This window comes from Theropithecus gelada, chromosome 4 (genome assembly GCF_003255815.1).
Source record: "Theropithecus gelada isolate Dixy chromosome 4, Tgel_1.0, whole genome shotgun sequence".
Taxonomy (NCBI): domain Eukaryota; kingdom Metazoa; phylum Chordata; class Mammalia; order Primates; family Cercopithecidae; genus Theropithecus; species Theropithecus gelada.
The window spans coordinates 113,022,629-113,227,306 of NC_037671.1; the positions used below are offsets into that span (position 1 = coordinate 113,022,629).

The 204,678-nt window shown below is 38.3% G+C and overlaps 3 protein-coding genes, 1 long non-coding RNA gene and 1 pseudogene across 11 annotated transcripts; 4 read left to right on the plus strand and 1 right to left on the minus strand.

Moving 5' to 3' along the window:
- The first annotated feature begins 17,645 nt into the window (after positions 1-17,645).
- On the plus strand, positions 17,646-137,115 carry RGS17 (regulator of G protein signaling 17). 3 transcript variants are annotated; one of them, XM_025383249.1, is made up of 5 exons: positions 17,646-17,787; positions 103,483-103,626; positions 121,074-121,163; positions 123,081-123,315; positions 136,074-137,115. In XM_025383249.1, exons 2-5 carry the CDS (start codon positions 103,508-103,510, stop codon positions 136,260-136,262), a joined length of 633 nt encoding a protein of 210 aa, XP_025239034.1. In that variant the 5' UTR covers positions 17,646-17,787; positions 103,483-103,507; the 3' UTR covers positions 136,263-137,115. The 3 variants fall into 3 exon arrangements, with proteins under 3 accessions (XP_025239034.1, XP_025239033.1, XP_025239035.1); XM_025383248.1 differs by lacking the exon at positions 17,646-17,787 and adding an exon at positions 17,829-17,872 and having other exon boundaries at positions 136,074-136,321; XM_025383250.1 differs by lacking the exon at positions 17,646-17,787 and adding an exon at positions 99,711-99,727 and having other exon boundaries at positions 136,074-136,321.
- An 8,231-nt stretch (positions 137,116-145,346) lies between these two features.
- MTRF1L (mitochondrial translational release factor 1 like) lies at positions 145,347-161,963 on the plus strand. Of its 5 annotated transcripts, none has more exons than XM_025382701.1 (7): positions 145,347-145,735; positions 150,379-150,458; positions 153,979-154,162; positions 154,673-154,836; positions 156,402-156,519; positions 158,030-158,166; positions 159,253-161,963. In XM_025382701.1, the coding sequence occupies exons 1-7, from the start codon at positions 145,477-145,479 to the stop codon at positions 159,451-159,453; spliced, it is 1,143 nt and encodes a 380-aa protein (XP_025238486.1). In that variant the 5' UTR covers positions 145,347-145,476; the 3' UTR covers positions 159,454-161,963. The 5 variants fall into 5 exon arrangements, with proteins under 5 accessions (XP_025238486.1, XP_025238487.1, XP_025238489.1 ...); XM_025382702.1 differs by having other exon boundaries at positions 153,979-154,054; XM_025382704.1 differs by having other exon boundaries at positions 154,004-154,162.
- Positions 160,028-165,958, minus strand: LOC112622807. Its single transcript, XR_003119028.1, has 3 exons — positions 165,711-165,958; positions 161,318-161,384; positions 160,028-160,671 (listed from the first exon to the last, which is right to left on the minus strand). It is a non-coding gene; the product is annotated as an uncharacterized LOC112622807 (long non-coding RNA).
- Positions 165,339-179,086, plus strand: FBXO5 (F-box protein 5). Of its 2 annotated transcripts, none has more exons than XM_025382700.1 (5): positions 165,339-165,964; positions 173,588-174,305; positions 176,166-176,256; positions 177,160-177,342; positions 178,197-179,086. In XM_025382700.1, the coding sequence occupies exons 2-5, from the start codon at positions 173,626-173,628 to the stop codon at positions 178,446-178,448; spliced, it is 1,206 nt and encodes a 401-aa protein (XP_025238485.1). In that variant the 5' UTR covers positions 165,339-165,964; positions 173,588-173,625; the 3' UTR covers positions 178,449-179,086. The 2 variants fall into 2 exon arrangements, with proteins under 2 accessions (XP_025238485.1, XP_025238484.1); XM_025382699.1 differs by lacking the exon at positions 165,339-165,964 and adding an exon at positions 166,116-166,341.
- On the plus strand, positions 178,477-192,485 carry LOC112622637 (annotated as a pseudogene).
- The last annotated feature ends 12,193 nt before the right edge of the window (positions 192,486-204,678 follow it).

The window sequence follows — 204,678 nt, forward strand, 5'->3', positions numbered from 1 at the left end:
TTTTTTTTTTTTTTTTTTTTTTTTTTTTTTTGAGAGGGAGTCTCACTCTGTCGCCCAGGCTGGAGTGCAGTGGCCGGATCTCAGCTCACTGCAAGCTCCGCCTCCCGGGTTTACGCCATTCTCCTGCCTCAGCCTCCCGAGTAGCTGGGACTACAGGCGCCCGCCACCTCGCCCAGCTAGTTTTTTTTTGTATTTTTTAGTAGAGATGGGGTTTCACCGTGTTAGCCAGGATGGTCTCGATCTCCTGACCTCGTGATCCGCCTGTCTCAGCCTCCCAAAGTGCTGGGATTACAGGCTTGAGCCACCGCGCCCGGCCTCCTTCATTTATCTTTTGTATTGTTTTCAATGTTGTTGTTTCAATTTCATTTAGTTCTGCTCTGATATTTGTTATTTCTTTTCTTTCTGCTGGGTTTGGGTTTAGATTGTTCTTGTTTCTCCAGTTCCATGAGGTGTGACCTTAGATTGCCTATTTATGCTCTTTCAAACTTTTTGATGTAGGCATTTAATGCTATGAACTTTCATCTTAGCCCTGGTTTTGCTCTATCCCAGAGGTTTTGATATATTGTGAGCTATTATCATTCAGTTCAAAGAATTTTTTAATTTCCATCTTGATTTCATTGTTGACCCAATGATCATTCAGGAGCAGGTTATTTAATTTCCATGTATTTCCATGGTTTTGAGAGTTGCTTTTGGAGTTGATTTCCAATTTTATTCCACTGTGATCTGAGAGAGTACGTGATATAATGTCAATTTTCTTAAATTTACTGAGGCTTGTGTTGTGGCCTATCACATGGTCTATCTTGGAGAATGTTCCATGTGTTGATCAATAGAATGTATTCTACGTTATTGGGTAGAATATTCTGTAAATATCTGTTAAATCCATTTTTTCAAAGGTATAGTTTGAGTCCATTGTTTGTTTGTTGACTTTCTGTCTTAATGAAGTGTCTAGTGCTGTCAGTGGTCTATTAAAGTCTCCCACTATTATTGTGTTGCCATCTGTCTCATTTCTTAGGTCAAGTAGTTGTTGTTTTATAAATCTGGGAGCTCCAATGTTAGGTGCATATTTATGTAGAATTGTGACATTTTCCTGTTGGACTAGTCCTTTTATCATTATGTAATGTCCCTCTTTGTGTTTTTTAACAGCTATTGCTTTAAAGTTTGTTTCATATAGTAATAGCTACTCTTGCTTGCTTTTGGTGTCCGTTTGCATTGAATATCTTTTTCTACCCTTTAAGTTTATGTGAGTCCTTATGTTTTAGGTGAGTCTCCTGAAAACAGCAGAAATTTGGTTTGTGAATTCTTATCCATTCTGCTATTATGTATCTTTAAGTGGAGCATTTAGGCCATTTATAGTCCATGTTAGCATTGGGATGTAGTCCCAATGTAGTATTGGGACTACAGGTGCATATATATTTCATAATAAAGAGTATATAAGCAGTTTAAAACATATTAATACATAATAACATGTATTTACACTTTGGAGAATTAAAACATTTGCCAATACCTCAGAAGTCCCTGAGCACACTCTCTAATTCTGGATTCTGTGTTTATTCACTCTTGTATCTTAAAAAATAACTTTGCTACACGTATATTGTATTTGTTTTCTACTGCTTTTGTAATAAATTACCACAAACTTGGTGGCCTAAAGCAATACAAATATATGATCTTATAGTTCTATAGGTTTGGAGTCTAATGTGGCTCTTGCTGGGCTAAAATCAAGGTGTTCATAGGGCTGCATTGCCTTCTAGAGGCTCTCAGGGAGAATCTATTTCCTTGCCTTTTCCAGTTTCCAGAGGCCACCCACATTCCTTGGTTCATGGTCATTTTCCACCTTTGAAACCAGCAACATTGTCTTTCTCTGACTCCTCTCTCTTAGTCATGGTTCCCTCTAACCACAGATGGAAAAGATTTTATGCCTTTAAGGTTCCATGTCATTAGATTGGGTTCACCTGGACAATCTCCTCATCTCAAGGTCTTTGATGTCATCATAACTACAAGGTATTTTTTGCTATGTAAGGTACTTTTTGCTGTGTAAGGTAAAACCATATTCACAGATTCCAGGGAATAGGTGTAGATATCTGGTGGGGGGATGCATTGTTCTACCTACCACATGTATATATTTTTGAAAAATATTTTGGAGGAATTGTGGATTAAGATGGCAGACAGGAAGCAGGACTAGCTTGCAGCTCCTGTTTGGATGCACAGAGCAGCATGTGGAGACTCACATTGTGAACTTTTGCTCTAAGAACTACCACAGGAAATTACCAGGAAAGCCAAGAGACTCCGCAGACACTTTGAAGGAACTGGATTACTGTTGCAGGCTCCCTGAGTTGCTGAAAAAACTGTTAATGGGCTTGCTTTCTCAAAGGGGAAGTTCATTATCTGGGGAAAGTTCTCAGCCCTGGTCACCAGCTGCCTGGAAATAGACTTTGTGCCATTAGGGGGGCACAGTGGGAGTGAGACTGGCCTTTAGGACTGTCGGCTGCGTGGCAGCAGGGTGAGGCCAGTGACTGCTGGCTTTCCCCCGACTTCTCTGGCAACGTGTATGACTCAGCAGAGGCAGCCATAATCCCTCTGGGAATATAACTCCACTGGACTAGGAACCATATCCCCATCCCTTTCAGCAGCTGCAGCAAGCCCCCTCCAAGGAGAATCTGAGCTCAGACGCATCTATCCCTGACACACCTGGTGGTCTTTCTCTATCCACCCTGGTGATCAAAGACAAAGGTCATAATTTCTTGGAAGCTCTATGGCCCTACCCACTGCCTGAGAAACTTGAATACTTAGCCAGGTGTCCCTAAGGCAAGTTTGCATGCTCCCTACAGGACCACAGCTGATGCGCTCTTGAAAGCATCACCTCCTGGCTAGAGGCCAACTAACACAAAACCGGTGCACTAAACAAAAACACAACCAAGGACCCTCAGAGAGTTCACTTGACACCCCTGCTACCTCTGCCAGAGCAGGTGCTGGTATCCACGACTGCAAGACCTGATGATGGATCACATCACAGGACTCTTTGCAGACACTCCTCAGTACCAGCCCAGAGCCCAGTAGCTCTGCTGGGTGGCTAGACCCAGAAGAGCAAAACCAATTACTAAAGTTTCGCTTTCAGGAAGCCCCATTCCTAGTGGAAGGGAAGAACGCCACTTCAAGGGAGCACACCATGGGACGAAAAAAATCTGAACAGCAGCCCTTGAATCTCAGATCTTCCCTTTCACACAGTCTACCCAAATAAGAAGGAACCAGAAAAACAATCATGGTAATACGACAAAATAGGGTTCTTTCACACCCCTAAAAGATCATACTAGCTCACCAGCAGTGGCTCCAAACCAAGATGAAATCTCTGAATTGTCAGAAAAGGAATTCAGAAGGTCGATTATTAAGCTAATCAAGAAGGCACCAGAGAAAGGTAAAGTCCAACTTAAAGAAATAAAAGACATGATACAGGACATGAAAGGAAAATTGCTCAGTGAAATAGACAGCATAAATAAAAAACAATCACAATTTCTGGAAATCAAGGACACACTTAGAGAAATGCAAAATGCACTGGAAATTCTCAGCAACACAACCGAACAAACAGAAGAAAGAACTTCAGAACAAGGCTTTCAAATTAACACAATCCATCAAAGACAAAGAAAAAGGAATTTTAAAAAATGAACAAAGCCTCCAAGAAGTTTGGGACTATGTTAAATATCCAAACCTAAGAATAATTAGTGTTCCTAAGGAAGAAGAGAAATCTAAAGGTTTGGAAAACATATTTGAGGGAATAATCGAGGAAAGCTTCCCTGGCCTGCTAGAGATCCAGACGTCCAAACACAAGAAGCTAAAAGAACACCTGGGAAATTCATTGCAAAAAGATCATCAATTAGGCACATAGTCATCAGGTTATCTAAAGTAAAGACGAATGAAAGAATCTTAAAAGCTGTGAGTCAAACGCGTCAGGTAACCTATAAAGAAAACCTATCAGATTAACAGCAGATTTCTCAGCAGAAACCTTAAAAGCTAGATGAGATTGGGGTCCTATTTTTAGTCTCCTTCAACCAAACAATTATCAGCCAATAATTTTGTATCCAGTGAAACTAAGCTTCATAAATGAAGGAAATATACAGTCTTTTCCAGACAAACAAATGCTGAGAGAATTTGTCACTAGCAAGCCAGAACCACAAGAATTGCTAAAAGGATCTCTAAATCTTGAAACAAATCCTTGAAATACACCAAAATGGAATCTCTTTAAAGCATAACTCTCACAGGACCTAAATAACAATAACACAATGAAAAAAAAAAAAGTGTTCAGGCAGCAACACAATAAATAGAATAGTACCTCAATAATGAAATATATACTTATGAAATATCTATAGATATTTGTTATAAAATTTATATATTATGAGATATATTTTATAATAAAGTGTATATAAGCCTCCCAACTAGCTGGGACTACAGGTGCACACAACCATGCCCAGGTAATTTTTTTTTTTTAGAGATGCGATCTTGCTATGTTGCCCAGGTTGGCCTGAAACCCCTGATCTCAAGTGCATCTCCTACCCTGGTGTCCCAAAGCTCTGGGATTACAGGCATGAGCCATCATGCCCAATCTAAATGATATATTTCATATTTTAAAAAACTATGTTTAAAGACAAAAGCTATAGGCTAGAGTGTCTGCTACAGAGGGATCACCTTGAGTACACTGAATGGACATCTCCTAAGTGGGAATTTTCTCAATACCCCATGACTAGATGGATAACAGGGCAGAGAGTGGAGATGGCAAGAGAGCTTCCTGTATTCTCTACCCTTTGGGATAGCAAGGCTATGTGAAGTTCTCATGATTGTGAAAACATCAGGAAACTTACCTGTGAGTCAACTTACTGAAGCCCCAGTCACGAAGGCCATCTACTCATTGAGGAGGCCTCAGCAATAAAAGTCTGTTGGGAGACCCCCCGTGGCATAAACTGGTGTGAAAGGGGCTTGTAGAAGTACTGGAGCAGCAGCTGAATCTGAAATATCAGCGAACTGTACAGGAGGAGTCCGTGCACTGTCCTCCAAAGAACCCAGTGGCGCACCTGTAGTCCCTGATATTCCCAGTGTCTGGTCCTCACCACACCCATGAATATGCCAGCCTATTAGTGTCTGTCTCCAAAGCACAAACAGCCAACAAGGAGAGAATTGTGGCCAAGACCAGTTAAGTAAAGACATGCTTGCCCTTTTCTCTACATCTTTCCTCCCTGATCCCTCCCACCCTATGGAACTGGACCCTAGCACTAGGAGGTGGGGAAGGGAATGACAGAGCAGACTGTAACCTGTCTGCATTCCAAGTCCCTTCAGCCAAACGCCTGTCCTGTAATAAGAAAAAAAAGTTGTAGAACAGATAAATTAAAATTTTAAACTGTACTGGAGTTAGTTTAATAATGGAAAGTGACCAGATAATTATGGAATCTGCCCAAGATATCATAAAGGAATGGGAAAAGGAATTTCACACAGAAAAGTTTAAAACTGTATTTGGAAAAATGAAGACTGTCAACTTAATATTCTACCCAACCGCGACTGCTAAAAACAATGTTACATAGATGTTTATGGGGGTCACAGGGCAGGGTCACATGATATCATCTAAGCAGCAGAATGTAATGCTAAAACTCAAAGGGGATTGTAGCTCCTGTACCAAGGGCTATAGTTTAGCCACTTTTTCACCGTAGATAACTTATCTAAACTTCAGTTTACTCATGTATAAAATGTAGAATAATTTCTTAAAGTAAGTTTTTAAGTTTGCAACTTGAAAAATGATAATAATAGTACCTTTTTATGGGATTGTTGCGAGGATTACATCAATTATGGATACAAAGTACTCACCAGGAGGCTTGACACATGTGAGCTCTTATTGAATGTGAAGTTTAATGACTGGCTGGGAGTAATGGAACTTGGAAAGACTCGTGGAGCTGGTGAGTCTTGGGCTAAAGTGTGAGTAACAGCAGAGAGAAAGGGATGCTAGTGATGGGGGAATTGTGGTATTGGTGATGGAGTGGAAGGGAACATTTCAGGCAGTGAGAACAACATAAGCAAAGAAACAAAGCAAGAGAAAGAAGCATTGTGATGTCAGCAGGATGGGGGAGGGCTGGTATACAAACATTTTGGTGTTGCCAGAGAGTAAATTTTTAGTCAAGAAAAAAGTCCGAAAAAGAGAAGTAAGGACGACATGGTGAAAAGCTTCAAGTACCTAGTTCCTACTCAATTTTTTTTTTTTTTTTTTGAGACAGGTTTTCACTCTATCACCCAGACAGGAGTGCAGTGGCGCCATCTCGCTCCTCTTCCCAGGCTCAAGCGATTCTCCTGCCTCAGCCTCCCGAGTAGCTGGGATTACAGGCATGCACCACCATACCTGGCTAATTTTGTATTTTTAGTAGAGATGGGGTTTCTCCATGTTGGTCAGGCTGGTCCCAACCTCAGGTGATCCGATGGCCTTGGCCTCCCAAAATGCTGGGATTACAGGTGTGAGCTACCGCGTCCGACCTAGTTCCTATTCTTATGTGCTCTGCATATCAGAAAAAGGTCCAAACTCTTTAGCTAGCATACATCCAAGGTCTTTTTTGTTTTTGTTTTTTTGTTTTGTTTTGTTTTGTTTTGTTTTGAGACGCAGTCTCACTCTTTTGCCCAGGCCAGAGTGAAGTGGCGCCATCTCGGCTGACTGCAACCTCCGCCTCCCGGGTTCAAATGATTCTCCTGCCTCAGCCTCCCAAGTATCTGGGATTACAGGCACCCGCCACCACGCCCGGCTAATTTTTATATTTTTAGTAGAGACGGAGTTTCGCCATGTTGGCCAGGCTGGTCTCGAACCAAAGTGGTAGGAGTACAGGCGTGAGCCACTGCGCCCAGCACCAAGGTCCTTTTTGATTTGATTACTGCCAACCTTTCAAAATTCATAATTTCATGCACCACATAGATGGACATATATCCTAGACTCCAGCACTACTTCAGATTCTTTAAACACATGGAAAGGTCTCATATCTTGCTTTTCTGCTCACACTATCCTTAATGCTTGAAACAGTCTGACTCTTCCGTCATCTGATTAATTCTTTTTTAAAAAAAATTTATGCAACTGACATTACCATCAGGAATTCTTCTATTATTTTTTATTGCTATTATTATTTAACAAATATTTATTGGGCACTTCTTCATACATGCCACTGTGCAAGAGGCTGGAACTGCCAATGTTAGCAAGCAAAGTCCCTGCCCACAGAGACAAAAGTCTCATGAGGGAGAGGGTCAAATAAACAGGCAATTACTAAACCATGTTATGACTGAGATCAGAGCAGGTCACTATGAGAAGCCTGGATTCCTATCCAGGCCACTATGCTCAGAGAACATTTTCCTCCTACCAAGAATCCCCTTTCTCTGTTCCTTTTGCCCCCATTTAGACTCTTAGATAAAGGAGGAGGAGGAAGAGAAGAAGAAAATGAAGACATGTTAAAATTTATTGTGCTCTTAGTATGTGTCAGAAGCTATGATAAAACACTTTACATGAACACATTATTTAATTTTCCCCAGAACAGTAAGACATCTAGTTGTTATTCCCATTGTAAAATGAAGGAATCAGAGGTAAATTAACTTGCCAATGACACTCAGCTAGGAAGTGGGAGAGCCAAAACTCCAGCCTCAATCAAATTAACTCCAATCCCAGGCAGTAAAACACTATACCACACTATTTGCAAGGGAAAAAAAAAAAGTCTCAATTTTTTAAAAAAAGATGATTATAGATAGAGGGAAATTATCACAGTTCCCTTTCAAATATGTTTTCACCATTAGCCTATATCCTTCTCAACTCTAAGAAATTCTCTATGACCTAGACAATAAAGCATACAGAAGGCTCTATCCCTTTTAAAATTATTCACCTTTCTTCTGCAGATGAACCTAAGAGACAGACGAACCACAGTTAGCCTTCAGTAAATGTTAGTCTGAATGCACAAATACAAACATGAATGAGTCAATCCTTAAATGAATGAATTAACTCAAGAACTGGTAAGACTGAACACATGGAAAGAGCCACAGAGCTTTAGAGGATGGTGACAGTGGGCAACTGGCAAAGGTCCAGGATGGCAAGGTGCCAGCATCATAGAACTCCAACCATAGGCAGCAGGCAGATGTCCCGGCAGTCAGGCAGGCTCTGTGTCAACAGATTTAGCAACAGGAAATAGATGGAAAACCAGGCAGGCAGGTGGTTGGCATCAAGGATTTTGGAAGCAGGTAGCCAGTAATACAGCACTATATCAGGACCTCATCCCATTGAATGACTTGGGTGATAGAATGTCACTCCTATCCCAGACAACAAAAGCGGGCATTCAGAGGCATGAGGATCGACACAAAAGAGCAAGGTCTGAAGCCAGGGTACAAGGCCCGAGCTGCACCAGCATGAGAGGCTGACAGATGCTGAGCCACCAGGCTGTGCTTCAGGACCCTCTGAATTTCCTCTGTCTGGAATCCCTATTGCTCTTTATACCTGGCGGCCCGGCAAGGACAGTGAGTTAAGCCTATTCACAGGAATGTATTGGTCTCAGTTGTGGGGACTGGAGGGCTCTAGGAGCAGGAATTCAAGCACATCATTATTAAAGGAAAGTTTCTGTGATTAGACCAATACCAGTGAAGTCTTCCTTGATGCCTCAAATTATTTTATGCCACATATCCAAACAGCAAATCCTACAAACTCAACCTTGAAAATATCTCCAGTCCTTGAAAATATCTCCAGTATCTGACTACTCTTGAACACTTTCACTGCTAGTACTCCGGTCCTTGCCATCATCATCCCTCGAACAGCCAACTCCAATAGCCGGGCGCCTTCCGCATTCTGTCTTTCCCCATACAGCCTATCCCCAATGTAGGAGCCAGCATCATTCTATTCTTATTCTACCTCATTTTCTACTTGGTGGTTGTCTCTTTCTTACTTACATTTAGCATTTTTTTGTACGGCAATCCTTCATTGAAAATCCTTCAATACATCTCCAAGTCACCCAAAGTACAAGGCAACCTCCTAAGCCGAAGGTGGTACATAATTACCTTCCTTTTCTCTAACTTCATCTCTTGCCAGTCCCTTCATTTGTTCCTTGCTATTCTTTGTCTATGACTGGCATACCCTGACCTGAGGGCCTTTGCCCCAGTTGTTTCCTCTGCTGGGACGCTCTCTCTCCAGAGGTCCAGAACTCAACTCCTTGCTTTCTTCAGACCTTGACCCAAAATTTCACCTTCTCAGTGAGGTCTTCTTTGCACCCCTACATAGAATTCATAACCCCTTCCAACTCACATGCACATATACTTCCTATCCCCTTTTCCTGATTTGCTTTTTTCCCTTAGCATTTATAATTGTCATATTATATTTTGTTCTTATTTACATTGATCTTTGTCTGTCTACCTCATTAGAATATAAGCCCTGTATGGGCAGAGATTTTTGTTTGTTTTAGTTCCTTGCTGCATTCTCAGTATCTGGGACAGTGCCTGCCAAATAGGCACAGAATAAACGCTCAGTGTATATTGGCTGAATGAATTAAGAAAAATAGAGGTGAAGTACACTTCTGTGTAGAGCAGGTTCTGACTATGACTGAAGTTAATTTTAATTTTAGGTTACAGTGTCAATAAAAGTGAAATCCTTGATACTACATACACATGCGTATGTGTATATATCTATGTATGTGTGCATGTGAGCTAGAAGGGGTTAAGAATTACATGTGGGGTTACAAAGAAGACATTGCTGACAAGGTGATATTTTGAATCAAGGTCTGTAGAAAGCAAGGAGTTGAGTTCTGGTTCTAGTATGTGTTGTGTGTATGTGGGATGTGTGTGTGTGTGTGTTTGTGTGTGTGTGACAGAGACAGAAACAGAGAGAGAGTTTGCAGTATTTAGAAGGCATTGTGCCTTTTTTTTGAGCAAGGGGCTTTTCAGAGCTGTTAATATGCCAATGTATTTATCAAATCCTAAGAATGAATTTAGAAGGCAACTTTTATTACCCAAGCTTATTCACCAAGTGAATTCATTGTTTTCAAAGTACTAATTTTGGAGGGAAAACAACAGTTTGGGGGTTCTTCAAGAACTATGACCCTGATACTTGTGAATCCCCTTTTTCCAAATTATTTGACCCCCTCGACTAAAACAGATAATTGAAATACTAGGCAAAAGTACTAACAGCATATTAGACATTGCTAATAATCAACATACTCTTTCTTGTCTAATCCCAGATACAGCCTCATAATCCTATTCAGTGCAGTACTACTGGCAATTTATTAGAATTGGTATGGAGATGAAACAACTTTGCCATACCTAAGATTTTAATCCCATTCCAACACAATGTAGCCTCAATCTGCATTTAAACTTTTATAACTTCATATAACTTAAAGCCATTAATTGAGTCAAAATACAATCATGATGCCATATTGTAACTCCTAACCCAAATGCCTTCCACAAATCTCAGCATACACAAGTGATCCCATTCTTTGCAGATCATTAGAAGGGCCACAGTCATCCACAGTCACTAAGCTGAGCATGATCTTTCTAGACTAGATGTCATTTATCACTTTGTTTCTTACGTTCTGACTCATTTTACAAACATCACAGAGCCCTGCACAACGCCTTGCATATTAAGGGTGCTTGTGATGGTTAATACTGATTATCAACTTGATTGGATTGAAGGATACAAAGTATTAAACCTGGGCATGTCTGTGAGAGTATTGCCAAAGGAGATTAACATTTGAGTCCGGGGGGAAGCTGACCCACCCTTAATCTGGGTGGGCACAATCTAATCAGCTGCCAGCACAGCTAAAATATAAGCAGGCAAAAAAAAAAAAAAAAAAAAAAAAAAAAAAAAAAAAACCAGGGAAAAGAGAGACTGGCCTAGCCTCCCAGCCTAAATATTTCTCCCGTACTGGATGCTTCCTGCCCTCAAACATTGGACTCCAAGTTCTTCAGTTTTGGAACTCGGACTGGCTCTCCTTGCTTCTCAGCCTGCAGACGGCCTATTGTGGGACCTTGTGATCATTTATTAAGTATTAAGTTAATACTTAATAAACTCCCCTCTGTATATAAATATATATTCCATTAGTTCTGTCCCTTTAGAGAACCCTGATACAGTGCTTAAGAAACATTTTCTAAATGGCTGTCAACCAAAATTATAACAAATACATTCCTATTTTAAAATCTTATATTCTAAATTTCTCCTTCCTTAAATTCCTATTGCAAATCTGCAAAGCCATTAAAATTATTTCCATGCAAGGCAAAGAAAGTTTTCAGTGTGTGACTTCACTAGGCCACTTTGATCATTTATAATTTCTATGCTGTGCAGTTCAGAGTTCTGATTATAAAACACACAATTTCTTTTTCATCATTCTCTGGTGTAACTCCTGGAAAGAAAAGATAATACCACATTATCTCAAGTGTTCTCACTGAATTATTTTGGTTATGTTATGTATGTAAAGCCTATTTCTCTTGGATTATATATCCTGAAGGAAAGGGACAATATTTTCCATCGTATTTCTATTCCCCACAATGGTAGTGCAGATGCTTTCTGAGCCTTTTAAGTGGAGAATGAAGGAATGAATGAATGAAACTTGAATATACAATATTATTGTATTGGGTAAATTCTACTAATTTTCAAGTGTGAAGACTCGGACAAGACATTGTGAGGGATTCTCATATACTTCAACATGTTCCACACTGCAAAACCAGTTCACAGAAAATCATAAAACCAAGGAATCTTTAACAAACCTTTTGCCATGTGAGTATAGAACTTCTGGTTTGTAACTTTAGTATATTTCAATATGAAACTCAAAAATTAGTCACCTGGTCCCTTCTAGATATTAAACATCTTTAGCAAACTACCTCTCTCCACACACATATACACAAAGATCACTGTTTACTTTACACATCTCTGAATTTGCTCTGCCATGAACCCAAACATAGTAAAGACACTGGACACTACAGAAAAATAAACCATTGTCTCTCTCTTTTCTTATTTCCGTCAGGCCCTGGAAGTAGGTCTGACAAGTCAGAGGTCTGTTCCACAACCCAGAAACTATCACCTAGGAACTTGCACAAATCTCAAGATGATATAATATTAACCATTAAGTTTTAGAATTTTGCTTCACCCACTAAGAATCTGACTATAATAACTAAACATTGCCTTGTTCTCTAGATAAGAGAATTTTACTTTTTTTTCAAGGAAGACTGTTATCCAACAATATGATAGATATGATAGGTTTGCTGAATGTGAATATACAGGGTCCATCTAAAGAATACTTTTATAAAGTATTTAGGGCGACCCCAAACCAACTCTACATTGTCAAGGCATTGTGGGAATATTGTGGGACCATATGATATACAAAATACGGCATAAATGATTTTAAAAATCCCATAAAGATGTTTATATCTACTTCTAGGGACTCACTGAATTACTTTGAGATATAAATTCACTAGCGCTATTCTGAAAGAGTAATAGTGAGCCTTTTAAGTTCAAAGCTGGTAAGTTAAACAATTAAAGGAACATTAATAGCTAACGATTTATTCAAAATTAAGTACAGGCTGGGTGTGGTGGCTCACGCCTGTAATCCTAGCACTTTGGGAGGCAGAGGTGGGTGGACCACCTGAGGTCAGGAGTTTGAGACCAGCCTGGCCAACATGGAGAAACCCTGTCGCTACTACAAATACAAAATTAGCCAGGTGAGGTGGTGCATGCCTGTAATCTCAGCTGCTCGGGAGGCTGGGGCAGGAGAATCACTTGAACTCAGGAGGTGGAGGTTGAAGTGAGCCAAGATCACGCCACTGCATTCCAGCCTGGGCAACAAGAGTGAAGCTATGTCTCAAAAAAAAAAAAAAAAAAAAAGTAAAAGAAAAAATAGAAAATCATAATTAAGTATAGTACATAGAAAATATGAAATTCTATATTTCATTTTACAGTTTTTGGGGAGCAGGCTATCTTTCCGTTTTTCTCTTTTCTCTTCTCTCCCTTGAATACTGATGAAGAAACGCAAGTATTTTCCATCTAAATAAGTTCCCTGGGATGAACCTGTCTCAATGGTTTGATTAAAATCAGTTGGAGAAATATGTTTAGCCCTATTTACTAAAAGTATAGAAAAAGTCTGCTGAAGCAGTCATGTTCTAATTATCCTTCCACATTCCACTCCGGAGAAGTCTGCCTGGCTGGAGCAGTCAGGGTTTTCTAGATTCAGCCAAACAATTAATTTCCTTTCCCTCTGCTTTTCAAAGGAAAACAGCTTCTTTTAAATAAGCATGTGGGAAAAGAGAATAAAATTTTAAAATGCTACATAATTCCTTCCTGTAAATACTTTTGTAGGGTACCAAACTCACTGAGGTAATTTCCAGCTCTCCTAATGATGACAAATATTCCTAATTATGGATAAATGTACACTAAATATTTTGATGTTGATAGTCTGTGCTTTTGCAATATTTTCTGTCTGCAAATATCTTGTCTGCAAATCTCCTTTGTGCCTTACTATAAAGCCATTATACCTGTTTAAACTGCTGCTGTGTCCAGCATTTCTCTACTTGAAAAAAAAAATATTCATTATGGTAGGGAAATGCTCATGATCAAATGATCCTTTTCATAATTACCACATAGCTGTTTAATGACGACTGGCTCAGTGAGCCCTGAAATTCTGCATAAAGAGAAGGCATCCCCATTGCCAAAATGAACTGAAATCTATTTCTGAGTCCTATAGGATAATTGTATAAACATTTACTTTTGCAAAAAATTTGAAGACATCATGCCAGGCATATAGTAGATATTAATGAAGTTTACTGAATTGAATTATTGATCTGGTCATTACTTGATGTCAGTGGGGTTGCAGACAACTCCCTAGACCAAGTGTCCAGGTCTGTTTCGTGTTGCTATAATGGAATACTTGAGACAGTGATCGGGTTTATTTAGCTCACAGTTCCACAGACTGCGAAATTCAAGGGCATGGCCCTGCCTTCCACTGAGGGCTTTTATGCTGCATCACAACAGGGCAAAGAAGGTCAAAGGGGAAGTGGACACATGCAAAGAGACAAGGCCCGAGGAGCATCCTGGTTTTGTAAGACTCTCCCCTCTAGGGAATTTGTTTTTCCCATGAGAACTTTTCCAGTCTCCTCCGAGTGAGAACTGACTCACTACCTGGGGAACTGCACTAAGGCATTCAAGAGGGATCCACCCTCATGACCCAAACACCTCCTGCTAGGCCCCACCTCCCAGCACCACCAAGTTGGGGATCAAATTTCAATACGAATTTTGGAGTGGACAAACTCAAACCATACCACCAAGATATACACAGGGACTGCAAGCGATCAGACTCCACAAGGTGACTTTCATTAAAGTCGCAGCTACTGAACAACAAGCTGTGGTTGTTTCTACCCATCTACTCAACTCTCAGACGGTAGGCAACATTTTCAGTCCTATAATACTATTATTACAGATTCTGGCTCATGCATAAGGGATTACACAAAAAACTGCAACCGTGAAAGAAAGTTACCAAGGGGTTACATTTGGCTTAAGCAATTAAATGAATGGCAGAATAGCCAAGTTGTCATACAAAAATTGCCCAGTCATTATAAGAATTTATGGAAGTAAAGGTCCATTTTTTTATTGAGCATGCTTGTTTTAAAAGTGGGTTGTAGGAACCTTACCCTGACATCTAGTTTAAATGGGCACTCCTGCATGGAGCAATGTGTGATGAGCTAGGCAGAGGAAACATCATGCACCATCTGGGATAGGTTGGGCAGAGGAAACAATGTGGCCTATCTGTTTACTTCTGAAAAGCAACAGATCCTCAAAGGCGGCAATTAGGATCCAAGAAGAAGCATCAGCAAAAAACAAAGAACACTTTTTCTAACTTTGTTATTTGTTCAATCTGTCCTTCCTTCCCTAACTATTTACTGAGTATATACTATGTGTCAAATCTTGTTCTGGGCACTAAAGATAAAACACTGAAAAGTGAAAGCAAAGCTCTTGAGATCCTTTATTTTAGCAGGGGCTGAGGAGAATGAATAAGCAAACAAATGAATCCAAGCTGATTCAGATAGTGAAGTGTTTTAAAGACAATGAAATAAGGGGATCCAACAGAAAAGAACTCACTGGGGCAGATTAGATTGGGTGGTCAGATGAAGTCTTCTGAAAAGTGTTATTTCCGCAGACATCTATGTGATATTAAGGAGTCTACTATGCAAAGATCTGGTGCAGAGGATTCCCAGCAGAAAGAACAGCAAATACTACAAGTTATATTTCTTCAAGAAACCTAAATAAGCAGGTCTACATGGCTAAACCACGGTAGCTATGATCTACAGAAACATGGTATAAGATAACTAGTTAGGGACAATAGTATATAGAACCTTCTAGGCTGTGGTAAGAATTACAAATTGTATTTGAAGTGCAACGAAAAAAAAAAACTCATTTGAGCATGTTAAGAAAGGGCATGACACAACCTGATTGTTTTTAAAAGATCGTTCAGCTCTTAGGAGGGTGTTGTTTGGGGTTGTGGAGGATAGCAATGAGCAGACCGAATGGGAGACTTTTGTGGTTGCCCAGGTGAGAGATGACAATAGCTTGGACTAAGGTTGTGGCAATAGAGAATGATCAAAGTTGATGACTTGGAGATATATTTTGGAAGTGAAGAAAACATGACTAATTAATTGAGTGTGGGGATGAATGAAAGCAACAAAACAAGGATGACTTCTAAATTTTTGGAATGAACAACAGAGTAGAACAATTTGAGGAGGAACAGGTTTGGAGGGGGTAGATATCCGGAGTTCTGCTTCTGAGATGCCTGTTAACCATGATAATAATAGTATCTACCTTGTAGGGTTGTTGTGAACAACGAATACGAAATATGAGGAGAATTTAGATCTGTACCTGACATGTAGTGATTCTTCAATAAATACCAGCTATGACAATTATTCCTCAAGTGGAGATGTAAAGGTAGTGGAGGACATAAAAGAGTTCTGTTGTGAGGCCAGGACTAAAGATATAAATCTGAAAGTTATATAGGATTCAATGTTGCTCAAACCGTTTTTGGTGAAGAACTTTTATCTTTATCTACCATGGATCAATACTGCAGTGGACTAGATGTGTTTGAATCTCCAAAATTCATATGTTCGCATTCTAACCCCCAAGGTGATGATATAAAGAGGTGGAACCTTTGGAAGGTGGTTAGGTCATGAGGGTGGAGCCCTCATGAACGGGACTAGTGTCCTTATAGAAGAGACCCCAGAAAGCTCCCTTGCTCACTTCCACCACGTGAAGACACAGCAAGGAGTCAGCAGTCCATGAGCTCGGAATTGGGCCCTCATCAAATAAGGAATCTGCCTACATCTTGATCTTGGACTTCCCAGTCTCCAGAAGTGTGAGAAATCAGTTTCTGTTGCTTATAAGCCATCCAGTCTACAGTATTTTATAATAGCAGCCTGGAAGACAAAGACAAGCACTTTTGTGAAATCCAACAAAACTGAAGGCACTTTTAAGAGCACTAGTACTCAAAGCCAAGGGAGGCTCTGGAGGAGGCCCTGAGACACATTTAACTCAAGTATCTCTGAGTGTATTAGGGTGGAGGCACAGGAGAGTTCAGTAGGCTGAAATAACACAACGCTTGCTTACATGAACACACGAGCAAGGGGAACTCACGCAGATTTACAGGTAATCTGCTTTAATTAGGTGTAAGAAAAAAAAGCCCATTCACTCCTGCAGGAACTCCCTCCTCTTCGCACAGATGTGGTATCTGAAGAGCAAGACACTGCTTCTCCACTACCTCCGCACAAATACTTGACTCTAATCATCGGAGGTACAATCTAGCGCTCGGACTGCATAAAGTATCTCAAGCTCCTTCCCTACCAAGCTGGGCTCCACTTGGGCACAGAACGATTATCAGACCTGGTAACTACCAAGCTGTTCCCTAAGGATGCTCTAGGCCCCAAGCATAAGCACCTCCGTTAATAATTCACCACTCTTGCCTTGTCATAGGCTTTTCTCACTCAAAACTCTGCTCCAGCGAGTGTTCTGGGGGCCTGAAGCAGTTGGCATGGGCTAGGCCAGAGAGCACCTGCACTGATTCTTAGGAGAAAAGGTCCTCTTTCTGGGTGAGAAAGTCAGTAAAGTACAGGACGCTTTATAAAGTCCTTCAGGCAGCAAAACTTGCTTAACTTCACACTTTCTTGACAGGCAATACCCACGCAGGCAATACCTCCTCCCGGACCCGCAGCAGGCAGGCTGCTGTGCCTGGCAGGCCGGCTCCTGGGTGCAAGGCTCTCGCGCAGCCCAGGACAGCAGCGCGCGGGCTGCGGAAGAGTGGAGTTGCAGGGACCCGGCGGAGAGCCGCTGTCACTCAGGGAAGCTCTCGGGACTCCGGGGCTCCCGCGAAGCTCCGGACGGGCGTCGCCGAAGCCGAGAGTCCCGGCCCAGCCCCTCCGCACGGTGGGCGCCTCGCCCAGGCGAGCGCGCGAGGTCGGGCGGGGCCGGGGGCCGCCCGGGGAGGGGGCGGGGACGGGACTCTCGCGGCCGCGCGCCGGGGTTGGGAAGCCGCCCCTCCGGCCGCGGCGGGCGAGGGGCTGCGCCGGCCGCGAGGCGCATGCGCGCTGCCGAGCGGCTCCCGCTCCCTCCCCGCCCACCTCTCCCTCCTCCCCCTCCCCCTCCCCTGCATCCTCGCCGCTCTCCCTCTCTCCTCGCCCGCTGGGTGCTGAAGTTGGGCGGATGGCAGCAAACCGGCTCTGCTAGAGGACCGAGCCACCCAGCCCCGCTCCCCTGGACCCATCGGCGCGCTGCCCACATCTCCAGGCGACCGGGTAAGACGCTGCCTCCAAACCGAGCGGTGCTAAGTAAATGACATCAAAATGTCTGCTTTGCACCAATGGATGGATTTTTTTCAAGGTAGGGGGGAGGTGAAGGAAGGAGGGGGCGGAGAGCGCGACCGCCCATGCCCCGGCGGGGGCGGTTGCGCGGCGCTGGGGTCTAGGCTGTGGCCGCTGCGCCCCGGGCGGGAGCGGGGGCTGCGCCGCGGGTCCGGGAAGTTAAATCCCGCGTCGCTGCCTAGACGCGGTCCGCTCGCTGCCCTCAGCTGCTGCGGGGAACCGAGCGAGTGTCCTGCCCGCCGGGAAACGCTCGGCCAGGTCCCAGAGTTCCCGCGGAGAGCCGGGCGCCTGCTGGGGGCGGCCAGGAGGGCCGGGCCGGGGGCGCGGGAGACCCCGCGGGGGCGCTAGGTGCTGCGGGTTTTGTGCGGTTGGCTGGGAGCGAGGAGAATGTGCAATCAACAGTGTCCAATCGACCGATCACCTCGGGTGCTGTGTTTCCTCCTTTATGTCTCTTTACCTTTGGGAATATGCACTGCTCAGGTGGGGAAGGTGTTCGCAGAAGAGGTTGTGAAAATGAATCCTTTGAGCAGCAGTAAAATACCGGAGGGGTGTGTGTGTGTGTGTGTGTGTGTGTGTGTGTGTGTAGGGGGTGGGGGGTCTCTTTTGTTCCTTCCCCTCCCCTTAGTCAAAGGAAAGGGAGTCCTGGCGTGTGCAGCGCGGGGTGGATTCCACAGCCACCGAGGGGGCGAGGACGAGGAACGCCCACCAACCGCGAGCCGCTGCCCGGATGGGCGCATCGGAGCCTCCTTTGCTGTAGGTGATGATGGTCTTACCGTGATCGATGGAATCAGTTTAATCTCTGCCTCCCCGCCGGCCTCCCTGCTGTCCCTCTTCGAGTGCTGCGGCAGAGGCTGGGTGCAGACACGGCCGCTTTCTCCTCTTCTCCCTGCCTCTCTGTCTCCCTGGAAAATGCCGGAGGACTAGAGGATGGCGGAGGGACAGAGCTGGCCTCGGAAGCTGCGGGTGGGAGCTGCTCCTCGCGAGCCGGAGGCTGCTGGCACCGCGTCCGGGGCAGCCCGCGCCGGCCTCGGGAGTCCCTGGGCTCCGGGAGAGCGAGCCGGGGTCGCCTGGCCACGAAGATGCCCGCGCGCCCGCCCGGCGTACGGGACCCACCCTGCGCCCTGAGCCCAGCGCCTCGCCCGGAGCCCGGGACGCCGGCTTACCTGGGAGAACCCCTGTCGCCCAGGGACAGTTGACCCTGGCTCCTGGCATAACTCTCCTGACCTCCCCTGACCTTTCCATAAATGCTTCTTTCCTTAAAAGAGTCACTGTTAGATTTGTCTGGAGAACTTCACACGCTTCAGAGTTCTTTCTTTTCTTAAATTGTTTTACGGCGAGATTCTCTCCAGCGTGGGATCGCTTTCACAAATAATAAAGAGAAATCTTAGTTTGGTTCCCATCTAGAATAAGCAGTTCTGAGGCTGGGTGCCATCTGCATTTCCGGCGTTCATACATACTGGTTTTCCGGGTGATGAACCCTTCTGAAAATCATTTAATTGAAGACGTGAGAATTGATTTTTATTCGTGTAGTGGAAAATAATGCTTTCCTCCTCAATTCATAGCTGCTAGACGCTGCGTGTACGAAATAATTTGCAAACCGTGAAACATTTAAAGTACATTGTACTTGTTTCCAAAGTCTTTTGTAGTAAGAGTATTATCCAAGAAATATACATTATAGCACTCCTATCTAATGAAAGGGTGGTTTAATACAAATGAATGAGAAGTTTGACCCCCTCCAGTTGTTACTATTGTTAAGCCATTTCTTCTGTTAACATGAACTAAAACAGTAATTAGCACACTCAGGGGAGACTGGATTTATTCACTAGTTTTTATAATCTTTTGAAACCTACACTTAGAGCGACCATAGGAGAGTAGTTTATTTAGTTTTAGGCAACGAGAAAATAAGCGTTTGTTATTATAAAAAGATGGGTGGTATTATTCATTAAATAAGATAAATCTCCATGGCAATGACATCTGATCTCAGAGCCACGGGCACTCATCCTTCCTCCTGAAACTAGTCTGAAAGATTAAGAAAACCGTCTAATTTACAGAACAAACAACATAAGGTGTCTGTTATGCTGATTGATTTCGACCCTTTTTGCTATAGTTCCTCAACGACTCCTTGGCGTTTAGTCCCCATGGAAGGGAATTAACAAGGACAGTTAATTTACTATCCTGTTCATTCTAAGGCAAACGGCATTTCCTTCTCAAATAGGTATCTCTTTGGTTGTAGGGCTCTTCCTCTGAGGTATTCATTTATTTGAATTCATCATGTTCAAGGTCTAAGTTCATTATCATTGCTATAAATAGTTTATACTTTTGCATAATAAGAAATAATAATAAAAATAATAAACCTTCCTTAACATTTCCTACCACGAGGGCCACGGTCTTTGAAGAAAAGGAGAAATATATATTCTTACCCATTTGTTGTTCTTGTTACAGCCAAGTAAAAGTGAAAATTTTGAATCTGAATTGATCAAAATTCTGGTTGACTTACAGAGTAAAGTCTAAGAAAGAATTTACCTGTTAATCTAAAGCTGTAGAGATAATGGCCTTTGTGTCAGAAGTCCATTTGCTAAAATCATGGGCTTTCCTGGAAAAGGAAGGTAGGCATGGATGATGACATATGACGCTAAGAGGGCTGGGAGTCCATTCATCCACATTTCTGCTGAGAATCCTGTTTCTGATACTCTCCAACTCTGCTTACTTAACACTGAAAATACTGCACTACCAAGGAGGGCAAATTGAAGGACCACTATATATCCAGAGGATGAGAATAATGCTATGTGATGTTAAAAGCATTTTATTTCACCTGATTGCTATAGTTAGAGTATAAGTGTGAATGCATTGGGGAGGCTTAAAATTATATGACATTTCCAAGGGAGTGTCAGGGGTCCTCAGACAAATACATTTTTATGGAAAACCTTAAAATAATCCTTTGCTATAGGTAGCCAATAGGTAGCCAAGACTTTCAATGTGAGATTGATGGATACTCTCACCTTCCTTCTCTCCCTACCCACAGTTATCTCTGAAAAAAAGACACTTTCCTAACTTCCAAAGAAATTCATTTAGACTATTATTTCTGCTATTGTGCCAGCACCTGGCACGGTATCTGGCAAAAGCAGGTGTAAAATAATTTTTCCTAAATTAATACATTTTGCAGGGTCGACATGGCTCACAAAAGTCTTCCAAGGTAAGAATTGCATTTTTAAAATCAGCACTTAACACTGTTTACCAAGTACACTAGTTGGGCTCCTGAAACTCATGTTTATGGTTCTACATCTTTGGAGGAAGCAATTTTCAGAATTGTCATTTTGAGAATATATATGTGTTTAATACAACGTTTATGTTACTGATTTGTTTCCCAATTATAAAAGCAATATTTGCTTATTTTAGATCCCCTACAATACAAAATTACCTATTGGCAGATATGGATGTGAAGAGCACAAATTTTGGGTCAAGCTGGCCTTAGCTTGTATTGTGGCTCCTCCCTTTAACAACTTTATTGCTGTAGGCAAGTTACTAATCTGTCCTGAGCCTCAGTTTCCTCAGACATACAAGAGGGATGAAGGCAGGATGCAAGCATAAATACAATGCAGTGTATATAAAGTACTGAACATAGTGCTTGGCATGTACTGAGTGCTTATAATTATCTGAATATCTAAAGAACTGCTATTGAAAACACAGCATAGTTTACCACAAGTTTATTTCCTTTATATAAATGTACCATTGTTTTAAGAATTTGAATCATGTTGTAGAACAGGGGTCCCCAACCCCTGGGCTGTGGATGGGTACCAGCCCATGACCTGTTAGGAACCCAGCAGCACAGCAGGAGGTGAGTGACTGGTAAGTGAGCATTATCTCCTGAGCTCCTCTTCATGTCTGATCAGCAGCTGGCATTAGATTCTCATAGGAGCGTGACCCCTATTGTGAACTACGCATGCAAGGAATTGAGGTTGTGCACTCCTCATGAGAATCTAATGCCTGATGAGCTGATGTGGAACAGTTTCCTTCCAAAACTATCCCCCCACCCCCACTGCCATCCGTGGACAAATTGTCTTCCACGAAACCGGGCCCTGGTGCCAAAAAGGTGGGGATGGCTGTTTTAGAACCTCATACTTCTAAAAAAAATTAACATTCCTTTGTTGCTGTTTCTCAAGAAATTAAAATTGATATTTTTAATGCGATTTAGTGACTGCAAAATAGTTCACGTTATGGATGTCTTTATTTAGCCATTCTTTTATCTTTGGGTTTTGATCCTCATGCCTAAATTTTGTATGCGTATCTCTATTGCACTTTCTCCTTTGGGCACGATGCTTAGAACAGCTAGTTCTTGCCAACATAATGCCATTCTTTAAAAAATCTTTGCTAACTTGATAGGTGAAAATAATATTTTTCAAACTTTTATTTCTTTGGCTACCAATAAGACTGATTACTTTTTGACATACTGATAAGCAGTTTTTGTCTTTGAGGATGGCTCATTCAAGTCTTTAGCCTGTGTTTCCACTGCTATTCTGGTACATTTCTCTTATTTGTTTGAGTGCTAATATTAATTTTTTAAAAGGCAACAGCAAACAAGGAAAGGAAATGCTCAGTGACAAAGGCTCCATGTGGTAAAGACACAAAGATCACTGTGGCTAAACCAGAAAGGCTGGATCAGCCAGGGTATCGGGGTTCATCACATACTGCTATACCCCCGAGTTTTCCAGACTTTACAGTTCTTTTTAGAAGTCCAGAACCAGTAAACAATTTGCTCACAAACACCTTACTATGAGAAGCTTGTGTCTGAAGAGTTCCCAGATAGTCATGGATTGTTTCTGCCAGTTGCCAATGTTATGGAAGAACTTCCGAGTTTTTCCGAGATAAAGGGGTTGAAAGGAAAGATGGGAGTACATGGAGAGCCTAGGGACATTCTTTGTGATTTCCCATCAGAATGACTCAATTAAGCTTAATTATAAAACCATGTCAGGTTAGAATCATATCTTACCTCAACTTGTGAGCTCTAGGTGAAATTTAAACATGTTAAAAGTAAGAATTTAATGTGTTACCTTAATGAGCTCTGTATCTGCGATGTTGCACATGATTCAGTGGTCTTGTAAGCTCCTGTTTTTGACTTTTAAAGTTCTGTAACTTTTGATAACTTTGTTTTCAAAAGTTTAATTATCTAGCTTGGAAAATCTACAAAGTCCTTAGGTATTAAACTATCTAGAAAGTATAAATGTTTTGTTTTGTTTTTTTGAGACAGGGTCTCACTCTGTCACCCAGGCTGGAGTGCAGTGACTCAATCATGGCTCACTGTAGCCTCAACCTCCCTGGGCTCAGGTGATCTTCCCACTGCAGGAGCTGGGACTACAGGTGTGTACCACAACGCCTGGCTAATTTTTGTATTATTTGTAGAGTTGGGGTTTCGCTGGTCTTGAACTCCTGGGCTCAAGCAATCAATCCACCCACCTCAGCCTCCCAAAGTGCTAGGATTACAGGTGTGAACCACTGCGCCCAGCTGAAAGTGTAAAAGTTTATAATCATCAGTGGTACCAGTTTATCAAATACAGTAAAACCTGAGTAATTCAGAATTTATAATGATGAGAGTTCCCTTTAGGAGAAGCAGTGACCTATGGTGGATAATAACATCTATTTCAAATAGAAATGGATTTGAATTTTTACTATTTATTAGATGTGCAGGGTTTTTCATGAAATTATAGAAGTACTTTATACTTTGTATTCTAGCATAAGTAATAAATATCTAAAATTGCTGAATTTCTTAAGCTTTGTATGTGAGATTTTTTAAAATCCCTGTGTCAGTAAATATAAGTCTATTGTAGTCAATGATTGTGGTTCACAAAGCAAATATTTACTTCCTTATCTCGGGTCACAGGCTTTTCACAGTACAGTACTGCTGATTGGCTGTTGAAATACACAGGTTATAATTCAAGAGCCATCGCATTACAGTAAAACAGACACAACCTGGGGGAAATTATGACATAAATGGAATGAGCATGTGAGTGTTTATTTCATTTTAAAAATTATCTTGACTCTTCCCAATAGTATAGTGAGTTAAATCCAGTGAAAACTCTTGTGAAAGTTGTTACTTTCTCTATTTTCCAGTCTCTATGAAAGGTAGGAGCCTATTTTTTTGGTATATTTATGATAAGTCATGTAATCTACAGATTTTATGAGTTAATTTTGGCTCTTGGTAGACGACCCCATGTCCACGTCCTGTTACCCTAAACTCTCCTATTTTTTCAGGATTTATTTAATCAAACTCAACAATATTTGAAAGTTTGCTATTTGAAACACAGCAATCCATATGATTGAATTCATATGAGGCAAAAAAGCTTATGGAAAATTGCTCTTAAAAGAAGGAGACTTTAAAAGCAGAGAATGTAATTTGGTGGAAAGAGCCCAGGTTTTAGATTCAAATAACCAGGGATTTAGCCTTCTCTTCTTTGAGCCTTAGTATTATTATCTGTAAAACTGAAGACAATTTTAAAAAGTTAAAGGATTAAAAGAAATTATGTCTATAAAATCCTTCATATATTGGTACTCAGTATGAAAATATCAGGTATTTTACTAGAGTTAATAAATCAAAATAGATACAAGAAACATCGTGTAAACAATAAGTGCTTGAAGGGGTTTTAATTTTGTGCCAGTATTTGTCTTGACTAATTGGTCCTTGTTAATGTTTAGGTTGTTCTCTATGTATTTCCTGTGTTATCCTTTCCTGACTAGTTTGTTTCACCAACCTATTTATAAACATATTTGAGCACCTACTATGTGCTAGACTCTGTGATGTTTTTGGATACAAAGATTAATTAAACATGGTCCGTTTCCACAAGGAATTCATATATAAGCTTCTTCAACTTATTTTTCTTTTATCCAGTGAGTACTGGTCATTCTAAGCTGTGAAGTCATAGTTAAATACAACATGGGAGTAATAGGCAACGATTTCCTTAGGGTTTAGCAATAGACTAATTGATCTCAAAATTTAGGAGCCTCTACCACTAATATTCAAGCAAGCTGCTAAGCAGAGACTCAGAGATAAGAAGAAAAGCAGGAAGTGGCTCCGTTTGTGGATGATTTAACAACCTCGACCGTAATATCAAAACAACAACAGACTGGAGGCTTAACCCTCTTTGTGGACCTACCTCAACACCCAATTCCTTCTCATTGAAATAAAGAAAATGTATACATACATCTGTACTATGCCTTTTCCTCCCTCACTTACAGGCTACCCTGTGTAATCATTGTAATGTAAGTTATTCTAAAACGCTGGTGTAGGGGATGAACAAAGGAGGAAGGAGAGTGAGATCCCTGCCCTTCTTCAGGGTTCACCTTTCCCATGCACTAGCAATATTTTAGAATTTTTTCCTGATACTGTTGCAGTTCCATCTTTGATTGCAATCTGTTTATAATATAGTACCTTGACCAAAAACCCAGAGTCCTCGGTTTGGATGAAAAGAAAAAAAATACATTTAATTTTGAGAAAGAAAACCATTTTCCATACCAGCTTGTTAAAATCACTAGGGCAATTTCTAAATCTAGCAGTTAGATTTGCCTGGATCTAGGAAGATTTTATATGATTTATAAGATCAGAGTGAAGACTTCAAACCCTTTCGAGAAATATGTCATGAATATATAGTTAATATGTCTAACTATGGAAATGAAAGACATTGACATTGTGAATCAATTAACTTGAAGGTGAGCTCTGCACTCCTGTCAGCCAGTACATTTAACATGCTTGTCATTAAATCTTTGACCAGGCTGTTAATAAGTAAAAATGTATGCTAATGTAAGATTTGAACCTATTTCTTTCTCAATTTATTTATACTCAGCACTACCATACAGTATTTTACCTGTGACCTGTGAGTTTAGTATGATCAAAATTCACTAGATAAAAGCAAAAGAAAACTAATATCTTTTATTGGAGCACTAAGGCATAGACATGCTATAAAGCAATACAATGACCTATATAATTTACAAACTATTATGATTAACTGATGCCGTATTGTGAATTGGAGTATTAAATACTCCAATTTAAATTGCGGTAAAACGCTTCATTGTGAACTGGAGTACTAACATTTTCCCTACATACTGTTTGGGTAAGGCTTGACATTTGATTTTCCCCACTCTTTCTTCTTCTTCTTATTGTTATTAGTATTTCTAAATAGATAAATTGAGGAGAAAGGAGTATCTTTGCTTTTTGTACATCTAATAGTTCATAGAAAAATAGATGTTTACTCTTATTTTATGTAATTTTAGGATGTTTACATAATTTTGTTGCCTGAAATTTAAAACGTATCAAGAGCTCAAACGTTCTGTCTGCCAGGAAACAAACAAACAAACAAAACCCTACTGTCTTATTTTCTTCTGGTAGTCAGGAATAAACTGCCCTGATTGTGATTTCTGTGCTAATTTATGAGAAAATAATATTGGCAAATTTGACTCAAGCTATTGGAGTCCATGTGTTCTTCATCTACTCAAGTCCAGTAACTTCAGTTTTCACTGATGAAGAAATATTTTAGACTAAGTTACTTTTAGTAAATTCAATGTCTAATGACCACCTATGTTTATATAAATGATGGATTTCGTTGAAAGTTACATTTACTTATCATTTTAAATACTCAAAACCAAGCCATAGAGAAGTCCTTCCCACACTGGAATTGTCTCCAAAATGTAATATCTTGAAAAGATTATTTTCTGTGTCAGTATATGCATATATGTGTGTTTCCCCTTTTATTTATGGGAAACAACTGACATGATGCCTGCATAATCCTAACCAAATATTCAGGAAGAAAGGATACATGCTTGAGAATAGAGAGGGAGGCACCAGTGAGATGAGAAGGAGAGTCAAGTAAAAAGCAGGAAGGCTGGGCTCAGAAAACAAGACTATTAGTTAAAAACTCATTATATCTTAAAGTATAATATCATTCAATACGTGATTATGTAACTCTGCTATATTATGTAACCACTTCCAGTTTCGTGAATTCATGTGACCTAATCTTAAGAAGGTAATTTTTCCCAATAATTCAGTAATTTCATTGACTGAACATCTGAGTAATGCAAGTGGGGTTTCATAAGGTAGAATTCTATTAAATAAATGTTAATTCCAGGAAGGAAAAAATGTGAAGCACTTTTCTTGACCTAACATAGGTTATGTTAAATAGTTTAAAATTCTCGTAGGTGATACTGAAATTCAATCACATTGATAATCTATCCCCAAGTTTTCTTTCTTAATGCAACTATTTAAGTACATCTTATATAAAATTAATTTTATCTTTGTGGTGCAAAGAACTTTATGTCTTGTTTCAAAATACCAGCAATGAATAAATGTGTATGATAAACTTTTTCTTTTTTTTTTTTTTATTGAGCAACAGGGCATTGCAATGACTTAATATCTAAAATATTTATTAAGACTTTGGGGGAGTGACAAGTGAGCTTGGAAAAGCTTGTCTGCTCATTGCCACTGAGATTGTTTTTAAGAGGATGGAGATTTATGACTTAGTAGGATCACTGAATGTGGTTACTCAGTGAGGTGGCTGATTGCAACCAAAATCAACTTTGGCACTTGGTGTGCTGGCCTCTGACTATTAGCCCCAAGAGAGTTCTAGTCTGGTTAGATTTTAGGGAAAAAGAAAGAGGTTACGTGCCTGAAAGTAGAGATCAGAGGATACAGTCTAAAAAGTTATATTAGAGAGAGGTAGCAACAAAGGAAAGAGAGAAAAGTCTTTCGGTGCATTGGTAAATACAGCCTGTGTGGGTCTGAATTTCCAAGTGTTTGCATTAGATTTGCAAGTTTTCTTCAGTTTCTGCTACTCATCAGTTTTACCTCTTCTGTTTCCTGCCTCCTTTTTCTTAATTAATGTGCTGTGTAATTCAATCCTTACTCTGTACCAAAGAATAGCAAAATTAAAAAAAAAAAAAAATGGCCAAGTCTGAGGGATCCTAAAGAATAAAGAGATAAGACCTATATGTAAATTTCCGTTGTTATTATATTCTAGGAAAGAACTAAAATGCTGTGAGAAGTCAGCAGCATGAGATTAATTTTAAATGGCTAGACCAGGATCTGGCAAAAGTGTCATAGAGGTTGTGACATTTTCTCAGATTATTGAAAGATAGAATTTTGACAGACAAAGAAAGGTTTCCAGGCTCAAAGACAATGTAAATAAAGATGCAGAATCAGGAAAATTAAAACCATTTTGTGCACAGTATTTCAAAAGCATACCACACTCACAGGAAATCACTAGATGATAAGGCTAAAAAATAAGATACATACTAGCAGCTGTTAATATCAGAGTAAAAAGGTGGAATTTTCCTTGCTAGGCAGAGTGCTGCTGAAGCTGTCTGAGCAGAGGATTACCAGGTAGGAGCTGTGCTATGGGACAGGCACTTCATCAGTCCATGCAGTGGGGTGGTCAAGGGAAGTAGGAACACCACAATTTCAGCTGTCCAGGTGAGAGAAGAAGAGGCCTAAACTGAGAAACAGCAAAGGGCAGAGTCCATGGGAAGATGATGATGTGAGAAAATGTTTGAGTCAGAGCCTTCAAGACTTGGTGAACAAAAAGATCTAGAAGATGTAAGAGGAGCTATAAAGCTGTCAGGGAGCATTTTAGTCTATGAGTCTGGGAAATAAAGATGTCATAAGACATGGAAGAGTCAAACTGATGAAGAGGTTAGTGAGGAAATAAATTGAGTTCGGTCTGGGAAATAGTTTGACATAGCCATCAGAGTTCTCACAGATGTTTAGTACGCCATTGATTAAAAAGCCTCAGGGATATTGGTAGATTAAGTAGGAAGCAACAAGTATGATCTTAGGCTATGTCAGTAGAGCCATATAGCATCTAGAATGAAGTTGGCAATTGTTATGTTCTCTTCTGCATATCCAAGTCACAATTGCAATGTTATTTTGAACTTATTTTTGACACCATCGTTAGAAGTCAAGAATACAGGTGGTGAAATTAACTTACAAAACAAAATAATTTGTGTGAGACATGGTTGGAGGAATTTGTACTTTCTTAACCTGGAAGACAGTGGTTTCCCTGGAAGATATGTGTGTTTTACCATTTGGGGAAAAGCCGTGGGAAAAGATTATACATTCTAAATTGTCCCAATGATATGATGAAAATAATAAAACCACCTTGCAGAGTTGTAGAGAGATAATGTGTGCAGTGCCCCTAGAACACATTTCGTATTCAATGTGTCTTTGCTCTTATTGTTACCTTAGGAATAGCATTAGAATCAGTGGACACGCATCATAGAGATGTTGCCATCCTATTGGAAATAACTTTTTTGGTTTTTTTTTTTTGTTGAGATGGAATCTTGCTCTTGTCGCCCAGGCTGGAGTGCAATGGCATGATCTTAGCTCACTGCAACCTCCACCTCCCAGGTTCAAGCAATTCTCCTGCCCCAGCCTCCAAAGTAACTGGGATTACATGTGCCCACCATCACACCTGGCCAATTTTTTTTTTTTTTTTTTGTATTTTTAGTAGAGACAGGGTTCCACCATGTTGATCAGGCTGGTCTCAAACTCCTGACCTCAGGCAATCCACCTATCTGAGCCTCCCAAAGTGCTGGGATTATAGGCATGAGCCACCACACCTGGCCAGAAATAACTTTTAAGAGTCATAGCCAGCTGGTTAGGTAAACTGCCTTGAAAGGTAGCAAGTTTAATGTCACTGAAAAAAATGTAGGGTAGACAAATACTTGACAGAGATGTCATGGAGGAAATTTAATGACTGGGAGGCTGAATGAACTACAAGGCCTCATTCTAACTCTGAGGTCCAGATGGTACCAGAGAATTTGGACTGCAAACCCAAGAGAATGAATAGAGCTAGAAATAAAACTTGAAAGTCTTTTACATCCAGGTAACAATAGTAGAAAAGTGCCAAAGGAAAAAGAGAAGAGAGCAGGTGAGCTTAGAATTCTGGAGCATATTTGCATGAATGGACATGTGGAAAAAGAAGGAAACTAAATATACACATATGCATACATGTATACATGTGTATATTCATGTATATACACATTCATACATAAGATGGTCAGAATAAAAATGTGTTATAAAGAGAATGAAGACACTGTAATATGCCATAAAACCAAGAATGTGGAAATTTTTTAGCCAGTTTTATTCATATGTATATTAATCCTACACCAAAGATTAGAAAAAGTTTAAGAAAGGAGATCAGCTGAGTTATGTCATGTGGAGAAAGGGTGAGTAACATCAAGACCAGGATGACACATCAGATTTTGCAATGAGGAAGTTACTTGTGTTTGTCTAGAAACTACTTGTGATTAATGATTTATATATCATCTATTTCCAAAAAGTTTGAGGCAGCTTAAATAAAAGCACTTTCACACAAGGCAGTAAAAATAAAACAAAATAAAGATAAGAAACCACCAAGAGAAATAAATGGAGGAAATAGTGAATGTACCACAAAACCTGGATAAGATCATTATTGTAATAGGAGCACTACCTTTTAGCTATGTGGTTCCTGGCAGCCAAAATAAGAGGGTAACAGGAAAGATTATCTATAATTCATTGGTTAAGGAAGGAAAACAGATCTTTAGGAGAATTTTTGTTTCCTGGCACTAAATTCCATGAAGAGTATATCCCATGCATTCTTAGATAAGAGGCTGTGACATGTTAGACAATGTGATCAACAGTGGTTCTGCTGAAGATGCAGGTTTGCTTTAAATTGCTATTTCTTCTTTAAGGCCTTGAAGGTCAAGTGTGCAATATTAAGATGAGGCTGGTAAAAGCCAATAAGGCAGTAATATTTCTTGTGGGCATAGACCAGGTGGGCGTCTGAATACTCCTGGGTGTGAAAAATCAGCATAAGAGAGCATTAGAGAAGAGGACATCTCAGAGAAGAAATGCAAGGATAGTACCATGAACATGAGGAGAGAGACCACCAAGTGTCCTGCAACCTCCTTTCCTTGGCACTTGCCACTCCCTCTGCCTAACAAGCTGTTCCCCAGTCTTTCTCATCATTCAAGTTTCCATTCAAATGTCACTACTTCAAAGAGACTCTAAGAACTGTCTTCTTAATGTGGTCCCTTCTTCATCCCTCCTCATATCTGTCACTTATCTCTAACAATAATCCGTTTTATTTAATAGTATTTCGTGCTCTGTTAAATTATTTTATTTGTTATTAGTCTCCCTTATTCCAGAAACTGGAATGTAAGCTAGTACACCAAGCAGTGCCAGTGATTGATATGTTGAAGGAATGAATATTTTATGAATAGGAAAGAACTCAGCTCGGTACTGATGTGATAATAAATAGGATGGTAGTATTGGGCATGGAGTAAATTCTTCCTAAAATGTTAGCTGAGAAGAGGATGATAATTATGATAAGGACATAATTTTGTCCTGGGAATATCAAGAACATTGGGGCTTGAAGGAAGAGCACATATTCTCTGTATACATTTCTGTCCACTCACAAAGTGCAGGAGTACTAATGTTAATGGTACTAATATGAATTGATCATGATTATAAGGGGTGGAGCCTAAGTGGGAAGAGTACAAAGAGTCCTATATCATGGCAAACCCCCTTTCCTCTCATATTGGATGAGATTGTTTGATAGTGCCTGGTATGGTTAGTCTTTGTCCCCATCCAAATTTCATCTTGATTTGTAATTCCCATAATCCCCACGTGTCTAGGTAGAGACCTGGTGGGAAGTGATTGGATCATGGGGGCAGTTTTCCCTATGCTGTTTTCATGATAGTGAATGAGTTCTCACAGATCTAATGGTTTCATGAGAGGTTCTACCCCTTTTGCTCACATTCTTCTGTCTCCTGCCGCCATGTGAGAAAGTCCAAGCTTGCTTCACCTTCACCTTCCGCCATGATTGTAAGTTTCTCGAGGCCTCCCCAGCCATGCAGAACTGAGAGTCAATTACATTTATTTCCTTTATAAATTACCTAGTCTCGGGTATTTCTTTTTTTTTATTCTTTTTTAAAAAATTATTATACTTTAAGTTCTGGGATACATGTGCAGAACATGCAGGTTTGTTACACAGGTATACACTTGACATAGTGATTTGCTGCACCATCAACCGGTTATCTACATTAGGTATTTCTCCTAATGCTATCCCTCCGCTAGTCCCCCACCCCCTGACAGGCCTTGGTGTGTGATGTTCCACTTCCAGTGTCCATGTGTTCTCCTTGTTCAACTCCCACATATGAGTGAGAACATGCAGTGTTTGGTTTTCTGTTCCTGTGTTAGTTTGCTGAGAATGATGGTTTCCAGCTTCATCCATGTCCCTGCAAAGGACATGAACTCATCCTTTTTTATGGCTGCTTCGTATTCCTTGGTGTATATGTGCCACATTTATTTTATCCAGTCTGTCATTCATGGGCATTTGGGTTGGTTCCAAGTCTTTGCTATTGTGAACAGTGCTGCAATAAACATACATGTGCATGTGTCTTTATAGTAGAATGATTTATAATCCTTTCAGTATATACCCAGTAATGGGACTGCTGGGTCAAATGGTATTTCTGGTTCTAGTTCCTTGAGGAATCGCCACACTGTCTTCCGCAATGGTTGAACTAATTTACACTCCCACCAACAGTGTTCCTATTTCTCCACATCCTCTCCAGCGTCCGTTGTTTCCTGACTTTTTAATGATTGCCATTCTAACTGGCGTGAGATGGTATCTCATTGTGGTTCTGATTTGCATTTCTCTAATGACCAGTGACAATGAGCTTTTTTTTCATATGTTTGTTGACTGCATAAATGTCTTCTTTTGAGAAGTGTCTGTTCATATATTTCACCCACTTTTTGACGGGATTTTTTTTTTCTTGTAAATTTGTTTAAGTTCCTTGTAGATTCTGGATATTAGCCCTTTGTCAGATAGATAGATTGTAAACATTTTCCCCCTTTCTGTAGGTTGCTTGTTCACTCTGATGATAGTTTCTTTTGCTGTGCAGAAGCTCTTTAGTTTAATTAGATTCCATTTGTCAATTTTGGCTTTTATTGCCATTGCTGTTGATGTTTTACTCCTGAAGTTTTTGCCCATGCCTGTATCCTGAATGGTATTGCCTAGGTTTTCTTCTAGGGTTTTTACAGATTTAGGTTTTATGTTTATGTCTTTCATCCATCTTTAGTGAATTTTTGTATAAGGTGTAGGGAAGGGATCCAGTTTCAGTTTTCTGCATATGGCTAGCCAGTTTTCCCAACACCATTTATTAAACAGGAAATCCTTTCCCCATTGTTTGTTTTTCTCAGGTTTGTCAAAGATCAGATGTTTGTAGATGTGGCGTTATTTCTGAGGCCTCTATTCTATTCCATTGGTCTATATATCTGCTTTGGTAGCAGTACAATGCTGTTTTTGTTACAGTAGCCTTGTGTAGTTTGAAGTCAGGTAGTGTGATGCCTCCAGCTTTGTTCTTTTTGCTTAGGGTTGTCTTGGCTATATGGGCTCTTTTTTGGTTCCATATGAAATTTAAAGTAGTTTTTCTAATTCTGTGAAGAAAGTCAGTGGTAGCTTGATGGGAATAGCATTAAATCTGTAAATTACTTTGGGCAGTATGACTGCTTTCACGATACTGATTCTTCCTATCAATGAGCATGGAATGTCTTTCCATTTGTTTGTGTCCTCTCTTATTTCCTTGATCAGTGGTTTGTAGTTCTTGAAGAGGTCCTTCAGATCCCTTGTAAGTTGTATTCCTAGGTATTGTAGCAATTGCGAATGGGAGTACACTCATGATTTGGCTTTCTGTCTGTCTGTATTGGTGTATAGGAATGCTTGTGATTTTTGCACATTGATTTTGTATCCTGAGACTTTGCTGAAGTTGCTTATCAGCTTAAGGAGATATTGGGCTGAGATGATGGGGTTTTCTAAATATACAATCACGTCATCTGCAAACAGAGACAATTTGACTTCCTCTCTTCCTATATGAATACCTTTATTTTTTTCTCTTGCCTGATTGCCCTGGTCAGAACTTCCAATGCTGTGTTGAATAGGAGTGGTGAGAGAGGGCATCCTTGTCTTGTGTTGGTTTTCAAAGGGAATGCTTCCAGCCTTTACCCATTCAGTATGATATTGGCTGTGGGTTTGTCATAAATAGTTCTTATTATTTTGAGATACATTCCATCAATACCTAGTTAATTGAGAGTTTTTAGCATGAAGGGTGTTGAATTTTATTGAAGGCCTTTTCTGCATCAATTGAGATAATCATGTGGTTTTTGTCACTGGTTCTATTTATGTGATGGATTGTGTTTATTGATTTCCATATGTTGAACTGGCCTTGCATTCCAGGGATGAAGCTGACTTGATCATGGTGGATAAGCTTTTTGATGGGCTGCTGGATACAGTATTTTATTGAGGATTTTTGCATCAATGTTCATCAGGGATATTGGCCTGAAATTTTCTTTTTTTGTTGTGTCTCCGCCAGGTTTTGGTATCAGGATGATGCTGACCTCATAGAATGAGTTAGGGAAGATTCCCTCTTTTTCTATGGTTTGGAGTACCAGCTCATTTTTGTATCTCTGGTAGAATTCAGCTGTGAATCCATCTGGTCCTGGGCTTTTTTTAGTAGGCTATTAATTACTGCCTCAATTTCAGAACTTGTTATTGGTCTATTCTGGGATGCGACTTCTTTCTGGTTTAGACTTGGGAGGGTGTATGTGTCCAAGAATTTATCCATTTCTTCTAGATTTTCTAGTATATTTGTGTAGAGGTGTTTATAGTGTTCTCTGATGTAGTTTGTATTTCTGTGGGATCAGTGGTGATATCCCCTTAATCATTTTGTATTGTGTCTATTTGATTCTTCTCTCTCTTCTTCTTGATTAGTCTGACTAGCGGTCTATTTTACTAATCTTTTCAAAAGACCAGTTCCCGGGTTCACTTTTTTTTGAAGGGGTTTTTGTGTCTCTCCTTCAGTTTTGCTCTGATCTTAGTTCTTTCTTATCTTTTGCTAGCTTTTGAATTTGTTTGCTCTTGCTTCTCTAGTTCTTTTAATTATGATGTTAGGATTTTTATTTTAGATCTTTCCTGCTTTCTCCTGTGGGCATTTTAGTGCTATGAATTTCCCACTAAACACTGCTTTAGCTGTGTCCCAGAGATTCTGGTACTTTATGTCTTTGTTCTCATTGGTTTCAAAGAACTTATTTATTTCTGCCTTAATTTTATTATTTACCTAGTAGTCATTCAGGTGCATGTTGTTCACTTTCCATGTAGCTGAGCGGTTTGGAGTGAGTTTCTTAATCTTAAGTTCTAATATGATTGGACTGTGGTCTAGAGACTGTTTGTTATGGTTTCCATTCTTTTGTATTTGCTGAGGAGTGTTTTACTTCCAATTATGTGGTCAATTTTAGAATAAGTGCAATGTGGTACTGAGAAGAATATGTATTCTGTTGATTTGGGGTGGAGAATTCTGTAGATGTCTGTTAGGTCTGCTTGGTCCAGAGCTGAGTTCAAGTCCTGAATATCCTTGTTAATTTTCTGTCTCATTGATCTGTCTAATATTGACAGTGGGGTGTTAAAGTCTCCTGCTATTATTGTGTGGGAGTCTATATCCCTATGTAGACCTCTAAGAACTTGCTTTATGAATCTGGGTGCTCCTGTATTGGGTGCATATATATTTAGGATAGTTAGCTCTTCTTGTTGCATTGATCCCTTTACCATTATGTAATGCCCTTCTTTGTCTTTTTTGATTTTTGTTGGTTTAAAGTCTGTTTTATCAGGGACTAGGATTGCCACTCCTGCTTTTTGGTTTTTTTTGGGTTTTTTTTTTTTTTTTTTTTTTTTCGCTTTCCCTTTGCTTGGTAAATATTCTTCTTCTATCCTTTATTTTCAGCTTATGTGTGTCTTTGCACGTGAGATGGGTCTCCTGGATACAGCACATTGATGGGTCTTGACTCTTTACCCAATTTGCCAGTCTGTGTCTTCCAGTTGGAGCATTTCGTCCATTTACATTTAAGGTTAATACTGATATATTTGAATTTGATTCTGTCATTATGATGCTAGCTGGTTATTTTGCCCGTTAGTTGATGCAGTTTCTTCATAGTGTTGATGGACTTTACAATTTGGTATGTTTTGCAGTGGCTGGTACTGGTTTTTCCTTTCCATATTTAGTGCTTCCTTCAGGAGCTCTTGTAAGGCAGGCCTGGTGGTGACAGAATCTCTCAGCATTTGCTTGTCTGTAAAGGATTTCATTTCTCCTTTGCTTATGAAGCTTAGTTTGGCTGGATATGAAATTCTGGGTTGAAATTCTTTTCTTTAAGAATATTGAATATTGGCACCCACTCTCTTCTGGCTTTTAGGGTTTCTGTAGAGACATCCGCTATTAGTCTGATGGGCTTCCCTTTGTGGGTAACCCGACCTTTTTCTCTGACTGCCCTTAACATTTTCTCCTTCATTTCAACCTTGGTGAATCCGACGATTAGGTGTCTTGGAGTTGCTCTTCTCAAGGAGTATCTTTGTGGTGTTCTCTGTATTTCCTGAATTGGAATGTTGGCTTGTCTTGATACATTGGGGAAGTCCTTCTGGATAATATCCTGAAGAGTGTTTTCCGACTTGGTTCCATTCTCCCCATCACTTTCAGGTACACCAATCAAACGTAGATTTTGTCTTTTCCCATAGTCTCATATTTCTTGGAGGCTTTGTTCATTCCTTTTCATTCGTTTTTCTTTAATCTTGTCTCCAGGTTTTATTTCATTAAGTTGATCTTCAATCTCTGATATCCTTTCTTCCACTTGATCGATATGGCTATTGATACTTGTGTATGCTTCACAATGTTCTCATGTTGTTTTTCAACTCCATCAGGTCACTTATGTTCTTCTCTAAACTGGTTGTTCTAGTTAGCAATATCTCTAACCTGTTTTCAGAGTTCTTAGCTTCCTTGCATTGGGTGAGAACATGCTTCTTTAGCTCAGAGGAGTTGGTTATTACCCACCTTCTGAAGCCTACTTCTGTCAATTCGTCAAACTCATTCTCCATCCAGTTTTGTTCCCTTGCTGGTGAGGAGTTGTGATCCTTTGGAGGAGAAGAGTTTGAGATCCTTTCTGGTTTTTGGACTTTTCAGCCTTTTTGTGCTGTTTTTTCCTCATCTTTGTGGATTTATCTACCTTTAGTCTTTGATGTTGGTGACCTTTGGATGGGGTTTGTGTGGACGTCCTTTTTGTTGATGTTGATGCTATTCCTTTCTGTTTGCTAGTTTTCCTTCGAACAGTCAGGCCCACCTGCTGCAGGTCTGCTGGTGTTTACTGGAGGTCCATTCCAGACCCCGTGTACTTGGATATCACCAGCGGAGCCTGCAGAATAGTGAAGATTGCTGCCTGTTCCTTCCTCTGGAAGTTTTGTCCCAGAGGGGTACTTACCAGATGCCAGTTGGAGCTCTCCTGTATGACGTGTCTGTCGACACCTGCTGGGAGTTGTCTCCCAGTCAGGAGGCATGGGGGTCAGGGACCCACTTGAGGAGGCAGTCTGTCCCTTAGCAGAGCTCGAGTGCTGTGCTGGGAGATCTGCTGCTCTCTTCAGAGCCAGCAGGCAGGAACATTTAAATCTGCTGAAGCTGTACCCACAGCTACCCTTTCCCCCAGGTGCTCTGTCCCAGGGACATGGGAGCTTTATCTATGAGCCCCTGACTGGGGCTGCTGCCTTTCTTTCAGAGATGCCCTGCCCAGAGTGGAGGAATCTAGAGAGGCAGTCTTGCTCCAGGGGCCTTGCAGAGCTGTGGTGGGGTCTGCCCCGTTTGAACTTCCTGGAGGCTTTGTTTAGACTGTGAAAGGAAAACTGCCAGCTCAAGCCTCAGTAATGGTGGACGCCCCTCCCCCCACCAAGCTTAAGCATCCCAGGTCAAGTTCAAACTGTTGCGCTGGCAGCAAGAATTTCAAGCCAGTGGATCTTAGCTTGCTAGGCTCCGTGGGGGTGGGATCCACTGAGCTAGACCACTTGGCTCCCTGGCTTCAGCCTCCTTTTCAGGGGAGTGAACAGTCCTGTCTCACTGGCATTTCAAGCACCACTGGGGTATGAAAAAAAAAATCCTGCAGCTAGCGTGGTGTCTGCCCAAATGCCTGCCCAGTTTTGTGCTTGAAACCCAGGGCCCTGGTGGTATAGGCACCCGAGGGAATCTCCTGGTCTGCGGGTTGCAAAGACTGTGGGAAAAGCGTAGTATCTAGGCCGTAGTGCACCGTTCCTCACAGCACATTTCCTCATGGTTTCCTTTGGCTAGGGGAGGGAGTTCCCCGACCCCTTGCACTTTCCTTGTGAGACGACGCCCCATCCTGCTTTGGCTTGCCCTCTGTGGGCTGCACCCACTGTCTAAGCAGTCCCAATGAGATGAGCCAGATACCTCAGTTGGAAGTGCAGAAATCACCTGCCTTCTGCATTGATCTCACTGGGACCTGCAGACTGGAGCTGCTCCTATTTGGCCATCTTGCCAGCCACCAGGTATTTCTTTATAGCAGTGTGAAAACAGATTAATATAGTGCCCATTTAAATTTTGGAGACTATCTGTGCTATTATTGCATTAATAATGTCGCAGTGTTCTTTCTAAGAGTCATTAGCCAATGCATCCTTTTATGACTCTTCCTGGTCACTAACAACAAAACCCTTATTATATTGATGTGTGGGGGGGGGGCGGTGGGGAGCGGGGGGGCAGTAAAGAGTGCATCAAAATTGCCTAAAATATAAAGCAAGTTGCTGACCTATAAATGTAAAAGCAGAGGTGCTGGTAGAGAGAAGCTCATCAGAATTGAAGAGGAAACTAGAACCAGGAAAGGAAAGACTGGAGATAAGACTAGGAAGTGAGCCAAACATCTCTTTGAATGTGGACTGGTTGTTTAAAAGAACTATGGAGAGGAGAGGAGTAACTAGAGGAGACTTAACAGCAGCCCGAGATGGATAGTAGAACAAAACAAAACTCTCTTGACACTGATTTTGGGTTTATGGAGCTTCTTGGCCGTGAAAAGCAAAATTATCAATGGAGAAGGGTCAGGAAAAGTACCATGGAATTTGCTGGAACATCAATTTTATTCATTCTTGAGAAATTTAAAATGTTTCCATATCAAAGTAAAAACAAGTATTAGGAAACAATATATCAGTTTTATGGATTCACTTGTTTATTTATTTGTATGTTTTTTAGGTTAGACCTCATGTTTGGAAGAAATTTTGATTATTCAGGTACCATATTGGGCTTTGCCTCAGGGCTCCAGGGGGCAAGTTTGCAGTTTAGAGATAGTGGAATTTCCCCAAGGTTGTGAAGCAAAAGGTTTTAGACTCATATAGCATGATAAGTTTAAATGGCACCGTGAAACTGTCTTGAGTCCGCGGGTCCTTTTTTCCCTCATTTTCTTATCTCTAATATTTTAACTCCTAACTACAAGAAATATGTTGTGAGACAAATACTACAAATTGGTTTTTCTCTAGTGGTTTTACTTAAAGCATCTGAAATGACAAAAGTATTTACAGCTTTGCAAAAGACAGATTAAAAAACAATCTAATTTTCCTTGCATGCTGAAAGAGGAGGTTTTATCATGATATTATCTGTATTACTTAGTCCATTAGCCAAATGTGTGGCTGCTAAAACAAACGCACAAGTAAGCAAACACTTTCCTGGCTGTAATTTGTTAGATTGTTCCACAAGGGGATGTCCCATCTAGTGAATGTTGCCTGTGTGCAATTGACCAAGTAAGAAGATACTCTTAAAAAATGGAAATGAACATTTAAAGGAAAAATAATCACCTCATAAACTAATTGGGAAAGTACTCTTTGGAATGCAAATATGAAATAAGGTAGGTTTTCATATACACTCATCTCTTATTTGAAGGCAGAACAGTGACCTGTCATTCAAAATAAGGGGATAAACAGGAAATTGAAGTTGAAATAATAAAAATGAAAAAAAATGGCGTGTAGCTGCAAATTTTTCAAACCATAGAGTAAGAAACTAAATTTACCTCCTGTCCTGTTTTATTGCTTGTTTATTTGGTTGTTTGTTGTTAATGTTTCATTGCATTTGGCATTTATAGACATAGTCTGGGAAAGAGGAGTAATTGATTTTTTAAAAAAATACTTATTGAGCATCTACTATGTGCTAGCACTGTTCTGGGAGATGCAGATTAACTAGAGAACAAGACAGACAAAAATGCCTGCCCTCATGAGATGGCTATACTTGATCTTTGAGGTTTTTTTATGGGCTCATAGAGCTCCATTTGAACTCCTTTGTAGAGCAAGGCTATAAAGATTGATCTGCCTGTCTATACACAAACACACACACACGTGCACACTATCATTCATACATTAATTAGGTAGAAATATATAAGGCTAAGTGAAGGGGTACCAAAGGCATAGTGGCTGTATCAGATTGGAATATAGGCGAATTTTCTACATCTTAGTTTTTTAAAAAAAACTGACATCAATCCATTTCAAACCAATATATTGTACTACAAATATATAATTGCAGTAGAGAAAATATTGGAATGAGAGGTCAGAAGAAGGAGATTCCACTCTCTTGCCTTCTCTCATTCAAGGAAATATATGGCTCATAGCATCTGAAGTCTGGGCACAAGGGGGAGAAGTGAGCTCATTTTTTCTCAGGCTAGAAACCTGACTTCCTTCCAGGAATTTCCCAGGAATGAATTGCCTGTTTCATCTTCATCCCTGTGCCATTTCTGCCATTTGCCTGCCAAATTTGTTTCCTAGTGCTCTGAGGTACGTTTCTGAGAATTTAGAGCATAATTAACTGAAGCACAAGAAGTTTGAGGTATATCAGAAAATTTAGATCACATTTAATGGAGATAGAAAACTGAAAGGAATATGTTCCTCAAATGCATATTAGGTGATAAGATGGAATGCAGCAATTTTATTTTGTCTCAACTTTTGGGAAAATTATGAATGGAGGCTATATAATGTGCTCAGCCAGAATGGGAATGAAATGAATGAGAATCAGAAGCAGCTTCAAATAACAAAGAAGGATGTGGAACTTTTGGGGGGATGGGAGAGGATAGATATTTTGCAGATTGCCCCAAAACTGACATGAACTCAGGGTTTCTAGTCATATCATAGGAGAAGTAGTATTTCCTGAAAGCACTCATTTGGAGCAATCTGAGCTCCCCTTTTACCTGTGATTTTTTTTTAATGACATATACACAATAATGGATAGCTTTGTTTTCAAGAATGGCACTGAAGCAAGAAATGAGAAATTATCAAGAGCTGTTAGGGATTTGATTGCTGCTAAGGGGAAATGAAAGAAAAGAATCTGAATGTATTCCAGGAAAATATGTAATGATAGCTAATGCACCAGTTGGTGTTTTATTTGTTTTTAAATGGTGGATGTGGAGAAGACATAGCAAGTATTCTACTGCTACTTGCAACAATTTAAGGTGAAACAGAGCAAGTGATATTTTTACAGCTGAGAGTTTTAAATACTAATTTTTTTAAGTTGTGTGTTTGGGTGCAGTTAAAATTTCATTATCATAGTCCCCAATATAGTAGGTAATATAATATAGGCTTTAAGAAGTTGATTTTGTACTTGAATTTTTTTTACAAACAGCATAAAACATTCATTACAGAATTTATTTGGTTTAACTTATAAAAACAGCTAATGGCTCCAAGGTGAAATAAAATATTTAAATAAAGTATTGTTAAATTTGTATTAAACTTGTTTTTGACATTTCAGACATAACTGCAACATTAGTTGTTTGGAGAGAACATGGTGCCAGTGATTATGAATACCAAACTACCTAAAAAATTTTTTCATCCAGAGATGACATCAAGAGAAATGAGTTCTAGCTCTGGCTATAAAACTCTGTGAATCCTAGTATGACAGAAAATTATAATATACGTACGACTGGGTGTGGTGGCTCATGCCTATAATCCCAGCACTTTGGGAGACCGAGGCGGGTGGATCACCTGAGGTCAGGAGTTTGAGACCAGCCTGGCTAACATGGTGAAACTGCGTTTCTACTAAAAATACAAAAAATTAGCTGGGCGTGGTGGTGTGTGCCTGTAATCCCAGCTACTCGGGAGGCTGAGGCAGGAGAATCGTTAAATCCAGGAGGTGGAGGTTGTACTGAGCTGAGATCGCACCATTGCACTCCAGCATGGGCAACAAGAGCGAAACTCTGTTGTCTATATAATCACTGTGAATTAACGTCGTCAGCACGTTTATGATGGCTACCATTACTCTCTAGGATTGTTGATCAACAGTGAACCCAGTTGCCTTACAAAACAGTGAATTTAGTGAATTCTCCCTTCCCGAAAAAACAAAAGTCCTGAATGTAAACCCCATACCATTCAAGGGCCAGCCTCTTCATCCCTTTTCTTCTACCCTCTCCTACTTGCAAAATTCCATATACTTACCCCCAGAAAATGGTTTCTCTTTTGCCTCTTCTGTGTGCCTTTGCTCAGCTGTTTTCAGCCTGAAATGCTGTGCATGCTTCTCTTTACTTTTCTAAGTCCTGACCATCCTTTAAGGTCTAAGGTAAAGTCCTAAGGCCTTTATGAATCCTTGCCTGGCCACCTCATAGTGACATCCCCCTCCATTGAAACTGCCTGCATCAGAACGTGACACGTGCATTCCTGTCTTCTCTATGAGTCACCCCTTTCCTTCTCATACTCTTACCAAAGGGTGGCTTCTACACAGTCCCCAGGAGTCAACCTTGACCCGCTTCTCAGTCACACCCATATGTAAACTATGCATAACCAGGGCTCAGTCTACCTCTTTGGAACTCCTTACCTCTGTTCTGTTTCTCCGTTTCTGCTCTCCCAGTTCCCGTCATCCTCTTGCCTGGACTGTGGTGGCAGCCTCCCTGCCTCCATTGCCATTTCACTCCACTTCGCTTCCATGGGGGTGCCGAAGTGTTCACACGAGACTCCTGATGCCACACTACAGTCTGAAAACATTCAGTACCTCCCCCTTTACCTACAGAATGAAACCTAGAGACTTTTGCATGGCTTGTCCCCTGATTCCTTCTGCCTGTCTGTCCTTGGTTGCCACCACCTCTCAGTCACCTTATGCCCCAGTCACACTGATGGATGAATGGATCTTTAAAAAGTAAGCCATGCTATTTAGGCCTCCTTGTTTTTGTCCATGCTGTCACCTCTAGATGAGATGTTTTACCTGCCTTCATCCACTTGGAAGACTTCACCTTACATACTGCTGTCAGACCTCACCTCAAATTTTTTCTTTAATTAAATTGTCTCTGGCTACTCCTGGCATGATCATAATTCTGAGCTGGCCCCTCCAGCAGCGAACACTTGGTATAGACCTTCATGATTTCACAGCTAAGTTATAAGCTCATTATGAGCGGCAACTACATCTTTTTTGTTGTTGTTTTTGGTAGGAGGCCGAGCCCGGGGTGGCAGCAGGATGCAGTGAGCACTTTTCTAAATGCCCAGCACAGATAATAAGTCTCTAGTAAATATTTGTTAGCTGTCCATGTTTTCTGGAGGCTTACCTGTCAGCCCTCTCTAGAATAAGCCACGTTTTATAGCACAGCGACAAGGCAGACAGAACAACAACTACATACCGGGTAGCCTGAGATTAAAGTGGACAATGAAGTAGACATATTTGGGATGCCTAGGACAGAGTTATTGAACCTGACCAGGTTCGAAATTCCATGAGGCTATGTCCCTCAGGTCATCATTTTGTTCTGTGTAAATCCCAAAGAGTTTACATTGGCCGTCAAGGCCCAGTGTGATCTGTCTGTCCACCCCCCTGCCTTTGGTACTGATCACCTTCCAGGCTCTTCCTTTCTGATTCTGCCCTGGCCATCCAGCCTCTCAGCTGTTCATGCAATGAGCCAGGACATTCCCAACCAGGCCATTTTCCTTCCTCCTGCCTGAAATGTTCCTCCCCCAGATATCCATGTAGCTCACTTCCTTATCTCCTTTTTCTTTGTCAAATGTCACCTTTTCAGGGGTGCCTTCCTTTTCTTTTTTTTTTTTTTTTTTTTTGAGACAAGAGTCTTGCTTTGTTGCCTAGGCTGGAGTGCAGTGGCACGATCTCGGCTCACTGCAAGCATCTTCCTTAGCCACTATTTAAATTATAAATTCCCCCATCCTCCTCCCTCCAACCTGTTTCTCTCTATAACTCTTAAATGTTCCATGTGATTTTAGGTATTTTATTCACTACTGTATCCTAGGTACTAAAATAGAGCGTAACTCACAGTAGCCATTCAGTAAATGTTTATTGAATAAATCAATGAATCCATCTGACGTGTGCAACAGCTTTTCCTATGTATCCAACAGATACATTTCTCTTTGAATTATCTTTATGTCCATGTTCTAATTTCAGATCTGGGAGCTGGTTAATGTCTGACCTTAGTCAAACATGTTCTGGATTCAGAGTCATTTATCTTGGGTTTCACTCCTGGCTCTGTTACTTTCTAATTATATGACCTTGAGTGAGTCATTCAATTTTTTTAGGCCCGGTTATTCTCATTTGTAAAACAGGCCTAGTGATACCTAGTGAATTACTAGGAGTATAACAAACATGTCAACAACTATCAAGTTCTGTAAGCATGTTATTCAGTAACTCCTTTTATCTACTATCTGTGCAAGGAATTGAAGAAATAACATTGAATTAAGATGAGCTTGAACATAATAGTTAAACAGATATGGATTTGAATTATGTCTCTACCCCTTATTAGCTGTGTGACTCTGAAAACCTCGGTTCTGCTCTTTTTCTGTAAATACATAAGATATTTTATCTGACAACTGATTGAAATATCAAATGAGTAATGTGCCATATTTCAATAATTCTAAGATGCATATTTTTCACATTTTCACATTCCAGAAATCAGTACACATTTTACAATCAATGATATCTGTGGTTCAATAAGATGTGGTAGCCTCTTGAAAGCTTTTATATGTGTAGCTGGATGGTAATTATGATTTAGAATCTTCCAGGTCACTCTGACAATTTAAGATGTTTACCTCTCTTCCTCTATTGGGAAAAAGTAGCTTCTACTGACTAATAATAACGTGGTTTTATCTTAAAATGTTTAATAGCCATTCTTTTGTGGATTGTCTTTAAAATTTGTTTTCTGATTTTACCCAAAAGAAAATAAATGATAGATTTTTTAAGCATTAGCAACAAAATAATTTGCTCAATTGATTTCTTCTCAATAAGAGGCTGGCATTTGCTTTTTCTAGGTCTCCCTACCTGTGTCTTTGCCTCGGTTTGGTTTACACTTTCTCTTGTCTTTGGTTTGATCATGGAGGACAAGAATAGAAGAATATCCTGGCAACCTCAGCAACTGCACTTTAACATAATATGGTTGCTAGGAGAAAAGGGTGGTAGCAGCACTTGAGAGGAAGTGTGGCTCTGCTGTCCTGGAGGAGCCAGTGGCAGAAGCCAACAGCTCACAATAGCATCCTCCGCCCCACCTTCTGCTGAAGGTCACGGAAATATAACTATCGTATCAGTGATAATAATTTTGGCATGCATTAAATAAATTATGAACACAAAGGGAATAGTTACTTCAACACAAAGGGAATAAAAAGTTACTTCTAGAGATGTCATCATAAAAATATGAAACATCTCAGCCCATTATTCCTTAACCACTGTTCTATTAAACTGAAATGACTACTGCTGTGTTACAGTCCAGTAGCAGGTCATTACTCAAATGTTAGATCCTCCTGTATATCTTCTGATTTCTTGTTGTGTCCCTGGTTTTCAGCTAATGAAATTGGAAAAGAATAACTGAAGAGTGCTGTCTGGATTTTTGTAAGAAATTCTACACCCATTAGCCATATTCTTTGTTCACTGAACTACAAAAATTCTAAGATAGATGTAGTATACCTCTATAATACTTTTCAATAGCAAAAGCTTGTAGAATTCATTTTATTCATTCAGCAGTTATGGCTGAGAGTCTACTAACTGCCAGCCACTGAGTATCAGGGCAGTGACTAAAAATAAATATTTTAGGATAGAATGTGTAAAACGAGACACATACACAATGAACATGGAATGCCTAATGTTTGCATTGTACTTTATTTGAAGGGGACAACAAAATGCTTTGGGCCTAACCCTTATTAGCATTTGAAAGAAAGTAATATTCAGAAAAGGAAAACATTCGAGGATCTGCCCACATAGGGCCAGACCTCAGTTGATAACTGTGATTAGATTCCTCCACATGTAGAGAGGGGCTGGAGGAACTCTAAGGGACCATCTCTGTGACGTTGACAGTGTTACTCACTCTCATGAGAACGGCATGGGGGAAACCGCCTCCATGATCCAATCACCGCTCACCAGGTCCCTCCCTCAACACGAGGGGATTATAGTTCGAGATGAGATTTGAGTGGGGACACAGAGCCAAACCATATCAGACGCTTTTTGTTTTACTAGTAAAGATATGTATCATATATAGAGTTCCAGTATAATTGATTGGCTTGCTCCTGCATAGTCCAAATCGCATCAATAAGAATGTGACAACTCTGGAACTACTCTGTCTGAATTTTCACACAGGTTCACATACATACATACACGTTATTCTTGTAATTTTACTTGACAGGTAAGATGTGTTAATTTTGCCTGTTTTACGCCTAAAGAAAAACTAGAGACAAAGTGTGTCTCTGTCATGTTCTATTTCCTATCCTCCCTGCCGGTGTCCCATCAGACTCTCTTGGAGCATCATCTGGGGTCCAACTGTTAGTACTGAGTTAAGTGATGAGGCTTATCATTTCCCTTAATAGAAGACTGTGCAGAAGCAAAACACCTTTGAGTACAAAGGCAGATCGTTGCATTGATGGCAGAAATGCCAAACAATGGATTTGATACCTTGTTGGTAGGTACCAATTCATAACCACCTGTATTAGTCCATTTTCACACTGCTGTAAATAGCTACCTGAGGTTAGGTAATTTGTGAAGAAATGTTTAATTGACTCACAGTTCTGCAGACTTAACAGGAAGCACGACTTGGGGGGGTCTCAGGACACTTATAATCATGGCAGAAGGTGAAGGGGAAACAAGGTGTGTTTCCTCTTGGTGGCAGGAGAAAGAGAGAGTGAAGGGGCAAGTACCACATACTTTCAAACAACCAGATCTCACGAGAACTCACTCACTGTCCCAAGAACAGCAAGGAGGAAGTCTGCTTCCATGATTCAGTCACCTCCCACCAGACCCTTCCCTCAACACGTGAGGATTACCGTTCCAGATGAGATTCGGGTGGGAACGCAGAGCCAAACATATCACCACATATGTAGTCACCAACAGTAGCATATACTGTTAACTGCTAAGGCCAACCCTGCCAGTCTCCAGTTCCATTTTATGAAGGAATTCTTCTGTATATAGACATGACATCTGCCATCACTTTTAAATCGATAGCATACAATATGATCACTAATAGTTGCAGTCTTCCCTTGGTTTCCATGGAGGATTGGTTCCATGACCTCCCGAGGATAACCAAATCCATGTACACTCAAGTCCCCAGTTGGCCCTGCAAAACCCACCTATGGGAAAAGTCAGTGCTCCTTATACTATGCAGTTTTGCATCCTGTGAATACTGTACTTGCAGGTCACATTTGGTTGGAAAAAGAAAACTGCGTGTAAGTAGACTCCGCAGTTCAAATCCATGTTGTTCAAGGGTCAACTGTACAGAGTAGAGTGTTCATGGTCTTTGAAATCTGACACACTAGGTTCAGATTTTTATTGCATTGCTTGGAACATGGACAAATTACTTAAATTTTTCAAAACTCAAATTTCATTTTGTTAAAAGAGATACTGTAGCCAAATTAAGTTTAACTGAGTTTGAGCAAAGAATGATTCGTCAATCTGGTAGCCTCCAAGCCTGAATAGGCTCAGAGAGACTCCAGTACAGCCACATGTCAGAAGATTATTTATGGACAGAAAAAGGAAAGTGATGCTCAGAAAACAGAAGTGAGTGGCAGAAACAGCCGGATTGGGTACAGCTTGGCATTTGCCTTTTTTGAACATGGTTTGAACAGTTGACCACCTTTGGCCAAAACTCAGTGACTGGCACAAGAGTGGGTTACAGTCTGTTTACACCTTCATTTAGGGTATAGTTCATGATGTCCAGGGAAACCTTTAAGCCAAATTTAAAATATTTAAGGGGCTGCTGTAGGCTAAACTTGATTTAACAACTTCTAAAATGCAGAGAACATTTACCTGGTAGATGTTCCTCTAGGAACGTTCCTGTAAGGAGTAAGTTAGGTAAAAGGAAGGCTTCTAGCAATATTGGCATTTAAACTATTGTTTCCATTCCTTTTTTTTCTTTTTCTTTTTCTTTTTAGGTGATGGGTAATAATTTTACATATGTATAGGATATAAAGTGATAGTTTGATAATATGTGTATACAATGTATAATGATCAAATTGGGATAACTAGCGTTTTGCTGTATGAATTCTAATTCCAGTTCTAACATTTGATTCTAGTCAAAGGTTGATATGGAGAATTATGTCAGGATATAAACAAGTATCTAGGAGAAGTAACAAGTTTCTAGAAGAAAGAACAGATAAACTGTGTGACGAATAGGAGTTTATTATTGCCTCTTACAAAAAATATATGATGTAAACAAGAAAAATGTGGCAGTATATGCACATAAATAAAAGTAATTTTGTCTTTAATCACATAAATTGCCTGATATTAGCCTCATATAAAATTTTGGTTAATCGGAATGCTCAGGGTGTGTAGCCTCTAGGTAAATGGTCTGCCAGGTTAATTAAGGCTTCTTTAATTAATTAAGGCTTCTTTAATTTCTTAGGAAAAATTATTGTCAAATTGAAAATGTATTAATTTCCCTTTCTGCCCTATCAAGGATAATGTACTAAATATAGCCCTTGATTTGGGAACTAGTAGCACCTTGCAAATATCATTATTAAAAGTAGTTCTCATATAACAAGCTCTAGATTGAAACAGAAACTGGAAGTAGAGTCACTACGTGACATTTGAGGGACTGGGTGCCAGGTGCTGTGATAAGCCCTTTCATACATATTTTCTTATTTGGTCTTCACCCACTCTGAAAAGTACTTTTTCTACTTGTGGAATAATAATTGTACAGATAAGGAAACTGAAGTATAGAGAATTTAGGTAATCTGCTTACGCTTAGTTATTGAACTAATGAGTGGTGCAACCAGAAACAAATACAGGACTTCTAATTACAAATCCTGACATCTTTTTTTCTACCCAAATGCTTTTATATTGTTCTTCACAAAGCCACTTGTGAAATACAAAATCACTTAGATTCCAGCAAGGGAGAAACTTGATATGGGCAGAATGCACACTTCTTCTAGGACAGATACAGCAATTTTTTTTCTGAATATATTTTAGAAAAGGGTTTGTCTCACTTATGCTTCTCTAATTATAGCAGGGTAAAAAAATAATTCAAGTTAAGTCAGGGTAATACTTATTTGAACTTCATTGTCTGTACAGAGATATTTAAAATTTAGCCCAAATATTCTCCACTAAATCTTCAAATAAAGATTAATTAAAAGTCCTCAAGTTATCTAAATATAAATCAATAAGTAGTAAATGTTAAAAATAAAGAGACAAAGTCACTTTTCTCTAAACTCTCTTGCTAGGAGAAAAAGAGAAGGTAAGGCAAGGAAGTCATGCTTTCATTTTAAAAGTGTGTGCAGAGTGAGTAGATTACACTTTTATTTCAGCTAAATGCCATGTGTATTTGTGTATGTGTATCTTACTGGTGTGTTCATTTTCATTTTTCAATCCACTGTATCTAGAGTGATCAGATAATTCATCATCCAAGTCAATTTCATTTTAGAAAGTGAAAAGGGGCATTGGAAACATTTTTTTGGGGGGACCAAGAGATGCACCATGAACATCTCCAAGCAAATCAATATAAATGATCACTTACCATTGACCCCAAGAATCTTCTGCTCCAGTATTTTTGTTGGTTCCTTCTCTTTTACTCCATCAATGCACCAGGTGTAGTTCTGGCGAATTTTCTGGTTTATAATGTCAATTTCAGATTCAGGTTTATTCTGTTAAGATAATAGAATGATAGTGTTCTTATTGGAAGCAACTTTATTAAAAATCTGATTTTTGAGCTCCCCTTATGTGGCAGACAACCCCACATTTTAACTTGACTTTGACTTTTAAAACAGAGTTGCCACCCAGTATCTGATACATTGATTAAACCCTGTTTACTTTGAACTCTTTGTGCTTCCTCTCAATTGCCTGTCCCTTAGGTTTATAATTCATGGAGAGAAGCAAAGGAGCGCAGGACTTCTGTAAGGTAGCTGATCACCGCATGGAGAGATGAGACCACAGAAATCACTGCATGAAAAATACAATAATGATATAAGAAGGAGAAAAGCAAAGTGCCAAACAAAAGCAGATATTTTATAACATTTTAGAACTAATAAATATGTTGAATGCATATTCAGTTTTAGGAGTAGAAAGTATTAAAATCTGAAATAAATTTTTCAAAAACAAATTTAAGTGAGAATTCTAAAAGCAGTGGTTCCTGATATGTCATCATTAAAGATATTAGTTGGTCATCATGGAAATGTTTACTTTCTCTCCCCTTATATAAGTCACTACAGGAACTCCTCTTGACTAAGGTCACCCCCTCATCCATACTCCAATACCTGAAAGACTCTATATTTCCCTCTTTTGTTCCTGTAATCCAGTCCTCCCTAATTCCTGATAGGTCTTCAGCAGCAGCGGAAATCACTGTATATCCACCCTTTTCTGGATACTCCTTTTACTTTCTCCATCTAAGAAACCTGACTCTTCCATTAAGTCATTACGTCCCTGGCAGCTGTTGGAAGTGATAGTTTTTCACCCGTTTCTACCACTATCCAAGAGGCAGAAAAGAGGCAATGATGAGTGAGAAGAATTACTTATTCCACCTATTGGACAGTGGTAGAAAGGGGTGAAAAACTATCATTTGCAAGGGCTCCCTTAAAATCTTCAAATTTGAACCCCACATCGTCAGATTGTATCACCCTGTACCAGTCATTATTGCCATCATTTACATACTACTGTGTCACTCACCCTAATTTTCACCAATCTTCACTCCAGGCATACTGTCACTCTCACAACCTTCCTCCTCTTTCTAATCACTTCAGAGATCTCTCCTCGAGTTTCTTGACCTTCTCTTTCCTAGAGATCTTGTCCTCCACAGTATGCTAGACATTCATTCCCATGTCATACCTCCTTAGACTGAGGCATGAATTCCTTCTACAACACCTCCAGAATCTCAGTGTTGCCCACATCTTTGACCCCAATGCACATCGTGCGCCCAGGCTTCCAAGGATCCTTTGGCTCCACAAGGACCTAAAATTCATGAAATTACTGTTCTTTAGTCCCTTAATGTCCTCTCATTCCTGGGTGCTGAAGTTTTCTTTTGAAAAAATCATTTATAAATTACTATTGTGGGAGGCTGCGGCAGGAGAATTGCTTGAACCTAGGAGGCGGAGGTTGCAGTGAGCTGAGATCGTGCCACTGCACTCCACCCTGGGCAGCAGAATGAGATTCTGTCTCAAAAAAAAAAAAAAAAAAGAAAAAATTACTAAGCCCTACCAGGCACATAATGGTTGTTCAATAACCATTGAATTAAAGGAGAGAAAATATTTGGGATCAAAATTTACATCCATAGGTCATTTTTCCTAGCTTTTGCTCATAAGAAATATTTGATAATTGTTTCATGCAATTACAAAACGTATTTTATTAAAAGCCACAAATAATTGCTGGCTAGTTTATTTTTTCCATGATTTAAGGAACAAATAAATCAAAGTTCCTGTTAAGCTATTACATTTTGTTCTGAAGTCGCAAACCAACAAGATACTGAGTTGAAACAGCCAGAAAACAAACAGGTTCTTGATACTTCTCCTATCATCAGTGTTATTTTATCTAGAAGAATAGGCCCTGGTATGAAGAAGGGACAGAGTCCACCTTGGGCCATGTTTTTCAGATGCTCTCTATCATTTTTCTGAAATCTTTCAAAAAAAGTAAATTTACCTGAAATAGAAATGAAAGTTAGAGCTGTTCAGTTTTGAATGGATCATCCAACCTGAAGACTTAAAAGCCAGTTCTATGACCCTATTATTCATCAAACTTGATATGTTAAAATGCTATAATGTACAATATTCCTCATAGAAAAAATTTCCTAAATTTTACATATTTTACATTTTAATGTGAATTTTTACTTATGTGGCAATGATCATATAGCTATGACAGTCTTTGAGTTGGAAGGGACTTGAGATCAACATCTAGTTTGATCACTCGCCTGTTACAGAAAAGTGAAAAGGAAGCCCAAAGAGATTAAATGGCCAGCTTAATGTGGTAAGGAAATGAACACAAACTGACACTCAGAATCTCCAGTCTGCAGCCACTCATGCTTACTGAGCATTTAAGTCTGGAGTAAACACTTTGCCAAGCATTTTACATGCATCACAAAACCCTCAGTGAGGATAGGTTTTATTGTTTTAAATGAGGAAACAGCCCAGAGAGGCTAAATAACATTTCTGTATTGCACAGCAAGTTAGCGACAGAGCCAGAGCTCAGCCACATTGAACTCCACTTTTCCTCAGCACTTACTAGTCTTGGCTAACATCATGCCCTTGCAGATGATGTCTCTTCCATCTGTCAGGCCTGCTGACCCTCCTTCCCTCATTCTTAGCAGCCAGCTGAAACATCATGACTTGGAGAAGCCACTCCAGCCTTCCTCTGAGTTCCAGTAGCGTCTTGTTCAAAGCTCTGTCAAAGCTGTTTATCTTGTAGATTATTTCTACCCAGATTATGAGATTTCTACCCCAATCTTTATTCCCACAAGACTATTGGCTCTTTGAAGACTCCTGCTTATCATTTTTCCTTACATTTCTTAGACCTAACACATATCTAGAACACAGAAGGTGCCTACCATGTTACTTGGATGTGTATTGTAACACTACAGACAAACTGTGTGTTTCAGAAAGCTGAAGCTGCTTTGAATTTTAAGAGATGAAAACAATTTGGATCCTAAGTATCATTTGTAATGTTTTGCAAATCAAGCTATAAATATTACTATAGACTCTAAAGAATTAAGTGCCTTCCTTTACGGAGATTTATACATGCTTTTATGCCTCAACAAATATGAATAATATGTATAATTAGATCACTTTTCATAATTGGCCAATAAAATTGCAGATACAGCATTCTGGTAACCAGTTTGATATCTTTCCTCTTTAAATACTTTAGAGAATCACGTGAAGTAGTTTTCAAAATTCAATTTTATATCTATAAAATAATGTATCTATTATCCCAAAGCCTGCTGTATCACAGATTCAATTATTAAGTGGGTACATCTTCGTAGAGTGAATACACCTGGTATTTAATTTCAAAATTTATTTTTTCAATTGTGCATTTTTCCAGAACACAATGTAGAAATATTTTAAATTGTGACCATAACAATACTATTTCAAAATGTTTCTCCTGTTTTATTCATGTTATGTTCTTTTTTGCCACTTCTGTTTTTAAAACATATCTATTACATGGTGACAAAGATATACCACTTAAATGTTTTAATAGACCATCTTCAATATCCAAGAATATTTCATTATGAAACATAATGGTTTTCTCTTTCTGTTACTCTGGATCTCTTAATGATTTGCTGAGAGATAAACAAAACCAAATTTCATAAATACTAATCTAACCACAAAAAATGAGCCACTTAATTTCTATTTTTCCCAAATTATTTTCTTAAAAACATGACTCTTTCAAAAATTCCCATAAACACATACTAAGCAAACCATATTAAACTCTTAATGGATATATCTGAGATTCTGCATCATTATTAATATTTTTATTTTTGGAGACAAATATTTACCTTCTTTTATGTATGAAGATTATGTTAACCACAAAATTCAATTCACAATTACGTTGTGAATGTAGTAATTACAAAAAGTGATTTAAAATGTTTAAAAATTAAACATTCTAATTCAGAAATTATTTGTAGAGCTTTCATTGATAAAACTGGTTATACTCTTTGAAAGAAGGTATAAAAGCCCTCCATGAAGGTATGTGCCCATGTGTAAATGAGAAAGGGAGAAGAAAGTAAGAGGGTCAAAAAGTTATTCTGAGACCACCTGCCATTCTTTCTCCCATTGACTGATTGTGTAATTTTCAGATTACTGACATATCAAGAATATCTCAAAACACTACAGGAAAAGCCTGACAAAAAATTAAAATCATTATGTTGAAGCCAATCTTTTTCCTAGTAATCCTGAGTCAACCTTCTTAAAACTGTAGAGTGTTCTGAGTTTTCTTATTTGATTTTCAAAAAGTATCAAAATGAAAACATGGAAATTAGGTAGAGAAAAGCAAAGGTACAAGGATGAGAAGTTATCTATAATTTGATTTAATTATCAACATTATTATATTATTATATTATCTAATTATCAACTTTAAATGCATGTTATTTAAAAAGTTGAAAATTAGCTGGGCGTGGTGCAGGGCGCCTGTAGTCCCAGCTACTCAGGAGGCTGAGGCAGGAGAATGGCGTGAACCCGGGAGGCAGAGCTTGCAGTGAGCGGAGATCGCACCACTGCACTCCAGCCTGGGCGGCAGAGTGAGACTCCGTCTCAAAAAAAAAAAAAGAAAAAAAAAGTTCAGTAAGCCACTGAGCACGATGGCTCACGCCTATAATCCTTGCACTTCGGGAGGCCGAGGTGAGTGTATTGCTTGAGCCCAGGAGTTCAAACCCATCCTGGCCAACATAGCAAAACCCCATATCTACTAAAAAAAACACACAAAAATTAGCCGGTCATGGTGGCATGTGCCTGTGGTCCCAGCTACCCAGGAGACTGAGGCATGAGAATCGCTTGAATCCAGGAGGCAGAGGTTGCAGTGAGCCAAGATCATACCACTGCACTCCTGCCTGGGTGACAGAATGAGACTCAGTCTTAAAAAAAAAAAAAAAGTTAAGTATACCTACCTAAGTCATGGATGTGTGTAATATATTTGGGACTAGTACATACAGAAAGCCTCCTCCATTGATGATAGCAGATATTACATAATCACATTTATATAATGCACTTTCATATACATTATGACATTTGGGCCTGAGAGCAATCCTGTGGGGTACTAGAGAATTTCATCCCTATATCACAGTTGGGAAAACTAAGGCTGAGTAAATTTAAGTGACCTGTCAAAGATTACCCAGGGGTTTAGTATAGGTAGGGCTGAAGTCCAAGTCCCCTGACTGCAAGATCAATGATCTTTTCACTAGAGCACTTTGAGTCTCCAGAAAGCTTCAAATGGAAATTAATCCCCTTATCTACTAAGTCAAGATTGTGTTGAGTAGGTGGTGCCATTCTGGGTGCCTTTCTGTTCTCTTTGACTATGTGGATTCTGTAAAGTGTATGTACGATTTATCCTCCCCCTTAGGAACCTGCCCCAAATGTGTTCCAGTATTCTCACCACTTTTCCCCTTGTTTAGTCCTCATCCTTAAAGTAAGGCAAGAAATGATCATAATCAGGAGTTGGGTCCCTTGCCTGGTACTGAAGAAGCTTGTGGAAGATAAAGTGAACATTTTCCTAGTGGAAAAAAGAAAGATGAACCAAACCAAGACTGGAGTCACAAATATTGCATTGATTTACAAAAAGGGTCACCACACTGGGTACCAGTGAGAAGTCATCCTTGGAGAACCATGAGTTTCAGAGATACAGAGAAAATCAGATCAGATTGATAATCTAAAATGTAGTTCATCTGCCTGTAGATAGCATGAACATACCATAAAAATAGCCATTGTTTTTATAGCCATTCATACAATAGCCACTGTTTTTGTAGCCATTAGATAGCTATTAATGCAAATCTCTATTATATTAACTATTCAAAATTAGAATCAAATGAGACACTAGATATGTGATATCTTAAAAAATAAAAGAATGTTTCAAGTACATAGTACTTGGTTGGAAGACTAATTAATTATTGATAATAATATTTCCTAAGTAGCATCTTTATGTTGTCTGGTTTCTTTAAGTTATTTGTAGTCTTTGTTAGGACTCTCTGCCCTGATAGAGGGAGAGTGGAAATTTAGTATTGTGAAGCCCTGATAATGCCAGGAGTTAGTCAGTCCATTTACCCCCACCTTTCACTGGTTTTCAGATGAAAGCGAATCATAGAGGGAAATTGAAACTGTAACTGCTTCTGTAACACTTTGTTCCTCAGGGGGCAGCTGGACTGAAAGGATGCACAACAGCAAAATGCACTTAAGGTACAAGTTATATGAGTCATCAGACACTGTTTGTATAATTCCAAAACATTCACAGGCTAAATTGAACCAGGATAATTTGTGAGCAATGTTCTGACCTCTAGCATTTCCAAGTCTTATTTGACTCTGTAGCCGAGAGGTATTTTTTAAGTGTGCCACTTTAGTTGTGTGGCATCCCAAGCCCATTCTCCACCAAGCCATATATAATTGCACATGTTTTATCCAAAAGGCAGAATGAGTAAAGATGGGACTGGAGGCGGGTGGAGACAAAGGCATGCTGTAACAAAACAACCACATTAACTAACAGGGAGTTGCTTTAGAAAACTGATACCATAATACTATAGTTTCCTAGAGAGAGCTTCATAAAACATGTTAGTAAGAAACTTCAGTGTCAAAAGCCAAAGAGCAAACTCTCTTTTGACTTGTCCTAAAGCAGTGTTACCTGAGTCTTCAACTGCTTCCTTCAAAATCATATAAATTTGTACCTTAGTGTTTAGATATATCAACATGACAGCATTTTATACAGGCAAAGAAGTGCCCAAAGTGAACAGTTTTCCATAAAATTTGAACACAGGACTTGTGTAGGTGGGTTTAAAGAAGATGAATTATGTCTATATTTTTAAAAGACAAAAATTCAAAAAGTAAGTCCGTGATCTTTTGCAATTTTTTTAATGGTTGGCTTAAGATTTTCAGGTGGTAGTAAATACAGTGGTAAATGTCGATCTTGAGATACATCCAGCTGAATCTGGACATCACATTTCTACTAGTTTTCCCAAAAGTGGGAATTTTTTTCTATTTTATCTAAAAAGCTCGTGGCTTGATCTAAAGATGTGTCTGGTCAAATATTGATTAAAAATTGAGATTCTTGTTTTTCATTTCCCCAGATTTACAGAATATGATTAAACAGAAATAGTATTTTAAGGTCAAGTACTTTCATTAGAATCTTTGAAGTATGCCAGCTGGGCACAGTGGCTCATGCCTGTTATCCTAGCACTTTGGGAGGCCAAGGCAGACAGATCACTTGAGGTCAGGAGTCCGAGACCAGCCTGGGTAACATGGAGGAACCCTGTCTCTACAAAAAATATAAAAATTAGCCGTGTGTAGTGGCGCACACCTGTAGTCTCAGCTGCTCAGGAGGCTGAGGCAGGAGAATCCCTTGAACCCAGGAGATAGAGTGAGCCAGGATTGTGCCACTGTACTCCAGCCTGGGTGACAGAGCGAGATTCCGTCTCAAAAAAAAAGAAAAAAGAATCTTTAAAGTATGGATGTTAAGTGTCATATCTTTGCATAATATGTAGTTATGGAGATTTTTAGCTCAACAGCCAATAATGAAGATGTTTTCTTAAAAATATTCATGTATTTACACTTAGCAAAATCTTGTAAGACAGTTCCCCAAACTAGCCATTATCTTCATGTTCAAGAGTGGAATGCAACATCTCAAGAAACCAGGGGAATGTATTTTAGAATCAGTTGTGCCTTTAGATTGTTTTCCTAGGCAGCAGCAACATGTGAATATCATTCTGAAGTAAGATTAATGAGTGGGAATCTATCCCAGGTTCATGCTATTTCTAAACCAAATTCTTTTTCCCTTGTAACTTTCTGGCTATATAATTAAGGAAATGCAAATACCAAAATTTTCTTTAAAATATATATAAATGTTTACATTACTTGGTATTTATATTTTCATCCTTGCCTAAATCATTGATTTATTATTTTTAAATTGTTTTGTTGAATGGTCTTACTTTGTTAAGTGTTCTTATTGTAGGTATAAGCCACCAGAGGAAAATGTGTACAGTAGTCCCTTTATCCTCAGGGGATTAGTTCCAAGAGCCCTGTGGACACCTGAAACGCCTACAACCCTGTATATACTGTGTTTTTGTACTGAACCCTATATGTGCTGTATTTTTTCAATCTGATTACCGAAACAGCCGTGACTGATGGAAGGTAGGACATACAGCATGGACATGCTGGACAAAGGGATGATTCATGTCCTGGGCTGTAGACAGCACGAGATTTAATCATGCTACTCAGAACAGTGCACAGTTTCAACCTTACGCATTGTTTATTTCTGCAGTTTTCTTTCCTTTTTTTTTTTTTTTTTTTTGAGACAGGGCCTCATTTCGTTGCCCAGGCTGGAGTGCAGTGGCTCAATCATAGCTCACTGCAGCCCTGCAGCCTCCAACTCCTGGGTTCAAGTGATCCTCCCGCCTCAGTCTCCTGAGAGCTGGAACTACAGGGGTGTGCCGCCACGGCTGGTTTTTTTAATCAGTAGAGATGAGGTTTCACTATTGCCCAGGCTGATGTCAGATTCCTGGGCCCAGCAGATCCTCCTGCCTCGGCATCCTGAAGTTCTTGAATTACAGATGTGAGCTACCGTGCCTGGCCTGGAATTTTTGATTTAATATTTTTGGACCACAGTTGACCTTGAGTAACTAAAACCACAGAAAGTCAAACCACAGATAAGGGAGTCGGGTATTGTATTTTTACCTCTCCCTGTTTTAGAAGCAAACACCTTCAGTAACCAAGAAGTTACCAGTTTCCCAACTTTTCCTTTTTCATAAATTGATAATAATTTTTCTTTTAGCTAAACTGATCGGTTTCCTTAACATCATACAGCACATAGCAGTTATGAAAAGGAAAATTTAAACTGGGAACAAAAAATGATTATTCATACATGGTTCAATCCTTCAGTTAATCTAAGAGAAGCAGTTAATCAAGAGTAAGATGCTGCTGCCAGGGGAATTGTCTGCTAATGATTATGTGGACTAGACACTGATGCCTGGAAAAGATTTATTGACAGTTTATCTTTTATATGAAAAAAATATTCATAACACATTTGGTAGACTTAATCTAGACATATTAACCAGCATGCTATAAAACTTACAAAATAATTTTTAAAATTATATTTACTTACATTACATATATAGGTATAGGTGTTTTTTAAAAAACTTAATGCATCTTTCTCTTTTCTCTACAATCAGTTAAACTATTACCAGATTTATTTATTTAACAGCTTGTAAAATATCCAACAATAGTGGAGAAAAACTAAGTCCAAACACATCATGAATGTGGTTAATTGCCCTTAGGAAAAAAAAATTACCAAGTCATCTTTATCAACTTTAGAATAGCACTTTTTGGACACATCTACTTAGATTTTCTAAATATCACTTTCTTACACACAGACTGAAGTACCATGTCTCCTTAATGTGTTGATGGCAGAAGCAGCATTCACTAAATGACTGGACCCCTTCCTAATTGTTCATTTCGACTGCTTAATCACTGTACTACAGTTGGGTTAGATCCAGTATTTTCATTTTTATCAAAAATGGACTTTATTTCTAGATGAACTCTTAGAGTTCTAATTTCAAAAATATAAATGTTTTTTATTAATTGGATTCTATTGGCAAAAACCACATATGTTTACTTCCCCCTACTCAAACCTCTTAATAAGATATATATACACACACATACACACACACACACGTACCTATGCACATTTGTAAAACGTGTTTCCTAATGCACGCATACCAATAATGCAGAAAGAACAAAAAAAGTGTACCATTGGTGATCAGAGACTTTGAAGCATCCTTAAAAGACACACTACAAGAAAAAAATCACAGTCCAAACAGTGTTTGAAAAAAAATCCTCTTATAAGTGGGAGCAGTTCTTGAGATTCTGCAAACACATAGTCAGAAAATACACAAAGTAGGGTGTGTTCCTGGGAAAATCATTAGGTGAGTAATTTCGAATAGTTGAAATATTACTCATTCCTTTTTCCCTTATAATAATCTGCAGGCAGCCGCAGTGTTTACCCTAGGCCAAAGTACTGAATCTAGCTAAAAATACATTGTACTATCTCAGGGAGGTCTAATCTGAAATAGAATGAGTAAACTACTTTGGGTATACCCCCAAAATAAGCTACCTGCACAGTTACTTCCAGTATGTCACACTCTGCACCCCACAGTCACCAGAAGCATCTGCACGTGGGCAAACAAGGAATCTCACATGCCAGGATGATTAGAAGGAAGACCACCAGTACCATGAAAGAGATGCCAGCAAGCTGAAGAACTGACACCTGAGAAAACAAAGTAAAAATCTTTAACATAAGAATAATGATTTCCTCAGAGTTTATAAGATCCACATATCTTGCTTATAAAATAAACATATGAAAAGGAAACAATTAGACATACTGGAAATAAAAAAGCAGTTTAAGAAAACTGTGCTTTATTTAAATGTATGCATTTATTTGTAAACTTATGAATAATTGGTCAGGTTCAATGCATATGAAATCTTTAATCAGAGTAACAAAATAAGGGTTCAATCTTATATCAAACTCAACATCTGTATTAGTTATTTACTGTTATATAACAAATTGCCCCCAAAATTTAGCAGCAAAACCAATAAATATTATCTCACAATTCCTGGTGGGTCAGGAATTGAGGCACAGTTTACCTGAGTGCTTCTGGCTTAGAGCATCTCACAAAGTTGAAATTAAGGTGTTCACTGTGGGCAACAGTCATCTCAAGGCTCAACTAGGGAAAAATTCACTTCCAAACTCACTTACATAGATGTTAGCAAGAGACCCCTAGTCCACCCTGATTGTTGGTACTCCAACAAGGACTGTATCAGTTCCTTGCTACCTGTGCCCTGGCACGAGATGACAGAGTGAGGAATGGAAGAGAGAGGGAGCCCAAAACAGAAGCCATGTTCTTTTAATAACCTAACCTCAGAAGCAATATCCCATCACTTCTGTCATATTCTCTTCCTTAGAGGTGAGTCAGTAAATGTAACCCACATTCAAAGGGAAGAGGATTATACATTGATGTGGAATACCAGAAGGCAGGGATCATGATGGGCCAGCTCAAGGTCCTCAGAAGTCTTCTCCCTTTACATAACCAGCTGGAAGCCATGAATTTCATTCTTTAAATTAGATCCAGGGATGGAGGAGGCTTCTTGGGTAGTTTCTTAATTAGAGCTCATTAAGTATCCTCTCTCTTCACTGCAGACTGAAGAGATGAGACATTATCTGCCTCCCACACACCCAGCATACAGTGGTGAGACACACAAAGGATAACTGCTTATAAACATTTCATAAAGGGGAAATGGAAAGCTCAAAAAAGCCACTGATCCTTAGAAATCCTGACATCCAACTGGGCAAATGTTGAAAGTTCTTGATTAGATCACAAAGCCTAGAAATGATTTTCCATGGCTCTCAGATCTGCCTCTGAGTTATCTTTTCTTTCCTTTGGAATGGCAGCATGTGTTTGCAGGTGGCTAGTATGTGTGTTTGTATTTATAAAAGATTAGAGGATATAGATTCGATAGATTTGATAGACAGACAAATGTTAAGCATTATTCCTGGGTTGTGAAATATTTTTCATCATTATGTATATCTGTGTTTTCTAAATCTCCTCCAGTACACATTTTCAGCTGTTTGTTTGTTTGTTTGTTTGTTTGTTTTGAGACAGAGTCTCGCTCTTGTCGCCCAGGCTGGAGTGCAGTGGTACAATCTTGACTGACTGCAACCTCTGCCTTCTGAGTTCAAGTGATTCTCCTGCCTCACCCTCCTGAGTAGCTGGGATTACAGGCATGCACCACCACGCCCAGCTAATTTTTTAAATAAAGATGGGGTTTCGCCATGTTGGCCAGGCTGGTCTCAAACTCCTGACCTCAGGTGATCTGCCCGCTTCAGCCTCCCAGAGTGCTGGGATTACAGATGTGAGCCATTGTTCCTGGCCTTTTCTATTTTTCTTAAGGATGGGAGAAAACTTCCTTAATTCAAATATCCAAAGATAATGTAATGAACTGATTTTTACTAGCAGATCACAAGAGCAAAAAAATGTGTAAACTATACTACCAACTTACTAATTGATGTCAATAAATATTACTGCTAGCATTTTTTCCTGCATGAATAATAATGTGGAAGCTAAGTCATAATGAGAAGGTTGCATGGTGAACTCCTGGGTTCGTGTGGGACATGTGTATGTTTAGTCTAGGGTAAGTTATGTTATTAACCTCCCTGTATCTTAATTTACTCCTCTATATGATGGAGTTAGTTAAATAATAATGCCTACCTCTTGATGTGTTCGTGACAGTTAAGTGATTTAATATATTCTGTGTGCTTAGAATTTTGCCTGCTGCTATTAACACTAGTAATAATAGTGTGTAAGCACATGGAACCAAAAGAAGATACCTATTCCAGAAGCAACATTGTAGGACTTAGCGTTTCCTGCAAGGTGGCTATAAATCTATTATCTATCACAGTGTTTTTGGCATCACCTCTTCCTCTAGAGATCTTTCACTGTTTCTTTTCAGCATAACGTATGTACAGGCCACTTTGTAAAGTGAAAAATGAAATCAATGATCACTAGTATTTTGTTTTACCCTGGTGATACTATAGTAATTTTTCTCATACTTAGAATGAACTTTCAGATAGCCCGTGAGTTATAAAACATACTTCTAAAACCACTACATCAAAATGTATCATGAGTTCCAAAAATCAATTCATATTGAGTATGATGAATCATGACATCATGTCATTCTGTGTTTTTTTAGTATTTTTCGTTTTTTCTGTTCAGAAAAATACAAGAATCAGATGATCATGATTCATGTGATGGTTAAATTTATAAAAGAATTATAAAACAATTATTTTAGCGGTAGTCAGGAGAGCTGAAACCCATGAGTTAGGAGGGATGTAATTATCTTTCAAAAGTCTGTCTGAGACATACACAGATAAATATGATCTCATGAACTCCCAAGAACTTTCCTGAATTGTCAGACAATAAAATGACCAGGTTAGAAGCCTGACCGTCTACAGTTGTTTTTCCTGTGTGAATCTCTCTAAATAAAGCCATTTAAATCTGCAGGGTAAGCCCATCATTTTCATACTTGCACACTGGGTACATGGGCTTTATTTTTTAAAGGGTAATCTCTTGGACACTTAATGGATTTGTTAAAGAAAAAAATGGAAGAGTAATGAAGGAAATGTAGCTCTGAAACTTCAGTAATATTTATTAATGCCATTCATCGTTACGGAGAGAGTCAGACATTTTGTGATTTTTCTTTCGGAGTTGTGCTACTCAAAAGTATTATCCTTGGACTAATCCTGATAGGTGACTGACAGCCTCTGATCAGCAACAGAATATAAATTAATGCACTGCTTCCCTTATTCTTTTGCAAGCCCCTTATCTCAGTGTGAAGCGGTAATAAACATTTTACAGACCAGAACTTTGAACAGTACTGAGCTGGAGCATTGCAGGTGACGTCACTTCTGTTTCCTGCCCTCTGTCCGTGTTATGGCACAACGGTGTGGTTTTGACCCTGCTGCTCATTTCCAGTGTTATCCTGATGGAATTCACTTAAGTGCTTTGTTTCTTGGTCTTCTCTGCATGAGGAGGATGTGGTACCTGATAATCTCTGAAGTCCCTTGCAGAGCTGTAATTCACATTTATGCAATGATTACATTTATGTTAGTTATAGCCATGGCTAGCAATGAGAAAAGGCTAAGTCAATCATGGAAATTAAATATCATAGTATCAAAGTGTTGACTATGGATACTGTACAAGATAGAAACATGATTATAATAAGTAAAACAAACAGTATGTCCTATGCTATTTGCATATATACCTTACGACAACCGTGGAAAAGTACATATACAAGAGAAGACTGAGGGTTAAAGCATTCTGAAACTATGACTTGTACATTCATTTTGTTTCTTTATCCAAATTTTTGTAACATGTTATCTTATTTACAAATATAAATAAATAGCATACAAATGTACTCAAAAATAATATCCCTATGATTTTTAAGTCTTTTTCTAAGTACTTTAATGGATGGAACTGCCCTATTTTCACTATTTGGAATTTCCTTTGGCATCTCTCAGTGTCTTGTTCTTGCATCACTTAAGGCTTTTCCAGAGCAAATGTGTGTATACTTCTGTCCACTCCAGAGACAAAGACACCGTTCCCTAGACAGTGCTTACAAAACGTCCTGTTACATTAACGGAGGCACAGCTCCTCCTAACTAAGGCTGTCTGTCCACCTCTCCTTGAGATTGTACTCCAGTCTTCTGAGGAACCTTAAATCACTTCCATTTTTAAAAATAAAATTTCCTCCCTTGACCCTGCAGCCTTTTACAGCTGTTCTCTATCGTTCCTTTCCCTTTCACAACCTTTTAGAATGAGTCGTTTAAGCCAAGTGGCTCCCTTTGCTCCCTTCTCCTCTGTCCCTCGCCCACCTTCAATCAGTCCACCACCCTATGACTCTGTTAACAGCCCAGACCTTCTCTGGCTCTCATGACCCCCATGTAATGAAATCCATTGACTCTTTATTTCTGTGTCAGTTGGTTTTAGAATCCACTCTAGAATAAAACAGAAAACAAATTGATGAAGGGATTTTATGTAGCACCCAGATCTCTAAGAGGGCCGGGAAGACAGGCTCTATAATTGATCGTCCAGGAGTGAGATCCAAATGGAGCAACTGTAGAGAAAACACCACATCTGCTTCTGTTCTGCATTGATAAAGCTCCAGGCTGGATGGTAGTAGCTCTGCTACTCTCATCCTTGAGTAACCAAATCCTTCTACTGCCTTGTATGCCGGAAGACCAGTTCTCCCCAATGTGGCCATCTCCTCCTTCTGCTAAATAAAGGAACTAGTCATTCATCAAAATTTCAATGAGTTATTCATCACTGCATGCTGATAGCCTGAGGTCACCTGTCACACCTGAATGTTATGCATCAATACTGCAAATATTCCTATTTCATAATAATGAGATTTACAATGATTTTTAATATTTATGCACATTTTATAGGTGTGTGTATGTCTTCAAAAGTAAACCCTTTATCGATAGAGCTGTATCACAGTTTTTCATGCGGCAAAACTAACATTGTTTATGCAAAATGAGAATACCATTATATAATTTGTGGCATCAACAAATTCAAGCAAGTTCAGTTTGCCATTTCAGATTTTTCTTTGTTAGAATAAGGCTCCTGTATTTAAATGTAATTGATGTTGTAGCAATACTTTACTTGCATTTCAATTCCAAGATCCAAGCCAGAAAGTGGTATTTACTGATTCAGTTTCTTGTTTGTTTCTCTTTCTATCCTCCCCCATCAATATTATCCAAAAGTTAATGAATTGTGTCCATCAAAGATTAGTACTAATTACCTTATTTCCATAAAAACAGACTTACCACTCTGCCAGCTTTTTCTTCTGCAAGCTTGCCTGTAGGAAATGATCCATTAGTTAAAAATTAAAAAGAAATTAGAAAATATTTGTCTCCATAAATCTGGCAACGGCATAGACCTTAGTTTGTTTCAGCTTTTTGCCAAAAGAGAATTTTTAAAAATCTATTATGACAACTATAACTATTTTCTTTACTCTGTTTCCTGAAAGTTAATGAAGAAAACTAATTTTCATAGTCTCATGATGTGTTCTTTGTAAACAAGACACAAACGTTTTCTCACCATTGGAATTCAGATAAACATTTAATTAGAGATACAATCTCATCTTAGAGAAGATGGTGACAAGAATTTGTAGGGGAGAGTTTCAGAGGAGGGAACTTTTCAGATAAAGAATATCAGAAATCTGCCTACGGTCTTCTTGAGTCTTTCCGGAGAACTAGACCATAAATGTAAAAGTGAAATTCTACAAAGCCAAGCTAAAAACAAGAGAAGCGCTGTAAACCAGAAGGTTCCCAGGGCTTACAGTAGGCAGAAAGCCATTCAGACTCCAGCCAGAATGGACACAGAGTCCAAAGTAATCACCTGGAGCGTTTAATGTGGACTCTGGTGGGGTCAGGCCTACTAGTAGGACTGCACTGGCCCTGGAGTGATGGCTACTCTAGACTCGTGCAGTAAAGCTTAAAATATGGGCCTTGATTGGTATGATTAATGGCCTGCCAGGACTAAGTCTAACTTCCATTAAGAGACGAAAACAAAATTTATGTATCTAACAATGTCAAATTGACATAGTATCCAGTGAATGATTACTAGACATGCAAAAACACAGTAAAATATGATTCTTAGCCAGAAGAAATATCAGCCAAGAGAAACAGAATTTTAAAAGAGAGTAGATTATGGAACTTGTAGATAAATACTATAGCAGTTATAACAATGTTTGGGAATTTAAATGAAAACATGAACATGATGTGAAGGAAAATGGCAGATATAAAAAAAAATTACAAAGTAAAACTCATAGGTAAAAATTCAATACCTGCGGTCAAATAAAACCATTGGATGGGCTTAACAAAAGATTAGATTGTGGAAAAAAAAATTGAAGATTTAGTGATAACTTGAAGATTTAGTGATAGAATTTATCCAGCTTAAGACACAGAGGAAAAAAAAATACTGAAATGAAAATTGACACAGCCTCAGTGTCAAGCTGTGTAATGTATATGTAATTGAAATTCCAGAATTTGGAAGGGAGCAGTGCACAAAGTTTATTTGAAGAACGAATTGCCAACAGTTTTCCAAATTTGATGAATTCTCTAAAGTCACAGTTCCAAAGAGTTCAATGAACTCCAAGCAAGATAAACCATGCCAATATACACTATTAAATAAAAGCCAGTAATAAAGAGCAGTGTTAAAAACAGCCAGAAACCACACACATGCACAGTGTATAGAGAAACAAAAGTAAATATGACTGCAAACTTCTCCCAAACACTATGCAAGCCAGAAGATAATGGAATGACATTTTAAAGTGCTGAAAGAAACAACCCAGAATCTTTATATTCTCCCCAGTCTATCATTCAAAATTGAAACCTAAATAAAAGCTTTATCCAGTCGTCAATAACTGAGAAAATATGTGTTAAACAGAACTGAAATAGAAGAAATATTAAAGTTATTCAGCCACAAAGTAAATAATACCATGTAGAAACAGATCTGCACAAAGAAGTGAAGTCTGTCCTAAATGAAAAATGTGGATAAACATGAAATACTTTTTTCTTTTTCTTTTTTCCCTTAAATATTTGTTGATTGGTTAAAACAAAAAGAGTAACATGTATTGTAGGAGTAATAACATGTAAAAATACCATGTAAAACAATAGTAGCACAGGGAAGTGGGGGCATGTGAAATGAAAGTATGCTCCAGAAAGAAAACAGAGGGGGAAAAAAGAAGGAGATGAGACAAACAGAAAATGAATGGCAAGATGGTAGACTAAAACCAACCATATCAGTAATCACTTTAAATACAAACGGTCTAAACATTTCACTTAGAAGCTAGACATTATCAAGACCCAACCATACATATTATCTACAAAAATACTCACTTAAAATATAAGGTACAAGTAGGTAAAGATTAAAAGGCTAAACAAAGATACACTGCCAAATCAGTAACCGTAAGAAATGTGGAAGAACGTATGAATATCAGAGACCTGGAGTTCAGAATAAAGAATATAGCCAAAAAAAGGACTTTAATCAAGAAGACATAACAATGATAAATGTGCATTTAAACAGTAAGAGGACTTCAAGGTATCCAAAAAGGAAACTAGCAAAACTGACAGGAAAAACAGAAAAATTGACAATAAAAATTGGAGATTTTAACATTCCTTTCTGAATAATTGGTAGAACAAGTAGAAAGGCTAGAGAAAGGACAAAGAAGAGTGAATAGCACTGTCAGCCAATCTAATTGAAATTTGTAAAACACTGCACCCAAATGCAGCAGAGTATACATTCGTTTAAAGTACATATAGATATATATCACAATAGATGCTGAGCCATTAACCAATTATTCTTAAATTTAAAGAACCTAAATTTAAGGTAAAAATTTAAATATACACAGTATATTTATTCCAAAATGGAATTAAATTAGAAATTAACAAGAGAAAGATATCTGAAAAATACAACAAATAGTAGTCAAATTACACCTTTCCAAATCATGGATAAAAAAAAAACAGGAGAAATGAGAAAATGTTTTGGACTGAATGAAAATAACATTATAATTTTTATAATGCAGCTAAAGCAGTGCTTAGGGGACATTTTACAGCATTCAATGCTTCTTATGTTATTAAGGAAGAAGGAACTCAATTACCTACAATTTCAGAAAAAATAAGCTAAAATAATAAGAAATTTTAATTCAAATTAGAATGAAATAATGATTTAATGCAGAAATCATGAAAATCAGGCAAACGGAATGGATAAGAATTAATACAATATTGATAATCATAATGATTTAAGATCAGAAATCATAAAAATTCGGCAAATAATAGAGAGAATTGATAAAACAAAAGATGGTTAACTGTAATAATAATAAAATTGATAAACCTCTAATGAGACCGAAGGGGAAGGGACAGAAATTACCAATATCAAGAATGAAAAAAAGAGGATGGTAGCACAATAAATCTTATAATTATTGACAGAATAAAGAAATGCTATCAGCAGCTTTATGCCAATGATGAACAGTTTACATAAATAAATTTTTTGAAAGACATCAAAATGAGAAACAGCGGCTGGGCACGGTGGCATATGCCTGTAATCCCAGCCCTTTAGGAGGCCGAGGCGGGCTGATCACGAGGTCAAGAGATGGAGACCATCCTGGCCAACATGGTGAAACCCCGTCTCTACTAAAAATACAAAAATTAGCTGGGTGTGGTGGTGTGTGCCTGTAGTCCCAGCTACTTAGGAGGCTGAGGCAGGAGAATCGCTTGCACCTAGAAGGTGGAGGTTGCAGTGAGCTGAGATCGCGCCACTGCACTCCAGCCTGGTGACAGAACAAGACTCCATCTAAAAAAATAAATGAAAATAAAAAACAGAAAAATCTAAATGTCTCTGTAACTATTAAGTTTGGAATCCAAAACTTTAAAACTTCTCCCCAAATAAGGTCCAAATAACTGGTTAATTATCTTAAATATTTAAAGAATTAAACAATATGAATCTTCACAAAGTATTTCAGAAAATGAAAGGAGGAACACTTTTCAACTCATTTAATGAGACCATCACTGCCCTTGTATGAACATTAAATTAAAAAAAGAAAACTACAGATCAATATGCTTCATATTGATTGATACAAAAAACCTTTGAAATACATTAGCTATTCATATCCAGCAATATATAGAAAAGATAATAGATTATGAGAACGTAAGGTTTATTCCAGGATTATGAGTTTGATTTCAAAGTCAGTTAATAGAATTTCTTGTATTAGTGGAATAAAAAGAAAGCCCATATGATCACATCAGTACATATTTAAGAAATTACAAAATTCAACATTCATTTGTGATTAAAAAGAAATTAGCAAAGTACAAATAGAATTCCCATAATCTGTTAGCATTTATGACAAATCAGTAGCAAACACCACAACAGTGGTGAAATCTGCTTCCTTTTTATTATGATAAAGAACAAACCAAGAATGTCGGCTGGGTGCTGTGGCTCACGCCTGTGATCCCAGCATTTTGGGAGGCAGAGGCAGGCCGATCACCTGTGGTCAGGAGTTCAAGACCAGCCTGGACAACATGATGAAACCTCGTCTCTACTAAAAATACAGAGATTCGCCAGGCGTGGTGTCATATGCTTGTAGTCCCAGCTACTCAGGAGGCTGAGGCAGGAGAATTGCTTGAACCCGGCAGGCGGAGATTGCAGTTAGCCAGATTGGACCACTGCACTCCAGCCTGGGTGATGACAGAGCAAGACTCTATCTCAAAAAAAAAAAAAAAAAAAAAAAAAAAAGGAAAAGAAGAGAAAAGAAATCAACCAACCAAACAAAAAATAATTTATCACTTCTTTTCAACATTGTTTTAGATATTCTAACCAGTGTAATAAGGTGAGAAAAAGAAATACAGATAGAAAAGAAAAAAGAAAAGCTGCCTTTATTTATAGAAGACATGGTTCTTGTAGAATATCCTGAGGATTTTTTTTTTTCTTAACTACTAGAGTTAAGATGTAAATGTAGCTATCAGGATACAAAATTAAGATGTCAAAACCTACTGTATTTCTGTATGCTGGCAATGAATGACTAGAAATTGGAAGTAAATGTTAACATTTATAATATTGTTTAAAATCTGAAATATATACAGATAAATCTTTTTACAATGTATAATGCCATTTACCAAAAGCACCTGACATTGTTTTCATTTATATGATTGAAAATAAAGTTGCTAAAAGTATATATTTTGTTAACCTCATTAATTTATAGAAAAGTGAGCCAGAAAATTTTATGGTTACTCAAGATATCACTTTAATAAAGTATTATTTTGATCTATAAAATTATGACACCAACTTTTAGAAGCAGTTTGTAAGTTTATATTGTTTCTTATGTGTCATTATAAACCCTATTGTATTTTATAAGAAATAAAATATTTTTAAAAGGAAAAAATGTGCAAGACCTAAACTCTGAAAAGACAATAAAACAGCACTGAGAAATTTAAAAAGATATAAATATATGAAGAGATACCATGTTCATGGACCAGTAGAGTTAATATTTTTAGGATCTTTAATTTCCCCTAGTTAATCTAATTCAACCTCAATGAAGATCCCGAAAGGCTTTTTGTAGAAATTGACAAAGTGATTCTATAAATGTATACAGAAATGCAAAGCATCTAGAATATCCAAAACGATTTTGAAATAGAAGCACAAAGTAGAGAGGCTTACAAAAGCTGATGATAAATTTCCTATAAAGATAGAGTAAGTCGGCTGGGCGCAGTGGCTCATGCCTGTAATCCCAGCACTTTGGGAGGCCAAGGCGGGCAAATCACCTGAAGTCAGGAGTTCGAGACCAGCCTGGCCAACATTGTGAATCCCCTTCTCCACTAAAAATACAAAAATTATCCAGATGTGGTGGCTGGCGTCTGGAATCCCAGCTGCATGGGAGGCTGAGGCAGGAGAATTGCTTGAACCCGGGAGGCAGAGGTTGCTTTGAGCTGAGATCGTGCCACTGCACTCCAGCCTGAATGATGGAGCAAGTCTGTGTCTCAAAAAAAAAAAGATACTGTAAGTCATTTGCTCACATTGGAGACTCCAAATATAAACTCACAGATATATGGTATTTCTTGGAAGACAAAAAGCATAATCCACGAGAGAAAAAAATTAGTAAGTGTAACTTCATCATAATTGTAAGTAGCTACAATTTAGTTTTGTTGTCAATGATAATTTTCTTCCTTTTATTTTTTGCCCCAACTTTCTAATTATGAAGTTTGAAAACATACAGAAAGATATACTGCAATTTAGTTTTGTTGTCAATGATAATTTTCTTCCTTTTATTTCTTGCCCCAACTTTCTAATTATGAAATTTTAAAGCCTACAGAAAGATATGCCATTTAAAAGGCCACAGATGTCATAAAACTACTCCTGAACGACTTCAGTATATATTATCAAAGAATAAAGGCCATCTCCTACTTAATTACAGTACCATTATACAGCTAGTCAAATTAGCAATAATTCTATAGTATCATCTAGTATCCAGTTTCCCCAATTGTCCCAAGTATTATTTACAGCTATTTTTTTTCCCAAACTGGATCTAATCCAAACTCATCTAGAACAATCTCCCTGTATTTTTCTCCCACACAGCATTGATTTTGCAAGGAGCCCAGGAGAACTGTATTTTAGAAATTCTCATGTTTGATATATCTTATTGTTTCTTCTTAATATCATTTAACTTCTTCCTTTGTCTTTTTTATTTCTGTAACTTGAAAATTAGGTGTGGAAACTCGGTGATATTCAAGTTACATACTTTGTGGGAAGGCTAGCAGATGAGTGAGTATCTCCTTTGCATCAGTTATGAGTCACACAATGTCAGGTGGTCCCTCATTAGTGATGTTTTCTAAAAGTGGTCACTAAAACATTGCTTCATGATGAAAGTACATTTTTTCCTTTGTAATTAGTATGGAATCTGTGATATTTGGGCCCCATACAAAGGTTTTGTTCTCAGCCTTTCATATTACAGTTTCAGAATCCACTGGTAATCATTGAGTAAATCAATTAGTTTATTGGGGAAAAATGATGATTTTTAATTCTATCATTAGCCGGCACTCTTCTGTAAGAAGCAGCCTTATATTCCCCTATTTAGTGTTACTATGGGCATGAATTTGTATTTATTCACTGTAGTAAAATCTATTGCATATATTATTTTTTAGATGCTTAAATTACTCTGACTTTGGCCAGGAGCCTCTTGAAACTGACTTCTATTTCTGTTTATGTGAACCCATTGGTCTTTAAGCATTTCTCTACTGTCTGACACAAGATGCCCTTGGCTCGTCTTAAGATTTTTCTGTGTCAGACCTTGAATCACTATTTCTCCATCCAGCTCTGGTTCCTTTTTGTGAGGAATGATATTTAGAACCCAGGATCCAGATACTATGTATGTTCATTGCCACTGGCGTATCGTTGCTTCTGAGACTTTCCAGTGGAAAGAACAAGGAAATACATTTTAAAAATCACAGGGTCTTGTGAATAATTCTATTTCAGTTGCAGTATTACAGTTTTTCTTCTATATTACGTTGATAATATTGGTTCTTAAGAATATTCCATTTATTTATATTTTTACATATTTGTGTTATTATATTGTATATAATAGTTTCATAATGACAATAACAGTGTCACTACCAACAGAACCCTACCAGGTAAAATTTAAGATTTCCTTGTTTATATCCAACCAAGGATCTACAGAGTGTAATGTTTAAAATTTGCCTGAATGGATTCTTCCATGTATATATTAATAATTTAGCATATATTAAGGTTTCTTTGTGTGTGTATTCAGTTTTAGAATTTACAGTTTTTTTGAACATGAAATACATAGCTCAAAAGTGAAAGTTCTGTAAAAAGTTACACTCCGAGAAATCTTTCTAATTGTCCCTATTTCCATTACTCTATTCCCACCCGCCTACTGTAAATAACCATTATTACTATCTGATTTCTCCCCTATGTGTCATTGTTTTGTAAAAGTAAGCAAATATGTATGCAGGTGTGTATGAATGTGTATGCGTACATATACACACACAAAAACTTTTTTATACACATACACAAATGAATACATTGTTTTCTTTTTCATTTCTCATTTAACACATATGCTGAAAATTACTCGATATCAGTTTATAGAGATCGTTCTCATTTTGTTAACAGATGCACAGTTCTCCATTTTACAGATGTGCAGTGCCCTCCAGGGAGTTTTCTTAGGCTGTACTAACCATTCAGACTCAGAAGACTCTCAGTCTACTTAGAAGGATAAAGGATGAGAACCCTGAGGGCACCATCATTTGTTTCTCTCAGTTGTTCCATGCAGCAGTCCATGCCAGTGGCAACCCACAAGGCAGTTCAAGAGCTCTTTTCTCTAGGTGACACATCTCAGGTGCAAGAATAGGAGATCCACATTAGACAGAGTAGAGGTAGGGATGGGGGAGGAGGCTAGTGGGGAGACACCCAGGCTCCCACAGAAGCCTGTATCTCTTGCAACAGTTGAATAGACATAGTTTTCAGGGTCTCCATGAGACATATGCCCAGTTACAAAAGTGAAGGCATTTATAATTTATTTACAATTCTCCCCAGTTCAGATGCAACTTACAAGTTAGGGTCCCATTTTTATCAGAAGCAAAATTGCTGGGATATAGTGGGCGTTCTACCTTTATCAAGTGCTAGGATTAATGTTGGACAGTTAAAAGTTTAGACAAAAGTTTCAGTTTCCTTAAAGCTAGATTACCTAATTTATATTTGCAAATACTTTTTAAGTATAACACAGAATAAAATGTATGAACTAATTTATCTATATTGTTTCTTACTCATCATTTCATAAAATCATCCAAGTGAAATAATCAGCCCAATCTTGCTCTTAATACTAATCAGCATCCAGGGGAGGGCAGCGCATGGTTTCATGCCGAACTGCACTAAACTGGGAGCAGTTGATGGTCCCTGCCTCGCCAAGTCTTTCGTGAAAGTGTACGTCCAAAGAAAAGCTTAAAGAGTGGATTTTAGGTTTCTTCCCAGACTGAGATATCCATGTAGAAAGCAGACTACCAGTCAATCAGTAAATAATCTCTCTTTGATACCAACCATGGACTGTTGTATATACCAAAAAAATCCTTTTAAAAATATTATTAACCCAATTAATGATGAGAGTGAAGATTGCTGACAACATCCAATTTACAAAAACTACGAAGGAATTTCTAATAAACCATATCCTGTTTATAACATCTATATACCTGGCAACTATGAAGGCAGCCTTTTCCCCCCTCAATTACAGAATTAAAGAAACATTTTTTATTTCATCTACTCCACAGTTGTATCAACATGGTAATTAAAGAGTTACAACTATTTCCAACATCCATTCTGCTTTAAACAGGGAGTACTGTAGTGAGGAAGCTGTTGGAAATGCAGAGTGTTCTTAGTAACTTTCTACGTGACTGGTTAAAGTTAAGGATGCAGACCCAAACTAAATGAAGAGGATGCATTAAGAGAAAGATTACCCATATTGAATTGATTTTGCCCACCTGTTAAAACCCTGAAACACTAACTTGCGATCAACAGAGCACCGCTGGCTGTGCGGATTGTGTAGAAATGAACAGCCGGAAGTAAATTCAGTGTTATAGAAACAAGCCACAGAAAACATTATCAGTTTTGGAAATGTAAAAAATTGTGTGAGTTTGTCTCATAAGTAGGGGTAGCTCTTTTCTGGAGGATGTCGGGGTTCATTTCCTCATCTAGTTCATTTCCTCATTTAAATGCTGAAAAAACAATCTTGTTTTTGTATATCGAGTGACATGAAATACCTAATAGTGCTAAATTGCAATGGAGTTGTTACACAACTTGAGGTAGATCTGAGTTTCATTTCCTTCTTATTTTAGGTGTGGATATTACACTTAGCAACATACAGTAAGCTTGAAATCTGTCTCATTACATTTTGTCATCAAGCAATCAGTACACAGGACCTGAGAGAAAATGGGCCAACAGGACAGTCCTCCTGGCTGGATATCCACCATTTGCCCCTGAAGAATATTACCTTCTCTCCCTTTCCTCCTCTGTCCCAGGAGACTCATCTATAATGGTTACATCAATTAGTTGGACCCTGAGCAAGCACTGACAGGAGGTGAAAGGGAGGACAGTTTCACCTCCTGTCAGTGAAAGGGAGTGGCCGGGAATATTTGTTTCCTGCACAGTCACCTAAGCTGATGGCTTCTCTTCACCTACCTATATTCACATCTTTGGTGGGAAGGGCTGTCTCCACACATCCCTCTCTTTCACTAGATTCTGTTAACTGCTTTCTCTCTCCTTGTGCCTGCGTGGCTCAGAAGGGTAGTATCACCTACTACTTATCACCTAATCCCAGGGTGCTGCACTGTCCCTGGGGTTTCCCAACATTTGCCAACACCTTTTTTAAACAACCCATTTCTGAACACCCTGTTTGACTGTGCCCTTGGTTACTTTCTGGGACCCTGACTGCTAAACCTTCTTTGAGAGCGTATCCTCAGGTTTGCAAAGGCGTGTCTGTGGCACCTAAAGCAGAGTCAAGAAGTCGTAGATGCTAATAAGACTCTGTAAAGTGGAGCAAGCCCATTTGGAGGAAAAGATAGTTACTGCATCTCCTGGGCTGGGGTGGAGGAGGGATTGAAAGAGACAATGGAGCAGAGCAGGATGATTACACAGAAGATGAGAGACGCATTTCCTTATGGTAATTCTAGTGAAGTAACATTTACACTGTTTTCTGAAATATATTAGAAGCCCCTTGGTAGATGTTTGCAGTGAAGGGGACACCTACATCCTACAAACTTTCATTACAAACTAACTCAATGGAATTGGTATGTCATCGAGATGGAAAGCAAGACACTGCCTTTGGCCTGATATGTGTGTAGTAGGAACTTAATACATGCATGTTTGTTGATTTTCTGAATTTGTAAAACTTTAGTTATAAACCATGAGACATAGATTTTTAACTCTGGATCAAATATTTCACAACTCATATGAAATGGAGATCAAATACTATAAGTTTATTTGTATGATAAACCATGAACAGGTATTTAAGTGCTGATTTTTATAGGCTCCCTTGCTGAATAAAATAATTTAACTCAAGTGATTCCAAGTTATTATAGAAAAGTACAGAAGCCTAGACCATTGAAGGAGATTGACAATTCATGCATCATGGATGGACTCAGCCAACCAACCTTTCAGGGCATGAGGCCTCTACTTCTTCTAGCTGTGATAACTTCTTGAGTCCTATAAGGGCTTAGCCCTGGAAGTTTGTGCTAGTTCATGTTGCCAAGGAATTATTGACAGAGAAAGAAGGATTAGAGACTCTGGAGATACCAGTCGTAAATTTAAATATGTAGGGATATTAACTGGACGTCCAGTGACTAAGTGATCTCTCTGATTTCAGTTTCCTTGTTTATAAAATGGCAATGTCTACCCTATGGGTTTGTTATGAGGGTTGTATGACAATCTATATAAAAACTCCTCAATAAAAGAAGAACTACGTGCATCCCATTTCTATTTAATTATATTACCTATTTCTACCCAACTGGGTAACACATTGCTGAAGACCCTTACTTCATGAGACTGACTTTTGCTGAGACATGATAACCTATGTGTGTTATTTTTTAATGCTTCAATTGCTTACGAATTATTTGGAATAGAGCAATGCAATTATATGTTTTCCAACAGTGTGGTGAATTGCTTATATTTTTCATACTTCTTAATATTTCTGCTTCTTCATGACAAATTATCATCGTTAACTGAGCAGCCTGGACAGTTGGGCACTCCCTTAGATGCTGGGAATACAAGTAATAATGTGATAGGATTCTTATCCTCAAAAGACTTGTAGAGAAAGTACAAAAGCATAAAAATAAGGAGAATTAACATAAATTGAGAGCTCACCATGTGCCCAGCACTGTGCTCATTACAAAGATCTTATTTAATACTAACAATCCATACAACAACCTGATAGATTAATTAATATCTCGATTTTATAATTGCATGACTTAGTGCTCAGAATAGTTAGACAACTTGCCCAAAGAGTGAGAAGTAGAGGTACAGTTTGAACTGTCAGCTACTACTATAAAATAGATTATCCCTAATAATGCTAGTTCTGATATTTGGTACCGAAGGGAAGTGTTAGAATATGGCTACTCAATGTGTGATCTGTGGGCCTGTGCTCATTTTCAAAACGGTTGTTATTGGTTATTTGTCTAAACCAATAACAAAGACAGAAATTGAGAACAAGCATTTAGAAACTTTTATAGCAATTTGACACAGCAGTTTTATGTCTATTAAATCTAATAGTGAAAACGAATTGGGGCTTTTGTTTTGCAAGTTTTTTCACTTTATCGTTCATTTTAATTGTATTTGACAAAAGTATTGCTCTATGGCTGATTGGAAACTTAAAAATAAAACAACATAAAAACTACCTTGGTACTACACCACTGATAGAGTCACTCTTCTAACCAGGAGGATTAGTGAGGTGGGAAAGTGTCATGGATGAAGTAGGAATTATGATGACAGTATGAATAGCTAATGAGAGCCAAGTACCTACTCTGTGCCCATTGTTACACTTAGTACCTTATAGTTTATGTGTATGTGTGTTTATATCTATGTATGTATGTACACACACACACACACACACACACACAATCTTCCATGGGGTACTGAGGGATGGCTGTATATAGACAGCTGGTATCCATGGAAGATTGATTCTAGAACCCCCAAGAATACCAAAACTCATGATGCTCAAGTCCCTTACAATTCGTCCTCCATATCTGCAGGTTCTGTATGCTCAGGTTTTGAGGGATCAGATCAAATCCACTGTTAATTTAATCACAGATGTGGAACCCACAGGTATGGAGGGCCAACTTCTATACATAGATATAACTATTTAAAATCCTAGAACTTAATAAAGTAGATATTTATTATGTCTCCTTTATCTGATTATGTTCTATATTTTGCTGCCAATATCCGTGTCTCTCCCAAGAGTTATTCTTTGCTAAAAGCTGAACCAACTGGGCTGCTTTCATTACCAGTGCTCTTCCATGGATATGTTAGAATAGAGAATCATCATACTTTCCCACACCCCCCCCAAAAAAGAAAACAACTTGTCATTTTACTCATTATTTCTTCCGTATATCAGAGAGTACTTTAGTGGGAGGTTGGGAATAGCTGTGTCAGGGCTGCTGAGTAGCGCCTTTATTCCTTCATCATCTTACGAAGCCTTTCTACTAGCTGCTGCCCGCTCTTCCTGGAATGAGCAAAAATGTTTTGGTATGTGAGGAGTGCTGATTGAATTGATTCCATCACTTCTGTACTTCCTGGAAGTTGATGTGTTTATTAAAAAAACAAAAAGGACAAAGATAGAACCGGCATGAGCTTTACAACAGGACCAGTTTGCTGAGAATACATTATATTAAAGGTAGAATGATGGGAAGACATGATTTTGATTCAACAGACATAATAAATAATGTACTGAAGTGAAAGAAGACCATACATCCTCTCCAACAATTTTTTTAATTTTTAATTTTTGTGGCTACACAGTATATATATATATATTTATTATATTATATATATTATATATGTACACACACACACACACACAAGAGGTGTATATATGTATGGAGTACATGAAATGTTGTGATACAGGCATGCAATCCGTAATAATTGTATCATGGAGAATGGAGTATCCCCTCAAGCATTTATCCTTTGTGCTACAAACAGTCCAATTATACTCTTTTCGTTATTTTAAAATGTACAATTAAGTTATTATTAATTATAGTCACCTTGTTGTGCTATCAAATGGTAGGTCTTACTCATTCCTTCTATTTTTTTGCACACATTATCCATTCCCACCTACCTCCCACCCCACACCCCGATACCCTTCCTAGCCTCTGATAACCATTCCTCTACTCTCTGTGCCCATGAGTTCAATTGTTTTGATTTTCAGATCCCACAAATAAATGAGAACGTGCAGTGTTTTTCTTTCTGTACCTGGCTTATTTTACTTAACATAATGATCTCCAATTCCATTCATGTTGCAAGTTACAGGATCTCGTTCTTTTTATGGCTGAATATTACTCCATATGTGCCATATTTTCTTTATTCATTCTGTAGCTGGACACAGGTTGCTTGCAAATCTTGGCTATTGTGAACAGTGCCACAACAAACAAGGGAGTGCAGATATCTCTTCAATATGCTGATTTCCTTTCTTTTGGATATATACTCAGCATTGGGATTGCTGGATCGTATGGTAGCTCTACTTTTAGTTTTTCAAGGAACCTCCAAACTCTTCTCCATAGTGGTTGTAGTAATTTACATTCTCACCAACAGTGTGCAATGGTTCCCTTTTCTCCACATCTTTACCAGCATTTGTTATGACCTCTTTTGGATGTAAGCCATTCTAACTGGCCTGAGATGATATCTCATTGTAGCTGTGATTTGCATTTCTATGATGATCTTTGATGTTGAGCAAATTTTCATATGCCTGTTTGCCATCTCTCTGTCTTCTTTTGAGAAATATCTATTCAGATGTTTTGCCTATTTTTTGATCAGATTGTTATATTTTGTCCTATAAATTTGTTTGATCTTTTTATATATTCTGGCTATCAATCCCTTGTCAGATAGGCAGTTTACAAATATTATCTCCCATTATGTGGGTTGTCATTTCACTATGTTGATTGTTTCCTTTGTTGTGCAGAAGCTTTTTAACTTGATGTGATCCCTCTTGTCTATTTTTACGTTGGTTGCCTATGCTTGTGGGGTAGGTTTTGCTTAGGAAATTTTTGTCCAGACCAGTGTACTAGAGAGGTTTCCTAGGTTTTTCTTGTAAAAGTTTCATAGTCTGATGTCTTAGATTTAAGTCTTTAATTCATTTTGTTCGTTTGTTTGTTTGTTTGAGATGGAGTCACACTCTGTCATTCAGGCTGGAGTGCTGTAGCGTGATCTCGGTTCACTCCAACCTCCACCTCCTGGGTTCGAGTGATTCTCTTACCTCAGCCTCCCAAGTAGCTGGGACTACAGGCATGTACCACCATGCCCAGCTAATTTTTTGTATTTTGAGTAGAGATGAAGGATTCACCATGTTGGTCAGGCTGGTATCAAACTCCTGACCTCAAGTGATCCACCCACCTTGACCTCCCAAAGTGCTAGGATTGTAGGCATGAGCCACTTTTAATTCATTTTGATTTGATTTTTGTATATGGTGAAAGATAGGGATCTAGTTTCATTCTTCTGCATTTGGATATCCAGTTTTTCCAGCACCATTTATTGAAGAGACTGTCTTTTCACCTGTGTATGTTCTTGGTACCTTTGTCAAAAATGAGTTCATTGTAGGTGTGTTGATTTATTTCTGGATTCTCTGTTCTGTTCTGTTGGTCTGTGTGTCTGTTTTTAGCCAGTACCATGCTGTTTTGGTTACTATAGCTCTGTAGAATAATTTGAAATCAGGTAATGTGATTCCTCCAGTTTTTCTTTTTGCTCAGGGTAGCTGTGGTTGTTCTGGGTCTTTTGTGGTTCCATGTACATTTTAGGATAGCTTTTTCTATTTCTCTGAAAAATGTCTTTGGTACTTTGATAGGGATTGCATAGAATCTTTAGATTGTTTGGGGTAGTATGGACATTTTAACAGTATTGATTCTACCAATCCATGAACAAGGAATATCTTTCCATTTTTTGGTGTCCCCTTCAATTTATTTCATCAGTGTTTTACAATTTTCATTATAAAAATCTTTCACTGCTTTGGGTAACTTAATTCCTAGGTATTTAATTTTATTTGTGGTGGTTGTAATGGGATTACTTTTTTGGTTTCTTTTTCAGATTGTTTGCTGTTGGCATATAGAAATGCTACTCATTTTTCTATGTTGATTTTATATACTGCAACTTTACTGAATTTATCAGTTCTAATATGTTTTTTCAGTGGAATCTTTAGGTTTTTCCAAATATAAGATCATATCATCTGCAAACAAGGAAAATTTGACTTCTTCCTTTCCAATTCGAATGCCCTTTATTTCTTTCTCTTATCTGATTGCTCTACTCAGGAATTCCAGTACTGTGTTGAATTACAGTGGTTAAAATGTGTATCTTTGTCATGTTCCAGATTTTAGAGGAAAGGCTTTCCATATTTTCCCCTTCAGTATACTAGCTGTGTTTCTGTCATATATGGCTTTCATTATGTTGAAGTATGTTTCTTCTATACCCAGTTTTTTGAGGGTTTTAATCATGAAAGAATGTTGAATTTTATAATATCAGATGCTTTTTCAGCATCAGTTGGCCTTTTTTTTTTTTTTTTTAGACGGAGTCTCACGCTGTCACCCAGGCTGGAGTGCAGTGGCACAATCTTGGCTCACTGTAAGCTCCGCCCCTGGGTTCATGCCATTCACCTGCCTCAGACTCCCGAGTAGCTGGGACTACAGGTGCCCGCCACCACGCCTGGCTAATTTTTGTATTTTTAATAGAGATGGGGTTTCACCATGTTAGGACGGTTTCGATCTCCTGACCTCGTGATCCGCCCGCCTCAGCCTCCCAAAATTCTGGGTTTACAGGCGTGAGCCACCGCGCCTGGCCGACATGTTCATATGTTTTTTGTCCTTCATTTTGTTGATGTGATGCATCACATTGATTGATTTGCATATGTTGAATTCATTTTTGCATTCTAGGGATAAATCCTACTGGGTCATAATGAATGATCTTTTTAATGATATTGTTGAATTTGGGTTGCTAATATTTTGTTGAGGACTTTTGCGTCAATAGTCATCAGAGATACTGACCTGTAGTTTTCTTTTTTTGATGTGTCTTTGTCTGGTTTTGGTATCAGGATAGTACTGGCCTCATGGAATAGAAGTATTCCCTCCTCTATTTTTCAGAATAGTTTGAGTAGGATTGGTATTGGTTCTTCTTTAAATGTTTGATAGAATTCAGCAGTGAAGCCATCAGGTCCCAGGCTTTTTTTTTTACAGGGAGATTTTTTATTATGACTTTGCTCTTGTTACTTGTTATTGTTACCACCAACTTACATTCTTATAATCTTACGTTCCCACCAACAGTGTACAATGGTTCCCTTTTCTCCACATCTGTTCAGACTTTGGATTTCTTTCTGGTTCAATCGTGGCAGGTTGTATATGTCTAAGAATTTGTCCATTTCTTCTAGATTTTCCAATTTATTGGTACATAGTTACTCATAGTAGCCTCTAATGATCCTTTGAATGTTTGCAGTATCAGCTGTAATGTCTCCTTTTTCATTTTTGACTTTGTTTATTTGGATCTTCTCTCTTTTTTTCTTAGTCTAGCTAAAGGTTTTCCCATTTTGTTTTAACTTTTCAAGAAACCAACTTTTTGTTTCAGTGATCTTTTTTATTGTTTTCCTCATTTCAAATTCATTTATTTCTGCTCTGATCTTTAATATTTCTTTTCTTCTACTAATTTGAGGTTTGGTATTGTCTTACTTTTCTAATTCTTTAAGATGCATCATTAGGTTATTCATTTGAAGTTTTACTTTGTTGATATAGGCACTTATATCTATAAACTTCCCTCTTACTACTGCTTTTACTATATCCTATAGGTTTTGATGTGTTGTGTTATCATTACCATTTGTTTTGAGAAATTTGTCAATTTCCTTCTTAATTTCTTCATTGACCCACTGGTCTCCTGAATGCAGGAGCATGTTGTTTGATTTCCGTATATTTTCATATTTTCCAAAATTCGTCTTGTTATTGATTTCTAGTTTTATCTCATTGTGATCAGAAAAGATGCTTGATATTATTTCAGTTTTTTAATGTTTTGAGACTTGTTTTATGACCTAACATATGATCTGTCCTTGAGAATGATCCATGTGCTGAAGAAAAGAGTGTGTATCAAATGTTCTGTAAATATCTGTTACATCTGTTTGGTCTATAGTGCAGATTAAGTCTGATGTTTATTGACTTTCTGTCTGGAAGACTTATCCAATGCTGAAAGTGCAGTGTTGAAGTCTCTAGCCATTACTGTACTGGGGCCTCTTTCTTTAGCTCTAATCATATTTGCTGTATATATCTGGGTGTTTTTATGTTGGATGCACATATATTTAAAATTGTTATATCCTCTTGTTGAATTACCCTCTTTATCATTATATAGTGACCTTCTCTGTCTCATCTTATAGTTTTTGTATTGAGATTCATTTTGACTGATGTAAGTATAGCTACTCCTGCTCTTTTTTGATTTCTGTTGGCATGGAATACTTTATTCCATCCCTTTATTTTCAGTCTATGGGTGTCTTTATAGAAGTGTGTTTCTTATAGGTAACAGATCAAGGGGTCTTATGTTTTTATCCATTCAGGCACTCTGTACATTTTGATTGAAGAGTTTAGTCCCTTTACATTCGATGTTATTATTGATAAGTAAGGATTTACTCCTGCCATTTTCTTGTTTTCTGGTTGTTTTGTGATCTTCTCTTTCTTTCTTTCCTTCTTGTCTTCTTCTAGTGAAGGTGATATTCTCTGGTGACATGATTTAGTTTCTTGTTTTGTATTTTTTATGCATGCATTGTATGTATTGTGGTTTGAGGTTACCATGAGACTTGCAAATACTATATTATTATCCTTAATTATAAGCTGATAACAACACTTTTTGCATAAACAAATAAAGAAGCAAAATGAAAATTAATAAAAACTCTAGGCCTTAACTTCATCTGCCTACCTTTTTTTTTTTTTTGAGATGGAATCTCGCTCCATTGCCCAGACTGGAGTGCAGTGGTATGATCTCAGTTCACCGCAAGCTCCACCTCCCAGGTTCACGCCATTCTCCTGCCTCAGCTTCCTGAGTAACTGGGACTACAGGCATCCGCCACCACGCCCGGCTAATTTTTTGTTATTTTTAGTAGAGATGGAGTTTCACCATGTTAACTAGGATGGTCTTGATCTCCTGGCCTCATGATCTGCCCACCTCAGCCTCCCAAAGTGCTGGGATTACAGGCATGAGCCACCGTGCCTTGCCCATCCCCCCACTTTTAAACTTTTTGTTTCTATTTATATCTTATTGTATTGTCTATGTCTTGAAAAGTTGTTGTAGTTATTTTTGACTGATTCATAGTTTAGTCTTTCTGCTTAGAATAAGGTAATTTACATACCACAGTTACAATATTATAGTACTCTGTGTTTTTCTGTGTACTTTCAGTAAGTTTTGTACCTTCAGGTGATTACTTATTACTTATTAACTTCCTTTTCTTTCTGATTGAAGTACTCCGTTAGCATTTCTTGTAAGATAGGTCTAGTGTTGATGAAACCCTTCAGCTTTTGTTTGTTTGGGAAAGTCTTTATTTCTCCTTCATGTTTGAAGGATATTTTTGTCAGATTTGTTATTCTAGTATAAAAGTTTTTTTTTTCTTTCAGCACTTTAAATATGTTATGCCACTTTCTCCTGGCCTGTAATATTTCCACTGAAAAGTCTGCTACCAGATATATTGGAAGTCCATTGTATGTTTTTTCTTTTCTCTTGCTGCTTTTAGGATCCTTTCTTCATCCTTGACCTTTGGGAATTTATTTATTAAATGCCTTGTGATAATCTTCTTTGGGTTAAATCTACTTGGTGTTCTGTAACCTTCTATAACCTTCTTATAATTGGATATTAATATCTTTCTCTAGGTTTGGGAAGTTCTCTGTTATCCCTTTGAGTAAACTTTCTACCCTTCTCTTTCTCTGTCTTCTCTCTAAGGCCAACAACTCTTAGATTTGCCCTGTTGAATCTATTTGCTAGATCCTGTAGGCATGCTTCATTGTTTTTTATTCTTTTTTCTTTTGTTTCCTCCAACTGCGTATTTTCAAACAGCCTGTCTTCAAGTTCACTAATTCTTTCTTCTGCTTGATCGGTTCTGCTTTTGAGACTCAGATGCTTTCTTCATTATGCCAGTTGCATTTTTCAGCTCCAGAACATCTGCTTGATTCTTTTTAATTATTTCATTCTCTTTGTTAAATTTATCTGATAGAATTCTGAATTCCTTCTCTGTGTTCTCTTGAATTTATTTGGGTTTCCTCAAAACAGCTATTTTCAATTCTCTGTCCGAAAGGTCATATATCTCTGTTTCTTCAGGATTGGTCCTTGGTGGCTTATTTAGTTCATTTGGTGAGGTCCTTTTTTCCTACAACTATCAACAATGTCTTCATAGTTGTAGATGTTTGTCTGTGTCTGGGCATTAAACAATTAAGTATTTATTGTAGTCGTCACTGTCTGCGCTTGTTTGTACCCATCCTTCTCAGGATAACTTTGCAGATAGGACTTGGGTGTTGTGATGTTAGCTGTGTCTGCTTTAGGGGGCACCCCAAGCCCAGTAATGCTGTAGTTCTTGCAGACCTGCGTTTCTTGCAGCACCACAAGGTACTGCCTTAATGGTCCTGGGCTCTTTAGTTAGCAGGTGATGAATCCTGCCAGGACTGGGTGCTTCCCTTCAAGGCAGCATGTTCCCTTCTGGCCCAGGGTGTGTCTAGCAATGTCATCCAGAAGCTAGAGCCTTAAAAGAGCATCTCATGACTCCGATTAGTGCTGTATCCTGTTTGGCTGAGCTGGTATCCAAGATGCAAGACAAAGTCTTCCCCACTTTTCCCTCTCCTCTCCTCAAGTGGAAGGAAGGGATTTATTCTGGAACCACAAGCTGTGCAGCCTGTGGTTAGAAGAGCGAGGATGACAGCATTCCGGTAGCTGGTGGCCACCCTCACTGGTATCTTGATAGGTCGTGCCCCCAAGTCTACTATCTCTGCACCCAGTTCAGCATAGGACTCCTGTAAAAGTTATAGTCCTTGTAGCCTAGACTGCCTTTCAACTTCATTAAGGCCCTTGGGTACTTTAGCCCACAGTGGCAAGGTTTGAGGGAACTCAAGTTCCAACTTCTGAGAGTAGTGATTCCCCTCCAGCTGGGGCTAATATAAACACTCCCTCTGTGGGAGGGCATCAGCTGAATTTGGTCCAGTTTTCCCTTCTGCTCTAACAGTACAGCACTGAGCTCAAAGCCTTACAATTGCTGTGCTGTCCCTCCCTTAGTGCCTAGAGATGCTCTTCCCACCTGGCCACTGCTGCGGGGTAGGGAGGAGAGGTGGCAGGTTACATGGTGGTTCAAGACTGTTTCTCTTTACCTCTTCAGTGCCTCTTTCAGTGACATGATATTAAAACCAGGTATTGTGAGTGTGCACCTGATTTTTAGTTCTTATGACGTGCTCTCCTTGTGTAGATAGTTGTTAATTGGTGTCCTTGTGAAGGGTGGGGTGGGGGGGAGGCACCGGGATCTGCCATCTTGCTCCGCCTTCTCAATGCCATCTTTATTCACTCTCCAACAAATTTTTACCTTGAGTAGAACACGGAGTTTTTGAAAAGGCTGACGGATTATTTGATTGTATCTTTCATATAGATATCAACTAGTTTAAGACAGAATATACGAATATAGTTTTGGAAAATATGGATAATGTTCGCTGTCATATGCTTAATATCTGGAGAGATGGCCAAGTAGAGCTGTTCTTCAACATACAGGTATTACGAAGTACAAAAGAGAATCACAGGTAACCTACATTGTTTTAGTTGTTCGAAAAAACCATATAGGTATGTTACATTAAACATAAACATAAATGGGATACATTTCGTGTGTTTTAACTCCTTCTGGGCATAGTTCCACGTATTAATCTCTTCATTCCCATTTAAGGTATTTAAACATTGTCTTGTATTGAATTTCCACAGCTGTTATCCCTGTTTGTATAAGTATCTTAAATCATTATATGAATAATAACTATTGGGGAAACAGTCTCTGGAATACCCTTTTTCAAATGTTGTGGGGTTTTTTTGGTGTATTTTTTCACATTTTAAGTGGTTTTTCTTCTTTCCTTATTTTAACCTTATCTTCTTTATGTGTATTGAAATACTGAGCATGTCTGCTCTCTGAAAAAGAGTTTTATGAATCTCAAAATGAACATGTCACATATATGAAAGTGCTGTCAGAATTTTCCTAAGTAAACACATTATGACTCTGTATTAAACACAGAGTTTTTATTTTAGAATGGCAGAGTAAAAGTAATAGGGCCATTCTAAGGGTTCTTGTTGTCACCATGCAGTATTTCTGACAAAAGCTGCTCTAACTGTAATGCATTTTTGGCCCCATTAAGACATTCACCCCAAGCTAATGCTGCTGTTCTAAAATAAAACAAAGCCTGAATAAGTCAGGTAAAAATTGGATTTTTAAAAGCATTACTTTGTCCATATTTATCTTCCAGTCTTTCTAAAATTTCTAAGCAATTGAATGACTTTCCACTTCATTTTAACTGTACACATCTGGCCTCTGTTAGAGAACCTAAGTGCTAACCTACACTAGAAAGATGCCTTCTCATTCTGCTTTTTACACTCATTTAACATACATTTACTGAACTCACTGGTTTTCAAGGTTATTCATGATGCTTCTTATCACACAGCATTCTCAAAATACTAGCATCAAAATAATTTTTAAATGGTTGTTCTAGATGAAATACTGGGTTCGGAATTTCATAATGGGTTTTTAAATATCACTGCAAGGGTGATAGATTTATTGTGCATTTGAAATTCCAAAATACACAAACATTAGTAGGCACCGACATTTTAAGGGGAAAAAAATGTGCGATAAACCTTATTAGAGACATTTCTCCTGATTAAATTATTTTTTTTCCCTCTCTGAGCAAAATAGAACAATGGCTCCAGCTCACAAAATATCAGTGCTTGGTTGGAGCTTAATTGAAACTCATAATTATTTTTTCTTGTGTACCAAGAGTACTAAGATGAATGACCCAGCCTCTGCCCTCAAAGAGCTCAGAGCCTTGTAGGAAAAACCTACAAATGGCAAAACTCTAAGTCAGTAGGGAATTACAGGCCAAAGAAGATAGAGCAGTGCTGGGCACCTTCCCAAAGGCCAGGAGGGTCTGCAAAGATTTTCTGGGGGATGTGCCTCTGCCAGGTGCTGGTGATACCAAAAAGGGTGAGACTGTTTAGGATGTCCAAGTCCAGTGAGAGAAGCCAGCTTGTACATAAATACAACTCAAAGTGGCAGGTGCACAGTACTATGTGTGAACACTGAGAGGGCCTATTTCTGCCCAAAGAGCAGAAGGAGAGGGTGAAACACAGGATAGAAGTTCAACAAGCCCTTAATCTTTTCTCTCACTTGGGGCTTCACTAGGACACCCCGTGTCCTTCTGACTCTGGGAATCAGACTTCCCCTATACACCAATCACAATGCCTAGTAGGTCAGACCTTCAGGGTCACAACTCAGTGTGGCCTGAGCCAGTGCTTCCCAAGTCTCAGTGCCTGTATTACTCACGTGACCTGTAACTCTGTATTGGTTGATACTGTTAACATGCAGATTCAGACACAGGAAGCCTCAGGTGGGGCTTGAGATCCTCATTCCTAACAACCTCCTGGTGGAATGCCGGAATGCCGCCTGCTGGTCCAGGAACTAACTACATTTTGAATAGCAAAGACCCAAATTTTGACTTGTGTTAACATTGTTATTTGGTAATTAGCAAATAAATCTATCACCCTTGAATTGATATTTAAAAACCCATTATGAAATTCTGAAGAAATGTCACCAGCTGTTTGTTGTAAATATGAAAACAGAAATTGGGCCAGGAGTAATAGCAACATTAGAAACAATTGTTATAATTGGGATTACAAATTATCGAGTGCTTTTCACTTGGCTCCTTGTTTCAGTTTGTAGTAAAAACTAGTAATAAATAGGGTTTCTTTCATTCCTGACAATTACTGAATGAAGCAAGTATCATTGTCCTATTTTGCAAACAGAGGCAGAGGTTAAGTAACTAATTCAATGCCACACAGCCAGTACAAGGCGGAACTTTGTGATTCAATTCCAGATCTCTCTTATTCCAGAGCCAATACCCCCTAAAGGGCATAGCCAAAAGAAGCAAATGGAAAGTTGATAGAAGTGCAGAATAATAAGAGTGAAAAATGTGATGGCCTGTGGCATAGAAATGGCTTAACCTTCTGGGGACAAAAACTAGCAGCTACACAAGTGCCCATGTCAAAGAGCTCTGTTGAGTGATGCTTTTAAATGTGACCAATAGATACACATGAGCCAAAACAAGGAGGCAGCTGGTGCTAATCTGATTCAGTACGTTAATAGGGGAAAGCACCAGAGCAACTATTTTATAGTCTTTTTACATATTTATATATAACTACGTATATGTAAATATTATGAACATGAAGAGAGAACTGCTGACTTGCCATCAAGTGACATTTCAGCGAAGATTATATATCAAGTCGGAAAAGAAATTACATGGATATACGCACTGGTGGAGCCAGATTCTGACCACCCAAAGTATGGACCAGAACCGTATTCTTAGCAGTTATTCAGTCTGAATGCACAAAGGATTTATTTCTTGAATTTCTGATCGTTTTAATATAATCATAAAAATGGTGATTTAAAAAAAAATGCACTAACAAGTATACCGTTCCAGGAGTAGTAGTATTACTCCAGGGCAACTCTTTTCAGATAAATCGGTCATGAATTAAGAGGTGGCATTGAAAGCTTGCTCAGTTGCATAGATATATGCTGGCTTAGCTGAAGCAGGGTACCTATCAGAAATTTTAAATTGAGAAGCGAGTTACTTTTTCTCACAGGGAAAATTTGTCACAACTAAGAATAACTATCTGTACTTGGTGAATGGCTTCTTTGTCCACCCCAGTGCTAAAGTGGGCTTCACAAATTTGGCTTATTTAGCAGATAAGTTCGTGGGACCGACACTGAATCAACAACAGCATGGTAAAACTGGATGCTTTCAACAACCATGACAAGACAGCACGATTATAATGAAGTTTGATTGTTGGATAACGAGTTGATTGTGGGTACTATGAGTCACTTGAGGCTCAGTTCATTTACATGTGATAAAAAGCACAGTGTCAATGGTGAAATAATAAACCAAACCATTAGTCCTTCTTCCTCACTGACTAAGCCTTTGTGTAGAACCCTGAGATAGGAAGATCCCAGCCAATGAATACAAAAACTTTACATCCCACCATATAAGTGAAATGATCTCTCAGCAGGAAGATAATGACGAAAACCTTCAACATCTGTAGCACTAAAACATTGAACCACACTAACTTTTGGCAACATTATGAACAACTGTCCTCTGTGTTACCTTGAAAGAGCTACCACATACTGAGCACTTACTATAATTGCAAAGATTTGTTCCAAGTGTTTACGTGTCAGATTCATTCAGCTCTTGTAGCAGAATGGACGTACTTTTGTGTTCTATTATTATCGATTATTATCTGCCAATGAGGAAACAAGGATAAGAATAGGTAAAGTCAGGGGTCCCCAACCCCTGGGCCATGGACAGGTATTGGTCTGTGGCCTGTTAGGACCTGGGATTCATAGCAGGAAGTGAGCAGCAGGCCAGCAAGCATTACTACCTGAGCTCTGCCTCCCCACAAATCAACAGTGGCTTTAGATTCCCATAGGAGCACAAATCCTATTGTGAACTGCGCATGCGAGGGATCTAGGTTGCATATTCTTTATGAGAATCTCATGCCTGATGATCTGTCATTGTGTCCCAACACCCCCAGATGGGAATGTCTAGTTGCAGGAAAACAAGCTGAAAGCTCCCACGGGCTCTACATTACGGTGAGTTGCATAATTATTTCATTATATATTATAATGTAATAATAATAGAAATAAAGTGCACAATAAATGTAAGGTGCTTGAATCATCCCAAAACCTTCCCCCACCCCCATCCATGGAAACATTGTCTTCCATGAAACTGGTCCAAAAAAGTTGGGGATCGCTGGCTTCAGTAACTAACCAAAGGTCATCCAGTTGATAACAGAGGCAAGATTTGTACAGAGGCAGCCTGACTCTAGAGCTTGTTTACTCATCATATTGTAATACAGCTTGGGAGTGGTGATACAGGAGACTGCCCTGTTTATAGCTGTAAGTTTAAATCCTAAAAATTTGGTGACTTCAAGAGTGAGATGAGAACTAATTCTGATGTGTAGACTCATTTATTTTCCAATTCAGCCTAATTTTCCAAAATTGATCTTACTTCAACGGCATCTTGACCATTAAGAAAGATGGAGGAGCATTTTTTTTTCTTCCAAAGTTGAGAATATGAAACTTTTATTTTTATATTTATGTATAATATATATCAAAATCCCAGATGTTATGTGGATTTTAAAATAAAATAAAATATAAGTGTTTACATTGCAGCAGGTCATTCAGACTTCAATTTTTCCCTTCCTCTGTGAGGGATACTTTGGGAAAGGATGAGGAGCACCATTCAGACTTGACACTGTGCTTTAAGGCTGTAAGAATTATATGTGAAACTTCCAAATCTCTGCCTTGGGAAAATAGATGTTTTAGTAATCAGAGAAATCTGTCATACTCATCATCCTCAATAATTAATATTTATTTTGCATCTACAATAGAGAACACTGAGATTCCAGGAAAACACACACACACACACACACACACACACACACACACACACACACACACAGCCCTTGCTCATAAGAGTTTTTCAATCCTATTGGAAAACAATACCTAAACAAAAGGGTGAAGAATAATATTAGTCAATGCTCAAGGATTGACAATATAATCTATAAGAATGTACAGATTGATAGAAATAGAGATTCATCATCTCAGTCCCAGCTGTATTTTGAAGACAGCAGTTAGGTTAGGCAGCCCATTTCAGGAATAGTAACCGCAGAACCAAGAGAGATTTTCTGTCTAATCATCTGTGTAAACTTGAGGCCCCTTTAAATCAACCTCTTTCAAGGACTTGTTCACCAGTAACTTAAATACTCAAGAATGCTTGGCTTGAGGCTCATCTTACAGGTGAATTAAGATCTTATCTGAGTATCAGTGAGGCTTTCTATATATGGAATCAAGAGTCTTTCTATTGCTTCTATTTGTCAATCCATGTTCTAACATTTGGGATCTTACAAGTGAATGCATATCCTCTTATCCTCTTCTACATGGCATCACCGCAGTGATTAGAAAATTATGATTTTGATTATCTTTCTCTTCTTTAGAGGAAACACCTTTGTTCTAAAAGTAGTGTTCTTGTAAGACGCTCATGAGTTCTTGTTAACTCTCCTCCTTTTAGTCTTCTGAACATATTTCAATTTATTTCTTAAATTGTAGTAAGCAGAATTGAACATATCTGTTTAACCAGCCCAGAGAATATCTATTACATCTTGTTTTAGAAAACATTTCTGTTAATGCATTCTAAATTCCCATTGACTATTTTAACATCACACTGTTGGTTAATGCTGAATTTACTGTCCCGAATTTTTCATATGCTCCTGTTAAACCATGTTTCTCCCATCCTAGCCGTAACAGTGTTTTTAGACCTAAGTTTGTATCCTTAAATTTATCCTTTTTACATTGTATTTTGTTTTATTTGGCTCATTGTTCAACCTGTGAGATGGTTTTGATCATTGCACCTGACCCTGGGGAAGGAAAAGAAGTAACAGAGTAAAACTGTGGACAGCAAGAAGTTAAAGCATTTCTTGGAAGATATAACTAATGCACGACAATGAAAAACCTTCTGTGATTAGTACACCTGATTTATATGAGTTCCTTACTAATAAATTTGCCTAAGCTTTGAAAGGGAAACCATTATGCTGAGTCCATTAGTATTTATTCCATACCAGCTTTCCCAGCACCTCACCATAAGGACTAGATGAAGTGTTTTTACAGGTGTCTGATAGGATGCCAGCTGTAAAACACTTTCCATCCTTGCTCAGCTCAAAAAAATCTGAAGTCCCAGTTTTGTGCACAGGTGCATCCTTCTTTGCAAAGGAGAGACCAGCTTCTCCTGCCTTGTTCTCCTCCACCATGTGAAATCAAATGGGTTTTTTACACTCTTCCTCCATAGGGAGGTAGGGAGGAGGAAAAAAGAATTGACCTCGACATATTAAAAAATATTTGAGAGTGTCAGTCCATAGTTATGCTTCATTTTACATAACTTTTCATTTTTTTAACTTATAACATTAAGAAAATGTGGTTGGCTTAAAAAATTAAAATCGGTGACCTGAAGGAAAAAAAAAATAACAGACAGATTTTTTCCCTTCTGTATTTGCTGATAAACCCACACCAATTCCCTGAGCACCAGTTTGCAGTGGTGCACAGGAAGTAGAAGCAAATAGGGGTTCCTGGATGTGATCACCTGAGGGCATGCGGCCATTTTCCATGCTTACTTACCACGGGCAGGGGTTTGGGAAGGAGCTTCCTAGGCACTGTCACTAAGCAGCTCTCTGAGATAGTGCGTCTTCCGCCTGCTCTGTGTCTAATTATTGAGACGCGCCAGCTAGGTAGCAAAATATACCTCATTGCTTGCTGGGTGGTCCAGAAGTTTAGACTGGAAATACAGATAAGATGCTGAACTGCTGGTATTCAGGGACTTAGAGAAATCAGTCAGAAAAACAGGAGTGATTTGTTCCAAATGGTATGGAAACTACCCAAAGGAAATCAATGAGTAGGAATTTGTTTCCCGAAGGAAGATGATTATGGGACAGCATACACAATTACTTCAGAAGAGCACAAATAAAGCGTTTGCCTGTGATGTTTCTTTTTAAGCCAGCCGAAAGACATAGAAGAGAGTGAAAGTCTTGCAAATCGTTTTATTTATGTACTTATTTAGTTCTTTTTTTTTTTTTTTTTTTTTTTAGATGAAGTTTTGCACTGTTGCCCAGGCTGGAAGTGCAGTGCCGCAATCTCAGCTCACTGTGACCTCCACCTTCTGGGTTCAAGCAATTTTCCTGTCTCAGCCTCCCAAGTAGCTGGGATTACAGACTCCTGCCACCATGCCTGCCAACTTTATGTATTTTTAGTAGAGACGGGGTTTCACCATGTGTGGTCAGGCTGGTCTTGAACTCCTGACCTCAAGTGATCTGCTCACCTCAACCTCCCAAAGTGCGGGGATTTCAGGCGTGAGCCACTATGCCCGGCCTTGCTCTTGCAAATCTGACAAATAATATTTGAACCCCTCTACAGTGATTTCAAACCACAACAATCTCAGAGATTTCATGAATAAATGGATATCCAAGATGGCATTTACTTCTGATTGTTTCAAAATTGAGTATTTAACAGTGAGAAAATTAAGGTATTCAATTCTCAAGAAAGTTTTTGAGTCTTTCTGCAAATTTTCAGGAGATAGACAAGAAATTCCTGCCTGGTATAAAGCTATATATATATATATAAAATGTGTGTGTATGTGTTTGAAAAAGAAAAGAAAATATAGATAAGTATAAAAGATAATAAAATAAATACTCCCATACCCAAAACCCTATTTCTTTTTTCTTTTTTTTTTTTTTTTGAGACAGGCTCTTGCTTTGTCACCCAGGCTAGAGTACATGGTGCGATCCTAGGTCATGGCAGCTTCGAACACCTGAGTTCAAGCAATCCTCCTACCTCAGCTTGCCAAGGAGCAAGTACCTGGGACTACATATGTATGCCACCATGCCTGGCTACATTTTTTATTTTCTGTAAAGATAGAGTCTCACTGTGTTACCAGGCTGGTCTCAAACTCTTGGCCTCAAGTGATCCTCCCAAAGGTCTGGAATTACAGATATGAGCCACTGTGCTCTGCCTCAGTACCAACATATAACTATAAATATTTTGCTTTTTCTTCAGATCTTTTTTAAAGAAATGATTAAAGTTGACATTCTTTCTTTTCCAATCACACCCTGATCGTCATCCTCCCAAACACCCAGTAATGGATCCAGTCCATGCTCTGTAACTGCATATGTTACATATATTGTCCAGAAAAGATATGTATTGTTGTTTTGTATGCTTATGAAAATTATATTGATACTGTATTTAATATTTTGCAGCATTTGTTATTCAACATTGTTTTATGATTGCCTCAGGTAGATTCATATAGATCTAAGTTACTCATTTTAAGAGCTGTTTTGTATATTAACATATAACTATATCACCATTTTAAAATTCATTCCTGGAAAAGTGAGAATATTGGTTGTGTCTTAGCTCAGGCTGCGATAACAAAATGCCATAAACTGGATAACTTAACAACAGAAATTTATTTCTCATGGTATTTCTCTGAATGTTGAAAGTCTGAGATCAAGGTGCCAGTATGGTTGGGTTCTGGTGTGAGCCCACTTTTAGGTTGCAGACTACTGACATCTCATTTTATCCTCACAGGGTGGAAAGACAGCAGGAGAGTTATCTGGGGGTCCCTTTTTTAAGGGCACTAATCTCATTCATGAGGCCTCCACCGTCACTGTCTCATGACCCCATCCATAGGCCCCGCCTCCTGATATCACCGTGGAGATTAGATTTCAACATATGCGTTTGAGGAGGACCCACACATTCAGTATTTAACATTCTGCTCCTGGCTCTCCACAGTTCATGTCTTCACATGCAGAATGCATTATTTCCATCCCAGTAGCCTCAAAAGTCTTAACTTGTTCTAGCATTGGTTCTCAAGTCTAAAGTCCAAAGTCTTATCTAACTATCATATAAATCAGATATGAGTGATTCTCAAGGTGTCATTCATTCAGAGACAGAACTCCTCTCCAGCTATGAACATGTAAAACCAAATATTAGGTTGGTGCAAAAGTAATTGTGATTTTTGCCACTTTTGATGGCAAAAAACACAATTACTTTTGCACCAGCCTAATAAGTTGTGTACCTCCAAACTATAGTAGTGGGACAGATGTAGAATAGATATTCCCATTTCAGAAGCAAAGGAATAGGAAAGAAGAAAAGAGTGACAGCTTTTAAGTAAGTCCAAAACCTAGCAAGTCAAATCTATATCTCAGGGCTGGAGAATAATCCTCCTGTGCTTGATGCTGTGCACTCCAGGCCCACTGGGGCAGAGGTCCCATTTTCCAGACCCAGTAGACTTGAGATATTGCTGCCAAATTTGGGTCTCAATCCCAGGGTTCTGCTGGGCAGGCACCAAACCTCCAAAGCTCCTCCCAGTCCTACCCCTACACCTTTGGAGGTAATCTAACTTGTTGAAAATGAGGCAATTCTTCCTCCACCCTTTGCAACATGGGATGAAGCCCTGATGATCTCTGAATCACTTTTTTGTGGTCATTCTTCCCTTGTCTTGAAGAATAGAACATGTTTGCAGCTGAAAAGTTTTATGGTCTTCCCGGTAAAATCCAAAAAGTCTGACAACATATCTTCATTCCTTCCCATATCCTTCCCATTCAGTTCAAACTGGGAGTTTTCCTGCTGAGGTAGCTAATTCAGTCCATGCTTCACACCATACTAATCTCCTTATCAAATGGTGGCTTGGTAATACTCTTAGTGTTCTCTTTTAAACATGCGTTCTCATTTTGTGCAATATGGATTGGCTGAGAATTTTCCAAGCTCATAAGTTCTAGTTTCTTGTTTGATAAGTCCCTCTTCACATCATTTCTCTCTTCTCCGTTTTACTAAACAGTCAGGAGGAACAAAGCCACACCTTCAATACTTTGCTTAGAAATATCCTCCTCTAAATATCCAACTTCATTGCTCACGAGTCCCAGCTTCCACAAAACACTAATAATATGAACACAATTCAGCCAAATTGTTTGCTGCTTAATAACGAGAATTGCCTGTTCTCCATTGCACAAGATGGAGAAAAGGACAGTGAAATTTACAGTGTTAATGAGGATAATAACATGCTTTTACTGCAGTCTGAGAATTCATCAAAATGGCCTTCACTATCCATATTTCTACTAACACTCTGTCCATGATTACATATGTATTCTTTAAGAAGATGGAAGCTTTCTCTGCAGCTCTTCTCTTTCCTTTCTGAGCCCTAACCAAATCACCTTTAAAAGTCCCTTCATGACAATCTTGGTTTCTTCTAGATGTACTTCACAACTCTTGGTTAGTTCCAAAGCTGCTTTCACATTGTTAGGTATTTGGTATAGCAGCACCCCACTTCTTAGTACCAATTTCTATCTTAGTTTGGGCTGCTATAATAAAATACCATATATAGGTGGCTTATCAATAAGAGACATTTATTTCTCACAGTTCTGGAGGCTGGAAAGTTCAAGATCAAGGTGATGGCCTATTTGGTGTCTGATGAGGGCCTGCTTCCTGGTTGCAAATGACTATCTACTTTCCATGTCCTCACATGGAGAGAAGAAGAACCAGCTCTCTGGCCTCTTCCTGTAAGAGTACTAATCCCATTCATAAGGGCTCTGCTCTTGTTACCTCTGAAAGGCCCTATCTCCAAATATCATTACATTTGGGATTACATTTCAGCATATGAATTTGAGGGGGACATAAGCATTCAGTCCATAACAGATTGTTTCCAATTTAAGGTATTAAATATACTGTAATTAGTGTCTTCATATACAGGTTTGAGTTTCTCTAGTGTATAAATATAAAAATGGAATTTGTCATAGGTTATGTGTATTGTGAACTACATGTAGTCAATATTGTTCTTCAAAGTGATTTCTCAATGTATATTCCTACCATTAATGTGAGGAGTTTTTAATTTACCCAAATACTCTTCCAAAATTGATATTGTATGACTTTTTAACTGTGGAAAATTTGGATGTGGAATACTTTTTTATCCACATTTCTCTGTTTAATAATTCTGAGCATCTATTCATTTAATTTGCAGTATTTATATTTTCCTCTTTTATGAACTGCCTCCAAATTTGTTTGCCAATTTTTCTATTAGGTTTTTATGTTGTTAAATTGCAATCTGTTACTTATTATTATGGATAATATTCCTTTGTATCTTCCAGTATGATTCTCTATTTTTCTTTTATTTATGGTTTCCTTATTTGCTCAAAAGTTTTTAATAAACTAAACTATATAAAAAGAGCTTTTCTTTTTGAGCTTGATCTTGTAGTAAGAAATCCTTTTCTGTTCTGAAGCTATAGTCTACAATTTTATGACAGTCTTAGAATTTGTAACTTTTTTTAATTCATTTTTTGAGTTTACTTTTGCAAGTATTATCACTTGGAGGTGTAGTTTTTTATATATAAGTGCAAATATCTCAACACCATTTTTGAGTAGTCTGTCATTCCTAAATGATAAAGATGCATACTCTAATTTAAGCCAGGATTGCATAAATGCCTGAGAAACCTCAGCTCTCTGAGAGTTTTATTATTTTGATCTACATATCTGTTCCCATGCCATTGCCTAATTATTATGATTCTATATGATTAATAGAACAAATGCTCCCACTTATTTTTATTTTCAGACATGTCTTGATTATACTTTGCCTTTCAGTCTTCCATGTAAGTTTTAGAATTCATTTCTTAAGTTCCATGAATGATTCAATTAGAATTTTTACTGCAATCACATTGAATTTATAAAATAATTTAGGACAGTTAAGATTTTGGTCTTCCCACTTGAGAAAATAACCTAACTCTGTATTCAGGTCTTATTTTATGGTTTTTGATAAAGTTTTGTAGTATTTCTATAAAGTTCTTATACAACTTTTGTTATAAATATTACCAGTTACTGTTTTGGTTTTACTATTGATTTGAATTATGCCTTTATTTCTCTTATATATTCAAATTCGTTATTGCTAGCATATTAGAAGTATACGATATTTTAAAGCTTAAACTGACATCCCTCTTGAGCTCCCTCTAATACTTATCACTGAATCTCTTGGAATTTTTATGTAAATAACCATATCATTTGTAAATAGTAAACTTTGTGTTTCCTTTTCCAATATTTATTTTTTTCTAATTTTGATGCAGTGGCTGCAAAATTAATAATTTTGAATGTTGGGTATATAGACTTTATTGTTTTCTTCTTATCATTAATAGGAATGCTGTAAAATTAACCATTCTACAAATATTTGTGTACCTAGTATGTGCCAAGCATTTCTACAACAATGAACGAAACAGACAAAAGTGTCTACCTTCATCAAATTTGTTGGCTACTTGGTTAGACAAACAAACAGGTAAAACTTGTAGTATGACTAGTGGTGATACATTATATGGCGATAAGTTAAACAGGAAAAGGTAACAGGCCATACTGGGGATGGGGTGAGGGAGTTCATTTCTAAATAAGACGGTCAGGAAGGTTTCAAGGAGAATGTAACATTTCAGTAAATACTTGAAGGAGTGAAACCCTAAGTGTGGAACAAGTGCAAAGGTCTTGACGCCTAATTGTACCAAGCATGGCTGAGGAGCAGCAAGGAGGCCATTGTGATTGAAGCAGAGAAAAGGAGATACATTCAGGGGAGTAACAAAAAAGCAGACTGTAAGAACTTCACTCCGAATAAGATGGTAAGCCACTGGAAGATTTGGATTAGATTTGAATGGAAGAGTCTTTGCTGAAATTATCTGACTTAGGTTTGAAAGGCTCATACTGGCTGCTGTCTTGAGAACAGAATAAAATGGAATTGTAATAGAAGGAGACAGGAAGTGGTAGAAACAGAAAATGGGTGGGGGATACCAGTTTAGAAATCTTAAATTTGCTGATCTGCTGATGTGACATCCAAATGAAATAGAGGAGTCAAGGATGAGTCCAGGGTTTTTTGGTGTGAATAATGAGAAGGATGAGGCTTTTCATTCACTAAAATTGGGAAAACTGTGGGAAGAACACTTTTTTGGGAAAAGATAATGAGGGCAGATTAGAGCATGTTAAGTTTGAGAAAGCCAAGTGAAGATATTAAGTAGCTGGATATATGCATCCTGAATTCAGGAAAATTATCTTCACTGGGCATGTAAATTTGAGAATTTTGTACAGAAAGCTGGTAGACCCAAAAAAGTCTCAATGAGTTCATCAAAGAAGTGATAGAGAAGAAAGAACACTGTGGCCATTCAAAATTTGGAAGCGAGGAAGATGAAAAGGAAACAAGAAAGTAGACTGCAAAGAAATGATGAGAAAGACAGGTGAGTGTGGTGCCCAGGAGGCGAGAGAAGGAAGTATTTCAAAGAGGGTGGAGTTAAAATAGTCAGTTTGGACTACTATAGACAAAGTGTCATAGTTGGGTAGCTTAAAAACAATGTAAATTTGTTTCTCACAGTTTTGGTGGCTGGGAAGTCCCAGATCAAGGTGGTGGCCTATTTGGTGTCTGGTGAGGGCCTGCTTCCTAGTTGTAGAAGATTGTCTTTCTGTATCCTCACATGGTGGGGAAAAGCAATCCAGTTCTCTGGCCTCTTCTTATAAGGGCCCTAATCCCATTCATGAGCGCTCAACTGTCATGAGCTAATTACCTCCCAAAGGCCCCAGCTTTTAATACCATCACAATGGGGGTTTGGAGTTCAACAAATAGATTTTGGAGGGGCAACTTCAGTCCGTTGTAGTGTAAAATGCTGTTGGCCCAGAAGGAGATGGCAAAATAACTCTGGGACTTAATAATATGGGGACATTGAGATGTCTACAAAATCTGTTTCATTAGAGGGTTAGGGCAGTCCACTCATTTTTGTAATTGATGTAATCTTAAATTTAATTATTGAGTGTATCTATACAGAGAAATGTACTTTTATTTTAGCCAGGTCATTAAGTTCAGCATCCTATTTTACCAATTTCAGTTCTTGTTTCTTACATTCTACTCCTTCCCTCTAATTTTTTCTTCTGACTGAAGTAGGTTCCAGCAAATATTTGAGTAATCTACTCAGTGAGTTTATCAGAAATAATCTTCACTCTTGAATTTTTATTTAGCTGCATATAAAATTGTAGGATGATTATTATTCCTCAGCACTTGGAACACATTACTCCATTGCCCACTGTCTTCAGCATTTAATATTGCTCATGGAAAGTCCACTGTCAATCAAAGTATTACTTGTGTGTGGGTAATTCTTTATCGTCTAGATGTGTTTTTACTATTTTGTGTAGAAGTGTAGATTTATTTTTATTTTTATTCATCCTACTCAGCATGTGGCATACTCCTTTATGTGAGGCTTTGTTCTGTTTTGTTTTCTTCCAATTGTAGGGAGTTCTTGGCCAATTTTCCATAAATATTATGACTTTCCTGACAATCCATTATTTCTCCTCTTATGAAGAAAATCTTGTTGGGTGTATATTGGGACCTTTCAATGTTACTGGTCTACTTATCTCAATTCTCTTTTCATGTTTTAGCTTTTTATCACTCTTTGCTGAATTCTGAGTATATTCCTTGGCACCATCTTTGGGATTGTTTGGGAAAGAGCTGATTATGTGTAAATCTTTTAATAGCTATTTGTGTTTGTTTTTACATTCCCATTATGTCTTTTCTTATTTCATATTTGCCAATTTTGTTTTATAATTTACATTATTTTATTATTTGTTTTTAATTGACAAATAATAATTGTACATATTCATGGGGTACATAATGATGTTCCAGTACATAAAATGTAGAGTGATAAGGTCAGGGTCATTAGCATATTCATCATCTCAAACATTTATCATTACTCTGTTGGGAATTTTTGATATCCTCCTTCCAGCTATTTGAAACTATATATTATTGTTAACTTTAATCATCCTACAGTGATGTAGAACACTAGAACTTATTTCTCCTATCTAGCTGCCATTTTATGTCCCTTAAAAAATGTGTCCATATCCCTCCTTTACTCCTACCCTTCGCAGCCTCTGGTATGCTATGCCCTTCTTTTTACTTCTATGAAATCAGTGTTTTTTAAACTTCTACATATGAGTGAGAATATGTGGTATTTAACTTTCTGTTCCTTGCTTATTTCACTTAATATAATGTCTCCCAGTTCCATCCCTGTTGCTATGAATGACAGGGTATCATTCTTTTTAATGGCTAAATTAGTATTCCATGATGTATATATACCGCATTTTCTTTATTCATTAATCTATTTTTGGACACCTCGGTTTTGGACACCTTGGCTATCGTGAATAGTGCTGCAATAAACCTGGAGGTGCAAGTATCCAAAAGGCATCCAGATTGGAAAAGGGGAAGTCAGATATGTTTTCTAATTTATTGTTCTCCCATTTAAATTGTATTCTTTTCTTTATCACATTGTTTATCTTAAATATATATTTGTTAAACTAATTTTAGGTGATTCTGTTATTACCACTTGATCAGGAATATATTAATCTCCTAATTGTTGGTTGTCTGTTTTCTGGTGTTAATATGGATTTTTGCTTTCAGGTAACACATTGAGTGAGAGATGTATTTCTTACTGTCACTTACTCTTCATAATGTAATGCTTTTCATTTGTTTCCACTAATCCCCTTAAGACCCTTAGTCTTGAAGCAGCTCTTTTATCAGTATCTCAGGATTCCCTGCCATCTGGCAGTGATTTTGGAAAATTCCCTGACGCAGTCACTGAACAAATAAGCTGATTGGCTGAAGTCTAATCTGGATGGCTTTTTCTGCATCCTACCCTTTCTGCAGCTAGGCATTACTGAATAGCAGAAATTATTTTTTCAGTACTTTTTTGTGAATGGCACAATCACAGCCCCTGATTCTATGCAGGCAACCTGGAATCAGACTCCCACTCCTCCTAGGGGAGCATCTGACACCTCACTGGAGTGTGGGACCTTTGCCCGCTTCTGTTTCAGTATCTGAATTGCAGAATGACTGTGGCTTTAGACCCCATTTACCTACCTCTGTGGTTTTCTGCTCTGTTTCTGGTCAAAAAATGTGGTTATCTGGTTTTCAAGAACACAGTATTTTTTAAAGTGTTTATCATTGTATTCAGAACCGAAAATATCATTTTAAAATAATGAGCTCATAATGCCAAAATAACCTGAAGCACTTTATAGTTTTAATAAGTACTGCTCTCAGCCACACATTTGACAATGTATGTGTATGATTTACATACATGACATATTTATGAAAAACATCATTCAGTAGATTGCATTACTTTTTCTAAGAGTTCATGCTAAATCTGATACTACCCTAAGATGAAACTTTTTATTTTAATCCTCAGCACAGTCTTAGATCAGGATTGGTCCTATAAATAGGTAGCAACTCATTTGGCCTTATTTGTAAGATCACAGATAGGACACTCTGTATCCCACTATTTATTTTATCTGCCATAATATATAAATTCCACCAGAGTAATTCCCCTGAATTTGATGACTTTTATTTTCCCCCGAGTCTCTATTAAATAACAATAAATTTGGGCGATGGAGGAAGAGAAGCTAATGCCTTTGCAACACTGACACCTAACAGAAAATAAGGCCCTTTGGTAATGTTATTAAGGTTAGGCCTCTGGAGGATGAGTCAAAAGTGCCAAAAAGGATATTGAGTGTTTCAAAGGAAGTGAGAGAGGGCCAAGAATAAACTTGATCTTCCTCATACTCTTATATAGTTAGAAACCATGCAACAATCATTTATAAAGCTCAGTTTATCTTACTGTAAACATTAGTGGAAAAACGAGTTACATACACCCTCTGTAATCACTGAATGGTGTCCATAAAAAAGGCAGACTTAATCATTCTTGAGTAAAGAAGGAAGTTAAAAATAAATTTTCAAACCTTATCATATTTACTTTACCAACAATCTTGATTACATGGCAACTTTGTTGCTATAATTTTATGCAGCAGATCATGGTAGATGTTCCTCCCCAAAGTTTTTAGTACATTCTTCTAAAAAGTTTTCCTGAGAACTTTTAGTTTGACTTCTCAAGCTTCCTTGTTTTACCTTTTCTTAAATTATCTCCCTCCTCCCTTAGTGAAATGAGCCTTCCTTCAGCATAGGTAACTTATCCTTACTGCTTTTTTCATACCCAATTTTTTTTTTTAATCTCTTTCAGCCAGTTGGGTCCTGAAGTAGCTGAAATGCGAAAAAGGCAGCAGTCCCAAAATGAAGGAACACCTGCTGTGTCTCAAGCGCCTGGAAACCAGAGGCCCAACAACACCTGTTGCTTTTGTTGGTGCTGTTGTTGCAGCTGCTCCTGGTATGTCATGTTACCTGTAGGATGCCACACCCAGGCTTGGCAGGCACTAGCGTGAACAGGCATGCCAAGTCTCAGAACTGTAGAAACTTCTCAACATGTCTTTTTTTGTTCTTTCTTTGCAAGTAGGACTTATTGAAGTCTATCATTGGTTTAATGCAAACACTTCCACAAAGAAAACATATAATATTTTCCCCAAATCTACATTTAAATTGATAATAAGGTAAAAAAAAAAAAAAAAAAAAAAAAGGTGTGTTTTATATCATGTTTTTCTCCATCTATGCTTCTTAAAGATTTGGGTGAAAATAAGATTTTAGTTACATAGGTATTTATCAATAAGCAATGTTCTCCAATGTTACAGTCAAGAACATTAAAATAACATCTAGTAACACTGCATGTAGTATTGAATGTGTGTGTGTGTGTGTGTGTTTAGTTCTCTGCCTCTACTTGATAGGGTGTTGAGCATTCAGCTGCATGACCAGATAACTGTAAGTCAGGGTAACAACCTCTGCCCAGAATTCCTGCCAATAAGGACAGAGGGAAAAGAGTCACTGACTCACAACCACCTATCTAAAAGGTCAGTGGCTGTGCTTGGAATGAAGTCCAACTCAGTTCATTGAAAAATCCTGAAATTAGAGCCAGAGAACCTACTTCCCATTGCAGTGTTATCACTGGCAGGCTCTGGGATATCATGCAAACTCATAATCTCTGTTCTTTGATTTCCTCATTGGCAAAATGATGAAGAATTAGACAAGCTAATTCCCAAGGTGCCGTCTAATGCTAAATGCCCATGACCCAGGGAACTCAGAGAACCTGCTCGAGTTCCAGATTCATAAAGTGCCTAACATTTATGCAGGTGAGATTCTTCAAGGGGATGCTAGACTTTTTGAACCATATATTTTAGAGTCTTTTAAAATCCAGTTTACAAGTGGATCTTCTAGCCCAACAGTGGTCTTCTGGGTCTCCCCAGACTAATTCAGAACCTAAAGAAAGGCCCCTATGTTGGAGTCATCTCTCTGTGTATTATCTCTACAGTTTCCCAACGTATGTTGAGGTGGTTTTTTTTGTTGTTTCTTTTTTTGTTTTTTTAAATGGCAAAACGTTGTATCACTGGGGCCAAAATAGAAGGTAAAGAGGGCTGTACTAGAGTGGTACCTTGGTGATGAACAAGCTCCATCCACTCTAGAAAACTCCAGTTCCAGAAAAACATCAGATATTGCAGTAATCTGGAAAGCTTAACTAGTTTTTATAAATATCAATATTGCTTCCCAGATGATGATTCTTTGTTACAGAAAGTCATACTGTATTAGTCCATTTTTATACTGCTATAAAGAAGTACCCGAGACTGGGTAATTTATAAAGAAAAAGAGGTTTAATGGACTCACAGATCCACAGGGCTGGGGAGGCCTCACAATCATGGCAGAAGGTAAAGGAGGATCAAAGGCACATCTTACATGGTGGCAGGCAAGAGTGCGTGTGCAGGGGAACTGCCCTTTATGAAACCATCAGAACTCATGAGATTTATTCACTGTCATGAGGACAGCATGGGAAAAAACCATCCCCATGATTCAATTACCTCCCACCGCATCCTTCCCATGACAGATGGGATTGTGAGAGCTACAATTCAAATGGGATTTGGGTGGGGATGCAGCCAAATCACATCATATACATAATTAGTTTTATTTCATTCTTAAGCCTTAATAATTTAAGATAGAGGAAGCAGAGTTTGAGATGAAGTAAATATTTCAGTCATAGTTGTGTAATCTTTTTCTGTGTCATGCCTGAAGAGATTATCTAGCTCTGGTCTTAATCTGTGAAGTACCATGTAGTGACTTACTATAGTGGTTCTGAAGTCAGACTGCCGGACTTCAAATCTTATCCTCACCCATCTCTATCTGCATGACCTTCAGCAAGTTAGTTAAATGCCAGTAATAAAAATCCCTGCCTCATAAGGTCATTGTAAAATTAAATGAGATAAAATACATAGCAAGCCGAGAACTGTGTCTGATACATAGTAAGCATTTAATAAGAGTTAGCTCTCTGGGCTATGGAGCACTTCATATTGAAAAATAAAGATCACTTTAAAGAGGAACTGGCTTGAAATAATGCTTTAAAAAAAGATCAGTTTGTAGCTATAACACAAAAATTACCTTGGAAAAGAAAGCTATTTTATTTTAAATTCTGTATAAAACATCACCAATATATTGTTACACAAGGTTGAGGAATAGACTTCTATTGCTCATTTGCACTATACCAGGTTCGTGTAATCAGTATATAATTTTCCTTAGCTGCCAAAACTTATTTCTGAATTGCTTTGAGATTAAAACACCAGAACAGATAGAATACTGAAATTTCTTTGTGCTATATGTATTAGCTGCCATATATTTAGTGAGATTTGCTTTTATCAAGTTTTAAAGGACATATTAAATAACAGAACATTTAACATTAACACATGAGCATGAGATTATTGCAGTACACAGACAATGGGTGAAGAAAAAAACAACTTTTGGAAGCTGCATCAACTCTCTACACCTCTAGAGTGGATCCCCAAACATTGGGTACATTGGCTCCATGCTCTGTTAGCTCTAGACTAGCAATACCCTTGTCAGGAACTGCATTTGTTGTCAATGAACATTGGATGCCTAAGTCTAGGCCGTAAAATGTACAGTCTGTAAATTTATAAGTCCTTCTGTATATGATAAATGATAGATAATTTCTAATAATTATAAACCACTTGATTATTATGTATTTATTTATATTTGAGACAAAATCTGCTCTGTCATGTAGGCTTGATTGCAGTGGCACAATCACAGCTCACTGCAAGCTCCATCTCCTGGGCTCAAATGATCCTCCCTCCTCTGCCTCCCCAGTAGCTGGGACTACAGGTGCATGCACCACACTTGGCTAATTTTTTTTTTTTTTTTTTTTTTTAAGTGGAGTCAGTGTCTTGCTATGTTGCTTGGGCTGGTCTTGAACTCCTGGGCTCAAGCAATCCTCATGCCTCAACCTCTCAAAGTGCTGAGATTTACAGGCATGAGCCACTGTGCCTGGCCACTTAATGTTTTTTAAAAGGATAAAAGTTAAAGTTCCTTGAACTATGGATTTTAATTATGACTATATTGTCTTACTACAAATGAAAATGTCCTTTACCCATATGTTTTTAAACTTCAGGTTTATAAAAGAAAATTTTATAAATTATTTTTGTACTTCAGGTTTATAAAAGAAAATTATAAAAGCTTTTTGGAGTAAAAAGAAAAAGAAATAAATGTTCTTCAGATTTTCCAGGCTAGGTCAAAGGAGCAGAACAAAAAGAAACACTAAAAATGTAATTTAGGGACTAAAAAAAAAAGTTAGAAATCAAAATATGAAGTAACTGTCATTCGTCAATGGGAGCAGTTGTCATGTGGCTGAATTTACTTCCTTTTAAGGAAACAGAGTGGTAGGAAAAATTTCTATATCTAGTAATAAATACAAATACCTCACCCTAAGCATCATGTTATGGGTTTTTTAACAATGTAACATTTTCCTCAAATTTGCACTTCTCATTCATATTTCATTGTCAGCTCTTCTCTCATTTTTAAATTGATTCCTGTCTTTATAACATTACCACCACATTTTTGGAGGGGAGGATACAGAGAGTAAGTACATAACTGCTGAATTGTTCCCCAGTTTCTTTGAAAATTCTAAACTGTTTAGACAGCCTTCATAGTGACTGATCCATTCTCTATCTCTGTCATAGAGGCACTTTCTCCCCCACCACATCAGTCTCTCTCCTTATCTCCCTTTTCTCCTCATAGCCCTTGCAATTAAAGAAGAGAAAACAGGAGGATGAGGTTTAGAACCATTAACATCCTTAAATACGTAAGCAATGGATACCCAAATCCAGGGCGTAAAATGGACAATCTGTAAACATGTAAGACCTTCTACTCATGGGACTAAGCTAGGGTGAAGAGACCATTTTGTCAAGACCATTTGTCTACGGGTTCAATGTTGACACTGACAAGTGGAATGTCTTGTTTCTTCAGATAGTAACCTTCTTCCCTTTTCTTTATAAGAAAGAAATCTTTGAAAGATACTGAAGGCTTCTCTCAAACTGCCTTCAGTCAGGACAGTGTGAAGCAGTGAGGTTGTTCAGATGCTCACATGTGAGATAACACATGTAAAAATGCAGGGCAGACTAGAAACTGCTGTGTGCTTACAAAAAGGAGGGGCATCAAAAATGGCCATAGAGCTTTCAAAGTTTATTATGAGCTTAAAGCTCATTTTCAAATTGTCCTACGAACTCTCTTGCAACATCATTCAGTGGTTGCATTAAAATAACCCATGCTACTTTTTCACATAAAATCTTCAGGTACTAATTCCTCTTTTAATACTGGATGCTTCTGTGAGTGTCCCATCAAGCAAAACAGGGTTCCCTGTGTAAAAATTAGAACTCCAGAGACCTCAGCTACCATCTCTCCAAAATGTTTTCGTTGCCCTCTGCTTGGCACATCATGGTGGTGAGTTGATGGCTGTGGAGAGGAGAATAATGAAATATCACTAGCCATAGCCCTGGCTCCAGCTTGCAGTTACCAAGAGAATGGTTCTGTCTTTAGCTACTTTATAAATTAGACTTAGGTATAAGCTTTCATTTGAAAAAACAACAACAACAACAGCAACAACAAACAATGTTTGGAAAATGTTGTATCTATTTTTACAGGTAAGGAAACTGATGGCTTGCTGATGTCAGTAGACCCATTAGGGATTGAAGTGGAACTGAGATGCAGGCCTCTGAATGTCTAGTCCGTTGTTTGGTTCATTTTAACGGGACACTTCCAAACTTTTCGTTTCCAGGTTTGATATGAGCCATTTCCAAATACGACTCTCCCAGTTGAATTCACAATCTCATGCACTCCTGGGTATTGCCCGTGAGATTTGGCCCACTGCACTGGACTCTTCTCAGGAGAGATTGGTCACAGACTGAATTTAGTAAATTAACTAGCCTTTGGAAAGCTAAAATTGTCTCTCTTTTGGATACATTGGTTCCCAGAGTTTCCAGACCATGGGATGGATCTCACTAAGTAAATGTTAAGTGCTTCATAAATATGCTTTGGACTGTCCCTCCCTCCATTTCTAACAAGTACCATGGCCTCTATAATTCAAAACAGTGCAAAACTAATGTCCTATTTTATCCTCTGATGCTGTCACACTTTAGCTCTCTGCCAAAGGAAATACTAAGGCACATGCTTTAAAAGTCAAAGGATATTTTTTGAAAGGAAAAACAAAAAGCCATGCCTGCACCATGGTAAAGAAACCACACCCTGGAAATAAAACTCCTCACACATGCAAGGTGAATCATTTCATCTGAGGCACCAGGGAATACATGGTCTCCTCTGTGCCTGTCACCCTCGGAGAGCTGATTCATCTCACATGGCAGAATATGTTAATCCTGCAGAGTAACTCACACTGCACAGGATTTCCAGAGTACTTGTAAACAGACCGTCCTACATACCACTTACAAAGAAGCAATACAGAAGTCTCCAGTTTGGAAACTCCATCTGGCCATGGCATGGGTACATGTCCTCAGTGTTTTTATCAGTTATATCAACTTTACACAATCAAAAGATATCTATCAAAATGAACCCAAGTTTCTCAGGCCATATACACAAAACCAGAGTGGACAATAGGACTATAGACTGAATGAGAGTTGATGGTAGAAGGAGCCTCACTCTGGTGAAGAAATCCAGAGTCCCAAGAGGACAGGAGGAAGAAACTGTAGATAAAGAGGTGGCAGGTGCATTTGGTGACAGGGCTGTGCACGGTGAGATCTGCTGACCCCAGATACCCCAGTCAGCTTCAAGGTTCAGACCCAGACAAAAAATCCAAATTTCAACCAAAGCTGACTCACCCTACGTGGCATTGTGGTGAGGACTATCTATGTCTGGATGGGCCAGGAGGTACCAGAGCTTCAGGGATGACGTTGGTCGTGGGCTGGTGCTGTTCATACCCTCTGCCCTAGAAAAGGCTGAACACATGAAAGGTCAGAGTTTGACTCACCAACCCACTGAACCATTTTTTATACGAGTGATACTCCTGTCTGCCTCATGTTTTTGTTTTTTAGGTTAATACCTTCAGTAAAAATTATAGTACATAGATCTTGTATTTGAATTCACAAAGCTCAATATTGGTCATTGCTGCCAGGCATTTTTGTAAACAGGTAACTGAAGTTTCATGCATTAAAATAGCAAAAAATAGGCCAGGCATGGTGACTTATGCCTGTAATCCTAGCCCTTTGGGAGGCCGAGGTGGGTGGATCATGAGGTCAGGAGTTCGAGACCAGCCTGACCAACATGGTGAAATTCCGTCTCTACTAAAAATACAAACATTAGCTGGTGTGGTGGTGTGTCCCTGTAATCCCAGCTACTCAGGAGGCTGAGGCAGGAGAATCGCTTGAACTTGGGAGGCTGAGGCTGCAGTGAGCCAATATCGCGCCACTGCACTCCAGCCTGGGTTACAAAGAGAGACTCTGTCTCCAAAAAAATCAAAAATTAAAAATAAATAAATAAATAAATAATATATATATATATATGTATATGTATATAAATACATTTTGGCTTACATTATTTGGCCAATATTAGTAGGCATTTAACATTTGTTGAATGGGTGATAGATTTGGATTTGCCATTTGAGCCTACTTTATGAAATATAAAAACTTGTGTCACATAAATTCTTTTCAAAAATTACAGGCACATTCTCCCAGGTCACCAGATTTTTTTTATGCACCATTTTTCTTCATGCACCCGTGTGTGTGTGTGTGTGTGTGTGTGTGTGTGTGTGTTTTAAAGGTAGTAGTACTAATTAGTAGTACAGAGGGGCATGAATTTGGGGAGGGAGCACTAAATCTGTTTAGTATTTGTGGGATATAAAATCAAGAAGAACAAAATAGAAGACTAGGGAGATAGGCAATGACAAATAATCAAATATCTTTTACACCTCATTAAGGAGTTTACACCTTTTTAGAGATGGGAAGCAATTGAAGAGTTTTAAGTAAGGAGGGGACAAAGTCCATTTTATATTTTAAGTATTCTCCTGAGGGAATGGAAAATGTTTGGAAGGAAAATACAAAAAGTAAGGGGGATGTTAAGAGACTTTTATAATAGCCTTGGTGAGACATGGTGAGGCCCAACATAAGGAGACAATAAAAGGGATGGAGAGAAGTGCATTTTCAAGAAAAAATTAGGATATACTGCCAAGAATTAGTGATAGACGAGAAAGAGAAGGATGACTCCATATTGCTTGCATGAGTAGCTGGGTTGCTGGTGATCCCATCAAATGAGAGGACATTGCAATAGGAAGTTACTTAGGCCAAGGATACAAAGATGAGTTCAACTTGCTCTGATTGAGGTATCCAAGAGTTAGTTGTATAAATGAATTTGAAGCTTGCAAGGCAAGCATGGATGAAATATGACAATCTGGGACTCATCAGTTGCAAGAGATTAGAATGATTGGCTCTGGTGAGTATTCCAGGGTGAAAAGCAGGGAGCTACAGACAGAAACCTCAGGACGCACCACATTTAAAGAACAATGGAGGAGTGAGAGAGTTGCAAACACAGAACATGGAGAAGAGGTGATGTGAAAAATGACGCAAAATGCAGCAAGGGGGCCAGGCACAGTGGCCCACAACTATAATCCTAGCACTTTGGGAGGACATGGCAGGAGGAAAGCTTGAACCCAGGAGTTCGAGACCAGCCTAGGCAACATAGTGAGTCCCCATCTCTACAAAAAAATTTAAAAATTAGCCGAGTGTGGTAGTACACACCTGTAGTCGTCCCAGCTACTCAGGAGAGTGATGTAAGAGGATGACTCGAGCCCAAGAGTTGAGGCTGCAGTGAGCCATGATCACATGACTGCACTCCAGCCTGAGTGAGACCCTGTCTCAGAGAAATAAAATAAAACACAGCAAGGGACTGTTACAGAAGCCAAAAGAATTGAGAGTTTCACAAAGGGAAGTCTGAGGTTGCACATACACCAGGGAAGTCCAATACAATAAGAATCATAAAACATTTAGTGATTTGACCAACCAGGGGGGCCCTTTGGTGAACTTTGAGAGAACCAAGCTTCCCTGTAAGATGTGCAACAAGGAAGAACTTGGAGAAAGAAAAGCTCCTGACAGAGAAAATGAGTGAGCCCCTCTTTAAAGGCTCTGAGACCCCATATGCTCCTCCTTCAGGGTGAAGGTTTGCTTTGAGAGAAGTTGGAGTTTCCTTTCTGACTCATTCAAAGCAAATTATTCATTTTCCAAGGCAATATGAAATTCACCCATTCCAAATCCAAGTCAGCTTTATTAGCTACCCGGACAATATTTAAGAACTTCCTCCAGAAAATTCCAATCAATAATGCAAAAATGAGGTTGACTTCTTTGCTACCCTTATTTATAAAATTTCATAGTTGTGTTACACCTGATTAAATTAAGTATTAGCCCTACTTTTGCTTCTCCCATTAAAATTCTTCATTATTTCTTATGGGCCTAACCTATTGTCTTTCATGGTCTAGGTGTGGTAGACCTATTACAATCTGCCTGCTATTTTAGCACATGATTCAAGAATTACTTGTTCTGTTTTTGTCAGATAAGACAATCAAATTCACTTTTTGTGAAAATGAAATTGATTTTGTAATTCTGCTGCACTGGGTGCTATAAATTATAGGATGTATAAATGCTATAAAATCCATATCTTTGTTTCAGGTTTTAATATATTATGTATTAATGTACATCTTTTTGCATGGGAACATCTGTTCCTAAGTGAAACACAAATTTCTGTCACTGACACTTTGTGTATAAAGTGATATACATTTTTTTTTTTTTGAGAGAGAGAGTCTTGCTTTGTCACCCAGGCTGGAGTGCAGTGGTGCAGTCTCGGCCCACTGCAACCTCTGCCTGCCAGGTTCAAGCGATTCTCCTGCCTCAGCTTCCCCAGTAGCTGGGACTACAGGCGCACACCACCATACCTGGCTAATTTTTTTTTTTATTTTTAGCGGAGACAGGGTTTCACCATGTTGGCCAGGCTAGTCTCAAACTCGTGACCTCAGGATCTGCCTGCCTCAGCCTCCCAAATTGCTGGGATTACAGGTGTGAGCCACTGCTCCCAGCCAAAGCAATATAGATTATTTAAAAATACAGAGCCATTTAACTGCCAATTCCATAGTAATAGTGGAACAGTAACTTTAAGTGTTTCGTTCTAGAAGTAGTCTTGCCGTATTTGACAATTACATACAAATTCCAATGGCATGTCTTCCTCAGAAAGCTGACTTTCAAGAGGCTATATGGGATAAGGAAAGACTAGTGGCACTGGAATTTTACAGACCTGGGTACATTCCAGTTTTATCACATGTAACTATGAAACCTTTGGCAAGTTACTTACTACCTCTGAGTCTGTTTCTTCCTCAGTAAAGTGAGATTACTAATGTACATAAATTCCTGCATAATCCTTTATTGATAGGTATTATTTCTGTCCCTTTACAAGTCTCAGGCCCAGAGGAATTTACCAGTCTGTGTAGGATGTGGCTATTGCAGGCTTGGCAATGCTCTGTTTGCATGTTGCCAGTGAAGGTAGCAGATGCTGTTTCTTCAGTCTCTATCACTTCGCCCTTTCTCCCCAACTCTGACATTAACCAGCACAGGTATAAGTCAGGACAGCCCTGGAGCATGCACTGCACAGCCACAGGGCTCCCAGAATGTTGTAACTTTTATGTAGCAGGGTTTTGTTTCTCTACAGATCAAGATTGTTGTCTTCCATGGTGTCTGTTCCCGAGGAAGCCCCACACATTCATCCCATACGCATTCACACACACACACACACTAACTGGAAAATGCGAGGGAAACATGGATGGCTAGATGAATGAGCAATCCTGCCAGCTATCGGATATATTTCTGAATATTCACTAACAGGGTTTTAACTTTTTCACTCTCCTTTTTATGATAGGGACCCAGCCTTCTAAAGTCAGAAGCTTGAGCTCCAACTGAACTAATGCACTTGACACAGACGATTGCATGCTATTTTAATAAGAGTAACACTGTTATTGCTCCTACCTAAATAGAAGTCCATTTGGCCTTTTCACATCTAAGATATTTGCTTTCCCGCTAAGGCATTCACTTAGTTATAAATTATAGGTAAAATTACAGTGGGTTGAAGGAATAGCTTAAAATAGGATTTTAATCAATGTTAGAACCGAGGTGTAGAAGATTCTGATGATTGGCGTGTATTTTTTATTTTTATTTTTATTTTATTTTATTTTATTTAGATGAACTCTCACTCTATAGCCCAAGCTGGAGTGCAGTGGTGCCATCTCGGCTCACTGCAACCTCCATCTCTGGGGCTCAAGCAATTCTCGTGCCTCAGTCTCCCAAGTAGCTGGGGCTACACGTACGCGCCACTGTGCCCAGCTAATTTTTTGTATTTTAGTAGAGACAGGGTTTTGCCATGTTGCCCAGGGTGGTCTCGAACTCCTGAGCTCAGGTGATCTGCCCACCTCGGCCTCCCAAAGTGCTGGGATTATAGGCGTGAGCTACCACGCCTGGCCTGGCATGTATTATGTATCTTTGTATTCAGACCTGTAATTCTCTTAATTTTAAGGAAAAATAGACTCTGTGCTAAATAAGAAGCTTTGGTCATCTAACTGAACATAAATGTACAGCGTAGATTTCAATTTTCACCATGTAATTGCTTGTTAAATGAAGTTGGCATTCCAGATGAAATCAATGTGTCCATGAGCCGAAAACCCAGAGCTTGGGATTTCAAATGAAAATTTAATATAGACAAAAAGAGGGAATTTTTGATACCCATCTTTTCGAATGGATGCATATATAGAAAGAAACTGGCAACAGAGAGAGAGAGAGAGAGAGAGAGAGAGAGAATCAGAGAATGAAGAAATTTGTCTTCAGTTTCCATGGGTCGAAAGAAGAAATGAACGTTTACATACCACCCGAACCGGAATTGAAATAGAAATAGTGTGGAGAATCCATTCTCAGGATGGCTCTTCGAAAACATTTTAAATAAAAAATACTTCCTACCTGTTGGTAGTTAAAACCCTTTTCTAATTTATTTGTTCTAATAATGTACGACCTAAGTTCCGTATTATCCCAGGATGAGACCGTGGAATGCAAAATGACTTCTTATTGGAAAGGATAATGACAATGATGATAACATTATGCCTACCTGTTTTTAAGACTAAAGTATTCCTAAATCAAATGACTTTTGGCTGGAGTCTATTCAGAATATTTTGTAAATATCAAAAATGAAAAATTATTGCAGTTATGCAAACGTCCCAAGATTAAGTTTATCCTCTTCAATTTCGATTATTACACTCACTGAAAAACTGAATGACTCCTTTTAGATTCCTTAGAAAGATATAATTATCAAAACTCCTTAAGTGAATGAATAGATTATTTTTCCAAATAAGGATATTTACCCACAGAAATTTTTTTCAGTTTTTGCTTTCTTCTGACTTGGTTTAAATATTGTATTTATAAAGGTAACACAGCCATCTAGTGGACAGATACTTGATAGCTGATTATTTTACTTGAGTTTAAGTTCATGAAACAAAAGCTTAAGCCAAATGAAATACTTGTTTCATGACACACGGCACATGATTACAAAATGCGGGGTGAGCCTTTAGAGGGGCCACATGGGGTATTTTTAGGCAAGTGTTTTATAACATTTCCAGACACAAATTTCTAACCACTGTCCCCATCCCCACACACCTCACTCAAAACCGTACTCTATTATAAAAATGTAGAAATGAAAGAGGTGAAGTTCAAATCATAGGTTTAACATTGAGTTTCTATGTGTCTGAAATGTTGTATGTTATGTGGTTACCAGCCCATCCTCTGGTGTCTTTTTGGCTTGGGGTTTTAGTTTTTTGGGGGAGTGGGTAGTCTTTTGTAAGCGAAACATCAGTTCTATTCTGCTTTCCTTGTTGCCCTCTCCCCAAGTTATCTTTGCTAATGAAAGAAAGTCATACTTCCTGGGACAGCCCCCCTCAGCCATAGCAACACCCTGTCTGCAGTCATTAGCGGTGTTACTTTTGTCCTTCCTCTTTCACTCTTTGCTGTCAAAACCTTCTATAACAACTCCTTTTTGTTCATCTCAAACTCCAGGGAATTGAGAAGTTACTCTTCATCAAATTCTACTGCAAACTCGGGCGTCTGGGCAACAGCTCCTATGGAGTGATAGCTGTGGGATGACGCCTTAGAGAGGGCATTTATACTCAATGCACTGGATTGTACTAGGAGGTTTATTTTTCCAAACCTTAAAGAAAAATCATTTATATAAACAATTGCAATACCACAATTAACTCTTCTATGTAAAGAGAAATGGCATTGCAGAGTGAAAATGAGCCTGAGACAGGAAGTCAGAAGATGTGAGTCCCAATCCTAGTTCTAATAAATTTGAGTTGTGGGTCCTGTGTAAGTCAACCCCGATAACTGTTTCCTTGTAAATGAAACAAGAATAACTAATAACAACTCCCCTGTTTACCTTCAAGGACCGTTGTGAGGAGGAAGTGACAAGGTAATGTATGAGGTTTTGTAATAATGGCAAAGGAAAAGTCTCTATTTACTCAGGTGGAAATAAAAAGCTCTTTGGTAAATTTGGAATCGGAATTTTAATGTGCAGCCAACTTGCCCTTCCATTCAACTACGCATCTGTAATAATATGTGCCTTTTTGTCACAAGCTTTTATTTTTTGTTTTACATCCTTATGAAGTAGGTCGTTGCCATTACTCCCATTATGAATGGTGAAAGCAAAGCATGGAAAGCTTACACCATCCTAAAGGAGGTGTATTCTACATTTGGAGTCCACCTCATCGTTTTCTTGGATAACACATACTTTGCTGCCTGTTTTAATCTCCTGGTCCAGCCCTGCAACATCTGATATGTCCATTCTGGTCTACATTTGTATCGTGCCCCTGCATGCTTTTATCCCCGCTCTGAATGAGATCGCCTTTGTCCAGGTCTCCATCTGGCAAACAACTGCCCATTTTCAACCCAATTTAATCATTACCCCTTCTGTGAAGCCTTTCTCAATTCTCTTATGGAAAAGCACAGGTACCATCAAGGGTGTCTAAGAAACCCCATATGCACAATTCTATCTGAGTTCTTAAATGCCATGTGATGTTTATTTACCAGTCTGAGCTCCTCAGTAGCAGAGCCTTTGTCTTTTTCATCTTGTATGGCCAACCCAGGGAATGTTGCATGAGCCAGTATTTCTTACACATTGGTAAAGTATTGCTAACTCCTGTAGTATTTACTGTGCTATCTTGAATGCTAAAATGAAATATTTAAAGAATAATCTACCAACTCATTTTCAGAGCGTGAAGGATGTTGATTTCATGTTCGCACCGGGAACTTTGAGGTAGAAGCTGTTAAATAAAAAGAAAAGATTGATATCACAATGTGAGACTATTTCAATATTGAATAGACTGCTTTTACCAGAGACAGTAGTTCTCTCTTGGAGCCTTGATGTCACTCTGTATGAAATTTAGACATCTTATTGATTCTTCAGTTTAATTTTTCTGTAAACATATGTGGTTTCCTGACCAGCCTCTATCCCAGAGTTACCATGGCTACTGGTAAGTTTTCATCTTCTTTGCAACCATTTTAACAGTTTTTCTTAAGAACCAATTGTTCTCCTTACAATAGAAGACTGTCTTCCAAAACAGACCCTGCGCATATCCATGATGACAGATCAGTAGATAAACTCTATAATTGGCAGCAGGTAATGTTTTGTCTCACCCCACTATCCATACTCCCCTGTAAACAGACGAACAATCCACCCCCATAGAGAGGGGGCACATTTTCTTAAGTTCTGAAATGTCCCAAGTGTTTTTCCTCCCTTTTCAAAGTCACTATTTTAAAAATCTCTAATGGGATTGTAAATGCTTCTTTTAATATATTTGGCCAAGGGTATTGGCACTTTTCTTCCATAAAGTATTTAAGGTTTGATCAGGACCCCCACTGTGTATGCGTTTAGTTCTCTTTGTGGCTTTTATTGCTTAAAACGTAGAAATGTTAGTTTTAAATGTTACATATATAAAAGTCGGTGGCGGGGGAGTGTCTCTTCTTGGAGAGATATGGGCTGAAAAGGAAAAAAAAAAGACCTGTAATCCCAGCACTTTGGGAGGCTGAAGTGGGCGGATCATAAGGGCAGGAGTTCAAGACCAGCCTGACTAACAGGGTGAAACCCCGTCTCTTCTAAAAAGACAAAAATTAGCTGGACGTGGTGGCGGGCGCCTGTAATCCCAGCTACTCAAGAAGCTGAGGCTGGAGAACGCTTGAACCCGGGAGGTGGAGCTTGCAGTGAGCCGAGATCGTGCCATTGCACTCCAGCCTGGGCGACAGAGCGAGACTCCGTCTTAAAGAAAGAAAAAAAGTGTCTCTGTGGGACCCTCAAAACTGTTGATCTGGCATGTTCCTTTTAGGGCTGTCCTCAAACATATATAACATATATACGTTGATCTAGAGCAAATATTTCCAGTGAATTATTACCTTAAAAAAAAACACACACTACTTGGAGCAGAACCAAGTAGGACAGACATTAGTCAGTAGCAATACAGTCAAACTGTTAGTATCAATCCCTTGTCTATTTTCTCCATTTCTCTTTAACTTAAAATGATATTTTCAGCAGTTCTTGATAACTGAAACCTTGCAACCCATTTTTTAAGACCAGTAGTAAAGGACAGTTAATAAAAAGAACAACTTGTCTGTTGCTGAAGTTCAATTTCTTTCCACAGGGGAAGACTGTGGCCAATATTAGATCAAGAGCTTCACAAACAGTGAACAGTTAAACATTTACTGAATGTCTGTTATAAGTAGTTTTAGTCCAAATATGTGCCCATATTTTACCATCTGTAGCAATGAAAGATATAAACTCAACCTAATATTTTGTAATGATGGCTCTAATATAGTAGCATTTGGGATGTTTGTAAATATCACAGAAACAGATAGAAGAGCCAGAATTCATGTTCAGAAACTCGTGATTCATGCCTGTGGACTCCAGATTTGTCACTCTACAGCAAAGGCACAACGGAGAACAAATTTCTCAAAGATGTTTAATGAAGTGAAGGATACCTGCATCTTGTGTACTGCCTTCTGTGGGACACTGTGTGGAAATGTAATAAAAATAAACTCAAGGAGTTTGTTGTTTAAGCAGAGAATGAGAGCTCTTTTGCTAGTTGTGTTATAGTGCCTTAATATGTCTCTGCACACACACACAAGCTCAATCAAGCTTGGCAGAATGAGTGTCAATTTCCTATTTTAAAAAGAGCTGAATAGAATTTACCAAAAAATTGTACATTTTAGATATACAGGAAGTTTTATAGAATATTGTCAGCAGTGTATCCACATCACACACAGCAGTGTACCCCTCATCCACTTTTCCCATCATTACTGGAAATAATCGAATTCCAGAGAAGAACTCTTTCTTACTCATTAGTGAATCTCCTCTAAAATACTTCTCTGGCCTATTTGTATAGCGACATGGAGGACTGAGGTTTCCTAGGCTATCTAAAGCCACAAACACAGTCACAGCACTCACATGCAGATACCTCCAAAATTAGGCACTCTCTCTGAATTCCTCCCCAAAACTACACTACGCTGAAGGCTCTGCTGTCTCTAACCCTGGAACTGCTGCCTCCCGCAGGGGTCTAAGGGTCTGTGCAGCGGTTCCCAGGGACCATCCACTCTAGTTTCTGCTCCCCAGAATCCTTTGGGCTACATTACCTTTCCCTCCATGGTTCTATACCAATAAACCTGCCCCTGTCCCTAGAAATGGGGAGAGGCAAACGCACTGTATTTCGCTATGAAATCCTATGTTTCCTGTGTCCTTTTCCTGACTACAGAATCCTTTTCAATTCCTACTGGGTTCTCTTTTTTCCAGTAAGTCTGCTCTCTCAGGTCAGTTTTCCTATCTAGCCTCACTTTCTGTTGTCAGAAATTATTCCCTTTGCTCCATTCGCTCCATCCTCATGCTTGCACTTGAGAATGAAAGAATGAATTAAGGAGACATTGTCTTGGTTTCTCCTATCGGACTTTCCAGATTGAGGATAACTGCTTGTTGGGCACCTCTTCCTAAACACTTTCTTTCCACACCAATGATGTTTAGTGACCCTTCTTTGCATTCACATAGTAAGTGGTCTATGACCTCAGGGTCTCTCAGCAGCCATGGTTCATTGTAGGCACTCAGAAATACAGGGTTGATGAACGGAGTAGGCTCCCAATTCCAACTATACCACCTAGTTAGTGTTCAGTTTTGGGCCAGCCTCCCAGATGGGTCTGCACCTCACTTTGCTCTTCTGTAAAATGGGAATAATAGTATTAATGGTAAAAGAATGGTGCCCAGCACATAACGGGCACTAGAAAATCATCATTTCCATTGCCTCTTATTTTGAGTAAGTGAAAGAAGGAACAAATGAGAGATGTCTGAACTTCTTGTGCTCTCTGCCAGGCTCTTAAGCTCCTCGGCTTCTAGACAGATGGATCAGTTGGCTAATGTAGGAGCCTAAATTTTCCCAAGCCACTGACCCCCTACCCTGCTTCTTAGTATCTCGCATGACCTCACCTGTTATTTCTAGTCTACACCTAGAATTTTGGATGTTCTGCCCTAAAGCACTGCTACGCTTTAGGGAGCAATTGTCATTGGACAATTCTTATTTTTATTCTTGTTCTGGGCAACTAAAACCTTCAGCATTATCCTCTGTCCTCTATGATGCTGTAATATTCCCAAACCTATGCCACACAGACACAGGCTCCTCCCACCCAATGCTCACCTGTTCCAAATGCTTAGTTACTGGTCTGTCCCCTTCAAGACATTGGAGATTGGTTTACTGGGGTGAAAGGGCAAAAACAAAGTCAAATATAAATCCAGTAGCTTGACTTTGGCAATTGAAGGAATGATATTATCAGTAACAATAACTTGGTCTGTAAGGAAGGATGATGTAAATTTAGGAAAATCTGTATTAGATTCTGACACATTGTATCTTCTTAGCTCTCAATCGGAGAAAATTAATGGAAAACAGACTATGAATAGAATTAACCAAAAATAAAAATGACATTTTGTTTAAAGAGTAAGAGTAAGGTAATTATATGTGTGTGTGTGTGTGTGTGTGTGTAAAAGCATTTAATCATATATCTCAGAAATATTAAGTAATTCAGATTATGTAAGGACGAAGTCAGAATATTTAACAATATCCACTTTTGAGAGTCTGATTTACTTTATAATTTTATTTAAAAATTATTCTCTTCCCTTTGACATGGATTTGCCCATCATTTAAAAATGGTATTGCTCTTTTATACCTTAAATATTCTCACATAGTTGAATATAGGATCTCTTGTGAAATGTTTCTCCGGAAAAATTTATTCTTTTCTTCAACTGATTGAGTTTCCCTTGACAAAATTAAAATGTTCTGCTACATTACAGCCTCACTGTTAGGAATGAAGAAAGAGGGGAAAATGCGGGAAGACCCACACACACCACAAAAATGGAGAGTATCCAGGTCCTAGAGGAATGGTGAGTGTGAGAACCACATAGCTATTGTTTCTTGTATTTACATGCCATTTACATCCACTGTGTGCCTAAGTATTACCCCTTGCTTCATGGTACTCTTCAAAATGATTTTGGGAAGTGAATGCAAATTCAGTCTGGAAGATCTTATTTTGTCATTGCAGTTGCTTTTCAGCAATTTTTCTATTGGCTATGTTAAGTTATTGGCTAAAACATGGTCTGAATTTACTTTTCTCTTTAAAAAAAAATAAATAGTGTCATATGAATTAGCATCCAAAATTGTCCTAATTCATTACTTCTCATTTCTGAGAATTTAAGTTTTTCTCTTTATAAAAGAAGTGTCTAAACACAGACACAAATGATATGGAATGTCCAAGTGAGTGAGGAGGGGCACCCAGCTGGCTCCTGGTTCCTTTTCCACCAGAGCAGACTCTCCCCATGTGTTTCCTCCCAAATGAGGCACCTATGAACTAAAATCAAAATATAAATAGTCCAGTCATATAATTATAAGTGCTTTCTTTTTCTGCTTTTTATGAGAAGGTTTTAATAATGATGCTTCATGGTAATTTTTAAGCTCTTTAAAATTAAAAATTGTTTTAAGTGAATGAGGAAGTGCAGACATTATGGAATAGTAACAATCTATTTGAAATACCTGGTTAAAAAGTTAAATATATGTATATATAAATATATATAAAGGTATATATATGAATATATAGAAAGGTAAATATATATATGAATATATATAAGACATATATATGAATATATATTAAGATAAATATATATATATATATGAATATACTTCTTTGGCCAAATGTCTTTTAGGTTGGAGAATTATTAAATAGATCATTGAATAGGAAAGAAAGATCAGAATCATTTTAACCATAAGACTCTCCAAGCTTCTCTCTTCTACTTCTTTAATGTGTAAGCAAGTGGATTAATTACTGGTGGTTTCTGCAGTCACCTAGTCACTAAAAAATCTGTATATCATTTTAAATTCTCCAGTGTCGATGTCATTATAGAAACACTCTGCTTCCAACTGTGATAGCTCCATTCATGACTAACAATTTGTACATAGAAAAACTTTTCATAGAAAAAAATCTTTTTTCTAGAGACAGGATCTCACTTTGTTGCCTAACCAGGAGTGCAATGGGATGATCATGGTCACTGTAACCTCAAGCTCCTGACTCAAGTGATTCTCCTGCCTCAACTCCCAAGTAACTGGTACTACGGGCACATGCCACCACACCCAGCTAATTTTAATTTTTTTTTTTTTTTTTTTGCAGAGACAGGATCTTGCTATGTTTCCCAGGCTGTCCTCAAACTCCTGGCCTCAAGAGATCCTCCCACCTCAGCCTCCCAAAGCACTAGGATTATGGGCATGAACCGCCATGCCCAGCAGAAAAATTATTAAAGTTTAGGAAAATATGTGACAAGTGCACATAGTGTTTTCTTATTTTAAATCAAGTGACAAATGAAAAAAATGGCCACCAGAGATGAGAAAAAAAACCTGTATCTTATGGCTGGAAAATTGAAATCCTGAATAGAGGCAAAGAAAAAATTCATTTTGTCCTTAGTCACTTACTGACTGTTTCTATCAACTTTCAACATATTGATAAAGTCTGAACATTTCCAAGCTTCATTAGGAATGTGTGACTGCATGCATATTATGTATAGCCCCCTTGCTGTTTGAATGCTTGGCTCCCTACATGCCTCTTATGCCTGTGTGAATTTTTGTCAAAACCCAGAAATAACTGACCTAGTCCTGGCAGATACGTATTTGCCAGATCAGGCTGGACTGAGTGGCAAAGTACTGACCACTAGATGGCAGCAAATTGATAGAATTTCAATCTGCTCTTCTTACCTGGTCTAACATTTACCGGTCACAAAGCTCCCTTTGATCATGGCCCTGTTCTGTTTCTGCAGCCAAAACCCCACTGCAGAGGAAGTCTTGTCCTGGTCTCAAAATTTTGACAAGATGATGAAGGCCCCAGCAGGAAGAAACCTTTTCAGAGAGTTCCTCCGAACAGAATACAGCGAGGAGAACCTACTTTTCTGGCTTGCCTGTGAAGACTTAAAGAAGGAGCAGAACAAAAAAGTAATCGAAGAAAAGGCTAGGATGATATATGAAGATTACATTTCTATACTCTCACCAAAAGAGGTAAAAATCTGGAAAACATTGAGTTGGGCTTCCTAAGACCAAGGATAACCTTCAAGGGATGGCTGTCCACATTGTGTAGGGCATGGGGTGTGGAGACGGTAGAAGACTTCACTGGGTAGATAATCCAGCTTCTAGTGAGATAATTTCCCTGAGCACATGGGTGAAGGCTAGGTTTCCCTACTATGCTTTAACTGTTTATCTCGAGCTGACTTGTGTGGTAGTTCACTTGCTTTTCAGAACTAACACTAAGGAGCCTGCTTAAACACAATTTGCTGTGACAAACGAAAATGGAAAGAGAGAATGTATTTTAGGGTGGTATTTCCCAAAGCATGACCCCTAGATCATGTGAATAAGAATCCCCTGGGGCATTTGTTTAAAAAACAAATTCTTAAGGCCTAACCAGAACTTCTGACTCTGCATTTTTGGAAATAGGGCTCAGAAATCTGCACTTTTAACAAGTTTTCCACATACATACTGGTTGGAAAACCTCTGGTATAGGGATTCAAAAAAAAAAAAAATCTGACATGTTTGATGATGTTTATGATTGAATCTTTACAGAAATGAAAAATGAGCCTTGATGACCACTAATATTCTTAGATGGGAAATGGAAATTATTTTACTCATTCTAGATTATCTGTTATTGAAAGTGCCAGCATCTTTCCCATTGCCAGAATGTACGTAATCAATAAGCAATGCTTCTAGCAACCAAAGAGCACTTTTCCATTGACTTTTTAAAACTTAATGTGTTCTTGAGAATTGTTCCAGCTAACAGAGTTATAAGCGTTTGGTGAAGGAGTGGTTGATAGTGTGTCCAGGTCCTTGGAGCCCTGAGTGATGGAGCTTCAGAGGGATGGAAAGCACTTAGAGAACACAGAGGTTCCTAGAATGTCTTCTCTTTTCCATACCAGCCTCTTTTTGTCTTTTTTGTTTCTCCTAAATAACTGTGATTTTTACCTTTGCAATTAAATGGCATGCCCCTCTCTTGTGCACCTGAACATTTATGGGCTGCAGTCATCTGTTCCTCCTCCAATATTTGGCGTGGTTCCAGGCTGCCTTGCACTCCTTGCTTTGAGATCTGTAAAAGGAATTAGTGTCTATTTTATTCATCTCTAAGTTTTGAATGCTACATAAACTATTTCACTTCTAATAAGATATAGAGTACCTAAATTATTTAGTTTTTTTAAATTAGTTAGGTTACAATGCCATTGGTATTCCACAGTGCTCCAGGACTATTGTCTCTCCAAAATGAGAAACCCTCTAGAATTAGATATACAAAGGATTGATTTATTTTTTTATTTCCTACATGAACCTGAAAAATATATTCATAAAAACAAGGTGGGGAGAATTTAATAAATGTAATACAATGTAACATCAGTAATAAATGTGTAGCCTCAACACATTTGTTACTGATGTCACATGGTATTTCTAACCCTGGTATAATTCTGCATCCTAAAACTATATTCTTCAGGCTTCTGGCCTGCCTCGAATTTTAGCATCTAAACAACTCTATTTGTATTTTATCAGAATAATAATTTTTTGCTTTTATTATTTTAAAGATATTGCATATAGCAAATAAACCAGATGATCCAAATGTGCCCAAATATGTGCTGCTTTTGCCTTTAATTATACAAAATGAGAGTCCTTGGGAAGATTATCTAGCCAATCTCTGCCCCCAAAGTATGTAAGATGTGACATCTTAAAGTGATAGTTGTCTGGATTACTTCGTCCACTCCTTTGTGCTATATCTGTATCATCTTATAATGATGACTGTTCCATTCTTTTTCAGTGTTAGGAGAAAAAATATTCTCCATACTATGTATATATAATTCCTTTATTTTTACAGTTTCTGTTATTTAATGTTTAGTTTTTTATGTAAAACATTTTCTTATTATCCACACAGCCCCTGATTTTCTGATGTCACTGATGGATGGAGCTTTGTAAAATACTTAATTTTTTCTCTTTGAGTCATGTTTAGAGTTACAGTAGTGATTATTGAAACATAAACTAGTACATTTCCATTGTTTTTGCTGAAGTAATAGAGGTTTGTTTTCATCTTTTTTTTTTTTTTTTTTTTTTGAGACAGTCTCACTGTGTCACCCAGGCTGTAGTGCAGTGATGCAATCTCAGCTCACTGCAGCCTCCACCTCCTGAGTTCAAGCGAATATCCTGCCTCAGCCTCCCGAGTAGCTGGGATTACAGGCATCCACCAACGCGCCCCGCTAATTCCTGTATTTTTAGTGGTGACAGGGTTTCGCCATGTTGGTCAGGCTGCTCTCAAACTCCTGACCTGCCTGCCTTAGCCTCCCAAAGTGCTGGGATTACAGGTGTGAACCACTGTGCCTGGCCATTTTCACCTAATTTCTTTCTTTTGAACACAAGTTTCACCAGAAAGTCACTAAAATCTCATTTCCTGATCAAGAACGTGACCTTTCCAGAATTACATACACTAATGTTTACTGTCTTAACCATATTTATTCTCTCCTTTATGTTTCCTAATACCCGTATTTTGGCCATTACCTGTTCTTTAATATCCTCAAACTATCACAGAGAGAAAGAGATAGAGACAGAGGTGAAATTCAAATTGTTCTAATTTTGCCGACTTGTAATTAACTCTTGATATAGAAATTAATAGACAATTGAAGTGCCATTGTTTAGCCAGCTGATTTCTATCCTGTCAACAGAGTAATTAAATTTGATCCTTGTTTAATGGCAAAAACAAATAAGCAAAAGTAGATATTTTCAGTTATAAAAGATAACTGTTAAAAAGCTATGTTTTAAACCAAGGTATCATGTTCATTGACTCGACTCATTGATATACTCAGCGCATGGCATGCACTTTCTAGTTATTCCAGAGCTCTTTCAATCTATTATATACCTCACTGAACTTCCTGTGCAATAAGTCATCCATTTCTAATCAGCTACAATACATTACTAACTCTGACATCGAGTTATCACTCTTCAGATTTTGTTTTCTGACATTGGAGAGAGTATATGTCAGATTGAGAGAGCCCTGCTTATACAGAAATTAGCGCACTGGACTAATATTCAGGTGCACAGGATTTTAATCCTGCCTTTGCTACATCCCAGTTGTGTGGCCTGGGATAAATCACTTTACCTCTCTGAGTCTCAACATTCAGTTCATTTGTTTACAAAAATGGCAATAAAAAAAAGCACAGAAACTAATAAACCAAATGCGTGATGGCAACCGTAAGGCTATCAAGCTATTGAAAAGGTCTGTTAGGCCACTCTGGGCTTTCTACCTCTGAAATTCTATACATGTTTCTATTTATTCAGAGTATTTGTGCTACTACTTCTTCCTCTCCACCTAATGGCATAGCTTGTCCATCATGGTCCTCCTTAGTGCTGTCCCCACACTGAACCTCAGAATCTATTTAAACACAGTACTCAAGGCAGTTAATACCAATCTGAGTTCCTATTTCTCATTTTGGGGCTAGACAATCTGGGCTTTCTACCTCTGAAATTCTATGCATGTTTCTACTTATTCAGAATATTTTTAAAGAACATGAACATTTGAATCATTATAAAATGGTAATGACTAAAAATTGTGATGATTTTACTATTAAACAGAAAGCCATTTTTCTTCGCTAGACTTTCATTTTACCTTAATTTGATTGAGTGTTGTGTTCCTCTTTGTTAAATACAGAAAAACAACTACATTTAAAAAATTATTTATATATAGATAACTTTTTCCCTTAATGAAACTATTGAAGTCAATGTGCTAAAATTTACATTACCTTAAGAACATGTTTTATGCATTTGTAGTAATTTGAGCATTATGTTATAAAATAAGAAATATCATCGGGCACAGTGGCTCACGCCTGTAATCCCAGCACTTTGGGAGGCCAAGACGGGTGGATCACGAGGTCAGGCATTCGAGACCAGCCTGGCCAACATAGTGAAACCCCATCTCTACTAAAAATACAAAACATTAGCCGGGCATGGTGGCAGGTGCCTGTAATCTCAGCTACTTGGGAGGCTGAGGCAAGAGAATCACTTGAACCTGGGAGGCGGAGGTTGCAGTGAGCCAAGGTCGTGCCACTGCACTACAGCCTGGGCAAAAGTGCGAGACTCTGTCTCAAAATACATACATATATTTAAAAAAAAAAAAGATATTTGCAATTAGGAGGTGATATAACTTCTGTTCTTGGTATAGTGTACATTTTATGAAGGAAAAGGCCAAACTAAAAAAAAAAAAAAAAAAAGAAAACCTAGACATTTAAGCATTTGTTTTAAAAAGTAAATTTTTTGAAAGTGATGTCTTCAAGAGCAAAACACATGAAGATAATAAAGAGGCCTTTAAGTCTAATAGTAGACTTGCTCCACGTAGCAGATTTTGGTGGCAGCTTATATTTATTATTGAAAAGATGTGTTAGGCCCATCTTGCATTGCTATGAAGAAATACATGAAACTGGGTAATTTATAAAGAAAAGAGGTTTAACTGGCTCACAGTTCTGTCGGCTTCACAGGAAGCATGGTGCTGGCATCAGCTCAGCTTCTAAAGAAGCCTCAGGAAGCTTATAATCATGGTGTAAGATGAAGGGGGAGCAAGCACATCACATGGGCAAAGCAGGAGCAAGGGGTGGGGAGGGGCCACTCACTTTTAAATAAGCAGATCTCGCAAAAATTCACTCACTATCACAGGGACAGCACCAAGAAGATGGTGCTAAACCATTCATGAGAAATCTGCCCCCAGGAACCAGTCATCTCCCACCAGACCCCATCTCCAACACTGGAGATTACATTTCAACCTGTGATTAGGGTGGAAACCAACATCCAAAGTATATCAAAAGACAAACCTAGCAAAATAAATAACTTGAATAAAAAATATATTTAAAGGCTCTTATCAACTGTAAATAGCATTAAGCTACTGAAAAAAGAAATAATTATAAATCCTTCAACAAATGTAAGACATTTATCTGAATTGAAGAAAACTATGGTCCAGTTATGTAGAAATCTGCCTAGTGATGGCGTTGTCATTACCGGGACTATAAACTGGACCTGTCACTTACCGTCTGTGAGCCACTTAGTGGCTCACTTTAGTGCGCTGGAACCTCCACGTCGTAGTGTTATGAATGAAGGCATGGATGGAGAAAGCCTAAAAACCCACGAAATCTGTTACGTTCAAGCTCTGGGGAATGGTAATTGTAATAGTAGTAGGAGTTTGCTTTTTCTGATTTTTCTAAATTCCCAGTTACCATCTGAGAGAAAAGAATAATAGACCTATTTAAACACCAGAATTATCTAAAAAATAATGCTTATGTGATAGACAGGCAGATTCTGTGTGTCCATGTAGATATGTCTTTAAGTGAAATTTTGTGAATTTAGCACATTCAATGATTTAATTCAGTTTTCCTAAACAGAACTCACTTGACTGTATTTTCCTAAATGTATTTTTCATGCACGCATATTATCATTGAAAAAATATTTATTGACTGCTTACTATGAGCCAAGCACTGGGCTAGATATTGGGCATATGATGATAAACAAGAGACACTGGCCAATCCCTTAATGGAGCTTACATTTCAGAAAGACAGACAAATCTTGTTGAAACAAGTAACTAAAAATTGTGATGGGCTGGAGATTGAATTAGATGGAATAGAAGTGGTCAGGAAAGGTCACTCTGAGAGGTAAAATTCAAGTTGATGCAAAAGCCAAACACATTGGGTTTGATCAAGATGATGCCATAATTATGATCAATTATTATTACTTTACATTAGCTTCATTATTGGCACAGTGGTCTTACATGTATTATTACAGTCTGAGTCTCACAGCAATCTTTCAGCCACGAGGACAGATGGTACCACTTTAAAGCAAAAGAAACTGATTCTCAAAGAGGTAAAATGAATGTTTGAGGACATTAGAAATATATCTGGTAGAGATAGAATGCTAGCCCAAGATCTTCTGATTCCAAATGTGGTGCTTTTCCAACTACACCATGCTGATTAGTTCTTCCATTGCCTATTATTTTCTTCCTGATGTTACCGTAGATTTCTATAAACCCAACCGTAGAACTTCACACATGAGGAGAAATAGTAACCTTAACCACAGGCCTGAACCCTCCCCCTAGACGAGCAGGATATACTCTCCTATTATCCAGACACCACCAAGAATATTACATTACAGTTTACCCTGCCAATCATCTTTGTTCTAAGAGATAAATTCAAACAAAATAAAACATGACTAAATGTACACAAAGCAAAAATTTATTAAAATTGATAGGAGGATCACGTATTCTTTCGATTTATAAAATTTAACATAGGAATACCAAATTTAGTTCAAATTAAAAACAGAAAAGAAAATTTCTAGTGGTAGATGTTATCATTGGTAAAATTTGATATAGACTTATAAAGGGAAAAAATTAATCAGAATTTTACTTGGAAAGGAATTCTAAATAAAGAAACTTCAGTAACAGTAAAAATAAGAGAGATAAATGGAGAAAACACTTGGTTGTGATACATGAAAAACATTGTTCAGGGAATTAAATAATGTTAAGAAGGGTTCTCTATGGAAAAAAAGACTTTCAGTGAAAATTCATCATTCTTGTATATTTATGCCAAAAATGTCCATAGGATCAAATTTTCCCTTGCATCTTGATGACTAGAATTAAAAGGCAGGGTCAAAAGTTGGTGTACTCCCTTTCAGCAATGCTAACCTACCTTCATATTCTCCTTCAATGAATAGGAAATCTAGTAAGATTAACTAGAGTATATGACTCAGTTTAGCCCAGATTTTCCCAAGCCACACTAACAAGATTCCTCTGTCCTCATTCTCCTCGCTTTACCTCCATACTCTTGTTGAACAGCTCACTCTCATGACTATTTGCTTGCAAGTCCCTTGCTTTTCTGCCTCCCTGTCTCCTACTCCCTGTGGGAATGAATGCTTCCAAGTTCACGGAGACCTATTGCAAAGTCACTTGTGTCTTTAAAACTTCAGTTGCTATGTCTCAACATTGCCGGACTTTTCAGTACTGCTAGAACTGCCAGTTAAATGCGGTCAAACCTATCATGCTGTCTTGTGTCCTGTCTCACAATGGTGGTGCTATTGTGCTATAAATTCTGTTATTGCTGGAATGCACTCTTCCCCCCACACCACCTCGGTATGACTCTATGTGGCCTGAGTTAAGAGGAGACGTGCATTGCCTGAGGATAGCTCTTATCTTGTGCTACTCAACTTTCTCTTCCCTTAGGATGAGTTCTATGCAGGAAATTCCTCAGTCCCTCATGCAATGGAGCCCAGATAAGATGGCTTTAGAAGCCATCCAGACACACGTGAATCCTAGGGTGACTGTGGCCCAGGCCCAACTGGGATCCACCACCAATACCTTGTATTGTAGATGATCCACATTCTGAAGCACAAAGATGCTACAAGATGAAACAATAGATTGTTATCCCCATGGGGCTTATCCTTATTATTTGACCTCGCTACACTTCTTTTGACTGATCGACAGCCTTTTCAGGCAAACAACCTGCTATTAAGGTAAATATTTTATTCTTTAAATAGTAATAACAAGTGCATTTTCATTATAGATTACTAAATATTGAACTGTATGACTTTACAATATTTCACTACTGCTTTTAGCTTGCAAAATTAAAAATTAAACAATGAGGACAGAAGACATTTAACAGTTTGTTATTTTATTTGTCTTAAGATAATATAAGTCCATCTACTGAGAAGAAAGTTTTACACTACATTTAATGATACTATTATTTAAGAAGTAAATGACCCCCTTTTTTTAAATCACTAATGTAAAGTTTCCTGCTCTGTTGAAACAAAAAGTTCTCAAGTTTGAAAGAAAGCACCATTTCTAAAAACAGAGGTGTTTGGTAAGATTTTACCTTACCATAACATGATGTTTCAGAATAAGATAAATCAGTTTATCTCAGTTTAAACTCCAGTGTCAGCATTTCCCTCTGGCATATAAATGCAAAAATACATTTTTAGATAAAATAAAAACGTTGGAGAAAAATATTCTGTACTTTTAAAAATTACTTTGTACTTCATAGTGACCTCATGTGGTAATAACAGAAAATAAAAATTGAACAATTCATTTCCAGAACATTTTTATTTTTAAAGAATTCCCAACAAAGACAAATGTGTAGTTCAGCCAAGTAATGTTTTTTAGGCTTGCTTCAGCAGGACTGCAGGTTCAGTTACAGACAACCGCAATAAAGCAAATCTCACAAAACAAGTCGCACAAATATTTTGGCTTCCCAATGCATATATATAAAAGATATGCTTGGCCAGGCACGGTGGCTCACGCCTGTAATCCCAGCACTTTGGGAGGCCGAGAGGGGCGGATCACAAGGTCAGGAGATCGAGACCGTCCTGGCTAAGAAGGAGAAACCCCCTCTCTACTAAAAATACAAAAAATTAGCCGGGCTTAGTGGTGCCTGTGGTCCCAGCTACTCGGGAGACTGAGGCAGGAGAATGGCCTGAACCCGGGAGGCGGAGCTTGCAGAGAGCCGAGATCGCGCCACTGCACTCCAGCCTGGGCGACAGAGCGAGACTCCGCCTCAAAAAAAAAAAAAAAAAAGATACGCTTATACTCTACTGTAGTCATAGTATAAACAATACTTAGCAATAGCATAAAAACAGCATTATGTCTTAAAAATGTGCATACCTTTATTTTAAAATTCCTTATTGATAAAAAACTGCTAACAATCATCTGAGCTTTGAGAGAGTCATAATCTTTTTGCTGGTGGAGGAAGGGTCTTGCTTCGACATTGATGGCTGCTGCCTCATGAGGCTGGTATTGCCGAAGGTTGGGGTGGCTGTGGCAATTTATTCAAATAAGTCAACAATGAAGTTTGCCACATCGATTGACTTCCTTTCATAGAAGGTATCTCTATAGCATGTAATGCTTTTTGGTAGCATTTTACCCACAGAAGAGCCTCTTTCAAAATAGGAGTCAATCCTCTCAAACGCTGCTGCTGCTTTATCAACTAAGTTTATGTAATCTAAATCCTTTGTTGTCATTTCAACAATGTTCACAGCATCTTCACCAGAAATAGATTCCATCTCAAGAAACCGCTTTCTCTGCTCATCTATAAGAAGCAAGTCCTCATTCTTTAGAGTTTTATCATGAAATTGGAGCAATCAGTTCTATCCTCAGGCTCCACTTCTAATTCTAGCTCTATCACCATTTCCACCACATCTGCAGTTAGTTCCTCCCCTGAAGTCTTGAACTCCTCAAAATCATCCAGGAGGGTTGGAATCAGCTTTTTCTAAATTCCTGGTAATGTTGATATTTTGACCTCCTTTGATGAATCACAAGTGTTCTTAATGACGGCCGAGCACGGTGGCTCACGCCTGTAATCCAAGCACTTTGGGAGGCTGAGGCGGGCGGATCACGAGGTCAGGAGATCCAGACCATCCTGGCTAACACGGTGAAACCCCGTCTCTACTAAAAAATACGAAAAATTAGCCGGGCGAGGTGGCGGGCGCTTGTAGTCCCAGCTACTCAGGAGGCTGAGGCAGGAGAATGGCGGGAACCCGGGAGGCGGAGCTTGCAGTGAGCTGAGATCGCCGCCACTGCACTCCAGCCTGGGCAACAGAGCGAGACTCCGTCTCAAAAAAAAAAAAAAAAAAAGTTCTTAATGACTACAATGGTGAATTCTTTCCAGAAGATTTTTCATTTGCTTTGCTTGGTTCCATCAGAGGTATCAATCACTATGGCAGTGATAGCCTTATGAAATGTATTTCTTTTTTTTTTTTTTTTTTGAGACAGAGTCTGGCTCTGTCACCCAGGCTGGAGTGCAGTGACATGGTCTTGGCTCACTGCAAGCTCCGCGTCCCATCGGGTGCACGCCATTCTCCTACCTCAGCCTCTCAAGTAGCTGGGACTACAGGCACCCGCCACCATGCCCAGCTAATTTTTGGTATTTTTAGTAGATACGGGGTTTCACCATGTTAGCCAGGATGGTCTCAATCTCCTGGCCTCGTGATCCACCCGCCTCAGCCTCCCAAAGTGCTGAGATTACAGGCCTGAGCCACCGCACCTGGCCTCTGAAATGTATTTCTTAAATAATACTTGGAAGTTGAAATTACTTCTTGATCCACGGGCTGCAGAATGGATGTTGTGTTAGGCATGAAAACAATACTAATTTCCTTGTGCATCTTCATCAAAGCTCTTGGATGACGAGAAGCATTGTCAATGAGAGGTAAAACTTTCAAAGGAATCTTTTTTCTTTGAGCAGTAGGGCTTGACAGTGGGCTTAAAACATCCAGCAAGACATGCTTTAAACAGATGTGCTGTCATCTAGCCTTTGTTGTTCCATTTATAGTTCACAGGCAGAGTAGATTTAGCATAATTCTTAAGGGCCCTAGGATTTACAGAATGGTGAATAAGCATTCATTTCAGTTTAAAGTTACCACTTAGTATTAGCCCTTAACAACAGAGTCAGCCTGTCCTTGAATCTTTGAAATCAGGCATTGACTTCTCTCTAGCTCTGAAAGTCCTAGATGGCATCTTCTTCCAATATAAGGCTGTTTTGTCTATATTGAAAGCCTACTGTTTAGTGTAGCCACCTTTATCAATTATCTTAGCTAGATCTTCTGAATAAATTACTGCAGCTTCTACGTCAGCCATTTGCTGCTTCACCTTGAAGTTTTATGTTATGCAGATGACTTCTTTCTCTAAACCTCATGAACCAACCTCTATGAGCGTCAAACTTTTCTTACACAGCTTCCTTACCTCTCTCAGTCTTCACAGAATTGAAGAGAGTTAGGACCTTGCTCTGGATTAGGTTTTGGTTTAAGGAAACGTTGTGACTTGTTTGATCTTCTGTCCAGGCCACTCAGACTTTTTAAATTTCAGCAACAGGCTGTTTTTGCTTTCTTACTCACATATTCACTGGAGTAGCACTTTTAATTTCCTTTGAGAACATTTCCTTTGCATTCACAACTTGGTTAACTTTCAAAAGAGGCCTAGCTTTTGGCCAGTCTCTGCTTTCGACATGCCTTCCTCACTAAGTTTAACCATTTCTAGCTTTTTATTTAATATGACAGATGTGTGAATCTTCCTTTCACTTAAACACTTAGAGGCCACTGGCGGGTTATTAATTGGCCTAATTTCAATATTGTTTTCTCCGTGGGAAATAGGGAGGCCTGAGGAGAGGGAAAAAGATGTGGGAATGGCAGGTCAGTGGAACAGTCAGTATTCACACCATAGTCATCAATTAAGAATTAACTAAGTCTTATATGGGCATGGTTCATGGCCTCCTAAAACAATTGCAAGAGTAACATCAAAGGTCACCTTAAAATATATAATAATGATGAAAATTGTGAAATATTATGGGAACTACCAAAATGTGACACAGAGACACAAAGTGAGCACATGGTATTGGAAAAATGGTGCCAGTCGACTTGCTTGACACAGGATCACCACAAGCCTTCAATCTGTAGCAAACACAGTATCTGCGAAAAACAATAAAGGGAAGCGCAGTAAAATGAGATGTCCCCATATGAGTTGGTCTGGCTAAACCACAGAAATGTAGTCCGGGTTGCCATCTCCCAACAAATCTAGTAGCCATCCCTGGGGTGTAGCAAATCAACCCAATTCCATGTGGTCTATTGAGCTCAGGAACCTGGGGACACTAGATGGAATAGGAGAGACTTCAATAAGAGACTATATTAGTTCCCAGACTTAGTCCAAACAGTGGTGGGAAAAGAAGCCAGAACTAAAAGGCATGTGCAGAATGCTTATGACAACATGTTTAAATATAAATATGGAAGGTTTGTATGTGAATATATCATGAAATAACTGTGGTTCACAGGTCCTATTCCTTGCTAAATAGTGAGGATCGAGGAAAACAATCTGGACTCTGGTTATTTACCACTTGTGGGGTTGTTCTAACATGGTATTTCAGTGCAAAGCTTTAGTTCTGTTCCTCCAACCATACCTTTATTGCCAAGTATTTTTCCCCATTTCCCTTTCCAACATATTTTACCAATTCCAAGAGGATTCACATTTAGTGAGGAAGAGGGAAAATCCTAAATCATTGCAGAATTTAATTTCTGTACACTTTTCAAATAACACTGCATTGATTATCTTAATGTTTATTCTGCATTCCTATTCTTATATCTCCTCTCAAAGATTTCACTCCAAGCAATTGATCTGCTTCATCGTTAGTAAGAGGTCTTTGGATGTATAAGAATGTTTGCTAGTCCTTGCCAGGCAGATGTGAGATATGAAGCATACCTGCTCATTGCATGCCCTGCCACACTCTTGGTTTCCTACTTTTGACACAGTAGGACTTGTCAGGATACAAAACTGTGGGGAGTTGGCATTTTATATGCATGTTAATTTTTGCCAGGGAACTCTTTTCTGCCAGTAGATTTTTATCTTCTTATCAATATTGCCAGCCTCCACCAATCACAGAATAGGAGGAGGTGAATTCATATTCTAGCTAGGAAATTTCGGGTACCTCGACCATGATTAGAAATTGTCAAAAACTCCTGAATGAATGCATAGAAACCGTAAAACCAAGTAAGCAAAGACATCTGTAAACTAAATTTCTGGTTTAAAAGACTTAATTTCCTTTTTTTGTTGTTGTTTAGTGCAAATTTTGAAGGAGAAAAGTACATAAGGTTTTGTAGTGTGAAAAGATGAACTCAAGACTTCTGGTAGTTGAATTTGCTCTTTGAAGTTTCTCTAAAATGTCACAAACTTACAGTTACTTAATTGAGGTCTCTTGAAAAAAATGTTATTTAATGTATTTGCTCTTGTTTCTTTTTAGGTCAGTCTTGATTCTCGAGTTAGAGAGGTGATCAATAGAAATCTGTTGGATCCTAATCCTCACATGTATGAAGACGCCCAACTTCAGATATATACTTTAATGCACAGAGATTCCTTTCCAAGGTTTTTGAACTCTCAAATTTATAAGTCATTTGTTGAAAGTACTGCTGGCTCTTCTTCTGAATCTTAATGTTCATTTAAAAACAATCATTTTGGAGGGCTGAGATGGGAAATAAAAGTAGTTAAATAACATCAGAAACTGAGTTCCTGGAGAACTACAGTTTAGCATTCCTCAGGCTACTGTGAAAACACAACCATTATGGTCTTTGTCTCCATTTTTATCAAGGTTTTCCATGGTTAAGTTTGGCGAAAATACCACACAAAACAATGAATTGCCAAATCGTTTGTTTTATTCAACACTCATTCTACTTGCAAGCAAAGTGTATTTGTAGTCCTATGAACAGTCTCCTCGTGTATCTCCAGAGACTGCATGTGCAAAGTAAAACTGCTTCATTTGCCACGTAGTTGTTGTAATATTTAATCCAATAGCATAACTTATCTCTGTATTTAAGGACTTTTGTGCAATATGGTCTTAAGAAATAATTGCCAAAAAAAATCGGCCATGGTTTGCATTTTTTAACATACTCTAAGACAGAAAAAAGCAATTTTTACAATGTAACAATGGTATTCAACATTCTATATACTGTGTTTAGTACACTAATTTTGAAGCCAATATTTCTGTACATGAAAAAGAGCTATTTATCTCTGTTTGTTGGAAAATCCTAATGGGGATTCCTCTGGTTGTTCACTGCCAAAACTGTGGCATTTTCATTACAGGAGAGTTTACTATGCTAAAAGCAAAAAACAAAAAACAAAAAAAAAGAAGAAAAAAAAGCACAAAACAATTTGAAGATATCCTATCTCAATGACAAATCAAAGAGTGATACTGCTTTTAATTGTAATAGAAGAAAATGAATTTATGTATATATCAGATGTCCAATACTGTAATTAATTTATTAAAGACTGGCTCTCCAGTTTTAAAATGGTTGTGTAAAGTTATGTACTTCAGCAAGAAAAAAATAATAATAAGCTTGATAACTTAGTTTTGGAATATAAACAGAAGGACTTAATAAAGGAATGCCTACATGTAGCACTGTAAAACATTTTGATGAATAGCATCTGTCCTGTGGCATATTTTCCTTGAAAGTGAAATCCAGTGAAAAGCTGTTTTTACCAGGAAAAGTTTTATAAGGGTTATGAAGAAAATAATTCTCTACTTCAGACCTTAACTGTTTTCACAGAATATCTTAAGGATGACATTTTAAAGATGTTTAAACCAAACTATTCGTTTTCATCCATAATTAAAAGGCAGTACAGTGCTCAAATTTTCCAGCTGCCATATTATTTTTTATAAGTACACTAAATCTTTACGACAAAAACACTTGCCTGACATTGTCATGTACTTCTGACCTTCAAGGAAACAATATTCTGTCATGCAGAAAAGTGATAATTAAAATAATCAGTGTCATATTTATATCAAAGTGTTACATTTGAATATTAATATCCCCTGAAGACTATTTTTTTAATATTAAAGTGAATGAATATAATACTGAGTAACCTAAAATGAAAGTTTTAAAAAGATTTATATCCACTGAGAACACTGGCCTTATATTAAGGATGATATTACAGTTACAGGTTTTCTTTGTCATTTTTTTAACTACCTCTCATTTTTTAATTTATTAAGCATATTTTTTAAAAAAACGAGTGTGGGGGTTTCTTTTTAAATTTAGTTTACTTGAAAGGCTGGCATCATAAGTTTCTTTTTCCATAAACTTAAAACATTTCAAAAATAGTTTTTTTAAGCAAGTATGATTTTCTAATTTATATAAAATTCAGGAGACATGAATAAAAGGGCTATTATCTATTCCCTATGCAAATATTTTAACTGTTGCAGTGTTTGACAAAATGGGATTTTTAAAAAATTGCGGAGTAGAAAACAAAATATTCTGTTTACACTGGCGTTGCTGACTATCCTACCATATTCAGCACTTTTAAATACGTTATTTATGGAAATGTAGTTAAAATGCAAGATAGAAAATATTTATAATAATCATTTCTTTTAACAAATGCCTGTGTTTTCTGAAAGTGTTAGTGTGTTGACATATTTTATTCATGTCATTTAAATACTCTTTGAATAATAGTTTTCAGTAATATGTTGAAAAAAGATAGCTATGAAGATGTTTACAAAAGTCATATTTTTTCCTAAAGAGTAAAGAAAAACCTAAAAGAATCATCACTTCTATTGTGAAGTTCTATTGTTCCTAAATTATTTAATTTTTTTTCTTGCTTAGAATTGAGTTTATTATGCTACTATGATATATACACATGTATGGTGTAGTATCATATTTGTTTCTGTGTTTGAGGCACAACAAATTGGTGCACATGACTAGAAAATATGTAATATACTGTGATACACTGCATGCATCCATCTTTTTAAATGTAGCCTTTATATTCTTGTTGTTACTATATATGATGGTGACCTGCTAGTCATAAGTTATCTTTATAAGATACTTTGGACTATTAGATGAATTGTCTGTTTGACAATATCTTTAATATTTTACCAAATGTAAAAGATAAGGGCCCTTATAAAGAGTCCTAATCTCTAACCTGGGCATTTGTAGAACACAGATTTTAAAGTTGGTATATATCCTTTTGAAACCTGATTAGGAAGTTGTGCTAAGAAAGATTCTAGAGCAGATTTACACATCAGATGTTGATAACCATATGCTATGTGAGCATTTCTGTGCTAAACTCATGTTTTTGGGTGAGGGAGGGTTTCTCATTTAAGAGTATGTCTGTATATTTGCAACTCTACTAATTTTCTAAGTATGATATAATTCCTTCGTTTAAGTTACAGAGCTATTATAAATAAACAAAAAAGCCTTCAACTGGTGTCTATGCTACCATTCCAAGAGCACAATATTTGTTTTATTAGAATTTGAGTTTTCCTAGTGAGCAAATTCCTCCCTGGGGAAAAATTAGCACTTTAAAATGGACACTTTGTGTTTTCGATTGTCAAGGTATCTTTGTATACTGTTAGAATTTGCTGATGCACACAGAAAGAGATTAATGCACTTTCTATAGTGCCTAACTTTAGATGTATCTATAAAAGAAAGAAAGTAGAGGATATAGATTATGTATATATAAATAAATTGGAGAGCCAGATTTCTTCAGAGATTGATCTTGTACATTAATCACACCAGTGATGGATGGATGGCACTTCTTTACTCGGGCTGTTATGATGTTATCCAAAGGTAGTATAGATGCTCTGACAGTGTTAGAGTGTGCACATGAACCACAAGAGCAAAACACAACTTTGATACTGAAGTTATTAAATGCAGAACTCAAGACCATAATGTGATCTTTTTTTTTTTTTTTTTTTTTAAATCTTAAAATATGTACATAGAATGACCAGTTCTGATATGTGGTCATAGTGCATGGTGTGTTTATTAGTATCCTTTAATGCTGCCTAGGTTCTGACTTACAGAATGAAATATGTGTTGTTTATTTACCTGATAGTTCAGTTTTGCCAAAGGACTATAGAGATAAGTGAATAATGTTTATTTATTAGGAGCAAAAATACATTTTCATCCCATTAAGCTGATTTAAAATCAGCTGATTTTTACTTTTGAGTTTATCCATTTTTCTATACCTTTAACTTATTTGTACTTTTAAAAATCATATTGTAATTGTGACAAATTATATCTCAAAAAAATACCAATTATTACATGCTTTGGTGTTGAAATGAAAAGAGAAGGAATTTAAAATACAATCAAAAAGTAAAAAAATAAAACATATTGGAAAACCACCTAAAATTTCTTGGCCAGGTACAGTGGCTCAAGCCTGTAATCCTAGCACATCGGGAAGCCAAGGAGGGCAGATCACTTGAGCTCGGGAGTTCAAGACCAGCCTGGCCAACATGGTGAAACCCCGACTCTAGTAAAAATACAAAAATTAGCCGGGCATGGTGGTGGGTGCCCTTAATCCCAGCTACTCGAGAGGCTGAGGCAGGAGAATCGCTTGAACCCAGGAGGCAGAGGTCGCAGTGAGCTGATATCATGCCACTGCACTCCAGCCTTGGTGACAAAGCGAGACTCCATCTCAAAATAATAATAATAATGATGATAATAATAATAATAACAATATTTTTAAGTCTTAAAGAGACAGAAAATGCCTATAGATAGAAGTCTATCAAACATGTATTTTGAATACTTTGATCTTGACACATTGCCAAATTATTTTGAAAGATGGTAAAGATATTTCCAAAAAATATTTTCGCCTATTTACATTGACAGTTTACGACCATAATTTTCTAACTATATTTTTCAAACATGTAGTTTTGTGTTTTCCATCTTCAAATTCCTGACCAATGGGTTTGTTCTCCTGTGAAAACAACATCCAATCTGCCAAAATTTTTAATTCTTCACTTGCTACAAATGCAAATATTTATCAATAAAACTGATAACCCAAAACTTGCTTCAGATTTTCTCTGCAATGCTTAAAATATCCTTGCAACACAAGACAATGCACAGTGGCCAATACTATTTCTAAATACCCAGATTTTATTTCTTTACAAGTATTTTTAAAATTATTACTCTTATAGGTGTAGTCCTCTCCAGCCCCAAGTGACATTTTTTCCGATGAATTCAAGGGACTGGTCAAGACTTTGACTTTAGTGAAAACAGTACAAAAGGCAAAATGTTGCCCTAAGTGATAGAAGGTCCTAGTATGGGAACTGATTTTATTATGATAAAAGTTGTAAGATGAGTAGGGAAACGGAACACTATATTAAGCATTGATGACAATAACCAAATATAATATTCTTAAATATGTCATATGTGCAACATGAAATTCATTCTTCCCTCATTATTTCTCATGTTACATCTCGTTTCAGAAGTTTCCGAATTTTAAAACTGTTGACTTACACCTAACTGCTCTCACTGCATTACAGCTTTTAAACAGTTAGAAATAAAGATTTTAGAATAATAAACAGATTGTGTTTCTGTCCTAAGCTTGGATACATGTCCTTTCTAAAGATTTAGCTTTTATTGCTATATTAAAAGAATGCCACATACAGTGCTTACTAATGGAAATGTATGTCCACAGATTCACTTAGGTAGGATAGTATAAAAACATCACGCACTTAAAATTACAAATTTGATTTCAAGTTATATTTCTGTCTCATGTGACTTTGGTCAAATCATTTATCTTCTCTGAGTCATTTCCTCATCTACAAATGATAAATAAAATATGTAATTAGCAGGACTGCTATGAGCATTAAATAAAACAAACATGGAAAGAATAAAGTGTGGCATACATTATTATTTTATCAAAGTACTTCACGTCAATAATTGTTATTGTATACGTGTATTAAATGTCATTTTAATGCACTTTCCCCTATTTTTTTTCAAAACATGCATTAAACATCTGATTTAGCTAGTCCTTAAAACATACAATCATGTTTTAAGATGGAACACTATATCAATGTTATTGCTTTTCTCAGTAATGTGATCCCAAATCACTACTTTCAGTTCACCATCACCTCAAATCTATAGAAATGTTTCTTTCAATGACATAGATAGATGATTGATTGATAGATAGATAGATAGATAGATAGATAGACAGCTATACAATTATAGGTTAAAATTAAAGTTTAAATAAGAAAATCATTTGAAAATTTTATTTCCAAAGGAAATAAAACAACATTTCCAAGGACAGAAATAATATCAAGTTACTTGCTAAATATATAAATGAATTATAGGGCTAAGACTAAGTTATAAGAGATTGACAATTAGAAAACACTTTTTAATATTAAGGTGGTATGATTTTCTTTAACAATTTTACAATGAAAATAAAAACTTATTAAAAGGTGGTAATGGGCCAGACACGGTGGCTCACGCATATAATCCCAGCACTTTGGGAGACTAAGGCGTGAGGATCACTTGAGCCCAGGAGTTCCAGACCCGTCTGTGCAACAAAGTGAGACCCTGACTCTAAGGAAAAAATAAAATGTATAAAATTTAAAATAGTAATGTGCCCATTAAACCTTTTATTTTAGAGTAGTTTTAGATTTATAGAAAAACTGCAAATAGAGAGGTCCCTTATACATCTATGGGCATTAATGAACCAATATTGATCATTAAGTTCATACTTTATTCAGATTTCCTTAGTTTGTAACCTAATGTCCTTTTTCTGTCCCAGGATCCAATTCAGGATACCACATTACATTTAGTTGTCATGTTTCCTTAGGCTTCTCTTAGCTGTGACAATTTCTGAAACTTTCCTTGTTTCTGATGACAGTTTTGAGAAATAAACTGGTGTTTTGGAGAATGTCCCTCTGTGGGGATGTGTCTGATGTTTTTCTCATGACTAGACACAGGTTTTTGGTTTTTGGAAGAGCACAACAGTAAAGTGCCATGCTTATCACGTGATATCAAAGGTACATGCCATCATTGGGACTCCTCTTAGCTGTGACACTTTCTCAACTTTAGGCGACTCTTAGCTGTTGATGTTAACCTTGATCACTTAGCTGAGGTAGCATCTATTATGTTTCTCCACTGTAAAGTAATATATTTTAAAAGAGATTATATTGAAGGTAAATTTTCTGGACATTTACACTGAGCTAAACAAATTCTAAACACTAATATTAGGTTCCACTAACTGATTGCTAATAAATGCTTTAAAGAAAATACAGTGAAGTGGAAAAAATAAAACTCCAAAAGTTTTAGCCTGAATATTCACCTAATAGAGGTGAAAGTGAATTTTTCCCTTTAACTATCTGTGCAATTAATTACAATAATCATCCACATACTTTGGATATTAAAGATCTTAGTCTTACCAATTGTCGTAAGAGGTAATTTCAATTTAAACTACCATTTTGCTTATTGCATTTCTATATTGCCCTCCACTAATCAATGAATACTGAATATTGAAGTAATGTAAAAAACCTGATGTATTTCCTGCTGGCTTTAACCGATTTGTCATAAATACATTTCTTGTATATGATTTTTAAATGTTTGCTAAATATTAAGAATTTCAATGTGTTTGGTTTTAAAAAATTACATATCGAATGTGTATAATTTTTTACTACCATGTTCATCACACTTAATCTATATCCATATATTGTATTCCACCAATATTTATTAGTGGACAATAAAGAAGTTTTGAATGCATGAATACAACTTAAGAGGCACCACACTTGGTTATTTTGCAATGCCAGAATAACGGTGGGTATTCAGAAATTGAATAGAGAATCCAGATTATGTTTCCATCAATTTAAGTTTTTCTGGGTTTTTTATTCCCCCTTCCTAGAATCAATTTTATCATTTTACCTATGTAAAATAATATACTTCTGGAAAATGCTAGAATTTTCACCATGTAACAGAATTTGAGCATGACAATAATGTAAAACTATTCAGAAGTCTCAAACTATAGATATCTTTGAGTTTTCAAAGTAAACAAAATACAGCTGTTTTCATTTTACTATATTGTGGAAACCTATGGATGTTATTGTAAAATGCATATGCATTACACTGACTTTCTTAAAATGTTTTGAATTAATAAAGAATTCAACAATGTATCCTTAGAAAGTTATTGTTTCCTCATTGGTATGACACTATAGGAATAAAAGGTACACTTCTATGTGTTACTTAAATTGCTTATGCACTTGGGGGAAAATAAATTCTGGCTAGATTCTTTACATTGTTCTATAATGTTTTAATTAAAATTTTGCACCTTTTATAAAAAAATATATTGTTGAAATGACTTATGTTCTGAGAATTCAACTGAGAGATATATTGAGTTCAAGTGATTCTCACCATTTCCATGGTTACAATAAATTCAAAGTTAAGTTCAGACTTGGGAAACAATTGTTCTAATAGAAATAAAAACATCCTGATCAGTCCTGTGCTATCCTCAGATCAGGATTAAAATAAAATGGGTTTCAACAGCAGAACGATTGTATAAAGTTGTGTAGCCTGAATACACAAAGGGAAATGAACTGAGGTAATTAGTTGGAGCTTTTAAGTAGCAAAAAATTATTTTTGCTTCCTGTTGTTTGAAGAGTCATTTCATTCTTCCACTCACTCTGCATTTGGATTGCATATCGTGCTAAACGATGAAAAGAGAGAGGCAATGCAAACGTATTGTCTAAGAATTTTATACTCAACCTCAAGAGTTTCGATTAGATGATCTAAGGATATTTTAACCTTGATAAGGGTTCCCATTTTTTACCATTTTATTTTTTATGAATAAATTAGAAGTTACGTTCTTCTAATATATCACCTCTCTCAACAGTGAAACACCACTTAGTAGACGCTGCCCCAACCAGTTAGGTAGTGGCAATTCCCAGATTGAGCGTTTAGCCCTCGCATTCCCAGGACGGTCCTGCTTGTGTTTATTCCCTGATATCTATTTCTCCGTTGAACTGTGAACAGGTCTTTTGAAAAGTGCAAAGCATTATGCCAATAAATGTCGGTATTGCTGGCACCTATCCGCTACCAGTTTTTTGGAAAGGGACGAGAGTTGGACTCCTGGAGGCAGATAGCTGAAGACTTTATTGGGCTGTAGTTACTATAACACGTAATCACCTCTTTAAAAAGCTGACGACAGGTGGGACTAAGTGAAAATGAATGGGCAGGTGAATAACAAAGTCCTTTGAAAGCAAGTAAATGACACGGCAATGAAGGGCACGCATGTCTATTGTGCAAATTCATTCAGTGGTTATCTCATAATACACTTGTCACGTCCTTATTAACACGAACCTGACCCACCGTGGACAAGAGAAACATAAGCAGCAAAAAGGAAGAGGAATACACACACGCGTGTCCATAATAAAACTCGCTCTTGGAGACTCAGGGCCAGCCGTGCACTGGAGACTTGACGACCTGCGTGGCTGTGACCTCCGCCCTGCAGCGTCTAGACCCTCGACTGCCCTCCACTGCGGCTCTGGAGGTCCCGACTCAGGGCATGGGAAAGAAATCCTCACTATCAGAAAACAGAGGGGCAATTTGCTGCTCTCCCTTTCCGGCCCAACCCGACACCCATCAAGTGGGTCCTTGCGAAGAGGCTTTCAGAAGAGGCTCCCAAGGTCTCCCAGGCCCGCCCCGCCCCAATCACGCTCCGCTCAGCCCCCTCAACTTTTGGTCTCCGGGAAGTTCGCAGCGTTCTCACGCTTGGCAGGAAGCTCCTGCCAAGGCTTCCGGAAAATCCTTTAAAAAACAGCGCGTGCGCTGGGCGGGGCTTGGTGAGCTCTCACTCCTATCTCCAAGTTCCGGGTGTTGTCGCGAGGGCTGCTCTACCCGGAACTTCCGGTTCCGGTCAGGCTCCGCGGTCTGGGCCTGATAATGCGGCCACGGCTTCTGTGGGGCGTTGCGCGGTGCCTCTGGCCCCGCAGGGCAGTTGGCCCAGCCCGCCGGCCCCTGAGCTCCTGTAGCCCGCCGCTGGAGGAGCTGTTCGCCCGGGGCGGGCCCTTGCGGACCTTCCTCGAGCGCCAGGCGGGGTCTGAAGCCCATTTGAAGGTCAGGAGGCCGGAGTTGGCGGCAGTGATCAAACTGCTGAACCAGAAGGAGCAGGAGCTGCGGGAGACCGAGCCCTTGCTGCACGGTAAGAGCCGGGCCCGGGGGAGCGGCGTCAAAGCACATTCTTGACTCTTCGTTTGCCTTTTCCACTACCCACACTACCCGGGTTTGAAACTCTTACTCACTTGCAGCCGTTTTTATTTTGGATCAGAGGTAAGGACATCATTGCGTGCTCTCTGATCCCATCCTCTCCTGTGGGCTCAGTTGTGCTCCTTTGCCACGGTGCTCTGCCCCCTTTTACATGCTTATTAGTTGTGTATTCGGGCAAGAGATCATTAGCTCAGCAAGGATAAATAAGGCACTGTCCCTGTGATGGGTTCCACAGCGGTGTTTCTCAAAGTGTGGTGTGGAGACCCATCTGCAGTAGTATCACGGGCAGTGCTTGTTAATAGCAGACTTAGGGCTCAGAATCTCAGACCTAGACGTGCTTTTTTCTTTTTTTATTTTTAGACAGAGTTTCGCTCTGTCGCCCACACTGGAGTGCAGTGGCGCGATCTCGGCTCACTGCAAGCTCCGCCTCCCAGGTTCACACCATTCTCCTGCCTCAGCCTCCGGAGTAGCTGGGACTACAGGCGCCCTAATTTTTTGTATTTTTAGTAGATACGGGGTTTCACCGTGTTAACCAGTCTGGTCTCGATCTCCTGACTTCGTGATCCGCCCTCCTCGGCCTCCCAAAGTGCTGGGATTACAGGTGTGAGCCACCGTGCCCGGCCTAGATGTGCATTTAACAAGTTTCCCAAGTGATTCTGGAAAGGGGCTTAAGTGTCTGCATTACTATAAGCTCCCAGGCCTGCCAAGCTGCTGGTCCAGGCACCACTTTGGGTAGAAAGCTTCCACAGAGATTCGCAGTCTAGTGAGGGACATAATTAATTACCTGTAATATAGCTGATAAGAAAGCATAGATATAAATGTATGAATAAAGACCTAGGAGAGCAAGCACTTGTTAAACACTGAGGAGGTGTAAAGGCCCACCCATATAGGATATAATAATAGTTTAACTTGTGTTGATCCCTTACTGTACTCCAGGGTTTATTTAGTCAGACACCACTAATTACTAAAAAAAATTACGGAAATAGCTTTTAGGTGCTTACAGTCTAGTAAGGGAGATGTGTAAGAAGTAAAAATATTAAGTGACTTTTATAGTTATAAAGATTAGTGTTTAACATCTGCAATAAACCCCAGAGCGTTATCAAAAACAAAGGCTGGCATTTAAGTGTATCTCGAAGGGTAAGCAGGAGGTTGTCTGTCAGATGGTGCAAGAGATTAAAGACAGAGAGGTGACCAGCCTAGGTAAAGGTACTAAATTGGGAAACTCAATATGGCCTAAGTATAGAATAGGTAGGAGATGATAATGTCATAGAAACATGAAGCCAGAAAGACAGTTAAGAACCTTGCAAGACAAAAAATTTGGATTTATTTTTTATAGACCATGGAAAGCTGCATATGTTTTTAAGCAGAGAAGTCACGTCTTTGTAAAGAAAAGTTAATGGTGGCATGCGTTGAGGATGAATTGGAGTATTCTCCAGAAACCCTGGTGACTGACAGGCCAGGGAGGAGGCAGTTGAAACAATCCAAAGAAGAAATGGTGATAGGAATAGGTCTGACTCACAAAACATTCTGAGGAACCAATTAGGATTTAGTGGCTTATGTCCTGAGAAGGATGAAGGAGAGAGAGTTAATTCTAAGAAAAGTCTTAGGTTTCTGGCTTCAGCACATGAGTGGTACTGTTAATTAAGACGAAAGTATAAAAGTTGGACCAAATTTTTTAAAAAGATGAGTTTTGCAGTGAATGCCATATTAAGTTAAAAATACCTGTGAAAAGGAATTCCAATAAAGATATCTGTACTAGTCTAGGAGAAAAAATTACTGACAAAGGAGAAAAATTGAGCCCAAATAATCATAAGAGAGCTCTTGAGATATACAATACATGGTAAACTAAACCTTAGAAGTAGATGAGAACACTCAGGGAAAATTCATTAAGATAGAAACAAGTCTAAAAAGGCCAGAAATACATAGTATTTGAGGAGCAGGCAGAGAAGAAAGCTATAAAAGGTTAAGAAAAAAACAGCCAGAGCTTTGTGACCTTGAAGTAGATAAATAAACGAAGCTGTAGAAGCCAATTAAAGAAAATTTCAAGAAGTAAGAGATCCTTGGCCAGGCGTGGTGGCTCAAGCCTCTAATCCCAGCACTTTGAGAGGCCCAGGTGGGTGGATCACTTGAGCCCAGGAGTTCGAGACCAGCCTGGGCAACATGGCAAAACCCTGTCTCTACAAACAATGCAGAATTAGCTGGGCATGCTGGTGCGTGCTTGTGGTCCCAGCTACTTGAGAGGCTGAGGTGGGAGAATTGCTTGAACCCGGGAGGTGGAGGTTGCAGTGAGCCAAGATGGTGCCACTGCACTCCAGCCTGAGTGACAGCGCAAGACCCTGCCTCAAAAAAAAAAAAAAATTCCTCAGTACCTGACATAGAAAGGTAAAACTCAACCTTTTCAGCTCACACTGAAGTAACTCTTTTGATTTGGCAATTTTGTTATTGGTAATTTGAATAAAAATAGTCTTGATATGATTATAGAATCCAATGTAACAGCTTGAGAAGTAAATTAGAGTTAACAGGAGAAAAGTAATAAAAATGGCATTTTATCTTCAGAAATCTAGGTGGGAAAAGAGGGGTGACAATAAGCAGCTACTCAAAGGGTTGAAAAGAATGGGATCCATTTAGAATAGGAAACCATAAACATCTTTGTAGGGAAAGGGGAAGGCGGGCACATGGTAGGTGTCCAGTAAACATATGTTGATTTATAATATTCAAGAGAAATTAAAGAAGTAGTGTATTACCATTGGCTCTGAGTAACTCCTCATTCTAAACCCTTTAGAGCTGCACTATCCAATATAGTAGCCAGTTGCCACACAGCTGTTGAGCATCTATTTGTGGCTAGTCTGAATTGAGGTGTTTAAGTGTAAAATACATATAGATTTCAAACACTTGGTATAGAAAGTAATATTTTTATGTTAATTACATGTTGAAATAATATTTGGAGCATATTGGGTTAAATAAAATATAGTTTTTAAATTACTTCTAGACTCTAGTTCCAATCTCCTTATCTTTGCAGAACTGAAAGGCACCTTAGAGATCATCCAGCTCAGAACTTTCATTTCATTCTTGTCATAACTGAGAGAAGTTGAGCCTATTGCCCTAACAGTACCTTAGCGATTAAACTAGGGCTAGAATTCATTTTTGCTTTTCCTAACTCAACACATTTTCTATTCTACCAGATTTCTTCCATACCATATGCGTGCCAAAATAATTTTCAGCAGTGCTTCCTGTACTTACTTATTTCAGTTTTGCTGTTGTTATTCTCTCCTTGAGTTAATCTTTCTTTCCTTTTTCTGCCCATTCCAAAATCAACAGATTCCTTCAAGGTGCAACTGTTTTAATATTTGATCACATAGTGTATTAGTCTGTTTTCACACTGCTGATAAAGACATACCCAAGACGGGGTAATTTTTAAGAAAAAAAAGTTTAATAGACTCACAGTTCCACGTGGCTGGGGAGGTCTCACAATCATGGTGGAAGGCAGAAGGCACTTCTTACATGGCAGCAGACAAGAGAACTTGTGCAGGGGACTCTTCTTTATAAAACCATCAGATCTCGTAAGACTTATTCACTATCACGAGAACAGCACGGGAAATACCTGCCCCTATGATTCAGTTACCTCCCACAACAGGTGGGAATTGTGGGAGCTACAAATCAAAATGAGATTTGGGTGGGGACACAGCCAAACCATATCACATAGTGGTTTAGGTTATTTTTTGTTTTTCTCTTTTAGAAAAACATAAAGAAACTAAAATTATCTATAATGCTCTCTTGAGGGCAGGTCTTACATATGTATTATCCCAGTTCCCAGCACGGTTGGTTCTTAATAGAGAAGCATACAAACTGATACTTTGTAAGGGTTTGAACTTTCCATAGAGAGAATAATTTGTTAATAGCCAGAAATTTTCCCTTTCCTCCTCCTTTATATAGGCTGCATATCATCTATAGGGTAGAGGAATGAGAAAGTATGTTTTATAAGATAAAAATGAAAATTTAAAGATGAAACAACAATAAGGGTAAAGCCAGAGAGAGAGGAGTACTTCATATAAACATTCTGTATACATTAGGCAGAGTCTAATAAATGTTTTTGGGTGGTTACTAAAATAGTAATGAAACATTTGCTTATAAGAGAATAAATAACTTCCTACTTTTTAATTGAATTTTAGTTTTACTGGTGTAAACTTCTGTATCCCTTCTGTCCATCTTATTAGCTAAATGCACTCATTGGTTTATTGTATAGTCTAAGTTGGAAGTCTAAAAGCATATTTATTAAAGTGCATATTTCATGGAGATGAAATTATGGAAGAGTTTAGCTTTTTTATATTTTTATAGAAATTTTTACTTGTACTTTCTTTTGTCATAAAAAAACTTTATACTTACATGCTTATGAAAACTAATGTATAAAATGGTGAAATTGATTGAAAGGACATTTATTGAATGGCATTTATTGAAAGGACAAGATAGACATTTTATTTTTCTCTTCAGCTATAATAACCATAAAACTATTTCCTAGAAGTCTGCTGGCAGTTCAACACTAATTAAGGAAAACCTTAACTTCTGCCCTTTTTTTCCTAGATGAGAATGAAGATTTAAGGAAACTTGCAGAGAATGAAATAACTCTGTGTCAAAAAGAAATAACTCAGCTGAAGCATCAGGTATGGTATTTCTGCAAAGAATAAAGCATTTGTGCTATTCTTAGGCATTAACGTTTATTAAAGGTTTATAAAAACAAAGAAGTGACTAGCTTGTTACTGTTTAGAATAAATTGGGTTTTTAAAATTTATTTTCTAGATTTATTGAGATATAAATTGACCCCAAAATTGCATATATTTAAGGTGTATAATGTGATGTTTTGATATATGCATACATTTTGAAATGATTATGACTATCAATAAACTGGCTTTTAAAGAACAAACTGGCCGGGCGCGGTGGCTCAAGCCTGTAATCCCAGCACTTTGGGAGGCCGAGACGGGCGGATCACGAGGTCAGGAGTTCCAGACCATCCTGGCTAACACGGTGAAACCCCGTCTCTACTAAAAAATACGAAAAACTAGCCGGGCGAGGTGGCAGGCGCCTGTAGTCCCGGCTACTCGGGAGGCTGAGGCAGGAGAATGGCGTAAAAACCCGGGAGGCGGAGCTTGCAGTGAGCTGAGATCCGGCCACTGCACTCCAGCCTGGGCGACACAGCGAGACTCCATCTCAAAAAAAAAAAAAAAAAAAAAAAAAGAACAAACTTCACGTGGTCCTGTTTTCATCATACTAAAAATACTGTACAGCTGTCACAGAAAGGTAACTGTCACAGTGATAGTATTTTCTGGAAAGGCAGCAAAATAGTGACGTGTCTTCCCTCTGTTTTTTTTTTTTTTAAGAAGGTTGGAGGTAGACATGGGGCAGAAGAGGTTATATGAAAGGACTTCAAAAGTTTTTGGAAAACTGGAATTAAAAGATATATATATATAAACTTTAATGTATTGACATAAGTGCCACCATCAAGTTCAAGACACTTTTGTAAGCAAAAAGGTGATATACCAGCATTTAATGTATCCCTAAAGAACTGAGGGTCCTGGGAATTTAACCATGTCAATGTAGTCTTTTTTATATTATTAACTAAAGAACAATGGGTACCCTTTACAAATTTTTTAAGATTAGGAAACAAAAAAAGGAGAAGCCAAAAAAGGACTGTAACATGAATGCCTATGGATTTCCCATTGAAACTCTCAAAATTGCCTCTGTTGGATGAGAGGAATGAGCAGGAGCACTGGTGTAGGAGAGGACTCTGGTGAAGCTGTCCCTGGTATTTTGCTAAAACTCTGGCTGACTTTCTCAAAACCCTCCTAGTAAGCAGATACTGTTGTTCTTTGGCCATCCAGAATGTCAATAAGCAAGATGCCTTGAGCATCCCCAAAACGACTATTGCCATGATCTTTGCCCCTAGCCAGTCTGCTTTCGCTTTGACTGGACCCCTTCCACATCTTGGTGGCCATTGTTTTGATTGTGCTTTGTCTCCAGGATCATACTGGTAAAGCCATGTTTCACTTGCAGTTACAATTCAAAGAAATGCTTCAGGATCTTGATCCAATTTGTTTAAAATTTCTACTGAAAGCTCTGCTCTTGCCTGCAGCTGATCTGCATGCAAAGGTTCTGGCACCCATCCAGAGGAAAGTTTGCTCACCTTTAATTTTTTTGTCCGAATTTTATAAGCTGAACCAGTTGAGATGTCTTTGGTGTGGCTATTGTTTCTGCTGTTAACCATCAGTCCTCTTCAATTAGGGCACAAATAAGATTAATTTTTTTCCTCACAAACTGATGTAGATGGTCTGCCACTGTGGACTTCCTCTTCAACATGATCTTGTCTCTACGTAAAACGAGTTCTCCATTTGTAAACTGCTGATTTTTTCAGGGCATTGTCCTCATAAACTTTTCATAAAGCATCAATGATTTCACCATTCTTCCACCCAAGCTTCACCAGCAATTTAATGTTTCTTCTTGCTTCAGTTTTAGCAGAACTGATACACCCTTTTTAGTGCCTTAAACTAGAACCTGTAACTTGTTATAACAAGTAGCACGAGTTTATTTTGTTACAAAATAACTTTGAAATACAACTTCTTGAAGTCCCCTGGTACAGTGACAGTAGACCGTGAGCCTCAGGGCCAGGAATATTTATTTTGCATCTCTTACACTATTTAGAATGTCAGACCTAGAGTAAGCCCTGAGGATTTTAAGAATTGGATTACACTGCTTTGGTTATACATCCAGGAGAATTACAGAACATATAGAGTTAATAAAGAATAATTATATGAAATTAGAGCCACTCTTTGCTAATTCTGTAAAGCAGAGACTAAAGGTTGACAGCAGTTACCTCTGGGGATAAGTGAAAGAATGTGTTAGGTAAGGAAGGACCCAGGAAAGGGGGTACTTATTTTTGAGAATCTACCTCCCCCTTAGCCAAATGTGAAAATTACTAAAAATTAATGTTCCTATAACCTATGTTAGAAGGCGAGAATTCCACTATAAGGTGAAAAGTGTAGTGTAGCTCGCGTTTTACCAATTTTCTAAATTAAATTTTGTGTGAATAAGAAGGATATGTGTATTAAAGGTTTCTGTACAGTGTGTAGTAATCAACAAACAAGTAAAATCCATTTGTTCAAAATTTGAATGATAATGTTGTATTGGCATCGGCTAGAGAGATGGAAAAGTAGTAACTAGCATGGCTTCTGACCAGTGTCTAGTGTGATAGCAGTGTACTCAGGTATATTCAGGTTCAATTCTAGCTCTTCCACTTACTTTCGAGTTGGGTAATGTTGAGCCACTAGATTATTCAACCCCTGTAAAGTTAGTTTCACATCTTAAGGTAGAACTGTTAATAATACTTACCCCAGATTGTTTTAAGAATTAAAGTATGTACAGTGCTTAGAATGCCTGCCATATATTAAAGAACCAATGAAATGTTGGTAGCTTTTCTTATTAATTAACTTAATCTAAGAAGTCTTTGTTCTAGATCCCCTTGATTAGAAACATACTATTGTAATGGAGAGAAGACTGATCTAGGCACAAAGGTTTGTGTTCTTGTGCCTGCTTGGTCAGTAACTAACACTTTGCCCTTAAACAAGTCATTTAATCTCTGTTAACCTCTGTTTCCTTTACAAGTAAAATTAAAGAATTGGACCAGATAATCTCTAAGGGCCTTTTTAGTTTCAAAATTACAAGTTTATCTTCCATAATAAGAAATCTTAAAATAATACAAATGCAGTTTTGAGTGCTTTGGGTTTTCTGCCATACTAGGCCTTAAATTTCAACAGGATGGAGCTAGAATCTTCTTTTGCTTTCTACAACAGTGTAATTTCCTAATCACAGCAAGTACTTAGTTCTTATTAACAGAAGAGAGAACTGATATAAAGCATACAAGAACTCCAACAGACAATAAAACAAGCCTGAAGTTTTAGCTGAATCTTACAGCATTTATAATATAGTTGTAACATTAATATTTTATGGAAGTTACACATTATACAGTTCTAATTGGCAAGATGGTTGAACAGTACTCAGCAATATTAAATTATTTGCTTGGAGAAACTTAAGTTAAATATTTAAAATTCCTGAATCTAATCATTTAGCTTTTTATTTTTTGGTAAATTTTAAATCTTAATTATAGGAGGGGTGATATTTTTATATTTACAGATTATCTTACTTTTGGTTCCCTCAGAAGAAACAGATGAAAATGATTTGATCCTGGAAGTAACTGCAGGAGTTGGAGGTCAGGAGGCAATGTTGTTTACTTCAGAGATATTTGATATGTATCAACAATATGCCGCATTTAAAAGATGGCATTTTGAAACCCTGGAATATTTTCCAAGTGAAATAGGTCAGTAAACTATTCATTTTGTTTCGGGTAAAGTGTTTAGGAAAAGAGTTGGAAAGACCATGACTAGGCTTTAGAACTTATCTGTAAGGATGCTAATGTAGTTTTATGCTCATCCTTTACCTAATAAATTTGAAGGCAAATACAATAATTTTGAAATGACCTATAAAATCTCATGGAGAGTCTTTCAATAATACTAACCATTGAATTGCTAACAGTCTTTAAAAGTAGTCTTAGATATGTTACTGATGTCAGTTGATTAGCCTCATACATGTTTTGTTTAGTACTTGTAAGCAGTAAAGATAAATATTAAAACACTAAATATTTTAATGTTTTACAGTCTCCATGTTTATCTCCTTTTATAACTTTAAAAATATACCTCAAGATTTTTAGTCTCCATGTTTATCTCCTTTTATGAGTTTAAAAATATAGCTCAAGATAGTAGATGTGATGATCAATTATTTATAAATGGCAGGAATAACAAAAATAATTCTATATCCCTGTATTTTCAAGGTGGCCTTAGACATGCGTCTGCCAGCATTGGGGGTTCAGAAGCCTATAGGCACATGAAATTTGAAGGAGGTGTGCACAGAGTACAAAGAGTGCCAAAGACAGAAAAGCAAGGCCGCATCCATACTAGCACCATGACTGTAGCGATATTACCCCAGCCTACTGAGGTAAGGCATAAGCCCTTCTCCTTGGAATCCTGGGCCTAGCACGGTGCCTTGCCCCCAGAGTAACATTTAGAGTTTACTGAATTGAGTATCTATTTGGTCTTCGAAGCTTGTGTATTTTGAGTTGTATATTATCTCAGTCTAAAACATGTTATAATGTTAAAAATCAAGGATTTGTAAATGATACAATGTTGCATGGTCTGTGTATTAGTATTTTCCTAATAAGTAGTTACTGTGAGATCATCTCTGTGGGTGAAATAATAACCTATTTAAATATGGACTGGTTGCCTTTATAATGACTTCTGCCTTGTGTGACTGGTTTATGGGGTATTAACAGCAACAATCCTATTTAACAAAGGTAATTAACAGAATTGCTGCTTCATAACCCATTTACATTAAAATTAAAGTATATTGTTACACTGTTCATAATGAGTATACTGTTTCTCACAAAGCAAATTCTCAGTCTGTATTTTTAAGATAACTTAGTGTAGGAGTTCTGTTTTGCCTCATTTCCCTTCTGCTAAAAAGTGATAGGAGATATCTGACTTGTGTTTCAGAATGAAGTGTGAATGCTTTGAGAAGGAACTCTCAGTGGTTCCTATGCTAATTTTGGGAAAAAGTGCTATTGACTCTGTAATAGCTTTCATGGAGTTGCTTTCTTTAGGTCTTCATAGTTTCTTTAGATCTAATTTTTGTGTGAAGCGTAGATGAGAAACTAAACAGTTAAGGGAGAGAGTGAAGTAGAATAAATGGCAGGAGCCACACCTAGCAACCTAGTCACTTATGTTTAAGCATCTTGGGGTGGAAGTTTTCAGGAAAAGATGAGACACTGAGGGCCATGTATCATCTTAATTCTTCTAGCAACCATAAGAGGGAGTCACACAGGGAAACATAGAGGTGGAAGGCCCAAGGAATGGTAGGATTCTTACTGCCAGCATTGCAGACATGTCACAGAATGGTTCTTAGTTGTTCATGAAACAGTGCTTTTGATGGTGGCTCCCAGGACAAAGCATTACCTTGACCTCAGATCCCAGTGTGTTGAGGAATTGAGACCCATGATTTCTTGGTCACTCCCACTTCCATTTGGTTCATCTTTGCCTCCAAATATGTTTGAAATAAAACGAAATAGACCCTTCCCACAGTTCTGAAGCTACCATTGTGGGTGTGGGTGTGGGTGGTTTTTTTTTTTCTGCTGCTAGGCTCTTTAAATTCAGAAAAATTTGAAAAAACCTTACCTTAGCTCACGCATTCAGTTCTAAAAGTAGGCAGAAGAGTATCAAGTTCTACTGTTTCTTTGGTAAGAAATGGGTAAAGAGAAGCCAGGTTTTTGAGAACTAGAAAGGATTTGTTTTTCAAAACTGTACAATCCTGTACTATTTCGATTCCTTACTCTTCCAAAAAGCAAAACAGTTTTAAATTGGTATCCTTCTAGCTACTTTCTAGTCTTAAAATTAAACCTCCCAAATATATGAATTCTGTACATGTTGTGTATTTATAAATGGGTCGCTCTTGCCTTTATAAAGTTGGTACATATAACCTTTTAAAATACCAGTTTTTCTTCTGTATAGATTAATCTCGTGATTAATCCAAAAGATTTGAGAATTGACACTAAGCGAGCCAGTGGAGCTGGGGGGCAGCATGTAAATACCACAGACAGTGCTGTCCGGATAGTTCATCTTCCAACAGGTGTGTACTTATTCCTTCAAGATATGACACTAAAGAAATCAATTTTGGAATAATTTGACTAATTTTCCACTGAAATAGATCCTCGGTTACCAGAGAAATGTATACTACTAAGGATTGTTATTAAGTACTTGATTTACTTAGAATCCTTACCTGATACTCTGGGGGATAATTGCAAGGCCAGGAAGAGGGAGGGATCCAAACTCAGGGAATGTCTGTATTAATGATTTATAGAAGGTGTGGATGGTCCTTCCAGGTGGAGTTCTGAGGTTTATACTTAAAAAGAAAATTCTCACAATGAAGTTATTATCATGGGTTCTTTATCAGAAAATGCTCTAAATCATTAGTTCTGAGCATTTTTGCAGGGGAGGGGAACATGGCCTCCTTTGAAAAAATGATATGAAAGCATTGTATAGTTTTGTATATAACTGCAGGGGCATCTTTCCATTAACTTCATTCACATACCTCCAGGGGATCTGATTCTAGATAGTTAGGCAAAGGGACTACATCCAAATCTTTAAGTCTCCAGTACACTGTAGGTTGAACTAAACGTCTTTCACAAGTATTACCACAGTGATTCACATGTGATAAAGCATATGGATAGCAAATCTCAGTTATCTAGAAGGGAAACAAGAATCTCTTACTATGACTGATTTCAAAGGGGCATAATCCCTATTAACTAATAGTGGTTGAGGCCAGTACTGGATTGTTATGATTTTGTTCTTTTAATTATGGGAGTATCCTTATGTTAAACTGGATGATGTCTTAGGTAATACAGAATACAAAACAGAAATTGGGGGGAAAAAATGGATAGCCTAAAAAAATTAAGTGATTTTCTCTAGTAATAGGATTTCTCATTTACCTTCGTTTCTGTAAGTAGTTACTTTTAAAACATGGTGGCTAGCTGAGGGGAAACAATCTGTATTAAATGATTTATGCTTATTGTTTAGTATATATGCCTTCAGTATAGAAATACTTTGTGCTAGGCCGGGCGCAGTGGCTCACGCCTGTAATCCCAGCACTTTGGGAGGCTGAGGCAGGCGGATCACGAGGTCAGGAGATCGAGACCATCCTGGCTAACATGGTGAAATCCTGTCTCTACTAAAAATACAAAAAAAAAAAATTAGCCAGGCGTGGTGGCGGGCGCCTGTAGTCCCAGCTACTGGGGAGACTGAGGCAGGAGAATCGCTTGAACCCGGGAGGCGGAGCTTGCAGTGAGCCGAGATATCACCACTGCACTCCAGCCTGGGTGACAGAGTGAGACTCCATCTCAAACAAACAAAAAAAAGAAATACTTTGTGCTATTTGTGCTATTGCTCAAACTTAAATTTTCAGTTTTCTGATAAACTCTGCAAAAGTGAAGTCTATAGTCTCTCCCTTTTTTATTAGAGTCCTGTTTTTTCTCCTTCATAAAGGAAGAAGAAAAAGGATGAGGAGGAAAAGGAGTATTCCTTGGTAATAAGTAAAGAAGATTTTTCTATTAAAACTTTTTAATTCTCGTAACACTATTCAGGTGTTGTTTCTGAATGTCAACAAGAGAGATCTCAACTGAAAAATAGAGAGCTGGCTATGAAAAAGTTACGTGCAAAACTGTACAGCATGCATCTAGAAAAAGAAGCAAATAAGAGACAGAATGCTAGAAAAATTCAGGTAAAAAATGAATTTTAAAAATGCTTTTAAAGGATAGAAATATTTTTATATAACTCAGCTTTTTTAAAAATAACTCGGTTTTTACATATCATATTTGTTTTAACCTGTGTTGAAAACAATTCAGGTAGTCTGAGGGCTATCCTTGTTTGATAGTAATCTTACACCTCTGCCCTGTTTTCTATATTCAAAGGTATTTTTCTCAGACTTTTAATCAGTTACTAAAAATAAAGATATATACTGAGTCCTCATTCATTTTTAATCCTTTGAAATTGTAATATGCAAGGAAGTTTGAAATCTAACTCAACTTGGCTTTCTTCCTGTTTGGTGTTTAATTTTTGTTGTCGTTGTTTGTTATTGAGATAGAGTTTCGCTCTTGTCACCCAGGCTGGAGTGCAGTGGCGCGATCTCGGCTCACTGCAACCTCTGCTTCCTGGGTTCAAGCGATTCTCCTGCCTCAGCCTCCTGAGTAGCTGGGATTATAGGTGCCCGCCACCACACTCGGCTAATTTTTTGTATTTTTACTAGAGACGGGGTTTCGCCATGTTGGGCAGGCTGGTCTTGAACTCCTGACCTCAGGTGATCTACCCATTTCAGCCTCCCAAAGTGCTGAGATTACAGGCATGAGCCACCGCGCCCTGCCGGTATTTAATTTTGTAACTACAGAGCCTTTTAAGAACTCCTCAATATGGGAAACTCACCACCTTGTTATCACGGAAGATGACTGCATTAATTCATAGAGATAATACATATTCAGCGACTATAGGAATAGCAACTATGTGCCAGGCTCTATAGCCATCATCACTGTGTAATAGACACTGTATTTTGCAGATGGGTAAACTAGTTGCCCGAGGTCATAGAACATTGAAGTGGCTGAGGCAGGATTCAGATATTAATCTGATTTTAGAGCACATGTTCTTTTTTCTATATCATGTTCCCATGTCATTTGGGGATTCTAAGTGTTTAAAACCTGATTCTCGCATTTTGATTCATGTTATAAATCAAGAACTTAAGTCTTCAGATAAGTTAAATTTGTAGGTTTAAATTGCCCTGAATCTAACTGCATCTCATCTTTTTTTCTATATACAGATTGGAAGTAAAGGAAGATCAGAGAAAATAAGAACATATAATTTTCCACAGAACCGGGTCACAGATCACAGAATAAGCAAGACACTGCATGATCTTGAAACTTTTATGCAGGGAGATTATCTACTGGATGAACTTGTACAGTCATTGAAGGAATACGCCGATTATGAATCTTTAGTAGAAATTATTTCCCAAAAAGTTTAAGTTGATTTGTTATTTGTAGACTTTCGTAGCTTAGAAAAATTCTACAGCACATCCACATAGGGTGAAAATACCCTTATTCTCTTCAAAAACATGAGTTAACACAGTTGGAGGTAATATGTGTATTTTGAAGTCATAGATAATTTACATAGATCTCTCTCAATGCATTAGCAAAAATCATACAATATACAGATGGTCCTCGATTTACATTGTGGTTAATTCCCAGTAAACCCATCATAAGTTAAAAAAGCATATAACGTTAGCGACACAGCAGGCTCCTACTTAATGACAGCTTGACGTAACAATTTTCCAACTTTACCGTGGTATGAAAGAGGCATGATTCGTAAGTCCTAAGGAGCTCCTCAGCTTGAAATGGGGCTGCATCCCTGTAAACCCATCATAAAGTCAAAAAATCCTAAAACCATCATAAGTTGGTGACCACCTGTAATCATGACGTAGTGGTAAATCTTGGACACTTCCTTATAATAAGTAGACAAAGGAAAATCATCCTTTGTCCTGTTCTATGTAAGTATTTAATGAATGATCAAAAATTCAGTTTAAATATTACGAAAAACTTTAAACTAGTAGAAATGTGACAGTAAATACTGTATCCTGATATCTAGTCAGGAGACAGAAACCATACCATTAACTTGAACAGGGATAATTTTAATATAAAAAACTGTTAAGTGATAATGATATTAGCTTTTAAGAGAGATGAAAGAGAGCTACGATGTTCTAGGACTGAGAGTACCAAAGTTAAGAATACCCTTGAAAGGGGCTCCCCTTACCCATGGTGAAGTCAGGCCTAATGGTGAGAGAGTGGCTATAGCCTACTCAGTGATGGGGAAATTCCCCGTCTTGCCTTGGGCCAGAGCTGGTGTACAGCTGTTGGATCGGGTCTTAGAAGCAAAGAACCTCACACCCTCTACTGGTAAGCCAGAAGCCTCTTGCTAGGGTGTGAGCAAAACTTGGACAGGAACTCTCAGTAGATGTTTGTGTTTGTCAAGATTCTCCAGACAAACTCCCTTAAAAGGATTGGCTTGTGTGATGATTATTAAGTCTAACAAGTCCAAAAGCTGGAGTGTGAGGCAGGCGGCTGGAGACCCAGGAAAGCTGATGGTGCAGGTCCAGTCCAAAGGTATGTGTTGGAGGATTCTCTTGTTCTTGGAAGAGGACAGTCGTTTTTTCTCTTCAGACCTTCACCTGACTGGATCAAGCCCACTAACATTGAGGAGGGCAGTCTGCATTACTCAAAGTTCACTGATTTAAATGTCAATCTCATGTAAAAACACCCTCACAGAAACACCTAGCGTAATGTTTGACCTTATAATTGGAAACTCAGAGCAGAAGTTAAATCTCTTAAAAAAAAAAAAAGTATGACCCAGTAGCTAGGCACCCTGTGGCCTAGCCAAGTTGACACATAAAATTAACTGTCACAGTATCATCTTAGAAGCAAGAGAAGCCCCTTTATTCTGCAGTGCCCCTCTACCAACACCTACTGACAAAGAACATGGTGCTATCTGGCATGGGAGAAATGTTCAGTTTGCTGTGGCTTGAATGTGTCCCCTCAAATTCAGGTGTTGCCAGTGTGACAGCATCAAGAGGTGGGCCCTGTAAGAGATCACTAGGCCATGAGGGATTCTCTCAGGACTGGGATGAAGGCCCTTAATAAAAGAGGCTTCAGGGAGCATCCTGCTAGCTTGCCTTCTGTATGTGAGAACACAGCAGGAAAGCCCTAGTCAACAAGTGCCAGCTCCTTGATCTTAACTTCCCATCCTCCAGAACTGTGAGAAATACATTTCTGTTCTTTACAAATTACCCAGTCTCCTGTATTCTGTTAAAGCAGCACAAAATGAAGATAACACACCTGAACACCTGAACATTCTTCACAAGGTAGTAAATGTACTGCTTTATTCTGGTCTCAGTATTGTGTGCTTAATAAGGAAATGAGAACGGGTGGATCAAGGCATAGGATAAACAAGTTACTGCTAGACCTCTCACAATGCCATTAATGGTAAGACTATTTTTGTCATTCTTGTCTCTTCGGAAGCTAACACCATGCTGTAATAGGCACTAAATAGATGTCTAAAAACATACCTTAAGTGTTTGTCTAGAAATCTGGTGTATTGCTCAGAAAGAACCAAAATTCAACTTAATTTCAAAGGGCCTGAAGCCCTAGTTAATCAAAATTCATTAGTTTTTAATGGTACTACCACTCTCAAATTTAAAATGGCATCTTAAGTTCCCCTTCCTCGCGTTGGATTTATTGCTAAAACCTGTGATCCTTTTTAGTTCCATTACCACTGCTCTTGTCCAGAATTAACTTCTCAGACTACTTTAATAGTCACCTGACTTCTCCCTCGCATCCTATTTGCTGTCTAATTCTGGTTACAAATAAGTAACTGCCAAACTAATCTTTCTAAAAAGCAAGACTGATCTCGTCACTCCTTTGCTCAACAATGTAAAAGCTCCCATTGCCTCCCAAATAAAACCAGCTCTCCACTGTGTATACATCCATGATCTGTATCCAGCATCATTTTGTATTAGCTCACTTTACACACCACCCCCCATGCCACATCAAATTAATTTATCTTAATAAATGCAACTGCATTTACCCTTTCCCTTATTTTGTTCTTTATGTTGTAGAAGGCCTCCTTTGTGCCCGTTTCTTCATAAGACATCCCCTACAGCCATGCTTCTCATCCAGAGGGCCTCTGGCCCCCAGGAGACATCTGGCAGTGTTTAGAGACAGTTATCACAACTGGAAGACAGAATAAAAGAGATGCTGCTAAACACCCTACAATTATCTGGCCCAAAAGTGCTGAGGTTAAGAAGCCCTGTCCTACAGATGTTTCCCTTATCCTGGTACACAGAAGTAACTCTAAGAAAATTTCCACAATTTCCTTTTTGAGATGGAGTTTCACTCTTGTTGGCCAGGCTGGAGTGTAATGGCGTGGTATCAGCTCACTGCAACCTCCGCCTCCTGGGTTCAAGTGATTCTCCTGCCTCAGCCTCCCAAGTAGCTGGGATTACAGGCACCCACCGCCACGCCTGGCTAATTTTTTGTATTTTTAGTAGAGATGGGGTTTCACAATGTTGGCCAGGCTGGTCTCGAACTCCTGAGATATGCCCGCCTAGGCCTCCCAGGTGCTGGGATTACAGGCGTGAGCCACCACGCCTGGCCAAAATTTCCACAAATTTAAATGTATTTGACTCATCCAGTGTTCCACATAGCTTTATTTTATACACCTTACCCCCACAGACATGCCTCATGATTGGTATTCAGAAATTATTTACTAAACACCTATTATGGCTATTATGTGGCAAGCTCACAGATAATAAGCACAACGGCAGATATCATGTCCCATTTATTTCCATATATCCCACTGTTTTGCATGTGGTAGGTCTGCGATAAGAATTTTATGAAAGAATGAGGGCAGTTCTCTCTGCACTTCATGTTCCACTTAAACACCCAACAACTGATTGATGCTAATTTGAAAAATGAGGTGTATACATCTACTGGCATCTAGTAAAATTCAGAATGTCCCCCTGCCCTTTATTTTTTGGTCACCAGGCTGGAGTGCAGTGATGCGATCTCAGCTCACTGCAACCTCTGCCTCTGGGCTCAAGCCATCCTCCCACCTCGGCCTCCCAAGTAACTGCGACTACAGGTGTGCACCACCATGCCCAGCTAATTTTTGCTTTTTTTGTTTTTGGTAGAGATGGGGTTTCACCATGTTGACTCCTGGGGTCAAGCAATCCTCCTGCCTGTGACTCCCAAAGTGCTGGGGTTACAGGATTGAGCCACCATACCCCGCCAGAGTGGCCCTAAGTTTCTCACTTAGATGAGAATTAGCAGGTGCCAGTGAACCGAACATATTGACAGTTACGAATAATATAATTAAAGCTCAAACATCACTTAATGTCAATGATTCAGTAACCCAATAAGCTGGAAAAAACTGACAAATTATTCTAGCATGCAACAAAACATGCTTGGTTCTTTATATTACATTATGACAGAAATTTTGATTTCTCCAATAATCTATCAGCCTTTTTCTGGAGAATAAAAAAACTGCTGAAGAACAAATCTAAGCTGAGGATAAGATCCAAAGGTTGTATTCCAGATGCTCAACTAATTTAATGAGCCAGGCGCAGTGGCTCATGCCACCCAGCACTTTGGGAGGCCAAGGAGGACGGATCAGTTGAGGTCAGGAGTTCAAGATCAGCCTGGCCAACAAGGTGAAAGAAACCCTGTCTCTACTAAAAAATATAAAAATTAGCCAGTCGTGGTAGCGCATGTCTATAATCCCAGCTACTTGGGAGGCTGAGGCAGGAGAATCGCTTGAACCAGGAGGCAGGGGTTGCAATGGGCCAAGATCGCACCACTGCACTCCAGTCTGGGCTACAGAGTGAGACTCAGTCTCAAAAACATAAAAATAAAAAATAATGTAATGAGAACCCTTGCCTGCTTCAAATTTTGTATTTCTGCCAGCATCTGAAAATAAAAGGTGAATACAGTTATCTCTAAGGTCAAATTGTGAAGTAATGTGAAATGTACTAAAACCAACCAGGGCTCCAGCAGACAGTGCTATAGGCTAGCACAGCATAGGCGGAAAGCACATGGACTTTTTGAATCCTGCAGACTGGCACTAGAATTTCTGCTTACTAGCTGTGTGGTTCTGGTAGCCACAGTGAGAATTAACTCACACTGAGAAGCACAACCATTATACGCTGAAAATAATGCCAACCTATTGTGAGAATGAAAAGCTAACATTTACATTATTTTTTACATAAAAAAGCTGTTACAGTTTTAATATTCTATCAACAAATACCTACCTTGCCAAAATTCTTCCAACAACTAACCACTGCAATCAGAAGAAAGTCTAAACTCTACATGGAAAACCCACAAGGTCCCACAGGATCTGGCTTCTGCCTACCTCTCTAACCTCATCTCCTCTCTTTCTTGCTAAGTTGTAGTCAGGCATTCCCTCTGCTTATTATTCCCTGTTTATTATGCAGCTCTGCATGGCCAGTTCAACACTCAGATCCGGGTTCAAAGCCTCAGAAAGCGTCCTGACCATCCAAAAACCTTAACCTATATTAATCTGCATTCTCTACCCCAATACATTATTTCATATCCTTTTTCGTGTTCTGAAATTGTTCACTGTCAACTTCTTTCCCATTGATCTCTGTAAACTCCCTGAAGGACAGGACTTTGTCTTTTCAACTCTGAAGCTCCAGGACCTAGCCCCAGGGCCAGGCTAGAGTGAGGCAAGGAAGCACAGGCCTCAGGTGCATTTACGGGGATGAAAAAAATTTCAGTCATCAAGAGTGACACTATTTTAATGTAACCTTTTTTTTAAATGGAAAAGGCAAAAAGCCCATAATGAACTAATTATCAAAATTTTAGGTAGACAGGATCCACCCAGCACTTGTATGACTCATCCTCATCCTGACCACGCCACACAGGACTCGTCACTAACGGTACTGAACACTGACCACAAATAACTCACTCCGAGGCTGCAGAAAGGCACCAGAGGGAAACAGCAAACGAGGATTCGCCTTTTTGGAGTTCACATCCCGTGGCATCACTGGGCTGTAGCCATAAAGCTGAGTTCAGGGAATGCACTGTCCTACTTAAGTGCATATTCAAATTGTGAAAAGTTGAGCATCACTAATACTCCGGTACACTTTCATACTGATGTCCACGCCAGCCATCACTAAAAACTCCCTTGGCCAGGGGCGTCCAGGGGGGACTTCTATTTATTCTTTTTTTGGGAGCAGGACTACTGTCTCCTACGCTTGGTCCTTGAAGGAGAGGAACAAAAACCCAGGAAAGCGTAAACCAAGTGTCTGAAGGGTGGCTGAAAATACAAATAAATGCGCTCGCAAGGAAGAAGTGCCTCGGTCCCACCCTCGGCCCCGCCGGAAGGCCCTGGGAGACGCAGCCGCAGGTCTCCCACAGCTGATGTCAGCCAGGCGCAGGGAGAGCCGCACAGCCCCTCTAAGCGGCCCGCCCCTCATCCAGCCCCGGGAAAAAAAAATCGCGGGGAACCCCGGTGCGCAAGCGCCGACCCGCCAACTCTGCAGCCACAACCCGCCAAGGCGCCTGCGCAGAGGCGTGGATCAAGGGGAGGGGCAAGTTAGGAGGGAGAGCGGAGCGCGCGCGTAAATCCTAGAGAGGCGGGCTAAGCTGGGCTGGGGGGAGGGTCCGTCTTCCGGAAAGTCTGGATTGCCGGACGAGCCGAGTTGCCGCTCACCGAACTGCTGTTCGAGAGATGATCGAAGAAAGTCGGCTACCATTTGTACCCATCGAAGATCTCCAGATGGAAGCCGGCGCTGAATTTGGGCTGAGATTAGGACTTGCAGGAGGCCGGTCCGGAAGACGGCGGAGGGAATCTTGGCGGGCGCACGCATGCGTGGTAGGCCCTCCACACGTGTGGCCGGGCCGCGGCCTCCCCGCGCTCGGAGGTCCCGCCCCCGGCCGTAGCATCTTTCCGGACGTGGGTAGCCGGTAAGCTGGAAGGGGGCTGGGCTTCGCGGCTCGGCCCCGCCTCGGCAGCGTCCAATTGGGCGCGGAAGAGGGCGCCCCCACCCACCGCCCTCCTATTGGTGCGTGCCTGCGAGCGACGCGCCTCATTGGACCGCGCGGATTTAGGCACCAAATTCAAAGATTTTAAAAGTACCAGCTGGCGCCTTTTAAGAGATACAGGTCTGTGAAGCAGGCAGGTTGCTCAGCTTCCCCTGGAGCGGTTCCTCTACCTGAGGCGGACTCCACGTCGGCTGGCATGAGCCGGCGCCCCTGCAGCTGCGCCCCACGGCCACCCCGCTGCTCCTGCAGCGCCAGCCCCAGCGCCGTGACAGCCGCCGGGCGTCCTCGACCCTCGGATAGTGAGTGAGGGGAGCGGGCGCGAGGGGGGCGCGCACGCCAGAGGGGTGCATGGGGAGGGCTGCAGCCTGAGGCCCTGACCCGACATCGCCCGGAGCCTGGACGCGCGGCCACGCCACACGCCCGGCCTCGGGCGGCGGCAGCGGTTCCTGGGTCCGGGAGGAGGGCGGCTGGGGATCTTGGGGAAGCCAGATGAGCCAGATGTGCAGGGGCCGGATGGCGGGCCGCGGGGTCCCGTCACCCACACTGACCCTGGACTCCAACCCCAGGAGGTGCGGGTCGTGGCATCCCAGGGCGCCCTTTTTCCTTCTCGGAAGACCCACCAACCCCACCCTGCTTGAATAGGCGCCAAATGCCCCTCCCCTCCCCCACCCCGGGGCCCCCGGCGGTGACAGGGCTGCGAGCAGGCAGCCCCCAGGGCCTGGCCAGGTGCCTCACCTTCGTCCCCCTGCGCCCCTTTTCTACATCTGCCCCGCACCCTCACAGCCAAAGGCAGTTTCCCCGATTTTTCGCGGTCCCAGCCTTACTGGCGGGCGCGGGAGATCGCGCTCGCAGTTATCTCCCGCCTCCTCCGCGTGTCCTGCGCCCTGTGGGGCAGCCTCACCGATCTCTCAGGAGTTCTAGGGTCTCCCTCCCCACTCCCGCCAAACGGAGAGACCCCCCACCTCATTGGACCAGACTCAACTGGGACATCCAAACAAAAACGTTACTTTTTCCCATTTTTTTCTCCCTTTGCCCATTAACCCAGTCTCAGGGCCTGGAGTGGAAAGGGAAGAGTTTTTAAAAAGCAGTTTTTACTACAAACCTTGAATTTGTCCATAGTATTAAGATGATTTTGTGAGAATCGAAGAATTGGTGACTTTTTCCCCATAACTCATGAAGAACTAGATAGTCCTTTATTTCAAAGCTTGTAGAGAATGGAAGGCACTCAAATGCTTATTTTTACCCTCTTTGTTGCTACCTCTAAATAAAATCCATATGCCCTTATTTTTACCTGAGAAATAACCCAAAATGAAAAAAAATAGCAATTCGGCATTGTACTATTTTGTAATGACTCTTTTATTAGAAAAGAACTCTAGACGTCTCTGGAGAAAAAAAAAAAAGCTTAATTTTAATTTTAATAGAAAATATATTTCTAGAAGATCCTGGATCATCAATCTACCATTGAAATTTTGAAGCTTTGATGGCTTTATGAGGGTTTTTTTTTCTTTTTTGATAACTCCATTTGTCTTTACTACCTTGCTCCTCAGAAAGAATTTACTGCCTGTTGGAATTTTTTCCCCAGTTTACAGGTTTGAGGAGATGAAATTAAAAATACATATATGTTACCTCCAAATAGTTTTGAAAGTAGGCTTTTCTAAAATTTTCTCTTAAAGATTATGGTCACAAGCATTGGGCCTCTTAAACTCTTAAGGAATGGCCATGCCTAACGTTGACCACATGGTGGTTATCTGTAGGTATTAGAGACTGGAACTTCATTATTTTAGTTAACAGAAGAGTTACAAAGATTTTTAAGGACTGCAGCCCTATTTATGATATTTAATATGGAGGATCAGGTCTATATTGGAAAATTAAATGTAAAGTCAAACATTGTAAAATTTTCTTTTCTCTGTATGACTGGGCTGGGAGTCGGTAAATGAGAAGTTTAAACAATGCCATGTATGAGTCTTATTACTATCTGCGCTTGGGGGAAAAGTAGGAATAGGACATTCCAAGTTCACAAAGCTAGTCAAAAGGTTAAGCCAGGATTTTCATTCAAACTTGGATCTGATTCTTAACTCTATACATTCTAATGGAAAAGTATGTGTTATTCTGAAATATATACTTCTTTGTGAAATGTGCTTTACTACTTTTAAATGTTAATGATTGGCAATGTAAGGAATATGAAGGGATTTGGCTTATGTGATTAAAAATAGATTGTATTGACTAGACCCTTGTGACAGGGACTTTGCCTTGCATTTAGTCCTGTTTTATTGTCTTACTCCCATTTTATGGATGAGGAAACTAAGGTTTTTAAGCGTTAATTTCATCAGTTTTTCCATAACTTAGTAAATAGCACTATATCACCTTAGATACTCAAGCCTTAAACCCCAGGGTGTTTTTTTACTCTCCTTTTCTTCATATCCACATCTAGTAGATTAGCAGCAAGTTGACTTTACCCTCCTAAATAACAGACCTTGAATCTATGCAGTTATTTTCATTTCCGCTACAATCCTTCTAGTCTGAGTTTCCCACACTCTGTACTTCTGTGATAAACACTTCTAACTATATTCTCTCTGCTTCTACTTTTACCTTCCTGCAATTCATTCTCCACGACTGCCAGTGATCTTCCAAAAATGTAAACCAAACCTCAGTCCTCCACATAGGACCCAGCCTACCCCACAAATCTGCAGATCATTCTACCTCTTCAACTATAATTTTCAATAACCTCCCCCAACTCAGCCCTACAGATATTTCTCTTTATTGAACACTCACATTTTTCCTTGTTTCCTGTGTTTCCCACCATCTGGAACTCTTCCACTAGATTTCCATAAGGTGTTCAGATTTCAGAATGTCAGCTTTGCTAAAAGATCATCCCTAATTAATATCTTTATCTCCCCCTACCCTGTCACTGAGTGGATGTTGGATAAATAAGTGAAATGGTTCAACTGAACTCTTAGCCCTCATCTGTTTAATTCAAGAGGTTATGAAGCCATATAATATTTTCTGTCTTTCTGGATAATAAGTCAATTATATGAATATTTCACATATTTCCCAAATTTGGCCTGGTCGTTGGAAAACACTTAGCTAGTTAAAAGGAATGGATTTAACCTTTTGCAAACAGTTGCTTCAGCTTCCTTTTTTATAAAACATCATGCTATGCTAATCTGTTTCTTCTGCAGTATTGTTATGGAAATGAAAAATACATTAATTTCATGTTTTAAAATTAAATCAACAACCAACATCCAGATTTCACTTTCATTTAATACCTTTCTCCAAAAAAAAAAAGGAAATCAGAGTTCCTTGGAGAAATGACTGATTCTAGGGCTGGAACAGGGAAATTAGAAGAAGATACGCTTAGAGCATCTTGTAGTCCCAGAAAGTAAGGGATGTTCAAAACACAAAATGATTTAAGTATGTGAAATGGACACCAATGTCAACTGAAAGAGCTCACAATAGCAAAAGCTGGAACAATTTGAGCAATACAATAAGTAGTATTGGATTATAACCCAAAGTCTATGAGTTTATACTGATATAAATGATTGGTAGTGTGAATAAATAGGAAATTAATGGACAAATCTGCTGTACAGAAGAATTCCAAATGATTTATAAATTTACTTCTTTAAGTGTGAGGTGTGCATAGTGACTTCCTTCCAAAAAGTTTCAAATGGAAAAAGAACAAAAAGGAGTAACTTTACATTTGGAAGAAGCTCAGAAATACTACCTCAGCCAAGTCATCAAGGTTAACATCAGTTCAAATCATAGGACCTTACCTCTGTGGTCTAAAAACCCACAGCCCCAGACTAAGGCTGAGAAAAACTTGACAAATCCTAATTGTGGAACAGGCTACAAAATAACCAGTATTTCTCAGAATTGTCAAGGTAATTATCAACAAGGAAAATTGTCATAGTCAAGAGGAGCCTGAGGAGATATGATGACTAAATATAATGTATCCTAGATAAGACCCTGGAAGAGTAAAAAGACTTTAGGTAGGAGCCACAGCAGTCCACATAAAATAGGGATTTTAGTTAATAATGCAGCAATATTGGTTAATTTGTTGTGACATGCATTCATGGTAGTAATATAAGTTGAGCAATGGGGGTACAGGAATTCTGCACTATTCTTGCAGCTTTTCTGTAAATTCAGAATAAGTTTATTAAAATTCTTTTAAAATACCAAACCTTTTTTTCTTTTTTCTTTTTTTTTAAAGACAGGGTTTCCCTCTGTCTTCCAGGCTGGAATGCAGTGGTACGATCACAACTCCCTGCAGCCTCAACCTCCCAGGCTCAAACAATTCTCCTGCTTCAGCCTCCCTAATAGTTGGGACCACAGGTGCATGCCACCATGCCCAGCTAGTTTCTTTTTAAAATTTTTATAGAGATGGGGTCTCTTTATGTTGCCTAGACTGGTCTGAACTCAAGCAATCTCCCAATCCCAGCCTCCCAAAGTGTTGGGATTATAGGCATGAGCCACTGCACCTGACCTAAATACTAAATCTAATTATTCATGTGAAAATATATGTTGTTGCAAGAGGAATGTGGTAGTCATTTTAACTCCTTAAGTGCTAATTTCATGAGGAAGAATACAGATTCTAATGTTGGTATTAGCTAACAAAAAAAAATGGGAAACACATTTTTATATCATATGTCTTCATTCTGTCAGGCACTGCTGTTTGCTTGGATTTTGTCATAAGCAGTAACAGTCATGTCTGGCCTTTAAGAAACTTAAAAGTACTTTTAAAAATTTCAATTTGGTAGTGCTTTAAAGTAGGGTTTGATGAGGTCTGAAAAGTTCCCTCAAAAAAAAACAAAAAAGAAGAAGCTCTCCATGAGTAATGGATTAGAAGCTAAATAGGCAAAGGAAGCGGAAAAGATATTCTAAGTAGGGAAAGGCATAATGTACAAAGCCCCTGGGATGGAAAGGTCATTGTTACTAAGGACTGAAAAAGGGCCAGCTCACATGAGAAAAAAAATATACACATTTTTTTCTTTAGTACCTTAAGTGCGCTTGCACCATAAATTCTGGCTTTTCTGTCATTTTTATAAACAGTATAAATGTTATTCGTAAGATCTGTTTTTCCAGAGCACCTCATTATAATAAGGAAGAGAAATCTGGCTCATTTAATTAACTACCTGTATTGGGCAAACTAAGCTACACACTTCAGTATGCTCAATTGTAAAAATAACAATTCCCCATCCTACTTCAAAAGGTTTGTAAGCATTGGAAATTGCAAACTTCTAAACAAGTATAAAGTATTTGCATCATTATTAGCTCTAATTTTAAAGAACTGTCCATATTCAAAGAACAGTGTTGAATGAAAGAGGTTCTATAGGACAGCCTCCCAGTAACTGTTCTAAAGACAGCAGAAAGAGAATGACTTTGAATTCCTAAAGTATTTTCAGGCCTTTTTGGTTTAGGCAGCTAAACAAAGCAGAGCGTGCCTTCATAAGTGGCTTCTGCTTTTTTATCCTCTCATGTAAATTGTGGTCATGTATAAATCAAACCTAATTCTTTAGTTGATTTGAGGCAAAAATAGAAGCAGTCTCTTGGCATTTTTTACTTTTCCTCTGAATGAAAGTAAACCACTCAGAATCATTTCTTCTAGATTTAGGGTTAATTAGGGAGCTAGAATTTGTATATTCTTTATTTTTTATGCAGCTCAACTCTTAATTTTCTGTTTAGTGGATCCTGGAGCACATATTATGTGTCTTTCACTGTATTAACATTGGGAATTTACAAGCAGTTTCTCTCTACAAGTTACGTTCTATGAAAGTATCCATTTGTACTTTGAGTTGAAAAGTTTTGCTCTATGTAAAAAAATGGTTAAATTTAATGTGAACACATTGCCAATATTTAGTGCAGACTAAGCATACTGATGCTATATACATTTACTTACAGGATAAATTGTTAGCTATATATGATTGGCTTGTGTGGGGATGGTAGATGGGGCACATTTTAACCTGGCATTTAATATTCAGACTTTATTAGCTCATGTCCGCATTGTTTCCCTACTCTTATTCTCTGCCTTCAACAATGCTAAACAGTTTCTGAACCCATCTACCATATTCCTTCCCAGCATTGTGCCATTGCTCAAATTGTGAATGCCCTTACCAGGCCACTGTTGCCTGACAATCCTAATCACTTTTTAGAGTTGTGGTTCTCAACTGAAGAATAGAGGAAATTTTGCAGCTGGCCTTTTCCCCTCCCCAATATTTGGCAATAACTGGTAACTGGAGATATTGCATATTGGGAGTGGGGGCTGCCCCTGGTGTCTAATGGGTAAAGGCTGCTTAACATCCTACAATGCACAGGACAACCCCTGAGAACAAAGAGGCATTCACTGCAAAATGTCTATAGCACAGGGATGGTGAAACCTTTCTTTAAAGCTGTCTTAAGACGCTGCCTGCTCCATTGTGTCTTAACTGATTTCTTAGGTCCTGAGTGTTGGAGCAGGGTGGTAATAAAACCCTGAACAAGTCTTTACCTTTTTTCTATTTATCATTAATAGCAAGTTTATCTTAAGTTATTTAAAGCAATTGAACAGTAATTTACACCTGCAGCCCTACCACTCATATTTTTAAATCTGGTTAATTGATTAGAGTGTCATTCTTTTCTTATTTACCAACTCTTACTTTTGATTGATAGCAGAACTATTCATTCTTACGGTGGAATGTCTTTGTTCAGTGATTAAAAGACAGCAGTTTCCAGCACATTATTAGAGAAGATACAGGGAGATGTCCCTGTACTTGAGTTTACTATCCAGTAAGGTAGACAAACACTTTAAATATATTAGAAGGTCACCAAGAGCACCCATCAGAATAAAACTTGGAGATAAGAGCTGTGGGAATTCAGGTAGACTTTAATTTATAATTGTTTAAATGTGTTATTAGTTCTTTTCTCCATGCTACCTATAGATTTCTTGATTAGTTATTTTAAGGCTTGCAATCATTGCTAATGGTGAAATAATATACAAAATTTTTATTATTTTTATCAAGATTATTCCCACCCTTATACATTGTCCTCCTGTACTAATCTTAACCATTTTTGCTGTCAGTGACTTGGGTTGTGCTTAAGTCAAAGAGAACCATATGTCATTTAAGTCCAAGGAATAAACACTGAATCTAAAAGTATTTGTGGTTACTTTAAGGATAACTTTGACCATAGAGCCTACTCTTTTGATACATCACATTTCCTCATTTGTTCCATAAACACAGATGTTTATTATATAGCCCCTTTTTCCACTGTTTTTTACTCAATCAGTTATAGATAACAGTCAGATGTTACAGCCATCCAAAAGCAGTCTGTTCTGAAATGCCTTCTCAAGAATAATATAATTTGTATATACTTACAAGATTTAAGTAATATTTTCACATATTGTTGTCATATCAATAATTAAACTTGAATAACATCACAGCTGTATAAGCAAGTACATGTAGACAATACCTAACGCTGAGAGATTGCAAAGTAATCTTTGTATATCCCAATTGAAGAAGTAGGGATGTGTGGAAATTTTGCCATTAATATGTAAATGTTATGTTCTTTTTATAGGTTGTAAAGAAGAAGAAAGTTCTACCCTTTCTGTCAAAATGAAGTGTGATTATAATTGTAACCATGTTCATTCCGGACTTAAACTGGTAAAACCTGATGACATTGGAAGACTAGTTTCCTACACCCCTGCATATTTGGAAGGTTCCTGTAAAGACTGCATTAAAGACTATGAAAGGCTGTCATGTATTGGGTCACCGATTGTGAGCCCTAGGATTGTAGAACTTGAAACTGAAAGCAAACCCTTGCATAACAAGGAAAATCAACATGTGCAACAAACACTTCATAGTACAAATGAAATAGAAGCACTAGAGACCAGTAGACTTTATGAAGACAGTGGCTATTCCTCATTTTCTCAACAAAGTGGCCTCAGTGAACATGAAGAAGGTAGCCTCCTGGAGGAAAATTTCAGTGACAGTCCACAGTCCTGCCTGCTACAAATACAAAGCCCAGACCAATATCCCAACAAAAACTTGCTGCCAGTTCTTCATTTTGAAAAAGTGGTTTGTTCAACATTAAAAAAGAATGCAAAGCGAAATCCTAAAGTAGATCGGGAGATGCTGAAGGAAATTATAACCAGAGGAAATTTTAGACTGCAGAATATAATTGGCAGAAAAATGGGCCTAGAATGTGTAGATATTCTCAGCGAACTCTTTCGAAGGGGACTCAGACATCTCTTAGCAACTATTTTAGCACAACTCAGTGACATGGACTTAATCAAGTAAGTACTGTTTTGAATATACATGTTAGCATAATCCACTGAACATTGTTATTAGTGGCTCAGTACCACCAGCTCATGCAAAGGCTGTTGTACAGGTTGAGTGTCCCTCATCTGAAATGCTTGGGACCAGAAGGATTTCAGATGTTTTTCGAATTTTGGAATATTTGTATTATACCCTACAGGTTAAACAGTTGAACATCCCTAATCCGAAATCCAGAAGTGCTCCAATGTGCATTTCCTTTGAGCATCATGTCAGCATTCAGAAGTTTTCAGATTTTTGGATTAGAGATGCTCAACCTGTTGTAGGTAACCTTACAATGTTGTTTAATTGCGGTAATGACTTTTGCTGGTGTTTTGCTACCTATGTGCCACTAAGATGAAAGAAAACTTTAGAATTATGCATTTAACCTAGTCATTTCAAATTTTATATTCATGCTATTACAAAACTGTTTCTATTGGATTAGGATCTTTGTTCCTTTTAGTTATGACATTTCTAATATGTAAGTTACATCTTTGGGGCTTAACTATAAAACAGCCTAGTTCCAGTCTACATGTCTAATAGGCATTATGACTTGTCACACCAGAAAGTATGAAGTAATTTTTGTTCTTTCTAAGCCATTTTTTGGTGGTAGGGCTCTCCTAGGTTTGATAGTCATGAAAATATGAAGATCCACAAATAGGGATTTGTGATTTATTATTATTATTATTATTATGTATTTATTTATTTATTTTGAGACAGGGTTTCACTCCCATCACCCAGGCTGGAGTGCAATGGTGCAATCTTGGCTTACTGCAACCTCTGCCTCCCAGGCTCTGTTTATGATGATTTCTTAGAAACCTTGTGCTAACCACCATTTCTTTCTCAATCTACCAAGGAAAATCACTTAGTCAGATAACTTTGAGAATTAAGGTGATTATGCAGACTAGAATTAGATAGGACTCAACTGGGGTTGGGTTTTTGTTTTTTGTTTTTTGGTTTTTTTTGGCTTTTTGAAAAATTATCTGGAGGTACTCTTTGCAAGTATGAGTTTACACTGGTCTTTATGAAACAAGAGCTAAAGCAAAACAGATATAAACAGCTTCTTGGTTTTTTTTTGTTTGTTTTTTGAGACGGAGTCTCGCCCTATCACCAGGCTGGAGTGCAGTGGCGCGATCTCGGCTCACTGCAACCACTGCCTCCCGGGTTCAAGCAATTCTCCTGCCTCAGCCTTCTGAGTAGCTGACACTACAGGCACGTGCCACCATGCCCAGCTAATTTTTGTATTTTTAGTAGACACGGCGTTTCACTGTGTTGGACAGGATGGTCTCTCGATCTCTTGACCTTGTGATCCGCCCACTTTGACCTCCCAAGGTGCTGGGATTACAGGCATGAGCCTAAACAGCTTGAGGGACAATCAAATCAGTATCACAGATTCTACTTTTCCTGTTAACATAGTGAGTTTCTAAAGTTGGTTTCTAATAGCAGTCTGCCTAGAGTACTTTGAAATTTGTCTATTACTTTTACCAGATAGCTAACATGGTATCATATATATATGTATGTATATACACACACACACACACACAATGGTGGCTACTATTTGATGTTTGCAGATATTGTGAAAAAATACTGTACAAAGCAGTGGTTCTTAAGCCTCAATGCACTTAGAATTACTTGATGAGGAGGGAGCTTTTTAAAAATACAGAGCCCTGAGCTCCATTTTAGACCAGTTAAAACTGCCAGGCAATTGTAATGTGGTCAGGTTTGAGAAGCACTGCTAATAATGTAAATACCTTTTTGCACTGCTAATGTTTTTCTACTGTATTCATCTTAGCTCTTTGTGATGCTTTAATTATTTCATTTATGGTAATTTACTTTTCCAGTGTGTCTAAAGTGAGCACAACTTGGAAGAAGATCCTGGAAGATGATAAGGGGGCATTCCAGTTGTACAGTAAAGCAATACAAAGAGTTACCGTAAGTGTTTGCAGATGATGTTTTTAGTTAAAAATGCGCTACTAGTACTCTTCTAGAAATAGAGAAGAAAAAAAAAACAGGTAATCTGGAAACACTTCTTTACATTCATAAAGTATTTCAACCTTATACTAGAACTTAGAAACCACATTCAAAAATAAATCTCAACTCAATCATTTATTTCTTGGATTCTTCCTAGAAATAGAATGTCTAAAGTAACAAAGGGAAAATTACTCAATTCTCAGATAGAGTTGACCATTTAGTCAATCTTAGTTGCCAGTTGTGTGTATGTGTATTTTATAACGTGGAAAATTTGGAAAAGCTGTTTCACTTTTTAGGTATTAAGTACCATATAGACTCTGCCTTTAAAGTGATTTCTCACAGTTTTGGTTCACAGTTTCTGTCTATAAGTTAGGCTTGGTATGTGTGAGTATTTAGGTATTGCTTTAAGTACGTGCAGGTAAATTGCATGTAGGGATAAGTCTCTTACATAATCTTGTCATTTCTTTTTGTTTGTTTGTTTGTTTTTTTGAGACGGAGTCTCGCTCTGTCACCCAGGCTGGAGTGCAATGGCCGGATCTCAGCTCACTGGAAGCTCTGCCTCCCAGGTTTACACCATTCTCCTGCCTCAGCCTCCCGAGTAGCTGGGACTACAGGCGCCTGCCACCATACCTGGCTAATTTTTTTTATGTGTTTAGTAGAGACGGGGTTTCACCGTGTTAGCCAGGATGATCTCGATCTCCTGACCTCGTGATCCGCCCATCTCGGTCTCCCAAAGTGCTGGGATTACAGGCTTGAGCCACCACGCCCGGCCATCATTTCTTTTATGTACAAACATAAAAATGTCTCATTGTTGAGGATACAGGAAATAATTTCTAAGTTCTATTGAAACTTTTTTTTTATTAGGAAAACAACAATAAATTTTCACCACATGCGTCAACCAGAGAATTTGTTATGTTCAGAACCCCACTGGCTTCTGTTCAGAAATCAGCAGCCCAGACTTCTCTCAAAAAAGATGCTCAAACCAAGGTATCCAATCAAGGTGATCAGAAAGGTTCTACTTATAGTCGACACAATGAATTCTCTGAGGTAATTTTTTGTCTAATCATAAATCTTAAAACATAAGGGATTTAGAGTAAGAAATGTAAAAGAACTTTCAAGGTCAAAATGTAACTTGGCTCTAGATAATAACTAGTTTATTCTCTGACATTATGAAACCTGATATTGGTGATCATTTAAATTTAATTGTAGTATGATTAGAACTATTAGGGATTTCATTAGTGTCCTGTTCATTTCACTCACAATAATGTGGAAAACAAACATGAAATTAGGAAAGTACACAGAAATGTATGTCTGAATATTAGGTACTGTTTGGCATTGTTTATGAAAGTTCAGTGATTTTGGGTTCTAATTTAGAAACTGAGGAAATAATGAAAAACCTAGATTTCTTATAAAAGTAGTCAATACTACATTTTGCAGTTTCCACCTTTAAGAACTGAGGAAGAGAGTTAAGTGGAAAAAGGCAAGCTTTCTGAACTTGAAGGCCTTCTATTATACCCTCAGATCAGTGAGTGATGTGTGCTAAAAGTTCTACTCACATGTAGATAACTTTGCAAGCTTAATTTAGATAACTTACCAAAATTATAGAATATTTTCTGATTCATGTTGATCAGTAAATGTAAATCCTACATAACAAAACTAGTCTTAAATTTTATGCCATAATGAGTAATGCAACATACAAATTTATTCAGAAAGTATTTATTGAGCATCTGGTGGCAGGTACTACATAGATAAAACTTAGGGCAGTAGTTATCGTATGTGTGACAGTGATATTTCATACATGTATTGGGGAAGGTGCAAGGGTGTCCTTCTTGGTTTTACTAACTAAAGTACATATAATCCTTGCTGAAATTTGTTTATAGTTGTTTTTTTTTTCTTTTTAGGTTGCCAAGACTTTGAAAAAGAATGAAAGCCTCAAAGCCTGTATTCGCTGTAATTCACCTGCAAAATATGATTGCTATTTACAACGGGCAACCTGCAAACGAGAAGGCTGTGGATTTGATTATTGTACGAGGTGTCTCTGTAATTACCATACTACTAAAGACTGTTCAGATGGCAAGCTCCTCAAAGCCAGTTGTAAAATAGGTCCCCTGCCTGGTACAAAGAAAAGCAAAAAGAATTTACGAAGATTGTGATCTCTTATTAAATCAATTGTTACTGATCATGAATGTTAGTTAGAAAATGTTAGGTTTTAACTTAAAAAAAATATTGTATTGTGATTTTCAATTTTATGTTGAAATCAGTGTAGTATCCTGAGGTTTTTTTCCCCCCAGAGGATAAAGAGGATAGACAACCTCTTAAACTATTTTTACAATTTAATGAGAAAAAGTTTAAAATTCTCAATACAAATCAAACAATTTAAATATTTTAAGAAAAAAGGAAAAGTAGATAGTTATGTGATACTGAGGGTAAAAAAAAAAATTGATTCAATTTTATGGTAAAGGAAACCCATGCAATTTTACCCAGACAGTCTTAAATGTAAGTCTGGTTTTCCATCTGTTAGCATTTCAGACATTTTATACTCATCTTACTCAATTGATACCAATAGGAATATCAACTTCTGGAGTCTGTTAAATGTTTTGTCACCTTTCTAAAGCTTTTTTTGTGTGTATATTTCCCAAGAAAGTATCCTTTGTAAAAACGTGCTTGTTTTCCTTCTTTCTGAAATCTGTTTTAATATTTTTGTAGACATGTAAATATTTCTGTATTTTTTATATGTCAAAGAAAATGTCTTTTGTATGTACATACAAAAATAAATTTTGCTAAATAAAATTGTTACAAGCTTAATGTATACCTTTTATAAACATTGTAATCCTGGAAACAACTGAATTAGGAAGCTGCAGTAGACGCGTTTGTGTGAAGGCATTGAATGGATTTTTGTGATGGTTTTTCTGGGGAGCTTCTGAGATTTTTAGACAGTACCCTGATCCTGGTTTTTCCCCACTTAATAGCTTAATTCAGTAGTTGTGGGTTGGGTCTTGAGATAAATATCTCGAGATGATTCAATACAGGGAGAGCATAAAAGACACTGGTAAATACTGATGTAATTTATCTCTAAACCAGCTGAACTTGGATTAAATAGCACCCCATACCCCCAAAAAAGCTAGAAGGATTTAAATTGTATAGAATAAGACGCTGTCTTGGCTGCAGTCAAACACATGTGCTAGTAACAAGAGCCCAGAACAAGGATGTCTTTATTCCTTAATTCCAAAGTTATGTTTCAGTTTCAATTATGAATATGGGGAAATCCTAAGAGGTTGAATTCAGACTAGACCCTTCAAAGATTGAAGGGTGGGCCTTGGATGCTATCAATTAGGCCCCAAAGAAGTTTAAGGGCTTTGCCTTTGATCTCAACAAAAACCTAAGGTAGAGGGTCCCTCCTGTCAACTCCCAGGCAATCACTGATCTTTGTCACTGTAGACTTTTCAAGGATTTTCTATAAATGGAGTCAAAGTTTGCTTTCACTGAAGGCTATTTTGATATTCATCTGTGTGCATGCATCAGTAGTTAATGGGCTTTCCTTACGAGGCAGTATGCTGTTGAATATACGAGTTCATTCACCAGTTGATGGATGTTTCGCTCTTTACTCCATTTTCTGCTATTACAAGTAAGGTGCTGTCAGTGCAATCAAATTAGAACTCAAGATTAAGGAACTCACTCAGAACCACACAACTACATGCAAACTGAACAACTTGCACCAGAATGACTACTGGGTGAATAACAAAATTGAGGCAGAAATAAAGATGTTCCTTGAAACCAATGAGAACAAAGACAACGTACCAGATTCTCTGGGACACATTTAAAGCAGTGTGTAGAGAGAAATTTATAGCACTAAATGCACACAAGAAGGCAGGAAAGATCTATAATTGACACCTAACATCACAACTAAAAGGACTAGAGGAGCAAGAGCAAACAAATTCAAAAGCTAGCAGAAAATAAGAACTAAGCAAAACTGAAGGAGATAGATGAAAAACCTTCAAAAAAATCAGTGAATCCAGGAGCTGATGTTTTGAGAAGATCAACAAAATAGACCACTAGCCAGACTAATGAAGAAAAGAGAAGAATCAAATAGATGCAATAAAAAATGATAAAGAGGATATAACCACCAATCCCACAGAAATGCAAACTATCATCACAGAATACTATAAACGCCTCCACGCAAATAAACTAGAAAATCTATAAGAAATGGATAAATTCCTGGACATATACTCCCTCCCAAGACTAAAGCAGGAAGAAGTCAAATCCCTGAATAGACCAGCAACAAGTTCTGAAATTGAGGCAGTAATTGATAGCCTACCAACCAAAAAAAGTCCAGGAAGGGATGGATTCACAGCCGAAATTCTACCAGAGGTACAAAGAGGAACTGGTACCATTCCTTCTTAAACCATTCCAAACAATAGAAAAAGAGGGAATTCGCCCTAACTGATTTTATGAGGCCAGCATCATCCTGATACCAAAACCTGGCAGGGAGATAACAAAAAAAGAGAATTTCAGGCCAATATCCCTGATGAACAGCGATGTGAAAATCTTCAATAAATTACTGGCAAACTGAATCCAGCAGCACATCAAAAAGCTTACCCATAATGATCAAGTCAGCTTCATCCCTGGGATGCAAGGCTGGTTCAACATATGCAAATCAATAAATGTAATCCATCACAAACAGAGCCAATGACAAAAACCACATGATTGTCTCAATAGATACAGAAAAGGCCTTCGACTAAATTCAACAGCCCTTCATGCTAAAAACTCTCAATAAATTAGGTATTGATGGAACATATCTCAAAATAATAAGAGCTATTTATGACAGTCCCACAACCAATATCATACTGAATGGGCAAAAATTGGAAGCATTCCCTTTGAAAACAGGCACAAGACAAGGATGCCCTCTCTCACCACTGCTGTTCAACGTAATGTTGGAAGTTCTGGCCAGGGCAATAAGGCAAGAAAATAAATAAAGGATATTCAATTAGGAAAAGAGGAAGTCAAATTGTCTCTGTTTGCAGATGACATGATGGTATATTTAGAAAACCCCATCATCTCAGCCCAAAATCTCCTTAAGCTGATAAGCAACTTCAGCAAAGTCTCAGGATACAAAATCAATGTGCAAAAATCACAAGCATTCCTATATACCAATAACAGAGAAACAGAGAGCCAAATCATGAGTGAACTCCCATTCACAATTATTACAAAGAGAATAAAATACCTAGGAATACAACTTACAAGGGATTGAAGGACCTTTTCAAGGAGAACTACAAACCACTGCTCAAGGAAATAAGAGAGGACACAAACAAATGGAAAAGCATTACATGCTCATGGATAGGAAGAATCAATATCGTGAAAATGGCTATGCTACCCAAAGTAATTTATAGATTCAATGCTATCCCCATCAGGCTACCATTGACTTTCTTACAGAATTGGAAAGAACTACTTTAAATTTCATATGGAACCAAAAAGACCCCACATAGCCAAAACAATCCTAAGCAAAAAGAACAAAGCTGAAAGCATCACGCTAACTGACTTCAAACTATACTACAAGACTACAGTAACCAAAACAGTATGGTACTGGTACCAAAACAGATATATAGACCAATGGAGCAGAACAGAGGCCTCAGAAATAACACCACACATCTACAACCATCTGATCTTTGACAAACCTGACAAAAACAAGCAACGAGGAAAGAATTACCTATTTAATAAATGATGTTGGGAAAACTGGGTAGCCATATGTAGAAAGCTGAAACTGGATCCCTTCCTTACACCTTATACAAAAATTAACTCAAGATGGATTAACGACTTAAACGTAAGACCTAAAACCATAAAAACTCTAAAAGAAAACCTAGGCAATACCATTCAGGACATAGGCATGGGCAATTACTTCATGAACAAAACACCAAAAGCAATGGCAACAAAAGCCAAAATTGATAAATGGGATCTAATTAAACTAAAGAGCTTCTGCACGGCAAAAGAAACTATCATCAGAGTGAAGAAGCAACCTACAGAATAGGGGAAAATTTTTGCAATCTATCCATCGGACAAAGGGCTAATATCCAGAATCTACAAAGAACTTAAACAAATTTACAAGAAAAAAACAATCCCATGAAAAAGTGGGTGAAGGATATGAACAGACACTTCTCAAAAGAAGACTTTTATGCAGCCAACAAACGTATGAAAAAAAGCTCATCATCACTGGTCATTAAAGAAATGCAAATCAAAACTACAAGGAGATACCATCTCATACCAGTTAGAACTGCAATCATTAAAAAGTCAGGAAACAACAGATGCTGGAGAGGATGTGGAGAAATAGGAAAGCTTTTACACTATTGGTGGGAGTGTAAATTAGTTTGACCATTGTGGAAGACAGTGTGGTGATTCCTCAAGGAACTAGAACCAGAAATACCATTTGACTCAACAATCCCATTACTGGGTATATACCCAGAGGATTATAAATCATTCTACTATAAAGACACATGCACACGTGTGTTTACTGTGGCACTATTCACAATAGCAAAGACTTGGAACCAACCCAAATGCCCATGAATGATAGACTGGATAAAGAAAATGTGGCACATATACACCATGGAATACTATGCAGCCATAAAAAAGGATGAGTTCGTTTTCTTCTCAGGGACATGGATGAAGCTGGAAACCATCATTCTCAGTAAACTAACACAAGAATGGAAAACAAAACACCACATGTTCTCACTCATAAATGGGAGTTGAACAATGAGAACACATGGACATGAGGGGAATGGAGTGGCATCACACACTAGAGCCTGTTGGGGCTGGGGGACTGGGGGAGGGATAGCATTAGGAGAAATACTTAATGTAGATGACAGGTTGATGCGGGCAGCGAACCACCATGGCCCGTGTATAGCTATGTAACAAACCTGCACGTTCTGCCCGTGCACTCCAGAAGTAAAAGAATATATTTAAAAAATAATAATAATAATAATAATAAAGTAAGATGCTGTAAACATTCATAACAAGTCTTTGTAAGTGGTTATATTTTCATGTCTCAGGTAAATAAGAGTAGAAAGGTTAAATGGTATGCTGCATGTATTTTCAGCTTTTTAAGAAATTAACAAAGTGTTTTCTAAAGTAGCTGTGCCATTGTATGTTCTCAAATAGTGTGTGGGAATTCCATTTATTTCATGTTCTTGTCAAAACTCGGTATTGTCAGTCTTTTTAATTTTAGTCATTCTAATGAGTGCGTAGTAGTATCCTGTTTTAATTTCCGTTTCTCTAATTATTAATGATGTTTAGCATCTTTCATGTTATTTGCCTCTGTACATTTTGGTGATGTGTTAAAATTATTTGCTTTTGCAACCTCATGAGAGAACTTGAAAAAAATTATTTCCCTTTTTTAATTGTGTTATTTCATTGTCGAGATTTGAGAGTATATATTCTGGATACAGGTGCTTTATCAGCATATGCCTTGTCTTTCATTTGCCTTTTTATTATTTATTTATTTATTTATTTATTTATTTATTTATTTATTGAGACGGAGTCTCGCTCTGTCGCCCAGGCTGGAGTGCAGTGGCGGGATCTTGGCTCACTGCAAGCTCCGCCTCCCGGGTCCACGCCATTCTCCTGCCTCTGCCTCTAGAGTAGCTGGGACTACAGGCGCCCACTACCATGCCCGCCTAATTTTTTTTTTTTTTTAATTAGAGATGGGGTTTCGCCATGTTAGCCAGGACAGTCTCGATCTCCTGAGCTTGTGATCTGCCCGCCTTGGCCTCCCGAAGTGCTGGGATTATAGGCATGAGCCACCGCGCCTGGCCGTCTTTCATTTTCTTAGCAGTATCTTTGGAAGTTTTTTTATATAAAGTTCAAATTATCGATTTTTCCTTTATGGATCACACTTTTGGTGCTGTATCTAAGAAATACAGTGGAATATGCGGATCTAAGTGGATATCTATTTGTTCAACATCATTTGTTGACAAGGCCATTCTTTCTTTACCGAACTGCCTTTGCACCTTGGTCAAAAATCAGTTTTATATAAATATGAGGGACTATTTCAGGACTTAATTCTGTTTAATTAATATCTTTGCTTCCTGAACTCCAAAACCACACTGCCTGGATAACTGTAGCTTTATAAGTCTTGAATTCAGGTAATGAGAGTTCTTTATTTCTTTTCTGCCAAAAAATAAAAAATAAAAAAATAAAAATTCCCTCTTTTTCCCCAAGTTGTTTAGCCTATCCTACTTTTTTGGCATTTCTACATAGATTTTATAACCAGCTTACCAATTTCTATAAAAACATGATGGATTTTGATAGGGATTATAATGAATCTATAGATCAATTTATAGAGAACTGGTATCTTAGGAACCTTGAGTTTTTCAATCCATTAACATAGAGTTCTTCCACTGATTTCCATATTTCAAAATCTCTCTTAGCAAAGTTTTATCTTTTCATTGTATGTCTTGTGCACTTTACATCAGCTTTACCCCTGTTTTTTGTGCTATTGTAAATGGCATTTTAATTTCAATTTTCAATGATTTATTGCTAATGTATTGAAATACAATTTATTCTCATATTGATCTTGTATTCTGCAACCTTGCAAAACTCAGTTATAATTGAAAGTCTTGTTCTCTGTAGGTGATTTTTGTCTTCTACAAATAAATACAGTTTTATTTCTTCCATTTCAATCTATATGGTTTGTATTTATTTTCCTTGCCAATTTGTACTAGCTAAAACCTCCAGTAAAATAGAAATAAAAAAATGTTGATGAAGATACGCTTGCCTTGTTCCAGATGTTAGGGGAAAACATTCAGAATGATGTTAGCTGTAGGTTTTTCAAATATCCTCTTATCAAGATGATGTTCCATTTTATTCCTAGCTTGTTGGGAATTTTTATCAGAAATGGCTGTTGGATTTTGTCAATTTTTTTTCTCCATCAATTCATACAACCATGTGGTTATTCTCTCTGGATTTGTTAACATGAATTACATTAATTGATTTTCTAATGTTAAAGCAATCTTGCATTCCTGGGGTTAATGCCACTTCATCACAATGTATTAACTACCCTTTTAAAATATTATATATTTAAATATGTATACATATATATTTGTTAATTTGTATTTATATTTATGAGGAATATTGGTCTGTAGTTTTCATACAATGCCTTTGGGACATATTATTTTCTTTTCAATTTTCTGGATGTTTGTGTAGAATTGGTATGATTTCTTCCCTTACTATTGCTGGAATTCTACAAGGGAGCCATCTGAGTCTGTCATTTTCTTTGTGAAAAGGTGTTTGAAATACAACTTTTTAATAGATAAAGGTCTATTCAGGTTATCTATTTCTTCTTGAGTGAGCTTTAGTAGTTTGTATCTTTCAATGCATTTTTAATTTAATTTATTGTATTTATTGGAATAAAGTCATCACAATATTCTAGTATCTTTAATATTTATAGAATGTGTACTAATGTCCTTGAGGAATCGCCATACTGTTTTCCATAATAGTTGAACTAGTTTACAATCCCACCAACAGTGTAAAAGTGTTCCTATTTCTCCACATCCTCTCCAGCACCTGTTGTTTCCTGACTTTTTAATGATCGCCATTCTAACTGGTGTGAGATGGTATCTCATTGTGGTTTTGATTTGCATTTCTCTGATGGCCAACTAGATGTACCATATGACCCAGCCATCCCATTACTGGGTATATACCCAAAGAATTATAAATCATGCTGCTATAAAGACACATGCACACGTATGTTTATTGCGGCACTATTCACAATAGCAAAGACTTGGAATCAACCCAAATGTCCATCAGTGACAGACTGGATGAAGAAAATGTGGCACATATACACCATGGAATACTATGCAGCCATAAAAAAGGATGAGTTTGTGTCCTTTGTAGGGACATGGATGCAGCTGGAAACCATCATTCTTAGCAAACTATCACAAGAACAGAAAACCAAACACCGCATGTTCTCACTCATAAGTGGGAACTGAACAATGAGATCACTTGGACTCGGGAAGGGGAACATCACACACCGGGGCCTATCATGGGGAGGGGGGAGGGGGGAGGGATTGCATTGGGAGTTATACCTGATGTAAATGACGAGTTGATGGGTGCTGACGAGTTGATGGGTGCAGCACAGCAACATGGCACAAGTATACATATGTAACAAACCTGCACGTTATGCACATGTACCCTAGAACTTAAAGTATAATAATAATAATAATAAATAAATAAATAAAGATAGAAAAAAAAAAAGAATGTGTACTAATGTCATCTCTTGCATTCCAATATTGATAAATTCTGTCTTTTCTCCCCTTATACTGATCAGTCTAACTACAGGTTTATCACTTAGATGGATCTCAAATAACTCATTTTTGGTCTCAGATTTTTCCCTATTTTTCCTTATAATTGAATTTTTGTTTTATTTCTTCTGTTTCCTTGTACCTGAAGGACTTTAATTTGTTCCTTTTCTACATTATTTTTCTAGATTCTTAAGGTAAATGTTGAGTTCATTGATTTCAGACCCTTATTCTTTCCTAATATAAATATTTAGTCCTAAAAGTTTCCTCCAAATTCTATTCTAGCAGCATACCACTAATATTTTGTCCTTTCCTTTTTATTCATTTATAAGTGTTTTATAATTTTCCTTTTGATTTCTTCTTTGACATGTAGGTTATGTATAAGTCTGTTATTTACTTTTGCAATATTCTGGAATTTTTCATATATCTTTTTATTAATTTCTAATTTCATGGTGGTCAGAGAAAACAGTGGTGTGACTCAATTCTTACAAATTTATTGAGTATTTTTTTATGGCCTATAATATGGTCTAGGAAGGGAATATGGTGTGTTTTGCTGTTCTTTGGTATAATGACCTATAAATATCAATTGGGTCAACTTGGTTGATAGTGCTCTCCATATCTTCTATATCCTTACTGATGTCTATGTATTTCTGCTATTATTGAGTGAGAAGTATTCAGATCCCTAGCTATAATTGTGAATTTGTCTATTTCTTCTTGTAATTCTATCAGTCTTTGCTTTTAAGTACAGATGCTCCTCAACAATGTGGTTATGTCTGGACACACCCACTGTTTGAACTCACAGTGTGTTTATCTGTGCACAACTTCGTAAGTCAAAAAGCATACTGAATGTGTATCCCTTCTGCACGTTGTAAAGTTGAAAATTTGTAAGTCAGAAGCTGTTTGTATTTTGAAGCTCTGTCATTAGTTGCATAAATATTTAAGATTATTATGTTCTCTTAGTAAAATGAACACTTTATCATTTTTAAATGACCTTTTTATCCCTGGATATGGCTTTTTCTATGGAATCTACATTGTTTTGTATTAAAATAAGCACTCCAGCTTTGGTTTTTTTGAAATTAATATTGGCATAGTATATTTTTTCATCCATTTACTTTTAACTTTTTTGTAGTTTTCCATGGTAGTGTGTTTCTTACAGACAGCATATAGTCAAGTATTCATTTATTTTTTTAAATCTACTTCAAAAATGTTTGTCTTTTAATTGAAGTAATTGGACAATTTTCACTTGATGGGATTATTGATATGGTTGGATTTAAACCTACCTTCTTGATATTTGTTTTCTATTTGGTCCAATTGTTCTTTGTTCCATTTTTTCCCTCTTTTTTTTTTGCCATCTTTTGGTTATTTTTATGGTTCCTTTTTTATATCTAGTTTATATTTTATATCTGGTTTATTTTTTTATATCGTTTATATTTTATATCTGGTTTATTTTTTATATCGTTTATATTTTATATCTAGTTTATATACAGTTTATATTTTATATCTAGTTTATTAGCTAATTAGGTATTATTCTATTTTGTGATTCTAGCTATTACTTTTGGATTTATAGTATTTGTCTTTAACTTGTTTGAGTCTAGCTTCAAATATTATTGTGTCCATTTATATATAGTATAAAACTGCCATACTATTTCTTGCCTCTAAGCTTTGTGCTATTATCATACATGTTAGTGCAATATGTGTGTGTGTATATGTATATACACACACAAATATATACATATTCACTCCCACTCTATGGTTTTTTTGTTTCTTTGTTTATCATCTAAGAGAATTATGTAATGAGAAAGTTTTCTTATACTTGTATTTGCCCACACAGTTGCCATTTCTGGTATCTTCATTCCTTTGGGTAGAAATAAATATATTTCTATCTGATAAAACTTTCCTTATGCTTGAAGGACTCCTTTAATTTTTCTTATAATACAGATCTGCTGGTCTTTGATTTTTTTCAGCCTTTGTACATGTGAAAACATCTTTATTTTTGTCATTTTAAAGTTTGTTTTTAATTAACAAATGATTTTGTACATTTATGGGGTTCATGATGTATATATACACACACATACACACTGTAGAATGATTTAACATATCCCTCAACTCACATACTTATCAGTTTTTATGTGTAGCGAGAACATCTAAAATCTATGTTCTTAGCAGTCTTCAAATATACAATACATTATTATTCACAATTGCCTCCATGCCTCACAGTGAATCTCCAGAACTTATTCCTCCTGTCTAACTAAACTTTTTACTTTAACCAATATCTCTCCATTTCCCACCTCACTACCACCCGCCCCAGTCCCTGGTTACCTCCATTCTACTCTTGATTTCACATAAAAGTGAGATCATTCAGTTTGTCTTTAGTCTTTCTGTGCCTGGTTTATTTCACTTAGGATGATGTCTTCCACATTCATCCATGTTGTTGCAAGACTGCTATGTGGAAGGCAAGACATCTTTCTTTTCATAAGGCTGAATAGTATAATACTATGTATATATATCACATTTTCTTTATCCATTTATCAGTTGACAAGCACTTAGGTTGATAAACACTTAGGTTGACTCCATATCTTTACCATTGTGAATAATACTGAAATGAACATGGATGAGGGAATATTTCTTCCTTTCCTTTGGTTATATACTGAGAAAGAGAATTGTTGAATCATAGAATAGTTTTAATTTTAATTTTGGGGGGAACCTCCATACTGTTTTCCAAAATAACTATACTAATTCACATTCCCACCAACAATGTACTAGGGTTCCCTTTCCTCCACATTTTTGTTAACACTTGTTATCTTTTATTTTTTTGATAAAGACTATTATAACACATGTGATATAATTGTGTTATATTGTGGCTTTCATTTGCATTTCCCTGATTCATTATTAGTGATGTTGAGCACCTTTTCATATACCTGTTGGCAATTCACATGTCTTCTTTTGAGAAATATCTATACAGATTCCTACCCATTTTTTAAACTGGTTGTTTTCTTGCTATTGAGTTGTTTGAGTTTCTTAGATATTTTGGATATTGGCCCCTTTTCAGATGCATGGTTTGCAAATGTTTTCTCCCCATCCCATAGATAGTCTCTTCACTCTGGTGATTGTTGCCTTTGGTGTGCAGAAGCTCTTTAGTTTGGTGCAATCCAATTAGTCTAATTTTGCTTTTGTTGCATGTGTTTTTGGGGTTGTATCCAAAAGTTTTTGCCAAATCCAATGTTAAGAAGCTCTTTCCCTGTGTTTTCCCCTAGTGGTTTTATAGTTCCAGATCTTATATTTAAGACATTAACCCATTATGATTTGACTTGTGTACATGGGACAAGATAAGGGTCTAAGTTCATTCCTCTGTGTGTTTATATCTAATTTTCCCAACTTACTGAAGAGAATGTCCTTTCCTCATTGTATGTCCTTGACAGCTTTGCTGAAAATCAGTTGACTGTAGATGTGTGGGCTCTGTTTTCTATTTCTTTGGTCTATATGTCTGCTTTTATGACAGTATGGGTTGTTTTGATTATTATAGCTTTTTGGTACATTTTCAAGTCAGGTAGTGTGATGCCTCCAGCTTTGTTTTGCTAAAAATTGCTTTGACTATTTGAGGTCTTTTGTTTTTCTATACAAACTTCAGGGTTGTTCTTTTCTATTTCTGTGAAAAATGTCATTTCAATTTTGACAGGGATTGCACTGAATCTGTAGATCACTGGGTAATATGGACAATTTAACAATGTTAATTCCTCCAATCCATGAACACTGTATATATTTTCATTTGTTTTTCTCTTAAGTTTATTTCATCAATGTTTTATAGTATTCAGTGTATGGATCTCTCATATACTGAATGTATTTAGTTAATTGTATTCTTGGTTAAATGTATTTCTAAGTTTTTCATTAATGCTGTAACAAATAGGATTGTTTTCTTGATTTATTTTGTGAATAGTTTGTTGCTAGTGTATAGCAATGATACTAATTTTAATATGTTAATTTTGTATCCTGCAACTTATCCTGAAATCAGAGCCAGTCAAGGACATTACAAAAAAAGAATTACAGGCCAAAATCTCTGGTGAACACACATGTAAAAGTCCTCAACAAAATACTAGCAAACTGAATTCAATAAGACGTTAATAGGGTTATTCACCAAGTTTCTCACTTGATTTTGTGCTGCTGTAACAGAATATCTGAAACGGGGTAATTTATAATGAACAGAAATTTATTGGCTCACAGTTCAGAAGGCTGAGAAGTCCAAGATCAAGGGGCTGACATCTGACAGGGGTCTTTTTTGCTGCATCATTTTGTGACAAAAGGGCAAAGAAAGGGCAAGAAGGCTGGGCGTGGTGGCTCATATCTGTAATCCCAGCACTTTGGGAGGCCGAGGCGGGCAGGCCACCTGAGGTCAGGAGTTCGAGACCAGCCTGGGCAACCTGGTGAAACCCCATCTCTACTAAAATACAAAAATTAGCTGGGTGTGATGGTATGTGCCTGTAATCCCAGCTACTCCAGAGGCTGAGGCAGGAGAAACGCTTGAGCCTGGGAGATGGAAGTTCAGTGAGCCGAGAGAGCACCACTGCACTCCAGCCTGCGTGACAGAGCTAGACTCCATCTCCAAAAAAAAAGGCAAGAGATTGAACTTGCAGCTTCAAGCCCCTTTATAATCAACCTTAATCCAAGTAAGTGTGGAGCCCTTACTTATAGACTAAACATCTTCTGTTAGGTTCTACCTTTCAACACTATTAGATTGGAAATTAAGTTTCTAACAAATGCTTTTAATTAATTTATTTATTTTTGAGAGAGGATCTTACTCTGTTATCCAGGCTGCAGTACAGTGGTACGATCATGGTTCACTGCAATCTCAATCTCCCAGACTCAACTGATCGTCTTACCTCAGCCTCCCCAGTAGCTGGGACTACAGGTGTACACCACCATGCCCAGCTAATTTTTTGTTATGATTACCTTTTTTTTTGGTAAAGACAGAGTCTCACCATGTTACTCAGGCTGGTCTTGAACCGCTGGGCTAAAGCAATCCTCCCACCTTGGCCTCCCAAAATGTTGAGATTACAGGTGTAAGCAACGGTGCCCAGCCCACACATGCTTTTCTGAGGACACATTCAAACCATAGCATTTTTTTTTGGCCCCTGGGCCCCAAAATTCACGTCTTTCTCACAAAATACATACATTTCATCTAATAGCCCCCCAAAGTCTTAAATCATTTCAGCATCAACTCGAAAGTCCGAAGCCCAGAGTCTCATCTAAATCAGATAAAGGCGAAAGTCAAGGCAGGATGGCAAGGAGGCAATTTCCTTCAGGCATGAGCCTGTGGAATCAAGCAAGTTATGTGCTTCCAAAATACAGTGGTGAGACAGGCATGGCATAGACATTCCCGAGGCCAGATAGGTAGTCAAGGAAGTAACCATGTCTTTGGGACTCAGTGACTGCACCATCAACACAACAAGCCCCACAACCGTGTCCTCGGGATGTGAAAACCACCCCAACACGACAAACCCCAGGCGGAAGTACGCACCGCCTATTGGAGTCGCAGAGCGACCGTGGGGAATCTCGGGGGAAAAATCAACTGGCGTCGAACCCAGCTGAAGAAAAAGCTGTTCAGAGCAGGCGGGTGTTGAACCACAAGCAGCGTCTGAGGCACTGGGAGTTCGGGGCTGTGATAGACCAAGCGCTGATCATGCGGCACCACCTCAAGAAGCGGGCATCCAGTGCACGTGCCAACCTTACTCTGTAGGGGAAGAAGCCTGGAAAACTCCTCCAGCAGACCTGGCTTGCCCAGAAAGAGAAGGCAGCCATGGAGGTGGAAGCCCCTCAAAGTCAGCCAGGACTATCGAACCACAGCTCAAAATGCAAAAGAAGACAAAAGCCCCCCAGGATGTAGAAATGACGGACCTTGAAGATGAGAATTAAACCTCTTCCACTTCCACTAGAAGATTCTCAACTGGAGCCAAAAGGACTCAGTGGTTGTTTCAGAGCACGTTGGCAAAAGCAGTGCCCCTTTTCACTCTCCATATTTCCTCCTTCCTAATGGCCTACTGACCTCCCCTGGAGGGATGTCTTTGGGAGGGAAGAGGGTACAGAAGAAAGATTGGAAAAGGGCCTCTCTAGCAATCAACTCCATTTGTAATAAAACCCTAGCACTCTGGAAAACAAACCAACAAACAGCACTCGCTACTGGCTTCATAGTCAAGAGCAGAACTATCCTCAAGAGGAATTTTTCTTTTTTCTCTTCTTTCTTTCTTTTCTTTTCTTTTTTTTTCTGAGATGGAGTCTCGCTCTGTCGCTTAGGCTGGAGTGCAATGGCATGATCTTGGCTCACTGCAACCTCCGCCTACCGGATTCAAGCTATTCTGCCTCAGCCTCCCAAGTAGCTGGGACTACAGGCACGTGCTACCACACCCAGCAAATTTTTGTATCTTGAGTAGAGACGGGGCTTCACCATATTGGCCAGGTTGGTCTTGAACTCCTGACCGAGTGATCCACCCACCTCAGCCTCCCAAAGTGCTGAGATTACAGGCGTGAACCACTGCTCCTGGCCAGGAAATTTATCCTGTAGACAGTATGCACATTTTAATTTTACTTGTCTTCAGACAGACTCATTGCTCATTATAATGGTAAAAAACACACCACTGGAAGGAGAGTTAAGATGTGAATGGGACACGCAATGTATAAACAAATACTTACATGGCTGGGCACAGTGGCTCAAGCTTATAATCCCAGAACTTTGGGAGGCCAAGGTGGGCAGATCACTTGAGGTCAGGAGTTCAAGACCAGCCTGGCCAACATGGTGAAACCCCGTCTCTACCAAAACTGCAAAAATTAGCCAAGTGTGATGGCGCATACTTGTAATCCTGGCTACATGGGAAGCTGAGGCAGGAGAATTGCTTGAACCTGGGAGGTGAAGGTTGCAGTGAGCTAAGATTGCCCCACTGCACTCCAGACTGGGCGACAGAGTGAGACTTCATCTCAAAAACAAAAACAAAAACAAAGCAAACATATACAGCTACTGAGCATGTGCACCCAGAGAACCACCTGTAATATACTTACTCTTAGGTTGATGTAAAAGTAATTGTGGTTCTGCCATTAAAAATACAGCAAAAACTGCAATTACTTTTGCACCAACCCATAGCAATGCCTTTTCCCACCCCCTTATGAATAATCATGTAAGACTTTCATAAAGAGAGTTTCCCTTGTAATAGTCAATGCTGTCTCACTCTCAAGCAGCTTACACTGACTCAGCTCTGAGTGCACTTTTGCTTTTGTACCTACCTTTCAGAATATACTTATTCTTTTGCAATATATTGCTTCATGCTGTTTATTGCTGCGTGTGTCTTGCTTAAATTCTTTTAACCTAGAAGACAAAAACCTAGGACTCACAATCACCATCAACATTCCCATTCCAACAAGGAGAAAGAGATAACTGGTCCCAAGTAAGTCCAAAGGCCAATGGAGTAAACAACATTATCAATTTAATTTTTTTAAACAGGCTCTCACTCTATTGCCCAGGCTGAGTGCAGTAGCTAGATCACAGCTCACTGTAGCCTCAACCTCCCAAACCCAAGTGATCCTCCCACCTCGGCCTCTGGAGTAGCTGGAACTGCAGGTGCACACTACTATGCCCGACAATTTTTGTTTGTTTGTTTGTTTGTTTTATATAGAGATAGGAGTTTGTGCTATGTTGCCCAGGCTAGTCTCAAACTCCTGGGCTCAAGTAATCCACCCACCTCTGCCTCCCAAAGTGCTGGGATTATAGGAATGAGTGTCACTGAGCCAGGCCAACAACATTGAACTTAAAGCTCCAAGAATAATCCCCCTTGACTTTATGTCCCACCTTCTGGGCACACTGGGGTGGGAGTTGAGCCCCTAAGGCCTCGGCTAGTCCCACTCCTATGGCTTTGCTGGGTATATGGGTTAAAGTCCGGTGACTGCAGCTCTCCCAGGCTGGTGTTGCACATTGTAGTTCTGTGTCTTGGGGGTGGACCTACCTTTATAGCTCTACTAGCCATTGCCCTAGTAGGGGCTTTCATGGTGGCTCCAGACCTGCAACAGTCTACTGCCTGTGTTCCCAGGTTGTCCCTGACATTCATTGAAATCTAGGTGGAGGAAACAATTCCCCCACAGCTTTTGCATCCTGCATACCTACAGACATAACATCATGTGGATACAATCACTTACACCTTCTGAAGCTGGAGCCAAAGCCACACCTGAACCCCTTTAAACCATACCTGGGGTGGTCAAGGAGTTCTGCATCAGAATGTGGGAAGCAGAGGCTTGAGGCAGCCCTGGGAAGTAAACCCCAAGACCTTGAGGGCACCCTAGGCTCTCTTTTGCAGGATTTCCTTCCCTCAGATCATGACACTTTGGGCCTATGATGGGAGGGACTATGCTAGTAATCTCCAAAGTACCTTTGAGGTTTTTCTCCCATTGTCCTAATTAATAGCTCTGGCTTTGTTCTATCCATACTGATCTCCTTATCAATCAGTTACTTGGCCACACTCTTGGTTCCCTTTCCTGAAAATATTCTTTCATTCTCTATGACATGGCCAGGCTGAGAATTCTTCAAATTCCTAAGTTTTGTTTTGTTTGAGACAAATTCCTAAGCTTTGTTTTGTTTTGAGTCTTGCTCTGTCTCCAGGCTGGAGTGCGGTGGCGCAATCTCAGCTGACTGCAACCTCCACCTCCCTGGTTCAAGCAATTCTCCTGCCTCAGTCCCGAGTAGCTGGGACTACAGGTGCGTGCCACCGTGTCCAGCTAATTTTTGTATTTTTTTTTTTTTAGTAGAGATGGAGTTTCACCATGTTGGCCAGGATGGTCTTGATCTCTTGACCTCATGATCCGCCCACCTGGGCCCTCCAAAGTGCTGGGATTACAGGTGTGAGCCACTGGGCCAGGGCTGTTTTTTTTAAATGATAAATTTTATATTTAAATAATTTCCTTTCTTCTCTTATTTTACTGAATTTAAAAGAAGCCACACATTTTCAATATTTTGCTTAGAGGTTTCTCCTACCAGATATCCTAGTTCATTGCTCTTAAATTCTACCATTTATAAAACTTTAGTGCATGACACAATGCAGTCAAGTTTTTTTTTTTTTTTTTTTTTTTTTTTTTTTTTGAGACGGAGTCTTGCTCTGTCGCCCAGGCTGGAGTGCCGTGGCCAGATCTCAGCTCACTGCAAGCTCCGCCTCCCAGGTTCACGCCATTCTCCGGCCTCAGCCTCCCGAGTAGCTGGGACTACAGGCGCCCGCCACTTCGCCCGGCTAGGTTTTTGTATTTTTTAGTGGAGATGGGGTTTCACCGTGTTAGCCAGGATGGTCTCGATCTCCTGACCTCGTGATCCACCCGTCTCGGCCTCCCAAAGTGCTGGGATTACAGGCTTGAGCCACCGCGCCCGGCCTAAGTTTTTTTTTTCTTACAGTTTGTTAACAAAAATGGCATTTGCTCCAATTTCCAAGAAAATACTCCTTTTTCTTGTCTGAGACTTCATCAAAATGACCTTTACTCTCCATATTCCTACCAACATTCTGATTACGACCACTTAAACAATCTCTATAGCTCTCCTCTGCTAAGCCATCACTAGAATCACACTTAATGCACTGGTTCACTGCAAGCTATGATTTTTTTTTTTTTTTTTTTTTTTTTTGAGACGGAGTCTTGCTCTGTAGCCCGGGCTGGAGTGCAGTGGCCGGATCTCAGCTCACTGCAAGCTCCGCCTCCCGGGTTTGCGCCATTCTCCTGCCTCAGCCTCCGGAGTAGCTGGGACTACAGGCGCCCGCCACCTCGCCCGGCTAGTTTTTTGTATTTTTAGTAGAGACGGGGTTTCACCGTGTTAGCCAGGATGGTCTCGATCTCCTGACCTCGCCGCCCGTCTCGGCCTCCCAAAGTGCTGGGATTACAGGCTTGAGCCACCGCGCCCGGCCCAAGCTATGATTTTTATAGCCTGCTCCTTCAAATTCTTCTAGCCTCCACCCATTACCATGTTCCAAAGCTGCTTCTGCATTTTCAAATATTTGTTATAGCAACAACCCCACTTCTAGGTACCAATTTTACGTCTTTGTCTACTTTGTGCTGCTATAACAGAATACCTGATACTGGGTAGTTTATAATAAGCAGAAATTTATTGGCTAATGCTTCTGGAGGCTGGGAAATCCAAGATCAAGGCAACAGCATCTGCCAAGGGCCTTTTTGCTGCAGCCTCCGAAGGACAAAGAGAGCAGGAGAAAGAACAAGAGATTCAATTTGCAGCCTCAAGACTTTTAATAATCAGCATTAATCCATTTAAGAGGGTGAAGCCTTCATGAATTAAGCACCTCCCATTAGTCCCTACCTTCCAACACTATTGCATTGGAAATTGAGTTTCCAACATGTGCTTTTGGGGGGGCACACACATTCAAACCATAACACTGTGAATCAAGTGGGATTGATACCTGGGATGCAAGAATGGTTCAACACAGGCAAATTTCTAAATGTGTTACACCACATTAAAGAGTAAAGACAAAACTACATGATCATTTCAATAGATGTTGAAAAAATATTTCACAAAATCCAACATCCTTTCTGATAAAAATTCTCAACAAATTATGTATAGAAGGAGTTTAACTCAACACAATAAAGGCCATATATGGCAAGCTCACAGCTAACATCACAGTCAATGGTGAAAAATTGAAAGTTTTTCCTCTACGGTCACAAACAATCAAGAATACCCACTCTCACCTCTTCTATTTAATGTAGTACTGGAAGTACTAACTAGAGAAATTAGGCAAGAAAAAGAAATAAAAGGCTTCCAAATCAGAAAGGAAGAGGTTAAATTATTTCTGTTTGCAGACAACATGATCTTATATATAGAAAATCCTAAAGACTCCTTCAAAAACAATTAGAACTAATAAATGAGTTAATTTTTGTATACTATAGAGCTTTATTATGTGTTAAGTAGTGTGTATTTTTTTGAGATATAATGCATTTACCACAAAATCTACTATTTTTAATTGCAAAATGCCGGGGTTTTAAAAGTATATTCACAGATTTTGCAACCATCACCACTACTTAATTCCACATTTTCTTCATCCACAAAAAAAATTGTAATTCTATTTCTTGCTACCTCCACCTCCTGGCATTCACTAATCTACTTTCTGTCTCCATGGATTTGCCTATTCAAGACATTTCATATGAATGGAATTATGCAATAGGTGGCCTTTTGTGTTTGGCTTCTTTTTTTTTGAGACAGAGTCTTGCTCTGTCACGCAGGCTGGGGACCGTGGGGCAATCTTGGCTCACTACAACCTCCGCCTGTCAGGCTCAAGTGATTCTCCTGCCTCAGCCTCTATAGTAGCTGGGATTACAGGCATGCACCACCACATCCAGCTAATTTTTTGTGTCTTTAGTAGAGACGGGGTTTCATTATCTTGTTCAGGCTGGTCTAGAACTCCTGACCTCAGGTGATCCATCTGCTTTGACCTCTCAAAGTGCTGGGATTACAGGTGTGAGCCACCACACCCGGCCTGACTTCTTTCACTTAACATAATATCTTCAAGGTCATCCATGTTGTAGCATCTATAAGTACATCATTTGTTTTTCTAATTAAACAATAGTCCACTGTAAAGATATGCCACGGTTTGTTTATACATTCAGCAGTTGATAGATGTTTGGCTTGTTTCCACTGTTTGGCTATTATGAACACTGCTTGTAAGAAAATTCATATACAAGTTTTTTACGTAAACATATGTTTTCACTTCTCTTGGGTTTATCTAGGAGTGGAATTTCTGGGGCATCTGGTAACTCTTTGTCTAAGTTTTTGAGGAACTGCTGAACTGTTTTTCATAGCAGCACATTATTTTACATTCCCACCAGCAATGTATAAGGATTCCAATTCTTCCTTTGCAGTTTGGATGAGTTTTATTTATTTTTCTTGTCTAATTGCCTTAGCTGGAACTTCAAATACAATGTTGAATCTAAGTGATAACAGTGGACATCTTTGACTTGTTCCTGACCATAGGGCACTCCTCTGGCTGTGCCACCATTGTACGTTGGGTATTTGAAGGACAGATAAATTATCCCTTTAGTCCATAGATTTTTAAATTGAGAGGAACCATACTTGAGGAATTGTATGTGAGGAACATACCTGAAGAGCCTCATCTATGCCAGGACCTAATTTAAATATGATTCTGTCTTTTGGGCTGAAGCTCTATTGGGATACGTTTTTTTCCAAACTTTTGAGAGTCTGGGAAAAGGGTAAGTGTATTTTTCCTGTAAAAAGGATATGAGTCACTGAGGACCAGAGGAGACTGTGGCAGTCAGCTTCTGAAATGGTCTCCAAAGATCCCGACATCTTGGTATTCACATCTTTGTGTAATCCCCTCCCACGCTGTATCATGTTTGGTCCGTGGGATGGCATGCCACTTCTGAGAATAGATTATAACAGACCTTGTGATTTCTGCCTCTCTTTTTCTCTTTTGGATCACTCACTCTGCAGGAAGGTAGCTGTCAATTATGAGCAGCCTATGGAGAGGCCCACACTATGAGAAACTGAGGTCTTTGGAAGGTCCTGAGTAGAGAAAAACTGAGGCTTCCTGCCAGTTACTAGGTCTGTGAGTCTTCTTAAAAGCAGATTCTCTAGCGCCAGGCAAGCCTTTTGGCAACTTTAGTCCCTGCTGACATCCTGAGTGCAACCTGAACTACAAAGCCGAACTGCTCCCAAATTCCTGAGTTTTGAGACGGAATCTCGCTCTGTTGCCCAGGCTGGAGTGCAGTGGGGCAATCTAGGCTCACTGCAACCTCAACCTTCCAAGTAGCTTGGATTACAGGCATGCACCACCATGCCAGGTAATTTTTGTAATTTTAGTAAAGATGGGTTTTCACTGTGTTGGCCAAGATGGTCTCAAACTCCTAATCTCAAGTAATTCACTCACCTCAGCCGCCCAAAGTGCTGGGATTATAGGTGTGAGCCACTGTGCCCAACCAACATTTCTTGTTTTAAGCTTCTAAGTTTTGGAATAACTTGTTATGCAGTAATAAATGATAGGAGTGGGCCCACTCTTCTAGGAGGATTAGGCAAGAGAAAGATGAGCAACTGTCTCACATCTATTGATTTGCTATAGTAACTAATATTGAAAAGACTAAGTCTTCCCCAGGACTCTGAGACATGTCATTGTTTCACATGTAATTGGTACCGGCTTAGGTACAGAATGACAGCCACGTTGTGGCTGTATAGAGTGTTCTTCAAAAACGAGCTCACTCTCCCCAGGCCACAATAGGTTTAAGACTGGTCTAATCACAAAAATGGACTATTTTGAGCCTTTACATAAGGGAGAATGGATCACGTGTAGATGTATTTTCATGGTTCCTGTGACATATATGCTACTTTTAAAAATTATTCGTTCTTCACAGAAAGTCCCTGTACTAGCTTTAAGCTAACTGAAACTTCTTTCTTTGTATTCCAGCATCCAAAGAAGACCTATATGTTTTCCAGATTGAATTAAATAAAGTCTATTTCGAAAGATTCATTAGATGGCTTACGTTGTGGCAAGAATACATGACAAGATTCAGAAAGATCCTTAAGCTTACTCTGGCCAAATATGGGCTGAGCTTGAAGGCCAGCTCTGGAGTGACTTCTGGTCAAACCACTTACCAGGCTATATTCTCACATGGTAATATTTGGCCATCCTAACATAGTATGGGACCGACTAGAATTTCAGATTGGTTGAGTGATTATTTAATGGCAGATGCAGCTTCATTGAAGCCTTTATTCTAATGAAGAAAGTTTAGGGTTGGCAGCACTGTAGTAGCTCCGTTGGTATTTATAAATGGCGGGGATTATATTTTAGTGTTAAAATCTCAATGTGTTCATATGCACTGGTGTTTTGTGGGTGTTCTCAGCTTTCGTCTCACACAATTCAGTGAAACAAATACCATATTAACATATTAGCACTGAAGCCTGCTTGCCATTCTCCAAGGCTCATGTTGGAGTGTTGTCTGGAATTCAGAAATTAGCATTTTCGTGTCCTATGTCCAGAAAGTGTGTCATACCCAGTATATACAACTTGAAGACCTTCCATAAAGACTGCGTATAAGGTCTGGTGCGGTGGCTCATACCTGTAATCCCAGCACTTTGGGAGGCTGCAGCAGGTGGTTCACCTGAGGTCAGGAGTTGGAGACCAGCCTGACCAACATGGAGAAACCCCATCTCCACTAAAAATAGAAAATAAGTCGTGCATGGTGGCACATGCTTGTAATCCCAGCTACTTGGGAGGTTGAGGCAGGAGACTCGTTTGGACCCGGGAGGTGGAGGTTGTGGTGAGCCAAGATCGCGCCACTGCACTCCAGCCTGGGCAACAAGAGCGAAACTCCGCCTAAAAAAAAAAAAAAAAAAAAAAAGACTGCGTGTAAGAAAAAGAAAAATGATAGTACCTCTACTAATTTCTTAAACTCCTAATTCTACCGTGATTATTTGGCATTATTCCCTTTTTCCCCAATTCTGTTTCAGCAATGTAAATGCAGCACCACAAGATGGTGCTGTTATAACATCATACTTTTGAATTTGTCTATTCATGTGAAATTGACTGTAAAAAGGGATGAAACAATATTACCGCTATTCTATTCAATGTATACTGTCAGAATATAAACTGAAGTCTGTATGAAGTGTTAAGCTAGGATAGGAAGATATAAACAATTTGCTTTTTGGTCTTGAGTAGGAAAGACACAAATCTTGTTTCTCTTCAACATTTTTATCCACTGCTTATATTTAAAGTCTAGATCTGCACTATGCAATGCAGTAGCAACATGTGGCTACCACACACTTGAACTGTGACTCTTTCAAAGCCAAACTAAGATATGCTGTAATAAATAATAAATAATAAAATATAATAAATAATAAATAATAAAATAAACACTACATACTGCACACATGGAATGAAGAAAAGCAAAATCTCAGTAATTTTACATGGACTACATGTTGAAATAATGATATGTTGGATATAGTGGAGTAAAAAAAAATACTATGAGGATTAATTATACCTGTTTATTTGTACTTTTTTGTGTGTGGCAATTAGAATTTTTTTTTTGAGACGGAGTTTCACTCTGCCGCCCAGGCTCGAGTGCAATGGCATGATCTCGGCTCACTGCAGCCTCCACCTCCTAGGTTCAAGCAATTCTCCTGGGTTTTCACCATGTTGACCCGGCTGGTCTCAAACTCCTGACCTCAGGTGATCCGCCCAATTTGGCCTCCCAAAGTGCTGGGACTACAGGAAAATTTTGAATTATATATGACTCACTTTATGTTTCTATTGGACAGTGTTGGTCTAAGATCACACAATAAATAATTACCAGAGGAGTCTTTTCTGGCACCAAAACCTAAATATGTCATAGTAGGGTAACCTAACAGTAACCTAATACCCAGATCTCTCATAATTTTAAAAGACAAATCAAGTTCCAGATACGGAGATTGGAGGGCATTTCCTAAATGAAGGAGGAATAGATTTCATTTAAACTGACTGTAATACTATCCTTCCAAACTCCTAACCCTCGTGGTTTTGCAGTTAACTCCTCATTTGGCTTCTGTCCTTAAATTGACAGGAAACCACTGTTATCAACACAGGTCACCTAGAAAGTGGTCAGTAAATATGTCTGGAATGAATCAATGAATGAAAGGATGACTAGATCGATGCAGGTAGACATCATCTCTGAGTGTGAATAGAGTGCCATTAAATATGGCTTTGCCTCTGCATTAGAACCTGCTGTGACCTTTTCAAATGCCTTCTCTACTCACTTTACTCAGAAGTAAACTTTTCCCTTCCTCCTGAGCTTTGAAGTCTCTCAAGAATCTGTAAGTCTAGGTTTGCAAAACTTACTTTGCTAATGCCTCATTTGTTTTGGTTTCTAAGGCTTATATTTTGGTGCCAAATCCATTTACATATCGGAGACAGATAGGAATGAAGATAATAGTCCAAGAGCCCAGCTGCACTTTGTCATTTGGTTTCCAAAGGCTTGGACTTTATATTCATGTGAGGATTAGAGAATAGACAAAGTAATAAAAAGAAGTGGCTGGTCATTAGAATGAAAGTGAAAATGGAAGAAACTCTTCACTCTTTTCTTTTAAGCACTGATAGTTAAATATCCACTATATTTAGAGTGTGTGTGTGTGTGTGTGTGTATATATATTTTTTTTTTTTTTTTTTTTTTTTGAGACAGAGTCTTGCTCTGTCACCCAAGCTGGAGTGCAGTGGTGCAATCTTGGCTCACTGCAGCCTCCACCTCCTGAGTTCAAGCTATTCTCCTGTCTCAGCCTCCTGAGTAACTGAGACTACAGGCGCATGCCACCATGCCCAGCTAATTTTTGTGTTTTTAGTAGAAACGGGGTTTTACCATGTTGGCCACGATGGTCTCAATCTCTTGACCTCGTGATCTGCCCGCCTCGCCTTCCAAAGTGCTGGGATTACAGGCGTGAGCCACCGCGCCTGGCCAATATAATCCTTTTTATGTTGACAATATGCAAAAGATAGCTCTATCCATGAGTAGAAGAGGCTACATGGTCATATATTAGATATACCCGAATTTTTATTTACACAAAGTACTTGTGGGATAATAGTGTCCCAAAATGTAAAGATGATATTTTACCATTAGATATGTCTGGTTTGAAATTCTAACCTTTCCACATACTGTTTAACCTTGGGCAAGTTTTTAACATCTATGAGCTTCAGTTTTCATACTTACAAAGAGAAGGCAATATTGCCTAGCTGATATTATTAACAAAATGATTAAATTTGGAAACACAGATAAAATACTAATGCAATTTCTGACACAAAGTAAATAAGTGTAGCTATTGTAGATCTTTAATTAAGGCCAAAGTGTTAATGCTTACAAGTATCTGTACATGTATGACAGTCAAAATAATGAAGTCCTTAATAAATAATTCTAGAATTTTGATAAGACTGGAATAATCGGATGCTAAATTTTCTCTCTCTTATTTTATTTACTTCTGAGAACTGAAAAGCTTTTTTGTCCTCAGTAGATAAGCAGAGAAAGTAAACTTACTACTAGAAAATAATTCTGTTAAAAGCATGGACTGAATGGACCTTAAAATGAATTCAAAGCTGACACTTAAAAGTTTAGAGGCATTCATGTATCTGTTTGTTTACAGAAATATTTATTGAGGGCCTTCTATGTATAATGAACTCTGCTGGGTGATGTGTAACGCAGAGTGTTTCTCAACCAGGCGTCCAGGAGAGAACTGAGCTGTCGTAACCTAGTGCATCTATTATATGTAATGAGTTAACATTTTTCCTAGGCATCTAGAATGGTACAAGTTATGCACCTTCCTTGAGGAAATTAGGAAAATTATGACGTAAATAAGTTTCTGGGTTTTATGGCCAGGTAAGAAGTCCAGTTGAGAAAGTCTAGGTGGCAGGGGGGAAAATCAAACATATATACTAATTATAATAGAAGATAAAATGAAATAAATGCAAAATAAGCGAAATATAAAATAGAGTGGAAAGAAAATTACTTTTAGCAAGAGGATCAGAACAAATAAATTACTGAAGGGAATCTTGAATGATGAAAATCATTGCCCTCTTTTTTTGTTCTTTCTCCTCTTTAGAATGTGCAACCTATTGTATTATGCCCTGGGATTGTTTCAGGGATAAAATGGTCGAGAAGCTTATGCGGTTTCTGGAGAAGTGGTAAGGGCTATTGAGGGTTACACTAGCAAATTATTGTGTGAATTCAGAGTGGGAGGCTGATGTCTTCAGAAATTCCTTTGCTACTATGAAAAAAAGTAAATGTCATAATTTATTTTCTCCTCATACTATGAAAACCAGTATCTATTTCACTGAGAGTTAGGAAAATCCCATAGAAAGCTTTTTTAAAGACCTAACAATAGGATAGCAGAAGGGAAAACTCAGGGGTGACATTAGAGATTGTGACACCCCAGAGAAAGACATGCATTAGTGACCCAAATTCTAAACACACCTAAGTAGTTATTTATTTTTAAGGACTAGTGCAATTTCTTTCTTCCTTCCTTCCTTCCTTCCTTCCTTCCTTCCTTCCTTCCTTCCTTCCTTTCCTCTTCCTCTTCCTCTTCCTCTTCCTCCCCCCCCCCCCCCCCCCCCCCCCCCCC

Bases quoted from the DNA above. Each gene is read 5' to 3' on its own strand.
- RGS17 (XM_025383248.1), top strand. From the start codon at position 17,853: ATGGATGGATTTTTTTCAAG. The intron at 103,627-121,073 runs GTATGTCATGTT...GCTACATTACAG, and splicing joins TGTTGTTGCAGCTGCTCCTG to CCTCACTGTTAGGAATGAAG. The intron at 121,164-123,080 runs GTGAGTGTGAGA...CTGTTTCTGCAG, and splicing joins ATCCAGGTCCTAGAGGAATG to CCAAAACCCCACTGCAGAGG.
- MTRF1L (XM_025382701.1), top strand. From the start codon at position 145,477: ATGCGGCCACGGCTTCTGTGGGGCGTTGCGCGGTGCCTCTGGCCCCGC. The intron at 145,736-150,378 runs GTAAGAGCCGGG...TTTTTTTCCTAG, and splicing joins GACCGAGCCCTTGCTGCACG to ATGAGAATGAAGATTTAAGG. The intron at 154,163-154,672 runs GTCAGTAAACTA...TGTATTTTCAAG, and splicing joins ATATTTTCCAAGTGAAATAG to GTGGCCTTAGACATGCGTCT.
- FBXO5 (XM_025382699.1), top strand. From the start codon at position 166,239: ATGAGCCGGCGCCCCTGCAGCTGCGCCCCACGGCCACCCCGCTGCTCC. The intron at 166,342-173,587 runs GTGAGTGAGGGG...TTCTTTTTATAG, and splicing joins GCGTCCTCGACCCTCGGATA to GTTGTAAAGAAGAAGAAAGT. The intron at 177,343-178,196 runs GTAATTTTTTGT...TTTTCTTTTTAG, and splicing joins GACACAATGAATTCTCTGAG to GTTGCCAAGACTTTGAAAAA.